The 243,793-nt window shown below is 41.5% G+C and overlaps 4 protein-coding genes across 15 annotated transcripts; 2 read left to right on the top strand and 2 right to left on the bottom strand.

The window, feature by feature from the left end:
* The first annotated feature begins 1,868 nt into the window (after positions 1-1,868).
* METTL24 (methyltransferase like 24) lies at positions 1,869-52,136 on the top strand. The gene is made up of 5 exons (XM_075747892.1): positions 1,869-2,369; positions 22,598-22,696; positions 26,667-26,806; positions 34,294-34,522; positions 50,564-52,136. The coding sequence occupies exons 1-5, from the start codon at positions 2,073-2,075 to the stop codon at positions 50,876-50,878; spliced, it is 1,080 nt and encodes a 359-aa protein (XP_075604007.1). The 5' UTR covers positions 1,869-2,072; the 3' UTR covers positions 50,879-52,136.
* An 8,076-nt stretch (positions 52,137-60,212) lies between these two features.
* On the bottom strand, positions 60,213-102,345 carry CDC40 (cell division cycle 40). Its single transcript, XM_075747891.1, has 15 exons — positions 102,085-102,345; positions 91,245-91,331; positions 89,544-89,673; positions 79,335-79,418; positions 77,190-77,329; positions 76,490-76,586; positions 74,670-74,809; positions 73,011-73,085; positions 72,297-72,342; positions 70,780-70,881; positions 69,392-69,507; positions 69,174-69,307; positions 64,548-64,624; positions 62,198-62,342; positions 60,213-61,260 (listed from the first exon to the last, which is right to left on the bottom strand). The coding sequence occupies exons 1-15, from the start codon at positions 102,328-102,330 to the stop codon at positions 61,083-61,085; spliced, it is 1,797 nt and encodes a 598-aa protein (XP_075604006.1). The 5' UTR covers positions 102,331-102,345; the 3' UTR covers positions 60,213-61,082.
* A 461-nt stretch (positions 102,346-102,806) lies between these two features.
* WASF1 (WASP family member 1) lies at positions 102,807-206,717 on the top strand. Of its 12 annotated transcripts, XM_075747887.1 has the most exons (11): positions 102,899-103,335; positions 159,756-159,836; positions 179,019-179,179; positions 186,487-186,550; positions 188,880-189,014; positions 197,670-197,823; positions 198,546-198,663; positions 199,470-199,642; positions 201,915-202,094; positions 203,490-204,127; positions 205,815-206,717. In XM_075747887.1, the coding sequence occupies exons 4-11, from the start codon at positions 186,544-186,546 to the stop codon at positions 205,970-205,972; spliced, it is 1,563 nt and encodes a 520-aa protein (XP_075604002.1). In that variant the 5' UTR covers positions 102,899-103,335; positions 159,756-159,836; positions 179,019-179,179; positions 186,487-186,543; the 3' UTR covers positions 205,973-206,717. The 12 variants fall into 12 exon arrangements, with proteins under 12 accessions (XP_075603992.1, XP_075603999.1, XP_075603998.1 ...); XM_075747884.1 differs by lacking the exon at positions 186,487-186,550 and having other exon boundaries at positions 102,898-103,335; positions 199,473-199,642; XM_075747886.1 differs by lacking the exon at positions 159,756-159,836.
* A 24,325-nt stretch (positions 206,718-231,042) lies between these two features.
* GPR6 (G protein-coupled receptor 6) lies at positions 231,043-232,607 on the bottom strand. Its single transcript, XM_010310752.2, has one exon. It carries the CDS (start codon positions 232,554-232,556, stop codon positions 231,489-231,491), a length of 1,068 nt encoding a protein of 355 aa, XP_010309054.2. The 5' UTR covers positions 232,557-232,607; the 3' UTR covers positions 231,043-231,488.
* Positions 232,608-243,793: the final 11,186 nt, after the last annotated feature.

Genomic DNA, 243,793 nt, shown 5'->3' with positions numbered 1-243,793 from the left:
ATGGTACCCAAAAGGGTGTCCAGGTCTGTTAGGAAACTGCTCCAGATAGAGTTTTTCTTGAGTTAGTTTTCATCTGGGTCATTGTCCTGGTTTGGCTTAGCTTAGGACAAAGGAGCCCCCTTCCTGCTACAGGACTGGCAGGCAGAGCTGCCACCTACCCCTTTCCACCCCTGCATTTAGCGTGGTTTAAAACAACATGGAATTGCTTTAACCTAACTTAGAAGAATAGTTTACCTTAAAAAGAGGACAGCAGTGTTTAAATGGCAGGGAGCATGCACCTGGCCTGCCAGTGCATCTGTGCTTGGAGCCATGCTGGAAATCCCAGTCCTGCAGACAGATCACAGCTCCCTCTCTTATCTTCCTGCGTGCAGCTCCTCCACTCTGCTGCCAGCAGGTCTGGTTGCTCGGCCATTGGCGGGCTCTGCTTCTCTCAGTGCTCCTCTCTGACCTGCTCCTCTAGCAGCAGCCAGCTCTGGCTCTGCCCCAGGCTGTGAACAGACACGAGACTTCAGACAGGAGCAGTGCTGGCTGCTGCTGGGGAAAGGACAGCGGGAAGGAGGGAGACGGAGCTCAGTGCAGAAAGCCTCTCCTTTGCCAGCAGAGAAGGCAGGGGTGCTGGAAGCACAGCACTGCACACGGGGGACAAGAGTCACAACCTCCTCCCCCTATTCAGTGAAAGAAACGGGGAGTGGGCATGCATGTGTCCTGTGCATCCCACCTGGGAACACATTTATTACTTGCTGGGCTGCATTTGCAGCAAAACGACTGCCATTGCCCTCCTCCCCGTTCCCGCAGAGCTCGCCTCCTGCCATGGACACGTCTCCCCACCTGGGGTTACTGCTTCAGAAAATCCCACCGACCACCACTACGTTACTCGGTGACAGTTTAGTGTTGTGGCTTAAGACCAAAGCTGGCCTGCACGCTTCAATATTTCTGTTCTGAGACCTCTCACAGAGGTGAGTGGGATGCCTGTCCCCGCACTGCCTTGTGTGCCCTGCTCAGCTCACCTGGAGTGTTTCCCTCACAGATGAAACCAAGGATGTGCCATGAAAACTCACAGCTGGCCTATGCCGACTGAGGAAAGAGGCTATGACACAAAATACAGATTTACAGGAGTAATTCTTTTATTCATGCACATAAGGTGTCCCAGCCAAATTGGAGCACCCCAACTGTGGTTTCATGCAGGGTTCTCATACCCTTCAAATGTTCAGGTCCAACATAATCTGACTAATCACTAACACCCACACTACCGATTACTAATCATAGTAAAACTTTGCAAAGCAACTCTGGTTTACTGCTTGTCTATTGATCCAGACGTCCCTGGAGTCAGCCTGGCTCGAGTAACTTATCTGTAACGCCATGCGAAGCTGGGAGGGTTTCACAGCTGTGTCAGCGGGGCTGGGGTGCTGGCGTTATCTTGGCTGTCCGGGGGCATCCTTTATCCTTCATGGACAGCTCTAATCTTCCAAGAAGCAAAGTCCTTACTTCCAGGTCCAGGCTGCCCTTTAGTTTGTTTTACTTAACCCTGAACAATACCAAAGTCTCCAGTAAAATTCCACTACCCCCTTACATTACAGTGTATAATGTGAACTTATATCTATCTACCCATCTACACAAGTTAATACACTTCCATACTACAAAGATGGGTCGATGTAATAGTTAGGGAGGGGAGTTTTCCGAACAGATGTCGCCTGTTACGCCCGGCCTTGCGGGCAGCGTGGGTCTGGGTGCACGCACAAGTGACACGCACGTGTGCCACGCTACCGGCAAGAGCCGCGGCCGTGAAGGCGGCAGCCCCACGCTCGTGCCCGAGCACTGACCCACGCGCCGTGGGGCCGCCGGGGCGGGGAGCGTCCCGTGGGCCGACCGCAGGCTGGGCAGCCCCGGCGCCCCGCAGCCCCCCGCCGGGCCGGGACGGGGGCAGGGGCATCCCGGCCCCTCCCCGGCCGGCCCCGCTCGGGGCGGGGTCTCCCAACTTTCAGCGGCGGTCGCGGGGCCCGGCCCGCCGGCGGCATGAGTCCTGCGGCGGGGCGGGGGGGCGGCAGCGCCGGGCAGGGCGAGCCCCCGCCGCCATGCCCAAGGAGCGGCCGCTCTGGCGGGGCCCGGCCTTCCGCCTCTGCCTGCTCTCGGCCGCGCTTTTCCTCTGCCTCCAGCTGGGCATGAGGCGATCCTGGTGCCCGGAGGAGAAGCCCCGGGCTCCGGCGGCAGTGGCGGCGGGGCGGGCGCCCCCCCCGGCCCGCGGCACGGAGCAGCACCCGGGCGCGGCGGTGGCGGGCAGGCGGCGGGTCACCTACGTGCGGAGCGGCCGGCGGGGGAGCGCCGCGCCCGGCTGCTGCCCCTTGCAGCCCCCAGCCGGCCGCCGCAGGAAGGTAGGGCAGGCTGCGGGGGGGACGGGGGCGGGAGGGGGAGAAGAGCCCGCCGTGTCGTGACAGGAGCGCCGCTGCGTCGCGACAAGCGCGCTGCCACGGCGCTCCCTTTCCCCCTGAGGCGGAGCTGAGGGTGACCGGGCTTCTGGGGTCCCTGAGCCGTCCCGGTTAGGGTATGGGCTTTGTGGCCGCCGGTGGACGTCCGTCCGTAGGAGCCCCGGTTTGGAGATGTGGCCTCTCGCTGAGGTGTCGCTGGTACCCGAAAAGTGGAGACTGAGTTGTGTCTCCCATCCTTGCAAGGCTTCTCGTGGTCAGGGATTTTTGAGCAATGCCGTTAAGCTGCAGGAAAGGTGGAGACCTCAGCCTGGAAAGATAACCTTGGCTTGGAGTCACCCAGCTTGCTCAGCAGGCGGAAACACCCACAGCAGGACCAAGGTTGGGAAAGTCCTTGGCCCTTGGCATTCTTGGCATCCAAATGCTGTTTCATTTGCTGAAAGCCATCAAGAAATGTTTCTAAGACAAGGTCTTCATGAGAATTAATGAGTTAGTTAATGAGTTGGTAAATGGACCTGCAATTAGGTTCAGACGTGGTAATGATTGTAAAGCCTTTTGGAGATGTGAGGACCATCATTAGCATCTGGAGTTCAGCAAGAGTGAGGAATGTCAGTACTAACTTCTCCCACCAGTTAGCTGCATGTGTGACCGGTAGCAGGATGCTGCCTTCTTCAACAAGCTCCATGCCATCTTCTGGCACATGCCAGTCTCTCAGGAATCACAGGTTCAAATGTTTATCTTGTGGAGGGTTTTTTGTAGTCTTTTGGGGGAGAAGAGCCAGCTTTCAAAGGCTGGGAAAGGATAGTTTGTCACCTATGGAATGTGTGCCTCACCACCCTCACAGTGAAGAATTTCTTCCTAACATCTAATCTAAATTGACCCTCCTTCAGCTTGAACCCGTTACCCCTTGTCCTGTCACTACACTCCCTGATAAACAGTCCCTCACCAGCTTTCCTGTAGGCCCCCTTCAGATACTGGAAGGCTGCTATAAGGTCTCCCCAGAGCCTTCTCTTCTCCAGGCTGAGCAACCCCAACTCTCTCAGCCTGTCCTCACAGGAGAGGTGCTCCGTCCTGCTGATCATCTTCATGGCCCTCCTCTGGACTCTCTCCAACAGCTCATTGTCTTTCTTGTGCTGATGCCGGAGCTGGATGCAGTACTCCAGGTGGGGTCTCATGAGAGCGGAGTGGAGGGAGAGAATCAGGTCCCTCGACCTGCTGGTCATGCTTCTTCTGATGCAGCCCAGGACACGGTTGGCTTCCTGGGCTGCAAGTGCACACTGCCAGCTCACGTTGAGCTTCTCATCCACCAGCACCCCCAAGTGCTTCTCCTCAGGGCTGCTCTCAATCCCAATTCAATTTCATGATTTTTGAGGAAATCCTAGCGGAGAACTAGCAGTAGGAGAGGGTGTTCATCGTACCAGAGAACTGGCAGCGCCTTGTGGTGTTGGAGAGCTTAAGGTTCTGGGAAGCCCACGGTACATTTTGGCGTGTTTCCAGGTGAAGTGAAACATCACTGCTGTGGTTTGTGGTGTTTGGCATCTAGCTGCTGAGGTCTCATTTGAATCCCACTAATTAAGTCAAGTGAAAAATATTAGTAAATATAATACAGGCTGGAGTTACCAGATTAAGTTTGAGATGGTCAGGTGTCTTCCATGTTCAGCTATTTGACTTGAGCATGTTGCTTCAGGCTAAGAAAACCTGCTCCTTAAAGTGTAGTTAAGGCTTTGGAGACAGTGGGAGTGAAATTCTGGGAGTTACTGGTTTTAGAAATAGAGTTGTTAAATAGAAATGTAGGGGGAAAAAGTGATGAGAAAATAAACTAGAAGTGGTCTGAGTACTGCTATTTTTTCTTGTGGAAGTGGAAATCACATGTGATAGCTAAAAATAAAACAGAGTAATTTATTTTAGTTTTGTTTGTTTGGCTGGGTGTTTTTGTTGTCGGTTGTTTTTTTTAATCAGGAAACATTGTATTTCACTTCAGACTGTTTTAAGACAAGACAGGGTCTCTTACCAGAAAAGGCTGCTTAAATTGGTCACCCGTGACTTCTTCCAGCAGCTCTGGAGAAAGGTGGCAGCGTGCTGGCGTGTGTAAATGCTGCCTGGGGGAGAGGGGCTGGGTCCCTGCTGTACCAGGGATTGCCTTTTGCTGTGAGTTTTGTATGCTTTGGTGTCTTATATCTGTCTGTAAACCATTGTCAGTCTGTTTTTGAAGCCCACAGAGGTTTTCAGGTATGCATTTTTCCCCCTGCTGCTGATTGTTGTATTGGAGTATGCTGAGATATGTGAGCCAGCAGGATGGCAGTAATGAAAAATCAGTGAGGCCAAACCTTGCTCTTTTTTCCTAGTGCCGCTTGGTTATAACTGCTCACACTTACATCATTGAATTAACACAGAACACCGATGAACAGAGTATTTCCATAGGTCTAGCTGAATATCCTACTTTGTGGCCATACAAAAAAACTGCAAAAACATGCAGGGAAATTATTTTATGGCTACTTTGAATCACTATAAAGTTTCCTGAAGCAGAGTTGTGTTACTTATTTCCCAAGCACAACTGCAGTCAACCAACCAACAGCACCAAAAGGGAAAAAAAAAGACCTAGACAGGATGGGAAAGACAATGACTCGTCCATAAATGGTCCCTGTGTCTGCAGGAAACTGCCTGTGCAGTCGCATGCGCTTTTCCTGACCGCTTGTAAACCTCTGTCAGCGGAGACGGTGGCTGTAGGGCAGATGGGAGGGTTTGACCACCAAGGTTACAAATGTCTATTCGTGCCTTAAGATGCATGCATAAAAATTGCTAAGTGAAAGCAGCAGGGAATAAAGTAACTTAGCTATGTGACAGCTCTGGGAGCTGGTGGAGTTGCCTGTCCTGGTGCCTTTGGGAACTGTGTTGCTCCCAGGTGTTAAGCTCCTGGTGGAGCTTACCAAAGAGCAGATGTTGCTGCTCTTGCTGACAAATAATAAACAAAATTTGTCATTGAGAGCATATCATGGTCATCTGAAGAATGGGAAGAGTTATATGTTGTGCTGCAAATGTAAAGCAAATGGAAGTTTGTAATCCCACTCATGTTTTGGTCCCACCAAAAACTGTGGTGTTGCTAACAAAATGCCCAACTATGTTTATAAACCGTGATTCTAAGCTCTGGTTGTGTTAAGCACTGATCTGGTAACACATGGAGCACATAAAAACTCCAGCTACATGGAAACGTGCAAATTCTGCCATGTATACCTGCTCTTGCAATAGGTATTAGCGAGGTCTGCACCCACATAGTGCTACAGGCACATGAGATGAGTTTTAAAATGTTATTACAGGGTGTGATGGTAAAAAAAAAAAATGTTTCATTTGGAATTTGAAATAACAGCAAATTCTTATCAAAGTGATTGCAATAACAAGGTTATGTTGGCTCTCCTGCTCTGAAATGGGGAGGAGCCCTCTCCCAGAGTCTGGGTAAGAAAAGCTGGAGTCCTTTGCCTTCTGGGCAGATTTATTTCCATGGAGGAGGAGGGGGAAAAAAGAAAGCTTTATATGGTTATGCATGAGAGAAAAAAGGCTGATGTTAGTCTGGGCAGGTGTTTTAACTTCCCGCAGTGCTACGTGCTGATGCAGCAAGCACTGTGATTATGTCTCTCCTAAAAACCAAGATTCAGGGTCGTGCCTTCCATGTGGGCTTAGGTGGGCTGTGCAGCGCAGGACTCCTGGAAGGCAGGCTTGAGGCTGCAGCCACAGGTGTGTCTTCTGAAAGTCTGCCTGCTGGAAGACAAGCATAGTACTAAATTTAGTTTGAAAGTGTTATATCAGCTGGAAATCACTTTGTTGTTGTGGCTGTCCAAAGGTGGGGAGTGTGTTACGCTGCAGAAGCTAATCTGGTGTTATTTTCATCTCATATCTGGGGATATAAAAATGTTTGCGTGCAGTGATTGAAAGCCAAGGGTTAGATTTTGCTGCCTGGGCCCATTTGTATTTTCTCTGGGATTATTTTGAAACATGAAGTATCATTGCCTAAACCAGAACAATTTTGTGAGATTATATTTTTATAGGCATCACTTACACTTGCATAAATTTGTATTTTGGTTCTTTGTAAATACAGACTAATTGTTTTTTCCTGTTGCTTGTTGGATTGCAGGGTTTGTTTTCTTTAAGTAGGAACTATTTTGGAGAGGTTACTGCTTTTCTGATAATAGTCTCATCTTTAATGTAATTGAAATCTGCAAATTATTTTGAAGCAATATCTTTGAAGTTATGTGGAACAAGTGGCAGTTCAAAATAACCTTGTGCAATTTAGCATTACATTATCACTAAGATTTTACTTAATTAAAATTAAATTTAAAATTTAATTGAATTTTAATTTTAAAATGACAATGCTACTTACGTTTATGTTGGCAATATGTAGGGTTTATGCAAAAAGTCCTTTTTAATTCTTCTACAAATCTGGTAAAAAATGTGTCAGGTGTTTTCATTGCCTATTTGTATGTATAGGGTTTTCAAGCTCACTTCACATCTTTAAAAATCTGGTAAACTTTGAGTGCTGCTTTTATAGGAAGTTACTCTGCCTCTTGATGAGCAGGAGACAAAATTCTTGGAGAAAACTTGGTTATTCTGAAGTCAAATGTATCTGTTTCTTTTTCCGTATCCCACGGTGTAATAGCTGGCCTCTTTTGGATTAGGACTTAACCGTTATAAAAGTTTATTCGTTATGTATGCCTGGAGCAATGTTTTAATGTTACAGGAAAGTTTAACAGCACAGAAGCTTTGGAAGCTGTGCAGCCAGTCACATCAGGCTGAGTTTAAAGGAGCAGATAAGCCCAGGCTGAGCCAAAACAAGGGAGCAGCTGGGGCAGCAGCGTGGGTCAAGGCAGCCTTTTGGATCTCCTAGTGAATTTAAATCCAGAGCTTATTCATGTCACTTCACCTGCATACCAGACATCACAAGCTTTTCAGCATGCAGCAGTGTTCTCTAAATGCTGCAGCGAGGAATGAATAGCGTCCTAGCTTTGATGAACCTGAGTTGCAGCTGTAGCTCTGTTGCAGAGGAGTGCAATGCTGAAGAGCTGGATATTGGTTATTCTTTTGAGTGTGTCTGCTTCTGGGCGCCTCCTTTAATAACAGGTAGACAAACTGGAGACAGTCTCAATGGGAGGAAAAAGGCATTAAGAGATGCGGGAAGGCAGGCTTGCAGGGAAAGCCTGGCAGAACTGGTACTTGCTTTGAATAGGGGAAAGTAGGTTTTGAGAGGAATGTGCCAACACTCTTCAAACTAAAAAAAAAATAATTTTTTTGAAGGGCATAATGACTGCTTGTTCCCTGTGTCCACTGCAAGTAGGACAAGAAGTAACTGGCTTAATTTTCAGGCAAGATATTAGGAACATCTTTTAACTCTGCAGTGGGGTAAGCAGTGGAAAAGCTCCCTAGAAAAATGTGAACTTTGGGTGTCCACACAGGGAAGGTCTAGGTATCTGTAGTTGTGCTTCAGGGCCGGGAGGTAGTCAGTCAAACTCCTGACATCCCTCTGCCTACATTTACCTGCTCTGCAATTAGAGGAGCAGTCTGGCAGGTACGATGTGATTAGCCAAACTGGAATTTAGCCTGAACGATGATCTAACATCAATGTAATAAAAAGAGGTAATGGGGTCTTTAAAGACTTAAGCGATCCTTGCTTTGACTTAATACCTCACTAGAGAGACCAGACCCCACCACAATTATCCTGTGATGACTTAGTGGACCCCAGAGGAAGGAACACTACTTGACAACTTTTTTTCCCCTCCAGCACTTGGAGATCTCTTACCAAATATAAACCAACACAGAGTTGTTCAGCTTCTAAGATTATCACAAGGTAGGAACTTGTGGCTTCAGGCCATGAGTACCTGGGGAACAGCCGTGAGAGCCTTGGTTGGTTTTTGTTCAGATATTCAGGCTAATAGCACAGACTGAGAGAGGTTATTGTGTTGGGAAGAAAAGAAAAAGCTTTTATTGATAGCAGATTTCAACAGTAGACAACCAAATCTGGGGAGCAGTAGCCAGCTCTGCCTCTAAATGGGGGCAGCTGAGGCACCAGAAGGTACATGAGCACGGGAATCCTTCTCCACATGGCCAAGCAAGGGCAATACTGGCCTTTTGCTGTGTCTTAACTGCAGATGAAATGTGTTTATGGTAGACTGTGAAGAGGAGATGGTAATGTTTTTTCTGACAATGATGTCACTTGCGAGCTTGTGAGGTCAATGATCACTCAGAATAACCTTGGTTCTTACACACTTTTTATTACCTAAAATAGGTTCTTCCTTCATAAATTTTTTGAGAAGCATCTGGGGAGTATTATCCTTCAGAAATTCATTACAGCTTTATAAAACTTAATTATATCCAATAATATAGTTTTCTTTCAAATACCTACTCAAGGCTTTCTTTCACCGTATAGAGACAGGGTAATACTTTTTTTCTAGATAGCTGTGGCACAGGAAAAATGTTTTTCAGCATATATAAGCTTTCCTGTTTAAGGATGTAACCCAGGGACTGAGGTGGTAATTTCTTCTGCAGATACCTTGCTCCATGATGGCTGTTAACAGTTGTACCATTTTTTTCTTGAACCAGGCTAGATGGTCCACGGGCCTTATACAAAACATGAATCTTTTATGACTGTGATAGCAGGTGCAGAAAAAACCCCATAATGATGCAGTCCCATTTGCTGTCTTCAGCTCAAGCTGTTGAATGGGACTGTTGTGTGGGGAGGCAACCCACACTGCCCTCCTGCCCACGTGGTGATGCTCAGAGTGGCTGGGCAGCTCTGGTCATGGCCTCTGTGTCCCACTGAAGGGCAGAAATTCAGTAAACGCATCCTCTGCTCCCACTTCTTTCTTCACCCCTCCACAGTTCACTGTGGTTGGGGCAGTGGACTGTGTACATGCTTGGAGGAGGATGGAAGTCTTCTGCATGAAAGCAGCTGTGGAGCAGGAGGTGGGAGGAGGCGAGCACTGGTATGAAAGTCAATTGTACAGCAAGTCACAGTCATGTCATGGGAAAAAAGCAAGAGTGCCTGAAAGTCGGAAATTTTGACAGCCTTGAAGACAACGAGCACAGTACCAAAAATGATCTTTTGTCACGTTTCATGTTTTATACTATAAATAATAGAAGTGAGGACAGTTTTGAACATGCAGCTTTCCTTGCTAAAGCAGTTCTCGTGGTGGCCAGGCTTCCTTCATTCTTTTCTAAAGCTTCCCTCTTTGGAGAGAGAAGAGGCTGGAAAGAGAGATCTGGGACAGGTAAAATTCTCCCAGAAAGCCTTAGGGTTTTTCTTTTACATCTCTGACCTTTAGCTGCCTTCTTATCAGACAAATATTTAACTTCATCGCTAGTAAGGTTCTCATCTCTTTGTTCAGTCAATTCACATCAACATTTACCCATCCAGCCAGGCAGTTAACAGAGATGTACACCTGTTTCAAAGCTGCATGGTAGTTGCTACCATGCCAGACATCTCTTCCATGCCACTTTTACTGAACTGCGGGTGCGGTTCAGACCATGGTCCAGCTGGTGGATCTTTGGTGTGAACCCAGAGCAAAACTCCAGTGGTCCATGACAAGGGATGCAGTACTGAAATCCAGTGGTGAAGGAAAAAACCCCTCTAACAGCTGCCTTGCAGACTTGTACAGATAACATGACAAGTACATCATCTCTCTTACAGAACAGATGTAGAATTTGGAGGTTTAGACAGGATTAGTGAGGGACCTCTGCTCCTCAGACAAGCAGTTTGGTTTGGTTGTGGTAGACCACGCTGTCCTTCTCCTGCTGCCTGGCAGTGACAGCTGTCACTCAGGGCACGGCTTAGATAAAAGACTTAACACGTAGGTGAGAGAGTCTGTGTGAACCACCGCTAATCTTTGATGGCATCTGCAGCAGCCCCCTCTTAGAGCTTGTTCTAATATTAACTGGGAGCTGTGTTTGTCTCGACGGCTGTTCAGCGCTCCAGAGCTGTGTGCAGTGGATGTGAGTCATTTCATCAACTCGAGGGTTTTCGTAGCTAGCAGATGTGCACCAAGATACTTTAGTGTGTGATGAAATGTTGTCCAGAGCCCTTCTGCACTGTTGAAGTCTAAGTGCAAATGGCATTCAGTTCAGTGGAACAAGTGAAAGGGGAAAAAAAAAGAGATTTGATTTAATTTTTCTTTTAATTGTGGTACAGCATGTATATCCTGGAATCTGTTACATACCTTGCTCCCCTGATGTTGTTTATGTTAGTGTTTCTGCATACAAAAGTGACAGGGTGACACGCTGTCCTATTTGGAATTAGCAAATCTCTAAGGGTAATAGAAACCATGTGCTCAGATGGAGTGACACCTTGGGTACCAGAGAGATGAAAGCCATGATTTTGAACTCACTTTTACAGCAACAACTTGGTCAATTTAAGCAGGGGAAGGCAGAAACATTTCCAGCTGTCTGTGTAGTACTGAGTGGAAGAGTTTGGATCTTCAATGACATGTGCATTCCCCCACCTGATCTTCTACCATTCCATCTTCGTCAGTCTTGCTTTTAGATGTGCCAGGTACCATCAAAAAAGGCTGTGAGGTGCTCGTGGACTGTGCTGTCACAGAACGAGTGGATGGAGTGTCCTTGGGTGACTGCTGACCCTTTGAAGAGCACAAGTCCTGGGTCTTGCTCTGGGGAAACCCCTTGGTGGTTATTTTACTTTCTTTTTAATTCTTTGCAACATTTAAAAACTAGCCCTGTAACTTATGTTCTCCCTGACACATTTATGAATACGATAAATAAACTTTTCCTTATGTTTTTGTGCAATGATAACTGTAATAGTTCCAGCAGCTGTTACCACATGCACAGAAATCTTGCTTCTCACCAAAGTCTTCTCCGTATGCTCTGCAGAGGAACCCTTGTGAGGAATGTCCTTCTGGTTGCCACCTCCTCCCACACAATGGGGACTTCTCTTGTCTCTGGGAATATAGGACGAGGAGGACTTCTCAGTGAGCAGTTGGCTTCTGAAGTCACTTGGGATTTTCAGGTCAAGCCAACTGCCTTGGGTTTTAGAAGCAAAACCTCTGGATTTGTGTGCTTGTTGCAGAAGGAGCTAACGAACAGCTCGTTTAACGAGTGCCTCACTGAGGTTTGCTGCAGGTTCCACTTTCTGACAGATCTAAGGTGCAGCTTCAGTTTTGCAGCTTTGGCTTTTCTGGAAGTGACAAAATTCTGGATTGTTTCCAGGACTGACCTTGTGGCTCTTGCAGACTAAAGGAATTGAACCCTCTGCCCTTCTTGGAGTATGGAAAAGGAACTTCGTAGGCCTTGAGAGCTTAGCAAGGAAGGGCCTACAAAAAAAGTTAGGCAACTCATCTCTCTTAGGGATATTGCTAAAATAGTGGACGGTCTGTGTTCATGCTATTGATTTTGATGAGGTAATAAGTCTCTATTTTTAATTTTTTGTGTGTGTGTGACAGGGTGGTCTGCTGGGGAAAACTAACCTAGATGAAAAGTAAGCAAAGAAAAAAAATACTGGTGTAGTGCCAGGGGCTGGACCTGGTTGGGAAATGCGTACAGTTGAAAATTATGTCAGAACCAGTGAACGTTAACATTGTAGAGTCACTGTTGCTGCTTCAACCTCTCCCACTTTGTCCCATCCACCCCAGCCCTCCTCCTCATTCCTCTCCAAGTAGCTAGCTAAGTCAAATAATTAACTGGGAGCTTCAAAGTTGGTGCCCTTAATTTAGCATCCTCTTTCATATTTTACAAAGAGACAGTGTTTGAAATGCTAGGGGGAAGAGATGGTAATGTCTATTGATATGGCATGTAATGTTAAATAATACTTGCCACTTAGAAGCCTAAAAATGATAAGAATCAGTTTGAAATCCTTCCTGCTCCCTGCAGAGTTGACGACACTATTGGAGGATTGAGATTTATCCGAGAGATGAACGCTGCATGGTAGGAGCTGCCTGAAAAAACCCCAAAGGAACAATGAATTTTGTTAGTACTGATGTCGTGTCTCATTTTGGGCTTTACTCATGGTTGTTCTGTGACACTGAAACTTTCAAAGAAGTGAACTTTGTTTCATCTTGAATAGGGCAAAGCAATAGCATCTTGTTCCTTTTCCTTCACTCTTTTGAGAAAATTAAACAGGCAGCAATTATGTGTCAATTGACTGCTGCTGAGCTGATATGTTTCTTCTTAACTCAAGGTCTTGATTAATGGTTTGATCTTGCAATTATTATTCATTAGGAAATCCATGGGAATTCTGTGTACATCAGGAGTTCAGGGTCAAACCATGTAGCTGTTCAGTGCTATATTCTGCATAATGCTCAGAATTAGTAATAAAACGTTGGAAAATGTCCTTAACTAAAGAGAATGGTGCACGTTTGCCAAAGCCCACCTTCCATGGATTTATGATTCTTGGGTCTATTCTTGTCATGAACAAAAATATTTCAAAATTGTGTGCTTTGAAACAAACTTGATTTTCATCTATATAAATTGGAAAATAAACATGTCATCTTGTACTTAAAATCCTAACAACTTGTAAGCCAACTCTCATTCCCTTTCTAGACATGGGAAATTAGTTGCCCAACATACTGTTTTATTTTGCTTGGAAGACTTTCACACAGCTCTCAACTAAGGGCAGTAATTCATAATCATATTAAAAACAAGAAATGAAGTATATTTGTAGACAGATAAAGCTAGTGTACATTTCATTCTGTGGAGCTCCATTACCTTATTTTATTAACTAACGTTAGTATGAAATAAGGAGTTAAAGAAGGAAAAAAGTGAAGTTTGGCTTTTTAAGTCTTCCTTGGCTATCAAGTAAAACCCAGTATGATCAAGTGAACCGATGGTGGGTTGGAGGGACGGAAGCCCCTAGGTACCCTTTGTGAATATTGTCTGTCTTACCTTAGGTTTTATGCTATGAAGTCTAAATACCTGTAGAAGTCACTCAAGTTTACCCATGAATAAGAATTGATGTTTACTTTATTTATGATATTATAGGTGCCTAGTAAGAAATATTGCCCTCTCCTGCTGCCTGGGCACAGAAGGTCCTGCTGGTCCTTGCCCAGGAGGGGCAGATGAAGGGAAAGGGGTTTTCTGATGCATCATAACTCCCTTTAGGCTGGAAGGTGTGACGGGCCATTTCTTTTTAGACATTTGCACCCTCCACTTGGATGAGAGAGAAAGCTACACAAGTGTGAAATGCTCTTATTTGTGTGAAAGCATTAAGTTTTACTTTAAAGCACCTCCTTTTTCCCCAGTTATTAGCCTCAGGCAGAGCCTGCTGAAGTCAGTGGCTAGGCTGCCAGAGGCATCCCTATCTGTAAATCACAATTAAGAGTGCTGGAATTTGCACAAAATAAACTTGGCTTATCTGGCTAGCTGAGTATTTACTGTTTGTTGTACACTGTGGTTTGAATATTGCAATGAAGTCAACCTAGAGGAAAATAGCTTCTTTTTTTTCTTCCTATTTTATGGATTATGACATCTCCCATATTTTCTCAACCAAAGCACTTCATTTAAAGCAGTTATGAATACAGGTTGAAACTGTGGTCTTGCCTCTGCTTAGCTAAAGTCTGAATTTGACAAGCAGTGACCAGTAGTTGCTGTATCTGTTTCTTACTGTTACCCTTAAGTGTTGGCAAAGGCATGCAGGCCCTGGAAATAATTCAGCTGATTGAATATTACACTGCTTAAGCAGTTTCGAGATTTTCCTTCCATAAATTTCAATCCGTTCTGGCTCCTGGTTTTATCTCCATCAGATATAAATTATCACGCCGTCAGCCTCTGGATAGCGCTGGAATGCTGCTGCCCAATTTATTTATTTTATTTTATTGCTATAGCAAAGAAATCCCACTTGACTGTTTTTAAAGCCACGTGTCTCTTAGCAGAGTAAAATCAATCTCTCTTTTAATAAATGCATGTTTCTTCCTGATGTTGCTGGGATGTCCAATGGCAGAACTGTCAGTCTTTGGTGACTTTTGAAGGTCTGAGGAGGAATTCCCTGCTGCGGCGCTGTTCTTTCCTACCTCTGCAGCTCCCAACTCCTTTGGTTGCAGTGGATTTATTCCTTGGAGTTAGTGAGGGGTGGTAGTTATGCTATGTAAAGAATAAATTGGATGCAGTGCTTTCCAAATTTGTAAATACCTACAAATTAATATTTTGGCAGTGGTTCCTGTAAGTCACAAACCTGCACCCAGGGTGATGTATGTTAGTCACTGACGCCCAGGTCTACCTGGGTGACTTTACGGAGGGTGTCCACAACAGCTAATTTAAACCTGGTAAGCCAGTTCCCAATACCCATTTCCTATGGAAGTCAGGGTTTTGATTTGAATTCAGGCATTAGTCACCTATATCCCACTACAGATCTGGCCATGTCATGTTAGTTTTGGAAGGTGCTCTTTATTTTTCCAAAGCCATTTCTTTATTCTTAAACTGATATAAATTCTGTCACTTAAAGTCTGCGCCAAGCATCCTTTTTTTTCTGTGTATGCTTTTCTTATGAGACACTTGTTTGGGGGAAAAGACACAAAACTAAAAGTAGAGTTGGAGAGTGCTCGAGTGTGGGCTTTGCAATGTGAAACGCTGAACCTCCCAAGGCATCAAAGTTGTTGGTGTTTGGCATTAAGGTTGCTGGTGTGGCTTGCCTGCAGGTTAGGCCAGCAGTTCCCCTGTGAGCTCGAGAGCTGTAATTTGTATGCGTGTGGCTCCATTTCATACTGTCAGATGGGAAATCAGAAGCAAAAGCAGAAAATAAACATGAATATTAACAAAAGGAGACCAGAGGTGAAATGCTTGGTGATTGCTGCCTTTCCAGGGGTTGTTATGTATGCATGTTCAGACTGATTTGCTCTACAAGGGTAAAGGCTCTTTTGGTTGCAATTACCATGCAGCGGTTCAACGCTTTTCTAATGAGAACTGAAGTCAGAAAATTGTTTTCTTCATTTCAGTGTAAAACTTTGCATTCAAGATGTATTGCTTTTTTTCCTTTTCCCTGCTAAGCATAAGGGTTTTACTTCTGGTGCAGACTGCAGCCTTGGGAAGCAAGTGCTGATAAACTGCTCTCAAGCGAGACGCTCTGGGTGATGCTTAGAGCTGCGTAAGCTGGCTCTCGCAGCAATTGCATCCTGCTCCCAGGCAGACAAATGTGTGCTGCACTGCAGAGGCTTGGAGGAGGTGATGCAAAGAGAGTGAGGAGCTAGGGGAGAGTTAAGGGCATCCTAGAAGTTCCCTCTTCAACAAAATAAAACGCACATGTCCAGGCATAGAAACGCCTCTAGTTATTAAAATTCTTCATACACAAGTTGTGTCAAAAACTCATTTAAATTGAAGACAGCCACTTATTAATGCAGAAAACACTCTCATCACAGGACTGCTTTAGCAGGGGGGTTGGACTAGATGATCTCCGGAGGTCCCTTCCAACCCCTACTGTTCTGTTCTGTGATTCTGTGACTGGTTTCCATAGGCAGGGTTTACTCTGATAAGTAGCCTTGCCACACGGGAGACCCTGAGTGTGTTACATTGCTTGCTCATCTGGGCACAAAGCTTTTGTTCCTCGGCCTAATGTTCCACCGTCAAATCTTCAGATAAGATTGTGCAACAGATCCTCCTGAAAGATATGTCAAAACATACTGAAGACAAGGAGGTGGTTAGGGACAGCCAACATGGCTTCACCAAGGGCAAGTCGTGCCTGACTAATCTAGTGGCCTTGTACGATGGAGTGATTGCATCAGCAGACAAGGAAAGAGCTACAGATGTCATCTACCTGGACTTCTATAAGGCTATTGATATGATTCCCCACAACATTCTTACCCCTGAATTGGAGAGATGTGGGTTTGATGGATGGACTGTTCAGTGGATAAGGAATTGGCTGGATGGCCGCATCCAAAGAGTTATAGTAAGTGGCTCAATGTCTAAGTGGAAACCAGTAACGAGTGGTGTCCATCAAGGGTCCGTACTGGGAATAATACTATTTACTTTGAGCCTGAAGTAGTAGATGTAGTAGAAGATGTCCCCCATGGCAGGGGCTTGGACTAGATGATCTTTAAAGGTCACTTCCAACCCAAACCATTCTATGATTCTGTAACACACTTGAGTTTTATAGCGCTGGAGTTTGGGAGGGAATCCCAATGTGGCGTGCTTGTTCAGCTGCACCAACCCGATGTGTACAGAGATGGAGCAACCCTGTGGTGGCTGGGTATGACGAAGGCTGTGTACTTGCAGTGTTGTCAGAGATGCCTCTGCTTTAGATAAACTCGGAAAAGTAAAAAAAATGGGGAAATAGAAAGATTTCCTGTATTAATTGTTTTTTCATTTCATTATGGACTTTGTGCAGCATGTGAAAGTTTCACTGGTGGAGTGGAAATTCTCAGTTTAGGTGGCTGCAGGATGAGGTGGCAGCTGCGTTTCCCTGTGATATTCCCAGTGCCTTGGAGGGAACCCACTGCTTTTCTCTCAATAAAGGCACATGCGTGCAGAGGAGGAGCCTGTGTAGCAATTTCTGCAATATGGTTTCTTAAGCGAAACCCTCATATGTTTAAGAAAGCCAAACTGCAAAGAAAAACAGAAAATAATAGTAATATAAAAAAGGGAAAGAAACAGTTCAGACATGTAGGGATGCGATACCTATAAAGCAAGCCATGTTAGAAATTAATTCACTCAGAGCTTTAAATATGAGTCATAGTCACTTTGTAAGCCTGCATTTTAAATTACAGCTTACTGAGCCTGTGAACGTCCCCGCTACTTCTAAATTAACGATGTAGCATAGCATGTTTTTGTGAGTGTACCTCTTGTGAGCCCTCTGTATGATTACAATTAGCTAAAGGGGACCGTATGAATTCACCTTTCTCAAGGAGGTCTTTGCCAAGGCTGAGGCACACTTGTTCTTTCCTATTGACACCTCCGCTTTGAGGTGGAGTTTGCTTTATTTGTGCCACGTATTGCTGCTCCAAACATAAAACATTTGCAGTTACTCAACCTTGCTGAAGAATAAAGTGCAATTAAGTGTTGCTTGAGGCTCACAACTAAAGAGTAGGCTCAGTCCTCTGAAATACAAGTTTTTCTGCAGCATGGCATGTATGGTAGTCTGGTCTGGGGTTGTTCTTCTGCGATGTTGAATGTCTATGGTGTAGGTGTTGCTGAGCTCCTCCTCCAGGCTTCCTTTGCAGGTCATGGAGAGACATGGATGTTTCCAGTGCATGACTCATCTTACTTATTTTAGATGTCTACTCTATAATGAGATGAATCATTCCCTTAAAGAGCCTGTCTGTCTCATCTGTCCTGTCAAATAACTTAGCTCCCCAGCCCACTGTGGGAGCTTGGTCCCTGGTTGTTCTCACTGCAGGAATGTTTCTTCACTCCCGGCTCTCCCTTGGAGTCAACCAGCTAATTGCTTCTGAAACTAAATGTGGGCATTCATCAGGGATTGTTCGCTGCTGGAGCCGCTCCGTGTCGTCAGCAAGGGGAGCAGCGTGCCAGGTTTGGCCGCCTCCACCCTCAGCAGCCCTCCCACTCATCTCAGCAGGCTTTGCACTTGTTGCGTGTCCCTTGTGAGGCGTGCTGGCATGTCCCATAAAGCTAGTACTTGGGTGGGTTGCTACACGCTGCTTTCACTATTTAAGGTACTTTTGATTTGGGGGAAAAAACCAAAACTGCAAAATAATATGCTTAAGGCCGCAGGTGCTCCAGAGGGAATCCAAATAAAATTATGTCCAGGCCCTGTAAATCATATCTAGGGACAATCTATTCTTACAAGGGCAAGCCTTCAGGAATGCAATCCAGTAAATATACGTTTGCTTTGTAGATGTCTGAAATTGTGCAATTTGAATACCACCCATTGCATTTTAAATTGATAAAACCCTTACAAAATTTCACCCATGAGCAAGCTCTGTTCTGCTGTTGCCTTCCACGAGGGGTGAGCGTGGTGATACATAGAGTGCAGCCAGAACGATTGGAGGTGAAGATGTGTACGTCATTTGTTTCTATGGCTAGCAAATATTTATGGTTGTTGATGGAGTTTATTGCTACAAGTGCTTTCCATTCACATTTGGTCCTGCCTCAAATGTAAAAAATACTGTTGCACAGTTTAATCAGAGGATTTTATATTTTTCCCTTGATTAAGACATCTGTGTATGTATTGACAAGTCTTTTGTTTCTTCATTGGAAGCAACAGACTGCTTGGCAGGGCAATGGGATTCCCCAATTTTTATTTATAAACATGGCTAATATGTTTCTGTGTTTTAATAGGCTGCTAAAAAGGAAGGACATGGAAAGGAGGGAAAAAAAGAGTTACTGAGTAAAAAAAAAAAAAGGTGGAAGTATGGAAAACTTACTAAATCTCTTTCAAAGGGAAGGGAGGGGTTGGGCTGGTTGAATTGATATGAAAAGAATTTAATGATTTATGGGTTCATGTTTATGCTAGGAAAGCCAGAAATTTTGCAAACCTACAATTTTACACCTGCTGGTTTGTGAGCCCTTTCCCCATGTTGATTTAAACTTTATATTATGTCAGATTTTTAGGACAAATGATAGCACATGTATACTACAGATTATGAAGGGATTATCAGATGACTATCATAGATAGCTGATGAGGGAGAAAAATCTAGAAAGAAGTGGTGTCCAGAGAAAAGTCGCTGTGGATTACTGTCAGATTGGTCTAAAAGAAACATCAGTCCTTATCCTTAAGTGTGAAGTACCTGAAAAAAAAATCAGACCTTCAAATGCATCCTAGTTTTCCTAACAAAGCCATGGCATTGCCTTAAGATGTTCTTTGCTCTGTGGTTACCTCATGTGGTGAAAATTTAGACATCACTCTGGATAACAGTTTCTGGATATCCATTACCCTTCTAGGGCAGCTGAAGTTAGTGTCTGACAGTGCCTGTGATAAAGTCTTGCTGAAGACTGATTTTTTTTTTTTTTTTTTCTTACAATGCTAATTTCAGGTAATTTCAGTATGATATTTTTTCAGTGGCATTGTAACTTTCCAGGTGCTATCATCTCTTTGTATTGTGGAATCAGGATATATCGGTGTTTGGGAAACACAGTCCTGGTGTCTCGTTGGATGAGTGCTTACCCTAGGGACATAGCACACCAATGGCAATAACCAGAGATGCAGAATGTCTGAAACAGTTTTCTGCCTCCTCCTGGGTGACCTTGGGAAGGCCTGTCTGAATTTCATATCTAAAGCTGCATAATATGGACCATAATACCTCCTCTGCTCCTCTTGTGTGCTTGCTGTAGAAGCCCCCTTTGAAAGGAGCTGCTCGTCCGCCTGTTTTGTACAGCAGCCACAGGGATCTGCTCTCGGTTATTTACTCTAGAGGTTTCTGTGAGACAAGTGAGAAAATCCAAATCTTGATGCCACAGTCAGGTTTGCTTTGAGTAAATAAAATTGCAAAGTCTAGAGGGGAAAAGCTCCTCAAAATAAGGAACATGTGTTTACCAGGAATAAACCTGATTTTCACAAAGCAGTCAGTTCGCAGGGACCGGGTGCATTTTTTCTGCAGAGTGTATTTGAGAAGGCTTACATGGAAACACTATGAAACAGGTGGAAAATTACTTGAAAAACTATAAACAAAGGCTACTGATGTATATTGGGAATGGCTCCTTCGGGAGGATATTTTGTGAGTCCTGAACATACCTGTACCGCATCACCGACACCAGTGAGTTCCCTGCTTGGAGGGTGTACCTGGTCCGAGAGATGTGCTGGATTTTCACCCCTGTTCATCATCTGCAGCTACTGAAGTGCCCTGTAGGGGCATTTAGTAGGCATTAGGAACAAACCTCTCTAATGTATTCATTAGTGAACGGAAATGGATTATTAAGGAGCCAGGGACCAAGTATGAAGTTTGAGAAGCTATTCAAAAGCATTGCTGTCAAACAGGAGCTCAGATCTGATCTCTCTCACAAAAGTATCATTTATGTAGTGCTCCTAAATTTAAAGAACTACATAAAAGGTTGATCTCTTTCTGTTTTTCCTTCTTTTTTTTTTTTTAAGTGAAACTGCATTATTAAGTCACTGGGGGTTTTATCTTCATTTTCATGTGTTTATTGATACATTTTGGAGGTAGTGAAAGGCAGTTTGTCATCTTTAAGATTTTTAAGGACCTGAGAGTAAGCTGCAGTACGTCTTTGATACTGCACTCTGCTGAAAAAGAATCTCATTCACGTGGTTAATTATAGGGATTTTTTTTCTTTTTCTTCCCTGTCAATTCTGTGCAGAGGGAATTTTTGCTGAATAGTGCCACAGCGGCCACCCTGCAATTCCCCTACTTAATGAGCTACTTCTCACACAAATAGATTTCAGAATAACTGGGCACAGATGTTTAGGTGTCTGCAGTGGTTTGTTGGGGTTTTTTCCCTGAAAATGGTTGTCAGTCTTCATTTCAGCTTTCAAGCCTGTTGAAGCGGCGGCATTCCTGTCATTGCAAGCGTTATTCAGCCGTGTGAACTGTGACTCATTCTGAAAGATTACACGCATTTCCCTCCCCAGCGTGCACCTATCTTCCTGCTGTTAGCTGTTTGCAGGCTGCTGCACAGCTTGCTTCCAGCCTCCTGCTGTGCAGGGTATAGGAGCCCATGTCTGCTGTGGGCAGCAAGCTTCAGGGTGGGAAATGCTACTTTTGCCTGCTTCTGGGGAAGGACATTCTCAAATGTCCTTTTCAGCATCTCTTTAGAGTTAAAAAAACTCAAAGAGCAAACCCCAAAGGAACAATAAACCTCATACAGACCTTCTGGCTCATGTTCACTCCAGGCTATGTTTACTTAGGCTGCAAAAATACCAATTCATGATATCAGCAGAAGGCAAACTCCGTCTGGTCTGGTGGTCCCCTTTAATCATCTTTCTTTCTCATTTCACCTTCTCTTTTTCTTTCGTGCGTTCCTCTCTGGCATCAGAGGATTCCCCGCTGTCACCACATCGGCTCTTCTCCTGACACTGCAGACCAACCCAGTGGTGGGGCTGTCCTCTCCGGCAGGGCTCCGCACCTCACCTCTCTCATTGATTGCCATCCCCTCTGCTTAATTGCTATTCCCAAAATTTCCAAGGTTTCATTTGAAATAAGGTCCTGTGGAAATTCTGAACGAGGTTTCTGTTTGTTTGGTATTTTATCAAATGTCAATATGAACCTATGGAAAAAAAATCCCATCCTGTTCATTATGGAAGCTCAGTTAATTAGGGATGATTAAAGGGAAGCTCGATAATACCTGCCCAGCCATAGAAGTGAGTTATGGAGCCCCAGGATGAAGAGTCATGAGGAATCAATCTTAATTTAGTACAGCTTAACACTGTGCTTGTATTTATATCAGCTTGAGGGCAAGATACAACACGTCTAAACTTCTCAGTGTGACAAAAGCAGGAAGAATTTGGAGAAGGTGGCACAGATGGGACCGCAGAGCACCGTTGCTGTGCAAGCACGTGTCTGAAAGACCTCTTCTGCCCCACTCTGTCTGTGTGGGAAGTGCTGCTGGAAGAGCTGACAGGGTCCCCAAGGTTCAAAGCTGAGGAGCCTTGCAGGGAGTGCAGAAGGCATCCACCAAAGCTACTTCCTTGGGGCTACAAAAGTGAGGGGCGGCAGGGCTACCAGCAACCACCCTGTCATTTTTTCATGAAAACAAAGAATTGTGGTGTATCTTGTGAGATAAGCATGGGAAAAGAAGATGACTTTTTTCAAAGATCGCAAGAAGCTTGCTTTTCTATGGAATCTAGATTTTAAAAAAAGGAAAGAGATTGTTTGCAGAGGTTTCCTTTGGTGATTAGTGTTTGCAATCCAAGTTCTTGTTTCTGTGGACATTCAAGCACAGATACGCAATAGATATAAAATTAAAATTATTTTCACTGTTTTCAGATGTTTTGCTAGAGGACTTAGTTATACATATCTTGGTTTTCTTCATGCTTTTCTACAAGCCAGGGCTTACTTGGGTGTCCTAAAATAACTGTGTTGACACTTGTATCATGGATGAAGAGCCTTTTCTTTCTGAATTACCTACATCTGCTTTCAAAGCTGATCATGATAAATCATAGTTAGATGCTCTTTCACTGTAATTCAAACTGTACTTTATTCTGAAATTACTTTCATGTGTAGACAAGCCCTTAGGAAACTCTTTTTGTTTGAAATGAAATCTCCTTAATTTATTAGCCCTTGCATTGTACGCTTGTACTGAGAAATGAATGCTGTTCTTTTAGGTGTTTTTTGTTTTGTTTCGCTTTGCAGACTCTAAGATGGCACATTGAACTACAACCATGGGCAAGTCCAACTCCTTCCCTCAACTACGAGGCCTTGAGGTTCCTGAAGTACATTAGCACTTCTCAGGTAGGTTTTTCATTTCGGTCTTCATTTAGAAAATAGGTTGCCTGGCACAGGCTGTTCCCTCTCAGGTAAGGAATTAGCTTTGACATCAAACTGGTTTCGAAACTGCTTTGTTTTTAAAGTTGCTTAACCTAGCAGTGATGGTCAATGTGAATGGAAAGGTCAAAACACAGGGTAGAAAAAATACATTATTTCCTTGCTTTTTATTTCTAGATGAGCTCATGTCCTGACAGAAGTACGGTACGACTGAAATTCCAGGCATGGTTCCTCTCTCGCTCTTTCTCATTCTCTCTCTGACACAGAAAAATACAGAGCATTATGTAGCAAAAGAACTGTGTATTCAACCACTCCACCTCTCGATAATAAAGCGATAACCAGACTCATTTTAGCTAAAAAGGATGCATTTGAGGTGCCCAGTGAAATGAGAACAAGGCATCAGTCGCTAGCTTGGACAAGTTGTACCAACGGTACCAATAGAATCTTGGTATTTTTAGGACACTGGAAAATCAGTGGGTTTATGTCCTTTTTCAAAGGTGACATTTCCAAATCCAGATTGCATTGACAGATACTTCCAGGGATCAGCATATATTGGAAATTGGGCCATCATGTCTTAATGGAGACATCACTTCTTCACAATAGCACTTACACATGCATTTCCTGTAATAAAAAATGGAAAAGGAGCTGGAGGCCCACAGTTCTGACAGGGCAGCTGCTTTTGGTACCCAGGTTTATCAGCAATTGACCCTTGAATACAGATTTAACTGCACCACTACTTACACTGGAGAACAGCAAAAAGCCTCAGGTGCTAGTGTCACTGACATGTCATTCACATATGAAATTCTTTGTTAATGCAATGCTTTCAAGGCTGAGACAAAAGATTTATTTGAAACACGTCTAAAAATATGCTGCCGTGCTGACGGTGTGCTAACTGGGAGGGTAGCAGAGTGTTCACTTATCCTCCAGCTCGTGGGTACCCCTGGCTAAATGCTCAAGAAAATGACATCTCTGCCTCCACTCATGCCAGCACCGAGAGGACAGGAGGCAAGATGATGCATGTGGAGACAGCAGGAGATGTTTGTTTTGTTGTACAGAAGTTTAGGCTGTGGCAGGCATATTAAGCTGAAAACATCCTTCAACTCAGTGACTTAATAAATAGTGGCAGATGTTGCTAAACTCCACGAGTTGGGTCAAAGCCTACAAGGACATCAATTAGCAGAGAGTTTATTGCTTCTGATGCACCAATCGAGAAGTTTCTTTCCTAGAGTGACTGGCCCTGGTAGGGGGGACAAGCATAAGTGAAAACAAAAAATGAAAGAAATCCTTGTTCCTGACCTGGCAGATGTTATAGGATTAATAACGGACAGGATAACACCATGACTGGTATGAGCACTTCTGGAAATGGAATCCTGCTTACGTAGATGAGCATGGAATCTCATTTTCCTTGTTTGCTGAGCAAGTGTCTACTAATTACTGTGCCTGAGTTCAGCTCCCTACTGTTAGTGTAGAATGGCTCAAATTGCTGGAGGGGGAAGATGCCGTGTCAGGGGGGTTGAGGTGTGGCCAGAGAAACCTTTTTCAATGCCAGTATCTAATGATCACAAGAACCATCTTACATATGCTGTTGTTTGTATGGTAGTAGTGAATAGAAGCCCAGAAGAGGACGTCAGCTCAGTGCATCAGGGTCTGTAAATCACTCAACAGACTGGTGATGATGCTAAAGGCAGAGTTCACCTTTTTATTTTATTTTTGATGACAAGAGCTATTAAGTAGCAAGAGCTATTAAAGTTGCTCCAAATTCTGAGTGTTGTAATTGCTCATAATGCCATGAGTCAATTAAGTGGCAGCATTGCAGAATCTTACTTTTCTGTAGAGAGCACATTATTATTCTGTGTCTTAAAAGTAGTGCTTGTTATCGCAATGCCATTTATTCCTTGATTGTTATGTGACTGAAGGGAAATGGGTAGTGGGGTGCAGTGCAAATTGTTGCTTAAAACTTAGTGAATCATGAGAGCAGCATGAAGAGATGCTATATTAGCTTTTAGGAATTTTCCATGGGAATTATGAGCTGAGCAGGAACAGGGAGGTGGTGATGTAGCGTGCAGCTCTGGATGTAACACTCCAGATAATGATCTTTCAGAGTTTAAGTTTCTTACAGAATGAGAGTTTTATTTACTTATTTTAAGGCACATGGTGGAGAGTGCCTACCACAGCAAAGGCTGGGTTGCAGTTTTTACTCTCACCCCTGTATATAATTGTTCCATTTCTATGGTTCTGAGTGGGGCCAGACCTGTGCTTTTTAGTTTGGCTAAAACGGAGAGCTGAGCCCAGGCAGTCTGCTGTAGAGGAAGGAAGGAGCAAGATCAGAACAGCCAGTTCAGGACTGATGATTAACCTGGTTTTGTCTCTACTACTGTTCTTTCCACCTTTCTTTTATTGTTGGCTTTCTGGCAGTGCCAGCTCCCATCCCTGCAGCCAGGAAGAACTTCTCTGTGTTATTTAGAAAGAAGAAGAACTTTTTGTCATGGTGGCTTAGCTGGTTTCCCGCAAGTCTTCTCAGTCTTTGCTTTCCTATCTGTGTGTGAGCAGTCTGTGCCCTGAATTTGATGGCTGGGCTGCATGTGGTTTGAAAAGCCCTTCAACAACCAACTGTAAGCTGATGCTGGTGCAGCGTAACACAGCCTCTCTTGGCAGAAGTAGCCACAGCTTTGGTGCTTACTTCTGCATCTGCTTCTCCTTACCTCCTTACCACTGGTACAGCGACAAATTGCACTGGCTTTCCATCGCCTGCTGTGCCCTGGCTCCTGAATGCCAGGAAGGCTGCAGCACCCCCAGCTCCATGCCTGCCTTTTCCAGAGTGGCTTTGGAGGAAGAGGATGGTGCAGAATGGTGTGGCAGAGCCTGGAGGTGAAGCGCTGACCCAAGCTGCTGGGTGACCAGGCAGAGCTGGTGCTGCAGGCAGGGGCTCCTCTGTAGGGTGTCACTCATAGAGCTGTGGCTTCCTCGCCTTAATCACCGCTATGTTTCAGCTGTTGCAGGCTGCTGCTCAGGGTGGTGAGGCACTGGCACAGGTTGCCCAGAGAGGTTGTGGAGGCTCCATCCCTGGAAGTGTTCAAGGCCGGGTTGGATGAGGCTTTGGGCAACGTGGTCTAGTGGAGGGTGTCCCTGCCCGCAGCAGGGGGGTTGGAACTAGATGGTCTTTAAGATCCCTTCCAGCCCAAAGCATTCTGTGATTCTATGACTTCACCCTTCCATCAAGTCATTTTTGACACTTCCAGATTTCTGATGAATCCAGCCCTTTTTAGTCCTTGCTTTCTTGGTCTTTACAAGGACTTACAGCATTCCTCCCTGCAGGGTCTCTCTTCTCCTTTTGCAGTGTTTTTATCCTGGCTTTAGACTCATGACTAAGCCAGTACAGCGTAGGCACACATGCTACGATTCCTCTGTTCAGTTAAGCACTTTCTTGAATCCCTTTGTTGGTGGAGAGAGGATGTGTTGGGTTAATGATTAAATCCCTTCTGGAACTGAGATCCATGACACTCTAGATAAGGTATACAGTGTACATTGCAGTGACACTGCAACTTGTGATTACAAGCTTGAATCATGACATGATTTTAACATTATTCAGAATGCAGAATCCACTCCAGGGTTTGAAAAGAAAGAAAATAAACATTTTAATGCCGAAATAACTTGTTCTCAGGAAAATTGATTTTTGCATATAGTACTAATGCTTAATTATTTGCTTTTCAAACTGTGTTGCTCTCTGAGGGATTATGTAAGCCTCAGATTTCACCAAGCAGAACAGACGAACAAGGAAAAAAAAATTGTCAGATCTCCATAGCTGTGGATCAGATTGACAATCAGATTTAAATGAAACCAATTAACTTTCTTCTTCTTTCCCCTCTTTCCCCAGAAGGCAAATTAAAAACAAATTAAAAGTCATGTCTTAAAATGAAACATCCTTTGATTTCAACAGATTTCATGCGAAAACATGAACCTGAACAGCCTGAGAGGGTACTCTGAAACCGCGAAGAAGCCCTGGTCAATCTGTCTTGACGAGAGGTTTAGCCTCATTCATCAGATCAGAAGCAAGCAATGCCGTCTCTATTCCCTTGGGTAAGTGCTCTCTTTGAAAGACAGCAAATTCTTTCATGACACCCAGCTTCAAAAAGCCCTATAAATGCAACACAGGCTGCAACAAGGTTTGTCTTTTTAAATACAGGTTTTGTTTGGACGTGTTTGTTACGTGTTGATGTGCTTCTGTAAACTCTGTTTTTAGGGAAAAAACATTCTCCATGAGGGTCTTTGTTTTCCTTCACTTTTCTAATATCAGTATGAAAACAAATTGCTTAATGGGGAGTAGCGAGTGATAGTTCACACAGAAGATGGAAATTAATGAGATAAACTGAGACGCATACAGCATCTTCCCTGAGCTGAAATGCCTTGCATAATTGCCAGGTACTTCAGCGGCATTACTTACAAAACTTCATTAACTACCCCTGGGACAAAATAGTACATTTCCATATGAGAGTGTGTTTGCTAAGCACTTTGGGGTGACATGTGCCAAAGCGATAATAAGAAAGGCAGTTGCAGCTTTATTTTAAAATGTTTGTAGTGTTTATGATGTTTACAGCACTTGAGATTGAAGTTTTCGCTCTTCATAGAACAAGTGCTTTCACAGGTAGTAAACCCACAATTGCACCCTGTTTCCCAGCTAATAAAACGCTGCTTCCGGGAGGACAAGGGAGGTCAGTTCTCAGAGTTCATCAGACCACCAGCCTCTTGCATCACCCATCAGCGCAGAGGTGCATTAGGAGAATGATCTCTGGGATCTGGAGCTCGTTTTACACCGATCACCACATGGCTGCTGCCTAATAAGACTGTCTTTGCTGTCCTGGGAGCCAGTTTTAGGTTAGGGGTATATTGAAAGGCTTCATCTCCCTGCAGTTTATGTCTGTGACTTTGCTGCTGCAGGTGTAGAAATGGTGGATAGCAAGGAGCTGTGTCTGGGTGGCATTTCTCACCGATTAGCACAGGACAGTTAACACCAGCAATTAACATAAAGTGGATACAGAGTGCACTGCGGTCAAAAGGAGTATTTTCTGTTTATTCGGGTGGGCTTGTATTTGGCTTGAGCTTATATTGAGCTGTAAGGACCAAACTCCTCAGATGAGGGGCTCTCAGTCTTGCTGAGCTGCACTGCTCTGTGGCAGAACACCAATAACATGCCCCTTAGAGAACAAGTCACATCTATGGAGAGCAAACTCCTCTCGACTACTGTTGAGACTATTTTCTGAATGTACCTCACAATCTATTTCAAATGGTACTTACTGGTTTTAGTGTAAGATACAGGTTCACATGATTTTTTTGCTCAGTTTTGCACATTCCTGTGAAAGTTAGGAGAGATGCTGTATTATCCCACGCTTAGGTCCAGATTACTTGCTCAACTGTAGTACTGGCTCATTGCCTGAAGCTCCTTCTAGTAGTCAGTTGGGAGAGGCAGGCGCATTTAGGTCGAAAATCAGCTTAGCTAAATAACCTTCTGGACGTAAGTATAGAATCATAGAATGGTTTGGGTTGGAAGGGACCTCAAAGATCATCTAGTTCCAACCCCCCTGCCATGGGCAGGGACACCCTCCACTAGACCACATTGCCCAAAGCCTCATCCAGCCTGGCCTTGAACACTTCCAGGGAGGGGGCATCCACAACCTTTCTGGGCAACCTGTTCCAGTACCTCACCATTCTAACAGTAAAGAATTTCTTTCTAACATCTAATCTAAATCTACCCTCCTTCAGCTTGAACCCATTACCCCTTGTCCTGTCACTACACTCCCTGATAAACAGTCCCTCCCCAGCTTTCCTGTAGGCCCCCTTCAGAAACTGGTAAGCTACAATTAGATCTCCCCGGAGCTGCCTTTTCTCCAAGCTGAACAACCCCAACTCTTTCAGCCTGTCCTCATAGGAGAGGTGCTCCATCCCTCCAATCAGCCTCATGGCCCTCCTCTGGACTCGCTCCAACAGCTCAATGTCTCTCCTGTACTGGGGACCCCAGAGCAGGACGCAGCACTCCAGGTGGGGTCTCACGAGAGCAGAGTAGAGGGGCAGGATCACCTCCCTTGTCCTGCTGGTCACACCTCTCTTGATGCAGCCCAGGACACGGTTGGCTTTCTGGGCTGCAAGCGTACACTGCTGGCTCATGTTGAGCTTCTCATCAGTCAATACCCCCAAGTCCTTCTCCTTAGGGCTGCTTTCAATCCATTCCTTGCCCAGCCTATAGTTGTGCTTGGGATTGCGCCAACCCACGTGCAGGACCTTGCACTTGGCCTTGTTGAACTTCATGCGGTTCGCACGGGCCCACCTCTCCAGCCTGTCAGGGTCCCTCTGGATGGCATCCCTTCCCTCCAGCGTGTCGACCACCCCACACAGCTTGGTGTCGTCGGCAAACTTGCTGAGGGTGCACTCAATCCCACTGTCCATGTCGCCGACAAAGATGTTGAACAGTGCCAGTCCCAGACCGACCCCTGAGGAACACCACTCGTCAGTGTTCTCCACTTGGACATTGAGCCGTTGACCACAACTCTTTGAGTGCGACCATCCAGCCAATTCCTTATCTACCGAGTGGTCCATCCCTCGAATCCATGTCTCTCCAATTTAGAGACAAGGATGTCGTGTGGGACAGTGTCAAATGCTTTGCAGAAGTCCAGGTAGATGATGTCTGTCACTCTTCCCTTGTCCACCAACGCTGTAACCCCGTCATAGAAGGCCACCAAGTTTGTCGGGTACGATTTGCCCTTAGTGAAGCCGTGTTGGCTGTCCCCAATCACCTCCTTATTTTCCATGTGCCTGAGCATAGTCTCCAGGAGGGTTTGCTCCATAATCTTGCCAGGCACGGAGGTGAGACTGAGCGGCCTGTAGTTCCCTGGGTCTTCCTTTTTTCCCTTCTTAAAAATGAGGGTTATGTTCCCCCTCTTCCAGTCGGTGGGAACTTCGCCAGACTGCCAGGACTTCTCAAATATGATGGCGAGTGGCCTGGCCACTTCATCCGCCAGTTCCGTCAAGACCCGTGGATGCATCTCATCAGGTCCTATGGCCTTGTGCACCTTCATGTTCCTTAGATATTCTCGAACCTGATCTTCTCCTGCAGAGGGCGGTTCTGCATTCTCCCAGTCCCTGCCTTCTGTGTCCTGGGCAGTGTGGCTCAAGCATTTGCCAGTGAAGACTGAGGCAAGGAAGTCGTTGAGTACCTCAGCCATCTCCATATCCTGGGTAACCAGGTCACCCGTTTCATTCCGGAGGGGACCCCCATTTTCCCTCATGCTCCTTTTATCACTAACGTACCTATAGAAGCTTTTCTTGTTGTCCTTGACATCCTTGGCCAGACTAATTTCTGTCAGGGCTTTGGCTTTCCTAACCTGCTCCCTGGCTGCTCGGACAGTTTCTCTGTATTCTTCCCAGGTTACCTGCCCTTGCTTCCACCCTCTGTAGGCTTCCTTTTTTGCCTGACTTTGCCCAGGAGCTCCTTGTTCATCCATGGGGGCCTCTTGGTGGATTTGCTTGACTTCCTCTTTGTTGGGATGCATCGCCTCTGAGCTTGGATATTGGTGACCCTTGAATATTAGCCAGCTGTCTTGGGCCCCTCTTCCTTCCAGGGCTTTGTCCCATGGTATTTACCAAGCAGATCCCTGAAGAGGCCAAAGTCAGCTCTCCTGAAGTCCAGGGTAGCGAGCTTGCTGAGTGCTCTCCTCACTGCCCTGAGGATCCTGATGCTTTCCTTTGATTATAGAGGAAGTCTCTGATAGCATGCCTGCTAATTTTAGGTGTCGTCGCAAAGTACTCAAAGTTCAGTGGTGTTTTTATTGAATTGGCCAGTAAACACAATGCAGAGTTGATTTCATCTGTGCTAGGAAATGCAGATTTCGCACGAAGATAATTTGCTGATGGTTTTGAACAAATCTGAGCTAGTGTATGTATACCAGTGCTTTGTGTGTGGTGCTCTTTTGGGTATAGTACAGATTTTCAGTACTGATGGAACAGCAAAGCTTAGCAGAGATTGAAATTGATGTAGGCTCTCCCATCAATCATCAGATACACATGTGCAGTAAATACCCAACCATAATGCATCTCATGAAACAGCTAAAAAATAAGAGAGAAATATTTGAGGTAAAGGAGGAACAGTCTTTAGTGCTCCAGATTCCTTCTGCAGCCTTTGGAGCTTGTTAGTGCATAATTCTTCTGTCAGACCCGCTTCGTTTAGCTTATGACAGGCAGAAAAGTAATTTTGTTCTGAGTAAGACAACATTCCCCTTTAAACATTTCTGTTATCATCTCATGCAGTTCATAAAGAGCAAAGGGGGAACCGCTGCTTCCAATGAAGAACATTCTCTGTGGAGAGGATGGATGGAGGACAAATGTCAAAGTTCAGTGTGAGGATTACTGGGAATCTTGAATTAAATCCATATATCATTAAAAATGGAACAAAACATGCTGCTCAGGCTTTGCCTTCTCAAGTGCTATAGAAGAGGTTACAAGCAGTGTCTGAATTGCCTGGAGATCTTTTTAGATTAGTATTAGTTGCTTCCACTACTGGGAGGCAACAATATTTTTGCTTGGGGGACAGGATTTCCCAGTATGATACGTAATTGCAATATGCATTAGTGAGCTCTAGTTGTTAGTGCTAAATCTGCTTAGATTAAGCTAAGTTTGTTACAAACACCGCAGGCAGGCACTCAAGCTGGGATAATATAAATGAATAGGATTTCAGAAATTTACCAGTTGAGATTTAAAGAGTCTCGCCACAACACTGTGTGGAAGCTCTTTCAGGTGGATCTTAAAGTGATGGGGCTTTAGGATCCGGGCAGGGGATGTGTCTTTTTTCTCCAGCTGCAGAACTCAGTTACCTTCCTTGGAGAAAGAAGGGGCGGGGGAACACAGGAAGGGAAAGCTGGACCTTGACATGGGTGTTTTCAGCCCTGTCCTGTGGTCCCTGTGGGAGCTGGAGTACCTACAGCTATCAGGCTGGATCAGCTACAGGTATCCACTAGAGCTGTGCTGGAGGAGACAAAGCAGCTTTTGTGCCACCTGCGTGGTCGCTGCGCTCCAGGATGACGAGGGGGGCCAGCGCCGATGCTCCGTTCAGAGCAAGCTGCAGCACAGTGTTTACTCCGAGTGCGAGGCTCTGTGTACCAGTGACCCTCCAAAAACCCTGGGAGCAGAGGACAGCCAAGGGACGCTGCTCCCTGCTGTGCTGCGCTCTGTCCTGGCTCAGCGACCCTGCCCTGCTGCCGGCGGGGAGCAGTGCCAGTGAGCTCTTCCTTTCGGCAAGGAGAACCCCTCCGCAGGGTGCTGTTCCTGCTGCTGTGAAAGCCCACCTCTACCCCCGCTGCGGGGGTCTGTGTGTGACTGCCAACTCTGTAACCGAGCTCTCTTTGCAGTAAAAATAGGTCCGTGTCTTTAGCATTTTTTATTTTGCTGTTGCTGGAGGCAGCTCCTTCCTGATGGTGGGGAAGGGCCTCTCTAATCTTCCGTGACCTCCACACCTTTCTTTTAAAATCTTGGCCCCTTTCTAAGAAAGACAAAATCTTTCTTAGGAGACCTCATTTGTTTACCTTTTTTGTGCTGCATTATCCCTTAGCATGATCACAAGTAAGCCTGGAGTTTTTCAAACCTGTTATTTTGAAGATGACCACATTTTCTTTCCTAAATATTTGTTGTTGATTAGATCTCTCTTCAGGCATAAATTAGAGCTGTTAGCCAGAGTGCCAGGAGGTATATCAGCACCTTCTGCACCTTCATCTATATTTTTTTATTCCTGTTTTTCACCACTGTGAACCTCCCTTTGCAGTCCTCACGAGTAGCGATCTGTTTGGAGTCAGCCTGAGGTTTGTCTGCATCAAAAGCATCTGGCCCTCTGGATTGTACCAGCTGGTACTATTGGAAGTGTGTCACGGATGCATGTGTCCGTCGGTTGCTGGTAGGCTCATCATTCTAACACTGTAACTGTCCCCAACAATTCACGTTTTGTTCATTTTTAGCCAGCTTCTCATTCCTAAGGGATTACACTGGTCTTTGTTCATCAGTGTCCCTTCTGTGGAAAGCTGTATGCAAACAAATATGTCAATTCACTTCGTTAACTTCTGAACTTTTTTCCTAATATGTGTTGAATGTATTAAAAGAAAACTCCTCTCTTTTCCTCCTACACATCTGTACGGGCTTGAATCGCATGAAATAGAGTGGTCCTGAAAAGTATGCTGGGCTGTTCTTGCAATCCCTGTCTCCTCCTACTTTCCTAGGATACCTGAAGGGGAAGATGGTTGAGGGGAAAACCTTCTAACAGGGCATCGTCGCACTGTGCTTAGCCAGCATTACAGCAAGCGTGATACCGTACTGGTAATGTCCAAAACATATGCTCTTCCAAACATTGTTTCAGGAGTTGGATTCATTTTAGTGTACCAGTATGTCATCTAAAATATTTAGTGCTGGTTTAATGTCATATCATAGTGTAACACGATGTAAAACTTACCACCTTTTACATCTTGATGCGAATAGCCAGAATTACTTCAGGTTCACACCATTTTAAAAAATATGTGTCTAAGGATAATTGTGGTGTAGTATAGCAGGTGCTCTGACAGTACAGCTAAGAGTACTGCCCTGTAATGGTTTCTCTATGATAAATAAAAGATATTCTCAATTAGTACAACTGGTTGAAGCACTGGTTTAAAAACCTCTTGTGAAGGGATTATTTTTAAATTTGCTTTTTTATCTGTGTCTTCCCGTGCACAGAGAAAGCGAGGCATTTGGTTCTTGCATCTTGTCCCTATTGGTGGCCATTGTGGCTCATCTTTGTAACACCAGATTATAGACATGGTGGGAAATATGCCTGATTTTTACAAAACAGTATTGTATACATCTTAAATCTGTTGGTCTTCTGCTTATGTCTTGGTTACTGGAAGTTTGTGCAGTGGGGACTAAGGAATGCATTATGATCTTGTCAAGAAAAAGCAAATTGAAAATATAAATGTATGTAAATATAAAATATAAATAGAGGAATAATGACAGCACGAAGCTTTTAATGTGTAATTTACTTTCTTATAAATGATGTCAACTTCTGAATTAAGGAAAAAGCTCTTTGGGAAGGTTAAAAGTGGTTTAGTTCTTGCCCTGAAATGAGCGCTTCATTCTAATTGTATGCAGTATATTGCATTCAGCTTGAATTTTCTGGTGGGGTTAGTTCATCCAAACTACTCCAGTAGTTTCATTCTATAAATGAAAATTTCATTAAAAGTTTCTTAAGGTCGATTATGAGTGTGACATTGAGGAAAAACATGTGTTCCTTTAATTTTCCTTTATCTAACTACTTATTCCAAATCTTCAGCAGGTATTACTGTGGATCCTTAGCTTTATTTCTGTTTATCTCGTCACAATTAGGGTTAGATTGTGCTCAGTGCTGTGAATATATCCCAAGAAGGAGTATAACAGCTCCTCTACTTTGCTGCAGAAACAAATGTGTTGGATTTTACATTCTTTTAAAATGAATCCTCTGAATATCCTACTCACAAATAGTTCTTTTAGAAGTATTGATAGTTATGTCTTTTTTTGTTTTGCAGGCTGGGCAATGATGACAACCAGTTTGAGATCAGCATGGCCAACAGTGGATGCGAGGTGCATCGCTTTGACCCCAGCATCAAGTCAGCACACATTCAGGAGGGTCGGCACCTCTGGTATCATCGCTTGTCCATTGACTGGAGGGATCCCAATCCGGCCATTGCTGCTCATAAACTTCACAGCAACACGAAGAAGCTGGGCACAATATTGAATGAATTCGGACATCAGAAGGTAAGGACTCAGGGGTCGGGTTTCTGGCTGCAGGATTAGGATTTGGGAAAGCTGCAGAGCTTCCTCCTTGCTGTCTCAGGAGCTCGGGCACTTTCCTAGGTTATCTCCTGACAGTAGGTCTTTCTTCAGAAATACTGGTAATGCATTTCTTGTAGGAGTGCCTGGTCTGTCTTGCTTTTTCTGTGTGCTTATAACAGCCACTTTGATTTTAAATCGCTAGCCATACACTACTTTTCTCCTCCTCCTTTCCTTTTCACTTCAACTAGCTGGTGACATTGGGTGCTAGTATTTTTAGTCCTGTGGAAGTTGGGGTCATTGGCTGAGTATGAGTGCTAAACTACTCATTCTGCCAAGTTTATAAAGACAAAAAAATATTTGCAACAATAATTAGAAAAGAAGAGGTAATGGATGGTTGTTTACATTTTGAAGGTCACTGGTCCTAATTACAGTCATCAACAACAAAAACATCCTGTTTTGGAATTGGCAGCAGTCTGTGGGTTTTTTTAACATTTCCCAGTTTGTTTTCAAGGAGCTGTAAAGACATCAGAAATCTTCCAAGTCTCAAATAACTGTTGCCAGAATACATTTGAGGAAGTTCCTTAAGTTGCTTTTAAGAGAGTTTTTCCCTCAGAAGATATAAAAGCATGAATTCAAATGCTAATATACTTCATTGCCTGCAGCTAGTTCTGCTTGTCTTTGTCTTTTAAGAAATAGGCAGCCTGAGCTAAGTAAGAGCTTTTCGGTAAGATTTACAAAGCAAGCAGTGCAATGTTGGTTTGTTATTATAAAATGCAAGATGTCCTTTTCAGTTCATTTCTTGCTTTTCTATAGTATTTTCTTTTGGTTCAGCTCTACTGATTGGACCATTTTGAAGATACGAGCAGAAAAAAAAGAAGCTTTTTCCTACTTCTTAGTCATACTGTAACTATACTAGACTGTGCCATTAGTGAAACATCTGGAGAGATGGCTTTCCTTTGACGTGTGCCTTACATTGATTGTTTTGATTTTAGAAGAATTAGTCACAGAGCAAATGATTAATGACCTGATCCAGAAAAAGCACATGAGTCTTGTGACATGCCAGACCTGTTGAGAACAGTTGGTTCTCAGGTTAGCATGGTACTATGGAGTGATTGCAAGACCTGTGAATGAGAAGGGTGTAGGTAGGAATTCTGAGTATAAAACTTGCTGGGCAAAAATTATCTTACATGAGAGCAGCCGGCTGGAGGGCGGCCAAGGAACATAATGCACATGTAACACATGCAATCAGGCTTTTCTCTAGCTGTATACACATGGCATAGGATTTGGTTAACTGTGTTGGTGCATTATGAACAGTGTATACAGCCTCGTACTCTATTACTGTTCAGGTACCTCCCCTGTGCAAAACTGTGGCACTAGTGAAGTCAGGAGCTAACAGGATAAGGCTGTTATACAGTTGCAATCTTCTGTTACTTCGTATTTGTGAAATACTTGAATGGGCTGACCCTCCTTACGTTGTTGTGTTTAGTTTTTCTTTAATTTGGAAGGCAGCCTGAGAAGTTATATGTTGCATAAAGACACTGATAAGCTCCAAGTTATGAAAAGAACATCAAAGTAAATAGTGTGACATTCAGGTTTTCATTCTTCCGGTGAATGTGAGTGGAATGTTCCCTTGACTGAATAAATAAGTTAATTCAAAACAGTTTCACAGAATATTTTCCAAAGCACTTTTTTCAATTAGAAAGTTAAAACATGCTCTTCGTCCCATTCTTTTTAATTTTAACAATCCTTCCGCCTACCCTCAAAGTCCTTCTGTTCCCACTTCAAGGCAGGAATTCCAGGCAGCTGCATTTGAAGTTAATGACTCGTTTTCTCCTTGCTTTTAGTCTTTAAGATTTGGGACTTGATCCAAGACCCTCCAAGTGATTGAGACTGTTTCCACTGACATCAGGGACTTTGGATCAGGCTGATGAAGAAAGGATAGACAAGGCCTCCTGGAGTTCTTGTCCGTTGTAGCCTTGAAAAGAAAACATGCAATTTGGGGGTTTTGTGTGCAAAAGCATCAAAGAACTTGGATGGGCTCGTTTGCACTCTGAGAGCGTACCTACTATTCTGCAGTCAGTACTGGGACCTCATCCACAGAAAGGGAAAGCCATCCTGATATTACGGCAAGAAGTACAAACAGGGTTTTGGTGTTAGAGTGGATTTGAGGAAAGATTAAAGGAACTTAATCTTTCTAATTGGCTATGTAGCATAACAGTCCTCAGTTCTCTGGGGAGCGTCAATAGCCTGGAGGTAGAGGACTTATCTAGTACTGTATTAGAATGAGACTGACAAAGGAAGCATGTAGTCAAGAGTATTTTGGGGAACCATTAGAGTGTGAAATCTTTTAAGCCCTGGAATAATCTCTAAAGGATGTTATAAGAGTCCTATTTCCTGGTACACAAATCTAAACTGAAAATTTACTGGTGCATCTTCTGAGAAGAGCAGTATTTTATCAGCCACAGGAAATGATAAAGATGTAAAAATTCATTTTGCTCATCTTCCCTCCCTCTCCCCCAATTTTTTTTCTGAACACGCACACTCTGTAGCGCTGCTGATGAGCAGTGGAAAAAAGGGAGAAAGCCACTGAATGCAGGTGATTTTTTTTTTTTTTCCTTATTGCAGTGGACTTCAACTTTGTGAAAGCTTTCAGTTTCGTATTCTCTAACTACAGGATGCTACAGTGCTGGTGTTCCCCGTGGATTTGTGATAGCTGAATGGGGAACTTCCTTCACACAGAGTAGCTGGACAATTCAAGTCAGAAGGGATCTTGAGAGGCCTGTAGTTCAATCTCCTGCTCAAAGCAAGGCCAGCTGTGAAGTCAGACCAGGTTGTTCAAGGCTTTATCCACTCTGGTCTTGAAAACCACTGAGTTTTTCCAAAATGGAGATTGCACAACTTCTTTGGGCCAGTTGTTGCCCTGACTGTCCTCATTGTGAAAAAGTTTCTCCTTATATCCAGTCTGAAAGCCCCCAATTTCAATTTATGCCTGATATCTCTTGTCCTACTTCTAGGTACTGCTGAAGAGCCTGTCTCCACTGTCTTGATGACCTCTTCATAGGCTCTACAGGCTGATGTTAGCACCCTGCCCCCACCCAAGCCATCTCCTACCTAAGTTGAACAAACCCCATTCCCCCAGCCTCTCCTTGCAGGGCAAGTGTTCCAGTCCCAACCATCGTGGTGGCTCCCAGCTGAATTCACCGCAGTTTATCATTGCCTGTCTTGTGTTGTGGGGACCAAAACTGGATGTAGTATCTTGATGCACTCTCACAAGTACTGAGTACAGGGAGATAATCACACCCCTTGGTCTACGGGCCATGCTCCTGCTCATACATCCTGGGATGCTGATGGCCGCCTTTGCACCATGACCCCCAGGACCTTTCTGCAGAGCTGCTCCCCAGCCAGGCAGGCAGTTCCCAGCTTGTATCATTGCAGGGGGTCCTTCCTCACCAGGTGCAGGACTTGGTGTTTGTCCTTGTTGAATTTCATCAGGTTGGCCCATCCCTCCAGCCTGTCTGGGTCCCTCTGGATGGTAGATCTGCCTTTGAGTGTTTGTATTGACTGGTCCCACCAATTTGGTGTCATCTGCAAACATGACAAGAGTGTCATCTAACACCTCCTCTAGGTAAGTGATAAAGGTGTTAAACAGGAGGAATCCTAGTATAGACTCTGTGGCACTCTACTTGTAACTGACCTCCAGGTAGAGTACAACCCATTGACCACTGCCCTCTGAGCCCAACCACCCAGCTGGTTTCTTAATTATGTGGTTGTCTGTTCATCCAGACTGTAACATCTTGACTTCGATACAAGACTACTGTGGGAGACAGTGTCAAATATATATCCCAGTGATCTTCCAGACTAGTCACAGCTGGTTCCATGGTCTTGCAAGGGGGTCATCAGTCTGAATTTCAGTTAGAAAGGGGCCGATTCAGCTGTCTAACTAAACCATTCACCTAGTCCCAGCATAGATTTGTGTTGTGTGTGGTATCAGTGTCCTCCTCAGAAGGTTGCTATGTTCCGCGTAGCCCAGATTTTAGTATGCAATAAAACTAAAAGGGGAAGACGATATTGAAATGCAAGTTCCCTCCCCCCCACTCCAACATTATCCCCTCTACGAAAAGTCCTAACCCTTCACCAGAAATTCAAACCAACCTACTACATATATTATGTATTCCAAAGGTTATGCTATAAAGCAAAATTAAAAACCTTTGACAGAAAGGCCCTGAGCAGCAGAAGCAAGCAAAAGTTCATTCTGTCCTGAACGGGCATGCATGAGTAAATCATGCATTTCACACATGCAAACTCTTACTTCAGTAGTAGTTTTCCTCTTTCTGGAGCTCTGTAGGACAAATCTCATGTGATGCCATCAGTAAGCACTGTGAATTTTCATTCCTTGGCAGTATAGCTCAGCAGTGGATGAGATGGCTTCTTGGAAAACAAATTAAGCTGGAAAGGAGAATCTGAGAATGCAAAGCGAAACTTTCATTTAATCAGGAAATACTCATAGGTGTAACTTTCAGGGGATAGCAGAGTTGTGTTCAACTCCTGCCATTCAAGTCATTATGAACAAATTGTTTAACAGACCAAACTGTGTCATTGTTTATTATGAAAATAAACACAAAGCAATCTTTTAAGTCCTGTTTTTGATTTGAAGGCTTTAATTTACACTGGCTCTTCATGAAGATTTTTTTTGATGACAACCTGGTTAACAAGTGTCCACTTCATTTTATTGAACAGGCTCAGATTTAGGATTTCAAAAGGAAAACCCTCCTTATTTTCACCTGTTATTTAATACTTGACACAACTTCAAAACACCACACCCTGAAGCCATTTTCATTAATAACCTCATGTCCTCCAAGGCAAGTAATTTATCACTTGCTCCTCTCCTAAACCAGATCCTACAGAGTCTATTTCATGCTGCACTTTCAGTTTTGTGAAGACTGGCATGAAAGAGGAAAGATTAAAGAAAATTGATTTACCATTTTGGTTTAAAATCAGCTCTGATGGCAGGGCACAATTAAATATAAAATGAAAGCCCAGGGAAAACTGTATAGCAACTTAGTTGTGCATGGAGATTTGATTAACAAAACAAAAATTAACTCTCCAGGTTGGGAAAAGCCTACCTTTGAGTTCTGGAGCAACCAAATCCATGCAATTACTCTTTACTATGTGTTCCTCAGGACTGCAGGGGCCAGAATAGTCTTTTGAATTCTTGACCCTGCCTCTGACCTAGCCAAAATCACTTAACTTTGATTATCCCTTGCAAGGGTAGACTTAGGTATCGCACAAGGAGCCTGGGGGTTAGTTAGTGTTATGTTCGCTAAGAGGCTGCTGCGCCCAAGTTCAAAGACTGGATGCCACCGGTGTTTATAAAACTCCTTGACTGCCATCCCAACTAACCAGAGGTCCTCAGTACCTGCCGATGAGCGCCTGCAGACCGGTCTCTGTCCTGATGTGGAAGCCTGAGCTCAGGATGAGAAGGCAGGAGCTCAGAAGCCCAGGAGCTCTTGCAGGGAGGTGAGTCCTTGTCACCCTTGCTGCTGCAGCTGGGGAACAGCCCCCCTCACCTTGCTGGAGTGGGAGGCACAAGTTCAGATCTGCACTCTGCTCCATTTGACTTGGTGTCAAAAAGACCAGATGAGACCAGATCTCTCGAATCGCTGCATCATACAAATCCTTAAGTAAATGTTTGGAGTTCTGTCTTGAAAGGGCTTAATTTTTTCTTTGCTTTATTATGCTTATTTAGGGCTTTTCCAGAATCTCAGTTCTAGAGAGAAAAACCCCACCCTTCATCTGATTTTTAGCCTCATTATTTTCACATCCAAGTTTTCCTGTGTAATCACTGGTCTTCAGGCTTAAGTGGCCATTTTTCTGCAGCTGTTATTTACCACCCAGATATATTTGTACCATCCAGATATAGTTGTGAAGAACAGCCTTTGCTTTGGTAGGGTTATCATACTGGCCTCTCTAAGTCTCCTCTGACACGAGAGATCCTGTATTTCCCGTCACATCTTCTTAGTGCAGCTGGAGCATCAGCACTCAGTACGATTCAGAAGTCCCAGTGGGGTCTCTGCTAGGGCTCAGGCTGTGACTGCCTTATTCCCCTTCCTCCCCTGGAAATGTCTGCACTGCTACCGCTTGTCATCTCATTTGCTTTTATGTGGACGCATCAGACTGGCTCTTTGTTTCATCAGTTTCTGCATGGTGCAGTAGAAAGAATTTTGTCCCAGAACACTGATTTTATTTTTTTTAAAGTCCTGGCCTATTTATAGGAGTAACTCTTCACAGTAAAGTCCCATGTTAGCACTGGACCCTTTTGCAACAGGCAGATGTAATACCGTGGCTGTAAGAGCTTATAGTCAAAATAAATTACCTGCCAGGGGATGGAGGAGCATGGAACTCACCTCCATTAACTTAAATTTCTACATTTGAGGTAGCTGTTGAAGTCCTCATAAACTCAAGGGAAACCATTAAGTTCCAGTTTATCTCACTCAAGGGCAGATGTTTAAAACAGGCTGGATGATGTGACCTGCGCTTCTCAAATTGCCCTTCATAACTTCCTGTTCTTCTCTGTGGTCTATAAAGGGAGCTTGGGCAACTGGTTTGGGTTTAGATGTCTAAGGCTGGGTGAGATGCATCCCATCTTGAGTGACTTGCCCACAGACTCAGCTCTGTGCTCAGCATCTGTTTGTGCGAGATGCTGTCTGTGCTCAGCATCTGTCTGACAAGTCCTGAGATCAGGACTTCAAAGTTCTGCAAACCTGTCTCACATGCCTGATTTCTCCATGCTGGCTGTGCTGAAAGGAAGAGTGCCAGAGATAATAACATTGGGCAAGCTAGCCAGAAAATGTAAAGTAATTTTTTTTTTTTTTTAAGTCATCCCATTAGGGCAGAAGCTTAGAGTGCTGGAGAGCATGTTATTCTACAATAAGCATCTGCCTCTAGCTCTGTAATTTGATTTATGAGTTCTTGCGAGACTTATTGCCCGTAACACACGCATCCAGTCCCTTTGAGGTTATGTTTCTACATGCTAGGCCAAATTCATTCTCTGTGTAACGTGACTGATTCCCTTGGAGTTACAGCAGAGCTGCAGTTTAAGCACTACCTGTTGCCCTGTGCAAACCATTTGTTTAAGGGTGCTTCAGTGAGTTGGCGAATTTTACTCCATTTGCTGAAAAGGGACAATCAAACTGGTGCAGATGGAAATGCCGCCTTCTGTAACCTTGTAATGGTTGCCCCTGAGTAATCTACAAGCTCCTGACACACAGTGTTTCTTTCCTGGATGTATATATATTTTTAATTATAGTGATAATGAAATTAAGGTGGTAATTGCTCTGTATTTGCTTAGTCAGCTGAGGCTGCTGCTGCGTGAAGTATTTTAATTGTAACTAGATTGAAGAGTTTGGCTGCAAGGAGAAAGGGGCTTGACAACCTTGTGTTTCTGGAAGCAAAGATCTTTGGACAGTGATTTACTGCTCACCACCTCTCCCGCTCTCTGTGTCGAATGCAAGGAATGCCTCATACACATTCCTTTACCAGGTTTTCTCTTGGTCCCTTACATCTCCTTTCGTCTCATTTAAATTCTTTCCACCAGGAGCAGTTCTCAAGATACTGTTAAGAATAGTGTGTTTCTCGGGAGCGACCTGAAGGTGCTGTTTAGTATGCACTTGTCAGGCATGGAGCGAAGATCTTTTTAATGATACTGTTGGCTGAATGTGGTGTGATCCATGGCTTTTTCTTCCCGTAGGAAAAGGGCTAGTGCAATGCCTGAATTGTAATGAAAGTATTTCGTTGTTGAAACAGAACTTATGCAGGTCATCTTTAAAAAAAAAAAAAAAAAAGCACTTTCAAAGCCTATTATTGTCTGCTAAAAATTAGAAAGGAAGGAAGATTTTTTTCAGGGTTTTATTTTCTTTTTTTGTTGCCTTTGTTGTGGTTGTTAAGACCCTTCAGAAAAAAAATCAAGTCTTAAAAATCTGCTTTCCCCCAGCTTTACTAGAGGGCTGCACAAGCTGTGTTCAATTCCCAGCGCAGTTTGGTGCACTAATATGCCTTTCCACCTTCTTTTCAACAGCAGCGGCAGCACGACCACTATTTCAGTGTCGAGCAGTTGCATTCATTCAGGAGAGTCACAGCACTTGCTCCAGGCACCGTGGACTCATCATCGGGATGCTGCTGCCCTAAGAAGCCAGTCGCTCCTGGTTCCCTCCTCCCACTGAAACTGGAGCTCTGCAGGAGCCTGGGGAAGCTGCCCTGTTTCACGAGGTGGTCCCAGATGCAGGGCACCTGCTGAGCTCAGACCTGTATTTGTGTTCCCCAGCTCCTGCTTTGTGCTATTAACACCGGCTTAAGCACGGTCATGTGAATCTGTATGATTTTAATTTGGCCAAGGTGCTGAATATCTGCTCAGGGTAACAGTCCATGACATGACACTGGTTTTATTGAAATTGAGAGCAATCTCCTTTCCAGAAGCATCCCGGTCTTTCTCTGCTACCCATCTTTCTCACAGTTTCCAGGGAGTAGTGGACATTAACAAGTTCTTCAGATAAATGCACTATCCAGAGCACTTAGGAGCTCTCTAAAAAAAAAATGTAATTTTTTCCCCCCTACGTTTGTCCCTAGAGGCTCATCCGTCCTCGTGTCACTGTTTACAAATTCTTGTCATTGGAATTAGCCATCTCTTATTCGAATACTTCCACCTTGGTGTCTGGATCCTTTCTGGTCTCAGTTTTGATCTGATAGCTGTTTGGGGTATCCGTCCATTCTCAAAAATACAAAATTGAGAGGTCAAAGCCACAGCAACTCTCCCTTCCCCTTCCCGCTGCCTGTCCCAGATGAAAGCTGATAGTTGTGCAAGTGGTTCAGAGTGTTCCTTATTCACGCTTTCAGGAACGTGCCGCTTTCTTCCTGCCACCGCTGCAAGGAGACAGCAGGGTGGACAAACAGTGACCGCAGAAGAAAGGTAGGTTGACACCTTGGACCAGAAATGGAGTGAAAGGAATAGATCCCCATGAAGTCTTAAAGGACTTTTTTGTGCTGGCTAGTGGCAGATGGGAACCAGTCCTCCACCAGATTCAATTAGAACTACTCAGTTATACTGAGGCCATGTGTTCTCATCCTGCAAGAGATGTCCTTTACGGTGTGGTGAATGTTTTTTGAAGATGGGACTCTGAGTCCTCTCTTCAATTACTTATATTTTGCCGGCCTCTATGGGCATTGTGTTAATAAACAACAGCAAGTCTTGCAGCCAGAACGCTGTTCGCTACGCACAACCATTTTACGGTAGCCTAAGCCCTCTGTCCCTTGCACGTGCACACATGCTCACAGGTCTTGCTCCTCAGAACTTCAGGATAAATTACTGTTTAACTATTTGCCTTCTAATGCAAACCTCCCATGCTGACTGACCCCTTGTCCCCTCGAAATGCATCTGTCATGCTGCTGCTGGCTTTCGCCTTTAGCAAGACCAGGATAACGTGGCCTTACGTAAGCATGGAGCCGGGTCCCTCTGTCCTTCCTTGGTGCTGGGGCAACACAAACAGACTGGAAATATCTGTTCCCCTTTAATGAAGAGACTTGAGGGTCCAGCATACAGCATTTCTTCTTTTGAGTAAACATCCGTTCCCACAGGCATCCAGCAGCGTCTGGCAGAGAAGATCAAAAGAACAGAAATGAAAGGATTTTCTCCCTTTGCGAGGGGAGCGGGCAGCAGGAGGTCTCCTGTGAGATTAGATGGCTGAATGCGCTCATTTGCAAAGCAACTTGTGCACTCGGCCAGGGCTGTGTGCGGAGCGGCTGCGCTTCCAGCCTGGGCTGTTGGTTGCTGGTGGAATAAATGCAATATTTAAAACATCTGTTTGCAGCACGGGCTTTGGCAGGCAGACCTCTTGCTGATGATCAGGCTGATAAATAATTTAAGGTCAGGATTTCTGCAGCTCCCTTGTGGGATTTTTCCCACTTGGGCTATCTAGCCATTGGACCTGGTGAGGGGATATTGTTTTCGTCTTTTTCTGTGCAACAGAAGAGCTGTGCAAACTGAAAAATGTAACATGGTGCATGGTGCAAATAGGAGCAGGGGCATACTGTTTCTGAGCAGGGGTGTGTACTTGTGAGCTGCTGCCACTTTGTGCAAGTGAGGAGGGCACTGTTCGGAGGCTCATGTCCTCACAGTGGCTGTTCACTCTGTTTCTTCTAAGAAAGTATCACTTTGAGTGCTCAGCTTTCCCGTTGCTTGCTCTGGAGACTGGTCCTGGTTTAAAGAGATGGGGAACCAAGATCTATGATGCTCAGGATTTTTGTGAGGGGAAGGTCTTTTCCCTCAGCATTATCTACGTGTAGTGCCGGCTTGGCCCCTGCCGAGGGCTTGTAGGTCCTGTTCTCTGGGTCACTGTATAGGAACCATGGTCTTGCAGGGTAGCGAGCTAGACAAGATGTTAAGCACAATACCTCTAACTTTAAGGACATTATAGCTTAATACTAGCTAAACCCATCAAACCTGTCTGAAAATCAATTCAGGCCGGGGGACATGTATTATTTTATGACCAGAAGATGATTAACGAGTGAGCTGCTGTCTCTGGCTGGTCCAGTGCCCAGCGTGAGTTAAGATGGGAAGATGCCAAGAACTAATCCCACAGCGAAGAAAGATGTTTGTGATGACAGGAAGGCCACAGGTGAAACCCTGCAGCCTCCTGACCAAATGCAGCCAGGGAGAAAGGATTTCAGTCCATGCTGATCTCCTAAGTCAAGTGGCAGTTGTTTGTCCAGATGTTATTTCGTCCTCTGGTAAAGTAGCATTGAAAAGAACCTCCTGCCAGCTAAAAGGCCTCTTCTTGTTCTTTGCCTGTCCACTGCAGTAAGTGACATGGCTTAACTGGGCTGGACTGGAGGAGTCTTTCTGTAATGAGTCTGCAAAGAGAAATTGCTTCCAGATGGAGAGAGTATGTGGGAAACATCTTGGCATCAGAGACCAAGGGAAGAAGTGAGGAATAAAAGTGCCAGGTTGCCCCCACGCCTGGTGGGAGGTAGCTGGGCTCTGTGGCTGTGGGAGGGAGTCACTTGGGGTGACCGTGTGGGTCCTCGCTGGGAGCAGTCCCCCGTGGGACAGCATGGGCGAAATGCTCGTAGTGCTCCAGAGCACTCAGCTGAGATTGATGCCTCCTGCGTGCACTGGGTGGGCTTTCCAGGTGGATACGCTTGTCTGTCTGGGGCCATTACTGCTTCTGGCAAGCTGTTGCTATACTTACAATTGACTGTCAGAGAAAGTTAAATAAGTTTTCTTAATATGATTTGGAAACATTTTCACCAGCTTAAGTGGTAAAAGTAAAATGACTTAATATCCTGCCCCTGCTGTGTAATGCTTTCATGGAAGCACATCACCGAAAAAGGGAGAAAAAAACCCTTTTCTGTCACCCTCAAGGCTGCAGAGGATCAGTGATGGTAGCAGAGGAATGAAGCTCGTCTGCACTCACTGCCGGTTTTCTGTTTCGGTGATGTGTATATTGTATGAGTGACTTCAACTGGACAGTTGCCCTTTACTGTAAGAAAGGCCAAAGACCGTGTAAGCACCCAACTGCACAAACTGGCTTTGTGGCTTTGATGCCTTAAGCAGGTACTTGAAGATGTGCCCGATCTGTCACGTTGGGAGTGAATAATCTCAAATGACACCTTTGTCCCAGAGTCATTTTGAAGTTGGCCATACGGACCATCACAGAGGGGGGTGTAAATGTGAGTAGGAAGGGAGGGAGGTAATTTGAAGGAGAAGTGCTGCTGTTTGGAGCTCTGTATTGCTGACCAGTACTGACTGACTTTTCTCCTGATTCCAGTATCCGCGTTGCTCAGACAATGCCCACAGCAGTCCCAGTCTCCCCGCCGGATGGCTCAGAGAGAGCTGGGATGGTTCTTCCTCCCACCGATCGCGGGGAGCGTGGGGAGAGGCGGTTGCAGCAAGCTGCTGGGAGCATAATTTGCTATTAGGCTACGTGGCATCCTGTCTGCCGTCAATTACAGCCTCGGCTCGGAATAAAAGGGAAAGAAAGGGACTTAACATCCAAGCCGTCGTCTGCTGGTGTGGAGAGGCTGTGGATGCATTTTGAAAAGAAAGAGAGAGACACAAGTATCATGCTGAAAGGTTGCAGATGGGAAAAGAGGGAAGCTACATTTAAAAAAAACACGTTCAAGAACCTGTTTGTTACCTGCTATCAAAATATGAATTAAAGACCTTTTTCTAGAGTTTTGTCTGCTGAAACTAGAGAATTGTACTTAGGTAGAGAGGATAAAAACTGATGCATAAGCAAGCAAAGTTCGTCTTGCTGTACAGCTGATGTGAAAAATAACCCAGTATCAGGGATCCAGACAGAGGGCTATTTCTCACAGCCTCAAATCCCGAGTGCCGCACTGTGGTTCAGGAGGACGGGGTTCTGAGCTCCGCTTCTCTGCTTGAAAGCCACAACCAGCTCTCCTCTCCCTGCTCCCAGCTTACGCCGCAGAGCTGCTCCCACGGAAAGGGAGGGATCCTCGTTACCTGACCTGTACTGCATTTGCTGGTTTTGCCTTTCCTGGTTGCCGCTTCCACGTGCTGAGTTGGTGCTGGAAGTAATACCGCTCAATTGCTTCCTCCAGCTACTCGCTCTCAATTGACTCTTCTCCACAGGGAGCTTTAAATGGTGCCCATGGGGCAGCGCCGAGCCTGAAATCCCCGTTAACCCTGGTATTTCAAAAACGATCAAGGCAAACAGAGCTCTGATCTCTGCTTTAGGAAATGATGCACAGTTGTAACAAGTCATTACCCTAAAAAGAAGAAATGAACCTTCGTACAGTACGTGTTAACCTTCCCTGACTAAAACCCGTTCTTTTTCATCTTATATGCTTGGCTGTGCATGAGGAAAGGCCTATTTTTTTTTTTCTCCAAGTGTAACGTGTACAATGCTGCGGTGCTTTTTCAAGGGAGCTAAACTGAGAACATTTTAAAAATCCACATTTTTTTTACTTTTTTGTGATAACCCCGTTGTTAGTTTGAGGAAGATAAGAGGATTTGTGGAAGATAAGAGGAACCAGCCTTAGTCTGTGAGTGCTTGAAACTGGCAGGCACTCGGCTGCCATCCTTTACCTTCAGGCACTGTACATCTTTGCCCTCCAGGACTTACTACCAGCAGCAGACCCTAGCTGTGCTCCCAGGTGAATTAGAGCTCTGAATTTATAGATTTGTCCGCTAATCCTTTCACTGGCACTTCGAATCAAGGTGTCTGGAAGGTGGAAGTGCATTTCTTATCAGTAGTGCGCTGCTTATCACTGATGGTAAATATCTCCCGAGCAGTCTAATCATCACAAAACTTGCATTTGGTCTTAGCAGGATGCTTGTTATTTGCTCAGATACTCTGACACGAAGCTCTTCTGCTGTATATTTTACCCTATCCATGGGATCAAATGGAGACTCTGGGCTGAGATGGACGCCTTGCCTGGAAGGCAGTCACAAAATTCATGGGTAGAGACAGGTACCTTCCTCCCTCCACGTCTGTGAGGCAACAGAGAGCCTCTGGGTTGTGCGTGCAGCACATCCCCACCAGCCTTGTGTATCTTTCCTGGTTGTTTCAGTATGTGTTTAAGCAGTTATTGTGGTAACTTGTTTTATCCTACCAAAACATTGGTTAGCAGCCACTTTTCAGATCAATTTTGCAAATACAGCGCAGAGCGTGCAGAGTGCCTGCTGAGCAGCCAGAGAGGCACTTAGCGTCACAAGGGGAAAACAAACAAACCTGGCTGATGACTGGAAACATTACCATGGGAAAAAAAGATGTCCTACTGTTGTATAAAGCAAGATCATGGGAAATCAAAAGCAAACACTTAGAAACATTTCTCTCACCTAGCCCTCTACCCCCACACCCCCCAAAAAATGGCTTTGAATAAAGATAAAAAGATAAAAAAATGTGGTTTCTGAAGCATGGCAACACGGTCCTATGGCAATTGCACCCATGTGGAATCAACTACTTAAAAAATTGCATTACAGGTAGAGCTGCAAGTTGGCATCTGAAAAATAAGTAACCTATTTAAATGTATAAAGGAAAACAAGTGACCTCAACCATGAAGTAGCTCTCAGCTGAAATGTTATGAGCAGCATCATTTACATTCAGCCTCCCGTTGAACCCAAAGAAGTGCAATGTTAAACTGTTTCCCTGACCCACGGATGGACAGACTGACAGGCTCTTTGTTGCAGAGTCACGTTAGGAAATACCAGAGCTAAGGTTGTCTGTGCAACCTTCCTCTCTGCTCCCTGGGACGGACGTGCCACAATACGGGCTTTAATTCCATAATCCCTCGGTCATTTTCCACTGCCCCCCTGCCTCCCTCGGTGTGGAGGAGGCACAATGCCACCTTAACGAGCAGACAAGCAGTGGCTTGGCTTGTCATTAGTCGGTCTGTGACGGTGGACCTCATTCAAGTCCCACTCTCTGAGTCCTGCTCTGAAAATGCAGTGTTTTGTTTTCAGCTGTTTTACAGCTTGTCCCACAAAAGTCGGTTCAGCTCTGGGAAACACAGGCCCTCGAGCTCTGCAGCTCGTGACCGCTACTGCAGGCATCGTTTTTTACCAGGTGTGAAATTGTGATGAAATGCTCTTTTTTTATTAAAGCATACCACTCCCCTCCCCCAGCTAATCTCCAAGCAAAGTCAGCTTGCGGTTGTGTTGGGCTGTGAGAAGTTGGCTTGCTGAATATCTTACTACAAAATTAAATAATAGTCTAAACCTAAAACAAGGCCCTTTTCTGTGAGATGTATTTTTCCCTTGTTGTGGTTTAACCTGTTGGGGAGCTAAAACAACTACACAGCTGTTCGCTCACTCCCCCTCTGGTGGGATGGGGGAGAGAATCAAAAAAAAGTGAAACTGTAAAAACAGTTTAATAGGACAGAAAAAGAAGATAATAACAATAACAACAACAATAACAATAATAGAATATACAAAACAAGCAATGCACAGCACAATTGCTCACCAACTGCTGACTGATGCCCAGCTGGTTCCCAAGCCATGGCGCTCCCCAGCCAACTCCCCCCAGCTTGACGTCATATAGTATGGAATATCCCTTTGGCCAGTTTGGGTCAGCTGCCCCAGCTGTGCCCCTTCCCAGCTTCTTGTGCCCCTCCTGCGGAAGGCTCGTGCCTCCTTGCTGGCGGGGCCTGGGAAGCTGAAAAATCCTTGACTTAATTGTAAACACTGCTTAGCAACAACTAAACATCAATATGTTATCCACATTATTCTCATACTAAATCCAAACCACAGCACTATACCAGCTGCTAGGAAGAAAATTAACTGTATCATCTCAGCCAAAACCAGGACACCCTTTGAACAGCTTCATGGCTTCTCTCCTGCTATCCCTTTTTCTTTGGAGGAGCTACCCTTAAAACCCTGCAGACTCTTTGCATATTTCTCTTTTGATTTGGTCCTCCTCACTCAGCATTTGTTGTGATGCCCCCAAAAGCTTCAGACAGCAGCTTGGCCATGGGTCGGTGGTGACCTGAGCAGCTCATAGTAGTCATTTCACTTTGGCCTGCTTTTGCACTTGTGTGGTGCATGTGGCATCTGGCACACGAGGACCATGCTCTACTGTGGTACAGGTGATTGCTGCCAGTGTGTTTTGTTCTGTCACAGGATTTTGTGATGGAGAAATAAGGAACAGAAGTGCCTTAGTGTCTTTAGTTAGGTGGGTTTCTTTTTTCCATAGCTTTGATGCCACCACGAGATTTGTGAAGGAACAGTAACGTGCTTTGGTTGCAGGATGAGCTGCGTCGGATAACTGAGGGTACCAGGCTTTTCAGAACAGCAGTTGGAGGCAGGAGGAGAAGGGCTGTGAAAAGGCAAGCGTGAAACTTCACGTACTGTCCATGTTAGCCCTAGGATACTCTGAGATTTTTTTAATTATTTTTTTTTAATACAAAAGAACAATTTTGTATATTATAAAATGGACAAGCCTGGCCTCAGATCTTGCTGACAATAATTGCATTTCTCATTTTCACATAATAATGGTGTTTTTGTTGCAGATTGATGTCCTCAAGGCAGATGTGGAGAGTGCTGAGTGGAAAATTTTGGAAAACCTGATCCTGGAAGATGTTGTTGAGCAGATAGGACAGCTGGTCTTTGAGGTGCACATCCACTGGCCTGGGTTTGAGGTCAGTGGCAATGACAGCACCGTGGTGCGGTACTGGTACAGTCTGCTCCGAGAACTGGAGCTGAAGGACTTCAGGCTTTTCCATACCTACAAAGACTTATCAAAACCACAGATGTTTCTGAAAAAGGAAGCCTTCAATGCCAGTAGCTGTTACACACTGAGCTGGGTAAATACAAGATGGAAATAGCAGAAAGGAATTTATGATGCGTGACTGCGAGCCATCTGGCCTTGTAGCGTTATTGAAGAGGACTTTGGCGTCACTGGCTGAAGTTGCTAAATATGCACAGAGTGACTGCTAGCAAAATGGACTGGCTTTTATTTTTATATGTTGTCAAAAGAACTGGCACTAGGAGAAGATACATGGTGCAAATGTATATAGCAGTGTATTTGCCAGTGGGTACACTGTCCCAGAAGACAGAGGTTTCTGTAAAGGTTTGTCTGGGGCAGATAACAGCGCGGCTTTCCCAGGCTGCCCCAAGCCTGAGCATGCCAGCACAGAGGGCATCCCTCTGGGGCTGACCCAGGAAGCTCTGCTCACGGAGCTGTGCCAGCCCTCAGGCAGGAGAGCGCTCGTGAGCAAGTGCTTTTCTCAGGAAGGGTCAAGTGTAACTTCTCTGTAAAGCAATGGCCTTTGATTTGCACCTTCTTTACTTTGGCCTTGTTTCCTATGGAAGAAATTTTAGGCAAGAACAGCATGTTTTTCAACCCACTGGCAAATTTCAGCTGAATTTGCCAGAGGCAGAAATCACCACCAAACGAAATTCCTACCTGTTTCATTGAGCAGCTTCTGAGTGCTCTGACTCCGGCTCTATAAGGCAGTCTGGCTGCGGGAAGTGAGTTCAGCGCTTCGTACACACGAGATGGTGGGACAGAGACTTGGCTGCAGGAAAAGCTGCCACCAGCGCTCTGCTTCCTCACCTCCAGAGGCTTCAGCCACAGAAGACTTGGCTTCCCTAGTTCATCTGCTCAAAGAATGGCTTGTTTTAAATTACTCTTGCAATGGCTGTAGCAAATGGTTTTTCATCTAGTGAGATACTTATTTAAAAGAGCTGAAAGTGAAACCTGGTCTTTTTTGTTCATTTGTTTTGGGTTTTCGTTGCGTGTTTCACTGTGTGCCTTCTCCAGCACTGTGCCTGGGTGCCTGCTACCTCCTCAGCACCTCCCTGGCATGTCACCTATCCCTGCCACAGGTAGGCCAGACTCTGGGTCTGCCCCGATGCTGGTGGAGGTGGTGGTGCAGGCAGATGTCCTGGTCTGCGGCCGTGCTGAGGTACTGCCGGCTGGCGTGTGGGTTGTCTGTCGTGCACTCCCAGGAGCCAGCCCTGGCCATTCCCTGAGGAGCTAAGGAATGGGGGGAGCAGAAAAATACATAGCAGGTTGGGTTTTTTCTTCTCTTTCAAATAATTTTGACATTAAACTTTGCATTAAAATACAAGATGACGCCACTTCCATGTTTTTGATAGATGGCCTTTGTAAGTGCCTTTGGTTTCCAGCTTCTGCAGGGCTCGGTGTTCCTCCGGTTGGTGTGCCTCAACCCAGCGATGTGTTTTAGCAAATCTCTCTTTCTCTCTCTGTCCACATGTTGTTCCTTCTTTTGTAATCCTGGCATTTCCTTCTCTCCTTTCATTCTCCTTTCATACCCTCCTTTCCTTTTTCACGCTCTCCACTGCCTCAACTCCCTCATCCCCTCCTTCCCAGAGCAGGACCCTGCACTGGACCCAACATGCCCACAGGAGCTCAGCCAGCAGCCAGTGGGGCGAGAAAATATGTGTAGTTCTCCCTTCCAGCCAGGCGAGTCAGCTCTTTCCCAGAGCCACTGCTTTGCCTCACAAGCGGATGAAGCCATCAAGCCATCCCCCGGCTTTCCCCAGGCTTCGCCCCAAGCCGGGCTTTCCTCCTCCCCTACCTCCCTGAGGGCTGCTGCTGCCCCAGGGCAGGCAGGGACCGCTCTCCCCAGCAGAAACTGCTCCAGCCCTTCAGTTCGGCTCCCTTTCTCCCAGAAGAGGCTGGCAGGCGGATGATGCCGCTGGGGTGACAGCCTTCCTCCCACCGCCCTTGCTTTGGGGCTGCGGGGAGCCGTGCACCCCCCCCCCGCCAGGCCCAGCACCCACCTCCCACCCGGAGCTGCAGAGCCCGTCCTGGGGCTTGACGCTGCTGCACTGAATCCGACTTGGAGCATCCGTGTTGGCCACAGAGGCTGCAGACCTCAGGCTGCTGTGGAAGAGGCAGGAAAAAAAACTCTCTCTTGCTTCAATGGTGAAGGACAAGGGTGGTGAGGGGCTGGTGGAAAGGGAGGGGATTTTAATCTCTTCAGCAAAAGCCAGCTCCGTGCCCTTGTGCGTTCAGGTTTGTATCAGTCTTCCAAATCATATTTGGAATTTTAAATTGTGGCTAAATGTCAAACCCTTTATTTTTTAACAAACGCATGCTGGTTTTCAATCTAATCTACTGCCTTGTGTTGTACAGTCTCTGATTTACTGCCTCCCCATTTTTATTTTCCTTTTAAAACCAAATCCATCTACTTCTTTAGTTACACTAGAATTTTCTGAAGTGGAGTTTAATTCTAAGGAGATTTAACGTGGGCTTCTGCACATCAAATGCCACGTTTAGGAAAACAAGGGGACTACAGAGCAGGTGATGATCCCAGCGTGCCTGTCCTAGTAAATGAAGCAGTGGCAGGCAGTGTGCACCGGAGCGGCTATCTGTCTGGTTAATTAATGAGATCCCTGGCACAATTTTGGCTCAGGCCATTCAGTACTCTCCCAGACTATTCCTAAGCACAGCTGGGGAGTTGGCCCAAGCCAAGGACAGCTTGGATGCAGCCACCTTGCTTGGGAAGCTGAAAGACTTTAGTAAATAGGCATGGCCAGGCCGGGGTTTCCAGTTTGTCTCCAGGCTGGGGAATGCCTCCTGGCACCCTTTTGTTTTCTGCCATAAACCCAGCTTCTGTTTCTGCTCCAGGCCATCCCACCCCAACCAGGAGGTGAGGGGCTTTGCAGTCACCCAGAGCGGGGGGACACCATCTCCTCAGCTCTGCAGTGCTCAAAATCCAGATGACCTCTTGCAGATGTGTTGGATTCCCTGTGTCCAAGACGTTGGGCAAAACATTTTCCATGAGGCCAAGCTACATATTGCTGTCCCTGAGCCAGGTAATACACAACCAAAGAAAGAGAACCATGACCTCTGAAAATGGGTAGGAAATGCCTTTCCTGTGACAGCCATGCTTGCTGCAGACCTTCCTGCGTTAAGTACTAAGGTTGTTCAATGGTCCAGGGCCATGAGGAGATTCATTAAAATGTGAGAAGGTGCCAGGATTTCCTAAGCCAATATCTAGCTTGTTGGAACGATCACACTTGCTGCACTGCAGAATGGCTCAACTCCCATTTTTCAAGTAATGGGGTGGCAAAAGCCCAGCTGTGAGTCCTGATTTATTAATAAAGGATAAAAACATGGGCTCTAGCACTGCACAGATTTTTCCTCCTGATTAGTCTTAGAGTAACTAGCCTTAAGAAATTGGTTAAGAAACCAATGCATAGAGGTTAAAAAAGAAATTACAGGATTTCTGTCAGATGTTAAAATTGCAAAGGGATGCACGTCTTCCATCATTTTTTGCCCTGAAGAAAAAAATGGTGCTGTATATGTAAATTATAGAAATGGAGCGGAGGTCTATCCTGGTTCTTCTTTGCTTAAGACGTAGAGCTTAGTAAACCCTTAGCTAGTCTCTTGCTCAGGATTGCCAGGCAGTGTCGGGAACAATTTAGGCTGGAGCAAATACATCTTCTGCAAGAAAAGATTCCAATAACTATGGTAATTTCTAACAAAATCTTATCTCAGATACAGGATAGATAAAAGCCATTTATCATTCTGGAGGCAGTTATGTGATATTATGGGAGAAAATGAACAGCTCTTATTTTATGCACTCTCTGTGCCTTTCTACTTAGCATCTCTTAAAGCAGAGTTATAGTCTTCCTCTCCAAGGTCTTGCTTTGCTGCCTTTATTCCTTCTCTTTTATTGATCTCTTTTACCTAAAGGAGAGACTCTTAAATGAATTCACTTCCCATCTCCTAACGACTGGGCCGCCGGGTAGATGCGCAGGGGCACGAGCCAGCGCTGGCTGACTCTGCCACAGCGGGTGGACCGGTGCCGAGGGATGCTGCGTGGGGTAAGTCTGTGCCCACCCGCAGACTGGAGATGTGCTCAGGTGGTATCTCCAGCCTGTTAGGGACCGTGCAGAGTGAGAAAGGGAGGGATCCGGGACTGCAGGCATCCGCAGGGTCATGCTGCTTCAGCCAGAGCTGAAGATCCACCAGCCAACCCCCCTGCAGATTTACCGCTATGTGTTGGCTCTCAACCACACTGGCTGCATTTGATCCCGTTGGTGAAGGGTTGTTCTTCAGGAGCGCCTCTCAACTGTGAAAGATCAAAGCAAGCGTAAAGGGAACATATGTCTGGCCGTTCTTTGGCAGGTGCCAAGAAGACGTATCACCCGGCAACACACCTGAAGAAATAGCACTCATTCTCTCTGGTGAATTATTCAACAGCTGAGACCATCTGGTTTATTCAAAAACTTTGATTTCATGAGCTTCATTAGCTGCTCCCTTGCCCTTGAAAGGGTCCTCAGGGTTATTCAGTAGGAAATCACTCCTGATTTCTTTCTGCTTGTTAACGCATTGTGACATTTAATTGCAGTCAGTAGAGACCTGGTTTAGTGCCGGTGGAAGTTCAGAGCTGACCTACATTCAGAGACGTATTTATACTTGCCTCCCTTCGCTGGCTTTCAGGGGCAGCATCTGCAGAGCAAGCCCGGCTCTTGAAGGGAACCGCCTGTGATAATGAATGAATCTCCTCCCTTAAATAGAAGTCCCTGTTCATGGTGTAGTTTGACCTGCCTGTTGTAAAGTGTTTCAGCTGGTTCAGAAAGAGACCTTTGCAGAGACAGCCTGTGTTGCGTCCCTTATCCCGACGGGCAGGACCTTACACAAGGAGAAAACAGGAGCCTTCTTTGCGCTGCCTGGAAATGACGACTCAAATGTGAATACCAGTGCAAGGCCCCTGCCATTTTTGGTAGGTTACCACCATACATGCTTATTTTTCAGCAGTTTTCTGAAAGAAAGTTCAGTAGTGTATACTGTACAAAACTTTGCCAAGTAATTAAAATGCCTCTGTGCCTCAGCTGGTATTTCCCCCCCTCTATATTTGAAATTCCATTTCTGAATCAAACCCAAACAATGTGAATCCCACCCTTGGCATCTACCTTCAGATACCTAGAGTGGAGCCACCGCTCTGGGTGCCACCACCCTCGCAGGGAGGTGGGGACGGCTGCCTGAACGGTGTCAGACCTCCAACGCCGCCGCAGCAGCAGCCGCTGCAGCCGCCGCAGCCGCTGTGCCCTGGCAGTACCCACATCCCTCCACTGACACCAGCCAGGAGCAGCCGCGACCCAGGGGCTGGGACTTCACCAGGCAACCCCACATTGACCACCCAGACTGACTTGCCAGGCAGGAGAGGCCCTGAAATGCCTTCTAACTTCTTGATGAAGGGAAGGAAAATTGCTCCCAGAAACAGGAGAATTCAACACCCGAAGAAATATTGCATAACGTTTTTCCACTAATAGTGGAGGAAAAATGACAAAAAGGACATAAAACCAACTCGCCCCCATGCCGCAAGGTATTCCCAAAGGGTCGGCACCAGGGCAGAGAAAGAGAGGAGCTTGCTGCAGAGTTCTGATGAAACTCAACGTGGTTTTGAAATCTCCAGGGAATGGGCCTTACTTCCTGCCCAGGTCTGGCCTGACAACTGACTTCATTCGGAGTCCGACTTCCCTCTTGATCTCCTGAGCAAGGGATATGGGAGGTGATTACATTTTACAGAGCGTATACGGAGGAGCTGAAGGAGCAAGGTTGTACATGGATGAGGAAGCAAAATATAAACAACTAGGCTGGGCAAGCAAAGTCACAGCCTGGTGCAAGCTGTGGTAGGAAGTTAAGTTGTTACAGCTCTTCTAGGACAGGGTGGTTTGGCATTTTGTTTTAAAATGTTGCTTTGCAAGAGTTTAAATTCCACAGGAAAAACAAAAAAAAGATTTTTTCCACAATTGCAGAGTTTATCTGGGGAGTTTGAGCAAGATACCGGCTGTGGAGCAATTACGCTGAGAGAACTAGAAAGATTTGCAGCTCCCCGAACCACGTCTGGGTAACTGTCAATGGTCTTGGAGCTCCATAAAGTTCCTATTACTGAAATGACTCCCTAGAAGATTTGTGGTGATGTCTTCCTTTCCCAAAACAGAGGAGAAACAGGTTGAGTTAGCCTTGACATCTTTCAGACTAACAAAAAAACCCCCAAGGCCTAATGAGAACCTCTTAGCCTGAACGACAAACCAAATGCATCTGCAATCATGTTTCATTTTAGCAATCTCCCAGTGGCATGAAGCACAGAAGGTTAAAAGGAGACTCAGAAAGGCTCAGTGCTTTAGCATTTAATTTATTTTAAATATTCTATCATACAACAAGATAACAAACAGGTCTGAGGTCAAACTTCCAGTGTACCTGGTGAATTTAGAGGTCCCTGCCCTGTTGAAAGTCGTTGCGACTTGTTTCTAAAAGTTTTAAACTCTGCAAGGAGCTTCTGTAAACATAACCCTGCCACAAGCAGCTGAGTGCTGCAAGACGGCTGTGGTGTATCTGTTTCTTTATCGGCAAGCCTGACGGAAAAGACATATTTTACTGCAAGATACGAGACTTAAATTTTGAGCGTATGCTAGTGAAGTCAACCTACGGTAGCAAGTGCTTAAGTAGTCTCCAGAGGAACAACCTCCCTGGCAACTATTTTTTTTTTTCTGGTGTATAGCTTCAACTGTTTAGTCTTCCAAGCAAAACTCCCCTCCTTCCTCTGCGCTCCGCGTGTTGCCCCTCGTGCAGGCTGCTTGTCATATGGAGCCTTCCTAGCAAATGGGAGCAGGATTTTGTAATGACCAGCTGGTAGAAAGAAGGAAAGTACATTGTGTTACTGGGCTGTCAGAGCTGCTTCAAGGCTCACTGTTTAAAACAGCCTTTAAAGACCACAGTGTTAAGCAGTGTATTGAACATCTGCCTGTTGCTAAAAATTGGCTTTTTACAAGACAATCTTGGACTTTTCCGGACGTACAGTAATTTCAGATATTTGTTCCTCGTAATGAGGGCAAAGATTGAGCAGCCCCATCTTACTGGGGACAATTATAAACTCTGAGCAAGACAGATGCCAAGACTATCTGCTTCAAGAAAGACAGCCTTCTTACCAGCAAGTTGCATGAGGATATGTGGGATATTCCCCCCCCCTCGCATATGAAAAAAGTCCAAGAAAAAGATGGCACAAGGCCAAAGGAACTATCAAGTTTCCCAGGCAGAACTCCAAGAATGATGGAGATGGTTCACTTTGTTAAACTTCCACTGTGAAAGTAATTGGTATTAATAAAAGTGGCAACATATTGGCACATCATTTCTGAAAGTTACGGATGCATGATCGAGGGGAGCAGAGCGATGATGCTGTGACAGCAGCCCTGCGCTCCAGCTCACACGTATTCCTCCCTGGCAGCACGACACGCTTGCCTCCAGCCCTCCCAAGAAGCTCCTTTTGCCTTGGAGCACTTTGATGCATTCTCCGCCTAACGTTAGAGGAGAATAAATCGGGGGAACTCGAAACACGCTCTTCCCTTTCCTCCCAATGCTGCCTTTTCCCTGGCTCTCCGCTCACACGCCAAGTTCAGCCTAGGGGTCTCAGTCTAGACTTGTTCTGACCAACATTTCTAACAGACCACCTTCTGGCAAGACATGAAATTCGGAAGATAAGAGAAGGCCATGATTGGAGTTAATTAGCCCAGCAAGAAATCATTTCCCAGGTGGCTGCTGGAAAGACAAGTCTAGACTCACACCACGCAGACACACGCCCTCTATCCTCGCACACAGCAAACTAGCTGCCGACGTGAGCTTTGGAGTCTGCAACTCTCAAGCCGACAAGAGGGAATTATCCTCATAAAAATTCCCCCTGCAGGCTTCCATGCAGATGTGAGAAATTCCACAAAAGATTAACACGGTGACCAACAGTGAGGGACAAAGGATTTTATCTGAAACTTTCTAGGGGAATTTTGATTCTGGGCCTGTTGCAAACATCTAATCCTGATTCATCAACTCCAGCAGAATTGATTGAATCAACATTTCTTTTTTCCCCTAAGACAACACCCAGTATAGTACTACAAAATTATACACGCTTATTTTTATACTTTGTATATAATATGTATATACACACTACATACACACACAAAGTTGTGCCTGGTAGGTGACACATGGAAAAACACAGTACCAGCTACAGAGTAAAGCATTTTATGTATTGTGATTTAAAGGCTTTTAAGCATTTGGGAAGCTAATACACATTCCTGTGAGTTTTTGTATCTGCTCTGTTCCTCCTCTCCTCCCCAATTCCCTGCACTTAGAAGCTGTTAATGGTCAGGGCAGCTGCCACACAGCCATTTAGGAAATTTATTTGAAGAAAACCGTTCCAAATTATTTCAGGCCGCTTTCTCCCGAAGCGACACCCTGGACACAGTGCACACCAGAGCTCAACTCCTAGCTCAGGAGTGTAGTTTTCCCTCTGAAAAGAGCCATGCTGGAAATTCACCCCCTGCAACGCGGCAGCAGCTCACTCCCCCCCCGCGCCCTGAAGAGCGGAGGAAGAAGAGCAGTCTCTTCCCTCCTGGCAGAAGGGACAGGCCCCGGAACACACCGGCTCTTTGCTCTCACTCCAGGCTCTACCTTTTCCTACCTCAGTACTTGCAGGGCTGCCAAGCTAGGAACACCCAGCTACCACCGGTACAGCGCTTGTGAGAACAGTCTGTGGAGTTTTTCAGGTACACAAGGCTATTGAAAAGGGGAAAACCAGAAACACGTAAGCCTGGTGCAGTTTCCACCGGACGGACAGCAGAAAGACTCTGAAGCTCAAGTTCAGGGAGTTGGTCTAGAAACACGTAAGCTCCATGTTCACCCACAAGGGCCTAACTTTAGCAAGTGCTCCTTTCAAAGAGCAGAATTGCCTTGTTAATCAATCCCTCCACAAAAGGAAATTAAACCAAAACACCCACCCCTTTTCCTTCCATCTATACGATCCAAGATTCTTTGTATCTCATCTACAGAAGTGCTTTATCTTCTATTCTGCTGTCAATTAAGGCAATTACTCCTTTGCTATTGTTTATAATTGATGAGCAGTGATTGGATTTATAGTAAACAATATAGTGCAATTCAAAATTGTAATTAAAGACTGATCAATGGGATAAATTTGTTATATGTTTTTATTTCCATTATGTGCTCAAAAAGAGAGTGGATAAGGAGTTAAAAGGCTTTTTCCTTGCTTCCAGCTTGCATTAGGTTTTGTGTGAATAGTGCAAGAGAATGAGTTTATCTGAATGCTGGTACAACTGTAAATTAAAATACAAAAGGGTAAGAAATATTTTATATGAACACTGCTAGATAGAAGAATTGAATGAAGATAAGCAGACTTTTTATAAAAAGATTTATTAAAAATAAGTTCTTAGAGAAAAAGTGTGACATGTATGTACATTAAATTGTCAACAACTTTATGAGGCTTATAATACAGTGTATTCCAAATTGAACAAGAGACATTCATGTTTTCTTTTTTTTAATAAGTCATGCTTATTGGAACATAACAGCATATGGGATGAAGAAAAACAACACAACACACAACCATTACAGGCAAAATCTTGAAATTAAGGAGTACTTGTAAAGATGAAACTCAGTGATCAGCATGATGCTATTGTTAAATACAGACAGAAACCAAGAGTTTATGAATAGTCTTCAGTTGATACAGTTTATCTGACAACTGCTAGCTTCTGATTAGTTCTTAATTTCTACTGTGAATTAACAGATCTTAGCAAGTGGGCTTGTGTCCTATAAAGACAGAAGTATTCTGGGGACAACAAAATACCACCCCAAACCAGGTAAACAAATGCGTCTTTTCCAGCTCTATTGCAGTAGATATCAAAGATTTCTTCTTAGGAAGACAGTGCTGGTTTTCTCCTTTATCTCCCCACATCTGACAGCCAGAACCACAAAAATAGTTTTTCATAAAATACTTTTATTTTACAAGAGTTTTGCACAAAAAATGACATGACAAACTAACACTTGATTCTGCATGCTTCAGATGACCTTAGCTTCTCATACTCAGAGGTCATATTTAGAACTATGTCCTTTCAGTTCTGTCTTCTGAAGATTTCCCATTTTTCGTGCATATATACAGGTAGCTGAGAACTGCAGTATTACAAATGTCTACTCATCCTTACGGCAAAACTCACTCTAATCTCGGACGTATGCAGGCCTTACATCTTTAGATCTTCGTAGCATCCTCATTAGTCCCATAGTTTAATAAGACCATCCCAGCCACACGTAATGACTTTAGATGTTTCATGTGGATGCCACACTGCACCGATACAGACTTTATCGTGTGCTTTTAATCTGCTGTAGAGTTTTGTTGTCTTCCAGTCCCAGATGTTAAGTTTTCCATCTGCATCTCCAGATATAACATAGCTGTATCAACAGGATTAAAATAAAAGCTGTATCATGCACGAAGACTGCTTGTATTATAATACTTTTACATCGAGCAATGAAAAAGAGCTTCACCCAGTGAGCTTCCTGTCTGACAGTCTGCAAACATACCTACCAAAGAATTAGCATTCGTGCTGTGCTCTGAAGCGCACAAGTCCTGCAGAAGGTGATTCATCAACTGCGAGGTAAATGTGCTAAGCAATGCAATTACAGCATACACTGTGTTACTGGAACTAAAGAGAATATATCAGCAGAAGAGAAAGTGCCAGAAGTTTCTCTAAAATTTATAGACACTTCTCGCCACTTTTTCCTCCAGTTTTGCTGAGGTTATTCTCCACTTTTTATAGTAATGAATATCTTATGTACGTAAAGTAGAAAATGTATGAGTGTACTGAGCAAATAGGATTAAAAAGATGGTTCTCTGAACAATAAATGAGGATACCCACACTCACCAGACCTGCAAATTAGGAAAACCGGGCAAGTCCAAATCCCAGGTATTCTAGACAAGCGCATATTGTGGGAATAGAGCCTGGAGGTTTCTGGGGAGACTGCTGCAGACCATGCACAAAGAGAGCCAGATGCAGGTCAGAAGTGGAAGGCTCCTGTGCTGCACCAGTGCTGGGCAAAATGAGGGGAGTCTCGAGATGGTTTAACAGCAGCGTAGATTATCTTTGCAGAATGGGCCAACTGGACTACATGGGTGATTTTTTAAGTGTTGCTCAGCGCAACCACTCAGTATAACTTAGTCCTATCAAATGACAAGAGCAAACTTCCCGTTCTGCTGCTCAGCCAGAGAACTCTGATGCTGAGTTAATAGGATGGCTGGGCATCAATGAATGTTACAGAGGATTCAAAAAGAAACTTAAGTGTCTGTGCAGGCAAGTTTTAAAACAAAGCTCATTTCCCACAAAAAACTTACCTCATGTCAGGTGAAAAATCCACTTGACAAGCGTAGCCAGCTACCATGTGACCCTTGAAAATTTTCTTTTTGTTTAATCTGAATCTGTTCTGAGCTCCAAAAATCAGAATTTGGTTATCCATCGATTGGCAAGCCAACCATTTCCCTATAAATGCAGTAAACAAAGGTGGTATCAGAGCGCCGCACCTGAAGAAACAGACTTAACTGGAAAGTTTTAAGAGATTCTTGTAACTTTTCTTGCACTATCTTAATCCAGATTTTCCTTATGTATCAGGGTTCTAGCTAGCAGCTGATACTGCTTCTGCCTGGTACAACTGCCAAGAGGCAAAACGTTATGTTTGACAGGATTTGGGACGTCTGTTCCTACAAAATGCACTCAGGACTCTAGAAAAGCTCTGGCTGTTACAACAATGTGCTGCGTCAACCCCACTGACTTACTGATAAGTTTTTAAGCTACTGACTAAGATTGCTGGTGCACATAATCAAGTCATCCAGATGAGGTGAAAAACCCCAACTAGCTGCAATCTGATTACCTATTGTGTGGGTACTCTAAGATGGGCACCTTTTATTTTCTTTATGGAAAAATCAGGTCTAAGGTAGACTCAGGAGTTTGAAAATTTTTAAATTTTTGCAAATATTTAGTATTCTCTGTCCTAGTGGAATACAATTTAATAAAGATATTTTAGTGAAAGAAAAAACCCCCAGCTTTTCTAATCTTAACTTCATCTCATTTTGCATCTGGGCAGTGCATTAACTCCTGCCTGAGAATCCAGTGAAGATGATGTGCTATAGAACACCATAGGACAGAGACTTCAGTCCTGAACTCTGCACATCATCACTGCCTTTACAGTATTTTATGCAAACAGTGATAACATAAAATGTGCTGACTTGACTGTAAATCTGATCACACTTCCAACTACTAGCTTGGAATTTGAGGGTTTTCTTCAGCCTCCCAAACAAACAAATCGAGTGTGTACCCCAAGCATGTTATTCTCCTCTTCCACTTTTTAAAAGGTCTGCTTACTGCATCACTCAGGAGGAAAATTTTAATTGATGAGATTCATAAATCAATGCCCCTAAGCAGAAAAGGTCCACACCTGTAAAATTTTCAATTTACTTTTCCTTAAAGGACTCATTTAACTCCAAAATGATGCATGATGTGTCTGGCACAATCTGTAGTGTAACTATTCCGAAATAACTTGCTTTGTGTGATATTGACCACCGTATGTCAAGATAATGTTAGTTAATGTGACAGGTGATGTCCTGAGCTGAAAAGATGACTACTTCATCCCTAACATCACATACTGTCTCATCTCAGAAATGAAATACTCAAATGCTGGCCAGCCAGAACTGGAAAAAGAATGAGAAATCTAGTATTTCAATGTGGGAGAATGAGACGAACTGAAAAACTGCATCAGAATACAGCAGGTTGTGCAATTTGAGAAACAGGACTTAAACTAAGCCAGCTTGAGAAGCTAACATTTGTAAATGCGGCTATCTCTTTCTCCAGAACCTTCCTTTTTGTATTAGAACTCCACTTCTATTGTTAAGAATAAAATATTTACACTGCAAAGCAAATACAATTTGGTGCTGATAGCTGGCTGAAAATATTAGCTGTGCAACAAGTTGATCAGCCACTACTCAGCATAATGCGACTCTCAACTGTAAATTTGGCAACGTTTTAATAATGTTGACACTAAAGCTATTTAATTTTGGCCAAAACAGATAACAGACACTTTTTCCTGTTAGAAGGATTTTCACTGATTACTGGAGGCACTAAACCTTTATTATCCTTCAGTTTGATTCTAACTGAAGAACATACACACTAGCGAAATATTAACATACAAAAACACTGAGACAATTTGGGATTTCTCTTGTGCAAGTTATTTGGGCTATATTCAGAACAGAAAGGAACAGCATGAACAGGATCATGTACAACATCAATCTCTGCTTTAACGGGAGCACCACAAAGACTGCTGAACTTGCTTAGTACTTGATAGCCATCATCAGTTCCCACCACTGTTTCTCTTAATATTTTAAATACAGCAAAGAGCACATCATAGCTCTATGAAAAGAAAGAGTCCTTTTGCCCTGTCTGGATGAAGGTCTAAATTTAAATTGATAGTTATCCTGATATAACCCCTCATTTTGACATACTTGCTCTTTTTAAGGCTTTAAAAATCAGAACCAGATCCAATCCAATCTTGGAATAAATGCACACACTGATTTTGGGTGGGGGGGAGTAGTGGGGGGTGGCAGGGGGATGCAACAAGGCAACATTATAGACATATAATCAATAAGACACATCTACATAAACTAGGTCTAAGGTGGCAGTAAAGTGTTAACCTACCATTTGGAGACAAAGTCACGGCTGGCATCGAATGCATACTTGGCTCAGCTATGTACTTGAAGTCTACAGGAATGTCCCTGCAAAAGGAAGAAGTATGTGTTTTATGAAGAAGTGGAGATGTTCCAAAGGCCTGCCTGCAGTCAGCTGATTTACTAAGCCACTGAACCACGGAGAGCATATGGTGGTGTCCAAAGGAAAAACGTCCTAAAGCTTTAAAATATTATGAATGCCCACCTAGAGAGCACCAGCGGTCAAGCCATCTACAGGATAACCTGATAGAGTGTCAAATGAGCCAGAGTATAAAGCAGAATCATAATTCCAATTGTTAAGAGTAAAACTAACACAAAGACACTCTATTACCTCCAGTTTAACTGCAGGTCTTACAAAATTCTTATATAGGTAACGAGAACAGACTGATCTATGTATGCGTTTTACTGGAACGTCTTACTGGCTTCACTTTTGTTTAAACTAGAATATTTCTGTCTTGTACTTTGAAGGAAAACAGGAGTTTCTCTCCCTCGTGTCTCTCTGACAGTGCCCTTTTCCTCCTGCTCTCCCCAAATGGGATGCCAACCAATTCCAAATGTTCACAGCTGAACCAAACCGTAACTGAATCGAGACTCCTTGGTCTCAATTCCATACAGGACTATGCCAGTGTATGTGAAGAACATACACTGTCCTGTACAAAGGCATGTGGACCAAGGGAAGAAACAAATACAGTCTAATCCTTACTCCACAGAATTGTCATTTGGTTTTGACTATATAAATTGAATTACTAACGGGCCGTGCATATTCACAGTATTCCTCATACACTAGAAGGCTTGTAAAAAGGGAAGGCATGCACGTGTCTTTCTCATTAAGCAAAAGAAATCTCCAGCAGAAAATATATTTGATTAATGTATTCAGCAGAAAACACCAAAACACCAAAATGTTCTGTAGCAACATTAATTAATATAAAGGGGACAGTTATGACTTCATTGTCTAATTCACACAGTAGAAGGGCTGCTGGGACACTATCAGAGCAGAGAGCGTGGGTGGCTGCCTTGTACTCGCTGACCGAGCCTTGCTGAATGGCAATATGGTCGATATTAGCAAGTTAATTACAATTTTATCATGGAGTAAGTTATTTCCCATCATGTTGTGTTAATCAACGTGCACATGGGCAGCAGGGTGAGAAGCTGCTCTGTTGTCAGGAAGCAAGACAAATGCTCCTATGAGTTAAATGTTAAAATCATTTACCCCTCAGAATAAGAAGGGCAACCCACTTAATACACTCTACAGACAAGAGCGTGCGCAGGGATAACTGGCTTCCAAACAGGCAGACCTAAGACTACTGCTGGACAGTAAATCTGTGAAGGATTAACAAAAAATCCACATAATCTCTGAGGCTGACCAACATGACAGCACAGGAAGTGCAGCCCCCTGTGCCTCAGCTCATCCTTTTGCATCAATACCCAAACAGTTTCACACCTCTTTGGCAACAGGACACAAGCTCTTCACAGCAGCAAGGCCAGATCCTGATCAACTCCCAATACCCAACACTCCCTTAGCCCACTAGTCATCTGAAGTCCTCAATGCCAGGTAAAAGCAATCCCATTGGAAGCCTCATTAAAAAGAGTCGCATCACAGAAAATGCATCTCCAACGCCGACTTGTACTGCAGTGAGAAATTTAAATGCAGCACAGGTCGTCCTCCCTTCTCTCCCTTTACAAATGAAGGCAGGCTCATCTGGTGGAATTTATTCAAGACAGCTCTGCTTTATGTTGAAGCTTACCAGACACACTTAGGACAGCTGCAGGATATGCTGCATTAAGCTATTAGGCAGAATAAAGAGATACGTTTATGTTTCACATTTGCATCCAGTCAAATTGCTAAATGAGTAATATCAGTCTGCTACTTTAAAAAAAAAAAATTACCAAGAAAGAGGCTGTCATGGTTGCCTGACCTCAAAACACATGTGATATATTGTTTGTTGAAATTTTTAAATTTAAAGATCTTCAAGTCCTTTCCCCACTTCATAGCATTTCAAAGGCTGAGAAGTTTTAATATCAAAAGCAGTATATCTGCTAGTCAAGATTTAGAAATGTGATGCTCTGGGGTTCTACTACAACTTCTTCCCCAAGCAGGAGAGAGCAAAATCCTTTTAAAGAAACAGGTAAAAATCAACAACCCCAAACCCAACCCAACCCAATTTTGGGATCTGCACATCCTGAAGGGCTCTCTCAGGAGACTACAGTATCTTTACCAGGAACAATGGAGAGAAAATGCCTGCTGAGGGGTATCGCTTTACAGAGATTGACAAGCCTCCTAAGCCTGTCAGGATAATGACTAAGCTACCACCATACAGTTCTTGTGCTGCTAGCTGACTTGAAGGTAAAAGGAAATAAAAGCCTCCAAGGTCAATTGCCCAAATCATTTCACTGCTATCCAAGTAGGATCAGATGCACATGAAGCGGACAAAGACAAAATAACATTCTGCATTTCTAGAAGAAAGAACACAGAATATGATACCTATGGCAACTGTAATATCACTGCTGTAATAATACAATCACACAAAATGCAAAAGCAGACAAATTTTAAAGTACTCCCATTAAAACTCCTAAAGAAACCATTTAATCTGCAAGAGTCTGTGCTGTAGTTGCAGTCTGAATTTTCAGCAACTAACCAATTCAGTGTACAGCACAGTGAAATCTGTGCACAGGGTGAACTCCTGGGGAAAGGAGATTTAAATTCCCAGGGGAATAGTTCCTCAATGTGATGAAGTCTGACATGGCATCCCATTACTGGCTCTGGCCAAGTCAAAGTGTTTACAAAACATACTATAAAATTCCTCTGGACAATTGAAACTAAGCAATTAGACCAGCTTTAATTACTGGCTTTTAAGGCCATACTCAGGTCATAATTACTTCTTTGTTTCTGTAGCATAATGAAGAAATATTGTGCTGAAGAACATATGAAGAAACATGCCAAAAGGTACAGTAACCAAATCACCCTAAGTTACAAATAATTTTCCTTATGAACTTATGAAAAAAGGATTTGAGGTGCAGCATGAAATAATTTGCTATGAAGTTTTCAAGCTCCAAAAGCTTCTATACCAAATACATTAACTTAGTCTTATTGCATTGTAAAAATCTGGATCTTGAAATTATAGAAATATGTCTACAGACCAATTAACATATATCATGGCAGGTTGTGGAGAAAGGTTTTCAAGCCATGGCTAGGAAGACAGCATTACATTTGCTTTTTATAAAACAAAAAAAAAATCCCCAATGACTGTATTACATAATATTGCCCACAGTTGAGTTCCCTATTACCTGAACAAGGGAGCTCTTTCTTCAGCATACAGCAAGCGCAGTACATGTTTTTTTATTCTGAAGGAAAAAACTTCTGCTACTGGAACAATCAGGTTGCAATGTTCCCATGCCAGAACCTTTTTGCCTTTCCTGCTCTTCCCCACAGAGTGACTAAATCCACCCACTTCACTATTTATTTCAGCCATCAACACAAAGCTCACAAAACAAGGGCAATCCATTCTCAAGGAAAGAACAGATTTGTGCAAGTGAGATCCTCCTCCCACTCGCCAGAGAGGAGACATTCCTTAGCAGATATGATATTGTAAAGATTTTTCTTTAAGAAGCTCAGTAAATACATGGGTCCAACTATAAAGTACTGAACAGTGGCTCTCCTGGAGTGACATATGGTGACAGCATTACATGTCTAGCCTAAGCCTGAGTTCCCAGGTCATTACCACTGCTGCTACTGGCAACGATAGCAGCCGATTACAGACACGCTGAGGGTTTTGCTGGCTGCTGGGGTAACATTCAAATACCACAGATTGGAGTCTCTTGTCTAGGTTTAAAAAAAAAAAAGCTAGGAAGGAACTGATTAGTCACAGAGCTGTCGAACTAGTGTCCGTATTGTGCAACAGCTTTGCATGTGTGAACAGCAAAAGGAAATGGAGAGATACTGGAGTGATTATTTCAAAAAGAAATTTGAAATCCTAAAGAAATCTTAGGAGAGTCCTATGCTGAAAACCTTAATACCTAGAACCTTGCGGAAAACATTTCAGATAGGAGAGATTTGTTTTCTCCCCGGATATGTTAAAAATTAGAAGCCATTTAAAATGATGTTTCTTATGAATTTTTCTTGGATAGCTTTCACTTTTCTGTCATCTATTGTATTCATACTGTGGGTATCCACGATTGCCAAAAACCCCAGACTACCACAAAACCAGAAATGAAGCTACGCTAAACTAGTTATTTCATACATGGGCCAAATATTACACAATACTATGCACATCCAAGTTCAAAGCATTCAAAAATGACATGCACTAATGTAACAGAGCAGACATTTCTTTAAAAGGTTAATTTAAGGGCTAATACACCCTTGGGGAAAGGAGAGAGAACAGAGATAACTTCAGACTGACAGGGCTGTCTTGTGCTTTCTTTGGGCGAAGAGAAAATCTATGAAGTGTCTTGAGCATTAAGCCAGAATAGTTTTAAAGCTAGCTCTTTCTCAGCTAGCTAGAGCTCAGTACACTCCAGTGTCCTATGTACTACGTATCCTTTTAAAAATAAATTCTCTTCTCAGTTTGCTTATAATATTCTTTAAATATTTTAAACTTACCATTCCCAGACTCTTAAACTCTTGTCATCAGATGTGCTCACAAACCTTCTATTTTCATCCACAAACACAATGGTGTTGACAGCTCCCAAATGCCTATCGTATTCCTGCACGATCTCACCACTTCGAATATCCCACTACAAACAAAAAAGTCAGAATAAGACTTTGTTTTTTTACTAAATATCAGAATTTTTAGAGGAAGAGATATGAGCTAGACATACCTGCACAATTTTCTTATCTGACATTCCTGCCACAAAGAGATTTTGTTTATCTTCGTCAGGATTGAACTTGACACAGTAAGGAACCTTCCTGTTTGTGAATCTTGAAATACATTGCCCTGCAACAGACAAGCCATTCATAGTGCATTAGGTTGGAAGTTCTACGGGCTGATTAGTTCTTTGCAGATATTGATAAAAACCCCATTCAGTTTACTTCTACTTTACTAACAGCAGAAAATACTTGTTTTAAAGAGGATTAGAGGGTAGAGTTTACCCTGCTCTTTGATTAGACCTTCTTTCACATGTTTGAATGCAAGCACCTGTATAAACACATACAAACCGTTCTGTACCTTTACTATAGCTTTCCAAACATGTAACTGCTCAGTACCCTGTATGTCATAAGAGCATAACAAGGACATCAGGACTGGTCAGGATATCACAAGCTGACCACTGTCTTTGCAAAATATCACCTCTTTAGGATCAGAGGTCTTCCTGACCTGAGACTTAAACTCAGGCAAGAATTCCTCGATTCTAAGCCTAGAAAAGGATAACAGTAATCCAGCTGCAAAACAGACCACTGACCTCTTCTCATAGCCTCAGCCATAAATACCCTGATTACATGTTATCCTTAACTTACAGGAGCCTGTTTTAATCTGAAAGCTCAATACATTTTTCAGATGTCTAAATAACCGAGTTCAGACTCAAGACTGGAGAATTTGACTTTTACCTTTCTGGCTGTCACCTGTGTAAGACTAGTGGCACTGCTAACCAAGAAGGCTAATGTCTTTTTCAAACATGGAAACTTCCTGTCTTAGGAACAGACTTAAGCTTAAAATAACATTGACAAAATCTATCCTGTATCTTTTTAGTTTAAGAAACTATTCGGAGCAGAACATTGCAGAGCATCTTCCAGGCAGTCCTGTGAGAGCATCAAACCTACCCTCCACTCCCTATAGCAGCATCTTTTCTTATTTAGAGTGCTCTTCAAGTTCAGGTTAACTGAAAGATCAAGTGAAATAATTCTTTTAAATTAAGCATATTTAGATCTAAAGTGTGATTTCACTACTTAATTTTATGCCTGTAAATGTAAACATGCAATTAACTGATTTGGTAAAATTTTGTCTTTTTGCTGAAAATTGTTCTAGCATGACAGATAACTATAAAACTTCTCAAATAAAAGGGTATATGAAATACAAGTATATAGGTAGTGTCAATTACACCATTACAGATAACAAAAAAAAAATTCTGGAAAAAAAGACTATTCATTCTGAACACTGAACTACAAGATGATATTAAGGATAATTGGAGACCAACTGACTGATAATATATATTGCTATTTGCTACTAATTGAACATAGTGCCAAATAACAGCATCTAGAAATACAAGCCTACCTGTTTCAGTGTCCCAGAGTTTAAGATAGCGGTCATATGCAGCACTAAGAAACCGAGTGCCAGCATTATTAAAACAGATGTCTCGAACAGCTTTACTATGTCCTACAAGATAGAAAAAATGCTATGATAAACTTTTATCCATTCATGCTTAGAATTAATTTTTTTTAAAAAAAAATATTATACGTTAAATGCTCCGGTCTTCAACAATGCAAAGAGAACAGGAAATTATTTATTGAGGTTCTTAATGAGCACTAGTAAAGACTGATTCAAGTGAGAAAGAAAAAGTAACTCCTAAAGAACAATGAGAATAAAACCCCCAAATCCCTACACCTCTAAAGCACTGGAGAAAGAAACAATAGCATTGCACAGAACCAACCACTGTGCATCATTCATAAACTGATACACAAGCAGAACTTCAAGCACTGTTGGTTTCAAAAATTGTTCTGGTCCCAGTTAAGAGCTGCAAGAGAAGTTTAACACACTGTAGTAATTGTAAATATCTAATGAAAAAGAGGAGAGGCAAACACTACAGGAGATACATTTAAAGGAGAAACATTTAAAATTAGAAAACAGCTACAAAATATGAGAAATAGGAGATCAGAGAATTATGAATGCTTTCATCTGGTGTTCACCTTGCTCCCCCTCAACTCCAATACTTACATCTGACCACTGCATCAGACTTGTAGGAGATCTCTTTAGTTAAAATACTGGCACAGTAACTTAAAAATATTGGCACAGTAATTTAAAAATAGCAAAACAACAGGTGAATCTGGTTGATAATAAGGACCTTTTGAGGAAAAACAGTCAAACTGTTCATAAAGAGCAGTCTATTGAGAGAGAACCTTTTCTGAGCCATCATCTTTGCCACACTGCTGTCAGAAATATTAAGTGAAAAAAAGACTTCTTTGTTGTTACTCAACATATATTCACTGTGTTCTAGACATATTCCCATTTCAAAAGGAGAATCAGCTGCTTTTGTTCTGCATTCAAAGCTGCTAAGAAGTTTGTATTTCTCTCTCGGCTACCTGCTTTAAAAAGCACCTGTTACATGAACGAAGATGGCACTCAAACCTAAAAAAACCAAAACCAACTAAATCCCATGCTTTTGCACTAGAAACTCAGCACAGAAGAGACCATCTATTTAAGGTGGGATCATCAGACCACAAGATGCCATCACTGCATAAATAGAGAGGGCTGCTGTTCTCAACATGAAGATAGGGCAATTCAATTTCACAATTTTGCAAGAGGAGTCTTGCATAAAGTATTGATGACTGCAGTACACTAATGTTTTAAGGGTTGTAAGGTCTTGTACATCAACATTACATTGCTTGGAATGACAAAGGTTCACTAAAAACTTGCACCTTTTTCAATTCTTATTGCAAGATCATACTGAATACCATTTGCCTTGGATGCCTACAAGTGCTCTCTATGATAAATTAATAAGCTAAGCTAACCTAAATCATATCCTTCCATGAAGTTGTTTTAAATATACATCAGTTTTAAAAAAAGACTATTACCAATAAATGTTCGTAGACATCTTCGATCACCATATACTTCCCACAGCTTAAAAAAAAAAAGGGGTGGAGAGAAAAGATGTCAATTGTTAAATAATAATGATGCTGAAATTAAGTGCAAACATATATGGCAACATCTTTTAAGAAATTAACTACAAACATATGACATCTACATCAGTAGATGTAGTCATAACTATCTATCCAGAAATTCACAAGAATGCTCTGTCACCTTCTTGTTAGCAAAATCCCCTTAAAATAACTAAAACCCCCATACCATACTCCAACTTTAAAGCCCTAAGATTTTGCTAGTAAAAAAAATAATCAGCAGCTTTCTAATATGATGTATGCTGGACTAAAATGAGATTAATTAAAGACCACAAATGCTTCAGGTAAAACACTTCCAACAGAAGCCTATTGCTAGTTGTAAAACTAGGCTTCACAGAAAATGAATTATTATAACAACAAAGGCAATAACCTGAGGAACTTGTGACCTTCTAAATGCTATTACTAAATGATTAAGATTGTTCAAACACCCACAATCATGTATTATTTCTATCTTTGTTCCAATGAATTTGTTTTTTAAAATTCAAGTGAGAAAAATAAAAGACAGACAAAAGGTATTTGGTAGAAGTACCAAGTGTTTAAGTATTCTAAAATGCATTTTCTGTATTCAACAGTGGTATAAAATATATACATGAAACCAGAAAAATAACTGACCTTAATTTTGCAATCCATAGAGCAAGACAACAGTATATGCCCAGAGAGAGGAAACAACCTAACTGCACTGACACCCTGTAAATAAGGACAGAATTAAACAGTAAGTGGAACATCTAGCTATTTCCTCAGTTTATTTGCCCTCTTTTCTAAGCAAAAAGCTAAAGCTTATCTTAAAAAAAAAAATACAGATACTGTATCTTGAAAAGAAATAACTGACCCACATTCCATTTTAGAAACAGCGATGTGTTTCGAACAATTGTTATTGGCAACAAGTTGGTTCACTTCAACAGCTCTACATACACCCTCCTTCAACACTCACACCATTATGCTGGTAAACATGCAAAGAAATACAAATTGTGGGTTTGGGTGACTGTTTCTGTATAACGCCTTTTCACGTGCGACAGGTTAGGAATTTTTTCACAAAAAAAGTTTCTGGCCAGCTCCATTTCTTACATATACTACCAGTGGCTTCTACCCACTGAACTCAGATTCCCTGGGCACAGCTTCTTCCCATCTATCTATATTTCAGGTATCCCTTTCAGACGAAGTCCAAAGAATCACCAAGTACTCATGGTTTCGCATCCCTTCTTTCAGTTTCATGTCAATTATTCATATTCCATCAAGTTCCTCCCACCCCCGGTTGGAGTTGGGTGCTTTATCCTCCCTATTGTTGTCTACTTAGATCCTCCAGCTTTTCTAGATTTGTCAGCCCATCTTTCTTTTGCTTCTCTCATAGCTATCGTTATTCATCTCTTGTTTGAAGGAAAAAGCTATTTTATGCATCGGTATATTCTAATAGGATAATAGGCAGAGGAGTGACTAGAGCTTTGGCGAGCAGATGTTATTCTGGAAAGCACTGATAGTTGCAACTACAAGCTCTTTGCAGCAATCATTAAAGAAGAGTTCAGAGTTGTGACTCAACTGAAAAAAGGGTAAAAGCTAAAACTGTTCCCTGTGTCCTCCTTTCTTTCATCTTTCAGTTATCATTAAGGTGCTGTCCACTGCAGCACAGCATATTCCCTGGAGCAATACTGAAAATTAGAGACAAAAGAAGCAGCAAATTGAGTATAAGCTTTACAAACCTGATCAGTGAAACACTTCGATACCAAAATTACATATATAGTTACGGGCTCTAGCACAACGAGAAACTGTAAATGTTAAGTAGCATCACCACAGAAAACTCTTAACAAGGCACACCTTTCAAAGGTAATAGCTGTAATGCTGATGCATCATAATCACAAAACCTATGTAACTTTTCTTAAGTTTGATATGAGATAGCCCTTAAGTACTTTTACTATTAAAAAAACCCCCACAAACAACCAACATTTTCAGAGATATCTAGAATTAGCCTTATTCTTATTCGCATGGTAGTTCAGGAAATAACTACAAATCCCACGGAAGTTACTGAATAATATTTGTCCCTTTAAAGGAGGTCAGGAAGTCACTACATTCATGAAAAAGTATATGCAGGCAAACAACTGCATTTGAGCACGCAAACACCTTGTGGGAGCATGTAATGCAACCAATTACATGTGTAATGTGTAAATATGAAAATACTCCTTCTTTCTACTGATACTTCAGTTTTATACAAGTTACTAGCTTCAGACACAAAATGAAGTGGGTTTTTTATGATGCAGGCTCACAAACACGACTTCCTACCTTTGTATGTCCAGACCACACATGGATTTGTTTCTTTGGAAGATAGCACTTCTCAGGTGGCACTGTAGAACGGAGATTAACTCCAACATCTTGAGGGACATGAAGATAAGATCTCCCCTGATAGTCATACATTTCCTTAACTGAAAAGGTAAACACAGAATTCTGAGAATCCAAGAGCCTGTATTTTAAGAGGTTACAATCTTTGAAAGGCTCAACAGCTACACACAATTAAGGTTTTTCTCAACACAGCTGCTCTGCTGTGATCTTGGGGGAGAAAAAAAAAAAAGAAAACCTCCACTTCATAGGACACAGATGTGGAATCTTATTTGACATCAGTTGAGCTCAAGTTAAGTCATTTCAGCAAAGTCTGCTTGGAATTTGATAATCTGAATATTAAGACAATTTCCCCCCTACACATCTTACCCCTCATCAAACAGCACCAGTGTTCCTCAGGCCAACAAGGGTTTGCTTACGCTAACTGTACACGTATTATAATGTGCAACTCTAACCCTGGCATTTGCTTGCAATTCACATTCCAGTCAGCTCTGTGCTGTGTCAGTCACATCAACAGAATTACAAACCAGAGGAAAAAAAAAAAAATCCACTGGGCCAATGTGAACCAATATTGGTCAGTGGTAGCCAACAGCTGTTCTTTAACCAGATTTAAGAAGTGATTGGACAGCCAGACATGCAGGGGTGCATTGTGCATGGAAATGGGTATTTCAGAGTAGACTTGTGTTGGATAGCCATTACATTAAGCTGTACACTGATTAATTTCTCAGTTTCTGGGATATTGTCATGGCAGTTTTGGTTGTACAAGCGACCTCCTGCACAGTATCAAAGTTTACACATCTACAAAATGGCATATTTCTGGAATGTTTGTGTTTGAGAAGATTAAAGTTTATTATCATGTAAGGTCTTTCACTGTGAAACCTCAGGTAGAGACCATGAAAAGTTGGATACAAAATAATTATTCTATAGGAGGCTCCAGGGCTAAATTTTCAGGTTTGTTATGCTCATCACTATTCAATAAATATTGTCATGATCCACTACATATAAACAGAATGAAGTACTAATGTCAGCAACACCTATCTCATAGCTACTTCTTCTTTAATATATATAAGAAAGGATGCTCCAGTTTGTTCATGTGAGCCTGGCTGTAGAAAGTGGTAAACAAAGAGAGACTCTGTTTACCTAACCACCTGTGCCAAACAATCTAAGGCAGGACTGGTTTACATGCAGAGTGGAAATAACACTTTCCAGAAATCACTTGATTTTACTTACTTACCAAACCATTTTCTTTGAAGGTACCACATGCTATAGGCTTCTATAGGGTAATTATTTGATACACAATTATTCATAGTATGACATTAAGAATTGAGGAAGCATAAAGTCCAAGTGATTTTCTAAATTGTAGGTAAGCCATAACTCAAAGCACTACCTGATGAAAGTACTGACACATAAAACTGCAACAATTCTGAAGCTGAAACTAAGCCAAACTCATAACTTTAAAATGTTTGCTCTGTAAAACAGGAAAGGGATATGTGCATCTAGTACCATTAAAAATAAATAAATAAACCCAGTATCCTGAAAGATGACATTTACATGCTGCTCTTCACAGTATGAGGTGGAATTAGTCCAAGTTTATCTCTTTCTCTGTCCTTTATGCTTATGCCTGTGAGTGCTATTATCTCCAATACAGAAACATCAAGGTGCCTCAGCAAAACTGCTGAGGCTGTCTGCCATCCTTACTAATTAACACAGCAGGCAAGAAAACACAGTGAGCAAGAAAATGAGAACAGTCAGGAAGATGCCATTACCATGTAATATAGTCTTCTCCTCTCCAGGTTTATCATCTTCTAGTTTTCCTCTCTTCTGCCTCTTAGCTGTTATTTCGTCCAACTCCTTCTGTTCTTCCTGGAAGCATAAAACATGATCTGAACTTAAAAATTCAGCATTGAGAATCACACAACAAAATGCAGAACTGATGGATTTACTTAGTATTAAGAACGCATTTATTTGCTAAATGAGATTAGAAATATTTCTAAGCATCAAAGAGAATACCTTTATCAAATGCAGAATAATTAAAGAAGCTACGTACACTGAGAAGAATCAAATATATTTTTATTCATAGACTACAGCTAAGCATCACTAAACAAGAAGGATGTTTGTCAGCTGGAGAGGAGTTTTTTAGGGTAATTGTTTTTCTGTTTGTATTTTTCTTTTCTTTTTTAAAAAAGTTTTACTTTCAGTTCTTTTCAAGCTGCTTCTGGTTATAAAGATCTTTTAATCAGACTCTACACACAGATACAATTAATTTTATTTCCAAACAGTCTTGCAAATAGTTGAGCACAGAATATTCTGAACACCTTATTTGGACACATCACCTGAAATGTTTCTATCACTCTAAAGCATAGCATAGATCTTCTGCTTGGAAAAACTAGTAGCACAGCTGTATCTCTGTTTAAAACACTGCAACGTACTAAAAATTTGTACCTCTTGTGTTAAAGTAGTACTTACTTCTGATGGTTTGGCTACTTCTTTTTCATCAACATACTTCGCCCATGGTCCCAGAAAACCATCAATATTAGATGCATCATTCTCCTTGAATTTCTTCCTTTTTTCAATTTTCCTTTGTCCTGTTTCAAACACTGTTAAACCTGAAGAAAGAAACAATACATCACCTAGCTGCTAACACAGAATACAACATCACAGGTCATATCAAAGAAAAAAACCACCATCACCACTCCTTCCAATACACAATGCAAAATGGAAGAAGCATTTGAGCAAAACTGACCAAAGCATTGTCAACTTTTCTAACTATGAACACTGCTATGTACAGTAACAGAGGAACCACTTAAACTACGCGTCATGGTTGGTTAGAGTACTTAACCATGCATGTACCCATGCATTTTTAACAATAAGTCTACAGACTGTATGAATACATCAATTTTCATACTTTGAATAGTGCAGTGTTTGAAAGAGTAGAGTCCTAACAATTGGCTTCTGATCCCATCACCTCTCTGTTTCTAAAAAAACCCAACAAACCCGAAAGCCAAAATAAGACAAATCTCCAAAACCCCAAACACAACTGTGTATTTTAATTTACTAAAAAGTCATACAATCATAGAATGGTTTGGGTTGGAAAGAACCTTTAAAAGTCATCTAGTCCAACATCCCCTGCAATGAGCAGGGACATCTTCAACCAGATCAGGTTGCTAAGAGCCCCGTCCAACCTGACCTCAAATGCTTCTGGGGGTGAGGCATCTACCACCTCTCTGAGCAACCTGTTCCAGTGTTTCACCACCCTCATTGTAAAAAACATCTTCCTTATCTCTAGTCTGAACCTACCCTCTTTTAGTTTAAAACCATTATCTGTTGTCCTATTGCTATAGGCCCTATTAAAAAGTTTGTGCCCATTGACATGGTAATCTCCCTCCAATGACTATCTTGTTCTTTCATATAAATGATCGCTTTTCACAAATGCTATGCCCTCAGAATTTCATTTGTCAAAACCATTAAACAATATAGATATGGGATGAAAAAAATAAAAGTTAAAAGATGTTAAAGTAATAACTTAAATGTTTTTCAAAAGGTTTCATAGACAATTACGTGCAATTTTCAAACAATGTTTTCCTACAGCATCAGTAATACTCATCTAGTGCAAAGGGGCCAAAAAGAGCTTTGTATAAGCAAGGGGAAATAGGCAATGTAAAAATTAATGATTATATGAAGGAATCATACATTAATGAAGTTTTCTTAAAATAAATTACTAAAATTCCATTATGAAAAGATTATTTTTGTATTTTTGAAATTATTTAACTTTAGCCATTTCTGTCTAAAGTCTGTAGCTGCTATACCAAAATAAGTCTATTTTCTTTGTCTTACTTAGAGTGATATAACCTTGGATATATTCCCTGGAAGAGGACATAGAAATAACCTTTGTATACACAAGTGAATACGATGTTAGAACAAGACATGCAAGGGAAAGCATAACTGTAAAGTTTACACAGGTACAATTTTCCAATGCAAATAAGTCACTGAGTGTTAAATATCTTGTATCAGAGTATTAATTACAAAGCCCATGCCTCTGGTAGTCAATCCTCCCAGTGGCACGCTATGCTTGTACCATTTGGCAACCTTCCAATGTTTTTTTATTTTCCAAATAACCCAAAGAGCTTAACTCTGCTAAGCAGAGATAACATGCAATTCCCAATGGAATGCTAGAGGTTGCACAGCAATCAGTTTGCTACTGAGTAGCACAGTTCAGGCTATTAGCCCAACATACAAGTATCCTAATACAGACATATGGCAATCTTAGTTAAGACAGAATTTACGAGGACCAAAAAGCTCTGTTTCAAATATACAGATCAATTTTATTCCTGTAATGGCACATGCTAGGTTCCAATTACAAATCCTAATTTGAAATTTGACATAATGATAGCCTGAAATATTTGCTACTTCAGGAAGACAAAGCTCCCCCCCAATATCTCTCTTCCTTCTTCGCATTACAATTGCAACACATGTTCATTTATTGTGTCTTTGGACATAGGCAAATCTCTCATCATTCCTTCCTCTGCCAATACCTACTCCATTTCTTAGTGAAGAAGAAATGGAAACAGTCATTGGTTGCAAGTTATTTACATGAGATTCTGAATTATTTACCTTGATTTTTTTCAGCTTCTTCTACAGAACCAATATATTTGGTAGCAACTTCAGGGTTATCTATAGAGGGATCTAATGCATAACCTAGAACAAGAAGAAAAAAAATACTGTTATTTCAAGTTTTTTAGTTTTGTACAACTTCTATTACTCTCTCTCCACTGCTACATTTCATGGGTTTTTTTTTTCCTGCTGACTCTCAAGGAGCTAGGGATGAGGTAAGGTTGACACTTTGAAATCCTATTCACTTTTCACTTGCCCTTGGTATTAGGATTACTACAAAGTATTACAACCAGGTCCTTGAGTATGCACTGCTGCCAGAATGCTTAAATTTGCAGAAGACAGAGAAGCAAATAAACATAATAGGCAACAGTTAAGACACAAAGGGATGGTAGTCGCAGGGAGCAAAGTCACAGAATCTTTCTGATGGGAAGGGACCTCAGGAGGCCCCTGGCCCAACACCCTGCTCCAAGAGAGGTCAACACTGAATTCAGATCAGTTTTCTGTAAACAAACATTAGATTTTGAAATGTCATAGCAATCTCTTTTTGTTGTAACGTGGCACAAAGAAAAGACTAGCTCAAAATCTTATGTTAGTGACGCGTGATTTTAAACAAATGCTGCTTTAGTTCAGAGCACTGTCCCTTGGTTTACGAGGCCGGTAAGTTACACTGAAACCAGCCCGTTGCTGCTGGGCGCAGAGCTCCCTTCAGCACTGCAGCCCCCTGCCCTGCCAGCTACCTCTGCTGGGTCAAAGCCAGTGCTACTCATCTCTGGCAGTCCTGGGGATGGCACAGCTGGAAGGAAGAGGACAGAGGATGGGGAAAAAAATGAAAGCAAATGAAGTTTTCTGAGGCTTTATGCAGATTCTGTCTTCCCCAGCAGAAATTATTTCATCCTCCTCCTGCCAGAGTTGGGAAAGCTTGTTCCCTCAACTTGAAAGCAGTTGCTTTAACTTACGTAGATGTTATCCGAGGCAGCAGCAACAGCCTTTAATTTTTTAAAAGAATTAAGCATTCACATCTTCATTTCCTGATTACAGCTATTGAGTGTCATTAAAAAAAATCCAAATAAAAAACTGCTGCATTTACTCATAAATAATTTATAAAATGTATCAGCATTTCATAGATATTCAGGATATTTACAATTTTTGATACTGAGATTCTCATTTTAATACACATATCTTACAGCTTTTCTCCATTTCGCCTGAAGTGAACAGCATGATCTTACAAAAATAAGATAGACAAATAAACTCATCTAGTTTCCAAGGAACAGGTGCACTGAACAGTTACTGACCACCATGGCTTTTTTTTTTTTTTTGGAAAGACTGCACCCTGGTGGACATATCACCAATTTTAATTAAATATTATTCAAGTGACAAAACATCCCTTGAAGACCCAGTGAGAATTTGTAACAGGGGAAAAAAAAGAAAGCAGCAATGAAGATATTAAACCACTGGTAATCACACGCACAAAATCAAAGAAATCTTACAGCATACAACCTAATTCTTATATTTTTGCTGATTCACAGAGACAATCATGAACAGTGGGAGATGACCCAGTCCACCCCAGAGACCAGAGGCCCATAAAAGCACTTGGGTGCATACAACTTGAGAACCTATCAACATCATCCCAATAGCCAAAGGAGATCACTTCCCCAACCATTTCTCAGAAAAACTACTCTCGTGGAAGACAGTTCATTTATTTTTAGATGCTGGAAAAAAATATTATTGGAATTAGCAGAAGAGTCATTCCAAGAACACAGGAAGCGTTCCTATACAAATGGAACAATCCACCTGCAGACCAACTCTGGAGCTTCAAACCTGGTAAGACCCAGTTGTGGAACAACATATGCCCAGATACTCTGTGAATATGATATAGGGAGAGAAATATATACCAATGCCCTCTTATGAAATTCAAATTCCCACTATAAACTTTTTTTGTTGTTTGGCTTTGGTATTCTAAGCTGTTACCAGGATTTAGTTCCATGGATAACCAAACTGAGCAGACACTGCAATTAGACTTGCACTAATTTAACTGCCTGCTTTTATTAAGCCACTATTTCAATGAGCTATTTTCCAAGCTATAAGGTTTCTGTTAACAGCAGAGAGATATTACTTTGGATTTATGTCAAAATCAATACAGTGGTTTACTTGTCCTCCAACTGTATTGACACAGTCTCTGGGACTCTATTTGCTCGGTACTTGTAAAAGAGGGACAGTATTCTAATGAATAGGGCCACTGGGCCAAGCACAGCTTCCCGTGGAAGTGGAGACTTCTTATAGCTGGGTTGAATTTGGTCCAGCATCATTCTCATGGCGAAGCTCTGAACAATTTCTACTTTCTAGCGGTTATGTGAAAGAGAATCTTTTCTTTCTGGCTCGGACTCCTAAACGCAGCTGCAAAAGACAGCTTGCTTTTATCCTACTCAGCTGGTATGCCATATAATGTGCCCTGACTCCCACATCTCCTTCAGTTTTACTTAGGAGGTAGATATTTCATGCTACATTTTAGCAAGGAAAGGTACAATTCCACCTACCTGCATAATTTCAGCACACCTGAAAAGGGTTGGTTAAATAATCAGGCTTTGATGTGCATTCCAGAAAGACAGCTAATTAAAGTATGTTTACACCGTACTGTGCAATGCAGCGTACAGAGACCCAAGGTAGCTCAGGTATGCGGAACAGTGCAGCTGGACTAACCCATTCTGACTGCACTGGCCTCTCTGCAGAATCAAAGGAATCAGAGAATAAAGTGCCTACAATTCTAAGAGGTAATAGCGACTGTAGGTGTTGTACGTAACATGAGTAGACGGAAAAAAAAATATCAGAAGCGTTATTTCCAAGTCAGAGTCATTTTAAGCTCTTACAATATCAGTCTTACTGATGAAATAATCCTGTTACAACCAAGTTACTTAATACTCATAAAGAGCTTTGAGATTCATCGACAGAAGACTGTTTCTTATTAAATAAGACATTAATATCTTGTGAAAGAGAGATTTTAAAATACTAAATGCTGCATGAATGAAGCAGGCCACTTCTAGGATGAGTATTGATGCTGAAATAGCTATGAAATTATTTTTCTACTGTATTCATGAACAGTTTGTGCACAGCACATAAAAAAATCCATAATTCCACTCATACTGAAAATTTATACATGCCCACATAATTAAGGAGAGTATTTTTTTTTTTTTTTTAAAAACGGAGTTCAAAAGGGAATTTTCAAGAAAAGAGCCTGCTTCTGCTGAGGGTACAGATACAGAAGAATAAACAAGTATTTGTATTTTAGGCCTTCCTGGTCTTTTTAGCCATGCTCCAAGGACTACAACATTGGAAAAATAATGCTAATTAAGTTTTTGGCCATTTACATCATAATGACTTGTAAAAAGAAAATTGTTCTTCTAGAGAGAAAGCCTTCTCTTTAATAGCTGAAATTATATAAAAAGATTGCCTTACATCAATTAATTCAAAATAGGGTAGATTGCATCTGCAGTCATAGGTAAAACTGATTACCAATTAAAAAAAGGTCATACTCTCACATAGCAATTATTATGTCTTTCCATCAAACTGGGAGAGGATCTTATACAAGATTATAAAATGGCCTGCCTGCACTATTTTATTCAATATTATTATGGACTATGCCATCAGCAAAGGATCACATACCTGTAAAACCTGCAGCTGACAGCAAAGAACAAGTGTGAAATATTTCACTTCAGCAAAGACATGCTGAATGACAAATATCAAAAAGAATATAACTGATCAGGTACAGGGGGAAAAAAAACCCCAGGCTGCAAGCGTAGTTGTGTTGATACACTTACAGTCTGACATTTATGAGAAGAAAAAATAAAAAAAGAAATCTGAGATTTATTTCAAAGGGAAAACTATATAAAACATGGAATAGCAGTGGCAAGGCCTAATCTAGATTGGTGTGTCCAGTTTTAAGCAATGCATTTTAAAGAAAAATTTAGACAAAAATTGAGAGTAACAAGAACGATAAAATGTTGGGGGTGGTGGGAAGGCCTAGAAAAGATTGAAAAAACCATGCTTGTCAGTCTAAAGAGAGATGAAGAATAGCAGGTGAAAATCCAATGGACCCAAAGGTAGTTTCAATATGTGAAACATCAGAGATAACAATGACCCCCGGCTTGATAGGGCTGCTGAAGGGAATACGAGAAGTAGTCTAGATTTGCAGCACAGAAGTTTCAGGGTGGTATTAATAAAATCTCAACTATTGAAACTTGTGAAAAACTACAACTACAATATTTATGTAGATCTTAAACCCATGCAAAATAGTACAAAAATAGAAATGACCTTGAAGCAATTCTGACCCTAGAGATCTCACTAGATGACTGGTTTCAAGCTGTTGTCTCTGGATATGGGACCTGAATATCCCAACTCCTTCTAGGGAGTCTGAAAGACAAGAGAAGCAGGTTTGCATTCACAGTAACAAGGGTTCACAACTTCTTGGGTGTCAAGGATGAAATGGCAGCTTCACAATCCAGTGTCTAAGATAAAATAAGAATGGAGAATAACTAGAGCAGTCTAAGATTTGGCTTTTCCTTTTGTGTATTATATGCCTGAACTACAATGTTTTGTATCCAAAAGACAGCAGCAGATATCGGACTACTTCCACATGCTGGTGTCACAGAGACATTCTTGACAAAGAAGCTGAGGTCTGCTTGATCTGTTAGAGATCTGAGGTTTGCATTTGGCATGCTCTTCCTCAGCTTTCCATGGACTGAGGGACAGTGCAAAAGCAAGTCAATTAAGCTGTGGTATTTTTGAATTTGTATAAAACACATTCTGGAAGGGCAGCTCATTCTCAAGAGGTTGTTTACTGCAAAGAGAAGCTGTAGATCTTAATCCTAATGTGGAACGCAGCCCTACCATGGGCTGCATCAAAAGAAGCATGACCAGAAGGTTGAGGGAGGTGATTCTCCCCCTCTCCTCTGGTGAGACACCACCTGGAGTACTGTGTCCAGCTGTACTGTCCCCAGCATAAGGAGATGGACCTGTTGGAGCAAGTCCAGAGGAGGGCCATGAAGATGATCAGAGGGATGGAGCACCTCTCCTGTGAAGACAGGCTGAGAGAGTTGGGCTTGTTCAGCCTGGAGAAGAGAAGGCTCCGGGGAGATCTAATTGCGGCTTTCCAGTACCTGAAGGGGCCTACAGGAAAGCTGGTGAGGGACTGTTTACAAGGGCAGGTAGTGATAGGACAAAGGATTTATGGTGAAGGAGGGTCGATTTAGATTAGATGTTAGAAAGAAATTCTTTACTGTTAGAGTGGTGAGGCACTGGAACAGGTTGCCCAGAGAGGTTGTGGAGGCCCCATCCCTGGAAGTACTCAAGGCCAGGTTGGATGAAGCTTTGGGCGACCTGGTGTAGTGGAGGGTGTCCCTGCCCATGGCAGGAGGTGTGGAACTAGATGATCTTTAAGGTCCCTTCCAACCCAAACCATTCTATGATTCTATGAAAACATCTCCAGTGCCCAAGTCAACTTCACCTCTCCAAACTCCTGGAATGAAGGGGACCTTACTGAGATGGGTAGGTCTTAGCTAGATTTAAAAGATTGTTGGTACCGAGAAGGTTGAAAGAGTGCTTTTTGATTAAATAGTTGGGGATAGCCAATAGTTGAAGAAAAATAGGCAATTTGGAATGACACACAATCTTAAAAAGCCATATCCTCAAGAAAAAGGTAGCACAGAAATCCGTGAAACCTCAGATAACAGGGATAGCAATAAGCACAGAATCCTATTGAAACTGAGGGCAGGGAAATGGAAAACCCAAGCATGCATACACAATGGCAGAGGCTAAAAATAATACATAACGAAATTGGAATATCTTGTTTTAAATTCAAAACCTAATGCAATTGGTAGGTCAATACTGACCTATTTCTATATTCTTTCTACCTGGTAAAGAAGATGGTCATACCAGTGGGGAAAAACATGCTATATGCTACAGAAAGTTTAAAGACAAATCAGATTAACAAGTTAACCATGTTAACAAGCATTAAAGCATCCTTTGGATAGAAATTCCAGGTTTAAGCAGTGGTGAGTACAGTTGCCAGGACTCCCTTACTGACTGTTCAGCCAGAAGATGCAATAACCATGAAATGGTAATAGAGATTAAACAGGTGCTAGGGAAAGAAGCACAGTAGTAATGAGATATTTTAGCTGCCTGCTTGTAGTACACTGTGCAAATCTCATACCAAGATGTGATGAAAACAGTATAAATCAACAACCAACATTGTTGAGGAAGCAAAGAAAGCTGTAGAAACATTTACTACAATGATCTCAATCTCAAAATAGGAGGGCTATATAAAATAAAGATTTTAAAAAGGAATAGAAAGCAAGCACCAAAGGGTAAAGCCTTTTCCGAATGCAGGGACACTTCAAAGACACCACACTGGAGAAAAAGAACTCATGGCTGCCAGCTATTAAAAGACGACTTTAAAGAGACCAGAAGGAAGTGAGGACGACTGAACCGTATGTAAAGAGAAACTATTAGAAATAAGGAACTATTCTTCAAAGAGCTGAAGTTGCATCCAAACGTGAAAAATAAGAACCAAACTCTAGCAGACAAAGTAAAATCTGCAGTAAGGCAGCCTCCCCCCAAAATCACATAAGGTATAAAAACTAACACTTGTCCTTTGTCAAAATCTGCAGGGGTAGAAAGCATACCAGACAGCATGTAGGCCAAGAGATGATCAAGGAATGACAAAAAAAAAGAGAGCAGCATGAAGGAGCTTGGGGAGGCTCCTGTGCTAGAACCTTTCTTTATGGGTAACGTGACAAAATATCTACCTCAAAGTGAAATGTCAGGAGACTAAAGAGTCAAATGAGTGTTAACAAATCACCAGGACCAGATGGTAGTCATTCAAAAGATCTAAAGCCAAATCACAGTACAAAAACTCTCACCTCAATATGACAGAAATTGAACGTATCAAATATGATGCCAACTTTCAAACGATGCTTCAGAGGAGATCTGGGGAACTACAGGTTAACCAGCCAGACATTTATATGGTTAGAAGTTTCAAGCAGTAGAAACTATAATAAGGAAAACAAGGACTAGGCACTTGGATGAGCATTATATATTGCAGCAGAGCAGCAACAGGGCATTCTGTACAGGTACATCACAAGGACAAAACCTTCAGAATATTTCTGAGGTGATGTTCAATCATGTGAATGAGCAAAGCTTGGTTGATGTTGGATACCTTTACGAAACTGAGTTAGACTGATTACAGGGTGCCTCAAAGACACATCAAAACCCCCCACAGGTCTTTTGATTAAAAGTTATTAAGACATTGGCAAGAATAAATGGTCAGTTTCCACAGCACAGGAAAGTCGCTAGCAGATCCATGCTCAGGCCTGTGCTGTTCAACATATCGATAAATGATCTGGTAAAAGGGAACAAGTAGATTTTACAAAGTTACTCAAAGTCTTAGAGAAAAATACAGTAGTAAGAATTCTTAGAAATTGATGGGGAAAAAGCCTCCCATTTTATTAAGCCACAGAACAAATTCACAGTGAGATTACATGTTAAATGCTATGCACAGCTTTGCTGTTCATCTTGGGAACGATACAGTGAACTAGCAGATTGACCAGATCTTTTCAGGTTGAAAAAAGCACACTGAAATGAAATTATGGCCAAGATCTATAAAATAAGCAATGACACAGAAATGGTGAATAAGAAATGACAACACAAGAGACTAGAGGATATGAAATCAAACTAGAAGGCTGTTAAGTTCCACAAGTTCAAAACAGAGGTACCAACACCTTGTGTGAGGAAGTAAGTTGCAGAACTGCCTGCAATAGGTTACTACATAACACAGAAAACTTTTATGGGTTCACGAAGCAAATGGACAAATTTGTCAAAAACAAAACCCAAACCAAATTAACAAATTCATTGAAAATTAATAAATATGGAGACATTGCCCTTGGTTGAGAGACTGAGAAGTCTTGAAAAAGTATTCAAACATATCACTATTTGCTTGCTTCTTTCTTCTGTGCCTCTCTAGGCACCCATTGCTGTCCACCTGTCTAATAGGATAAAAGGCCAGAAGGACCCTCAGTCAATGACAGCACCGATGTTCTGAGCAATACAAGCATCACAAGGAAAAAGTACTTTCGATAGTAAACATTTACTGCAATAGAAGTAGATGAGAAAGACTTTGCCAAAAAAACACTTGGGTTTTGTTTGTGATTAATATATAGGTTTCTCAGTGAGCATGTATTAACTTTCAAGATTATATATAAAGTGTGTTTTGTTTTTTTTTTTTTTTTGAAAGACTGCAGCAGTTGAGCTGGTTTGGATACATGATCTCATTTACCACCGTCTTGTACCACACTTGTACTTCATTTTTAGTCACTGCTTATGTACATGCTAGTCACTTCAGATTTGAGACCTCCTGCCTTAGCACAATGGTGCTAAACAGCAAAACAGAGGCCAGAAGTCTCACGATCTGCAGCTTTTAAGAGGTTTTTTCTCTGATCTTCCAATATGTTATGACTTAGTCATCAAAAACATGTATGGCTTAGATTTATGTCTAGCAATTATACTTGTGTTTTTATACTTGGTCTTTTCTGAGACGATATTTATTACCTCCTTCCAAATTTAAAAAGAGAATATTGAATCTTTTAATAGACAGCTTTTTGACAACTTAGAGGAATGCTTTTTTTAACAGATCTTCTAGTGAGCCAGGATATCATGCTCATTTACTGCATCTTCTAGCTTGAAATTCAGCTTCTCAGTGCTTGTTCTTGCCTACCTCAGCCTTTTCATAGCTCCATTTTCACTGTACCGAGATCATTATCTATGGAACATTTCTAGAAAGCTGAATTTTATACTCTCTTGTAATATAGCTTTCAAGGCAGTTGCTGTACACTGATGACATAAACCAATAGCAGGAGCTTTGAGTACTTACTAGTTCTATCTTCTCCCAAACTAAACTTCACAAACAAAAAAACCCCAAAACCAAACACTACATGCCTACAGATCTTTTTTTCCAATATGTTTTACACATGCAAAAATGCACAACCCGCACAATGCAACATTTAATTTCACAAAGCAAAATCTAATCTGCCTATTCAGACCCTGAACAGGCTCCTACCCGAATCGTTCATCAAGTTCTAACATCAAAATAGCACTCTAGTAACTTAAAAGTTATGCTATGGAACTACATGTCCATTTCTTAATATTGGCATTTTGCTTATATGTCACATCCTAACAACTCAGTGAAAAGTACTTCTTGGCTAAAACTGTGTAAAAGAAAAAAAACTACAACTTGTCTTACATGTATTTCAACTTTTAACATTTACAAGAAAACCTCTAATAAAATCCAAATACAAAGAGAAACCAAGGTTGTTACAGTGTCTGATTTCAGGTATTTTTTTCTTCCAGGTTTCACTGTAATACATGGCTCCCACAGATGTTAGCAATAAAGTCCCAACCTCATCCATCACAGAATGCAGTAAGTGCAGTAAGTGCATTCATGCATGCATAAAGCCCTAATGAAGTTAAGGGGACTCGTGTGTAGGGATGTGATGTGGAGGCATGACAGTTTGCAGAGAGTAATCTTTTGAATGTAAATACAAATAAAGACACAAGTTTGTTGAGCAAAAAGTTGAGTGTTGTGACACCAAGTTTACGCAGGAAGTATCAGAACTTGCCTAATAGACTGACTTTGAGAGATACACCTTTGAGTCTGTTTTTGCTAAGAATATTTTAGTAATATATTCCCACTTTCTTTGATTCCCGTTCATTCCACTTGTATCTAGAGGCAGCCACTCTGAAGAACCCAACAACTCAGTAAGGCTTCCTTTTGGTTTTGAGAGAGCTACCTTTAGTTAGAATCACATGAAAGAATCTATTTGCATAACAGATCTACAGTTATTTGTCATATTAAAAGTGTGAAATTTTGATTAGTGTTTTCTATACTGATGCAACTAATGGAAGGATTAATTTAGAGAGGTTTGGTAGGAGGTCATACACTTGATTACAGTTTCAAAGGGAATTATAAAATGAGATTTCCCAAATAAATACTATCATCTCCAGCTGTATGGATTCTCATTTAAAGACCTTTCACCATTTTAGTAAGTCTGTTAAAAAGTAATTTACAGAACTTGCAGTCCTATTAACTGTTCTATAGAGAACAACTTATTTTGTCAAACCTGTGCATAATAAAGGTGCAGGTGAATTCCACTGCTAAGGACTTACCATAGGTTGCAAATGTTCTTCTTTGTTGTTCAAACATGAAATCATTGATGTGAGCTGGTTCTGCATATCCAGAAAGCATATTTCTAGGTGCAGCCATTTGTTGAGTCCTAAATGGATTTTCTGGTCCAAACTACATCAACAATGTTAAAAGAAAGTATATAAGAATTACTAATTTCTTATTTATACGTGTGTACTTTTTCATGAAAAAAAACCACCACAGGAAAAAAAATTGTCTTTCAAAAATTGTAATGCAAAATCCCTTCAACTTTCTATTTCATGACTACCAAATAAGCTTCTTAGTCTGTTATTTCACACACTGATCGCTTACACAGTTGTTTTGAACAATTCATGACTGACCTTTTAGCCCGTACTACTGATACAGAGGACAAATCAATAGCAACTACTTGACACAAAACACTGCCATTCAGTATGCGATCAGTACAAGCATTCAGAAGACAAAACCACAGCATACTATCCCTTGTAAGGGGCAGATATCGACATAGGTATCAGGTCCTACTAAACTCTTGTTCTTAATATGGAAATTACACTGCCAACAATACTTCCATGCATTTAAAAAGCAACTAGGGACTTGCTATATTATTCCAGGAAACACACTTATGAAACCCTGCCTTGCTTTTCATCTTGCGAGATGACAAATCCCAGTCTTCCCAACCACACATACCATGGTTATGGAAAAGAACAGTAATACAAACAAACGCAACACACTGAGATTACTATCAAACTAAAATTTAATTGTAACCCCTATGCTCGACAGCCATATTTGCAGAGACCTGAGCCTGTCACACATTGGGTTTCCCTAACTAAAACACTTCTAGTGATTTAAACTTACTACAGTGTTATCTTGTATTTTTGCTCACCCACTTCATGGCTTTTGTATGTTGCAAAATGCAAGCTTTCTATGAAAAGGTAAATTTATGTGGTTCCACAAAAGGTTTTCTAAACATAAAGTATAATTAATGTAGAAATTTCAGATTGATGCAGCCTTTGTCTACCTGGAATGCTAACTCCTGGTCTAACAGCAGACAAACTGTACAAAAAAGTTAAATACTGAAAAAAGTTAAATGCTTGAACAGCTATTTTTATCTTTCAGATAGGTCTGTCAGTTATAATAAATTAGAAACTGGTTCACATGGCACCAGGCAGTCCAAATTCAGCCTAAAATGGTTTTTCACTGCAGACATTTAGCATAGCTTAAGTTACTAAAATACTTAACACTGATGTGAATAGTTATACTGAAACTACTTGGATTTTAATTTTAAATCCTCTTCTTAAAAGTTATATATCCGCAAGACTTACAAGCACTCGTTTTGCTCTAAGTAGCACGATGAGTAAATAACAAAAATGTGAAAATAGTAAGAGACTACTTTAATGCAGTTCATGTTTTACTCAACATCTTTATAATGCTATTTTCCTAACTTGATTTTTAATATCTGTAGCTGTAATTCTGATAAACGCTTTAAGATTCTTCTTAGAATAGCTTTATGCAGAAGATTAAAGTTCAAGCATTAAAAATACCAACACACCTGTGTAAAATCTTTTTCAATTTGCCCAAATTAGATTCCAAAATAGAGCAAGCATCCAAAGAAGGTATGTCTTAAATGAATTTCACACAAGATTTATAGAACCTCTGCCCTTTAAGCCAAAGGCATTTCTGTTCTAAAGATCAATATTGTTCCTTACCTCAGGTGCAAACATGGTATCGTAAGTGGGATTGTATTGAACTTCCTTGATAGCAGGATCAAGGTGTATTCCTGTTTCCACATCTTCCTGAAATAAACCAGACATATGAATAAATCATTTTTCACATACAGACTTTTAAATATGTGACATTACCCCGTTTCAGACCAAATTAAGGCTGTAGTTCAAGTTGATATTTTTAGCACTATGAAAGGAGAAGAGTAGCTTGGCCAAAGTTTCTATTTTAAAAAAGTATTGATTGCAAAACCAATGCCGAGAAATTCAGTCTAAGATACACGCAGATTTTTGCATGTGCACTATTACTTTTTTTAAAAAACTTCATGCACACATTTTAAAAACAGTAGCAAGATTGGAGACAACTTTTTTCTCAAGGATGTTTGAAAACAGATTTTGTAAAGAAGAGCCAATTAAAATGGTCACCATTTAATACAAAACGGTGAAGATTAGACTTCTGCAAAAAGGTAGAAGGCAGAAGTCACAAATGTTTTGAAATGTTTTGAAAGACAGCTGGGAAAAAAAATTAGACATCAGAGCAAAGGTATGTATAATAATGAGTTTCAGAGAATCCAATGATACCTTATCTCCAAGTTTTTACCAAAAGGTATAAATGTAATTCAGCTTCAGCTTTTAAACACATTTCCAAGCCTGTTGTGACAAAAATTTAACTTGATAGATGAAGGGACAAGAAAGAGGGGATAACCAAAAAATTAACTTCAAGCAGCTCAAAGGGAAAAACCCAGAAGGGAACATGCAGCTGATGTAGAAGATGGAAAAAATGGGAAAGAAAAAAGCTGATTCAGTGGCAGTGCTCAAAAAGACCTGGTTTCAGAGAGCTCTACAAAAGCTTATTTACATTGATCCTAAATTGACACTACCTCCCCCCTGCCCCAATTAAGGCCTCAGTTAATAAAGGAGAATGCTATTTTGTGGTATTATTACCGGTATTTCTTCCTGCATCTTTCTTTTAGAATAAATACATTTGAAAGGGATTTACAATGTGCTAGTATATTAATACTACCCCTAGTAATTATACTGAAAAAGGTATCTTCGCATTAGTGTTTAATCAGTGCTTACAGGATCCAAAAGCATTTGCAACTAACAGAAGGAAGTAGCACAATAGAGGATTGAATTTTAGGAGTCACTTCTTTAATAAAAAATTACCTTGAACAAACTCAATCCTGCTTTTATTTTAATATTTGAAAGAGCAAAATGGTATGTTCTTTACTTATTTAATGTTGTTAGCTATTCTCTGACATGCCATGCTCAGAAGCTTTTTTTCTCCCCAATTCAACGGCAGGTCAATTACAAACAATTGTTAAGCCCAACAAGAAAGCTTTACTCTCACTGCGTATCAATTATTTTAAGAGGCAGGTCCAGCCACTGCACTGCTCTTGCTTGAGCCCTTAGCGCTGCCAAATCTCGGCCTGACCTCCTTTCTCTCATCACATGACCTTTCCAATTCACTGGGCTCGGATGACAACAGCTATCGCTACGTTGACAGCCTTGACTTTCATACACTATGAACTTGCCTGGGAACAGCACAGCAGGCCTAATCCAGTCATTCAGCAACAAAAACCGACATGTCCCCATCCCCAGCTAGAATAGGAGCCTATCAAAACTGTTTCCTAACCTGTATTACCTACACACTTGTATTTCCTTTCACAGCTCCATGACCTGAGGACATTTTCCATACACAAGTTTCCCAAGCCACATCATGCAGCTTGCCCTGCCAGCTAGACTTCACATCTTATCCACCAACTTTAGAATTTGAGAAAATAATTGATAATATGGCAAAATTTATCTAATCAACTGTCAGTGACATTTAAACAGTTTTCAGTTTATTTGAAATTAAGACACACGTTTTTTCCTGCTCTTTAAACTGGAAAAGTGAGAAAAATCCAGTTTTGCAAAAATGCCAAGAATTTTTCAGTTCTGCTATTTTTCCTCCTCTTTTCTCCCTGTTAAGTCCTATTATATGCCACTCGGTAATTGAGAAAAGAAACAGATTGTGCAATGAAAGCTGATCCTCTGCTGGACAATTATAGCAATTCTGGTTCTACTTCGCTGCTGGTGGAACAGTGCTGAGTCACTTGGAAGCCACACAATATGTTCACTCCTAGACCACCACAGGCATAGTCTTTCTGCATGGAAACCACCGAGCCTTGAAATTGAAGCACATGTTGTATTTATCAGACCTATGCTCCCCAAGACTTCCAGCCTTATCCATCCTTTCATACATTTAGGCATCAAATGATGATCTGTTAATATGCTGCTGAAGCACATAGTGGTTATCTTTTCACTACGCCATTTCGCTTTAAACTCTATAATAATTTGAACATGTCCCAACTCCCCACTTTACCTTCTCAGTATTTTAAAGAATCAAAATGATAGGAAAATAAAGTATTCACACACCACATTCTGAAATGTTAGTCTACAGCAAGGGTTCAGATCACAACAGACAAATTATCCTTTGGTCAACATCTAATAAATGCCATTTTGTACAGCATTACAAGACTCTGGTAGGCAGCAGAAACATTAAAAATATTAACTTAGTCTATCAATCATTTCGCAAATTGGCAAGCTATCTGCATTGAAGTGGGTTTGGTGGGGTTTTTTTTATTTTTTTTTTATGAGAGGAAAGAACTCATCGGCCACCTCTGCACATGGTGAAGATCACTGGGTACAACTGCCTACATTTCCAGAAGACCATTTCAGCAGAACTGATCTTTCTAAGACCCAGAAAGTGAAAAAAAAAGTAAACATAACAGGTCTTACAGCTCTGTCCCTTTATGCTGGCAACAGCCAACAGAACTTACCGGCATGCATTCTAGATGCATGCACCATAGCTACAGCAAACAGAAAAGGGATCACAAGAGAAGCAGTCTGGCAGAGCTGTGACTGAGATAAGGTAATCTAAGGCATCACATCCCTCTGCTGTGCTGTAGTTTTTCCTTTGGTCACACACGATGTCTTGATTTGTCTAAAAGCCTAGGTGAGCAATTCATCATGTACCTTGTGTCCCAAGCATGACAAAAGTGGCTCTGTGGGACAGAAGACTATCAATAGCTATGCTGAAAGAGGAGGGAATCTGTGAATGTAATGATGGGCTAAGTATTACTCTAGGTCACTTCCCACTCACAAAGGGCGGGGGGGGGGGGGGGGGGGGTGTCAAGAAGCTGTCAATTTAAACTATCTATATAGTGTTCCTCCAGAGACAGCTAAAAGTTCAGCTGTAGGACTCGCAGAGAAGCAGCTTGTGCTTGCTGCAACTTGGAAATTGTATAAATACGGGCTTTATGACATGCTGTAACATCATTAAAGGTGGTACACTCCACATGTCCTGGAAAAGAAGAATTAAGGCTTTCAGAATTTATGTTTCACTGAATACGTCTTTCTTGGAAGCCAGAATACAATGGAGCTGCAAACTTCACCTATACATGTCACTTCTCTGCTTTTCTCAGCGCTGGTAAGAAGAGCCCAACTGAAATACAGTGGCCAGATTGGGCACCACACACCAGACAAGACACATGCTACTGATAAGGGTCCAAAAGAGAAAAAACAAGAATGATCAGAGGTCTAAAGATACGACCTGTATAGAAGAATTAGACAACTTAATTCAGCCTAAAAAAGATTCACATTATACAACTTAGCAGAAATAAGGATAGCCAAACACAAATTGCTCAGTCTGTAGATTCACTGAAGTTTGGTAGGTTAAATGAGTGTCTGTCCAGACAGACGCAGGTATCACTCTTGATGTAAGGGAAGTAAGAAGTATATGAAGTCTTATCACTGAATTACTTAGCGTGTTGGTTGGTTGGGGTTTTTTTGATTGCTTCTTAAAGAGATATGATGACTACTTGCTTGCAGTATCAGGTTGATTTACAGTTCAGATATGAATTGATTAGATAAATTCTTTGATACCTAAATGCTCTCCTTTTGCCTCTTCTGTGTTGTGTTTCATTCTACAACACAGTGTCACACTATCATAGGGAGATGGCACTCATGGCTGTACTCTTAAGAGTATTAGCATTTCCTAAGGAATCTACCTTGAGATAGAAAGAAGCTTTTGACGCTAAGTGTAGACAAGTGGGTGCTTCATTATAACTCCCTAGAGATCACAGAATGTCTAGCTCCTACCAAGGCATCCTCCTTTAGTCCTACCAGTTTAAAAGTCAGCATAGGAAAGAGCACAGGAAATAGAAGGGATTTTAGACTATAAACACAGTAAATCAGATTAGCTTTCCTTCTTACGGATTCCTTAAACATGCCACAGTCCTGTTTTTCTTTAGAAAAACCCTACCTGAATGCCATAAACCAAAACCATTACCATCTATGAAAAGTACTTGATTTACAGAATGAAATATAGTTCAGTAATTTTAAAAAAATCTGAAAAAGGCTTGCTAGAAGTTTTCTTTTATATGTATGCAAGACAAAAACATCTTTAAAATAAACACAGGCCAAATCTCTGTAATAGGCATCAAAGCAAAACCTTAAATAAAAGAAACAAGCTGCAGCATGGACTGCAACACTGAATGCTAATTCTGCTCCTTTGGAAGAATATAATGTTGTTTACATTAAGGCAGCTAACAATCCTTTTAATCTACAATATTTTTAAATTTCAGCCAAATTCCGTAATAATAGGCCCATGTGCTAATATGTGGCACCTGTAAGTTTAATAAGTCACGTTCCTGCATTTAGAAGCAGCATTTGACACTTAAATCTTGAGTGTCTGGCAAAGGTCAGAGTTTTGCAGTTTCTTTTCATGCAAGCAGAGTTGTGATGTCTATATGAGGGTTTTTTTCTGGACACTGTAGATAATAAACCTACAATGTTCCCTTCTCCCCAGGTAAATTCATTACTAATTAGCCAAATAGCTAAAAAGGGCACCCTGCTTTACATAAGATTTAATTAGTTTTAATTAACCATTAAATTAAAATGTAGTAAATTAAGACCCCATCCCATGAGCCACAAAGGCTTAAGCAATTTGTCACTTACTCATTCTTGCATAAACCACTCGGGCTGTCAAATACACAGTATTATCTCATTCCAAAGATTTCAGATTTATTATCATCAAGATTTATTTATTGCCTAGAGATGAATGGCATTTACAGTGAAGTCCCAACATTAAGATTTGGTTGTTACCTGCTTGTAGCCATTCTACCTGCTCAAATACTCTTAACACTAAATGTCCATCCCACTAACTTCAACAGAATAAAAATAAACCATCAAGAAAAGCATACATTAAATGGTTTGTTGAACTGGGCTAGATTCCCAGCATCTTGCATGATGACAACTTCTAAGCGCCTATTCTCTACAAGATATTTTGTGTCAAAGAAAGCAGGAACCTCCACCATATTAAAAGAAGCCAAGGTATTCCTAACAAATAATACCTCCCACATCACTAATGTTCATGACTGCTACAGAATGGTCACACACTGACTTTCTATCTTCCCTCTCTCCATAGCTGGGCAAGGATTAGGTTTTAAAGAACATTAAGAAATGTGACACAAGTCTATTTCTTCCCCAAAGCAGTAATTTTCTGGACACCTGCTGTGGACGCCAGGTGTCCACCAAGCCACTCTATCACTCCCCTCCTGAGCAAGGCAGGGAGGGGAGAAAATAAGATGGAAAAAACAACCCCAAACTCGTGGGTCAAGATAAAGGCAGTTTAATGTAGCTAAAGCAAAAGGCCGTGCATGGAAGCAAAGCAAAAAGCAAAAGATTATTCTCTACTTCCCATCAGCAGGTGATGTCCAGCCACTTCCTGGGAAGCAGGGCTTCAGTATGCGTACTCCTTACCCCAGAAGACAAACATTGTAAAAAAACCCAAATGCCCCCGCCCTGTTCCTTGCCCTATCTCTCAGTTTCTTATTGCTGAGCAGATGTCATATGGTGTGGAATATCCCTTTGGTCAGTTTGGGTCATCTGTCCTGGCTGTGTCGCCTCCCAAGATCTTGCCCACCCCCAGCCTGCTGCTGAGGGGGTGGGGAAACAAATGTTGGAGAGACAGCCTTGATGTGTGCTGGCACTGCTCAGTAGCAGCCACAACACTGGTGTGTTATCAACACCTTGCTAGCTGCCAATACACAGCACTATGAGGGCTCCTGTGGGGAGAATTAACTCAATTCCAACCCAATACACCTGCATAGTGCCAAAGGTAAACTAGATTCAAAAGAAAAATAGACATGAGATTTCCAATCATTTCTGACATTAAAGACAACATAAACCCTCCAGCTCCTGTACCGTACCAGGCCAGGCCAGCCTAGTTGATTTCAACCCAGTTGAGTATCCTTTTCTCAAAACTAGTGAATGAGATGCTGTAGGTAAATATAATGAAATCTGCTCCCATCCAAGTCTCATCCTGAACTGATGGAGATGAAACTGTAAATGTTCTCTCCAAGAGCAAAGCTTGTAGCTGCAACATTTCCTGTGAAAGTGATTTCTTCATAGAACATGCCATTTCCTGATTTCCATCAGCATTTTTAATTCACTAGTGAAGGTAAATACTTTGTAAGCAATCCTAGGGTGATTTTTTTCATATCAGTAGAAGCTGTAGGAAAATTAATTGTAATTGGTTTTGACAATGTCTAGCAAAATATAACTTAGAAAGAATCCCAAAATATGAGTTTTAGACTGAAAAAAGGAAACCACTGTGTTATAGGACTTGAAACACATGCTGGCCTCTACTTTCAAATCAAAGCCAGCACTATGAAAACACTGAACAAACATTCATAATGCACTGGTGTTAAGGACCAAGTAAATGAGCGTCTGTATTTGACTCTTCCAGTTTATGTTCTTCATTAGCCTAATGCACTCCACACAGAAAAGCCACCACTAACAAACACATCTTAGTCAGTTTCAGGATACCTAACAGCAAAAGAGCTCTAGATCCTCCATTACTTAAACACATTCTGGGTTTCTTCTCATTATGTTAACCATACTTAATCTGTTCACAAAACTGGTTGCTTTAAGAGCCTAAGAGATGAAGAGCCTGTCTAGCCCAGTATCATGGGCACTGCCGGGGAGGAGATCTCTACGGCCAACTCACACTTAGTGCCTCAAGTTCATACCCTACAATAACCAGAGTAAACGAAACTGTCCTGGAGCTACCCATCTTGCAGCAAGATGCTCTTACAGAGCAGAAAGACCTAAGGCCTCACTTCAGGTGGGCTCTATTTCTCCTTAAAGTAGGCTGGAGCAACAGACAACAGGAGCCGCTGCCTGTACCAAGGCCTGACTAGTAGCAGAAAGCACTGGTGTTCCTGTATGGGAGGGAGGGAGGGAGCAAAGGAGATAAACCCCCCCTTCCTCTGGAAGCCACACGTGTGGCTCACAGGATGCATCACAGAAGCAAAAAGGTTGTACTTACTATTGATTTTAACTGCCTTACATCTCCCCAGAAAGCTGATTAAGGCAAAACACATCCACAGAAAACCAGTAACAAAGCACCAGGATGGTGCGTGCTTAGCCAGTGCAGTTACTACAGTCAGACAGGATGGATGAGCTATGCTTCATGAAGATCTGCTTCTGCCATGAGTGGAGGAACCTACTGTATCTTAGAGACAAAGAGGAGAGCAGGACCTTATTTTTCCCGTACAGAAAACACAACTACCAGCAGGAAGCTGAGAAGAGCTGCACCTATGTCAACAAGTTAATGAATCAACACAAATCCTTGCAGAAGTCACAGGACCTGACATTTCCCTGAATGAAAGTCCACTCGTGATGGAATGGACAACTAGAAGTACTGAACCTCCACTCTCATGGTACAAGTGCTGAAGACACCACAAAACTATTCTGTATGTCCTGCCGCTCATGATGACCACTGCTGGAGGGAAGACATTTCTTAGCCCTGCTGTTGGCAAGTGGGCTCCCTTTCCTTTGTGGAACAGCTGCTATCAACAACACTGTCATGCTTACCTGCTACCTGATGATGTATTTGGAGTAAGAAAACATCTTGATTAACCTATCCACTCTCCCCACAAAAGAAACATGAGCCTTATGCAACTTGACGCCTAGGGGAGAGTAAGAACAGGGCAAGTGTGCATGATACTCCTGCTGCACTCCCCTAACAGCCAACTATTTTCAGGTCAGAAGACTTTGTGAGCTTGAAGACATCTGTGCATTTATTAGCATCTCTTCCTTCAATGGATCTCTTCCAAGTACTTGTCCAGACTTGTAACAGTGTAAACTTCTCACATACACAATATTTCTTGGCATAGGAACAGTCCTACTACATGTTGCATGAAGAACTGCATCCTTTTGTTTGTTCTGAACCCAGCTCCTGTTAGTCAGCTTATAGCTGCTGTACTGGAATTTAAACTTACTTACAGTAGAAGTATTACTGAAGTAACCAATAATTATAATTCAATGTTATTTATTATGAGTTATTTAACATCAAGATCAGCAATAGGCTTATTATAACAAACAGACTGTAAGAAGAAGGCGTAACAAAAGCCATCCCCTCAAACTTTTAGAGCATAGTTACAAATAATTAGTCCAGTTTTCAGGTATAGAAAAATTATGTTCACACCAATAAGAACACATATATGTATGATGCACTTTGAGGCAAGGACTCAGCAGATTTCTGTAGAAGAAATACATCTTGGAATAAAATCTTAGGGCTATATTTGATATACACATTTAAGTAACAAAAAACCCCAAATGCTGTGGCTTAGTGTTCTAACAATTATGCCTTGCAATAAAGTGAGGAACTTATTCTTCTTTTAAGTACACAAAAGTCTAATGTTTGTGCAAGTTAACAAGCCAAAATTCTGAACCAGAAACAGGTACAATGATTAGAAATAGCGTGCAGAGCACCAACCACTTAAGACTTACATTCTCAACTACCAAAAACGCACTTGTGTGCAGCTGTTGTTTATATCTATTGTATGACTAACCCTTCTAATCTTCCTTCTTAGCACCATCTTTTCCTACCAGTTCCTGGTCCTGTGTGTAATACATATCCATGCACTTAAGAGTACTTGATCCTTATTCATGTCAAAACAAGATTTGCACAAGTGAATTGATACTAATGAATTGTAACTCTGCTTTCCTCCTCACTCAGCTTGCTGTTTTTCCAACCTTGTACTTAAAAAGAGTTCTTGTGACCTACATGCAAACATCATGTCTTTTACATTTGTTCAGTAAGGGTTTTCTAATCCTAAAGAATTAGGATAAATTCCTGAGGGGGGTGACTGGCAAGATTTTAGTGCTGATCGGTGGGCTGCTATCACTTTTAGACGTGGAGGGTGTTGAGAGCATGTTGTCTATGAGACTGCCACTTCTTTCTTGAACTGTTAGAGTCTGAAAAGAAAGCATGGTATCACTCTACAAGGAAATGATCTGTTACTCCTCAGAGAAGGTTGTGGCACTAAAAGAAGCTCCAGTACGCTGTGCATTCAGAAAGCCTCAGGCTGAAGTCATTGATCTTTTCAGTTATATGCATCTCATCTATGATCTCAAATAAAAACGTTAGACAATGTTCTAATAAAACATCTTGGTGCTACAAACCTCTCTCCATTTTTATCTGGGTTAGCAGAATGCCTGCGGCAGAGACAGTCCTAGATGTACCAGTGGATACCCCTTTCAAGGTATGGCCAACAGCTTTGAATGGAACATGCTACTGACACCTAGCATTCCAGCTGCTTGTTCCTACTCTGGCACTGGGCATTTTACTGTGCTGGCACAGCATTTGTGCAGCTACATTGCAAACCAGATAGAGAAATGGATCCAAGGACAAATAACTCCACCAGAATTACCTTTTTTTTTTAAATTCAGATCAGTTCCCTGATGTCAGTCACCAAGCAACTGCATAAACCTTTGTGCTGGCACGGCAAAGGGAAAACCCGTTGCTACAGTCTCAAGAGTGGCAAAGAGCACGGCCAGTGCTATTTGCCATTTATGATCACACTCAAAAGATATTACAGATGTCAATCAGCATTCCTTTCAAAGCCTGTACAAAATAGTCTGCAGAGGTTGCAAGTCAAGAAGTTAGATGTTTCTAAAACTCTAAGGGATAAGAAAATGCACATCTATTCAGTACACACAATATAACAAGCATACGCAAATACAACCAGTTGTGATAGTATATGAATTAACTAATGACAAAGTTAAAGGTTCCATCCATTTCTTTGTCACAAAGTAGGAAACTTTTCAGAACAACTGGAAGAAACATAATACTATAGTGACAGACATCACAATGAGATGCCTGGTTTTGATTAAAAGTTAGTTGCCTATCCTAAAGTCCCAAAACAAAACCAACACCCTCCCCTTTCCGGGAATCACAAAAGTGAACCAATATGACACTGAACTTGGAAAATTAAGGTTTCCCAAGAAACACTGGAATGAAAACAGCGATCAGCTTTTGGGCTGCTCTTTAGAGCAGGATTCCGCTGCACTCAGCCTGTCAGGTATCGACTTCACCCCACCAACCAGGCAAACTATACAGAAAAACACCTTAAACTCGGAGGAACAGAAGACCAGACGACCTGAGGAACTCCAAGCAAGGCACGGCTTTTAGAGAGAGGTAATAGGCTTTAATAAGCTTAACCACCACAGCTGGTTCCACCGACCGAGCTCCCCGACACAGGCCCTCGCTCCTCACCTCTGGCCCCCACGCCGCGGGGCAGGGCAAGGCCAGGCGGCGGCAACATCCCCCCGCCGGCCCCGCACCCCTCCGCCCCGGCACCCCGCCCTTCCCGCCCCGCTTCCCCGGCCCGGGGCTGCCCCAAGGCTGTCCCCAGTGCTGGAGGCCGACGGTGCGGCTACAGCGGCGGGAGGGTACCGCGGGCCCCGGGCCCCCAGGCGGGAGAGGGACGCCTACCTTCACGGCCACTTCCGGGGCTGCGTCGACGGCCAGGGCCGGGGGGGCGGCGGGCGGCGCCCGGAGGTGCAGCACGGCGTCGCGGCTGGCGAGCACAGCGGCGCGCTGGGAGCCGGCCTCAGCCTCGGGCTCCGAGTCGGGCTCCGAGTCGGAGCCGCCGTAGGAGGCGAGCGCGGCGATAGCCGCCGACATCTTGGCGCGGGGGATGACGGGACGAGCAGGTCCTGGCAGCTCCGCGGAGCTCATCGAGTCCCTTCCCCCGTAAGAACAACAGGCTGGGACTGCCCCTTAAAACGTAGGTCACTAAAACGTAAAATACGCTTTAAAGGATAAATTATAGTCTTCCATGGGGTATACAGGCGTTTGGGGGGGGAATAATCTGTCTTTGCTGTTGTTGGTGTTTAACCTTTCAGGACCCCTGGGCGGGACTACAAGCTCCAGCATGCAACACGGCCCCGGCCAGGCCGGGCACAACGCTGTCCGCGGGGGGGGGGGGAGGGGGCAGGGCAGCGGGGGGGACGGCGGGCGGCACGGGCGCCGTGCCATGGCGCGGCTACCGCCGTCCTGCCGCCTGGGCAGAGGAGCCTTATGGCGCCGCTCTTGCGGGGGAGAGGAGAGCGAAGGGGAACTTCCCGGCTGGGGCAGCCCAAAGGCGGGCTGTGCCCTGAGGAACCCCACCCCCTCCCACTGATTGGTTGTCATCAGCCGGCTTTGTTGACGTCACAATGGCGGGCCCCGCCCAACCCGTGCCGGGGAGAGAGAGCCGGCGGCTCGGACCGTACCACCTGCCGCCCGCGGGGTGGGGTGGGCTCGCATCCCTCACGTCGCGGGGTTGGGGGGCGGCGGCGCATGGACCAGGCCGAACATCGGGCGGGGGGGCCGGGTCCGGCCGCCGGGTAAACAGCCCTGCCTCTCTCCCGCCCGCCCGCCCTCCCTCCCGCCTCGGCGCGCCGGGAGAGGCCCCTCCTCCCGCGCGCGCACACACAGACACACACGCGCTGCCCTGTGTCTATTGTGAAGCCTTCGGGGGAGCTCCGCGCCGCCGCCGGGGCCGCACGCGCCCCCGCCGCCTTCCCCCGCCCCGGAGCCGCCGGCCGGCCGCGGCGCGCGCGGAATGGCAGGCGCCGTTTGAAGTTCCAGCGCCCCAACGGCCGCGGGGGCAGCGCGAAGCGAAGGCGGAGGGAGGGGCTGAGGCGAGCGGCGTGAAGGTGTGAGGCGAGGGGAGGCAGCGCACGGGAGCCGGGCCGGCGAGTAAGTGCTCCGCACCCTTTCCTCACGGCCCCTGGGGCGGCCGGGACCGGCCCTCGCCGCCCAGCCCGCGCCCCCGCTCCCCTTCCCTGGCGCTGCGAGACGTGCCTGCCCCACAAAGGGACCGGCCCCCGCCAGGTGTTGGCCCCTTCCCCTTTGTCCGTGCCCGTGCGGGGGGCGGCGGCGGGAGGGAGGCGGGAAAGGAGGCAGGCAGGCAGGCAGGCACGTCGCGGCCGCGGAGCCCCTTTCCCCCCGTCTCCCCGCCGCCCCCGCTAGCGGGGGCAGGAGGGGGCGTGTTGCGAGGCGGAGGAGGGGAGGGGGCCGCACTTGTGCCGGAGCGCGGCGCTTTCCTCTCCCTCTCCCCACCGCCCAGACCTCTCACCCCGTGTGCCCGTAACCCGGCGAAGCGGCGGCGGCGGCGGGATCGCCCGGCGGGGAAGGTGGGGCCGTGCGGGGCCGGGGTCAGCGGGCAGGCGGCCCGGGCGGGGGGCGGTGGGGGTGACGTCAGCCGCAGCCAGGTGCGAGCGGCTGCCGCCGGGCCGAGGTGAGGTGGGACGAGACGAGACGAGGCGCTCGTCCCTCCCGGCCGGCCGCGCCGTTAGGGTGTACCGGGGCTCGGGAGGGCAGAGGTGGGGACGGGCGGCGGCGGGTTTGCCGTTCGGAGGCGAGGGGATTCGATCCAATTCACGGCAGATCTGCCCGCTGGAACACTGCTACCATTGTTAGGCTGGCTTGGAGATCGCGGCTGGCTGGGAGCAGGAGAAGCACGTAGGTTCCAACTTCTGCAGCCAGCAAAACGCTTTTCTCTGCGTCCGCCTCACTCGCGGACAGAATAAATAGAAAGTCCAGAGCGCTGAAGGGCTAGCTTTAATGCTAGGCATATACGTTGCATGCGCTTGCACCTGGAGCAGTACATTGCTGTGACTTCCTTTCATACTGCATGTGCTTTCAGAATTAAAGTGAACATACAGTGACATCTAATTGTGACTCAGTGGCATTTAAACAGATTAAATGCTCTGGTTTGATTTTTCTACCCTTTCGAGCAGTTGTGGTTTTAAGCAAATACCTTAGCTTGAGGAGATAGGACTTGGATTCTTTTTGAAACAAACAAACAAAAAGAATAAACATAAGGGCAAATAGAAAGTGTTCATAGCATCGAGTGGATGGAGCAAGGTGCTGCATTTAGATCTGTTTAATAAAACACAGGCATGCCTCTTCTTTGTATGCTATAATCAGGATTCTAGGTAAAAGTCCCACATTTTCAACACTAAGACCTTTCTTTTGTTTGCGTCTCCAACAGCTGAAATATACTACGTTTAACTAGCATTTCATATGGTAATGAGTTGACTTTTTCTCTTAAATATATTGATGATGAATCTATACGTAAGGAAAGCTATATGATGCTTCACGTGAATCACTGCTTATTAATATCAAAAGTGGATCTACTGCGGTTGATTTGTTTATTGGCTGTAATTGTTAACTGATTCTATATGACTGCATTCCTTGGCACGCAGATACTAGGTGTTGTCTGAAGTTGAAAGGTGTGCTTTCTGAAAAGTGAAATATTTCAGGATCTATTTGTGCAACCAGTCTGTGATTTATCTGGAGAATTGTGTTGAAAATGATTAAAGTAATTCTGCTTTGTTATCCTTGAATTGGAAATATTGAATTGACAAAGCTTGGGTAGTTTGCTTAAGTACATTCAGTTATGTTAGTTCAGTCAGTCCAAGCATCCTAGATTGCTTGCCAGTAAAATTTAATTGTCTGGTATTCTATATGCTTTCATTGTAGAACCTATGAAAATCACTTACTGGTTTAAATTAGTTGCCTTTCTGGTACCATCAGGCTAGTGTATAAGCTAAGGCACAAGAAGGCATTCAGTGGAACACCATCTGAAGTTTCTCTTTGCTTAAATTGTAGCAAAGGTTAATTTTTAGCAAGCATGCAGATGCCATTTTTGAATATGAAATACTGACTTGACTATGCTGTAAAAGTGTAGATGGATATATGTGGCTATCTAAAATCTGGTTTTAATGAAAAAGCTGAGGAATTGCTGCTTGTCATTTGCATTGAGATAAATATATTAAGGCAGAGTGACTATTAACGATATTTATGAATTCAAGAAAGGGTTGATCGGTATGAAACAAAAGAGTGATATAGCTTTTAAAAAAATTCTTCTAATTGATTATTGTATGCTGTAAGTGCGTTCTGTTTTAATCGGGTTCCAGAAAACATATTATGTTCTGTGTTGGATGCTGCTGGTTCTGAAGGCAGCCTGGAGGAGTGGGTGGAAGGTGATTTGGGTTACTTGGCTTTTCTTTCCATCCAGCTTTTCCACTGCTGTTTTTCTTTGTCGTCACTTTGCCTCTCTTGCTTTGATTTCTCCAAAGGAAGATAAAAATGTCTCGCTTTGTATGGCACTTTTGCATATAAAAAGGGCCTTTTGGCACCTGTGTGTTACTACTTCTGATGGTGAATACTATACCAAGTTGTATTGCCATGTATTCCTTTTTTCCCCCCAGGTGTGAGAGGAAGAAGTATTTTAAGAGAGTAGTTCCTTAAGCAGTAGAAACCTGGCTTCTTAGCCTTTTTCCCCCCTCTTTTTTTTAAATCTCACAGATTATTGTAAGCTCTAATGGAATTCTTTTTTTTTCCGTGTTCAAAACATTTATAGTCTCGTCCTTTTGTGGATCATCTGATGTCTAATAAGGTCTTAATGCATACTGCAGCCTTTCCCTTGGTCAGGACACTCATAGCATCTTGATTTCATGAACTTAGCATTTTGTTAGGCAATTGTCTTGGAGACCCCTACTCTTCTGTCAAATTTGATTGAATTCAGCCACCCAGTTTCCAAGTGGAGGAACCCTCCCCAACACTTCCTGCATAAGATTAATTTCCTTAAAAAGCTGGGATAAAATATATAAAGTTTTAACCCAATATTTCACAATTCTTCCTTCACATCAGTCTTTTCTTCCCTATAGTAGATAATGAAATGTTTCCCTGTGCTTTTAATGTGTTTTATTCTACTTTCTTTTCCCTTTACTTGCTCTTCCATAGTTCTTTTTGTCACTTTCCATGAGGGATGTGCTTTATCTCATACCCTGTGTTTTCTGTTCCTTTTTTTTTCCCCCCAGAAGATGAAGCATATAATCCCGCTTGTGCTATTTTTTTCTATATATATTTTTTTAACACTCTTAAACTGCTATCAACCCACTTGCATATACACTCACTTCGCATCCACCGAGATCTGTAAGTCTGCAGTTTGGAGCGAAGGAAAAAAAAAAAAAGCCAGATACTTACCAGACAGAGGATTGAACTAAAATATGAGGCTTGATTGTCTGTGGGAAATACAGAGTTTGAGAGAAAATGAGATTTTTTCCTTTATTCCTATGCTTTTGGCTACTGAGAAAAGGTATCATGACGGAAGTCTTATCAGGTTACTGTTACTGCATTCAGATTGGGCCTTTTTATAGCCTTCTGCTTGTGTGATGCATCTTCATGTACTCTTAATTTAAATGCTTGGAGAGTGAAGCACCTTTTATAACTCAGGCTCTGCTTTTTCTACCACCTTGGAGCCTCTGACTGCTGCAAGGGTGATAATACCTCTTTTCCAGTTTTTGTTTTTTTGGACCATGTCCCAGATTCTCAAAGATATCAAGGCGCCAGATTGCAATAGGAGTTCTGTGTTCCAGTACATCTGTGAATCAGTCTCTTAAGTTTTTTGGGAGGGATCTTGAGGTCGTCTGACACAGATTACAGGCTATGTATTTCATGTGTACAAGATATGGTTTCAAAGACAGAAGCGATATGGGATAGGACTGGAACAACTTAGACTGTCATACTTACTTGAAATGACTTTGCAAACAAAATTGTTTTGTTTGCAGAGCCACCTCCTCCCTAGAGGTCACAAGCTGTGTAGCCTCTTCAGACTACTGAAGTGCTTATGCAGTGCTGTGACCTGCATCTTGTAACACAAGTTGAACAAAGAATGTGTCGGAGAGGCAGCAAAACATTAATTATAGATTTCCAGGAAAATAATTAGCATAATTAGAAATTCTCATATCTTTAATATTGGATTCCTTATTTCTCTGAAAAAAAAAATTTTTAATCAGTTAAGGGACATAAAATGTCATCAAAAGTGTATACATTTCTAAAAATATACCTATTAATTTAGGTGCTTATATTTTGGGGGGAGGGTAGGAAGCTGAATTGAATGCTAGCTTACTTATGCTAGTGTGTTGGTGTAATAATTACCTTATACACACAAAGAACAACAGAAAAACAAAGGTAGCTAAAACACTTAATGAAGAGCAGAAATAATGGATAGCTTTCAATGAGTTTATACCTTGCTGTTGATTGACTTTTTAGTTAGATGCTATGGTTGCGACATGAATTTAGTCTTCTGACAGCAGACTCCATGCAGAAGTAGATTATTATGAATGCTGTAACTGTCTGACACTTAAAACTTACTAAAAAACAGGAATCTATTCTAAACCCAGGTGGGATTTTTTTGCATTTAATAAAAAGCATTAAATTCTGTTGAAGCATTTCTTATAGCTAGGGCATTTGTACTGTTTATTTCCCTTTTTTCCTGCTCCGTGGTAAGCTGCATTCATTTACTGGGAGTATTAATAGAGTCTCTGTTCTCTATCTGGCTCTTGTTTTCACAGATTTGGAGAACCTCAATGTACTTGAGTCCAATTTGGTAGAAATTGGTCAACAGATTTTAAGTTACTGAAGGGGAGCTTCCAACAAATACTCTGCAAGTGATCTCATAAACTTTGCATAGGAAATGGACCTGAAAATTGTTGGGACCTCTTAAAGAAAAAACACACACACGTAATTCTCATCCCTTACAGTCACAACTGCCTGTAGATAGAAGTATACAATGGCAACAATGACTGATGATAGACTCAGTAGTACTAACTAGTATTACTAACGGACTTAGTTCTGCTTCTGCAAAGACAATTATGCCTCACTAATCTACTAGGGATTTTGATTGCAGTAAGAGCATAATGGATTAAATTGTAACATAGTTCTAAATTACATATACTTTTTAAAGGTGTAATTGAAGGTTCCTTACACTAGACTATTAAATAAAGAAGCTATGATGTAAGAGGTAAAATACTTTCATGGGTCACAAAAATCTCTGAGAGGAAATAAATAAATGGTTAGTTATAGGAGGCTTAACGGTTTGTCTTAAATCAGGAGCTGTTCAATATTTTCTATTAATCATCTGTAGAATTTGATTTATAAAGTAGCAGTATTTACTGAGGATTCAAAACCTATTTAATCAAATTCAAAAATACTGGAAAGGTCACTTGAGAAGTCTAAGCAAGCTGTGTGAAAGGACAGCAAGATGACAGGTAAAGCTGATTGTTGGTATATGCAAAACAGTGTCTTTCAGAAGCAGAAAATAAGATACCATTTATATGTCTTAAAAGTTCCTAAATTAACAGTATTAATATAACAAGAAAACTTGGGCATCATTGCAGTTTGCTGAGGTATCGTTACCCAGTAATCAGAAGTGGGGAAAAAAGTATAAAGAAGGAAGTGCCATTCTATACAAATTCTTTAATTCTTATCTGCTATTCAAAGTGTCTTATTAACTGTCAATTAGTTTTAAAAAGATAAATCACAGTAGAGAGTTTGATATGAAGGATATGGCAGAGTTTTTCAAGGGATTGAAAAGATTGGAATTATTTACGCACGGAAATGAAATGCAGATCAAACCAGTGAGGAGTGGGAAGTTATAAAATAGATGTGAATTTATGCTCTCCAATAGCAGATGTAAAAGAAAAAAAGCTGCATTCAGTAAAAGACAGTTTATTGAAGCTGTACTTTTTTGCAGGGAGAGAGGAATTGAAAATTTTTCCCTGCTTCCACTGTATTTCTCTCCATATATGTATGAATGTATCTGTTTATCTGTCATTCAGTATTAGACTATTTCTCTTGAATACACAGAACCAGCTTAAACTCCTTTATTTATTTGCTTGGAACCAATAATTTGAACTTTGCTCTTTCTCATCAGAGATGACTACTCAAATAAATTAATATTCATTGGAGTGAGATGTTCTTAGTCTTCTATAGCTGAAATAAATTCTGTAACTTCTGGGCTTTGGAGTAATTTTCTGGCTGTTTGATGTAATAAATAAACTGTTTTACGCAAAATGAAACAGTCCAAGTTAGGGGGATAATGGGAGAAGCTCTTACATCAGTATGTTGAGTATAGAAATGGCTTGTAGCCTGGGGATGGCCAGTTTGAACACAAACCATGGATGAAAATTGATGTTTGAAGAGAAGCCGTCTTAGGCCAATCCAGCAAGCTTATACTGAAGGTGTATGGCAAAGGAACACGAGGGTCCTTTTTGGGGGTGTAGTCTTCTTTCAGATTAACCCTTTTATTTAGTATCAGCCCTGCATAATAGATGCATAGGTTGTGGACAATTGGAAGAATGATTGACACTGAAGTACTTGTAGTAATTCTGCTAAATACTGTATTACAGCAGTTTGTCCAGCAGCACCCAGTTGCCACCTCTAAAGTAATGGCTATGGAGTGGCCAAAATCAAAGTTGTCAGCTGTATTTCTACAACATGATACTGTTCATGGTTTGAGGGTCCGGAATCTTCTACCTTCAGGCACATTCAGGATAGTGACATGGGTTCAGATAGCTTTTCTGCAAGATAAGCTATACCAGATAAGCAGGGTCACCATTGAAAAGCCATTGTTGGTAGCCAGAGCAGTTTTTCTCAAAAGATTCTCATTATCGTAAGACAGAACAGCACTATCCACAGTGATTTTGGAACAAACCTTCAAGTAACTTAAAAAAAAAAAAAAAAAAGGAAAATAACAAGTCATTTATTACTTGATAATGTGTGAACTTAAGTAGTTTGACCAGCTCTTGTAAAAATGGCGTGCAGAGTCAGCTTTTCAGTAGAAAAAAGAAATGCTTAACTTGTTAAATCTTGTTCAGCCACTAGCCACTGAATGTGTGCAGAAATGCTTAGAGAGATCTACGCTCAGCTGGTTCTGCCTTTTTGTTGATATTAAAGGAAAAGGCTGTGATTAACAAACTTTTCTAATTGCGATTCCATGTGCTGTTGTGAAACCTACAAGGCTTGAGGACACAACCAAAAATACAAGTTGAGTTTGTCATAGATGCTCTTTCTTTGGAAGCCTCTCCTCAGGAACGAGGGCTTTGCAAAAAAATGTACCATTTGTGGGGAGGGAAATCTTCTGTGCCTCCCAGCTAGCCGGTGCATCTCTGCTGGTAGTACAAGACAGTGATATTTATTACATCTTAATAGTCTGAGCAGCCTGCTGTAGTTGATCCTGCTTTGAGCAACCTCAAATGTTCTATGATTATATGATCTTCATAGCAGGAGAAAAAAAAAAATCATACAAATAATTCAGAAGTGATAGGTGGCCTAGAGGTGGTAATGGAAGTTTCTGGTTTTGCAGCCTGATCTGAATTTGCTCTTGCGAAAATATATAAAAAATTATACAAGTGTTCAGTGTTGTAGGGATCTACATTGCAGCTGACGAATGGCATTATATGGCAGAATACATATGCATATAATTCATGTACAGAATGAACTGATGTTATTCCACAATCTTGAATTTTCAGGACTATTGCACTCTGGAAACTCAAGATGTGTCTACCTACTTGAAACAACACTGTTGCATCCTCAGGTGAGACAACAGAATGCATTCTGTGGCTATAGCTAGCATGAGTGGTCTATTGAAAATAATCTGAGTTACAAAGGAGTTAACACTTTTCATTTCCCGTGGGAACTACCTTCAGCAAGTTCCATAATACAGGGAGAGGTTCTGTACAATTCAGTCCAAAAAGAATATACTTTCTACTACCTGTGATGTTTCCAATAATGGAAGTCAGATAATCAGGGGATTATCTGCCTAGACTATCTAACTAGACTTATCCATTCTATTTCTAACTGTAAAAAAGATTTTATTTCTTTGTCTAGGAAAGGAGGAAAAAAATTATTAGCAAGGAGACAGATTTTTGTTCATACTATTTTTTTTTCTCATTGGAGGAGAATTGGACCTCTATTCCACACCTGTGGCTACTGTGCTGATAAACACGTTATTTTAGTCCAGGATGACAAATGTACAAAGGATCTTTAAGCACTGGACAGGTTTATATTCCTCCTGTACAGTCATCTGTCTGATCTGCAGGAAAGTTCAGAGTGGGGCTTCATTACTCAAATCTTTACAAGTTTTGGTAGTATTCATGAAAAAAATGGATAGTGATATTAACATCGAATGGGAAAAGGAACTCTTATGACTCCTCAGTTGTTACCTGATGCCTCGTATACCGAACTCTCTATTGCAATTAAGGTAGATGGTGTTAATTCTTAAGATCTACCATATTTGATAGATTCTTGAAGTAATAATATATTTATAGGCTTTCTTCTAGTAAACTCTAGGTTCATCACAAGTTTACTATCTGCTTATTCATTAGAGATCCAATCAATGTTGCCAAAAGACTATTCTCTTGAAACCTATGGACCATCCCTTTGAGCATCTGTTGCTTTAATACAGCATAGCACGCTATACTTGGAATGACCTTCTTGTGGTGGATCAGCGTGGTCCAATAATGGGACATCTTGATGAATTTATATGCTTCTGTGGCCTAAAATTTTTCTTAACTCTGAACTTCTGACAGCAATGGAATATACTCTCTGCCTAGACATTAGAGAGTTCCCATGGGAAATCACCACTTAATGATTAGCACTGTCCTAAAGTGATAGTTGACAAGAGGTTTCATGCAGAATAACTTACTGGTAGAGAAAATCCTTCTTTCTTTGAATACTTTCAGACTCTCACCCTGTCACATAAAATAGTCCCGTAATTCTGACTTTCATTGTTTCTGGGAATACATTGAAAAGCAAAGCCATTTGTGTATAGAAGCAATCTAAATGGGTCATCTTCTGTGTCTGAGTATTTTCAGAAATGTAAGCACTTTCCCCTAGCTTAGTGCTTGCATATGGGGCACTGGCTACCAAAGCTGATTTTTGAGCATGAATGTAGCATCCAATCCTTTTTATGTGGTGGGAAGCAAATGTTTCAGTTTTTCAGAATCCCAAACCATATGCTTGTTGTAGATATTCTAGTCCATCCATGATGATAATGAGCTGCTTTACTCACAGTTATTTTTCCTTCGAAACCTTCTGTATCATTAGAGAAAGAATCTTTTTAGAAAAAAACCCCACACTTTATTAAGTAGAGATAAGGATACAATTTTAAAAAAGAAACAGAAAAGAAAAACGTAAAACGTATGATGCAGTCATAAAGCGTGTGGGATGTTGATATGGTGTTCTGGTGGTTGGTCAGTTTTTGTTCTGAAGCCTGTTAGCTGGAGTGAGCTGAGGACTCTGATGGTAACCTTCCAGAAGGCTGAGAAAGACTTTGAAAGATTCTTCTTTACCTGTTTTACACTTCCTTTTTCAGGAACTCCTAAAGCTCGCTTTCCAACACTTTCAAACATGCACTGTGAGAGTTTTAATCTTGGTTTCCCACCTTCCTTAAAAGTCTTGACTTGCAACATGAGGCTTTTCATATGTTTTTTTGTGACTTGCAACTTGCCTATATACCATTTTTGCAGGTTAGCTGTTTATGTTAATTTTCAAGACATTAACGTCCATTTAGATCCCAAGACACATCTTATTTTTAGAGTACTCAGCTATCTCTAAGCTTCAGTTGCAGACAAAATGATAGATGGTTTTGATTTCATGTTGGAACATGAGGAACCCTTTGGACATTGTTGTTGAAAGGATTCTGGAGAAGCCTGATTCACCTGTTCTTGGGAACAGTACTTTAATTCAAAAGATACACTTCAGAAAAATATATATTGTGTCAGGACATTATTTCTGTAAGACTGTAGAAATGTTGAAATATCTGGAGTATTACAGTAAGAAAATGCGTGTTCAGTGCACAGAGTTATAGCCCTTTAAAAAGTGCATACATTTTATGATGCAGAAAACAGACAATGAAACATTTGAGTATAATGATAATAATCATGTTCAGAGTGATGTTTTTCTTTGTTAATGAAAATTTATAATGTACATGGTGGTCTCACTGTTGTGTATGTATTAATTTTGGGTAGAATTATGCAAGCTTTGGAGATAAGATTTAATAAGTAACATGCAGATTTATTTAAAAACTATAAAATTGTAACTTAATTTCTAGATTTAATTGGACAAAGTGATGCTAATTACTGATATGCAGTCATTTTTCTTTTGTTACAAATGCTGTGGGTTTTGTTATATAGATGTAATTACAATTGAGTGCTTCAAGATCACTTGTTATCCAAAGTTAGTGAAAGTTTATTAGTAAAAATGAAATATATTGTAATTATTACATATTTAGAAAGTAAAAGTATTGGTAATACTGTTTGCACTTGTGCAGCTGTTAGGATTTAAAAAACATATTCTGTAATTAGTAGATATGCTAGGGAGATAAATTTGTCTATTAAATATAGTTAGCTAGTACATGAATTGGACAGATGAGCAAATGGCATCCAGTTTGACTCTGGCCCATGGCCAATACGAGCCAAAACTTAGTATTTTCAGTGGACCTGCTTGCGCATTATAAAGCTCATCATCACACCTAGCATTAATAGTACCATGGATAAACAAGGAGTAAATGGAACTAAATGTGTATTAGCTTCTTCCGTTACATTGTTTAACTCTTCTATAAACCAACCACTTGTGTTCCAGACTTCCTATGTCAAAAGTATAAATTTGAGTCATACTCTTGCAAAGTCTTGAGTTTCAATTTTTCTTGAAACTGCATTTATTTTTAGCATATCAAGCTTATTACGGAAGTGTATTTTGAAGAACATCAACATTAAAACCTATTTAGAAAAGCATGGGCTTTAACCATTCCCCTCCTACATACACTGTTACTTCTTCAATTTCCCTGTGTTAATTATATGACAAGTTGTCTTTTGTTGACAAAATCAGAATTAGATCATGATACAGGACTCCTGCTTAATAATTTTAGTGTGTTTCTGCTGGGATGCCACTTTCAGGCTTTCCTAAAGATTCAAAAACTAGTGCTCCAACATCTCGGGTGACTAGTGTGTACTATATGGGAAATAAGTTTTGCTAAGTTTGAAGCGTTGGAGAAATTCATGTACTGAATTTTTAGTACAACCAGCAATATTAAGAACATAATTACTTGTCAGTAAACATTTAGGAAGTGTCCCTTATTGAGTATGAAAACCAAACTAAATCTCAGTAAGTTTAGAATTTACACTTTCAGTTAGATAGCTATAATTTATCAAGTATTAATAGAAAATAATCATAATTTTTGTCCTGTTTAATACACAGTGTGTTTCGGTCCCTCTGCTGCAGCTTGGATTTTGTCAGACACAGAATGAAATTAATTCCTGTCAACTTGGTTGAAACTTAGGTATATTCTTGTCTCTTCTGTGTAACCCGCATGAAAATGAAAGGAGAAAGTAAGTAGTCTGGCCTTGTTCTAGTGCTAATTGAGATATGGTGTGTCCAGTATATGAAACTTTGGGATAGAAAACACAAACTTCAAGGATCTTGTTTTTCAAGAAGAAAGTGATGGATTGCTAGGCTTTAGTCAGGGAACTGTAACTGGGTGTTACTGGTGGTGGACCTTACCATTTAAAAAAGGTGTCAGCTGCTTGCTGCTTTGGACTCTGGCTAAAAACTGTCAGGCAAACCATCAGTTCCTGATGGTTTGTCCTGTTTAGTATCTACCTACTTTTTTTCTAACAAATAAAATGAAAATAACAATGTCAAACTTCCTGAGAACATACTTTTTTAATTCAGTTTTTAAGGATGTTGCCTGTGTTCAGACTTTGTAACATATTTTTTGTTGTAATAACAGAGAATTTTAGACAGTTATTAAATGAAATACAGAAAGACTCTCTGGAGGATATATTGTGTGTCCTAACCACTAAGTCATACAATAATGCTTGCTCTTTTTCTGCTATTGTGAATCTTGTTTTGTGGTTAGTGGAACAACTGCAAAGAGAAAGTGAATAGTTTTCTAATTAGTATTTGTTTATATTCTCGCCCACGGTAAGTAGGAGATATGCTTTTGAATTCCCAGAGAGCCAAGGAAGATTTTTCCTTTTCTGTAGTGGACAGACCTAATATCAAAGATTGGCACCCTCTCTCCTGGCTACATTTTATAAGAGAAAATAAGGACATCTATTTAATTTTTTTAAGGAATGAATGTAAACAGCTGTGTTAATTTTTATTGGCTAAAGCAGCTGGCTTATAGGTTTGAATCTGACAGATGAAACCTAGAAAAGGGGTGGAATATGAAATTTACCTGTCTTTAATGTCATCCATAGATTTATTTTTAGATTATACCCTCCCCACATCATATTGCATGTGGGTAGTCTAGACGCCTAAAGGAAGATTCTTCTCTGAAAGGCAGCCCATGCTGCAATGGGCATAGGATGGGGCTGAGGCAGTGCTGGCTCATTTCTAGACACCTTAATGGATAGCTGTCTTCAGCTGTCCAGGTGGATATACCCTAAGTGTTTTATTAGATCTAGGCTTTAATAATATGATCAGATTTGACTGAATGGTCATGCAAAGCTGGTTCACACAACATGTAAATAAAAGCAAGTTGTTTGGGTTTTTTTGTGTGTATGTGAGAATAAAGCCGTTTGCAGTACTGAAAAATGTATTTGTTAAATGAAAGGTGACACACTTTTATCTGTATAAATGGAGTCATAGTGTCTCCTTCTTAGTGCATTTCTTAGCAGAATGAAGTATGCTTGAAAATAAACATACACTGATTTTATTTTTTTAAGTGTATGTCCCCCTCCTCCTTTCCCCCAGTATTTCAGTAATGACCAAAGCAAAGCAGTTAGATGCATTTTGGGTAATTTAAGTTTGTTTTGTAGCATATTAGTAATCTTGAATGCTGTTTGGGCACAGATAGTAAAAATGAAGCTGACCGGTAACTGTCATATCATGGTTTGGTACGGAGATGAGTATTGTTAGAATGCAGAATCATGTTTCGTGTGTGATTGCAAACTTTTCTTTCTCACCCAAACTCTAGTCTCAGAAAGATCATGTTATGCTCTTTTCTGGATGAGTGAAGTTTAAAGTCACACTATTTTCCTTTCAGTCTTTTAAATGTGACACCTGCTGATTTGCTATCAGCATTTTTATTTTTTTAATTGCAATGGAGCATGAATTTATGAAGGTGATCTATAGGCAACAGAGAAACTGAGCAGAAAAATCAACACCTGTCAGTGTTGTTCCACCATTTTCAGTGCCTGATATCCTTCATCTGTCCTCCCTGAATCTGGTGATGTGCTGCAAACCTTCATTGCTGTAAGGCAGCTAATAAGAATATAAACAGAACATTTTCTTCAAGTAGCAATTTTCAAACATTTTTCCTTAAAGCTGCTGAGCTTCTGTTTACTGCAGTTTGAGAAACCCTGGCTTGGTTTGGCTATCCCTGCTGTGTTGTACCTCTGTGCATACCCATAGAACACAGCTGAGAATGAGGAATGTGTAGAGGCAATAGGTTCACTGGCCGCTCAGTGGAGAAAGGAAGGTACCTAAATCTGTTGGCTTTTCTAAAGAGCAGTGATGAGCTTCCCTTAGAGAATGCTGGCTAATGCCTTTCTTCTCAGCTCAGAGCTTTGCCATCCATGGTCTGTCATACCTACCCAGAATGGCCCTAGAGAGAGCCTTCTCTGTAAGGGGTCACCCTGTACACTGTGCTTCAGTCCCATGTTAAAAGCCCCTCAGATTGACAGCTGCTGTCATGGAGAAAGAGATCTCTGCAGATGTTGGGTGACTGCTGCTTTTTAAGAGCAGGATAACCTTCAGTCACTTTAACGTTCTGTTGTGACATGTAGATAATGGATATTTCATGGAATTCATAAGTTAGTCTTTGTCAGAACATTTTGAACTTCAGGTATTAGAAACTAATTGCAGTGAACATTTCACTTCATCCCTTGCCGACCTCTGCAATCCACATTACTGCTTGGGATAGTAGCTGCATTCACTCGGCTGTTAAACAACTTCTAAAGCTCTACTCTCTGATCTCAAGAGTGTAGTTTTCTTAATGGGATTTTTTTTTGAAGGTGGCCATAAAAGAAAGACAACAGCTGCTGCCAGAAGTATTAAGAAGTAGTGTACAATGTGAACAGGCTAGTTTAACTCACTCCTAAATATAATTCTTCTAGATTCTTCTAAAAATAACTCTCCTCCAAACAATAAAAACTGACATAAGTTGACAACCTGTTTTAGCAGACATTGACAAATTGTTGACTTCTGCTTTTTGAGCTTTTAGTTAAAAATGTAAGCAACAATAATTTAAACTCTTCTTAGTAGATGTTGTTGCTATATTATACTGACTGTCCTTGTCTGTTTTGTGTGTCATATGAACACTATGTTTCATTTATTTTCTGATTATTTTTTTTTCCTCATCTCACTATTCTCCTGTCCTTCTCTTTTCCACAAAATTGTTATGTTCTACTTGCTGAGGTAGTATCTAGTTTGAGCAAGAGACAACAGCCTTAGTTGTGGACTATGTTACTCTTCACAGTTGCCTTTTTGTTCCTTGCTAGGTGAACTGGTAACTAAAATGCTTTGTTCTCTTGTTGTGGTAATGGTAAGTCTTCTCTGTGTGGTAAAGCAGAATGATGACTTGCAGGACTCATTTTATTGTGTAGATAGCCTACACAAGGCTAGGCAAGTAAATGTATTCCAGATACAAACTCTTACAGCAGGTGTCAAGCTATGCTTATGTACATTGGCAGGTCACTTTAATGCGAGTATGTGGAAGAAGGCTTAATCATTTTAACAGCCTAAATAATGAGCTGTGAATGAAAGTTATTGCTTGGATTTTTTTTCCTAATTGCTATAAATTGTAATATATAATTTTCTTTCCATTGTTATTCTAGTTGTAAGACATCACTTGTTCAAATATTTTAAAGATAGTAGTGCTAGTAAGATATGTTTTACTGTGCTTATTTTCATAAAGATCAGTTCATCATTGTGTACCTAAGCAAAAAACTGCATTTAATAGCAGTTGGATTTTAAGCTGGAAATTTGTAGCAAGATCAAGAGGATATCAAAGGAATCATGTTTTGACCAGTAGATTCTAGAATGTAAAGACAATAAACATTTTTTATTTGTAATAACTAGTAAAATTTAAGAGCTAGGTGTATGAAGAGAAGGTAAAATTTACTGTTAGACTTATGAATTATTAATATTAAAAAACTAGGGTTTTTTTTAAAATTATTAGCACATACATGTGGGGTTTTTTGGGGGGTGTTTGTTTTTACATTATGCGATGTAAAGCTTGCTTAGGAGAGAATTTTTTAACCAACTCGATGCATTTGCATATACCTAGGACTTGAAAAAAAACCTTTCCAAACAAAACTTTGCAGTTATTGTTAAAAAAATTTTGTTTGTGCTTTCATTGTAATTCTGCACAGAACTGTATTTAGTGAGAACAACATAAAGTCATAATCCTGACTGGATTTTTTTTATTGCAGCAGTTTATTAAAATAAATGTGCACAAGTCAAAGAAACGAGTCATCTTTGGTGATGGGTGTGTGAAATCCTAAAGGATTTCTGTGTGATCATTCACAACTGTGATAAATGTGGTTTTTATAGTTGTTATAGTGAAAGCCAAACTCAATTTTTAGAACTTCTCTGCTCTCTTCAAAGTCTGGGCAGCAGTGTTGTGGAGGAAGAAAACTGTTCATTTTCATTCTGTTGTCTCAAAACTGGAAGAAACCAATAACTAGGAATGAGGTTAAACAGGTAAAAAAGAGGATGTGGAAAAGTGGATGAAATTTCTGGCATGAACAGCGAGCAGTTCCAGGATCACGTAAGGCAGTTATGTTGCGAAAGAAATTTGCTCAGGCTCCCAACTGAGTCTTAAAAATTCTGCCACCAAATTAAAGGAAACCTCGAGTGTTGTTGTCTGCAATAATAGTCTGTCTTCTAGATATTGCTAAATCACCACAATAACACATAATTTATGTGGGTATCTCAGGAAATATTTTTAAAGTATTATAGTTTTTTGAGTGAGTCAAATGTAGCAAAATAAAATATGCTCTTGAAATCTACTAAGATGGTGTACAAAATAAGCTCTTTATTCTCAGTTTGTTCTATCCTTACATGTCAGCTGGCATGTTCAAATGAAATCTTGTCTGTCTTTTAATAAATTTGTGCTTTTTACAAAGAATATATAATTCTTCCAGTAAAATGCAGCTTAATATTTGCTTGCTTGCTAGTGTAGTTGTTTTTTTTCCCTTGGCAGTTATTAGAAAATTTCAAAGTGGAAGAACAGACTCTAAACCTTCTCATACTCCAATTTTCTGTCCAATTACAGACTACGGATACAATAGTTTTGTCATAAGATAAAAAATTTGGTTTAAGGGCCTCTTCTGCTATCACAACCACTTAGCTCTCTAGGATAGGTGAGCTGTGGGTGGGGATGGGAGATTTCAAAGTTCTTTACCCAAGCCTGCTGTGATAGGTCTTTGGGAAGAAAATGGATGACTACTAAAGAAGGAAAAAAAAAAAAAAAAAAGAGGCAAATGAAAACTCGTAGCTAAAAAACCAGCAACAACGCACCCCCCCCTTTCACCTGAAAGGCTGAAGCAAGAACACAGACTAGTCAGTCATGCTTTGAATCCATTTATTTGACGTTTGTTTTTATTTTCAAATAGTATTTTATTTACTTAATTTCTGTCTCTCCTTGGAGCAGAGCTAAACCTTACAAATGATGAGAAGGGGAGTATGAGCACTGTCATACTTGCCAATTTGTCCTACTTACATCAAGAAGACAACAGTTTTGTAAACATGAGGAAACTCCTGTTGTGGTCAGTCTCCCGTGTTTGCAAACCAGGAGGATTTTTGGTTCTTTTCAGCATGGAATGAGAGTGATTATGTTCATAGTTCTGTGTGATCACATCCTGGTGTGATGGAGCTGCAAGACAATGGATGAGTGGGATCAATAGATGGCATTACCTTCTGTGCCTTCACAGATAATCTCCAAGATAAGATGGGTGAAGCAGTGCAGCAAGAAACTGTAAGGAGGAGTTAGGTGGAATAGAAAAAAAAAAAGAAGCATTTGTGATTTTTTTTCAAGTACCTACTGAGTTTGAGGAGCACTGGAGGCTTCTGTGTGATTTTTCTCCTTTAGGAAAATTCATTTTTAAAACTGCCTATTTTTGTCTTAAAGTATTTAAAGCCTGACCCTTTTGAAATTGGTAGTAATATTCTCAAGATTTTCTTTAATGATGTATTTAATGTTGATAGAGAGCTTTATATATATGTACACAGAGAGAGAGATTGTATACGCTCAGAAGAGTTGAAGTTAATGAGAGAGTGGAGGGGGATTAAAGGGCAGAAGATGTACTAGGAGGAGGAAGTGAATCTGGGAGCTGGAAAAGGGAGAAAGGTGGATAAAACGGGTGTGTAGATAAACAATTTAGGAAAAAGTAAAAGGTGAAGGAGCTTTGGAAGAAAGCTCTAACATGCTGATATGAACATTTGAAAAGAAATAGAGAACAGTGGTAGGGAAAGGACAATACCTTCTGGGAAACAAAATCCTATATATAAATATAATTGGTGGAAAATGTGACTGAAAATAGAAAGCAGGGGGAAAAAAGCAGGCAGAGAAGGATAACAAAATACTAAGGATGCAGAGGATCAAAGTGCATATCCATCCTAAATCAAGGGCTGATTTAAGGAAAGAAAACCACCTGAATTTACAAACAGTTTTACAAAAATATGAGGGAGGAAGAGGAATATGGGATACAAAACTATGTTAAACTACAACTTGAGGTTAGAAACTCCATGCAGATCTGAAAGGTGTGTAGGTATTAGTAGAGCTTCTTTATGGGCTATATTTCTTTATTCAAAAGAACATCTAGACAGTCAGACTAATACCTTGTTAGCCATTGTCATTCATCCTATAATCTTAGAATATCAATTAGGATTTCATCTTGCCTTCTGGCAGATGCTTTCTTCCTCAAAGATAGCAACACAAGATTTTGCAGAGCCAGTTATTTAAGTGTGGGTATGAGGCTTCAGCGCCTTATGTTATGTTTGGCTGAACAAGCTAACAATCTGCACAAGGCCTCGGCAATGTCTGGTTTTAAAAACATACACAATCTGAAACTTCATTACTAACTTAGGCTAATATCATGTTGTATAAAATTTGTACACTGTTGACGCTGAACTTGAGGCAGGAACCCTGTCTCTGTGTCTCTTCTATGTCTGTATTTTGAAAAGGTATGGATTTTATATGGATGTAATATTTTAAGTACACTCAGTTTCAGAAGTGTGCTTGTAAGAATGTAGATTGTCAAGAAATTCTTGTGGTACGAATTTTATGAGGCCGCCCCTGCTGATGGTTCGTGCATTTGTGTCACCCTGCAGTTGTATGGTCTTACAGTAAGCAGGATTGAGTACTCATTCAACGTCTTTTTGGTTTTGTTTGCTGGATTACATTTTACTTGGATTAATTTTCTGATCTTCTCAGACAATTTTACCTGCATGCTGGTGGTAGAAAGATGGGAGAAGGAACTGCAGGATTTCTGTCTGTGATGCTTAAAAAGTGGCTATCATATTATTACCTAAGTATTCATTGCAGATTTATGCAAAACTTTGCCAAGAATTCTCTTCAAATCTATCTTTGCACTTCTGAAACCATGGGGGCTTTGCAATTGATTTCAATGGAATCAGGCTCCTTGTAAAAAGAAGTGGACTGAAGAAGCTGGGTGGCTGGAAGGAATTCCTGAGATTTCTCTTTAAAAACACAAGTCTTTTTTTTTTTTTTTTCCTCTTTTTAAATCACAATTTGCTTAGTTTTAAACTAGCAAAGTAAGAAAATAAGGCAATCTGTGTACATTTGGAATTGGACTTTGCACATCAGTTGGGCTTTTGTCAGAAATAATTCTACACAGTTATAACATTCTAAAATCATAGCTGTTAACTATCCTTATTAAACTCCGACTGTTTTTTGGAAGAAATTAATTCTGGCAAATATGTTATTCCAAGCTGGAGATGCCCTATTCTGTGAATCCCTTAAATTACTTTCTTAATTGTAAGGGCAACATTATGGGTGAGGAATTATTAATTATTAATGAACTTGAGGATGAGGGAGTTTGGAATAAAATAGCCAATAAGGGTGACAGTTAAAATGGAATGAGATTTTATGCTGTCAATTCTGTAAGGCAGTAGAAAGAGATTGTTCTAAAATCAAATAAGCAGTTTGCATGCATGAGTTAGTTATCAGTAAATCTGATGCCATGTCAGACAGACTACTGTAATTGTTTATTTTTCCACAAGAATGAAATACATAGTTAATATTAGAAAATTAATGTGGGACGGGGGACATGGGGAAGTTTGTTTTGCTTGACATTCATCTCACAAAATAATCCTTTAATATAGCATCAGAACTGGTTCAGTTCAGACCATTCTTTGTATGTTATGCACTTCAGGTGAAAGGACACATTTTACTTTAGTGGTGATTCCAAACTTCCTTCCCATTTCATTTTGTATTGAATACAACTATTTTAAGGGGAGATAGTCCTACAATTCTTAGATAATTATCACTGTACTAGAAAAATTCATTTTTTCTGTATCTGCCTCCACCTGTTCTTTTAATCCCTTAGAAGTTTTAAAGTCTTCACAAAATAAAACCATAGATGTGATGACTAGGGACCTCATTTTATCTAGTCCAGACTCCTCCTCAACTCGGAACTATGGCCAACTAAGCAAAGCCAGGTATCTTTGTATGAGTCTTGAAAACTTGTGATGTTGGAGCTTCCGCAGGCTCCTCAATGACCTGTTCAAGCCCTGTACCACTCTCCTATTGAGGAATTTTCTCCAGAAGTCCAGTCTGAACCTTGTGAGTTGAGTTTTTAGCCTTTTAACTGTCTGCTACTACCAAGAAGAGTTTGGCTCCACTGTCTTAGTAACTCTGTCCAGTAGTTGTCATTTGCTGTTATTAAATTGCTCCCGAGTCCTTTTGGCCAGACTGAAATGGTCTAACTCCCCTTGTCTCCTTGGTAGCTGTGAGTTCTCAGTCCCTGACCATCTTGGGGAGAACCTCTCCAGTGTCCTAATAGTCTTTTTGAAATGGGAACCTCAAACCAAAACCAGTATTCTAAGTATTGCCTTACTAGTGCCGAGTTAGAGGGGAATGGTAGCTTCTCTTGTTCTGTTTGTTCTTGTTTCTGTCTTGTTCTTTTTCTTCCTAATACAGCCCGGTATGCCATTTGCCTTATTTGTGATGTAAGAGTGTTGTTGACTTGTCTTCAGCTTAGGGTCCGTTGTAACCCTCTGGTCCTTCTCAGCAGGGCTGCCACTCGGCCAGTCAGCTGTCAGCCTGTACTGATCTCTATCTCCTGTACTGTACTGTACTCTATCTCCTTGTACTTACTGAACTTCACAGGTTCAGAGGACTCACTCCTCAAGTTTCTCCATGTCCCTCTTTTTACTGTCTTACAATGAGTTTGGTTGTGGGGTTTTGGTTGGGGTTTTTGTTTTGTTTTTTTGTTTGGTTGGTTTTTTTACCGAGTCAAAACAGGATCAGAGCTAGATGTTCTGTACAACTCTACTTACAATCTGTGGTAATCTGAAGACAACTCAGGAATCAAGAACTCATCAAAGTGAATAATGGCTGTGAACATCTTGAAGGTCCCTTCCCCAAAGAAGGGCTTTTTTAGATTTTTGTTTTAGAAAAAAAAAAAGACTATATTCCCAAACTTGTAAATTAAAGGGAAAAGGAACATTTCTATTTTAATTTTCATCTTTGTAGTGATGAGGAGTTATTGCTACTGAACAGTTGTATAGTCGCATGCCTGAAATTTCTTAGGAGTAGCACTAGCAGTTGTTACACAATCACTTTAACAAGGTATTAGTCTGTGTTGGCCTTCAAAGATGTCATCCCAGTAGACTGTCCATCTATATACTACATGTGTTGAATCTGTTTTATAGATGAATACCTACCTCTTTTTTGGAGATGTAAATACCAGCAGCTTTCAAAGGAGGAAAAATGGACAGATATTTCAAAAATAATGGTACAGTCACATTGTGGGCATCTGCAGTAAAACCTGCTTTATAACCACATATTTCAAATGCAATTATTGATATAATTTGTTTTGATTACTACAATTAATATTGGGATTCTTTTTACGTAAATAATGAGGTCAAACTAAGCTTCTTTCTTACCACTTTTAAATGTTTCTTTTGAAGATATAATTTGAACAGGAATTGGAGGAATGAGATCTGATACATTTGTTTGTGAAGGAATTAATTTTTGTTAATCTGTTCATTAAAATTTTAAAAGAAAAAAACTTGAAAGTTTTTCTGACAACATAATCTACTAGTTTATTTTTTTTAATATTGCAGCTGAAATTAAAAACATCCATCATAGTGATGTGGATAAATAAAGAAACTATTCCTCACTGAGTTGTTATTATAGGTGAATGTTCATCTAGTACTAACATAGTTAATGGCAAATAATTTGAATAAGTGCACAGAAAATTAATGCAAGTGGGATGACGAATGCAAGAGTATTTCTGTCTGGAAAATAGCTACTAAGATGTATACAAATATAACTTTCCTGTGATTCTGATGGTTTTGTTACTGTTTTAGCAATTAAAACTGCAAGATAAAGAAATAAAGTGCTTATTTGTATTCTGTAGACACACGACAAACAGTGGTAGTAGCAATGCAAGCCTCCTGCCCACACACTAAATGCTATTACTTGCTTTAAATTCATATTTAACATAATTGCTTTAAGGATGTGAAAGGAAGCTGGGTGTTCCTTTACTTCTCCAAAATCAAAGGTTGTTTTTCACCTTTGACAGCACTTTATTTTGAGTTTTAAATTGAAGGTGCACAGATATGTGTGGTCTCTTGCATTCTGAAAAACTGTCTTTCTGAATTTGTAGTGCATGTCAACTGGCAAACAGAGGCCTGTTGTGATTTCTCTGCACATCTATGTGAAATCCACATTCAATTTTAGGTCTCTGTGTGCTTTGGTACACAGTAGTAGCATATTGCAACCGAAAGTCTTGGAAGTGTGGTGCTTCTGATTTCTGGGCAGGGGGCATTTTTGATTGATACTGAAGGTTGATTTTGTTCAGTTGTTTTTCTCAGCTGGAAATGTAGCGTCCACATGTGTAAAGTCTCAGAGTGGAGTGCTGAATTCCCGGTGTGGAGTAGATTTCAAACAGAGGGCCTCAGGTGGAGTTACTTATCTGTCTTACGTTTGTCTTACCTATTAATTTGCCACGAGTTGGCTAATTTAGGCAAAATTGTAATCCCTGTAGGTATCATGACAATACAGGCAATAGTGTCTCTGGAAATGGATTGTAGGACATTGTGTTCTTTGTATTTCCTCATTTTTACTGCAGGGCAAACAAATGCGTATACTTCTGGTTACAATTAGTACACCTGCTGAAGTGCAGGACCTTTCCTCAACACTATTGCTCTGTGACAAGAGCATTATTATAACTGTATTTTTTCCGTCAGAAGAGCAGTAGGAGGAATAATGCATTTAAATATACCAAATCCTATTTAATTTGTTGCTTAGCAGCCAAAGCAAATTATGGAAATCTCTGAGACAGATCAAATATTGCTGTAGTCAAAGGGATTTCAGATCAGTTTGTCCATTTTTGTTGTTATTTAATATTACACCAAAGTTCAGAGTCTGGGGGAGGGTGGTGTCTTTTCCCAGTTACTGATGTTCTCATTAGCCAAAATTATTTTGATGAAACCCAAAAGGGCATCCGGAGAAAAGCAAAAGTGAGTATTAAAACAAAACAGGAAGTGGGATGAAGAAAAGAGGCAAAAAAGAAAAACAACTCTGCCTTTTGAAATCTCACCAGATGAGCACTTTAATTGGGTACATAGATGAGAAAATGTAATATATATCTGTAGTTGGGATGTTTAGGGAATTCCCTGGATGCCAATTTGATTTACAAGTTTTTTCACCATGTAAGTTGAAGCGTGTGGAAAATACACTAGTCTTTGCTAGTTTGAAGGTACAAGTGATTCAGTTTTACATTGTGCGTAGGGGAAGCTATGTTACGTGTGAAATTTTAATCATTTGGTCTTAATTTAGTTTTACTGTGTGTAGTTGGATACAAAGGATAGTAATTACCACAGCAAAAGGAAACAAAAGCTTTAAGCACATACAATTCTTTCAGTGTTTTTCTGCAGAAAACATTTTGCTCAGAAAGGAATTGCTATAAATTGATGTTTGGGGGTTGAGGATGTGGAATATAAAATCTATTGAAACATGACAGTACCTCCAGATTGATTCAACAGCAAGATACATATATAAATACACATAGAATAAAATTTTTTAAAAAAGAGAGAAACTTTAATGTACAGATAAGCATTAAGGCGTATGCAAACAGAGCCAAACTACTCTAGGTTGACTGAGGAGCAGACTGAGCTGAGCAGAGGGTGTTTATACGTGAATAATGCAAGATCATCTGAAGGGCTGGTATAGCTATTAAAAAAACACCAAAGCTCATGCAGTGGAGAAGGGCAGGGATTGGGAATTTTTTTTAAAAATTTTATTCCTGCAGTGCAGTCTGATAGCCTCTCCTGTGCTATGCGATCCCAAGCAGCAGGCAATGGTGGTGGGGCTAATCAGGCCAACCAACAGCATCTGAATTTAAGGTCTTGGAGCATGAAGGAAGCAGCTACTGCAGTGGATGACAGCTGGACACTGTAATGGGAGGTGTGCATCTGTGTGTGAATAGAAGAAATTCCTGAGCTTAAAGCATGGAAACGGACTAATTTTGAGTCAATGTTTTGTAATCCTGAACCTGTTGTTGTCGTGAATTGTTCTTCACAGAATTTTAAAACCTTTTAGAAAGAAGAATCTTTTTGGTTTGAATCTTGATGTACACTAATCTCTTTGTTACTGAGCACACAGGCCACAGTCCTTTTTCTTTGATTATCAGTAAGGAAATAGAAGCTGAAGTTCTCAGGCTACAACCACAAGTGTGATTTTTTTACTTCTACCTCCTCTAACTCTTTGGGTTTTTTTTTTCTTTAAATTTCTTTTGGTATAAAGATAGTGTTCACCCTTCTTTTAAAGTTTTTCTTTCTGGTTTAAATGAGTAATCGTTATGTGTGGGCAGCATCATTTTGAGGGTAGCTTTTGATGCATAAGTAACTGCTGCAGAGAGATACTGGATATTTATGGAAGTTTTGTGTTTGTTTTTATTTTAAATGAGCAGAGTATTTCTTATCCTAACATAGAGAAGGAAATACATACTTTTCAAAATAAGATATGGAAAATGTTAGCAACTTTTATATCACAAATATTTATTTTATAAAGAAAAAACTCAAACACAGTACAACCTGAATGTTTAGTTTCTTCTTTACTGTGAAATATTTCTGCAGTTCATTTAGTCTTCCAAGAATTCTGTGTACTCAGCATCTTTTGTTGAAAGGTATTTATGTACTTCAGGGCTTAATTGGATTTAGTAAAAAATATGAGAAGCATGGGAACTGTCTGTTTTCTTTCATATTGAAAAGCTAAAGGGATGGAGAATCTTTGTGGACTGCCTAAAATTAACAAAATGTGAGAAGCTTGGAAGAAGAGTCAACTCCCCAGACTCGTTATGCCCTAATCTCAAAACTATTATTTTTCTCTTTTTTGGGGGATTCAGAATTTCATTTTGAAGTCTAATTTTTAGACAGTTTAAAAATTCCAGGTTACCGAACAGTGCTGACATAAATATCGTATTTCTCCAGAGATACTTAGATACTAAAGCTGAAATTTGACAGTTTAGTTGTAGTTGAGGGAAGGGGCTCTTACTGTGTTGTGTTTGTGGTGGTTTTGTTTTGGTTTGTGGTTTTTTTGTGACAGAAACAAGTTCTGTTATTATAGTCTACAGTTTCAGTGGCAAGAAAGACTGAAAAGCATGCAGGGAGCATCACTTTGGTGTTTCACTGATGAAATTCAAAGATAATTTTACCAGTCAACAGTAGGCATCTAATGGACAGTTTGCTTATTGACAAAAGCCTTAAGGGAGGTAGTCTACAAATTAGCAATGAAATTGTCAGAAGTGATCTCTTTCTGTAAGGTAGTACAGTTTTTAGTTTGAATTGTAAGACAGATTCCTTTAGCTATACGGGACCTCTGTTTTTCTCAAATGTCTTCTGTATGAGCCATATAGCTTCAACTATAGGCATTTAGGGGATGTTTCTCACAGGCACCTTCTTGTCATATGCTCGCTTTTAGAACACAGGTGATCTGTGTATTTCTGACAGGACCAGTGCTTATTGCACATGTGCAGTACAGCAAAAGCACCGACATAAATTCCTGCTTGTGTCTATTGGAAAGGCAGCATCCAGAAATGGCACCACAACAGCATATGTAGTATGCTCCCAACCATGTTCCTGAGGAGCATTGAGAATAGGTTGATGTTGAGTTAGGCAGCTGCTGTCTGTTTCCATCTCCTCTTTCTTCTGGAGTCTTTCCTCTGTCACAGGACTGAACGTGCATCTCTTACCTGGAGGGAGCGAAAGACAGATGTCAGTAAGGATTAGACCGCAGCTACAGAGCAGTTTGGTTCATCTGCAGCCCCTTTCCCCCTGTGATGTTTGAAAGGTCCTAAATAAAGAGAATGTCAGGTGAATTGGGATGGCAGGTTACATGTGTATCTTGAATGCTGTCATTCAGGAAATGGTGTTGTGCCAAAGAGGCTGAAGGTATTCTGGTGATAATGTTTTTCTCTCAGTGTTTGGATCTAACCAACCATGTACTAGATTTGTTGAGTTGAAAATTATTTGACAAGAACAATGTTGAATCTTGTTTTCTAGCCCGGGATCTTGCTTGGGATTTGTGGGGGTTTTGTGTGCCGATATTTGGAATATAAACTTGTGAGGAATTGTTTTATCTCGATGTGCATTTGAAGGTTACATCATCTTGCAGGATTGGACTGTTAATCTTTATTGTTAAGTTTCTTCATTTATGAGCTTAAATAGCATCTGTGTCTCTGATGCAGATAGAATGAATTTGCCTGCCTGCATTTATATTCTTAAAGTAATCAACTCTAAGCAAGCAGAAGACATCATGATGGTTGATATTATTCAGAGCTGCAAAGCCGTGGTTGTAGCAAATATGTGAAATTGTGTAGTTAGTACAGAGAGCTTTTGTGCTTATAGAACAAAAAAGTGCATGCAATTTGTATGTTTTGTGACCCTTTTTTTTTTTTTTTTTTTTTTTTTTTATTTTTATTAATGCGTAGCTGAAGCTTACTTGAAATTACCAAAGACAGATCTCTTTCCTTCTCTGGGTAAATTCGTTGTAACTGCTTTTCAGGAATGTAAAAAATTTACTGAAGGCTTTCTATGGAATTACAAAGAATGTACTACACTTGCTTAGCTTATGCACTATTAACAGTAGTCATTGCATGAGCATTAGGTTAGCTGTGGTGAAACCATGGCAATGATGCCATTAGAAGTCTCTGAATATTGTAGTAAATTAAGATGTTAATTTGCATTCTAATGTCAATAAGAGTTTCTGGAAATGTGGAGTGTGTGAGGGTGACAAATTTTGGCAGATTTGTTTTTTCATATTATATCACAGAATAGTAGAGGTTGACAGGGACCACTGGAGGCCATCTGGTCCAAAACCCCTGCTCAAGCAGGGTCACCTAGAGGAAGTGGCCCAAGACCATCATCTTTGTTCTCCAAGGATGGAGACTCCACAGCCTCTCTGGGCAACCTGTGCCAGTGCTCGGTCACCCTCACGGTGAGTGTTTCCTGATGTTCAGAGGGAACCTCCTGTATTTCAGTTTGTGCCCATTGTCTCTGGCCCCGTCACTGGGCACCACTGAGAAGAGCCTGGCTCTGTCCGCTTTGCACCCTCCTTTCAGATATCTATATACGTTGGTAAGATTGCCACCTGAGCCTTCTCTTTTCCAGGCTGAACAGTTCCAGCTCTTTCAGCCTTTCCTCATCTGTGAGGTGCTTTGCACTTCTCCTTGATGAACTTCATGAGGTTCCATAATCTGTTCTTTAATCTTGTATATCTAACATAATGCTTTGTCTACAAAATCTTGTGTAGTCTTCATCTGTTTTTCCATCCAGATTTTCAATATGTAAATAGTGCTGACTTTCTGAATGCATTTATGTTCGTTAATTGAGCATTCTCAAAACAGGAGGAAGAACATTGTTCTTTCTGCATTGTGGCTGTATTTCTGTTACAGTTGTGAAAAAGCTAATGTAGATGCATTAGAAGTGACTCAGCCTGAGCAGCAGTTTGAATGTTGTAAATACATTTATAACATGGATACTTTTATCTCGAAGTAAATGAAAAACAAGAAATCAAGCTTAGAGAGAGCCCAGCACCTTAATGCATTGTTTTGTTGAAAGTTATTGTGGGGTTTTTAAGTTAATAATTTTATATTTATTTTACATCTTTATTTTTTAAGTGGCAATCTTAAAAATTGGTCATCTTAAAAAAATTGACAGTAATGGTTGACCTTCCTTTTTACAGAGCAGACCATTTAATGTTTTTTATTGTTATATGTTCTTTTAAATGTTAATTTATTATTGGTGTGTGTATAAAGAACACTTACTGAAAAGGGTACTTACTAGAAAGAGATGGTTCCCAAAAGGGGAAAAAAAAGAAAAAACAAATGCATTGTTTTAAGGAAACACTTCTGTAATCTGGCATAATCTTCCCTTTCCCTACCCCCTAGATGCAAAGAAGTAGGGCATGGCTCACACTGAAAGAACAGAATTTGCACTTTTTAGTTGTTTTCTTAGTCCTGGAGGTCTACATACAAAGGTAACATTAAAAATTCTTACGAGGGAGCTCAATGCTTCCTCATCACGTGATGCCTTTAGCAAACTGAAGGCATGCGGGGGAAAAAGGGAGAGCTGTCATAACATCAGAAATCTTCTGATATCATTTGAATTTACCAGCTCTGAATTTTTATCTTTGAATTTATAAAAAATATAATTTCATTGAATCACATGTTAGAACTCTATTATGCCCTGTTCCTTCTGCTGTTTCTTCTCACCTGATCTTGTTACCTGTCTGTTACATCTCAGATTTTTTTCCTGCTCTTATTGCCAACATCTCTTTCATCATCTCATTTTTTTCTTTTTCCCAAGATACTATTATTTTCTCCAGTGTCCAGAGACGATATCTACAACTTTACATGTGTATATATTGAAGTATCGCCTCTGTGAAGCTACCTGTATCTGAATGAGTTGATCAGATTTTGTTGTATTGTACTAGGTTTATGTGGCAAGGTTTTGGTAGAGGGGTGGCTGCAGGGGTGGGTTCTGTGAGAAGGCACTGGGAGTTGGCCCCATGTCAGACAGTTTCAGCCAACTCCAAGATGGGCTTCTTCATCTCCTGTCATGTTTTAAGGTTTTTCAAAAAAGGAGTAGGTCACTTATAAGTACCAGGTGAAAATTAGAGGAGATATATACATCGTAAGGTGAGACAGGAGTAAGTTGCCCAAGGAAGTTTTGGTTGCTCCATCCCTGAAAGTGTTCAGAATCAGGTTGAATGGGGCTTTGAGCAACCAGGTCTAGTGGAAGATGTCCCTGCCCATTGGTTTGGGTTGGAAGGGACCATGGCAGAGGGGTTGGACTTAGATTTCCAACCCAAACTATTCTATGATTCTAAGAACCAGAGATGTTTATGGTAGATGTACACAACAGAAGAAACAAAGAAAGTCAAAGTATGTTTGTTTACTCAAGGATCTTACCTTAATCTTACCTTAGAAAATGCAGATAAAGAGTTTTTAGCAGTGAGAACTAATAAAAGCTATAATCTAGTCTCTAAATATATTGTATTGACTAAAATGCCGTAGTATAGTTACAGGGGAAAAACTGAATTTAATAATACTGCCTGATGTTCATACATTAAAACCCTGAAACTTTTAAAATAACTCTTTAATAACATTCACCAGTTGCTGTGTTCCTATTGGGCACATGCATTACTGTAAGTCTATTGAGCTTATTTGACAAAGAACTTGGTGCTTGAATGTTTTATGCTCAGAAAGAAAATAGCTCCAAAATTACTTTTAAATAAGTTTTTATTTTTTCTAAAAAGACATAAAGATATATGTGTGTCTGATGTCTGTGTTAGTGGTTTTGGTATTTTTTTCTTGGGCAGTGAGGAGGACAGGGAGGAACAGTGAATATCTGCAGAGAAATATAAACCATACTCCAAACCCAAGAAGATTCCCAGAACTGTCTCTGCTCTTTCAACTCCCTCCAGCTGAGGAAATGTTAATTTACGAATCTTGCCTTTTCCTACCTAACAAGACCATTGAGGTATTTGGAGTCCATAATGCTAGCGACTTTAAAGATTAAAGTCAGTATCTTTAACTGGGTCAGGGAAACAATTGGTGGATTTGTGGAGAGAACAAAAGCTACATTATGATAGCTTCACAATAAAATTTATGCAGTTCTGTTAGTTCCTGTCTTTTGGCCTAGTGCCAACTGTACATGTAAACAGAGAAGCCACCAGAGTATGTTTACACATCTGTCCAGCAGGCTGTAACAATTTATTAAAGAATAAACACTAGGAAAAAATCCAGAGATCATGTGATTTGTTTAATACAATATATAAAAATATTTCTGTTCTATACTCAAACATACGGTGAACTACCTGTGACTTCTGATGGTGGTTATCATTTGCATTTTATCACAATCATAAAGCTCACCCAAATGCTGATCAAGGCCAAATGCCTTGGTGTTAGTTCTTAATATTTTTTTTGTTTGTTTCTTTGCTGTGATTCATACACGCTCCAATATGTCTGCTTCAAAAGATCATGACAAAATGTTTGATGGTCTTAAATATATATATATATAAATACATAAAACTAGGAGGAGTTGCTGATACACCAGGCGGTTGTGCTGCTGTTCAGAGGGACCTGGCCAGGCTGACTGGAACCTCATGAAGTTGCACAAAGAGAAGTGCAAAGTCCTGCACCTGAGGAGGAACAACCCCGGCACCAGTACCTGCTGGGAGCAGACTGGTTGTGGTGGGTTCATCCTGTCTGAGGGCCAGGTGCCCACCAGAGCTGCTCTATCACTCCCCTCCTTCATTAGACAGGGGAGAAAAAGTACAACGAAAAGAACTTACGGGTCGAGATAAGGACAGGGAGAGATCATTCACTAGTTATCGTCACAAGCAAAACAGACCGAACTTAGAGAGGGAATTCATCTAATTTATTACTAAGCAAAACAGAGTAGAGGAATGAGAAATAAAACCAAATCTTAAAACACCTCCCCCAACCCCTCCCATCTTCCTGGGCTCAACTTCACTCCCGGCTTCTAACCTCTGCCCCCCCCCAGCAGCACAGGGGAACGGGGAGTGGGGGTTACTGTCAGTTCATCACCCAGTGTTTCTGCCTCTTCTTCATCCTCAGGGGGAGGACTCCTCTCATCGTTCCCCTGCTCCAGTGTGGGGTCCCTCTCACAGGAGACAGTCCTTCACGACCTTCTCCAACATGAGTCCTTCCCACGGGCTACAGTCCTTCATGAACTGCTCCAGCGTGGGTCTCTTCCACAGGGTGCAGACCTTCAGGAGGAGACTGCTCCAGCGTGGGTCCCCCACGGGGTCACAAGTCCTGCCAGCAAACCTGCTCTGGTGTAGGCTCCTCTCTCCACGGGTCCACAGGTCCTGCCAGGAGCTTGCTCCAGCGTGGGCTTCCCATGGGGTCACAGCCTCCTTCAGGTGCCTCCACCTGGTCCGGCGTGGGGTCCTCCACGGGCTGCAGGTGGAATCACTACACCCCCCTCATCCTCCCTCCATGGGCTGCAGGGGGACAGCCTGCTTCACCATGGTCTTCACCACGGGCTGCAGGGGAATCTTGCTCTGGCACCTGGAGCACCTCTTACTCCCCCTCCTTCTTCACTGACCTTGGTGTCTGCAGAGTTTCTTACATCTTCTCACTCCTCTCTCCGGCTGCAAAAGCGCTCTCTAACTGTTTTTTGTCTTTTTTAAATATGTTATCACAGAGGCGCTGATTGGCTTGGCCTTGGCCAACGGCAGGTCCATCTTGGAGCTGGCTGGCATTGGCTCTGTCAGACACAGGGGAAGCTTCTAGCAGCTTCTCACAGAAGCCACCCCTGTAGCCCCCCCCGCTACCATAACCTTGCCACACAAAGCCAACACACTGGTTGGAAGGCAGCTTGGCAGAAAAGGCCCTGGGGTGCTGGCTGGCAGCAAAGAAGGACAACTGGGTCCTGAGCTGCATTAGGCAGAGGGTCACCAGTGAGTAAGGGGAGGTGATCATTCTCCTCTGCTCCACACTAGCAAGACCGTATCTGAAGTGCTGGGTCCAGTTGTGGGTTCCCCAGTACGGAAGAGACTTGGATATACTGGAGTGAAAGGCCACAAAAATGATTAAGGGATTGGAGCATCTGTAACATGGGGAGAGTCTAAGCAAGCTGGAGTTGTTTAGTCTAGAGAAGAGAAGGCTTGGGGGAATCTCATCAATGTGTATAAATGCCTGACAGAAGGCAGTAAAGAAGACCAAGCTGGCCTCTTCTCAGCAGTGCCCTGTGACATGACAGGAGGCAATGGGCACAAAATGAAACACAGAAAATTCCATTTAAACCTAAGAAAAAACCTTTGTGGGTCTGGTCACAATGCTGGAACAGGTTGTCCAGACATTGTGAACTCTTTATCTCTGGAGACACTCGAAACATGACTGGACAAGGCCTGGAGCAACTGCTCTAGCTGACTCTGCTTTGAGAAGGGGATTGATCTAGATGATCTTCAGAGGTCCTTTTGAACAGCATTGACTCTGTGATTTATTGGCCAAAGTTCTTCTGACTTGCTTTTCTACTGAACTGAGGTTTTATGACTTCAAACGTGGGCTTCTTCAAACTTCTGGAAACATTCTTGGAGGATAGCACAGCACTGGAATGGGTTACTCAGATTGTAGAGTCTTCATCCTTTCAGGCCTCTAGAGCACAATGAATCAAAGCCAAGGCTGCCCTGTTTTAGTGCTGGCCATAGTATTCATTTAAGCTGGATGTTGGCCTAGATGACTTCCAGAGGTCCCTCCAACCAAATATCTCTGTGATTCTGTGTCTCCTTGTGAATTTTCGGTCCATGTGCTCATCAGACATGATTTAGAAAGTGAATAAGGATTCCTGCTAATCACCAGGAATGGGGTCAGTGTGATGAATCAAATCAAGCAACTTAACCTCCTGTAGCTCCAGTTCCTCGAGGGGATGTTGTTACGTATGCAGTGACCTACCTTCTATCCCTGTTGTTCCTGCCACTGCAACATGCACAAAGAGCAACTTCATCTGTTGTACCTGCAGGTGTCCTAACAGAGTGCAGCAAAAGAAAATGTTTTTGGTTAAAAAAAAGTCCAAGTTTACTGAGGTGCTTGCAAACCAGCAATGAAAGGTCTGTGGTCAACATGTCTGAAGTAACCATGTTTGCTTTTAGATCAGTAACTGTTTTCTGTTTATAAAACAAATGTGAGTTTTTGCAACACAAGTATGTTAAGTTCCACTGCTCTCTCTTTTCTTTGGCAATAACATGGAGAGGTCATCATCAGGGTAAGGATAGTTTGCCTCTGTGCTGATTCATTTTGATGACTTTCCTCAAAAAGTGAACCATATTGAATAATAAAATCCCTTCATGTTATCTGCTAACTAGCTTTCACTTTAGCTAGTGTCACATTGACTATACTATTAGGTAATGGTATCTTTTCATGGCTTTTCATACCTTTGCTAGTTATAGCATGTGGGCTTGTTTTGATTGTTTTTAACGCTGATTATCAAATATAAGACTGTCCTCACTGTTCTGTTCTGTATTTTCTCCTTCTCCTCCATTAGGAAATGGGCAGGAGGTGGGGGAGGGAAGGAGGAATGAGGTAACACTGAAAATTGTGCTGCAGCACGTCATCTGCTGGAATGGTAGGCAGCTTCAGGTTGTGTGCATCTGATGAGAGATGTTTGCAGAAGTTGAGACAAAACTATGCAGCCAATGAAATTATGCTTGCTTCACTGAGTGATCTAGTTTGTAGTTGTGCACACATTTGCACATAGATCTAACTGTACTTCTTGTTCTTTAATAAGTGTATCATATCAGTATATATGGTTTTGAAGTAAAAGACGTAAACCATGTTTTTCACATTTACAGCTAATTATAGCTAAGCGTTCTTTAGTTTCAATTATTCTCAGTGACTTGATTGGAAACTTGAAAAGCAGAGTTTGTATGTGTTAGCAGGTGTTCCTCTAAATATAGTAGAAAGTTCTATCTGCACATTTTCTGTATTTTATGCAATGGCAGTAACAGTTGTTAAAATACATTTGAAATATCAGAAGTTTTGTGGAATTCTGTCAGGTTATGTAAGTTTAAGACTTGCCTTCCTTCCTCCCTCCCCCCGCTTTCTTTGCAAAGAATTTAGTAGTTACTCATCTTTTTATTTCTGCAAACAAAAAAGGTATCAAAGTTTATTCAGCACAATAAAGATGAACATTTAAATATGAAAAGTACATTAATAAATGCAACTTCAGGCAGTTTACCTTGTGCACGATGTTTGTTAATCTTAAGGTTCTCAGGCTAGTTTAAACAGATACAGGACATGGTGAAAAAATGGGTGGTTTAGAAAGTTAAGAAAATGTTGCCAGTAGGAAAGCAACAGGTGTTTAAAAAAAAAGATCCTGTTTTCCTCTCCACTTCTTGTATTAGTCCTAATGTTGGCTGCAGAAGCTCTGACAACAGATCACAGACCTAAGCCTCTTTTCTATTCCTTTGGCACTCTGGGTGAGGTAATGCATTCTCTTCGCCCAGCAACGTGTAGCTTTTTGGTGACTGGAAGAAGAAACAGTTGGAGATCCAAGCTGCCAAAACAGAATTGAAATGCAGAGGAGAAACAGTTAACTCAACTGAAAAAAAAAAGAAAAATAAAGGAGAGAATACATGAGGAAATAAGATGAAGGGAGAAAGGAGTATAAGGATATGGACAAAGGAGTATAAATAATTTGATCTCGGATCAGATTTATCATTCTCAAGACAGATGAACACAAGCTGTTGGATTTAAAAAAACAAAACTACCAACAAATAACACGTCTTTCCTCTGCATTGTCTGTCCCCGTGAAAGGTGTCTCTGATACAACCATGGGTTATGTAATGCTTTAAAAATGAAAATAAAAAACAAAACCCAACATCCTGAACTATTGTTTAAAGAGATTTTAAATACATTTTGACATCAACCGGTTTGACATCATCTGGGGCCACAAAGAAAGGACACTTACACTGTGCTTGAAAACATAGTTTATGCTTTACTAAATGTGGTTTCACTTTCATCTTCATTAAGTATAGTCAGGGAGGAGTCAGGAAACTAAATTAACTTTTAAATCAGTGTTGTCTGAGTTATTTTGAAAATCAGCAAATTAGTTGCATAGCTGAAGACCTGAAGTGGGCAAAATTGCCTGTACAAGGAAGCTATTGTTTTGAGTTGCACAAAGCACTTCAGTTGCCTTTATATGCCATAGTAGAATTGGAAGGCAGAGGAAGAGTAAGAATTACATACTTTAGCACAACAAAATGTGAATAGTTGTATGTAATTTACATGCAGGTATGTTTTTTTAATCAGTTTTTGAGACAGACACAAATATGAAAACCAAGAACTTTTATAGTGCTCCTGTACTGACAAGGTTTACAATTTTTAAGGGGAGGTAACCTGCTATGAAAAAGCTGAACTCCTGCATAGTCCAAAGGCGATAGTTGTGTTTCTGATTTTCATAGTCACAAAACAGTAGAAACAATTAAGGAAAGACCATGCTGTTCAGCCTGAATTAGTTATTGAAGTCTAGGTGTATGGCTGGATTTTTAGTTGATTGGCAGTCCTTAGAGAAGCATAATGATTGAAAATACATGGATTTTTTTCTTTATTTAGAGAGAGCTGTTTTATTTATGGGTTGGTTTTAGTTTTCTTTGAGTTCTGATTTTCAATTTACTGTACTCAAAGACTGGAAAAAGAAGGGAGGGATGAGCAGCTGGGAGCTATGCATAGTAGGAAGAAGATGGCATTGTTCCCTGTAAGAAAGACCCATGATTTTGGTTTGGACCACTTGTGGAAAAGTGATCTTACTTCAGATGCTTTAGTAAAATTAAGTATTATATGTAGACTTACTGAGGCATGATGGAGTAAAGAAGTAAGGATGGTCCATTAAGCACCTTCTCACCCCCTAACCATACAGTATTTTGGGACGCACACACAAAAACCAAACAGATTTCAGACTGAACATTTGATGGAATTATATGTTCTGGCTATTCTGTGATTTTGATTAGGTCCTATCACTGTGCAGTCAAGTGATCATTAAAAAATTACAATACTGATAAACTCACAACTACAGGACTGTATCTTTGACTTAATTTTCTTAAGCTAATTCTATTAGAATTAAACCACCTTTCCCTTAGTTTCTGCAGAAAAAAAGACATTCAAAAGCTTGAAGAATGTGAATGTGAAACTGCTTTCTGAAGTAAGCTGGTGTACAGTGTAATGAAATTATGATGCAGATCTTTCAAAATAAGGGAGTAGTTTTTCATGTAATGCCTAAGTTTTGACATTAATTGCTTCTGCATGTGCATGCTGACCATTTGGTTTGTCCTAAGCCTTAGGAAAATGATTAGATAGAGATGCAGTTAGGAATCACTAATGTGGATATAATTTATGATTTCGGGAGTATCTAAATTGCTGTTGGTGAAAAGTTGCTAAGCAATATGACAGAAGTGTGTTTTTACTTGCACTGTTCTTAGATGGCTTCTGTAGATGTTCATAAGTAGCCACTCTCGGAAACAGGATCCTGAACTGGGTATTTTGAGACCGTCTGACTGTTTTTCTGTGTAAGGCCTTCAAATAGTGGAAAGAAAGGTTCTGTACAATAGGGATATTAAAAAGCTTGTATAAGATTTTTTTTCGGGGGGTGGGGGGGACGGGACACGGACGGATGGACGACAACAACAAAGAAAAAACAAACCCACCACCAAACAAAACAACAAAAAAAACCCCCAACCAACCTGCCTGTGGAGGCTTGTCATAATTGTATAAAATACAGCAAAACTACAAACTACTCATCCTGCAGATAGAAGGTAAAAATTAGATACAGAGGGAGAACTAGTGCTACCTAGAAACTTTGGACCCCTGAATATAATCTCCCCCCCCCCCCCCTCCTTTTTTTAAACCAAAGCAAAACCCATTGACATTAATGCCTTGTGTGTACAAAATAAGGACTGTGTCTGTCTTGACCACAATATTAATTTTTTTCTTTTTCATTCCTTCTGTCTTTAATGAGTTTATATCTGTTTGACTTGTGGTCTCATTCATACAAATTATTTTGACTGAGTAGAACTACAAAAGCCTTCTTTTTAGATCAGTTTCTAGGATTGGGATTTCCACAGGCTTTTGGGATAGGGACTCTGATATCTCATTTCTAATTGAGAGGCTTCCTTTCAGACATTGTAGCAGGGCATGAGGTTTTATTTTAATATGACAGTTGGGATCTCATGCATTCTTTTTCTTTTATATTTAAATAATACCTGAGTTAGCTATCTGAAGTCTTCAGCTCTCCTTTGCTAAACGGAGAGCAGGAAGAAAAAGGTAGGTAATCGTCTACAAAGGTGCCAAAAGCAAACTTCAGCATTTATTCTCTGGAATACATGTCATCTTTTTATGTGACATGGTAAATGTATCTTGTTTCATAGAGTGGGGTTTAAAAAAAATTGTACATTGTACATTTTTGTTTCATCATGATTTTCATCATGACTTTCTCTTAATAGCATTGAGCTGCTAACCTTGTCCTAGACCAGTTTGGGGTCTGTATTGCAACACTGAATAACTACATTACATAATGACTTCAAAAAAGGTACATACAGCCTTCACATCTTTTATTCTTTTCATGGTATGTCCTATGGCAAGCTTATTATTCTAATTGAATTTCTTTTTAGGTAGTAATTTTAAAAGCAGTTTTATATCTTCTAATTTAGCGATGACATTAAAAGAACCTCTGTATTTCCTTGGCTTTTCATAAAATAAGATGTAATCATTTTACATGCTTTTAATCTGGTTGCTTGGCATGATCACAGTCATCTCATAACACTAAGGACTCTCTGTACATATTTATGGCTGTAGTTCTGGTGTGTATGCCATTTTTAAAAATTTTGTTCAGCAGAATTGGCATCTAGGCTATAAAACAACCTGTAAGCCTACCCCCAAAGTTATGCCAGTAAATACTGGTGTCTTAGAACTAATTTTGGCTAAGCATGCATATCAGTAACAAAAGAGAGTAACTGGGATGTGACATTGCTGGTGCCTTCTACTTATGGGAATAACTTTCAAAGAGAAGGAAATGTTACTTTTCATTTCAGGAAGGTTTAGAAATGGTAGTGTTTCCTTTTCTCACAAATTCTTATATTTGTTTCCTTCTAAGATTATGTAAATACACCTCAGTTCTTTAGGGTTAGTTTGTAATAATGTTTTATCTTGGTAACATCACCCAAGAAAAGGATGAAATGGCCTTTTATAATTAGATATGTTATGATCGACATAGAAGAAAAATTAAATGTGGATCTTCTTCTGTCAGTTCATCTGTCTGTAATCAGCTAATTAAGGTAGGGTGACTGTGATCTTTCTATATCAGTTTTCAGAATCTACATTTTAAGATAGTGTTTCTGAAGCTGTTTTTATTTGTTTGTGGTGGGGTTTTTTTGTTTGGTTTTATTTTTTTTGTTTGGTGTGTTTTGTTGGTTTGGTTTGGTTTTTTTTTTAAAAAAGTACATCACTGGCAATGGAAACCACAATCTAAAACTTAAACTCTGTGCTGGACTGTGTACAGCTCTCAAGAACTGAAGGTGCTATAAGAGGTACATGCAAAATTGAGAGTTAGATATATTGTTTATGTTGGAAAAAAAAATTATCATCACTTGCTCACTATGTATTCTATTTTTGGTATTAGTTGATAATCAGAGGTATATGCCTGAGTCCAGAATTTCTGTAAAACTCTTTCCAAATACACATTACCCAGGCTTGTTGGAATGGTTTGATTTTGGATTCTGAATTTGTCTGAAGTAAAGATAAATTCACTTTTTGTGTTAGCCATGAGATCCGCCCTTGTTTTCAGTTGTTCACAGATCTGACCAAATGCTGCTTTCATAGTCTTAAATTAACTATCAGTTCTTTTGCAAACTGTGTCCCTTGGATCTCTCGTCTACGGAAGAAGTGCTTCATAATTTTCCCTTTCTTTCCTCCTCAGAGTCAGGTGGCATTTCTTTGCCAGAACTATTGGGAGCTGTTGCTCCACAAAAGGCTCCCAGGATGTTTGTGGAAGGGGTAGCATTGCTTCTTGAAAAAATGTTAACTTTATCTGTGGAAACAGTTTATCAGATGGGATTAGGTATTCCTTTTTCATTAATCTAGTAGATATACAATGAATACTTAAGACAGATTGGTTGAAATGTTCATTCCGTAGTGGTACTTTCACTGCTAATGCTTATTAAAGAGAAACTGCATTTTTAAAGTGCTTGAAAAGAACTTTCAGATTTTTTTTCAGGCAAGAGGATTAAGCCAGATTTATTTTCACAGGCTATGCCTGGGCAAGTCACAAATCAAAAATATTTTCTCTATGCCTTCCATCTACACTTGCTTGGTGTTCTTTGTTTGTTTCAAGTCTACTATTACCAAGAAATGGTGTTAATAGATGGAGGGATAAAAGTGAATGATAGAAGCCATTTTTATCTCCTAACAGTAAATAAAGTGTGTTGGCACTCACCTGTAGAAAACCTTCTAACTGCTAACAGAGTTGCACTTTGGGAAATAAAGTGAAGAATGATTTGTGGTTTGCTTGTTTTGGGGTGTATGGTTTTGTTCTTTTTATAATTCAAATGTAGACATAAAGCTCTAGAATCTTGGATAAGCATAGGTGGCAAAAAACTGACCAAGACTCACAAAACTGTCTTGTATATTAAGGGCTTCAATTCACGAGCATGTTACTGTGTTGTGACAAGAAATGTTTCCTTCAGCTGGTTTTCCTTGTATCTGTACACTTGTATCTGTATGCTTATATATATTCTGTGCTGCAGAACTGGAGAATGCCCTATAGTTGTAATGGAATAGCTTTGGTTATCCTGCAGTAATTTATTTTTGCAAGCTTTAAAAATTCCTTTACTATGTAAAGTTGCTTTTGCCTGTTGATAGTAAACTCCATATATTTCTCTTCATGAGGAGGAAGAGGGATAGAAGAAATCCTTTTTATATGCAACTGTATGTACAATATATGTACAACCTTGACTTAAGATAGAAGTAGCCACAGAAACTGTCAGAAGCCTTGAAAGCATTATGTTGAGATATGCCTTACAGTGGGATAATCCACTATGGCAGGGGGGATTAGAGAATAAGTATATTAAAAATAAATGGCGCTTTAAAATTTTAGAGATTGTGTTTGAGCACAGGTATATAAAAATGTGTGCGTTCATCATATGTTAATATTAAAGAAAGCATGGTGCTGAAGAAATTGACATTTCCTATCATCACTGCATTACACATATATTTAATTATGGCAAATGACAGCTAGTTTTTGAGGTGATAAATAGATTTGTCTTTTATACTTCAAATGTTTCCTGAACTAGAAAACATCATTGTTCCAGACAAAGCATTTGTTTTGACCTTGTTAATGTAGAGGAACAGTAATGTTAGGGGAAAAACCCCACTAATGTTAGGAAAAATACATGTAAAATATCTAACTTAGTTAAATTCACAGAACCTAAGGTGGAATTTCCAGAAACACAGATGCGTGAAGTGCTGCTGAAGAACTGTGCAGAGCCAAGCCAAAATGGAGGAAACAAACCTCATACTCTGGCTGTGGCACTAGCAAGGAATAAGAACAGGGAAGGCATGTGTACAGGTATTCTCCTCTAAAATACCTTCCCAGCCTTGAGTTTGCATGGGATTCAGATTTCCAAGGTTAAGAGAGTGACCTGAATAACTGAAATATCTAATTAACTATCACCAGTGTGTAAAGTTGCTAGTAAAACTTTCATTAACTTTGAAGACTGTGCTGAACCCAGGTCTGGAGGTGAGCTGTTGGCATCCTTAGGTGTCTAACTTCCAGCAAAGCCTGTTTAGAAACATGGGTGGACATTAGTACTACTATATTCTTTCAGGAATGCAAACCAGAGGAATGAACTGAGCCCATCTAATGTGCATAGACAGTAGGGAGTTAAGCCCAAACCACAGCTCTTTTTTCTTTGCCAGATTTCAGAAACATATAGGGTACAAATGCCTGTAGCCTGGTGCTTAATGCATTCTAGAAAGTGAGAAGGATTGATCTGAATAGATGGGTAGTTTCTGCTTAGTTGAATCAGTGTTTCCCCTTAGTGCTTTAGTGCTGAGGCTATTATGTGAGAAATGGGCAATAACATCAATTAATCCAGTTGTCTGAATACAGATAATACGGTTGATAAAACTAAATGTGGGAAATGTTTAAAATAATTTGAGGTGTTTAGTTCAAGTGTAGCTTAGGTATCTAAATCCATAAAAGAGGTAAAATTTCAGAAACACATTTCTCTTGTGCATTTAGTTTTGGTGGTTGTATTTCCTTTACTCAGGATACTGAGCATGGTGAATACTATTTTTCTATACCTAAGGCTGTGCATTCAGTGTGTAGAGAATGAAGGTGCTTAATGGAGCGCCTGAATTCCATCCCTAGAGCCTGCCACTTAATTTCTCATGCTCAGTCTTACTTTGGATCTGACCCTTGGATACACTTTAACAAGAGCAGTTAAAACCGGTACGGTTCATTCAGTGAGATCACTTAGGGCACATTTGTAGGTTTTGATAGTTCTGTACACAGAGAATAAAAGATTCCATTTTTCAGTTATATAAAAAATTCATTTTAAACATTCTGAAAGCAGCCTTACCTTTGATTCCTGATGAGTGTATCATTAATGGAAAAGAAACACAAGCAGTGGAGGAAAAAAAAATTTAAAAGGGTTTCAGTGCACAGTATATTACAAAATGGATAGCGCGTATGTAAAGAAAACTTTCCAGATGCAATTTATATGCAGTCATACTGAGCTGTGCTGCTTGTCAAGCTTGTGTTAATTGTATTCACTATTTAACATCTATAAAAATACTTCATTGTAGTCAATCAAAACCCTCCTTATAATTAGTTATCAAATACCTACCTAAACAGGCATAGGTGATACTAATGCCAATATTTGTCTCTATGTTCTTCTGTCTCTTATTTTCTTGTCTCCTGTTTTATATTTAAATTGCAAGTTTCTTGAAGGAGATACCGGTCTTAAATGGTACATAGAAAGTGGAAAGATACTGATAAAATCTGTAGATGAGGCAGTGGGAAAGCATCATTAAATACAGAAAGATGATAATATAGAAGAAAAATTGGATAATTCTGAAGACTCACTTGATTAGGGTGAAATGTAATAGAAAGTACAAAAATTAAAAAAAGAGGTTTTGCATTTATCAGTAGAAGAGCGCATGAGAAAACCTGAGAAGCACTAGCTGCCCCAGATGATAATTGTCAAGCAAGAATGAATCTGAATTCTGTAAAAGGCACATTTGATATTACACTGTATTAGATAAAGTATTTCTGAAATAGCTAGAAATAAAATAGTGCCATTTTACAAAGCACTGGAAAGTTCTAACATAAAATTTTGTATTCAGGAATTATATATTATGATTGTAATACATGCAGCTAAGGACTAGGAGAGTTATTTATTTAATGTACAAAATTAAAATTTAAAGGAGTTGTGATCTTCCCTCCTCCCCCCATATAAGTACATCAGAGAGTAAACACTGAAGGAAGAAGAATTACTTGAGATAAATGATGATGTTGGCAAAAGCACAAATATCTATAAGGTGGGGCATGAATACATTTAGGTTGGAAATTAGAAGGAATGTTTAACCATATAGAGTTGAGTGGTCCTGAAGTAGCTTTAAATTAAAGTTTACCTTTTAAAGCCCTGCAGTCTATATCAAAGGGAACTTGGTAAAGGAAAATTGTATGACATGATTGGCGTTGTTGAACTTTCTTACCTAAGTCCGGCTGTATGCTGCTGTTTGAGCCAACACAGGGCAGCACAACAGAGCCTTGGTCTACAGCTGTGGTTCTGAAGCACAGTAGTAACCAAAAGAATGATGAACATCGTGCGTATTATAAAATCCTTCCATCTGAGAGGTCCACTCTACAGTAAGCTCACTTTCTGTGTGTGACCTGAAGGAAGTTCAAGTTCTGGTTAAAATGTTCCCTTCTGCAGAATGGTATGTCAAGATTTTCAGTGCCAGTATAATGGTTTAGGCTTCAGTACCTTTTTTTAAAGAAACCAACAACCTTTTCTCCTTTGTTGACCACTGGATATTACCTTGGAAAACAAAAACTTCAAGGCACCTGTCTCAAGTGGACTGGGCTTTCATAGCAGATAACAGGAATTTTATGTAATGTTGTACTTAAATGTATAAAAAATGTATAAAATGTATAAAAAAATGTATAAAAAATAGAGAGGAGAAGAATGCAGCCATGACATAACAAATGAATGTGCTACAGGAATATACATAAAGTATTTAGAAATCATAATTTTGTTGATAAAAGATGAGAATAAACATACATTTTTTTGAAAAGGAAAATACCTAAAATCCAGAGGAAATATTATTTCAAATTATGATAAACTATTTACTGTACTAGTAATCTTACCTGGCTTTCACAGGTTCAGCAGCTAAGTTGCAATAAGGGTTTGGGCTTCCAAAGATATGAACTTCCACATGAACATGAGTTCAAGGACAGCAGAATGCAATTTGAGTGCTTATCTTTTAAATATTTAAGTTTATGTAAGGTTCTGAGATATGATTGTACCTCCTTATCACAGCCTTTGTAATGGGAATTGTTTGATAGGAGTTTGCAGAAAACGTTGCACCCAAATAGCTAACCAAATAATGAATTCTGCACCAAACTACCTTGCTCTGTATTCTTGCTTCAACAGTAACCACCAGCAGATGCCTAGAGAAGAGTAAGAATAGGATTAGCCCATGTGATAGTTCCTAATGTTCTTCCAACTTCTGAATGTTTTCATCTACTCCGCTCTTGTGAGACCCCACCTGGAGTACTGCGTCCAGCTCTGGGGGCCCCAGTACAGGAGAGACATGGAGCTGTTGGAGCGAGTCCAGAGGAGGGCCACGAAGCTGATCAGAGGACTGGAGCACCTCTCCTATGATGACAGGCTGAGAGAGTTGGGGATGTTCAGCCTAGAGAAAAGAAGGCTCTGGGGAGACCTTAGAGCAGCCTCCCAATACCTGAAGGGGGCCTACAGGAAAGATGGTGAGGGACTGTTTATGAGGGAGTGTAGTGACAGGACAAGGGGTAATGGGTTCAAGCTGAAGGAGGGTCGATTTAGATTAGATGTTAGAAAGGAATTCTTCACTGTGAGGGTGGTGAGGCACTGGAACAGGCTGCCCAGAGAGGTTGTGGAGGCCCCATCCCTGGAAGTGTTCAAGGCCAGGTTGGATGGGGCTTTGGGCAACGTGGTCTAGTGGAGGGTGTCCCTGCCCATGGCAGGGGGCTTGGAACTAGATGATCTTTGAGGTCCCTTCCAACCCAAACCATTCTATAAGTCTGTGATCTTGAAGGTTTTGTAAACTTTTGGGGGTTAGTCTGTTTAGGTGAATCTCTCTCACAAGTACTTGTCTGTTTTTTCCTTGACTTCTTCATGTGAGCTTCTTGCATTCAGTGTCCCCAGCACAGAGTCCAGGGGGTTGCTGGTCATTGTTTGAAGGCCTACCACATGTTTGCTTTGAACCTGGCTCCTCCTTCCTTTTTATTGGAAGAAACCATGAATACTTAACCTCTGTCTAAGGTGTTGCCACTAAAAATTTTGTAGATTTCTATCATAGCGGCTCCCAAACTAACTTTTTTTTTTGTTTGCAAACAGAAGAGCCCCAATCTATTTGAGCATTCCTTGCATGACAGCAATTCATATGGTAGGTTGTTCTTGCCCTTTTAGAACCCTTTCCACTTCTATTGTGTCCTTTATTAAGAGGAACAGGGAAAAGCTTCATGCACTGTTTAAAGTATGGAACAAACATAAGTTTATGGAATTATATAGAATGACCTTCTTCTGTTTTATATTCTTTTCCTTTCCCAATATTTCCTAATTTTCACAATGCTTCTTAAATGTCCTAATTTGCTTTTTTTAGTATGGCCAAGCACTGAACTGATGCTTTCATCAAATTATCTAGCATAACCCCACTCTTCTGCTCCTTAGTGTTACCAGTCTACTCAGAGCTTCTTGTTTTATATATGAAGCTAGGATTAGTTTCCCATACATGTATCGTTTTACCTGAATCTAAATTGAATTTCACCAGCCATTTTATTACCTGATCACTAAGACTGATAAGTTTTTTGCTGTTTTTTTTAAAGTACTCATCCTTACTACCTTGAATAAGTATGTACCATTAATAGATTTTTCTCACCTCACTGATGTACTGCCATCCCTTTCTCCTTCTCCCTTGCCATGTTTTGAACAGAACAGTTCCCAGTACAGCCCCTTGTACAAGTGACTTCCCTCCATTGTGAGAGCTGAGTCTGAACTCCTGTCTTCTGGTTCCTCTATTTTAATCAGTTATTCTTCCATACCAGAACCTTTACTGTTACATCTTGGACACTTAGTTTCCTTAAAAGCCTTTAGTGAGGAATTTCGTTTAAAGTCTTTTTGAAAAAATGAGTAGGCTGTGTGAGCTGGATTGCCCTTGTGCACAAGGTTGTAACCCCTGCAGAGAACTTCAGCGGGTTTGTTGGGTGGGACTTGCCTTTACAGAAACGATGTTGGCTCTTCACAGATGGGTTGCATTTAGTGAGATGTCCACTAATCCTGTCCTTTATTATAATTCCTATTATCAAATCTTAGGCTGACTGAAATGTATTCCCCAGAACTTTCTTGTTTCTCAAGCTTGGCATTGCATTTGCCAGCTCCAGTGTTTAGGTACCAAAGAAGTTGTAGTCATTTGGCTACTTCATCCTGTATTTCATTAGAACCTTTGGGTGAATACCATGGAGCCTAGGCGATATGTTAATTTATGTTTATACCATTGCTTCTTCCAATAGTTACTTTAAACCGAACATCTGCTTAGTGACTTAATCTCTTAGTTGTTTAGTCAGCTGATTATCCTGTACCAGCATCTGCTTTAGTAGGTTGTGTACCCTGGCACCACGCTTCTAATATGATATCCTTCAGTAGTCTCTACTTCTGCCTGTGAGGATTCAGTTGTTTTAGGAGCTCCTTCTGGCTTTTTTTTTTTTTTTAACAGTCATCCTCATCTGTACATACTTCCACCTTCTGAAGATTAGCACAACTGTGGTGATTTTTCATGGTCTTTGTTAGTCATGCAGTGATACTGATTTTAAGTACGTTATAGTCGCTGTGTCAGTGGCACTTTCACTGTGAGGTCTTGGACCAGCTCTATGCGTTCCCCAGTGCAAGCATGTCATGGATTATATTTCCTGTTTTGTGATGCTAACCATGAAACAGTCTCTGATCTAAATAATCAGTGACATCTAAAAAATGTTATATTTATGGTATTTGTTCTACCTACATAATGCCTAATACAATTGAATGCTCTGCCTTTGCTAAATCTCTGATGTCTGTTAGCAGGTGATGCCTCTGTTGCAATTGGTGTCACTATCGTGGTTGGGTGGGTAGCAATGTGCAGCAAAACTTTTTATTTCTCTCTGAAATTTTAATCCACGCAGCTTCTCTGCTAGTCACTGAAATGGCAGTTTGTTACTTAGATTGATTTTAAACTCTTTTTAATACACAGTTCCGTTGTACACCTAGCACAGTTTGCTGTTATCTTTATATTTTGTGTTGCCAGTCTTCCTTTCACAAAGTTTCCAGTATGCCTGGAATATTAATGTTTTTATTTAGGACAAGAAATTGATCTAAAATGGTCCTTTGAATTTCCAATTTCTATTCTAAAGTATAAATAATGTGTTCTGAATTATTAATGCATTCCATAAATGTTAAGACATAGGCATTAATAATTTGATAAAATTAAGCATTTAAAACATAGTTTAAAATGTAATTGTATATAAAATGAAAGCTAGAAAAGAAGGAATGGCACGGAAAAGAACAAAATGTAATGTCTTAAGTGCTATGCACTAAAAGTATGAGCTGTATAGTACATGCTTTTACTGGAGGAACGCTGGTGATGTAGAAATATGCAAATGTGTCCTTTTTCCAGCTCTTCTGTTGAAAGCCCAGAATAATAAAATGGAACAAATAGCTGAACAGATCAGCCAGAATAGTAACATTAGAATGATACACTTGACAGAACATTTTTGTGTTAAATGTATATCCCTCTCATTTTCAGGGGAAAATAATTTATTTTGTTAACAAGAAAAAAAAAATTACATTTGTTCTTAATTAGAAAAAACCCCCAAACAACCAAGTCATGTAATTGGCATTTCTTCCTTCTCATTCTAGTATTAGGTGAGTATGGTACCAGTACGTCAGGATTCCACAGTTATTCGCAATTTGACCTCTAAAACTAAATAAGATCTTCAGGGCAGGAGTAATGTCTTTATTCAGCATCTAGCACTAAATACAGTCTCAACATGATACCACAGTAACAATAGTAATAAGCACAAAAAGAAAACCTTTGCAATTGTCATGATGACTTCTTTGCCCTTTATTCTGTGTTCTACTATGAGAACCCACACAAATAATTTGGAGTTTTTTTAATTAATTTTATCTAAATTTAACACCCTGAAGAATTAAGAATTATCCTCGCAGAATTTGTGGAGAATGTTCTTTACCTGTACAGATTTAGTACATGGTGTTTTGAAGCAGTTACCCCATGCATGAACTAGGGATGCCTAGTGAAAGTTCTTTAATCTGTGCCTCAGAAGACTTTTCAGCTGATCTGTGGAATTTACTGAATACTTAAGATAAACCATCCTCATTTCAATGAACAAGTTCCAGGAAGCTTGCAGTTTAAATAATGTGAATAATGTTAGTAAGCACTGTTCCCCCCTCCACCATCCAAATTCATTGTTTGAAATTCAGCAACCCTTCAGGGCTGTACAATGAAGTCCTTCCATTTTCTTTATATTTCTGTATTGTCAGAAAGAATTAAAAGGAAAATTATGAATGCAGCAAATAAGCTGCTAAAATATGTAACAAACTATTTCAAGACTTTCTAATTGTATTATTTCATATACATATTTCATTAATGTATGAGGAAATCTTCTGTAGCACATAGGAATAAGCAGTTACTTCATGCTTAATTTATATAGCATCTTGAAAGAGTCTATTTTAATACTAAAAAAGTGAAATGCTTTCTTTAACACAGAAATGTGGCAAATGTGGTACGCGCCCAGCCAAAGATGATAATTTAAAATGTATTAAATACTGAATATACTGTTTATATACTTTCTGGTACCAACTTTAATTTCTCAGAACATTTATACAGCTTTATCACTTGCTGTTAGTTATACAGTGAAATTTGGCCATTCTTTGCTCTTTTCAACAGAAAAATGTAAGTGAAGAATCCAGTAGCATTACCAGTTGAAGTTAAGAATTACGTTTTTGTGCGTGTACAGTACTTGTAACTATTGAAATTTGCCTCCGAGGTAGTGCATATGTTTATTTTTTAAATAATTTAGTAGATGCAAAATTTACATTTTTTGTTGATGTACTGATTTTTTTGCTTTGAATTATTTTAATCAATCCCTGAAAAATACTTTGAATGTTTTTATCACCATTGCTTATTACTTTGAATTGGCCGCATTACAAATTACAAGAACTGTCAAGACCACCTCTAGGAGAGAGAATCTAGAGGTGGATTAGCAGTCTTAATATACTTCTGCTTACTTTCTGCCCTCCATCATGAGGTTCTTTATTTGGAACTTACTAGGAATATTTCTTCTCTGTGTGCATTTCAAGGGTTATTACAGCATCGTCCGAACTCCACAGTTGAAGTTTCTGTCACAGTAAAGGCAGGAGAGCGGCTGAGTGATAGGGTTCTTCATTATAATGTCAGGAGGAGAACCAGGGACCTTGCTGCTGGGATAGCAGTGCCAGACAGTGTTAGCGTGTTTGCTCAGAAACAAGCATGTTCCAGCTTCACAGGATACTGCACAGCGCATAATTATGCTTGACAATAGTCTCTTTCTCTCCCTGTTTCAGTTTACAGAGGTGAATAAAATACATCTTGGTATGGAGTACAGTGATTATATGCAGTTCTTTACAGTGCCATTTTAAAAACATTCACCTTTAAAGTGATAAATTAGAGAGCATCCGATCGTACTCTGAATGCAGGTACTTGAGGGCAGTGCACAACTGGAAACTAACACCGGAACCTTGAATGTAGGAAGTGGTCTCAAAACCAGAATTTGTGTTAAAAGTTCAGAAATCCTCAGCATAAAAAGACAGGGATCAGTTTATTCATCTGGCTGCCTTTCTTTTCAGGCAGGTTTTCTTTTCCAGGCTAAGGTTGGTATTTCCATATAAGAGGTGTTTAATAGGTATAGTAGTTGGTGAAGGCAAACATGTTCTTTATAAGCAGTCATCCTTGCTGCCCTAAGGTTGTTGCAGCAGCATAGAAGAGACTCAGCATAACTGAGTTTCTGAACAATGACCTTTGTCTGTGACTAAAAACATAATTCCCTTGTTTTCACTGGGCTCTTTGACCCCTGCGTAGCTGCTCTGATACAGGCAGTTGTGGATGAAGTTGTTGGAGCAATGGAGTTTTATAATCTATGCGTTTGGTTAATTGTCTGTTTCTGCACACACAGGTCACTGAAAAGAATTACACAGTAGTTATTGCCAGTCATTCCCAGTCTAGCCTGGATTTCAGGTGAGAGGTAGAAGACTTGGGGACCGTTTATCCACTCCAAGAGCCATCCAGTGATCTAACTGAGAAATTAGTTTGGTTTGGGTCAACGTGAGCCATCAATGCGCACTTGAAGCCCAGAAAGCCAACAATATCCTGGGCTGCATCAAAAGAAGCATGACCAGAAGGTCAAGGGAGTTGATTCTCCCCTTTTCTCTGCTCTTGTGAGACCCCACCTGGCGTACTGCATCCAGCTCTGGAGTCCTCAGCACAGGAGAGACATGGCCCTGTTGGACAGACTCCAGACAAGGGCCTTGAAAATGATCAGAGGGCTGGAGCACCTCTTCCATGATGACAGGCTGAGAGAGTTGGGATTGTTTAGCCTAGAGAAAAGAAGGCTCTGGGGAGACCTTAGAGCAGCCTCCCAATACCTGAAGGGGGCCTACAGGAAAGATGGTGAGGGACTGTTTATGAGGGAGTGTAGTGACAGGACAAGGGGTAATGGGTTCAAGCTGAAGGAGGGTCGATTTAGATTAGATGTTAGAAAGGAATTCTTTACTGTGAGGGTGGTGAGGCACTGGAACAGGTTGCCCAGAGAGGTTGTGGATGCCCCATCCCTGGAAGTGTTCAAGGCCAGGTTGGATGGGGCTTTGGGCAACGTGGTCTAGTGGAGGGTGTCCCTGCCCATGGCAGGGGGCTTGGAACTAGATGATCTTTGAGGTCCCTTCCAACCCAAACCATTCTATGATTCTGTGATGCAAATTCTGTCCTATTTAGCTTGGACTGAAGTGTATCTGAGGGAGGTGTGTGTTATTTTTTTTAAGCTGTTGAATAAAAACCTAATATTTCTATATAAACTATCTTCCTTATGTAAGAAAGGGATAAAGACCTGTAGATTTGCTATCATTTTGGCAGTTACCTGGAATCAGTACAAGTTCTAGAATGACTGGCATTAATGCTCCTGATATGGGCTACTGAGACTCTGGACAAAAGAACTCTGTTAGTGTTTGTTATGGAGGTTTAAGATGCTGCTCTCTGCTGTGTATCCCGCCTATCTGATGCCCCTTTGCAAGAGTGGGAGAAGATTTGTCTGCTTTTCACCTCTTCTTGGTTCAGTACATCAGCAAACACTGATAGCCTAAGCTAAATTTGCCAGAGCTTGTGTGATAGACGCTTTGAGACAGGCAGAAAACCAAGGTAGAGTTTCTGGGGGCTAGATTGTTTTCCTAGACAAGCTATTTTTTACTGTGAGAACTCTCTCCCCCACACCTTCTTTTCTCCTGTGTCTGCCTAGTGTTTTTATTTGGGACAAACAAGATTTATTTCCAGGTATAATTGAAGATAGTTGTTCTCAAGTATGCAGGTGACCTGTGGGTTTTGTGAAACATTGCAACAACTTTCTTTGGGAGTTTGCCAGACTTTGAAACATCAGTGGATGTTATAAAGGACAGGTTAACCCATCATTTGCTAACAATAACTCACAATATTATTGATCCTTCCTTAGAATGGAAGAATGGACTGTCGATGACCTGAAACCTTCCCTGCTCTTGTATTCACCTTTATGATTCTTAAGAGTCTTTTAAAACTCCCACAGGAGCACGCTTGGGATTTGCTCATTGCGGGTTCCTGCAGACTTCAGTCTCCTGAGCACCTGGATGGGTTCAACAGGAGACAGATCTTCTCTGGTGATCTCTGTGGGGTGACAGGCTGAAGAGAGGAGCACTTCGGTAGAAGGTGCCTTTGCTGCTTCCCTCCCCCTCAGAAAGCCTGGAGGGATTAGGAAGCAAATGGAGACAGGAAAGATGCTTTGCTGAACATGGCTGGTTAAAGAGCCTAACCATCTGGTTGGGGGCTCTCCAAAGTGACTCAGAGCAGCAGGAAGTTTTGCTAGGTGTCCCTAGGGGAGTCTCCTTTGGGAAGCCCTGGCAGAGCTCCTCATGCTTTCTGCAGCTGAATGTCTTTGTGTTGCAGGAGTTGTCAGGGCTTCCTGAAGTCTAGAGGGAGCCTCTGGGTAAGAGCGCTTTCTTGCCAAGGAACTCAGTCTAGGAACCCATCTCAGCAAGCTTCGTGCTCTTTGCACTCACCTCATGTCCAGAGTGCCCAAGATCATATTTTCAGTACTATTGCAGCAATCCTGACCAGAAGCTGAAAAGGGATTTTTAAAATTGGTTTTCCCATCTATGCTTATGTTTAGAAGGAACAAGTGACCTTTAATCAAGTTGGAAGTGGCAAGTAGGAAACTGGGGCCTCTTGAAGACATAAAATATATCACTCATGCAAACTTCTGAGAAATGTGGAAACTATTTTTTTTCCACATTCTGCTCATTCAATATCAGCTATTAGAAATCACTAAAAAAAATATAGCAGTGATTGAAAGCTTAGATTTAAATGACATTCTCAGCAAGTACCTTCAAAATGAAATTGTCCGTAATTGTAGCGAGAAAAGCCTGTTCCTAAAGCTTTGTTGTTTCAATTTAATCGTTACTGTGCTGTTGCATTGACTGGGTCTACAAAGAACAAGTACCTCCTCTTCTTATCTTTGGTCTCAAAGTTAACAGTTTTGCTCTAAGTGTTGTGTAATCATTTGGTTATTTTCTCTAATTATGTGACAAGATGCTTCTCTTTCTTCAGTAAGTAGTAATATTTTTGAGTTACAGCAATAGCAGGGAATAATTCCTTTATGGGGAATAATTATGGCTCAGTAAACTTCTAGCCTTCATTATGAATGACTGTATGACTAGAAGTGCCGGACATTCACTTTCAGCCTTTTTATTTATGGATAAGGTTGTCTAAATATTTACATTTTATTTTATGATAATTTAATGGTGTTACTATAAAGTCTTGTATAAGGTTGCTTTTTGTTATTTTTTCTTCCTTTCCTCTTATATTACTAAAATATTCTCCCTGTAGTGGTGCCTGATATAAACTGGATATTGGAAGAAGATGCTTTGGACTGGTGATGTAGCTTAATTGCAAAGCAGAAGGGTTTTCTTCCTATTGTTTTCCTTTTAGTTAGTTTCTTTCTGGTTCTCTGAAGGAAAGTGGGTTCAGTGTATGATTGGGATATTTCAAAATTTATATGTTCTTTCTTGTGGCTTTAATACTCCAATTATTGTGCTCCTCCTCCCCCCTGACTCATGTACATTGAAATGGATCATCTCAAAACTAATAGAAGAATAACTCCAAGCACGTAGGAGTTGCCATGTGAGTTAAATATATAATTATCTAAGCTGGTACCAGTCTTCAGTTATGGCCAGGGACTTAAATTTGAAAAGAAAATACAGATGTGACATAACCACAAGAGGTTTATTTTTAACTGTTTTCATTTGGCTTTTTTTTTCCTGGAAAATTAGCATGTGCATGTATTCCATAATTTGAGGTGTTCTGTTGTTTGTTCCACTCTCTGCATGTATGTAGTTCAAAGCAGAAGTTCTGGTGTTGGTGCAAAAAATTTAGAAGCATTTCTACAACTTGTGAGCTGCAGTGAGTCAGAGTAGGTAATTTTGTTAGTCTTTCTAGTCAGCGGTTTAGGTGTGAATTCTGATAGTTCCCTTTGGGAACGCTGCTAAATTAAGGTTATAGATTATAAAAACATAGATAAAGTTGGAATGTTTTTTGAGAAATGTGCAGAAATCGTATTATGCCAAACCAAGTTACATTTTCTTTTTTAAGTCTGTGCTTTTAGATCTCATCTTTGGGACCTTTCATTCTATCTATATATATAACTATAAAAATATGTTTGTTCAGTGAATAAACAGCAGTATCAGTTTTGTCACTGAGGTGGTATTCTCTCCTGCTTACTGTTACAAAGTATCTCCAGACCATTAGTAGGAGCTTCTTATCTACTCTATTACACGCATAGCCATGTCTATTTTCTTTTGGAGTATTGATCTGGACGTAATACAAATGGCATTTGGTGGCTGCTTTAGTTTTTCCTTGTTGCTGTCAGCAGCATTATTTTCTTTTGGACTGCACTAAAGGTAGTATTTTTTTAAGCAATCTTTTTATTTTCCATATTGGTTATTTTCTGGCCTTTTGATAAAGGTTTTGATTGAAGATCTTGCAGCAAAGCCAAGCAGTTGTTTTTTCATTGCATCTGTCATTGTGTTATATAGAGTAAGGCAAGGATTTTATTTATGGCTTGTATTTCTTATATTTATTGGGAAAAATAGAAATCTGTCTTTAGCTTCTTTTTAGATTATTTCAAATCAATTACTAAGAATGTTAGTGGTATAAAGTAATTCTGTGCTATCTTCTTGAAGCAACTTGCTATAGAGGAATATTATTTTAATTAATTTCATTTTGTTAGTTTTTACTGACAAAAAGACAGACTATCTGAATTTGCTGTATGAATATTTCCAGTTTGACTGAATGTTTGTGAAACTTTCCTGGAGATGCTAGTCATAGTGATGCCTTTGTACTCTCATCCCCCAATGTCTCTAAGAGACAGTTTAGGTAGGAGTTATATTTGAAAGAGGATGAACGTTTCTCATTTTGTTTTTATTAGTCTCCTGGCACTGGTCAATTGAATTCTCCCACCTCTGAAACAATAGATTAAGTAATATTTGCATAGACATTTACATTTCCCTTTCAAAAATAGGTTGTGGATATGCTAAAGTTCTCAAAACTGAAGATGTGTTTATCTTCAATAGCATTCTTGAGGGTAGTTGTCAGCCTTTGTGTGCACCATGCAGAGACTACTCTGCTGCTCTTCACTCCTCTCAACTGTCTGGCCAGGCCAGAGCTTCAAATGCTTGTCTACAGTGCCAGAATAATTTGTAGGCAGTAAACTTCAGCTTTTGGGGGTTCCCTCTTATTTTTTAACTTCTGTTTATTGCATTCTCTTTTGTGGTGTAATTTTTATTGTTTGTTTGTTGGGGTTTTTTCCTCCCTCCTCTCCCCTGTCTATTTTGTTCTGGACCTTCTTCTCGTTGTATGGGTTCACCCTTTTTCTTTAAGAAGTTGGATTTTTACTGCTGTGAAGTAATCTTCAGTGAGCTTTAAAGTTTGGGCATTGAGTGACTGCTACATTTCATTGTTGGAACAGACATTTCCATGCCTGCACCATGTCTTTGTCAAATGCATTTGCAGATGCTTTGAGCCAGATGTAAGAAAAGGGTTTAAGGAGAAGCTCTTGATGTAATCTTCTGGGGAAAATCCATTGTTTTGGGCTTAGACCTTAACTGTTCAAAGTTTTCTCACTTCAGCCAGAATTTACATCAAGGACAAATAAGACTGCTTATGATTGTGAGACCACTGTGCATTTCAGGGCCAAGTTCTCAACCAAGCTGTTTCTGTTAATACTTTAAGTATTTTCTACTAAGTATGATGGCTTTGCTTTCCTCATCCCACTAAAAACTGCTGAAGAGGCATGGCAGGGAATTTCCTCACTTCAAAAATTTTGATTGACACTCTCATATACAAGCCAAAGAAGGGAAAACTTTGGGTTACTTTTGCTCAATAGAGATAAGTGATGCTTTTGGTAGTCCTGTTACTTGGTCTGAAGTTCTTAGTATTACATCTCAGTGCTTTACAGACCTTGATGCCATAGTAGACTTGTCATATCTAGACCTACTTTCTTGGTTGCTCGTGCTATTTTCAGTTCAGTAGTTACCCAGAGTTGAGAAGGTTGCTTTTCTGCTGAGACTTCAAAGCCTCCAGGGACATACTGTGAAGAGTGCTGCAGGTTGGTTGTCTCAAACATCTGTAAATCAGAGACATAGAGTATGTTTCCTTCCCTGGTGGTACTAAGGCAAGAACACTAGAAGAACTGTGTAGCTACCCAAATCCCCAGTCTGCTCTTCAGATGACGTTTGTTTTCAAACATCTCAAAAGCTTTGGCCTAAGGAGTTGTCACAGTGTGAAGGAAATCTTATGGCATAAGACTACAGCACTGTAGGAGTGATTCCACCCAGTGACTGAGCTCAAATGGCAACGGTTCTTCTGTTCTCACATGGGTAATAGACTATGTCTTGTCTCAGGGCTATGAGAACTGGTATAACTAACCCTTCTTCAAATTGTTTGGCTTCACGTGTAACTCAAAGTCAATCTGTTCTCAGCAATACTTGAATTGGGAGGTCAGGGGATTCCTTCCCAGTTGCCTTTTTTTTGTCTGCTTGTTGTCTTTTGCCTTCTTTTTGTGTCACCAAAAGTGCGATGAACACTGAGTGTAAAAATTGTCTGCTGCATAATAAATTTTCCTCTAACACAAGGTCTGCTTTTTAGAGACTTACCTCTGGAGTTACTCCCCACAATAAACATCACTTGACTTCGCTGACATGGCTGTTCATCTAGAGATGTGCCACTAAAACATGTCTTTTTTTTTTTTTTTTTCTTTTATGGAGGGTGTTGAGTGTGGTTTAACTTTTTTTTTTTTTTTTTAGAGAATTCAGTGGCTACCTTGGTATCCTTTTTGGAGTCTTTCTTCTGGTTCTAAGATTAATTTTTCTGAATGTTTTCTTCAACCTCCTTAGTTTCAAAGCCATATTAAGACTTTGTAAGCCTCAGTAGAGGAAACAGCAATTCCACTGCAACAATTTTTGTGCTTGGTGTTCATTGCACCTCAGACATCACCTTGTATCTTTGCTTAGGAGATGCTTCCTCTTAGCTCTAACTTCTTCCTGACACCTCTTTGGGATCAGGCCTGAAGCAGTTTCACCTTGAAAGGAAGTACTCAACATCATTCTGTTCAGTAACCCCTACATCTAGTCTGATTCCCTAGCAGCCCTCAGCCTTGCCATCTCCATCTCGTCAGTTACCTTTTTTTTTTTCTTTTTTCTTTTTTCTTTTTTCTTTTTTCTTTTTCTTTTTTCTCTTTTTTCTTTTTTCTTTTTTCTCTTTTTTCTTTTTCTTTTTCTTTTTTCTTTTTCTTCTTTTTTCTTTTTTCTTTTTGTTTGACTGAAATAACAAGAAGCTACTCTTCTAACTAGAGAGAGATGGAATTAATCCTTCTCGTCTCAAGAAGAGAATTTAGTGCAATTTTTTTCTAATGCCAAAAAGAAAGAAATCTTTGATCAGAGAAGTTTGGATGCCTGTACTTGCTGGTTCAAGATAACATGTAAGACATGATGATACTGTCTCTTCAATAGAAGTATAGGCCCACATCTCTTGATTTTGAGGATGCTTCTATATCCTCTGTCTGGCAGAAAACACCTTGCATTTTGTAGTGATCTGGCCATTATCGTTGTGTGCTGTTGCAGCTGTTACGTTCCTGTGCATAAAGTGTCCCTTCAGTGGTGTAAAAAGAATAGCTCTTTTCTCTTTATTAGTTAAAGGCTCCCTGCAAATCATTTTGGGATATCAGTAAATCTAAGAAGTCTCTGCTAACCCCTGTGCAAACCCCTGGAGAATAGCAGAACCATTCTGGACTTGGTTTCCAGCTATGTTTACCTTCTCCAAGCTGTGTTCTTTACAATATCTTTTCCTAGTGTTTCCTTACATCCTCTTCCCATACAGTGGTGAGCTCCTTAGGTATTCTGGGCCACATAGCAGTCTGCCCCTATGTTAAATCCCATGCTAAATTCCACATCCGCTCCTTTTCAGGCATGTCTCCGGATTATGTGGATTCCTGACTGGTGTTTCGTCAATGTACTAGTTACAGTCTCCTGGACAGTCTTCTCATCTGTAAGTTAATAAAGTAACCTGAATCAGTATCTAAAGAACACCTCTTGACTTGAACCAAAGTCCACGTGATAATTAAGGTATTCTGAATTTTCTTGGCTACAGAACTTGTCGTTCTGTTGGAAAGACATGTTGTTGCCTGGTTTTAATTATCTTAAATTTAATTATAATATGTTTTAATTATGTAAAACTGGGGAGATAATAAAGGACAGAAGTACCCTTGGAGGGACAGAATTTTCTAAGGAAAATGGGCAATGAAGAGCACTTTTAGAATGGGAAAAATTAATATTAATCATAAATCTAGAATGGAATTGGCATATTGTCTCTTGTCAGCTAAGGAGTGAATTGTGCTTAAATGTAATATCGGGGCAAGGATTTAACTAGATTTAAGATGGAGCTTGATTAGTTTAGTTTATGAATAGGATTATACAGTGTTGTCCTCTGCATTGCATAGGATTAGATTTGTGGTTTAAGGATGACTTATCCTACCCAAATTGCAATTTAGCCACTCAAAATACATACGTCTCAGTCAAATCTATTTATTTTCCAGGACTGTGTAACACTAGGCTCCTCCCTGCCTAGCTAAGACATTTAACTTAAGTCACCCACACGTGCTTAGAGGTGTTTAATTTGTCTATATATCTGGACAGCCTCCTAAATTCTCTACCATTCCCAGGAGAAGCTTGAAAAGGTGAGCTGGGGCTTAGATCTATGACTTCATCTCATGTGAGAGTGGTCATTACGGTCCCTGACTGATAGAGCGTTCAGTTGGTTATGCCATGTTAGAGCACTGAGAAATATGGGTGCAGCACTCAAGCTAGGTGATTTAAACCTATGTCTTCCACCTTCTAGGGGAGAAAGGGCTAGGCAATAGAGGAAAAATGCCTTTCAAGTAACCAGGACACTAAACTGGAAGGATGCATATCTAATTTTCTAATCAATAATTCTGGAGATGGTTTTATCTAATGACAATGTATATTTATTTTAATGTATAATTATTTTCTGGCATTAAGATCTGGAAACTTAGTTCTGCCATTTGCAGCTAATATCCCAATTTCTGGATAAGACTGAGCTTCCTTATTTGCTTGCTCATTTTCAAGTGCTTTCACACAAAATGTTCTGTGGCTTAATGCTTTTACTTACTGCAATAAGTGAGGAATGAATTTATGCCTCTTAATCTGGCTTCCATCCTTCAGTCAGTCTTTCCATTTCTCAAGTGAGTCCTCCAAACAGTAGGCTGTTGTTCAGGAGGCAAGAACCATCCTTCCTTTGGTCCCTATACTTAAAGAGGGCAGATACAGTTAATCTGAAGTACATGGAGGCCTTTTAGATTTCCTGTTGGTTCCATACATCCTCGGTGGAAAAAAATAATAATGTAGATGGACTGGATTGTTTTTTATAGGCACCTGTGATTTCTGTGCATTTGTGGAAGCACAGGCATTTAGCTAGGTATGGTGATTTCCTACTGCTGTCCTTGGAGACTGCTAAAGTGACTATGTTCCCAGCCATGCCGTTTTCCTCCCTTTTTCCTTGCTTGAAACCAACATTTTGATGACAGCACCAATATTTGATAATTACAATTTTATACAGTTTTATTCCAATACTGTGTCCTACATTCTCTGAATATCTACAGTTGACATATCTTAAGTGCAGAAGGAATTACTGAAATTATTGAGTTCCTTGGTTCTTACGTTATCTATCTCTGAGGTAAACAGGTATCTTTATTACTTGATTAGTATATGTACTAGTTCAAAGTCTAATAATTCCAAGCTATCTTTTCAGAGCTCCCTGTGGAGACAGCTAAAGATAATCTCATTTCTCCATCCCTATTCAATCACTATCTACCCTTTGCTAAATACTTGTAAGAGAGAAGGAGCCAACTTTATTACCTCCCTTACTAGCTCTGCCCTTCCTCTAGCTGGCTGGGTTAATCTTTTTGCTGTATTGTAGTGAATAAACAGATTCACCTTCTTTTCTTTTCCTTTTCACATCTGTAGTAGCTTGACTCCCTCAAAGGAGCCAGCAGAGATCTGTGTTTACTGTTTCCCTTATCGCAGAATACATTATGATTGTCACGTGTAATGTTTGTAATGTATGGATGTTTTCCCTGAAAACACTTTATTTTCCCTGATAGATAGGTAAATGCAGGGGTTTTTTGTTCATAGTGATTTAATAATGTTGATGCCATAAGCCTTGTAGGTATACCTTTACTGTCTCTTTATTAAGAAGTCTGATGCAAGAGGAACACACAATTGAAAACAGTCTTCTGACCTGATGAAGATAAGTTTCTTTGCAGAGCTTCCAAATACTAATAGTTTGTATCTGCTTGAAACTGAGGTAGCATTTCCAGTTCAGTGACTGTAGCTTTCATTCACATGGATTTTGTATTTCCAAGCCCAAATCAGAAAGTACAAAAATGTACGAATTTCAAAATGTTATCTCTTGTTTGTGCCACCAGTTATTTAAGCTAGTAACTTTAAATAATTGATATTTGAAGCATAGCACAAAACCAAGTTATTTTAAAAACCAAGTTTTCAAACCTGGGGTCAAGAAAAGGAGGTTAATGAAGTCATTCTTTCTTTGTCTGTTTGACTGTGATTCCTGTTTCATCCCAATAATTTCTAAACTGCTGTCTGATTTGAGCCAAATTTCATAGGGGAACAGATATTTGAAAGATTGTCAAAGTCCTGCACATATTATGAAAATGTATGTCTTTGCAAATGTTATGGGTAATGGAAAGGTGACAGTGTTAGTTTACATGTAAATAGATACAGGAAACCAGAGAGGAAAGGCATCTTACAGATATCCCAATTATGGGAACAGCTTTAGTTAAAGCTCACAATCAACCATGACAAAAGAGCCTTGAGAGGACTAGCTTTAATTAGTTCCAGTGTTCACAAAAAAAAAATTAGTTTTCTCTGCAATATTTATTTCTTTCCTGGCAAGAATATTTCTCAAACACAAGACATGGACAGTGAAAGTAAATGCTGGCTAGAATTAATTCTAGTATTTAAATTTAGGAAAAAATACATGTATAAATATGAGGTGTTTAAATGCTTCTTATGAAATTGTGAGGAAATTAATTTTGTCTAGAATATAAGGGTTTTTTCTATGATCTATTTTAAGGTATTTAAATTACAGCTTGCAAAAATTATGAAATATTAGAAATAATTGATTAAAATTTAACAAGTTTTAAAACTTTCATGCAGGTAATCCCTACTTGCTACATAAATTTGCTAAATGAGTGCTGATTCTTTTATAGGCCAAAGGATGCAGCCTTTCATCAGAGTGTTATAACAGAAAGGCAAATAGCATCACATTTCTTGTTAGTAAATATTGGCGTGAGCAGTTTCTTTGATTTTCTGTAAAAGATTATTTATTCTTTGGAAGTCATATAAATTAGACTAATAGAAAAAAACACCCTTCCTATTGCAACTTATAAATATGGTCCTAAGAAGAATCTCATTTAACTTCAGAATAGCTACTTAAAGGACCAAGAGTTTAAGAGTCCAGACCTCAACCTGCAAAGGACATACAAACTAGAAACTTAATCGGGGGGGAAAAAAACCCCTAAATTTGCAAAATTGAATTTATGCAGGTGTGAGTTTAGAGCAGGTGATAGCAACAAATAATGCTATAACTGAAAGAATTCATAGAAACATAGAATGGTTTGGGTTGGAAGGAACCTCAAAGATCTTCTAGTTCCAATCCCCCTGCCATGGGCAGGGACATGATCAGGTTCACTGAACCAGGTTGCCCAAAGCCCCATTCACCTGGGCCTTGAACACTTCCACAGCTTCTCTGGGCAACCTGTTCCAGTGCCTCACTACCCTCACAGTAAAGAATTTCTTCCTGATAGACTGCCATAAGGTCTCCGCAGAGCCTTCTCTTCTCCAGCCTGAATAAGCCTAACTCTCTCAGCCTGTCCTCATAGGAGAGGTGCTCCAGCCCTCTGATCAGCTTCGTGGCCCTCCTCTGGACTCGCTCCAACAGCTCCATGTCTCTCCTGTACTGGGGCCCCCAGAGCTGGATGCAGTACTCCAGGTGGGGTCTCACAAGAGCAGAGTAGAGGGGGAGAATCACCTCCCTCGACCTGCTGGTCACGCTGCTTTTGATGCAGCCCAGGATACAGTTGGCTTCCTGCGCTGCAAGCGCACATTGCTGCCTAAACACCATCCTGATATTTAGACTTGTGTAGGTATGCTCATGTAATACAAATGCATCCAGAATGCTGTTTTCACTTTTGGATACCACATTGCTAGAATAATGCTGATAGATTAGATGATACTTGAGTAAGAGTAATAAACATTACTGGAATGAGTGACACTTAAATTTTTTTACCTCCTAAATAAGACCAAAAATGTGTAACTTAGTAGAACAGCTAGCAAAGAAAGGGTATGTGTGTTGGGTTTGCATGGCAAGGTTTTGGTAGCGGGTGGGGGCTACAGGGGTGGCTTCTGTGAGAAGCTGCTAGAAGCTTCCCCTGTGTCTGACAGAGCCAATGCCAGCCGGCTCCAAGATGGACCCGCTGCTGGCCAAGGCCAAGCCAATCAGTGCCTCTGTGATAACATATTTAAGAAAGAGAAAAACACTTAGAGAGAGGTTTTGCAGCCGGAGGGAGGAGTGAGAAGATGTAAGAAACTCTGCAGACACCCAAGGTCAGTGCAGAAGGAGGGGGAGGAGGTGCTCCAGGTGCTGGAGCAGAGATCCCCCTGCAGCCCCTGGTGAAGACCATGGTGAGGCAGGCTGTCCCCCTGCAGCCCATGGAGGGAGGATGAGGGGGTGTAGAGATTCCACCTGCAGCCCGTGGAGGACGCCACACCGGAGCAGGTGAAGACACCTGAAGGAGGCTGTGGCCTGTGAGAAGCCCATGCTGGAGCAAGCTCCTGGCAGGACCTGTGGACCCGTGGAGAGAGGAGCCCACGCCAGAGCAGGTTTGCTGACAGGACTTGTGACCCTGTGGGGGACCCCACGCTGGAGCAGTTTGCTCCTGAAGGTCTGCACCCCGTGGGAGAGACCCACGCTGGAGCAGTTCGTGAAGGACTCTAGCCCGTGGGAGAGACTCATGTTGGAGACGTTCGTGAAGGGCTGTCTCCTGTGAGAGGGACTCCATGCTGGAGCAGGGGAATGAAGAGAGGAGTCCTCCCCCTGAGGATGAAGAAGCAGCAGAAACACCGTGTGAGGAACTGACCGTAACCCCCACTCCCCGTCCCCCTGTGCCGCTGAGGCGGGGAGGGGGTTGAAGCTGGGAATGAAGTTGAGCCTGGGAAGATGGGAGGGGTGGTGGGAGGTGTTTTAAGAATTGATTTTATTTCTCATTCCTCTACTCTGTTTTGCTTAGTAATAAATTAGATGAATTCCCTCTCTAAGTTCAGTCTGTTTTGCTTGTGACGATAACTAGTGAATGATCTCTCCCTGTCCTTATCTTGACCCGTAAGTTCTTTTCGTTGTACTTTTTCTCCCCTGTCTAATGAAGGAGGGGAGTGATAGAGCAGCTCTGGTGGGCACCTGGCCCTCAGCCAGGGTCAACCCACCACAGTATGACATCTATAAATACCTGAAGGTTACAAACAAGAAATAAGAACCAGTATGTGTAATCTGAAAGTCTAAGGGAACAAAACTGAGAGGGCAAGACGGAGAATTGACACATTTTCCTGTTCATGAGATGTAGTTGGTTGTAGAAGAGTTTACCCAGTTTTTGCTGGAAAACCCGTACCTAAAATGATGAAAATTGAATGGGAAAAATACTAGAAAAATTATTGTCCCAAACAGCACCACACTGGGTAGGAAACAGGCCCATCTGAGTCCTCCAGTCTTTGCTTAGCAAATCTGTTATTCACTTCAGTGAGGAGTTTTAACATTATACTGCGTGAAGGATGAAATGCTCAGTTTCTAGCCTTCAACAATATAAATCATCAGTGTTTCTGGACTGTTGAATGTTTAATAACATTTCTGTTCAAAAGTAAACAACTTCTCTGTGAATGTTAATACCTTTTTCCCTGCAGCATGTCTGTTCAAACATATTAAGTAGCATAAATGGCAGCAGACAGGGCAAAATGTTGTTTATGCACATTCACTTTTTTTGCAGCAAATCCTCTTCTGAGGAATTTTATTGTTCACAAGGGGGAAAAATTCATGTACAAAGCAGCTCAGCTAGTAATAATAAGATGATTATTACACATCTGTACATCCCACTTGATAGTTGGTGTATCTTAATTCTTCTTTTAAAACTGTGAAAAAGAAAATCAAAACCAATAATCTGTCATTCATGCATTTGCTATCAGCATAAAATGCATTTACGCATGTGGTATCATAGCATAATGTGCAGTGAAATTTTTATTTTTTAAATACATGGCTTAACTATGGCTCTTGCAGTGCTGACATCACCTCTTCAAATCTGTAGTCATGTTTTGAGGCACGATAAGCTTCTGATAGTCATTGCTGACACCTGTTACTTAGTTTAGTTAGTGAGTACTAGTTAATATAGTGTTTTTCACTGGTGGATTAGTGTACAGGAACTGCATAAGTAGCTCCTGCAGTGTATGAGGTTTCTTAGTCACAGCCCTCTGTACATTGGTCTCATTGCTACTGTAGATTCACAACATTATTTATTATTTCATTAGCATCCGATTTCCTTCTCAGATTCAGCAGTAAGGTCAACACGATGAAAGGCTCAGACGGTTGTATTCCCCTTCCTTCCTTTCCTCACCCATGCACAGCCACTCATTTTTTTTTTCCTTTTTGGCACATCATAATTTAATATTTACCAGTTGTAGCTTGGTACCAAAGGAATAATTATTTCTTAATCACTCTGCCTTCAGGGGGTTCTCCACTTGAGTCTGGGGAAAAAGGGCAGGCTTTGGCCACCGAGAGCGAGTGCTTCTGTGTTTCCTTTGTGAGGATAACTCTGTTGTTAAGGCAGGGCACTGTGCCTTGAATTCTAATTCACTTGTGTGAGGGCCAGCCTGTTTCGAAGCAGCCCGGCGCGGGAGGTGTTGGCTGCGATTAATAGTGCCACGGCACGGGGGCTTCCCCGGCGTGGGGAGTTCTGGAAGTTGGCGGTGCACCGCTGGTGGGGAATGTAGCAGTTCAGTGCTCTAGCCAGGGTGGAACACCTTATCTTCCCAGTACCCACCAGGTTATTTAGCAGCTGGGAAGTTCAGGTACCTTTGCTTTAAATATTTATTATTTACTGCCACAAAATACCATCCATTCAGAAGCAGGTGGTTGTATCCCTGCAATAGAAGTGTATTGACATTCATTTTACGTGCATTTAGTAAATTTTATAAAATTGACATATGCATTTAATAGGTCTCATCCTGAACTGGTAGAGGACTGTGTAACAAAGGTAACTGTTAATACATAGAACGTACATTTTCAAGAAAAATTTTAGAAAATTTTCAAAGGTAGTTATGATAGATACGCTAATATCACAGAAGCTGTACCCTTAGTTCTGGTACTAAGGTTTTGATTTTAAATTAACACTGGATTATCTGTCTCTGTCAAGACTATAAGAAAGAGCTTTTGTTGCAATCCATCATAGGGCTTTTGTGTTATACACCATATGTAGAAACTGTTAACAGGAAGACTAGATTAATGCTGAGAGAAAAAATGTCATCAGATAAAACATAGGTCTCAGAAAGCAATTTCAGATCACATAGTATGGTATGCATTAATACATTTTTAGCCTTTGGGGAACAGAGGAAAACTCGTAATCAAAAATTAATTTGAGCATTCTTGGCTGTACCTGAATTAGAACCCAGGATACTTCCAAAATTGTTTTTAATCAAATGACCTGACAGGAGCTCACTAGGAGAAAACTAATGAGTGTAGGGTAATCTGAATAATATTTAGTAATGCTGATAAGTTTTGCAGCTCTCTTTTTCAAATCTTACATGTAATAATTTCTATTTAGAGGTAATAGTATGTGTGCATGTATGTAACACAAATACATTGTGCATATGCTTCAGATTTTTTTAATTTACTTCTACAGAAAGCTTAATAGAAATACAAGTGCAAGGAGTCAGAGGGTTTTTTTCTTGATTAATATCCTGACAATAAAATGCAATGTGGTTCCACATGACTTAGATATTTCTCCATTAATATATGGACACATATGATGAATTTCATTAATTTTTTTTTTTTTTTTTTTTTTGTAGTAAGGTATCTTTAGAGCTCACACTTGATTGGGGACAATGATTCTATAATCTTTTCTGTGAACTATTCACAAGATTGGTTTTTGTAATTCTTCACTGTAGTTTAATACTGGAGTTTCCATATTGCAAGGAAAAGAATTGGTGATCAGAATTTTGTGTCTTTAAGATTCATATTTGGATTTGAAAAATGCAATTATATTCTTTCAGTTTCTGATTATTTACTGGTTTGTAAATTATCACAGATCATGAAGGAATTGGATCATCATATGTAACAAAAGGGGTTTTTTAACAATATTGAGAAGTAGAATTGTAAGGAAAAAACCTCCAAATACCAATTAATTCTAATCTAACAGCTGGAAATCTTTAGTGGCGATGTTTTTTTAAATATACTTAGGGATTTTTTTAAATCAGAAATTTTATTCTTTGTGTGTTCTGTGGTTTTTATGTTATATATATATTTTGGAAGTAAGTTGTTACACAAAAAAAAAGTTCACTATCTTTTTTAATTTCCATTTTTGCTTAAAACATGAAGGAAGTTTGTATGTCTAAGTGTTTCTTGCTGTAGACATGCTACACAGTATCAGGTCTAACTTTGTTCATTGAATTTTGTCTGTGAGCCAGAAACACAACTGGCTTAGTGCCTTATTGCCCCCAGCAGTCCTGCTGTTCAGGGTAGGTAGTGTTGAACCTGTTTGTTTTTTTTTTTCTCCCAAGACCAATTTGATTTAAATAGCTTCTTTATTAAGACAAACAAATGTTTTTACAGTTATTAGCAAGACACACCCAATAACTGCTGGACTTTTTTTTTCTTTTGCTTTAGATTTGTTAAATTCGATATAAACAACTTAACATTTAAAAGACACTTTCCATAGTAAGATAGAAGCTGTTGGTAGGGGGAGAAATGAAGGAAGCAACATGGTTAAAAGAATCGATGCTTAACACATTGACAAATCAGTAGGTACTTGTTTATATTCTAGAAAATCAGAGGTGAAAACAAAGAAAAAAAGTCACTTACATAAAATCAAACTGAGCTTAGCCTTGTAGAAAGAAACTATCTAAAAAGTGCCACAGTTTGTATGCTGCCCTGCTCTGAATTGTTTGTGTTTGAATTCCACTTCGTTAATAGGAATTCTGCTTAACAAAAGGGATGAGATTTGCAAATTCTGCATGCTGTTTATTTAACCCTAATTTATTTTGCACCTGTATTGGGAAAAAGAAACCAATATTGAGTTGAATATTCTTTCCTTGTATTTAGGATGCCTTAGGTTTTTGCTCTGTACACGTGATTGGAGTGAAATCTTTCATTAGGCTTGAGGGGATGAAAGGACCTTGTAAATGATGGTGGCAGCCTCTGACATCTGTGTACTGGGACAAGAGTGGCCAGTGACAGTGCAAACGAAACACTGGTGGGAGGAATCTCAGACACGTGTGTAAGGACCCTGAGGAAGCCCAGACCCACACAACAGGTTGTAGCCGGAGTCAAGCTCCAAAGATCTTCCCCAACAAAATTGGAAGTAGTATGGAAGTCCTGAGGTCTGGACTCACTCAGTAAAGTGGTTGCTGCATACTATGATGCTCTATTTTGTTAGATGTAGCTTGTTGACTTGACCTGGATTGCAATGTCTCACTTAGTGAAAATATGCTATTACCACTTCTAAAACTTGAGTTGGCCCCTGTAGTTATGAATTGGTATGTCGACTTTCTCCCCTGAAATACTGCTGTTGTTTCTATTAATGAAGTCGTACTTGCTGGATTAGCAGCACCACTCTGCTGTTACTAGGGGGTCATATTTTGCAGTGTTACCCATGCTGTGAATTCTGCTGTTGGTGCCATCACTGGAGTTAGCTCAGTTATCTCACTGGAGTTGCTGCCATTGCTGGAGTAACAGTCATTTAAGATTAAGAGGTTTTGGAAAAAAACTAATTTATCATAGATAAAGCTCTTAAAAGTCAGCATACAAATAATTAATCATTCCATTTCTTCTCACTCATAACTTTCCAAAATTGCCTTAATTTTTATTATACTATTTCATGATGGTCACAACCCTTATAGAGCTGAAAATATAAACTTGGTTTTTTCAGTGTAAAAAATTTACTGTCACTTTTTTCATTGGTTTAGCTGAATAAAGGTGAAACTTAGACATTTTGGCAAGGAAGTAGATGTAGCTGTGGTTTGTATCTATAATCAAAGCCATAATTTCCAAGTGGTTTTTCCATGTGCTTTAAAGGCGAGTGTGCCTCTGTGTATGTGCAGGTGTGTGTGCATGCATGGGGAAGAGATTGTAGTCTTAGGATACGCATCTGGGAGAAAATTGGCTGGATGGTAGTAGCTGAAAAGTAGTTTTTTAGCACTGTCTGTAATTATGCCTTAAAGATTTAGTAGAACTCAAGTCCAACCCATTTTTGTGACTGTGTTGTCTGTTTTCTGCTTATCTGGCATGACAGCTGTACTGAGAAGGAACAACCTGTAACCATAGGAGGAAAATAATAATTGTCACAGATAATTAAAACAATACAGAAGTCAGTCAATATTAAATACAGAATAAAATAACAAATGCATTTAAAAATATATTTTATCATTTTATGTGTTATAAGTATGTTCATTATTATCTTGCAAATCAAATGGTTTACTATACAACGTTACTGAGATAGACTTCAGTGGCCCATTGACATATTATATTAATCCATCCCTGCATAATCTTATTTTCAGTTCAGCAACACAATATAAAGAGAACGTTTAAGAGACTGTTACTGGTATTACTTCAGGAACAGTATTTTTTATATTTGTGACTACAAATAAGAAACATTTTATTAGTGACTCTGTGGTTTAATAAAAGAAGGTACATTTTATTAGTGACTCTGTGGTTTAATAAAAAAAGAAAATGTGAACTTCCTTTATATACCCTGTATAGTTATTGCTCCTTATGTTGACCATATGTGTAGCAATATTTTTGAATAGTATAGGAAGTATTAAGATGTAAACAATTCATTTTACGCTCATTCTTAAACAGCAGTGATGTCAACATCACTTTCTAGTAATATATTTTGCATTTATTTTCTTTGACACTGCTTTTTAGTTACAATAAGATCATCTTTCCCAAGTCATCTGCAGTTAGAAAAATTTTTGAGAGCAAGTTGCAGAAGACTGAGATTTGAGGGAAGCGTTCCAAGGAGAAGATCTTTCGTTCTGTGACGTGGTTCATAACAGAAAGGATTGCAAAACTGTAATTTTAACAGGTTTCTGTTGAATTGTCAATTTAAGATGTCAGTTGTCATCTTGTCAGTTCCAGGCTGTATCCTCTAAAGGATGTTAATTGCCTTTAGGGTTTTGAAATCGTTATGTTGACTCAGCAGTAGGTGGTGGTGGCCTGCTTTCTTGAAGGACGCCATACTGCTGGTGTCTGGTTTTTTCTCAAGCTTTTACCTGGACCTTGATTTTGCAGTGAGAGCTGTGGAGAAACAAGCTGCACGAAGTCTTTGCACACTTGCCTTTTCATAGTAGAGGTGTTCATTATAAAATCGTCATCTTTGGATTTTCTGCAACTGGTAGTATAATTAAAATTTGACAAGAGAACAAGCTTGTTTTGTTAACCGAACAATTCTGATTTTACCAGATTCATTAATACATTTGAGGATTTTTATTAGCTACTTTCATTACTTCACAGTCCTAAAGTCTGTGTAGTGTAGGTGCAGTTAGTACATGGTTATATAAGTAAGTATAAAAACTATTGTGTATTCTATTTCTGTTTCTAAGGGTGGGTGGGGGAAGCATTAAATTGATTGTTGCGTTTCAAACTGTGGTCTGTTCTGCCAGCAGCTAGAATGTGATCGATTAAATGAGGCATATGAAAGGCATAGCTATTGCACATTGTTAAAGGAAAATTACAAGAAGTACGGTAATATTAAGGCATAAAGATATGCTGTGGAAGTGGTTAGAATTAAATTTAACCCCGTGAAAGCAAAAGCATTCAGCGTTGCATTATTGGTATATTGTAAAAATTACAGATTGATGTCTTTAATACTAAGAAAATAATGCCAAGTTTAGTAAAGATAAAATGTAACCTAATCAGAAGTAAACTTTCATTAAAAAAGACTAGTCTTATGAAAGGAAAATTGAAGTATAGTTTAATTACCAGTAAACTGTTGGGCAGGTTGGTTAGTTTTCCACACCTTTATGCTGTGCTTTCATTCCTACTTGTGTTACTGTACTTGCTAGAAAACCCGAATCATTACTGTGACAACTGACATTTCAATTTTTTCACAAGCTTCTAGTAATGTAACATTTCTCCACACATCTTGCAATCCTGAGGTATTTCTAGAGGAGCGCATTGAAGGGAAAATGATATGGTTCCCTACACCGGTGTCCCCCAGGGCCTTCTCTGGGTATCAGCAGCAGGGCGAAAGCATCCTGGGCAGAGCTGCGGGAGCAGCGCTGCTCCTGTGGAGTGGGCACGGGGGCGAGTGTCCCCAGAGCAGGTTCGCAGCTGCTGCCAGCAGTGTTTGAGAAGTATGCGACAGAGAGGAGAGTGTCACCCATAAGGCTCCTCATAGCTGAAGAGGGCTGTGCAGCACACTAAACAACTTGCCTTTTGAAAAGAGTGTGGTCAAATCTTATTGAGGCTGTTCTTCTAAAAAGATACTAATTAACTTTCATTAGTGCCATTGTTCTGAGGTTCTTTAGGTAAGAGGAATTCATTGAAAAAGTAGCTGGAGCATTTTACCTAGTCCCTAAAAAAATCATGTATCAAAGCGTGATAGATTAATAAAAACATGAGACAGTCATTATGTACACACATTCGTATGCTGTACTCATACTTGCAGCCTATGTGTGGGGGATGAGGTTGTGCAGCTGAAGTAGCAGAGGGGTTTCTAAAGATTAGAGTTGGCTTCTCAAGTGGCTTCAGAGTGCTTCAAAGGATGCATAGGAAGTGAGGGAGAAGAGTTTTCAATAGTGGCTCTGCAAAAGAGGTCGGCATCTCTTTGTAAACAGGAGTTTTAGTTTAAAATCAGTATAGAGTAAAGCACTTCCATTTAACTTGAGTGTAAACTAGTGCTGCTTCATAAGAATTGCCTCAAAGATTTGTATGGGACGGTGGGGAAGAGGAGACACTTGTCTTTGAGGATTGGCTTCCCCTCCCTGAGTTTTGAGCTGGGGAGCAGTGGGGCTGAGGGGGAGGGAGAGCTCTGAGACCCGTGAGACAGGAGGAGAGCTGTGAGCCTCTGAGGAGGTGTCATGTAACCTTTCCGCCTAGGGATGGATCCTCTTCTGCACTGAAGAGCTGCTTCTCTCTCTTCTGCCTGGCTGGGCTTATGAACAGTTTCCAAGGCTTACTTAGGAGCAACATGGTCAGAGCATTTTATGATCTAGGAATGAATTTCTCCTTTGCTGCCCGAGGGCCTTGGGTAATGTATGGTTTGCAAGCAGGGGTGTGTGTATTTTTTTGCTTTTAACCTAAAGGATATACTAGATTATAACAATGCCTATTTTGTTTTTTTCCAATTTCCCAGCTCTAAAGCTGCATAATAAATGTAGTGATTGCAGAATTTTTCAGCTTTCTTGATAAGAACTGCATTAGGAAAGACATCTTTTATAGGAGCGAAGAAATTGTTTGAGTACAGTAAAGTTCTGTTTCCTGTTGCATACCTGTTGCTCCCCGTGCTGGGATCGCTAAGTACAACTGGGGAGGAATCATCAAGACCTTCTAGTGGTTGCAACAAACTGCAAAGAATATGTGGTCCGTAGTGGACAAATCACCAGCAGGTACTTTTGTTGTATACAGCGTCCTGTGGCAATGAGTTCCACAATTTATGAAACATTGTCTGAAATGCCTTTTCCTTTGTTTTAAGCATGTTTGAGTGATATTTTCCTTCATTGCCTCCTTGTTCTTGTTTCTGTGGGAAACAGGGAAATACTCTCTGTTCAGGGTTTGCATAGTTTACAAACATGATGCATAATTTGGAAGGTGTCAGTTACATCTTCTGTCATTTGTTTCCCTTCCAAGTTTACTCTTGTTTTAAAACTATACCTTTTACCATACTTACTGTTCCCTCTCCTACCTTTTCTTGTTATACTATATCTTTGGGTAGGACAACCACATCTGTGTTATTTAGATATTAGAAAATGGTATTTGTGGAGTTTTGGGGAGAAAAAATGGTCAAAGAGTAGATTTTTCTGCAAATTCTAGAGGGGTCAAAGCAAGAAAATTTCCATTGTCTTACATTGACTTTTATTCAGGTTCAGAGTTGTACATTTTGAGGTCCAGGGACTTCTGGCTTAATCTCTGCTTGTGCAGCATCTTGTTATGCCTGTTGGAGAAAATGTTTGGGCCAATACTGCGTCTTTTCAGCTGTTTTGTTAGGTGTTCTATCCTAGAGACAAGTCAGACCGGTAAAGGGCAGTACACACTCAAACGCTGTTACTTAAAATCTAGCTTACAGTTGGATGGAATTACTTTTAAGTTTTGTTTGTTTGTTTTTTCTTTTAATTGCTATTACACACAGTTTTCTAAAGAATCTGTCACTTGAGCATCTGAAGCTTTATGATCTATACATGCTATATAAATTGAGCAAGTTTTTTCATGAACAATACAAAATCAAAGACGGAGAGAAGTACTACCACTTATTAACATCTTTATTATGTAAGATAAAAAGTGCACTAGCCGTCAACTGTTTTTATGCTTGTTATTTACAGATTTGTTTTTATCTTTATAACCCGGATCTATATTAGATAGATAGAAATAAGGGCTATTTCAGTTTCTTTTATAAGTAGATTTTTTTTTTTTCTGTGAAAACATTTCTTTACATACTTGCTTGGACCTCTTTTTAAAAGACTTGCCTACTGTCCTGTTTATACAACAGTATCATTAAAGCAGTAATCAAGAAAGGGCTTAACTCTGCAATTAATATTTAATTGCTTCTGTAGAACATTGCTCATGTATCATTTGTTGTGTTTCTTTTACAGTGACAGAATTGTTCCTTTATTTTCTGTTGGGGAACCACAATAACGAACCTCTAGTTAAGGATTTCTTCAGGGGCTTGTCACTGGGGGGAGAAGGGTTGTGTGCTCCTAAGACAGCAGAAATTCTGCTGGTGGAGCCTGTTTGATCTCCCTTGCTTTGTGCTACACCTGTGCCTTGTACCTGCAGGTATAAAGTCTCACTTTAACTAGAAACAATTTCTTATTGCTTCTGTCTGAGACAGTGTTCAGATTTGCACCTTTTATTTCAGTTAGCTTGTATGTAGCAGCTAGCTGTTTAGTACTTAGGTATTTAGGGACTAGAAAGGTTTAGGATATTCCTAGAAAACAAAAATAAAAATCTATTCGTATAATTTACTCCTGCCCTATGTATTTTCATAATTTCTTACTGTTAATATTGAGAAGCTAAATTACAAAATTTTAAGAACTGTATAGTCTTTCCCTTAAGCCAGTGACTAGAAAAATTATTTTCATTGGGTTTTATCCTTCAAAAGCATGAAATGTTTTTGATTGTTCTCTCAAGAAAATAAGGGCAGTAGACATGGTATTAAAATGCAATGAAGTCTGATCAGATCCTGAAAACAGAGGTGTTTCTCAGGCAGACTTAAAGATCCTGCCTGGGTCCCTCAGCTATGAGCCCTGGCTTCAGTGAAAGAATATACTCCCAGGAAAAATAGTAAGGAGAAATCTAAGCAGTCTGTGAGAGGAAAATATTCCATTGTAGTTGTCTTTGACTTTTAATTCCCTATGCTGTTCTAGGTCAGCAAAATTTCAGCTCTACAACCATGGCCTTATGTTATTCTTATACAAAAAATTTCTCCGTTTAGACCAAGTAAAGATTAACAGTGGCTAAATATATACTGTAGGGAAGATGCATTCTGTGGCGCAGCACGAAGCCCTAGCGGCATCCTGGGAACATTTTGGGATAAAGCTTCTAGGCAGATGGAGGACGGATGAATCTGTGGCAGGGTCTCTGATTGAGGGACTGGGACTGCAGGATGTGTTGTGGAAAACTTTCTGCCTTGCTGTCAGGAGAAAGTGCAATGTCTTCCACAACAGGAAGGCAGACTATGTCATACCAATTCCAAGTGTGTCCATTTTCTGCGTATCAAGTGGAAGTTTTGCATTGGTCATTCAGAGTTTTACATGACAGATGATGGAAAAATTGCAGAATTTTAGGAAATCTGTTTTTCATGAAGAAAATTTTTAATAGATCTTAATAAGCAGCACTAATAAGATGAGAGACATGACTTGTCCCATGGGAAACTCCTTCCGATCAATGCCATGGGTGCAGAAAATTACAAGCCTGGGATTCACAGCCCGAGATGATTCTTGTGCTGTCTGCAGAACTAGTAAAGATTGTTGATTAATTTAACATATGTGGATTTGGGAAGGTGTGGAGGGGTAAGATTTCTGAGTCGTGGAGGACTTTGCACTATAAGTTTCCTGAGGAGACTTTTGTATTTGGAAGATGTATTCTTAGGTGAATTTATTGCCAGTAGCAGTGTAGGTGGAAGGGAAACATCTTCTCTTTTCTTATTTTAGAATCATAGAATGGTTTGGGTTGGAAGGGACCTCAAAGATCATCTAGTTCCAGCCTTCCTGCCATGGGCAGGGACACCTCCACTAGACCACGTTGCCCAAAGCCTCATCCAACCTGTCCTTAAACACTTCCAGGAAGCTGGCTTCCACAGTTTCTCTGGGCAACCTGTTCCAGTACCTCACCACTCTAACAGTAAAGAATTTCTTTCTAACATCTAATCTAAATCTACCCTCCTTCAGCTTGAACCCATTACCCCTTGTCCTGTCACTACACTCCCTGATAAACAGTCCCTCACCAGCTTTCCTGTAGGCCCCCTTTAGGTACTGGCAGGTCGCAGTTAGATCTCTCCAGAGCCTTCTTTTCTCCAGGCTGAACAATCCCAACTCTCTCAGCCTGTCCTCAGAGGAGAGGTGCTTCAGCCCTCTGATCAGCTTCGTGGCCCTCCTCCGGACTCGCTCCAACAGCTCAATGTCTCTCCTGTACTGGGGCCCCCAGAGCTGGATGCAGTACTCCAGGTGGGGTCTCACAAGAGTGGACTAGAGGGGCAGGATCACCTCCCTTGACCTGCTGGTCACACCTCTTTTGATGCAGCCCAGGACACGGTTGGCTCTCTGAGCTGCAAGTTCACACTGCTGGCTCATGTTGAGCTTCTCATCAGTCAATACCCCCAAGTCCTTCTCCTCGGGGCTGCTTTCAATCCATTCCTTGCCCAGCCTGTAGTTGTGCTTGGGATTGTGTTGACCCACGTGCAGGACCTTGCACTTGGCCTTGTTGAACTTCATGCGGTTCGCACGGGCCCACCTCTCCAGCCTGTCAAGGTCCCTCTGGATGGCATCCCTTCCCTCCAGCGTGTCGACCACACTACATAGCTTGGTTTCATTGGCAAACTTGCTGAGGGTGCACTCGATCCCACTGTCCATGTCGCCGACAAAGATGTTGAACAGTGCCGGTCCCAGTACCGACCCCTGAGGAACACCACTCGTCAGTGTTCTCCACTTGGACATTGAGCCGTTGACCACAACTCTCTGAGTGCGACCATCCAGCCAATTCCTTATCCACCGTGTGGTCCATCCATCGAATCCATGTCTCTCCAATTTAGAGACAAGGATGTCATGCAGGACAGTGTCAAATGCTTTGCACAAGTCCAGGTAGATGGTGTCTGTCACTCTTCCCTTGTCCACCAACACTGTAACCCCGTCATAGAAGGCCACCAAGTTTGTCAGGCACGATTTGCCCTTAGTGAAGCCGTGTTGGCTGTCCCCAATCACCTCCTTATTTTCCATGTGCCTGAGCATAGTCTCCAGGAGGGTTTGCTCCATAATCTTGCCAGGCACGGAGGTGAGACTGACCGGCCTGTAGTTCCCTGGGTCTTCCTTTTTTCCTTTCTTAAAAATGAGGGTTATGTTCCCCCTTTCCAGTCGGTGGGAACTTTGCCAGACTGCCAGGACTTCTCAAATATGATGGCAAGTGGCCTGGCCACTTCATCCGCCAGTTTCCTCAGGACCTGTGGCTGCATCTCATGAGGTCCCATGGCCTTGTACACCTTCAGGTTCCTTAGATATTCTCGAACCTGATCTTCTCCTGCAGAGGGCGGTTCTGCATTCTCCCAGTCCCTGCCTTCTGTGACCTGGGCAGTGTGGCTCAAGCGTTTGCCAGTGAAGACTGAGGCAAAGAAGTCGCTGAGTACCTCAGCCTTCCCCATATCCTGGGTAACCAGGTCACCCGTTTCATTCCGGAGGGGACCCCCATTTTCCCTCGTCCTCCTTTTATCACTAACATACCTATAGAAGCTTTTCTTGTTGTCCTTGACATCCCTGGCCAGATTTAATTCTATCAGGGCTTTGGCTTTCCTAACCTGCTCCCTGGCTGCTCGGACAATTTCTCTGTATTCCTTCCAGGCTGCCTGCCCTTGCTTCCACCCTCTGTAGGCTTCCTTTTTTTGTTTGACTTTGCCCAGGAGGTCCTTCTGCATCTATGCGGGCCTTTTAGTGTTTTTGCCTGACTTGTTCATTAGGTGTGATTTAGAAGTGATGTTTAGACTAAGAGGTGACTCTTGCTAGTAGCATGACATTACAGAATGAATGGATAAATATCTACCTTTCAGGTGGAATAGTTTGATTTTGACCTAATAATAAAGGGAATTTGTTGTTGGACTTTGCCTGGCCTGAATAAGGAAGTAGTCGCTCAAGAAGGAAATAACTCTTTAATGTTTTTGTACTGCAAAGATTTTCCTGTCTTCTTTTACAGGGGGAAAAAGAAAAAAGCTTGAACTGTAAAAAATTATTTGTCACTTCACTGGCATCTGAGTCAGGTAAAGGTTTAAAGAGAGAGAATGAAATAGTCTTTCATTGGGCAAAGAAGAAAAGATTTATGTACTCACAGAGCAATGAATTCCGTCAGTACTATGGAGGTATTTTTGTCTTGCTAGGATTAGTCAATTTAACTTTAGAAATAATCTGAATTTAAAATATAAATAAACTTACAGCAGCATTTTGTCTCCTTTCTTTACAGGTTTGCTGGTCCTCCGATACATCTCAGAATGCCGCTGGTAAAAAGAAACATAGACCCCAGGCATCTGTGCCACACAGCTCTGCCTCGAGGTATCAAGAATGAATTGGAATGTGTCACCAATATCTCCTTGGCAAATATAATCAGACAACTGAGTAGCCTAAGTAAGTACTTTGTCCTAATAGCTGTGTTTAAAACAAATTATTTTACAGTCATAGTTTTTGTGGTTGAAGTAGGAAAACCTTTTCAAATTCTCAGTAGAAAATTGTGGCTGAGCCTTCAATGTACTCCTTTTGTGGCTACTGACTAGGATGGACTTATGTGAAAGCAAGCTAGGAATTTTTCCAGCAGCACGTCGTAAAACTGTTCAGGCATATATTTCTGTTACCAGTGGAACATGACAGAAAAATATATCTAGTAGTTAATGAAGGCAGTAATTGCTAACCTTAGAACACTTGAGCAGGCAATATGACATAATGACAGCTATATCACTGGTTGCTTGATTCTTTTATCTTAAACTTTTGGTCATGTTGTGGTCATTCAGAAAATGAAGTAGTTATCTTTTAAAATTATAAACTCAGAAATGTAATTATTACACACCGTTTCAACCAGCTAAAGATTTTTCTTCCTCCTCCCTTCTGTCAACAATTTCTTACTTGGTGCATTTGAGAGGAGTGAATACTTCTCAAGCTCTAGAACTCTGAAGGCGTTTTTCTGAAAAGGCTGGTTTCTGGGTTGTTTTTCCTTTAAGTTACAGCAACTTTAAAAAGTTGTCAGATAAACCAGCATGAATTTCCAATACTACAGGTGCTTTTTAACTACTAGGACATTAGTATTTTCCAGACTACCAAAACATTAAATACTAAAGCATGCATGTGTATACATATACAATGTGAAAAGCCTTTCAGCTCCATCAGTACCTTAGGGTCATAGGTGATGTAGCCTAATTTGTTAATTAGATTGATTTAGTTATTGATTTGATGGTATACTGTATGGTGACTCTGTTTTGGCTGCCTTTCAAAGCTGTTACGGTGCTATTAGGTTGAAGAATCTAATTGAGGACACTAAATCATGCAATCGAGACAGCGATGCTTCCAGCACATAAATATGAACATTATTAGTATAGCTGCTGCAACAGTAAGGAAAATAACTATTTAAATACTTTTCAGTGAACTAAGAGCATATCAGATTAGGGTGCTATATGTGATCACCATTTGTGGTCTTGCTTCGTGTGCCAAAAACCCTCCTCAGACTAGCCGCTCATGTGCTAGCCTCCCCTTCCAAGTCACTCTTATTAATATTGTATTAATTTATTTTAGTTTGCTTGGTTTATAAATTCTTATTTGTTTATATACTCCATCAAGGAGAATTTCCTTTTGTAGAAGGCATACCAATTTACATATGAAATTTTCATTTGGAAGTTTCATCTGACCTTAAAAAAACAGCAAATCACTTGGGTTTTCAATTTAAAGAACACCAATTTCAAATTCGACATCCTGGTCTCAGTGCTTACCTATTGAGATACGGCTGCCTTTGCTATGTTTTCTCAATATATACAGACCTTATGCCTGACATAGTGTATACAACTGTTCAGGAAGAGGTCAGGATGAAGCAATATGAGAAAAGAAAGAACTCAATTAAGGGAGGAAAAACGGTATTAAAGAATATCTGTGGAATGTTCCCGCATTGTTATATGGCTTACCTAATGTATAGCACAGTTTGAGAGAGACTTTCAAGGGGAATGTAAGAGTAATTATGTAAACTCCTTTACTGTGAAAGGAATGTGGTTCTACATAAAACATGCATACATAGGGATGAACCTTAAATTAGCTGTTTTCACTTCAGAGGAGTTTCTGTCAGGAACGAGTGACTCATTAGTGGTCAAAAAGGCACATGATGTTGGAAATAGCAAGGGAAGGTAAAAGAGGAGGGAAAATGTACTAGTTTACTCTGTAACAGCAAGCCCAGAATAGGTCACTCAGAATTTTTTATAAATTAAAAACTGATGAACAGGACCTGTTACTTCATTCTTTTGTTCTTCTCTCCAAATAGCATTATTATGTTTGTAGATTTTCTATGGGCAGTGTTTATACCAACTGAACTACTGAATGACAAATGTTCCTTTTCTGAGTTTCATGCAATCAACTGATTTAGTTTTTCAACCTGTACATGTGGGGGTTTTTCATACTGTGTATGTTTTTAATAAAAAATATTTTTTCCTACAATTTTTCTACAAGAATGCATTTTGCAAAGTAATCCTTATTTCTCAATAATGTTAAGGATTGCTCTTTAAAAATGGAGATCACGTTACAAAGATATGGGTACCTATGAAAGTATTTTGTTCCAGAATTCTTTTAGCTTTTCTGCCTGTTTGTGCTAATAGCAATACAAATTCAAAAAGATCTGGGAGTTCTGGCATAGGAATTTTGTCTCCCACGTGCTTAAACCCAAATAACCAGCCTTTGCTTGGTGTGTGTCACTGTTACCGGTCTGCAGTGAGGTCTGCTGACATGCAGATAAATTTTAGTAGCTGTCTGTGAGTCACAGCCAGCAGGCATGGTTTTGCAGCAGTCCCCTGGCAACCAGCTTCTCTGCAGTCCTTCCCTTTTTGTTTTCTGTGGATAATATATATGTTTGAGAATCAGCCTTTAAGTTGTAGTCAAAATGAGGCTTCACTCTGAGAGCGGGAACTGAGTGTTGTGATAGGGTTTAATTTCCTTTAAACTACAGCTGCTTTTGCTTTTGACAGTAAAGTTATGCAAATTTAAATGAATGGTCTTTGACCTGATTAGCACTTAGTCATTTCTGCCTCTAGATTTTTCAGTTACAGCCCTTAAATAGAGCATTAATCTCCTGACATTATAACTCTCAAGACCCACCATTCTTAACCTTTCTTCTGATATATGGACAAAGAGCACTGTGATGGAATTAGAGCCTCCAGTACTTTAAATGATACCTTTTTTAGAAAAGCTAAATGTAGAGTTTTGTTATGTATGTGGTTAGATCTCCATTCTTGGAGGTAGTCATAACTTGACTGGATTAGTCAAGCAGCTGGATCTAATTGGATCTGCTTTGAGCAGGGTGTTGGACTAGATGACTTCTGGAGGTCCTTTCAACCTGAACAGGACTGTGTTTCTGTAATCGTGGATACTATGTGTAAGTTGGACATGCCTGCAGAAACAGTACCTAAAAATGACAGGAATTCTGTTTTCCAATGTTTTAATATAAAATGAAAAGAGCTTTACATCACTATGTCAGCAATAGCTTCTATGTGTCTCCATAGAAATTCTCAGTCCTTTCATAGTTTATTTGATGTGTTGCTTTTAATTGTTCAGTTTGAGAAATTTTTTGACCTTTTAAAAGAAGTAGAGATGAAGGGACTAAATATTTATTTCTGCTTTGAGCAATAGTCTTTGCCTTTCTCCCTGGAGCATGAAAACACATCAGTCTGTCTTGACACAACATACAGAATTGCCAGTAAGTAATTTTTTTCCCCTGTCTATTCCCTGTCCTCTCTAACTTAATAAAAGGATCTGTCTTCTGACAGCTTTTCTTAGCACTATGGCAACAAAAACTCTCTGGACAACAGCAACAGCTGGTTTAGTTTCCTAACCATTCTTCCCTGTATTGCTTGCTTTCTGACTGTATCTGCTTTGGAGAAGTGCTTACCTATTTTTTTCAGCAATATTGCAGATACATTAGTACTCCAGTACTACCTGAGTTGGTATGTGTTGGTGTATGTCAGGCTATAGCGTTCCAGCGTACGTGAAACACAACTGATAGCGCTGTGCAGCTGTGCCGTTGTTAGAAGATGGATAAATAGTTCTATTGTCTGCATGTAACCTCCTCATTTTCTTCACAGCTATTGACCAATCTTGTTTTTCCTTTTATTCATCTGTTCCCTGTACACAGAATCTCCAGTATCACATAAGAAACCTAACTGGTGGGGTTTGTTCTTGGCCCTGGTCTCTGACACCTCCATCTGGGGAGGAGAACATTTCTCCTTTTCAGTATGTTCCTTTAATGAATATTTATATTGCAGGCATTCAAACCAGAACTTTTGTTCAATCATAGCAAGATGTCATTTCCTTTTTTTCCTTCTACCTCTTTATAAAGAAAGATAATGCTGCATAACTCTGCTAAGCTGGAGTGTCTTTTGTATTAGTGAAAAAAAATTTCAATTAACATTGGGCCTTCAGTAGCCTTTCCCCTCTTTCTATCTTTTCTTCACACTACTTCCTATTTTTACCATGTTCTCCTAGTTAGTTATTTCTTTTCCTCACCCCTTATTTGTTAGGTTTCAGGAGTGAAACCCGGACTTTCGAGCATATTATTTCTCCCCCTTTCTTCCACTCTCAGATGCTTTTAACTTTTCTTCCTTACTTTTTGCTTACCATGCCATCCCCTAGAGGACTTTAAACACTGCTTATGTTGTGCGAGGCATTTTCTCACCACAGGAAAACCTTCCGTGGCTTAAGGTGTTATCATTCAATAAGTGGGAAACATTTCTCCGGAAATACTTACTGGCAAGGTCTCTGGACTGCAACTAATCTTTAGAACCAGGCCTCTTCAGCTCAAAGACCAGCCTCTCTCTCTTCATCCTGTCAGGACAACATCTTCAGCACATGGTGAGGCCCCTGCATGTTGCGTGATTGGAGGTAGATCTCTGCAGATCTGCAGCTAGAGCTTCAGTCAGTATTCCAGAATCAGCAGAATCCCTGGGCTGGTCCTGCCCTGGGAATTCTCCTTCTTACTGGTCTCACAAGCATATTTAGTATTCTCTGTGAATTTTCTTCATTAGTCACCCCTCTTTCTTCATTATTACTCTGATGGCCAAGGAAGACTAGAGAAAGTGGGGTAAGGGAACTCATGGACTTGGAAAACTGAAGGCTTACTCAGCTTTTCGGAGACCCCATCCTCTCAAAGACTTCTGTCTTGTTTCTTGATGTTGTCTCCCCAGCAGCGGCACTGTTGGCAAAGTGATGCTGTTTCATCTCCACCTCAGATGATAATGAGGGGATGAACAAATAAATGGTCATTAATTTCTCATTGAAAACAACTATGTGTTAGCAGAACAAAGTCCTACCTGTCATTAATTCCTTGGCTACATAGTGAATGCAGGTGATATTAAAAAAGGAAAGGAAGAGCAAGACTTCTCTGTGAAACGATCTTTAGGAGTGGTGCCTTCAACATCAGATTCAGCTCTCGGCAGTCTCTTTCATACATTTCTGAATACCTAATGGATTATCTCAGCCAGTTTACTTGATGTCCTCAGTGGGAGGTAAGAAATGATATCTCAGACCTCCATGATTGGACATTTTTGAAGGCTGACGTTTTCTTCTTGGATGTCAACAAGAAGCATCAGACCTATTCCAGAGGTGGCCTTTAGCAGAGTTTGTTTGATACTTTTGATACCCTGATCAGGTTGTCTGATAAATGCCTGGTTCAGTTTTGCTGGCTAAAGGAACCTAGTTGTCTCTTCAGTATTCTGGTATTCCTGTTACAATTCTTAAATCCAGTCCTTGTGGACTGCCCTTACACCTTCATAATGATAGGTTCCAAATTAGCATTGCTGAACTATATTTAGTATGTTGTTTTTCAGAGCTCGCTCAGCCATAGCCACTAAAGTTCTCAGGGATCTACCAAGGTTCTTATCTCCAAGCCTGGGAGATGGTTCAGTCTCCTAGCTTTTAGTCTGTCTGCTAGCCACTGAACTGTGAGATTGAAATGATCCTGATGAGAAACAAGCCTAAGGCTTCAAGTGAAACTCAGATATACCTTGATTTTTGCTAAAACATTCAATTAAATAAAATTAATGTATTGAAGACCTGACACTAATAGCTACTAGCTAGTACTCTATTTTCAGCCCATAGGTCTGTTTCAAAAGTCAGGAAAATAATTGTTCAAAAAAGGCTATCAAAACACAGGCACATTCTCGGGGGGAGGAAAGACTGCACGTCACTTCCCAGACATTTTATCTGGCTGTCATAAAAAAGGACATTGACTGACACCAGAGGGAGTTGCATTCCTGTATCCCTTTCTTACTGAAGGGTTAGTTGTGAATAGAGCCCTTTGAGAGAAGAAAAAAAGTTGTGAAAAGAATAAGGTGACTAATACATTCCTTAATTAAAAATAAATAATAATGTATCCTCTTAGTTAAATGAGAAAAAAAACCTTGAACTTTGCTAATAAAAATAAATGCCAGTATGATGGACTGAGAAGAACAACTAGTAATACTGGAGGGAATACAACTTGCCTTTTGGAAATGACAAATTTTGGTATGTCTGGTCAGTTAAGCAAGTTTGCAAGTACAGTAAAATGAGCTTTTCACAGATGTTAAAATAATTTATTTGCAGAAGTCTATATTGTCATTTAATTTAATAGGCAAACAAGATCACCGGTCTTTCTAATCTGGTATTATGTTTCCAGCTGTGACCAAGATACTAAGGCATTATTATTTTAATTGTCATAGTCATCCTTTTTATTGTACTGCATGAAACAAAAGTAGAGTTTTTCATCAAGCAGACCCATAATGATGTAAATTTCCTGAAGTGGTAATAATACTTTGGAATATTCATTCTATATAATGGAATTATTTGTGATTCCTTACTCTTCTCACATACTACCTATAAATTAAGTGGAATGACATCAGCTTTGTTTACTAATATTTTTTTTCTCATAAGATTTTTTTTCATCTGTTTGAGTCTTTTTGACACTTTGTTCAGTGTTATCACCTGTGATCCTATCTTTTGTAATCCATTCAAATTGAAGATATATTCATATGAAATACACACAGAGATGGCAACACAAACAAATACAGGATTATAAATGTGGTATACATATATACGTTCACTCATAGTATTCTTTTGAACGGAAGTTGTATATTTCACTAACTGCAAACATTTTGCTTTGCATGAAAAAGCATTTAGTTAAATATACTTCAAGCTAAATAAAAAAACTGCCAACAGGTACATAGGTAGAGACAGTATGGTTGGCAAACCACTTCAAACGTGACAGGTTGGTTTTAATGTATTTCCCATTTGAGTATTACTGTTCATAAGCGTAGTGTTCAAATTATTCCTTGCAATATGTTTGTGGCTGTATGCAACATAATGAAAAGATTTTTTGGGACAGATTATTTGCAATCGGAGCTCATTAATGAGGTAGAGGAATTGTAAACCTGATGAAATGATATAGATAAAACAAACTGTAGCCTTAAAATACACCTATAAAAGGGAAGTTGTTGAATTCCAGAGTCCTGCAATTTACTTTTTATTCTATACATGAAATTTTACACTTGATGTTAATTTTAATTTGCACATCTAAGTATTATGTGAGTTGTCTAATTAAAATGAATAATATATCTGAATATATTATCTGAAATACATTAAATTTGTAGTGAATGTATATTAGAAGTTTAGTAATCTTGCTGTTAGTGGCTCATGTTTTTAAGTAATTTCTCTTGCTTCAGATACAGGTTAAAGAACATAAATTTTTCAGAGTTTCAAGACATGTATTAGAAAGTCTTATGTTAGGTGAGTTGTCAGCTAAGTAGGCTTTGTTAACTTTCCATGTCTATTTTACCATGGACTGATAATTAAAGGTTCTAAGAATGGCTGCTCCTTTGATCTGCTGCTCACTGTGGCTAATAGCCAATGCTTCAAGAATGAAAGGCAAGCACGTACGATACTCTTACTAATCTCCCAGCCTCCAACTCTTTCCAGCGTGGAAGCCTCTTCAACCAGCTGGGGTTTCTGTGTATTTAGTCATGCTCAGTGTGTTTCTTTTCCATGACTTAGTATCATTGGCAAACTTGAATCTCTTTTGGTTTTGGTTTTTCGCCCCCCCCCCCCCAAGTCATTTATGGATATCTTGAATAGATAGGTCCCAGTACAGAAACGGATGAAAACTCGCCTTTCTCAGCTGTGGAGGCCAATGATTTACTCCTATCCTCAGTTTTGTACCTTTTGAGGAATTATTTATCCATGCCATGTCATTTCTTTTTTTATGCTCAATCTGTTAAGTTTTCCTAAAAAGCTTTGGTTAAGGACTGTCAAAACTCTCTTGGAAATCTAACTAAACCATAGCTCTCCATCCATGTGCTTATAAACCCTTCAGAGATTTCACTTTACAAAAACTGTGTTGTCTCTTCTCTAACAAGTCATCCAGGCGTCTGCTAGTTCAGTTCTTCATAATGATTTATACTAATTTTTCTGGATGTCAGGCTTACAGGCCCGTAGCTCTCAAGATGTTCCGTGAAAAAAATTTTGAACCTTACTGTTGTGCTTTCAGTGTATATTAAAGAGATTTGCAAATTGTTACTAATATTTTACTGGTCATTTTGTCAATTTAGTTTTGTAATTTTTGTATAGTCCCTTCAATTTCTTTGAGCCTCCCACAAAGAAGAGTTCTGGCATGAGGATCTCTCCAGTTCCTTTCGCTGAACACCAGTGGAAAGTGTTAAATTAGCTTGTCCACAGTGGTCTTGTCTTCTCCAAGTACTCCTTTATACTTTCATTATCACTTGACTCAGACTCCCTGGCAGGCTTTCTTGCTCCTCATGTCTTTGAAGGAATATTTATTATTAGTTTGCTAGTTGTTCCTCAGGCTAATGTTTCGGTTTTATGTTTAGTATGTCAGAATTTATGATCCTTTCTATTTTATTCATCTGTGCATCTCTTCTGATATGCCCTTTTATATTCTGTTGTTTATGGTCATGCTGATTTTCTGTTGCCATTACCTAAGTCTTAATAAACAGTATGCGCTGGCTTCGTGCTTACTACATAGTGTCTTTAAGTAGTTTCCACAGTACCTGTAGGGATTTAATTTGTGTCTTTTTGATGTGTTTGTTTAAAACTGCCCTCATTTTTATGTTTACTATGAGATTTATTGTACACCAAAGGCAAAATTTTCATAACTATCCTTTCCTATTTACCTGTCAGAACCTGTGCAAACCAAGTAGTTAGAAATTTGTGAGATTTATACTTCCAAAACCAACAAAAGTACACAACCAGTACACAATTTGCATATGCACAGTATGGTAGAAAGTTTTAGCTATCACATCATAGTTCAGAAATGTAGCTACAAATTTTACTAGGGAGTCCGGTGGCGTTTTTTCAGTAGCATTGGCAGATTCCTCAAGTTGAGCCTGAGGGACATTAGAAGGACTATATGGAGTATTCCGTCTGTAGAAGAGAAACTCATTACTGGTCCTTTTCTTGTGATGCCTGAATCTCCTGCTCTTTTGGGCTAAATAGGTGATGTCCATTGAAGTGAACAAAGCAGATTCTTCTTTGACTTCAGTATAAATTAGTCAGTTACTAGAATTTTGGTCCTTCAAAGTAGGATTTATTATTTTAGTGTGTATTTTTGAATGGGCTGGTTCTAACTAACCTAGCTGTAAATATCTGATCTTCTGTTTTTGCAAGGTCCTCTGTACCATCAGAGTGGAAGCTGTGGGGTTTTTTGAGAAATGTTGAGAAAAATTTCACTTGGGAAGATTAGTTACTGCTCATACTGGCACAGCTTCAGATGCTGGAATTCATCCTTTTATACAAATCCAAGAAACTAATTGGTCTAGTTCCTTGCATATCAGCATAGTTAAATCAATTTATGCCAGCTGAATATCTGTCCTGGAGTGTATGAAATAATTTCATCTCTGATAAATAAATTACAAATTAAATATTTACCTTTTATTTACTTTTCTGAAGCATTCTTAACGAGCTCGGTAAATACAGGTTGTTACAAGTGATACTCATGCATCTTAGACTTATATACTTGAAAAATAGTTAGAAATCTTTTTCAAGACAAACTCATTTGGCTGTCTTTCTGTATGCTTGAATATTTGTTTTTTTCATATTTCAGGTAAATATGCTGAAGATATATTTGGTGAACTTTTCAATGAAGCACACAGTTTCTCATTTAGAGTCAATTCCTTACAAGAACGTGTAGATCGTTTATCTGTCAGTGTTACACAACTTGATCCAAAGGAAGAGGAATGTAAGTTAACTCCTACATTGAAGATTTCTTATTTTGTCACCCAGACACCACTGATATGTGAAATGGAAATAATAATAGCTGAAACTATATTTATAAGAACACTGAGCAAAGCATCGTGAGAGAGGGTCTGTTTCTATCCCTGCTACAGGTTTCTTTTACAGCCTTGAGCAGCTTTCTGAGCTCAGCATTTTCATGGTTACTGAACAGTGCTGTTCCCAATGAATTTACATAAAAACTGCTACAGGAGTATGTGTAACTTCAGTAGTATTTTGTATTAGTGTTAACAATATTAATAATATGTAATATTATGTGAATGTTTGGAGATAAGTCTTTACTCTTTTTTTTTAACCTTCCTACTAATTTCCATGGGATGCAATCATTTGCGTTTAACTTGTTACCTTCTTACCTTCTGCATGAAGTTATTGTTGTATAGCTCCATTTATTGATGCTATACATCCCCTTGAATTCTCCCGAAATAGCTTTAAGTACTACAAATATTGGTTAGTACTGAGAAAACAAGTACTTCCAAAAGACAATAGGGTATGGCTCATGCCTATAAGATAGAATTTGTATGGGCTTTAAATGATGCATAGGCTTTGTGATGACTACAGGAACATTGACCACCTGATATATAAATGCCATGAAGCTTTTTTGCCTTCCTGGATATCTGTTGGTTACAGGTGGAAGGTCTTGTAACCCCAAACAGTTTTAGGGTGTTCTAGACTATATGGCTAAGATGTAGAAAGGAGAGCAGCATCCTATCATGCAAAATAACTTCAGATTGCTTGTGGGATCCAATTTTAAAGTATAGAAAGCTGTTTCAGTTCTGAATGTCTAGGTAATAATAGTTGTGTGTCATTCAGGAAAAATGAAGTGTCAAACCAGGAGCATGGTCTCAGGCTGTGTTCAGTTACCAATGTCAAAATTGCACTAATAGCAAAATTAAACTAAGGAAGTTCTGATTCTGTACTTCGTGTGACGTTAATTTTAGAGCAGACTTCGAAAGACAGCTGTTCACAGCTAGTAGCAGATTTTCGATGAAATTGTGACTTGCCTAGGGGAATTCTTACATTAATGGGATTTTCCAAGTCTCTTGACAACTGAGCATAAATCATACGCATACACCTCTTTTTCTAATAAAATGCCATGTTTACTGTGGTTGGATAATGACAAAAATCTTTTTTATATACAGTAACAAATTGTCAGCGATTGTAATCTTGTAAGAGCTGTAGTACTCCAGAGTGTTAATGTCACTTTTGTGTTTACCCTTGACAGCCTCGGTTTTGGTTTAAGTCAGAGTGGGATATATGTTGATACTGCATATCTCGTATGGCAACCAGTCACATTTCAGGAAAATGGACACACCATTTTAAGTCATTGAGTTAAAGCATTGAAGGATGTTACAGGACAGCGAGATGGAAAATTGCACTTTCCTGTGTAAATGGCCTTTGACAAGTTTGACTGTAGGTTTCAATACTAAATATCCATAACTATTGATGTTAGAGAATTGAAAGAAAGGGACAAACACTGCAATTAAAGAAAACAGGGCTGAAAAGAGGTCTACTTGATCAAGTCCAGAGTGGCCAAGTGTGACTTGAATCTGACACGCTGGATTTGTCTCTTATGCCATAGAATAGCAGTGACTGCTAGTACTTCAGAGGAACACATGCAGTCCTCAGTGTCAGGAACTATTAAGTGATTATTTTTATTGACCTAAGAATATCCAGTCCTTGAGCCATACCCGGTGTTCCTTGTTCACAAATGTCTGCCCAGAATGAGTCATCAGATGAGGACAAAGGAGATGAGAGGAAAATCAGTATTATATTTCCTTAAAAATTAGGGATAAGGAAACTGTTTCTTCTTCAGTATCCTATTTTGGGCTTGAAATTTAGAAATTCATCACAAATAGTTTTGTTTTAGTCCTGATCTGGGCTAAAATAGCTGGAGGATTTTAATGCATGAAGGTGTGGAGAAAACACTTGGATTTACCTTTCTTGCCTTTCTTAACCCTCTATGCAAGAATTAAGCAAATTTCAGTACTTCTGTTCAGCTAACAGCATGTGTAAAATGGGCTATACATGTAAAATGAGTCTCATTTGCTAGTTTTTTGCCAGCAGGCAGTAATAGAAGATTTAATGTGTTCCTTTGGGCCCATGCTATTACACAAGAGGAAGAAATTAAGATTCATTTAAAGCTAAGTGGCATGAACAAAACCAGCCCAAGTCAGATTCATTGAATGAGATGCATATACAAGATGTTTTGGTAGAGTCAAAGTAATAAAAAACTCTGAAGTTTTTGAGTAGTCTGTGTGTTTTCTCATTTTGAATTATTACATATCTCTGTGAAAGAATAAAACCAAATGAATGCAAGGTTAGGATTGTATCCTGAAGGAGCTAACTCCTGGTGCACAATCTTTCTGTGACAGAAGAATTGCTATGAACCTGGTTTGGTTGTTTGAATTAATACACTGTTTTCAAATTCTTGATTTCACAGAATTATTAATTTCACATTGTAATCGTGGGGGTTTTATGTACTTTATTCTTTTTACATACGTGTGGTGGTTTTTCCCTCAGAAGAGATACTAAACTTGCATACAGATAAAAAGAAATCCTCTGCTTTCCTTCAGTAAACTGAAGTTTATTCCAGTTTTATGGGAAACTAGCCTATATGTATTCAAGGGTTATCATATCTGGGGTCTTTTTAGGACTGGGAAAACACATTCTTGCTATGGAGGTGAACTATGGTTGATGGTTTCAGTAGCTCTGCAATATAAGATATCCTCATAGGTCAGAAAATAAACCCTAAGAGTACAGTTTCTCTGCAAATGTTTTTACTTTCGGTTTTTACTTTATAAATAACATTAGTAACTCTCTCCATATGTATGCAAATTTTATAAGTATAGTAATAGATTTTTTGTTAATTTACCACATTTTTTGTGAATTTATTTGCGCCATTAAGCTTAAAGTACTACCACAGGTACATAATTTCACATCTGTAGAAATCTGACAGTTTTTAAAAAGATTAGCTTTTATGTTTATTTTAGCTTTTATGTTTTCTTTTGCAGTGCTGATACACAGTACAACTCTGATGCACGGTGTAATGAAGTATTAGAAAATAGTTGTGTATCACTCAGAAATAAATGATATCATGGCAGAAGGAGAATTCATAAACTAAGAGTTTATCTGCATATTTTGGTATTAATTTAGTGGGGTTTTTTAATATGAACTGCATAATTCTATTTAAATCTCAAACTGGAGGGGATTTTAATCTCAAAGACAGTGTATCAAATTCTTGATTTCTGCAGCATATCTGTTACATCTGTGACAAAGAACTTAAAAACATAATGGCAGAAGTGCTATGGGTGAGCACCCTGGCATACTTTCCTGGAAAGGAATCAATCAATGTTGTGATTGTATTTCTATAGGTTTCTGGCTTTGAGTACATGTACTTGGTTTTTTCCTAAACATTCTAGAAATACTGCCCTGTCATTGAAAGGATAGTAATTCAGAAGCTTTGCTGGATTAATGCTAAAGAGAGATCAGAGGTTTTGCTGTAGGCAAAAAAGGTGGCATCTGGTGGGGAGAAACCTAAAAAGCTTGACAGCTGATTGTGGTTTGTATACTTCTGAAAATGGGAGATTTGGTCAACTTTCAAATCAGGATACTCAGCCCATTGTGAGACTTAGAAGAAAGGGTGGTAAATGCCATTTTAAGGGGCAGCTCACTTACTGTCTCTAAAGAACTCCTCTGAAGAGGAATTTGGTGAGTTGAGTATAAATGTAATCAAGAACAGGGAGCACATGAAAATTGGGTCATGACCTCCACGTGTAATATGTTAATATGGAGAATACCACTATTCTCAATTCATTCATAAGAATTTTTACCCGCAAAGTCAAATAAAGAAAAAGAGTGTTAAATAAAGTTGTATAGTAGGTCACTTTGCCTGACACATCTCCACTTAGCTGAATGTTTGATTTGAGTGCGTCTCCCTTTCAAAGATCTGGGCAGATGGGCAGAGCTCCAGCTGCTCTCTGTGTTTTTTCTTCCAATTTTCTTAGCCCTTGATTCAATTTACATGTTATTTAGTAAGTAAATCAGTTTTAAATTAGTGTGTCCAAGGCTTAATAGTTCAATGGTAAAGCCATGATATTGCAGAATTTGTATTTTGTATATAAAAAGAGGGATGTGGACAAAATGTCATTCGCTAAATAATGTGGCAGTTTTGTTGAGAGTCACCAGTAGATTCACGGCTTGATGCAGCTGGGTGCTTCACATCTTCCCTGAGGGGCTGCTCGGGGCTCCCTGGTTCTACACCCTGCATTCAAAGCGGCTTCTGAGTCCTCCACATGGTTGCTCTGACATTTACATCTTCTCTTTGTTTACATGTAGTAGTTAAGCTACAGAAGGTCGCTATTCAAAGAGTGCTTCAGCTGTTTTGGATTCTTTTTAAATCAATGTGTCAGAAAATTTAAATTTCTGTGTTGGGGACAAGCCCAAAGGAGAGTAGTTTCTGTTCTGGAGAAGTCACCTGTCTGCTTAGCAACTATTAAACCTGCAGTGACCAGTCAGAAGTATTCTGATGGCAGAGAAACCTAGCATGTGTGCAATTCTAGACATTGTTGAAGTGGATAATCTTAAATAAATAAATAAATATATAAAAAGTAGAAATCGCACTTCAAGCTCCTTTAGGAACTGAATCACACAAATCTCAGTTTGAAGGGAATTTTCAACTCCTCCCATAATTAACTACCATTAATTGGAATCTTATCTAAGTTGTTCATTTGATACTGTCATTCTTTCTTCCCCACACTCTTCAAATCACTGGCTAGGATTTTGAACAGAGAAAGGGAATTGTGGGCAACTGAGTCCATTGATTTGCATATCATTTCCTATAGTAATTCAGTTCTGCAAGGAGTCATAGCTGTGGCATTCAAGAGTTCATGGTCTTAAGGGCTGTCAGGATGAAATTCTGCAGAAAGCATTGAGAGCAAAAGCTTTTACAAGGAATAGATATTATTTATTTGTTTACCACCTTTCTGAGAGTTCTGGTTTTTGGCCTAGAACATCTTCGTAAATTGTACATTGGAGTGAGTTTAAAAGAATTTAAAAATGTAGTAACAGTTAGGTGTTTTTTTCTGGTTAGGTAAAATAAAATGTAATATTTAATGTCTTAGAAATGTAAAAGTAGCTACTTTCAGTCAGCATGGTGATGTGCTCCATACCTGACTTTTACTACAAATTGAGGATTGCAGTTTAATGAGAGGCCTAACAGGAGGTAAAATGTTGTTATGTGTGTATATTACCGATGTGTTCTTCTATTCAATTTGTAGTTCAGCCCAAAAGAAACCCAGTTATTTTCCCTTATTATAGTGCAATTGAAATGCCTTCCCCCCACCACCCTGTTCATTGTTGATTACAAAGAAAAGATTGGACTGACATCTCTTTTTCAAAACCAAATGTACAAAACCAAATGTACAAAACCAAATGTTGGTCGTTTAGCTTTCTCACAGAGATAATTTTTAATTATGTGGAAAATACTGTGGTGTATAGAAGGTTAGGCTGGCTAATATATTAGGTCTTTTTGTACAATCCGAACAGCAGCCACAGTAACGATAAACTGGTATTTGTTCAGATTGTTGAATGAATGTTTAACTTAAATTGTGAACATCTCAACATTTAAGGAAATTATTTAAGACCCTATTTATTGTTCATTGCGGTAAATGCAAGTGGTGTAGCAGATGGACTCTCAGGAAGATGTATCCATATGAAATGTAGGATCTTCGGCTGTAGAAAGGTTCTGGTGCTAGTCAGGAATTAGGCAACTGGAAGCTTGAATTTATCAGCATCAAGTCAAATGCCTGCAAATGCCTGCAGCATTTCCAACTCCTTCAGTGCCTCGTCTCTTCTCACACCTGCATTCATACGTCTAATTTGTTGGACCTGTCCCCTTGCTGTGCCAGTTTGTCAGTCAGCCAAAGCGAAGCGGCCGGATGACCAGCCAGGTTTTCACATATTCTCCCCCATGAGGTGGCAAGCCACACAGGGCTTCTATCTCTTAGCCAGCTGGCAAGCTCAACAAACTGCTTTGTAAGCCAAACTGCGCACACAAAGCCAAACTGCGCACGGCTCAGGATTACGCTGTGCTTGCAGCGTGGGATTTGCCTGATCCCTGTCTGTAGGCGAGTTATATCAGTGTCATGATTCTCGGTATTTTGTGTGCCACCTCCTTTCATTTCCTTAGTAATGTTGTCCTAATACAGTCGGTTGTTTTGAGTAATGGCACGCTTTCCAGTGAATGCCAGTCATTGGATGTCAGCACAGGAAATGCTGTTAGCCATTGGAAATTCCACAGTGTATGTTTCCTATGAAGACCTTTGCTGTGTAGCTTAATGTTAGAGAGAAAGTAATCTACACTTATTGTTGGGGATTGACTGGTTATCCTCAGGTGTGCTCTGCCCTTGTACAAGTTTACAAAAAGTGGAGATTTAAACAAGAAAATGGAGATCATATTTGCTCACTCAAGAGATTAAGGAATGCTAATACAGAGTTTATAGAACAATACACATCTCAGTTATATGGTGTCACATACACTGTGAGCATTTCAATATTAAAACAAAGAACTGTATTTATTGGAATAAATTAACTTAGTTCATTGCGTTCAGAATGTACACAGGTTCAAAGAGAAGTGTACTAACTTTTATTTTTGTTGGCATTGTCTCCAATAAGTGACAGACAGTTTAAAGACTTGCAGGATTGCCAAGCAACTCTGAACGAGTACATTTGGGGAGATTTGTAAAACCAACAAGGCAAAGAAAAAACAGCTGAAATATAAAAGAATCTAAGACTAGGTTTTTAGATGAGGTGAACCCCAGTTGTTTTAATTGTGAACTTTTGCCAGCAAATAACAACCTGTACTTCATGACAAGTACAAAATATATATGGTTATTTATGAGTGCAAAAATACCTGCAGAAGCTGTGACTCCTAGCTGAATTTCATACATTATAATACTTCTTTCCGGCACTTAAAAAGGCTTCTGCACAGCTAATTGAAGGTATTCAAAGGAATAAAAGACACTGTAATGAAATAGAACCTAAGGGTAAAAAGGAGGAAACTTCTCCAGGAGCACACAACCTTGCCAACTGTAATAAACTTCAAAAGCCAAACTGAAAATCAAATAAATCCCATCTTTAGCCTCACAAAGGATACTGCCAATACACTTGGGTAAGAAGATAGAACATTCCAGGAATTGCAAACCCTCCCTCTGGAAAAAATCCTGCCATCTGCCCCTTTGCAATCATACAGTAGAAATCCAGCTCTGTGTGCACATGTACGTACGTATGAGTACACTTGTACGTGCTACAGGAACCAAAGTAAAATGCAGCTTTCAGCTTAAACAGGTGCACTCTTTAAAAATTGTTGCCAAAGGCCCTACTGATATAGGGGGCAGGGGAGGCCTCATCTTGAGTAAAGGGGCACTACTATCAACCTGTTTGTACAGAATAAACATAGTTGTTTATAGATAAAATGCACGTGCTGAAAATACTGTCTTTGGTAGTCTGTCTTAAAACTGTCTGGTTTCAGTATTGTTTGTGATTTTAAAAAAATTATATATTTAAAAAAAAAAAAAAAAGCACCCAAGCCAGTGAAAAAGGCGGCTGCTGTATTTAGTGAAAGTCTGACAGTGGCTGCAAAGTTAGTCTTGAGACACCCCCGGACTTCACAGATGTAGTAACTGAACTTCGGGGAGGGGGAGAAACACAAGACTGAACAGGTACACTGCCCAGAATTAAAAGTGCAAGTTTCATCAGTTGTGGTCACCTTTCCATTCATGTTTTTCTAAATTTTAATGATTGTGAAGCAGAAAAGACATATGGATTTTAACAGCAGTAAGTCAGTATCTTTCAAATCACTGTTTAATCTATGATGTTCACCTAGTGTTATTTTCCTTTGAATCTTACATAAAGATAATTGATTATTCCAAACTACTGTGCTTAAAAACCTCAAGGTGTCTCACCTGAATTAAACAGAGAAGCCTCCTCTTGATTAAACAGTCTGATTAAAAAACAGCATTTGACTAGTTTCATGTATTGGAACATAGCATCACCTCCCAATTAAAACTCACTGATAGCAGTGGCATAAGCTTATGTGATTTGCTGGTGTGGCATCTCAGTGGGCCTTCAGTGGAGCTGCTACGTACGTGCAAGGAATGCAAAGTTTGGCTTGCTGATAGTATAAAGGTAAAATCTATACCTTGAGATAGAGAGTAATTTTTTAGTACCAAAACAATTATGAAATGGAGTCGGTAAATGTTATTAGGTACTTCTGAACTACAGAATGATATTTTATAGCTATAGTAAGCAATTTGTTGAACTGCTTTGGAGAGACAGAGTTCTGATATCTATCCAGGTGAGCAAAAATTTCCTGCAAAGCTAAATAGAGGATGGTGTGCTAGAACATTATGAACATGTTTTTCACATAATCTGACAATATGTTGCCATGGCAGTAGTGCTAGATGAATTTATATTTGCTGTGAAATGCGTAAGATACTAGTAGTAATGTTTAATATTTATATTCTAACCAACATTAAGCAATTCTAGATTAATCCAAATAAACTATTTTTGGTGGGTTTGTTTAAATTGCAATATGCCCTTTCAGTGTCACTGCAGGACATTACAATGAGGAAAGCTTTCCGGAGTTCCACAATTCAAGATCAACAGCTGTTTGATCGCAAAACTCTGCCTATTCCTTTGCAAGAAACATATGACATTTGTGAACAGCCTCCTCCACTTAACATTCTCACCCCTTACAGGTTAGTAAAATAAAATGAATCAAAACCAATTTCTAGCTTATTTTATGTAATAGAGATGCTGTATCTGGGCACCTTGCTCATGTTGAGTAGCACTTGAATATTTAAGGAGCCACGCTAGAAAACTGTGAAGCTGCTGGAGGAATACAGGCAGCAGAAGACATTATAAACGTTAAAACTTTACTCTGCTTTGCTCAAATTTTACCCCAGTGTAACAATGTTAAGAAAAAGCCATTTTTATTATCTGTGTTTATTAAACTATGTAATGCTCTTGGATGTGAAGAAAATAAGCAGTTAAGTGTGTAGAAAGAAAGGTCTTTAATGGAAATGAATGTTTGCTGTCCCAAAGTCAATTTGAATCAGTAGTTGAACATGAGCAGCCACACAAATTTCCTCATTATTTTAAGAGCAAGATTTAAGTCATTGGAATGGGATTTCTCTGATTTGTGGTACTCTTTGGGTTTTGGTGGGTTTTTAGGGGGTTTTTTTAAATCTACAGTTTGCGTTAAAGTTACTTTTCTAAATCAGAACCTTGAATACAAGGAAATAGTGAAGAATGATGGTACAGGAGGTCAAGGTTCATCTTTTTAATGTTCTTCAGTAAAATATTTAAGGGTCTGAGATACCAGGTATTCTTTAATATACCTTTCCTTTGCCTTAATGTTTGGATTCATGCGTTGCCAAATAAATAAATAGTATGCCCTGTTTCCGTTACTGTATTTCAGGGATGATGGAAAAGAAGGTTTGAAGTTTTATACCAATCCTTCATACTTCTTTGATCTGTGGAAGGAAAAAATGTTGCAGGACACAGAGGACAAAAGAAAAGAAAAGAGGAAGCAGAAGGTATATATGTTAGCTTTATAGCGCTTCTGGTTGTTTTTTTCCTGGAAAGCGTTTACTTGCAGATATGGTACTTCTTTGGTTATGCAATTAATAACAATCCACACTTTACAGAGTCATCTTCATTCAACTAAAACTACTTGTATTCATTCAATTCCATCAACTTGAACAAATAAATATTTAATAATAATAATAGTAATAATGATAATAATAGAATGGCCTAGAGCTTTCATGCTCTCTTAATGTAACTAACAGCAAGTTTGCCAAAACTTGTAAGTCTTCTAGCAGTGGCTCAAAAAGGAGGAATACAGCAAAAATAAAGAATTTCACTGGAACACTCTTTTGTAATACAAAATTCTGATAATCTTACAGGTGAAAAAGCTTGAATGACATATTCTAATAGATTTGTTTAAACTAGAAAGAAATTAGTAGGAAGAGAGCACTATTTATATTTTCTTAAAATTAAACAAACATGTTTGCAAAGGTAATGCTACCTTTGTTTCACCATTATTGTGTATATTTCATGCATAGAGATAGTAAATATAAGTGTCAGATTCATAATTTCATTTCAGACTTAAAGAGCTACTGATACAGTTATTTTTCTCTGTGTTACTCAGCTAATTATCCACTAGACTGAAGTTTGCCCCTCATAAGTCTTTTTGGTTTACGTATTTCATTTAGACTGAAAGTAAATTTTTCTTGCATTTGAATTGGAATTGTTTTTCGTTATTTTGTGGCTGATGTTTAAATGCAACTAATTAAAAAACATTGTCTTAGTTGTCAGTTTTGTTTGCACAACTCTCCTACAGCAGAAAAATCTAGATCGCCCTCATGAACCAGAAAAAGTGCCGAGGGCACCTCACGACAGACGGAGAGAGTGGCAGAAGTTAGCCCAAGGTCCAGAGCTCGCGGAAGATGATGCTAACCTCTTACATAAGCACATTGAAGTTGCTAATGGCCCAGCTTCACATTTTGAATCAAGGTTTCTTTTTACTTTTTTCTATTCTCTATTAAGAACAGATATTCATACTACATAGTGAACATGCTTGAGAAATTGTAAATAATGAGATGCCACTGTTACGCTTGAAGTGCACTGGGCATCATTGATTTAGCTCAATCCAAACTCAGTTTTAAAATACTTAGGCAGTGTGTCCTTAAAGGAATACGTATTATCTTGTTATTTTTAAGAGTAGTGTGTATCCTTGGAATTCATTGTACCTTTGAGGATGTGTTATCTTCTGCAACTTGAAGAAGGTGTAGTGTCACTGTTGCAAGTTTGCACCCAGGTGTGTCAGTACATTCCAGTCTTGACCTACAAAATGCCTATTATTCCGGTCTCTTGATTTTTCTTCAGCAGACACTGCCAAGACTATATGGCGGGTGTGATGTGAACAAACGTCCACTTGGAACTCAGATGAGACCACTGAGCTTCTCTTTACTCCTGAGCAAATCCAAGATTTGATTGATGTTTCTGGTTATAGTCTATTACAAAATCTAACCTGTCGATTCTCATTTCACAGCATGTATTTGCTGGTGGCTAAAAGTAGCATTTCACATGGTAAAACTTGCTGTGTTTATGCTTCTGGTGTTTGTGCAAAACCAGCTGAGAAACTTCTGATAGGAAAGAGGGCTGACAGCTAATATCAGGAGTTTTGGTGGTGTGCTTTTGGGGAGTTGGTTGTTTGGGCTTTTTCATTAATTAAAAAGCATTCCTTGTCCTCCAAAAACAGTTACATTTTTTCCCTAGCCTTCACTGGCCAAAAGCACCATAAGAGTGTATTTTGTTTAGCTTTGTAAGGCCTTACAAAGCTAACTTAATAGTGCCTGTGGATAATTAGAACAACTCTAGAACATAGTATTTTCTGTGTGAAAAATGGAAAAACCTGTTTGCAGAAAATCTAACTCTCTAAATTTAGAAAGTAAAAATGGTCTCAGTGCATTTCAGTCAGTGGGATACAACTCAAGTTACGGTGATTAGCATTTTTCTGGGAACGATTTTATAGTATCTTATCTTTGTAAACTGCTGTGTCAAGTCATTGGCAGAAACATCTGCTTTCCTGCTGTCCTTCTGCTGTGTTGTACATCAGATTCCACATTAGACACACTTTTGTTGCAGGACTCCCTTTGTATCCAGGACCCTGGCCTAAACCTTGATTATATCAGTACTAGCAATGCAATTATGAATAATGCTGTAGTGCTTGGGAGCACTACATGTGCGGAGCATGTCCTTCAGATACAGAACAGCACCGTGCTTTTGAATAACAGAGTAAGATTTCATCCCCTGAAGAATTTAATAGGTTAGATACTACAGTGGTGACTATATGTGGAAGATGTAGAGTACTGCTTTACTTGTTGGAAAGTGTTCTGCAAACACATTTTCTCTGAATTTAATGGAGAATTTTTTTTAAATCTTTAATTGAGTAGTTAATGAAAATTTCCTAACTGATCAGGTCCTTAAGGTGTTTCTAAAGTTGTCATTAACAAGGAGGGTGAATCATTGTAAGCCGTAGTTATCTTTATTTACTACTACTACTCAATAGTAAATATTTAGATTATCTTCCTTATATCTGTTGTGTAGCTACAAAGCATTAGGTCTAAAATAATGGATTCTTTCTATTGGAATATAGATCCTCTGACAGAAGTTCAGCTAAATTATTCAGTTGTAAATTCTACTGTTCTAGCATTGATGGATGTTTCATGAATGGTATAAAATAATATGGTTGCATATATGTAGGGACTGAGGAGCGGAAACGATTACCAGCTATAACGTCTGTTTCATAATACACTCTGGTATATGTGTATTTCTGATTGTATTGCTACATTTAGTTAACTCAAAATAACGTGACTAATGAACACTAAGATCGCACACATACTGTAGAAATTGTCTGATATACCTGTCAGAAACATTAAACCCTTGAGCTGCTAGAAGCAGTGGCATGGAAAGTGAGATAACTTATTAAAAAGCCATGAAGTACAATGTGCAACATAGGTGCAGAGAAGATACTTGAATTCAGAAATCAGACTGAAGTGCAGGACATTAGCTGAGGGTGCTAAAACTTTTACTAAAGCTTATGTTGGATCGTTTTTCACTTCTTATCTTCTAAAGTTGTCATTAACAAGGAAGCTGAATCATTTTAAGCCATAGTTATCTTTATTTACTGCTACTACTCAATAGTAGATATTTAGATTATCTTCCTTATATCTGTTGTGTAGCTACAAAGCATTAGGTCTACAATAATGGATTCTTCCTACAGATCTCAAGCATATGTGGACCACATGGATGGATCATATTCGCTTTCTGCATTGCCTTATAGCCAGATGTCTGAACTTCTGAACAGAGCCGAGGAGCGAGTGTTGGTCAGACCACATGAACCACCACCGCCACCTCCAATGCATGGAGCAGGAGATGTGAAACCTGTGCCTCCTTGTGTTAGGTATGAAGTGGTCAAGCCACATGCAGATTTATTGGAGAGTTTTAGTTTTCCACCATCCCCCTACTAGTCCATTTTATTATTTCCATGCAGCCCAGGCAGTACACACATCCTAGGAGCTGTGTCAGTCCACGGCCCTGACACGTCTGCAACTGCAGGGCCATGCAGGAGTTGGAGAGAAAGGTCAGAATCTAAACCCTGTAGGGGTGTCATTGTGGAGACAGGCCTCACCTTGCCATTAGTATTGCAACTATGTCGCTTTCTGAGTTGAATGGCAAGACAAAAAACTGTACGGAAAATATTTCTGTGAAAGAAGTTGGAATCTCAGGCTTTAGCTTTGGAATTTTGCAAATTTGGAAATCTGAAATTTGTACTGCTGAGCTGTGTTTCAACCTACATGAAAGGAAGAGGATAGCGCAGTAAGACAGCTGTCAAAGCTATATATTCATCACATTTGCTAAATTGCAACTGCTTTCTTTTTTTTTTTTTTCTTCCCTCAAGTGTTTTTCTTTTCTATTTCTCTATGCCTTTCCAGAACTGGATAGATACTTAGAGCATTTTCTAGAGTGAGGCTCTGCTTGTCACTCCCCTGTTGTTTTATCCTCAAAATCTTAACTTTATGATCAGATACATACAACTTGGAATAGAGGACAGTTAATTCAGACACAGTTGTTACATCAGCAAGATGTTAGTCTCTTGAAAAGAATGTCTTTTTACTGTTCAGGAGATTATACACAGAAATGCATAACTCGTTAGATTAATTTTCCACGACAGCTGAAAGAAATCCTCTAGTGGTCTCTCAGGAAAGTGATTGTACTGTTCCCTTTTGGTTTTTTCAATTCACCTATTCATTGCACTATAATGAGTATCTAGCATTGCAAATGCTGTACCTCTCTGTACATAGAATTGATGACCTTTGATATTATCCTCACTCACCCTGTCATCTAACCTTAAATATGTATTTTAAATGTAACTCATCCTCATTGCTTGTACTGTTTTGGTTTGGTTTTGAAGTTCTGTGAATCGAAGCAGTTAATCAACTGCTAGTTCCCTTACTTCAGAAAAATAATTTGGATTTACTTAGGGATGGAAGGGGAGAATTATACTATATAGGACATCTTTGGTAAAGATGCAGGTTTGTATAAGAGCATAAACTTCGTTAATAGCTGAATTTGGGTAAAGGTCTATTGGAAGACTGATGCATACTCCATACTGAGAATTAGATATGTATATCTAATATTCTTGCATATGAGGTATGTGTACCTTGAAATCATCATAGTACATAATGCTCTTTAATGCCTAGCATTCAATATTCTTAAGTTGCAGAAATGAATCCATTACTATTTTTTTTCCCACTCTTCAGCTCTACTGACTTTGTCCTGTTATTGGATATTTCAGTTCTACTACTGGCTTGGTAGAAAATCGTCCTCAATCACCAGCAACAGGCAGAACACCAGTGTTTGTGAGCCCCACTCCTCCTCCTCCACCGCCACCACCTCTTCCATCTGCTTTGTCAACTTCATCATTAAGAGCTGCAATGACTTCCACTCCTCCACCCCCGGTCCCACCACCCCCACCCCCTCCCACAGCTGCTCTGCAGGCTCCAGCTGTGCCACCTCCACCAGCTCCTCTCCAGATAGCTCCTGGAGTCCTACATCCAGCTCCACCTCCAATTGCTCCTCCCCTAGCACAACCCTCTCCTCCCGTCACTAGAGCCGCCCAGGTGTGCGAAGCTGTACCCGTTCACCCAGTTCCTCCTCAAGCTGAAGTACAGGGACTTCCTCCACCACCCCCACCTCCTCCCTTGCCTCCTCCTGGCATTCGACCCTCCTCTCCTGTCACAGTTGCAGCCCTTTCTCACCCTCCCCCTGTTCTGCACCCTCCTCCCACAACCATTGTCCCTGGCCCTCATGCCCCCCTAATGCCTCCATCTCCACCGTCCCAAGTGATTCCTGCTCCCGAACCCAAACGCCATCCTTCGACTCTCCCTGTAATCAGTGATGCTAGAAGCGTTCTGCTGGAAGCAATACGGAAAGGTAATGTATGGCCATTAAGGGGCAAAAAGAACGGTCTCAGAAACTTGCTTAAATATGCATTAGCTTTGAGAGATGGAATAATTCACATGTGTAAGAAGTTAGTTTAGAGGCATGCATCTTAAGTCTGTTTTTGCTTTCTATTCTCTACAGTGAATGTCTTGCCAAGTAGACAGATTTATTGCAATTTGCAATTGCGCTTATCAGATGTTTAGTTTGGATGGCAAAACTGGTTCTCTGTGGAAGTTAGATTTAAAAAAAACAGTACACGTGTTCATAGATGATCTGTGGAGATTATCTCTTCATTTCTGTTTACGTGAAAATGTAGCTATTTCTGATAACCTCAGATTGTGTAGAAGACACAAATGTTGTCTTTCACCAAGTGTTAGATAAAAGCAGAACAGATCAATTGGCATTGGAATTTTTGGTCATATATCAGTGTATTACAACAACATGTATATGACATTCAGAAATTGTTGCTTAAGACTTAAAGCTGTTAAGTATCTACTCTTGACAAGTCTCAGCGCAGTAGTGGAGCAGCCTTTCCGTTGCAAGGTGCCCCGCTGGCAGAGCGCAAGTGAATGGCAGAGGCATGGGGCAATGCTTTCCTCATGATCTGTCAAGGAGCTGTATGTACAAGCTGCACGTTTCAGCTTACGTGCCTACGGCCAGAAAAATCCCCACTGCACTGTGAGTGCTGCTGTTTGACTCTGTGGTATCTTTGAGTAGTTGGATGTTTCAAGTACTACATTCTTTTATGTTTTTCCCCTGCAACTACAATACAGTACAGAATCTGTATGGTACTGTAATATCAGTAGATAGGCTATAATACTAACTCAAAATATTTTTAAAGCATCTATATGCTCATGAATTGAGAACGTCACTGACTCTGAAGAAGTATCAACAGCAGATGAGTACAACAGCGATGCATGAACATTAGTAGAGAATGTCAGCAAAGAGCTTAATAAAGGAGAGGCTGCTGGTATAATTTAGGTGATTCCTGAAAATGCTTTTGACCAAGTCTTGCACAAGGAGCAAAGGCTCAAGTTACCACAGCTTAAACTCCACTAAGGACCTGTGCTTGTGTTACCTCTCAGTTGACAACAGAGAGTATTACATACAGGATGTAGGTCGTATTTGGACTGTGTCAGTCTGTGATGTGGTGAGTATAAAACCAAAATGTATAATCTGTGTCATGTTTTTAACTCAATTACTGGATTTAATTTTCTCATACTATCGGTGTGTGTTATTTCTCCTTTGTATTTGATCTTTAAGTATTACATTATCCCAAAACAGATCACTGCATGATCAAAACTGAGTTACAAGAAATCTTGTTAGGATACTCAAATCGCTGTAACTTTTAATTGAGACCGTGAAGAGAGAATATAAAAATTGTTTGGAAATGCAAATAGTAAAATGGCTTAACCACTTGCAGGGGTACTAAAAATGCAGGTGTCTTTTTAATGGGAAATGGGAAGCAGGATATTTATAATAGAAGGACTGATGATCTGGTTTGCCATTGCAATTCTGACATTCCTCTCTTTAAAAACTTGACAGAGAACTTCTGTCTGAGGAGGACTATCTCCTCAGCCTTTGGTTTTGCTTGCAAAGCGTTTTTTGAATCATGAGCTAAATACTTTGTATTGTGATAAAGGAGGAGAATAACACATCTGTGATTTGGTGTCCTTAGGTATTCAGCTACGCAAAGTTGAAGAGCAGCGTGAACAAGAAGCTAAGCATGAGCGTATTGAGAATGATGTTGCTACTATACTCTCTCGTCGCATTGCTGTGGAATACAGTGATTCAGAGGATGATTCAGAATTTGATGAAGTGGATTGGTTAGAGTAAAATTACTACATTGCTGTACACTGCAAAATTGAATGCTAATGTCCATTGTGGTGCTTGTTCTTTGAAAGTTTGATGGTCATTTCTAGTGTTTTTTGTATTCTTTTCTTGACATAATTAATCCATGTTTTTCTACTTTTCAGTTTACAAAAAGCTCCTAGTGCATCTTTGAAACTAAATGTTTTACAGTGGCTTTTCTTACACATCTTTTTTGAAAGAACATCCTTTCTTCCAATAGACCACTAAGTATTAAGCATGGGCAGCTGTTGGTAGAGTAGCAGTTTCAATTTTTTGGCATATCTTAACTGTGCACTTTGTGAATTTTAAGTTAATGAAGGCAACTGAGATTGACATTCCAAGGGCAGCTGTATGTACTAATGAGCCTTATTCCACTTCTGATAGTGTTTTAAAACATTGAACCTAGCTCTCAAGATATCACTGCCTTGATTACATCTGTACGCTAAAAGTACATAGAGTTAGCAGCACTGAACACACTGAAAGGAAAATGGATCTTTTGGGGGGTTTATTATTGTTTTATTGTTGTTTTTAAATAATTATGGCCTTATTTGAATGTTTAGAGATTCCCCTTCCCTTCTTCCCTGCCAGGTACATATTGTGTGGTACTATTTTTGCCTGCGTAATAAAAGTTTAAATTTTTTTCCTTGTGAAATCTTTTGACTTAAACATGCTGTGTAACTTATGTAACTGTTAAAATAACAGTTTGATTTAATAAATGGTTCATTTTAAATGTTCCTGGTTGTTGCTTTTTCAGTGAAGCTTGCTTTTCACTGGTATACGTGAGGGATCCTTGGATTTCAAAGATTGAATCTGTGGTCTACAAAGTTACAATAAATATTCTGCACTTGATCTAAGGACCCATATTAAACAAGAAAACATGATTCATCAAATGAGATCTATATGCATATGTACAAAAAAAGCTGAAATCTTACTCTGATCCATTATTTAAAAAAAAAAAAAATGCAAAATTGGGAGTTTGTGGCTTACATGATCTAGGGTTGGGGTTTTAAAAAAAAAATTCTTTACCATCAATGTATCTTGAGAAGGGGAGATGCCGCAGTCAAAATCCTAGTTAATGAAAGATGACAAAGAACAGGGGTGATATTGCAAAGTCGTTTTTTAAGTGCTATCTGGCAGTGTACTGCATGTTGCGCAGAGCTCTTGTGTTTCCCTTCTCTGGAATAGCTCCTTCAAGTCTCAGCACGTAGTCAAAAGCCTGTTAAGAAGGGAAGCGTGAGAGTTGCAAGAGCACTCTACCTTGTGAACTCGTTCCTGGAAGATGGAATTGTATAATAGAGGAAAACAAGTGTTGAAAAGTCAGAATGAGATTTCTGAAGGTGGAATGTGAAATGTTCTACAGGCTACAGAACAATTTAGAGAGGGATGTGGTAATTAACCTACACTTGGGACTGGGCAAAACTCCAGAGGTACACACTGGAGTCAGCAGCTCTTCCAACTTTACTGTCACCATCTCAGCTGCAACTATAATTTTGTACATAGCCTACTACACTCAAAACTTTTCCCACTGCAACAGTAATGCCTTTTGTTGTGTTTGCAGGAGAGAAACATCCTTGTCGCAATTTGTGAATCTGCATCTTTATAACTAGGGATGCAGTTCTCCTCTATATGCTGTTCTCTTCGATAGTTGTCTTCCCAGTAACGCCATCTGGTTTATTCTGCCATTCTCGGTTAACTTTCAACACGCGTGTCCTTGATAGCTCCTCTTAAAGAAAAGATGTCAGAAGCACCACTGCATGAATATTTGGTAATGTTTAATCTAGGTGTTTCCTTGGATCTCAGTAATCCTAAATTGCCAAATCTGGCCTGGTAACTAAATGTGAGAGATCTCATTTACACATCTGAAAAGGATTGGTAGCTTCCAGCCGAGGTGCAGTATGCACACCTGCAGCTACCCTTTAAGCAGGGAGCCAGGTCTACCCTTTAGACAGCTGGAAGAAGAGCTTGTGCTTAAACTCCATGTGTGGGTAGTTCTGCCCTTCACAAAATTACTTTTCAGCTGATGTTTATACCTGTTCCTTGCTGAAGTCTCTGAACTCCTGGTGGATATTATAGCCGGCAGCCGACATTGTCACTTAAATGGAGCAGAGCGTATCTGTGCCCAGGCTGTGGCTGTTCAAAGTAGAGGATCTCCTCATCAGCACACCTGCACTGACTGTAAGTATGCTCTGAGTGCATCCAGGCACTGTCAGCTGGGTATAACTTGCCTAAAGCAAGGAGATGGGTTACAAACAAAAAAAAAAAAAAGAAAAAAAATGAAAGAAAAAAGGCCCTTACCTGACTGCAGCTATCACATATTGGACTTGAATGTATAAAAAAAATGCTTATTGACAAATGGTTGTTATTAACCTGCTCCGCTGTCCCGGTGATTAATAATATCCCTTCCAAACCGGTACCCAGGGCAGACGAAGCACACGTTTAATACGACACAGTCACACGAAGTAATGAACCTTGTCTGAGAAAAGTCAAGAGTTAAATTCAGTTAACATTTCAAAGGCAGGATTCTTGGCCTTCTGCCATTGCTACAGCTTTCTGCCATAGCAACTAGTCTCCAGATAGCAATAGTGGGATTCACTAGTAGTGAGAGGTGATTGTTGAATTTAAATATTTGCATTTATAGATCTACTCCAAGCATTTGCATTTGCAGTCTCGATGATTTGTGTCCCTCTTACTGCGGTCTCCCACTGCCCTTCTCATTTGGTGGAACGCTGTGCTGAGGGCTGCTGGGCTATTCATGCCCATGATTAGATGTGTAATAGATTATTGATTGCCTTGTCTTGTAAGGTGCTGAATCAAGTCTTCTGTATTGAACTGTTTATAGATTCTGTTGTTTACTTCTGTACATTTACAGCAGCTGGTTAAAATCAAAGACTCAAAGTCTGCCACAGAAATAACGTGTCAGTAACGTTCAATATAAGTGAAGAGAAACCTTTGTTCAGCTTCATGCCTTTCTTGAACTGTACTCTGGGACAGTTAAAAATGATCTACTTCTACTGCAAAATGGGGAAAAAAATAAAAGGCACGGAACAAAGAAACAAAAGGTGGTGGCAGAACAGGAGCAGAAGACTAGGGAGGTGCAAAATTGGTCACTCGGGGCTTTTCTGAAAAGAGTAAGTGGTAACAATGACATAGCCATCATAGACTAAAAGTAAATAGCTACTTGGAAGAGAGCAAGTGCTGAAGAAACAAAAATAATGAGGCATAATTCTGCTTCTTATTGTGTTACTGTGTGAACAGCAACCATTAAATACTGCATAGCATTAAGGGATCATGTAATCCCTCATTAAATTGGGATTAAACAAGCAGGAGGCATTTTAAACAGACCTTTAGTTGATAAAATCATCCTTTCCCGCGTGTGGCACAGGGGTGCACTCCTCAGCATTCAGGTGGATGCTGACATACCACCGCCCGACTGATGAGCGCACAGACTAATGCAGAGTCGGCTGCAAAAGGTGCCGGGGGACCCGAGTGTGCAAACAGGTACCGACGGCCCCGGTTTCGCTGCCATGGGCATTCTCCACGATGCTGGGACCATCTCGGCTTGGATGCAGCTGCCACCCCTGAAGCGCGTCCCCCCTTGCTTTACCTGGTGGCCGTGAGCCCTGGGCCTGCTCCGAGGATGCAGGCAGAAAGGCGGGCGCTGTAGTGGGCTGCCACATCTCAGTCTCCCCAGCCCATGGATCACCACGGGGAGCAGGGGGTCAACACCAGCTTTGGAGCGTGGTGCAGAGCCCTCTGCCCGACAGCCAGGTGCAGCTCTCTGCAAAGTTACTAGCTCGAGGCAGTGTACCCGTAGCAGTCAAAGCCCCAAAACCCGGCATTTGGACAAGCTAGAGCAGTTCCAAGAGGAGACCCCGAGGCAAAGCCTTGCTGCCTTGCTGATGCAGACCTCGGCATCAGCAAAAGATCTGACGGAAATTCAACTCGAGCTCCATCAAGTGTCTGCTCTGCCTCCTCAGCTACAGGGTAGAGGGGGAGAGTTCTACTCTCTCTCATTCTCCTTTGCAGGTGGGAATGTTAAACACCAGGAGAGGACTCACAACCAGAGACCAGGGGCAGCAATAGCGGTCTCCCTTTTTGGAGCCACTCAGCCATTTTTTTCCCTCTCCTATCCACTCCTGACTGCTTTTCACACTTGAACAATTCTCGGGGGCGGCAGCCTGCCTGTGAGCGATGTTTCACACACCCTTTGTGGCTGCAGCTGGGATGGACCTTACTGATTCCCTGCTGCTCCTCGAGTACTTCACCAGCCCTCGGTAGACCTTAGTGCCCCCCCATCTGCCCCTTGGGCTGCTTGGGACAGCGCTCCAACCGTAACGAGCTGGGGTAGGTTTCAGTGCTTAAAAAGCAGGTTCCTGGCAGCCCAGCTCGTTTTGACAGCCCGCATCCAGGGAGCTCTCCTGCGAGCAACTTGGCTGTCGGCTCTGAGAGCTCAATGAAGGTCTGGCAGCACAGCACCAGGCAGCTGCGGAGGGGCAGGTGGGGGACAGGAACCCTATCCCTATCCCAGCTGCTGCTGGAAGAGGACACATGGGCAAGCCCTGGGACATTCGCACTGGGGTATGGAGCAGACCCCGCGAGGCTGGAGCTGCGCACCCCATCCTGTTCCTGCTGGAGCGACAAAGCCAATACTGCGCAGCCCGTGCTTTTTTCTTTGGTCCCTGCCACGCCACGAGCAGACATCGTTTCCCTGCCGCTGACCCTTTTGCCTCGGGAATGGGCTCTGCCCCATTAGTCATCGCTTGCGTCCCCCGACTGCCAGCAGCCCCTGACAGCAGCATCAGCAACAGCCTCTAAAGAAAATTGCATCTGTCCATTTCTTCAAAACTCTTATTTTTAGAGTATTTGCAAGCTCTGGGCACTTCCTCCAACTGTCTTCCTTTTGGCAGTTGGAAATGTCTGGGCACAGATCGGAGCAGGTATCAAGCACCTCTCACCAAACGGGGCTGAATACTCCCCTCCTTATGCTTCTTTCTCTGATGGTTCAATAGCTTCACTGTCAGACACAGGATAGCCGAAATGTTGACAACACACGTGTTGTTTCCATTTTCCACCCATCCCATTTTAATGCCTTTAATGGCAGAGTGTTATTAGAAAACCCATGTCATTTTAACACAGCTTCACGGCAGCATCACTCTAAGAAAAGCTTCAAAAATTACCTCCCTTCAGTGTGATTTTATACTGTGTTTTAGCACTTCCACTCCTCTGCAAGGCATTTTCTTCACCACAATTTTAAAATCCCAGAACAGGACTTCTTGGGGCCCCCCTGCATCACTCCCGTGGAGCAAGCATCCAAGCTCAGTGGTGTATTATCGCAGCTTGATTTTGCACTTCAGTACCAGCCAGAAATAACTCCAGCAAACTGCCTGAGATTTCTAACCTCAGGAGAAAGCAGCGCACAGCCCTGGTGTCGGCATGAGACCCAGAATCTGTAATTCTGTGATTCTGTGTTAGCTTTAGCACTGCCCTTTCCTGCCAAGCAAACGGCGTAGGCTGAGTTTTCTCGATTGCATTTTGGCAAACGCCAAAACCAGTTTGCAAGCATCGCCAGCAGGACATGCGGCCGACACGTGGAGGGATGCGGGGGGCCGTCAAGGAGCCCAGTCTGGGGGCTGCCCTCGTGCAGAGGGCTGTGTCTTCTGGGTTTTAAAAGTGCAAAGACCTTACCAATGCTCCCAAGTGGGACAGGTGTTGCCCACGGGCCAGCATCGTTTGCTGGCCAGCGGGATTCCTGCCAGTGATTCAGTGGTGATTAATTAGAAGAAAACATTAGGATAACTCCTTTGCTTCTGTATACTTTGTTCTCTGCACGACCGCTGTGCCCCAGCGCCTGCCGGGAGGAGCTTCAGGGCAGATGATTCATCTTCGGATGAATCAGAGGTAGAAAGCAGCGACTCAGCCCTTGGTTGTTGTCACCGCAGGGACAGCCTGAATATATCTGGACTTCCCAGGCAGCTCCTGCAGGTCACTCTCTGTAGATCTCGCTGATGGAGATCTCTAAGGTCACATGGAAAAGTTACCACCCTACATCCCAGGGATTTTCAGACCAGGCTTGGATGCCTCTTTGGGTTTTGAGACCTTCCGCTGACTTGCCACCTCTCTGCAGCTTGCAAAATCCCGGGCGGTGAGGGTCTCTGGAGGACCCTGCAAGCGTGGGGTACAGCCAGCCCAGCTCCCACAGCCGTGGCAAGGCTGACTTCATGCCCCCTGCAACCAGGAGACATTTTTGGGAGCAGCGGGGCCAAGGCCCTGCACCAGCGGTGCCCGTGGTGCCCTCTGCCTTGGGGCCTGAGTAGGTCCCACAGGGGCAAACCGAAGGGGCTCACAGGGCTGCAGGCGCACGTGGCTGTCACCCCACGTTCAGGCTAAACAAAAATCCTGCTGGAGCACCCTGCCACCATCCACATCGACTCCCAGTGTTGGCACGGTCAGTGACAGCTATAAGGAGGTGTTTAACAGAAGTCTGCGGGCAAAATAGCCTCCTGACATGCATGGGAGCAGTTACTTTTGCATTTTTTCCCCCAGTTTTAATAGTCCTTATACTCTACATAAATTTCATTAGCTAGATTTATGTGGTCACTAAACTGCTTTATACAGTATTATATTCACAGCAGGAAATTATTTGCCATTCTGGTGAAAATAAGCATTTCCTAGTTTTGTCAGCGCAGAGAATTACATTATCAGGGAAATAATAACCAGCTGAACTGAAGGAGGGCTTGATTCATGGTAATTACTGATTATATGCAGATTACTCTATGGCTTTAATTCTTTGGTCTCCTACTGTTTGCTTGCTAAACCTCTCTCAAAAAAAAAAAGAGGAGTTAGCGTATGAGCGTCTTGTTTGTAAGGTAAATTACAGAACCTAATTTGCTGATTACATGAAAGGAGGCAGAGCTCTGCACAGACCGGGATGGTGGTGGGAAGGAGCCGGCAGCAAGCCACGCTCGCATCCATCGCTGCCTGCTGCCACTTCTGTGCTGCTCTTCAGCACCCAGTTCACATCCCCATGCCTGCAGCCCTCACCTGCACCTCTGGCTGCTTTGACTGGGGCCACAGCAGGGGCTGGCCCCGATAAAACACCTGTGAGCACAAGTGGGGTCACGTGAAGGTAAGGTGGCTCCTTGCTCCTCCAGCTCACAGCCTCCCCAGTCTAGCCCTTTTCTGCTTTCACCCCTGTTTGGCAGATGGAGGTAAGTGGCTGTATTGATTAATTTGTGCTCAAAATGCCCCTAAAAACACTGCTTCCAATTAAGTGCAACAAAAAGGCCCTTGCAAGTCTTCAGTTTTAACTAGCACCATGCTTTAAAACATCAGAAGCTGGTTAGCAAACCACAAACCGCTTTTGACAGAAAGCTATCCAAAAATAGAGTGGTGCATCGCTGCCATTTCTCAGCCATTCAAGCCTTTCCAAAACAGCTCTTCTCCTCTTATTTCCTACAGCAAACCTTCAGCAGACTCACAAGCCCCAGAGATGAAATAGGCTTTTTGATCATATATATTCTTCTTAGCATTGCTGGAGCAAAATTTCAGCCCCTGCTCTCTCTGTAACGGAGAGATGGGGAGCGGGGCCGTGCTCCCCCTGCCCCTGGCTGCCTCCCTGCCTGGCTGGGAAGCGTGGCCATCTCTGTTGTGCCCAGGCAGCGTGCTGACTGCATGCTGCATTTATTCTTAAAATACGTATCTACACCCTCTTAAGTGACAAGTGGATTGCTGGGGTTTGCAATCCAAAAATGTCGCCCCATGTCGGAGCAGGCTCAGAAGCGCGGCCGGCGGCTGGGCCCTCCGAAGCGGCTCTGTGCATTTGTCTGCAGCTGGGATCTTCCAGCTGCGAGCCCTTTATCTAATAGATGAGAGGGAGAGAGCGGGAAAGCGCTGTCACTACCAGCACGAACGCCAGCCCTCTGCGCCAGCCCTGCCTGCCCGTGTCCCTGGGGAAGGCAGCGCAGAGGAACGGGGGTGAGCAGCACCCACCGAAACCATCAGGGGTGGCCCGGAGCGGCACTTGCAGCCCGTGTGAGCACTGTCCCCACTGTGGCATGGCGCAGGGCCAGGTCCAGGCTCTGGGGTGGAGGGTTGGCACCCCCAGCACCCTCAGGGGAGCCCCCAGAAAAGCACCCTGTCCCCTTGGTCTGTACTAGCCATGACGGCTCCCCCAGCCCAACCGTGGGGCGATGCTGTTCCTCCGGTCCATGTTATCGCCCTCGCTAGTAGAGATCCTCCTCCCGGATGCAAAATTGGCCCTTGGCTGTTCCCGAGTGCCCCAGCAGATGAAATGCCCTGACCCTGCACCCTACTCGCTGCAATGAGTAGCCCCGCTCCTGGGATGGGGTCTTCAGACGTGGTCCCCGTTCCTGCCGGCAGGACTTTTATCCGCCTGTGCGGGATGGCCACCCCCTGGATTTCTGAACTCGTCCGTCTCCCTTTGCAGTTCATAAGCCTTTAGAAGAACTATACATGCCACTTTGTGCTGACCAGTAAGAGCTGTTAATCCCCAGATTTACCGCCTTATTTCTCTACCTTCCTTCAGAGCAAGAATAATAATTAAAATGTAATAATAATGAAATAAACATAATTAAAAGAGAGCTGTTTTCCTTTTGGCTGTTTGCTAGGCAAAGGCTGCTTCTTCCCTGTCTGCACCTGTTGTTTCACTCACACCTACCATCAGATAGTGTTTGATCAACTACCGCAAATTAGCAGAATGCAAATTATTTATAATTTCTGTGCCGTTGGTGCCAGGAGACGGCGTGCACGGTTTTGCTTTATCACTGAGCTGGCTTCCCCCGGGGCTAACCAGAAACCACTTCAGCCCGTGCTAAAAACCATTTGGGTGACGCTGGTGTTTCACATGCACCAAACAAACCCCAAAACCTCAAGCACCGCCCCAAAAATCTTGCCCGGAGCAGCCGCCGCAGCGGCTGGAGATGGGGATCGGGAGGTGGCAGCATTTCCCCGCCTTGCGGAGCCCGGGCCGGGCACAGCCGCTCCCCGGCAGGCCTGAAGGGCTCTTTTCACCAGAAAAGAAGCAATTTTTATTACTTTTGCTTCTCCTGTCAAGGCCCACGTTTGGCATCTCATACTTTCCACTTACCACTTGTTACTATTTTTAGCTCTCCCCTTCTTTTCTTTCCCTTTTTCTTTTTATTTATTTAATTTTTTTTTAGAGAGATGGGAAGGAGATAATAGAGGTAGCCAAAAGGCAGCAAACCGCCCGCAGCAACCGGAGCAGCATCCCAGGGTCTCACCCGAGCGGCGCTGGTCACCCCAGCCCCAGCGAGGACAGGCACCGAAGGAGAGGGCTCCCGGGACACGTGTGTCACCTGCGGGATGCTCGAGGGGACGGGGGGCTGGACACCCCCAGCATGGGGCTGTGGTGGGGCTCGCTCCTCAGCCTCCTGCTCGCCCCAGGATGGGGGAACAAGCCCCACAAGAGTCCTGTGAGAGCCCCCAGAGCAGGTGAGAAATCCCTCCCTTCCGGTTATCTCAGAAAGGGACATTTCCAAAGGCCTGCGTGAAAAACGACCGTGGCCCTTTTCGTAGACGTAGCCCAGCACCGTTACTCTCTAGGATTCAGGTACAGGAAGCCAGGCAGAATGGTGCCAGCATTTAAATGCAGAAGAGCAGCAGAGACAGAGTTTACCTTGATGTAAACTGGTTTAAACTGATTGTAGGGCTGCTGGTCCCAGCAGAGCAGCAGCACAGCCCTCAGGTGCAGGAAAAGGCACTGGGAATTTGCCCAAGTGCTAATCACCAAATAAACTAGCCCATTCGGAAATGGCAAAAAGCACGTGCTGTAGAATAAGCGAGCTGTTCCCTAAGGATGAGCAGAGCACGGTTTATACACGCTGCTCTGCTGATGCACGCTCATTCCTCTGCACTGAAATGGTGTTTCTGCAGAGGCTCTTACCTGCCAGAAAGCTGTGGTCTTCACAGCACAGATGAAGCACAGGGGCATTAAGTAAGGTTTAATTCCTAATAGGTTGGTATCGTCTTTTATAAATACCTAAAGATGGGATTTCCGTCTCATTAACTTTCACTTGTACCTGGCAAGTAACATAATTGCCAGTCATGTCTCTGTGAATTCATTGTGTCATGGCCCTGCTGCGCGGGGCTTTACTCACCCAGCCGTACCGTGGCCTCAGGCTTGCAGCAAAGCCCCCGTGGTACTTGCTGCTGCAGAGGTGTGTCACTGCCGGCCCGGCTGGCGCCGAGGCTCCCCGAGCAGCCTCCCTGGCACGGCTCTGGCACCGCTGCTCCGTGCGTCTGGGGATGGATTCACCCTCGAGCAAAAGCATCCAGGGTTGCTCCTCTCGGTTGAAGCCCCAAGCCTCAAGCCCAGAGCCCTGGTTGTAAGCCCCTGGTAGCTTCATGTGTGCAACCGGCCCGGCTAAACATCTCCCTGATGTGGGACCAGATACCCCAATGGAACAAGTGCTCTAACACCAACGTCCACCCAGGCTTGGTGGTGTCCCGGATCTGAAGCCCACGGCAGGGTTGAGCGGCAGCGTGAGGCAGCGTGGCTTCAGCCAAGAGGCTATCCTGCTCAGAAATAAACATTGCTGGCAAGGCAAACAGCCCCCTGAGTCCCTTTAAATGAAATAACTGATCCTTTCTCATAAACGTTTGCATGCAAACAGCAGCAGCCGTACCTTTATCAGCGACCGGATATTGAGGTATCGGTGCCTGTGATTTCAGCAGCTTGTTTAAGCGCAGATTTTCCTTTGACAGGCTGCAATAAATCAGGCCAATTATGTTGCTAGTTTTCTTTTGGCCGGTTATCTGTAGATTAGAGTTTTACTATCACTGATAACTGCATATATTCCTGTGTCACATACCTTTCTAACATGAACATTTTTAATAGCGCGGAAAGAAAATGCTGTAAGCGTTTCCCCTCTCCTTCCCTTCCAGGCAAAACCAACACAAAGAGCCAGCCATAAACCAGTATGAACACTTACTGCAATCACATGGTTGTGCTAAATGTCTTTATTAATCTCATGTTCACAGAAAAGTAAATGCTCTGGGAATATATCAACAAGGGCAATATATTAATTTGGCAGTTGATCACACATGATGGCTGCGTGCTTTGCTATGACTGTTTTAAAGCTGGTTACCAGTAACGCTGGGTATTCGCAGCAGAGATAGTGCAAACAGAGTCGTTACAGATATGCACTGCCAAAAATGAAAGACCAATGAGTCAAGTCCATAACCCTAACCCAAACCCTGGCCATGGAGAAGGACCGTGTACGAGGGACTTGGCCAATCTACTCTCTGCTGAGGATGTAGGACTTGGAGTTCTGCAGCAATCCCAGTGCTGTGAATCTTATACCCAGCCACATCCAGGGCAGAAATGTCCTTTCTGGGTGACAGCCACCTCTGAGCAGGCACTTGCTGCCACACTCTGCCCTGCCTGCCCCAGAAACAAGTGTCTCCATGACCCACCTCGTACCTTTTCCACTGCCCAAGGAGCCTTCTGCCTTTTCCTCCTTCATTCGGTTCCTGCATCTCTACGCATTTTGTCCATGGGATGGTCCTGGGGCTCTCACATACTTGGAAAGCTACGCCCAAGTGACACCAGTCGTAGTGAAATTGCTCTGTAACACGGATCTTCTAAAGCCGCAGAAAGGCTTTCACTCAACAGTTTTTTAGGGTACTGAATGAGTAGGGTTTCTGAGGGGGTGATCAGAGCACCACGCAGGTCTATGGGTGCTGGCCGGCATCTGGCCCCTTATCCTTATTCAAAATGCATCCTGCCAGCATCCCTCAGAGGTCCCAGAAAATCGCATGCTTGTCTTTTTTATAACTAACAAAGTTTGACTAATTCAAACTCAGCAGCATGAGCATCTGAACAGATTGTCTCCCCCCAGGTTTTCTACAAGGTTCTTTGTCGAAAGTTACTATAATTTAGATAAATATCTACTGTCGTCACCAACCCTATAGCTTTGACAAAAGCAGCTATTGATTTTGTCCGATGTGATCTATCCCGTATGAACACACGCAGCTTTTCACTCATCAGCTTGTTATCTGCTACATTATTACATATCGATTCCCTTATTTGCTTTGTATTCACCAGCTGCACAAGTTGGTTGAGTTGTTTGGCAATTTTGGGGACCAACCTTCACGAAGACTCTTTGCTTTACTCTGGTTTTCTCATAGCAAAACTTGGCCAAAGTTTGTCAGAGGGATGGCATTATTTTCTGCTAGTTTCCATAGGTTCCCTGAATGGCCTGAGCAGGAGAACCAGGTGATTCCTTAAGATCCCTCCTACCCTGACCTTTCTGTCAAAGCCATAAGGTCTGTCCTCTGAGGTGGCAGACACTGACGTGTGCACATATACACGTGCACACCTACCTTAATTCTGCTGTCAGACACCATTATGTTACAATTACCATTAATTAAAATTAATGGCTGTGTCCTAATGACATGGACTAGAATTTGACCCCGTTTGTTCATCTACATCACCGTGATTTAATTTGCAGTCTCTGTAGTGCTATGCCAGTTGCTACAGAGCACGTACAACAGACCTGAGCATCTCAAGGAGATTTTCTTCCACTCCTTACTGTTTTCACTCGCGGGGGCCCCTGCTTGCTGGAGGCCCTTTGCTCCTCCTGGTGAGCGGCTGCTTGCACCCTACCGATGGGAAGGGCTCAGAGCAGCGGTGATGAACAGGGGCCGGCAGTCGGGTCCTAGGAGCTCACAGTGCTTCAATAACCCTTCCCTCCCATCAGTTGTAGAAACCTTGGAATAAAGAACACCTCCATGGAAATCACTTTACTTGGGGCATTTTTCTCAGACCATTATTTTTTTTTTTGTCACCGGTTTCCAAACCCAGCTTTACCTAAAGAGAGAAGGTGGAAGGGAAGGTTTACTCCCTAATCTTTTTGCACAGTGGCTCAAAGAAGAGCCCTTCAGCTTGTATCTGCAGGCACAGCTGTCCTCAGATGACTTCAGTCATTTCTCTATAACAGCTTGGAGGTCAGCTGGGAGTACTCGTTATAGGAAATGTCCCAAAGCACCTCCTGCCATGAGGGGATGATTTGCAGCACTCCCTCCTAGCAATGGGCTTGCACGCAAAGAAGTCCAACCAAGGGAAACTTGATTTAAAAAGATGCGTGTGTGTGTGTGTGTGTGTGTGTGTGTATACACACAGGCAAACTCAGAGTTCCATGCTTGATTAAGAAGATGCTGACACTCTGCAGGAAATATTTTTTGGGGAAAAGCCTGCTGTATTTATTCATAAACAATTCTTCTCGTACAGGCTCCATTCTGGTGTCTAGACACTATGAATTGGGAGGTGAATTGCTGGCCCTAGGAGGCCAGCAATATGTAACAAAGTAATCACGAAGTCTGGTCTAAACAGAAGGTAGAGCACTGTAGCATCTGTAGTATCTGAGCACCTGCTACCTAAGTATTTGGAAACAGCAAATTAAAGAAGTGTATGGGACTCTAACAGTGACATGGAAAAATAGCACTGGAAGAGACCTCACGAGTTTATTCAACCTGTCGCTCTGCCTGGAGAGACTCGCTCTCCCTGTGCTGTTCCTGGTGGATGTTTGTGACTTGCTGTGAGAGGTTTCCAGTGAAGGAGGTCCCCACGACCTCCCTACACAGACTGTTCCAGTGCTCCATTATTTCTGGCAATTTTCCAGTGTCAAGCCTCACTCTTCCTTGCTGTCATTTAAGTCCATCATTCCTTGTTCTACAAACCATGGATATTGGATGCATAAGATTTCCTTTCACTTTTACAGCAGCTTTCACATACTGGAGGAGTTCCCCTGAGCCTTCACAAATGGTGAGGCGATGCTGTTGACCAAGCTCGGCTCCTGATAGTCCTCCATGTGCAGTTTGCTACATGGCTGGTCACTCCCCACCCTGGATTTACACTGCTGATTTTCTCGCTCAGGAGTTGCGCTTGCCCCAGTAGACTATCTCTTTTTTTTTTTTTTTCCAGATTCTCTTTCAGCCTTGATCAGACTGTGTTGAACACCAAGTCAGTCCTCCAAGGTAAGTGCAGCCCCTCCCAGCTGCCTGACAGCTGCACTCGGAGTGAGGGTTCTCCCTGCTCCATCACCCCAGTCATTTATGAAAAAAACTGAATCACGCTTTGGCCGAGACAGACACCTGTGAAACATGACTCAATACCTCCTCCTGCTCTGGCAGCACACCCACAGTGGTCGCTGTCTCAGGGGGTTTTACAGAGAAATTTCACCCAAACCAAGTTCTCCTCCCTTGCTCGCTCTCAATGCTCTTGAGAGGTTGCACGGAAGAATTAGGGTTTGTGTCAGGCTTTCTTCCTCTGCTGTAGTTACGAAGGACATTAGCATAAGGCAGCTGTCATATTTGTAGAAAGAAAAAGAAAAAGAAACAAAACCAACTCAGCAATGGCGAAAGAGGCACGAACAAGCAAGGAAAAGGCTCTCAGGCTCTGCGGATCCACTGGTCACACTGCCTGCATCAACTCCAAGTACTTTATATGCAGACCGTAATAATTAAAACCAGAAGAAGAATAATATAAAACATAAAGTTTTCCACTGTAACTCTACAAAGGAATATTTTCAAAAGTTAGAAACAACCTCTATCGGGTCACGGCATAAAGGAGCTTGCAGAAAGATGGAAACCATCTATGTGAAGGAGGAAGCGAGCAAGCAGCTCTTGAGAAACCCAGCTTGACGGGGAACTGCACCGAGCGATGGTTCTTCTCTCTCCTTTGCTTGGGGTGAACCAAGGGGGATGGACCTGGTTAACCACAGCACAGCGAGCACATTGCAGCCGATCGATAGCCCCAAGTGCTGGAACAGCCGAGAAATTGTTGCTATGGATTTATATAGGGTTATAAATTTTAAAGGGAGGTCACCTGAGAGTAATCTTAAGAAGCAGGAACAGCAACTTCTCTTCGATGTGGAAGCAAAGAGAGGTGATACCGGGACAGACAAAGCTGTAAGCGTCATATTAAGGCATTTGGGAATGGAACAAAGGCAAGGTGATGTAAAAGCTGGCCCAGGTTGTTTAAAAGATATTTTTATTGCCTGCGGGTGATACATTCAAGGACATAAACACAGATTTCTCAGTCTCAGTTTCTGATTAAGAAAGCCAGCGAATTACAGACCACGACTGGAGCAGCAAGACAGAGTGGGGAGGGACGCCCCGAGCAGGACGGCACCACCTGCCCTAGGCTCGGGCTCCGTGTGACCCAAGGGGGAGGGACAAGACACCCCCCTCCCCAGGGAGCCGCGGAGGGGCTCGTGGTGGAGCTGGCTGCCGCAGCTGCCCTGAGCCAGGTTGTTGCCCCTGTCCTGCCCGGTTTGCCCCCTCCCCTCTGCCTCCTGCCCACAGCTGAGCGGCTGGGCTTGTGTGTCTGTATTAAAAGGGAGCCGTCAGCAGAAGTGCTGTCGCAAAGGGAGAGCATTTACCTCCACCAAAGGGTCTGACTGACCTCTCTGATATGTGCAAAAGCAGCTCATGGCATGTTTTTAGACCAGCACCTGAAGGTGCCTGTGCTCTGTAAGTGGGACTCCACCACTACACTGTGTTAATCTGTTCTGCTCCTGCCCTGGAACCTGGAAAAATTGATCCACAGGGCATTGTGCTGCCTATCACACCCCAAAGGCAGGTCTTGAAGATGTCCTTCAGACAGCCCAATGGCACGGCGGGCCCTTTAGGATTATCCTGGCCACAAATCACCACGTAACGGTGAGGCGGGCTAAGCCTTCAGTGCTTGCTTGAAGACCTTAAGGATGTAACATGCTGGATATCCTGCAAAATATCGCTGTTGCATCTTTTCATCTCTAGTGGGAGATGGCTTCCAAAAGACAGAGAATAAACTCTACTGGTAACTTACAGATCCTTTGGAGGAGCACTGGGAGACAAAGCAATCTGCAGATCTGATAGAGCCAGACATTTTTGTTTGCATCTTCACCAGACTGGCCCACAGATGCCTCCCAGTTATGGTTTCCCCAGGTGTAGGAAAAGCAGAAGTGGTGCAGAAGCGTTAGGGGGAAGATCCCCTCCAAGGTGATGTCACACATGACACCCCTCCAAGAGAAGCAGTAGTGCCACCTGAAAAGAGAGGAAAATGGAGATGTGTTTGAGGAAAGGCAGGCCAAGAGCCAAGAAACCTGACATTGTCACAGTGCCTTCAGGGGATACAGAAGGAAAGGCAGCCTCTGACCTCTGGGGCAGAAATGGAGGTCAACAGGGGTGACAGGGCAAGAAGAGGGAGGAATAGGAACAACAGACACATTTAGATATTCCCAAAATGGGAATGGAAGATATTCATCCTATGTGTGTTTTGTATGCCAACACCTCGACCCAGGAGCAAAATGACTTTTCTGATGTTCTTTGGTAGCTCCCAAGCAAGTTTCACTGTTACTTCATTTTTTCATATCACCATTTTCTGCCCTGCGGAAGAGGAGGATTACAAAGCACAGGTTTTCATGCAGGTATCCAGATATCACCTGTTACTACATAGGGATGATCCGCAGAGCAGGATAAGACACCTTCCATGTCTTGAACTGCCCAGTGATGCACTGTACTGGTGAGAAGCACCCACAGCACCGAGTGCCACCAACACACTCCTTGTTTTGTGGCAGGGATAAAATGGGGAGGGGGAAACACAGCCATGTAGCCTGGCAGGCAAATGGGATAAGCAACTGGTTGGGCAGAAAACCAGTTCTGCTGCCTGTGTGATAGAGAACCTGGATTGACATCGCCAAGTCAGGTATCAGACACATTCAGCGTGTTTCTGCCTGCTCAGATGAAGTGACAAGTGCTCATTTCAGACCAAGCATGGCAGGATGGAAGAGTACTACTAGGAGGCTTTTATAGATCTGACCGATATTATGGACATCTTATGGTCAGGCAAAAGGTCCCAGTTTTAATGACAATGAAGGCAGAGTCAGAGCCTTCCCTAACTTCTAAAAATACCTTATGAAAGAAGAAAATTGGAGATGTTCTGGGTGGCACAATAACTGCCATGTGCTACTAACGTAGTGGTGGGTTTCAGCATGCAAGGTAACAGCCAGGGTATATCTACCTAAATACAACTGGGAGAGCTGTGGTGCTTTACGGAGTCTTTATTTCCCACAAATTAACCTCCTGTAGAACTGGTGTTGTTTGACAACACAGCAACTACAAGAAAGTATGCTAATCTCTCCAATTTCACCACAAATGAAAATACTGCAATGAGCAGTTCTCGTTCACAAATAGGCAGCATCTACTCTTAGGGCTCACTATTCTAGGGTTTTGAGCAAGACTTCATACAATGGATTGCTCTGCAAATGCCTGTCTCCCACGTGATGGTCTTTGACTGCCACGGAGCAGTTCAGATCCCCAGGAGAAAGGAGTCCATCTTCAGCCACATCAAGTTGGGGAGCCACTCAAAGTCTCGGGTTTATGCTTGGTGCACAGAGCACATTTCATCCCCAAACTCTCCCTGCAAAAGGCTTTCTGGTGTGTTTAATTTGGCAGTGTAATTCAATCAACTTTATTATTTTCTTTGAGCCATTTATAGAACAACAAGTGTACAGAAAGGTGGAGCCCTTAACTTGTTTGTCTCCCGTTCTCCTTATTTGCCCCTGCACAATGACATTTAAAACAGAATACACCACCGCTTGGAAAAGTCATAAATGCTTTAGGAAAACCTAACTTCCTCCTGATTAAGAAAAATTAGCACAGTGTCGAAAGGCAGAGACTGATATTGGAAAGGAGTAAGGTCCCCATATTTACTGATACATTCAATTTCCAGCAGAAGAAACTTCTTTTGACAACATCTTAATATTACCTAGATGCATTTCTTTCTATAAAAAGCAGCAACAACTAGAAGTGACAAATTATATCTGCCTGCAGGTATACAATCATATTATCTCACCGTGATGCAAAGGATAACGTGTCACTGAAGGTGATGATTAAAAAAAAAGAGTCAGTCATTCAAAGTGTGTCATAGATCTAATTACATTTTATAGGAGACTCAACCTTTATTTAAACAATCTACATCTTGGAGAATGTTTCCAGAGCCTCTCCTTCTGCCTTGGTTTCAAATGTTATTATTAATCTGCATGCCATCGTCTTGTTGGAGAGAAAAGGAGTACTGATCCATACGAAATACACCTTATCTCAAAAAAGGCAGAAGGTTCAAGCTAATTTTTAAAATCGTTTTCCAAATCTTCCCTGAAAAATCTCAGTCTTTCAATTAAGCTACAAACTGAAGCAACCACACAACAAGCAGGCCACTTGGAGAAACTCCTTCCCGGGAAAAACAACTTTGTTTTAAACCAGCCAGGAGCTAGATGGTACGTAGCAGGGAAAAAGCATGAAAATATTCCCCCAGCTCAGAATTTCTTTCCTTCCCCAAGAGCCGATTTGCCTCCTCCTGACCCCATCCAGCCCCCGTGCCTGAAGCATTGCAGCCAGCCCGTCCCTGCCGCACTCAACCAAAACACCCTGTGCTAGAGAAACAAGTGTTTCCAAGGGTGCTGATGAACCTCCATTGCATGAAACCCCCTCTCTGCCAAGGTCCTGGGCTCAGCCCCTTCCTCTGCTGGAGGGAATTTAAGCCCGTGGAAACATTGTCCAGTGCAGAAGCAAAAAAATCAGGATCATTATTATCCCACATGGTGTTCACGTGCTTTCCTACCAAACAGAGCCACGCGTGAAACACAGCTGTAAGGACACAGAGCTCCTGAATCCTGACGAGTTTAGGGGGAACCAGCAGCTTCCAGGCTGCCTGGGCTGTGAAAAACCAAAGCACCCTGCGCACGTGCTGCTGCCCAGCTATAAGGGTGCGGAGGATAAAAATGTAAAGCAGCCAGTTGATTTGGTACTTTTAGGTCCAGTCAGTCAGATTCCTGAGGGAGCCACCTTTAGGAATATCTTAAATCCTTTTCTTAATTCAGATCCTAAGCACCTAATTCTCACTTTTAAGTGCTGGCACATCTTTAAAAATCTGCCATTATATGGATTTTACAGGCTAAGCAAGGAAAATGAGGAATCATCCTTCCTCTTTGAGTAAAGCTGGAGGCAGATAAAGTCAGAATCAGGAGTTCATTCACACAGTCCTGTTTCTTTTCCTTGGATGACAGAACTGTAACTCCTATTTACTTAGTTATAAGGAAATGCACGCGTAGAGAGATACAGTTCAACTCAGATAAGTTCCCTTAACAGTTATTCAGATTAGCTGTTTCCGCTCGACACCTCCCGTAATGCCTGTGGGCACTAGCAACGGGCAAAAGCTGGGAACCAAAGTGCAGTCAAACGTGGGCAGATATTTTCCCAGATATTTCCTCATCAGCCAGGTTCTGACACCGTGCCCAGCTGTGAGTGAGATCGAGAGCAAGCTCACGTTGTCTCACAGTCCTGTAGGAAACAGCACCTTCAGGAGATGCTCCAGTGACTGAAAGACCCATAACAAGGCACAACTTTCTGGAGACACGGAGGAACGAACCAGAGCTCACGTCAGGTGACACAGTAGCGCAGCAATCCATCGGTGTGGGTGACATAAAGCACAGGGAAAGACGAAGAGAAGCCAGCAAACACAAACAGAATGTAGCAAAGACATCGAGGACACCTCTTGTTTTCTGTACCATTGGGACATTATCATTTTTGTTTCTTTTTTTTTTAAATGGATTTTTTTTTGTCTTTTTCATGCATTTAATGCACCATAATTGGATGCTACATGATCCTGCTCTGGACCCAAACATGCATGATAGAAACACAGGCTCCTTTGTTTGAAAACAAAGGAAAATGTCTGGGTTTTTTTAGGAAAACAGCAAGGAGCATGGACTAAACAAGGTGGGTTGTGCTCACGTGCAGGGGGTGATGGTGGGCACAGCACCTCATTCCCGCTCCGGTCTTGCCTGGGTGGAGAGAAAGCCTGTACTGCAGGGGAAGATGTGAGGGACGGTGTGAAGATGCTCTGCCCCAGGCCCTTGTGCCAGGGGCACAGAGGGCAGCAGGGGATGGAAAAGGCATGTCGTCTTGTAGTTCTGGGCTTGTTAAATCTGGGCTTGCAGCTAGACGTTTGATTGTGTTCCAAAGCAGGGTGAAAGGTGGATCTGGACTATGTTTTATTCCTTCCTGAGGCTGTATGGTAGGTTGGGCAGCTCAAGGGATCTGCCTGCACTTGCAGTTGTCCACCTGAGGGGTCTAGGATTGATGATGACTCCAGTAACGCTGCAGTGAAGAAATAGGTTTAGTCCAGCCCATTGCTGGAAGGGGGCACCACATTCAGCTGATGTATCCGAGGCACCTGCCCCAGGAGTTGTTTCCATGTTGTGCATCATACTTTGAACCACTGAGCTCTTCCCCTAAGACAGAAATTAGCACGTTCATCTTTTCTCTTGCTCTTTCTCTCCCACCACTTGTATTATGATGCCAACAAGGTAGAATGATTAAAAAAGGATGGGTATCTGCTGGAAAACCCCCTTCACTATCGGACTTTACTGTAACGTGTGGACCCCGCACAGACATGACACCATTGCTTCACCTCCCGCTGCCTTCTGTCACTTCTTTGCAGAAGACAGAGCTGACACGAGCAGACCTACCTCCGCTGAACCGGTTGCCACATCTACTGTCAGTGCTGAGTCAGCGCTTACGTCTCTCCAGGTGCCCCAGCAGCAGTTGGATTATTTCCACGCTGAGATACTGCCCTCGACAAATGAACCTGTGCCCGGGGGAATGTTTTCCCTGGGAGAGCTTTCTGTGGTGAGAGGAAAGAGTTTAAACATCGAGAGGGCAGTGAAAGGCATGTCGGTTTTCCACCCGGGGGAGTTTTGCGTGACACTCCCGAGCAAAACGCAGCCGCTCCGGAGCTGCTCCGTGAGCTTTCAGCTGCAGCAGGCCCCGGGGAGGAGTTCATTCAATGAGGACCAGGCAATGGGGAGACACGTCCCAACTCAGAGTGTCCCCACAAACAAACGAACCCAGCAGGGGTTAAGGCGAGCTTCAGACGTGCTCATCCTCTGTGCAGAGCTGAAGCCGACCCGCTCGGTCACTCCTCACCCTCCGCATCACGTGTCTCCGTCATGAAGCAGCAAGAAGGAGAAAACACGTTTTTTTGTTTTCCCCCTTGTCTTTTTTTCTTTTTAAATGACTACCACAAAAAGCTAGCTGAAGAGCTTAGGAGCAGCTGCACTATCAGAAATTATTTTTACCTCATTAAAAAAATGTATCCTTTTGAAATGAGAGCGGCAGAATGGAGATCAGAGCTTCTAGTGCTTCGCTGGGTGTTACTTAGTACCTGTGGATCATTACATTGATAAAAATATGTACAGACTCACTTTTCAGGTTTAAAAGTGTTTTGTCCTTTTGTTTGCTTAGCTAAATAAAGAGGTTTTGTTTGACCTGTGATTTTGAATCCAGCTGGCTTTTAATATACAGTGACTCATACACAGCAGCCAGCAGAGTTGGTCTCGCTTCCACCGTTACACCACCCATTTTGGCCGAAGCCCCACAGAAAAATTAAGCGGCGTGGGGCGGCTTTCGGTTCGGCCTTCCTCACCAGAGCTGTGCTCTTCTTTCTGTAATTGCTCCTGCTGAAATGAGGGAGCTAATCACGGAGAGAGGTACTTCACATAAGCCAAATTGTCAGGATCTGGCCTTTCAAGGCACCGCAAGTCCCGTAAGATTTTCAAGGTTAGTAATAAACCATTAGTTTCTAACGAAAATTGGAGCTGAGGCTGAGGACTTGTCTCCAAATGGTAATTTTTTATAATGAGATACTGTCGTTATCTTGGCTGACGTGCAATAGAGCACCACTGGTTTTAGTGGGAGTAGGACGGGAGCTCTTTAGACCAAGGTTGACATTATTTTATCTGCTGCAGAATAAGCCAAAGAATTCTTAAGGGTGCTAAAGCAGGAAACCTCATTTCCATTTTCAGTAAAGGCTACATATCATATATCATCACCAAACATTGGGCCTGATCCTTGCCCCTAACTCAGTGCGTGTTTTCTCCCCTCACAGACCGCACCGTTGACATGAGAATGTAAAACCCATTGGGTGCATGGGCCCTCGGGGACGAGGAAAGATCCATGCTCAGCAGCGGTAGTGGCAATTTCTATCGCAGCTCTGCAGCCTCTGTGCAGGCAAACTTGCCCGCTGACTTTTGGAAATACAAGATCAGAGACAGTACATGGTTGCCCCCCTAGCTGGCTCCCCATCGTCACAACGATGCACTGCCCAGTGACTGGCAATGGGGGCTCCAGGAGTTTTTGTCTTCCACAAATCATTATTTCATGACCACGGTAAAAGTGCCACCATCTGACAACAGAAGGAATTTGTGGGTCCAGATACTGCAAGTGTAAGACCGTTTTCTCAAATAAATGTCTGCTGTTTCAAGAAAAACCTCAGCAAGGAAAATGTAGACATTATGATATACACAATTCCTGGACTTCCTCCATCAGGAATTGCAGCTCTTCGTTTCTAAAGTGAGATGTTATTTGGGGAGACAAGAGATTATGTAGCCTGCTTTATGTTGTTCTGCTCAGGTATCCCTGTAGATCAGGACTTGCTTTGAAAATGAAGGCTGTATTTTACTGCAAGTGGGCTGACGTCAGTTCTACTCTCAGGGCTAACCAAACCCCATCAAAATCCTCTTTTGCCTTCGTCTTTCCCAGAAATTATGAGTCAGCAAAAGCTTTCTGAACACTGTATATAGAAAAAACTCCACATTCATATTGTCCCAACAAAATGAGTGGCTAAGATCACTGTAACCCAAATTTGCTTCCTAGAAGAGGGGAAGAATGCTCAGGGAAATACCTTAAAAGTGTTGCATCGTTATCAGGAGGGATCCAGCTTCATCTGGTAGATACAGTTGATCATTGGGGAAAGCTCTAAACTGAAAATGAGGTCATATAGTAAAAAAATGAAACAAAGTAAATAACGTGTTGGACTAAAAATGGAAGAGTAACTCACTTAAGTCCTTTTCACTCCTGGATTAAGTGGTTTGTTACTGCAGTAGGATTCTACCCATCTAAGTTTTCTATATCTAATTTCTATACAGGTCGTCACTGCTTAATGAATTTATGGTGAAAATCCCTGATGCCTTGATGTTCCTGACAGAGTTAATGGACGGAGGTGGCATCAGGGTGGCCACTAGCAGATTCTGTCTCCTTAACTTCAGAGTCCAAAAGTACACATAAGAAATTTCTGCGAGGGGCTTTTAGAGCCAATACTGGTCCTCAGAGCCTGCAGAGGGCTCCCAGGAACCTGCTCAGGTCCTACTCAGCATCTCACACCTGGGCGCAGGTTCAGTGCTGGGGTGTGAGGACCTGCATCCCGGCCTGGAGCGCTGCCTGTAGCAAATCCTCAGTAAGGGAACCGATGGCACCCCTGCCCTGCGGTTTTACTGCGGTCCACGCAACAGTGTCAAAGATTTATGAGACTAAAGCCTAGCAGATGGCAAGTTTTCCAGTTTTACCAGAAAGTTTTGCCAGATTTCACCAGTCCGAGGCACTTGCTGGTCTTTTCCCCCAGCTGGTGCTACTGTGGGTGATGCAGCATCTTTGGCTGAGCCTGTGCTGGTTACTAGAGCAGGGCCAGGATGCTCCAGCCAGCAGTTTGGTCCCTGGTTTGCAGGGGAAAACGAGCTTGGGGACACTCTGTGCCACCCAGCCGTGAGGATAGAGGGCAGGCCTTGCCCTCTTCTTTACTAGCTTAGATGTAGCGTGTGAGATAAGGGCTTAAAAGAGGGGGAAAAATAATTTTTCTGCCTAGCAGCTTTAGAGTTCTTAATATGAGCAGTGTTTTGACCTATCATAAGATCTGGTTTAAATCATATTTATAACATCACTGCAACAGGGCCATGACAAACTGTGTGGCTGAATGTATTCAGCAATTACAATGTCACATTTGGGATTATTAGAATTGATAAAAATAATGGGGCTAGTAGAGTCTGGAATACAGGGTTTTTTAAAAATGAAATATTTTTGTATTATCAGTGAAATGATACTGATTTTCATAATCCTTGCACTCACATAAATACAGCATTACTGATTCACAGCCTCACTGAGGCTTCTTGGATCCTTGTAGTCCCAGCTGCTCCAGCAGGCAAAGGCTTGATGCATTGCCCAGTCATAACTGGGAAACTCATTAGTCCAAACTTTTTATATGGTACTATGCACATAAAAGTAATCTGTTTCAGCCCTTAAATACAAATTGAAATGATAGTGATAAACGATAACATAACTAGCATGGAAATGTAGCAGAACTACAAATAAAGAAGCAGCAACACTGCTTTGTGAAAACTGCCACGTGTGTTATTGCTCTAAATAAATCAGTCGTCGGTGAATTTGAACCCGAGTGAAGAAGCGTTTGCAAAGTCTGAACAACATTGACCTCTGACGGGCTCTTTGAAGCCACTAAGCCGTGGGATTGTCAAAAGCCTGTACACTGCTCTGAGACAGGCAGGCAGCAAAGATGCACTTAAATGATTTTTCTACAGGACTCAGTCCAAAAAAAGAATGGGGAGAAACAATTCAGGTTCCCCTCAGAACTGTGGATGATAAGGAAAGTCAATTTATTGTGTATTATTTTACAGGCTTTTAGGAAAGAAGACTGTGACTTTTTTTCCTTTTCCCTTTTTCCTTTTTCCTCCCCAGTGTTAGACTAAAAGAGGAAAAAATGAGCCCAGCTTAGAGTCCGATTTTCCCCCACAGTTTGATAACTTTTTAATGGAGCATTATCATAAAGGGCTAACTTATAACTTGAAGATGAAAGCTACTGGAAACCTGGTGAATAACTGTAATTAGCGGCCTATTTGACTGGGCTTTTTGTTTCTTTGGCTGCTGGAGAATAAAAAAGAGTTTGTGCTCTTCGTTACTCTCTCTGTGCCAGACTAACGAAGAGACCAAACAAACGAGCGAGCAGGAAGGTGCCTTTCTTGGTGCAGTATTTCATCTCCATAGTGAATGATGATCTCTTTAGGCAGAATTACACGGGGAGCTTTCAAAAGTAAACAAAGGGACTTTGCTCAACCGGCAAATTTGCCAGCTCTCTTGTTTCTAAAAGCATCTAAACACACAAAGTTATATTACATCTTACATGTTTTTATTTGTATACAAAATGTTATAATTTATCAATATTGTGCAGCAAAGTATAGATACACACATACATACATACACTCCCCCAGCGCACACACGCGTACAAATACAACACAAACACAACTTTCTTTCTCTCTGCCCTTCAGAAAGGCAACACTGTCTTGGCAGGTCAGCAGCTAGAAATAAGGTGCTATAATTAAGCGATATTGGAATGTCTTCACTTTACAAATGTGATGTGCAAATTTATATACAACCACTTTTTTTTTATTTTTTTTTTTTCACGGAACCCAAAACTCCATACCCCGAGCCACTCTCAGAGATACAAACATGTATAAAGTGCTAATACTTAAGCATGTTTCCGACGACTTCACAACGTAGTTTGAAGTTTAGAACAGGCACTGTATTAGTTCACTGGGTAGATTGTCACTCGGTGCAGTACGACAGAGAGAAAAGTCACTCAGACATCGCTGGGGGACCGGGAGCGAAAGGACACTTTAGCCTGAAAGCAGCCGCAGAAGAGCACCCACATGGACCTCTGGATTTCCTGGTTCCTGTAGGCGTAAATGATGGGGTTGATCATGGAGTTGTAAGTAGCGGGTAGAAGCGTGGCGTACGTGTACACGGAAGGGTAGTCAGGATCCCCCACTACACAGTAGATGGCAAAAGGCAGCCAGCTGGCTCCGAAAGTCCCGAGGATTATAGCGAGGGTAGAGACTCCTTTTTTGGTGGCGACATAGTGTGAAGCAGTCAGAAAGTGCTGCTGGAGGGCTATCTGGTGGGCATGCCTGCAAACGATCTTGCAGATCTCGATGTAGAGATGGAGCATGATGAGGAAAACGAGGAAGAAAGAGGCGGACAGCAGCGTCACGTTGCTCTTGGTCAAGGGCCTGACGACGCTGCAGGCTGCGCGGTCGTGGAGGCAGTTCCAGCCCAGGACGGGCAGCAGCCCCAGGCAGAGGGAGACCCCCCAGGCGCCCGCCAGCATGGTGTGGATGCAGAGCACCGTCCTCTCCGAGTAGTAGGTGAGGGCGTTGTAGAGGGAGAGGTAGCGATCGACCGTGATGGCCAGCAAGCTACTCACGGAGGCGGCGAAGGAGGCGACGAGGAAGCCCACCGTCAGCAGGCTGACCGTCTCGGAGCGGATCACGTACTGGAAAACGAAGTTGAGGATGAGGCCGAGGCCGGCCAGGAGGTCAGCCGTGGCCAGGCTGCCCACCAGCACGAACATGGGGGTGCGCAGGGCGGGCGAGTAGCAGATGATGGCCACCACCAGGGCGTTCTCGCAGGCGATGGCGGTGCCGGAGACGCAGAGCATCACGTCCCAGGGGTTGAGGGCGGCGGGCGCGGGGGGCCGCGACGACAGCTCCAGCGAGGCGTTGCCGCCGCCGGCCGGCAGCCGGGGGGCGGCCGCTCCGCTCTCGTTCAGGGCCGCCGCTGGCTCCATCGCCGCCCGGGCCGGCGCGGCTGTGCGGGGGCAGAGGCGGTGAGCGGGGGCGGCGGGGCGGCGGGGCGGCGGGGCGCGCATGCCGGGCGGCGGCGCCGCGCCCGCCCTTGTCTGTGGTGCTGAACCCGGAGAAGTTTCCCGCCGGCCCCGCCGCCCCCCGCCCCGCCCCGCCCCGCCCCGCCCCGCCCCGCCCCGCCCCGCCCCGCCCCGCCCCGCCCACCCCCGCCGGCCCGCCCGCTGCCCCGCGCGGCTTTGGCGGGAGCGGGAGGCTGCCGGGGGCGGGGCGGGCTGCGCGGCGCTGACGTCAGCGGCGGGCCACCGGCGGGGACTGGGCGCGCGCCGCCGGTGAAGGGGGGGGGAGGGAGGCGGCCGCCGTGGGGCGGGGGGAGCCCGGGACGGCGCTTGGGCGGCCCAGGGTGGTCTTCGGCGCGGCGGGGAGGCGCGCTGGGTTGCTCCGGCGCGCTCAGGCGGGACGGTCATCGCCGGCCGGCGCTCCCCGCCCGGCTCCCGCTCGGCTCCGGGACAAGCCCGGCGCCCTGCACGGCCCCGGAGCCGGAGGGTTTGCTCGGGGAGAGGAGCGGAGAAGGAGGGAGCGGAGGCCCCTTCCAGCTGCTGGCCGGGAGGAGCGCTCGTCCGCCCCTCTCTCCTCTCCCGCTGCTGCTTTCCCCCGCTTTGCAGGAGGTTTTCCCGCTTGGGATCCCTTCGGCAGCGCCTTTGTGGGGAGGACGGGGAAGTGCTGTGTTCGTACAGCACTTGCCGTAACGGCTCTGAGCCCAGCGGGGAGCTGCTCTGTACACCACCGAATGTAAATGTTTCCGAATAGCGCTGTAAGTTGCCGTGAAAAAGCCGGCTTCGCGCTTATCCTCTCCGAACGAGATATACTCTAGGGTTAACGATCTGTTTACCAGCGAAAGCATCCGCGCTTTTTTCCCGACGTCCCCCAAAATGATAAGCTCAAACCAGAGACGACCCAATCGCACGGGCATACAACCCCACCGGTTCTGCCCTTGTCTCACCCTTCGCGTCACCGGCAGCCAATGTATATCCTGGCTAAAGCACAGGGATCGATGAAGCCAAGGATAACTTTGTGTCGTGCCCGTCGCTACCGAAGCCAGTATCAAACAAACACGGGCAGCAGGTAGTTTCTGTCTGCAGCAACGTGGCTTTCCTAGCACCAAGGGGACAAGCCAAAAGGTGCCCCCCGCACCCTCCCGGTCTGGGAGAGCGTGTTTGTGCTGTAACTGCTGATCAAAAGAACGTGGGAATAAAATGGCCTCTCGGTTATGGGAACAGCATGCAAACCATTTCGACACAATTTTGAAAAATTCATTAGAAGAAAATGTGTTTACCGTCTTGGACAGTCCGAATGAAGAAGGCACACAGGCCATGCCACGGTAAAAGGTGGGCACATTCAAAGGGAATTAGAGTGTCAGCGTTCATTACATCCATCCCCATCCACCCCTTCCTGCAGGCTGAACACTATCATCAAGACGAGCTGTGGACATTCTGTATCTCCGTAAACAGACGCAGCCATTGCTTCCCAGGATTTCTGAAAGATGAGTACCAGGATGGCTTAATTTGGACGGAACCTGTGGAGATCAGCTCTGGGGCATCTCTCTGGTTCCAACACCCGCTCAGAGCAGGGACAGCATCAACCATGCAAAGGTTTTCCTCAGGGTCTCGTTCAGGCAAGTCTCAATGTCTCCAAGGAAGGAGACTGTACAGCCTCTCTGGGCAACATCCGCCTGTATGTTGCCCTCAACTATAAAGATTTTTTCCCTTTTATCTAGTTGGATTTTCCTTCACTGCAACTTGTTCCTGCAGCCCCTTGTCCTGCGTGGTGTCCCGCTGCCCGTATATTCTCCCACACCTATCCAGGCGTTACAACAGCATTTGTAACTGCAGCAAAAATGCAGTGTTATCTTACTCCCTTTGCTATGTAGAGAAGGGGTTGCATATGGCCAGCGTTAGCTTGGATCAAGATGAAGACTAAGACCACAAGAATCCCAGTGCAGAAATGGTTGCTACAGAGCAAGACAAAAGAAAGTAAGGTAAAATCCAAGGTAAAGTAAAATCTTGGACTTGCCCAGAGGAAATCCTCCAATCTAGCCCTTGAGCAGAGGTGGCTTATTTCAACATTAATTAAAATGGCTGTGACAGAATAAATTATTCTGAACATTTTTCAAAATGGATTAAAAATGGTGCCATTCAAAATTAGCAAGTCAGGTTTACAAACGTGACCCAGCTGGGCTCCACAATGAAACTGTAAGATCTGCAGTATTTTTGTGGCATCTGTACAGCACAGAGAGAAACATGTAATTTATTTACTTTTCAGTAATGAAATGTGGTGTGGAAGGTCTCAATAGTGGGTGATTTGTCACATCTTTGACCAAACTATTACCTCTGGGAAACAAGTATGTGGCAGGTCTTTTCTATAATAGCATGCATATTGTAAGGCAGTGTATGCTTTTTATATTCTGGATATACGACATGTTAAACCTCTGTGTTCTCAAATACTTTTTCCTTAGCTGAAAACATTGAGAGCTCATGCTATCAAGGCAGAAGTCATTTCATGTGTGGTGAAACCTCATGAGTGCATTAGGATCTCAAAGATGTAGGAAGAATTTTACCTATGAGCCAGTCCAGTCTCGTACCCCTGACCTGTTGTCATGTATTTCACTCAGTGAAAGAATAGCTCAAGCATCGTAGTGTGTCTCTGAAAAGGAGATGCATGTGTCCAACTTGACCTTGCTCCTTGTCATCAGGTGTTTTCTGAATTATTCTGGCTCTTTAGTCCCTGCATTTCTCCGGACTTTTGCCCTTTCAAGAGGAGGAAGTTACCACAGTCCATGTCAGGTTCTTACTGAGCTCAGCGAGCAGCGCTGTGCATCTCACTCATCTCCCTCACGGCGCCGAGTATCAATTGGCAGGGTTAGTGACCAACTCCACATTTATTAAAATGGTTACACCTCCTCGGGAACTATTTATATATTTCCAGAGCTATCGTTAAAGGCCTTTTATCTTCTTACTACAGCTTCTTGCACCAGTCATTCCAACAAAGGGTGAGCCATCTACATTGCTCTTAATTTTAACCGGTTGTGGGAAAAAGAGGATTCAAAGAGCAGATAAAGCTGGCATCTGACAGCCACGCTCGTTTACCACGGCACCTCAAGGAGCAGCGGAGACAGAAGGCTGGCCAGACCTCCTGCGCAGCCATCAAGATGTTTTCATCTTGGCTTCCTAGCTGAGACTGGATCCGCGGGTCTCACAGGAGAACATAAAAATAAAAAGCTATGTTTCACCAGTGCATACCTAAGCACAGCGTCTGATATAACTCAGTAATTATCTTTGCAAATTTCTGAAAATTAAGCAGCAACAAAATTAAAAAGTTGCTGAAATAAACGATCTAAAAACTCTCTGCTTGACTCCTCCATCTGTTCTGAGAGTTGAGCAATATTGCAGTGTAATTTTAATATGTGATTACTTAATTTTGGTTAACTATGGATTATTTTGATAGTTGGTATTCTTTAATGATTAATAAGTAGGCTGAGTAAATGTTAAGTATTATTAAATGTGCTTTACATAGCATGAGTTGGAACCAAAAAAAAGCACTTCAAAATTTATCTTTCCAATAACACACCGAAAATATTGAAGAGTCATTTTTCTTCTGGCAACATAAAGAAGCCTTAAAATAAAGGCGGGAGGAGGGGAAGGGAGAGGGGGATAACACAGATGGTGAGCTAACCAGCACTGACATTTCAGAGATTTCTATGCAGCTGGCGTGAAAAGATGTTTTAAACACTTAGCGTTCCAAAGTTTATCCTTTTCCTGACTTGGTGAACTCAGCCTCATCACCTGGTGTCACCGATGACTAGGTCCTTGTTAACGATACCCCCTGGCTGATCCTTCAGGTTTAGACAGGTGTCCACCTGAAAACATGCTGTATTGCAAAACCTACTGATGACATAAACCTCAGAGGGATGACATAAACCTCAGAGGGCTTCAGGCACCATTTAGAATTTCAGTCGCATCCTACACAGTCCCATTTCTCCGCCACACATCGTGTTTCCCACGTGGTCCTCGACCGTGCTTCTTGACGGAGCACTCATGGTGCTGTCAGTCCCCTTTGAGGAGTCTTCAGCTGCTTGGCTCTTCCGTCCCTCATGCAGATACAGTCCATAAAACAGCCTGCATGTCTGTAAAATCTACTTCACTTGCACAGTAAGGCTATATGGGACCGCATAAACACGTGAACACAACTATCACGCTTTTTCTAGCACGTGCTTGGGATGAAAATCCTGGTTTACTCTGTCACATTCACAATGCTGCATTTCTCCAATGGATTTTTATGGGTGCTTTGGAAAGTGGTATTATGTCTTATGTGGTCTCTGAATCGCTAGCAGAAAGTACAGGGACAAACTTCATGTCAGGGATGAATTCAGACTGAACCTTAGGTTGAAACCTGCAGAGTTTGAGCTATTAGGCATTTCTTTTTCAGTGAGAAGACAATGTAGATGTGGGTATGTAACAGAAAAAAAGACAGAAGCATAGCGAACAAGATTTTGAGCTTTCACTTGTGGCTCTCAAAGGACTTTGCAGCAATTTAAAGCGAGAGTCTTCCTCCACCCCTTTTCCTTTGTGGCGTAGGATTCCCAACCAGCCTTCCCTCTCCCTGCCCCATCCCACAGTTTTGGCAGCTGCCAGTTCTGCCCATGGCTGATGGTGGCACGGTCCCAGGCTATGAGCCCTTCTCCTCCTACCACTCCCACTTCAGATGGGATGAGCTTTTGATGCAGCTTTGACCCTGAGCTTAGTCAGGCAGGGACTGTTCCTTGGGAGATGCCTCTTCTGAGTGCTCAGCACCCAGAGACATTTTTTTTTTCAGGTGCTTGAGCTTTCATATCATCTTTTGGAAAGGACCCAGTGACTGCGAGAGTGATGTGCACATCAGCTTAGCAATCCCCACATCTGTCAACCCACTTCTACCAGCCAGTCAGGCTAAGCCAGAGGACCTGGCTTAGCTTCTGAAGGAAGAACATTTGCCAGCAACACTGAGATGCTAAAAGAGCTGCACATGGGTTTGTATAGAGTTCATTGTATAGAGTTCATTACGAAAGGCATGGTCATTGCTTACCTTTATTAAAAAAGATAGCCTCTGGTCCACTCTGTTATTTCTAGAGATTAGTGATGAATATACTGAAGCTAAACACACGTATTTTGCAACTTTTCCTTCCTTGCCTTGCTTGTTCTGTTGATGGAAAGAAATCATCAGCAGCAAAGGTTATTCATCGTTAGATGTGTCATCAAGTGCAGTGGAACAAGGTCTTTTATAGTTTTCAATCTTTTAAACCCTTCCAAAACCTTTTTGTTTAAGTTTTTAAATAGCTTCAAACTAGCCGTTAAATTGTTCAAGGGGTATTCTGCACATCTAGTGAGGAAGTCCTGGTTTACCTAAGCAATATCTTTTTGCAGCTTTGTAAAAAGAAGCTGCAAATTTATTTCATTAAAATGTTTGTATTGTTTCATGTGATCCTATAAGTTGCCAATTAGTTACTACACAGGAGGGTGTAGATCTGTTTTTTTCATTAAAGTTAATAGAGAGTTTGAGAACAATTTTTCCAAATACTAGAATGCAAGCTAAAAATAAATTTATCTGTGGAAAAAGCACTGTGCCCATCTTCCTCTCTGAAACTGGTCTCTCAGAAATGGCGAGATGACAGCCCCTTCGTCACCCAAGAGCAATTTCCCTGCCTGCAGCACAAAACCAGCTCTGCGGACCAGTCCTTATAAAGGGCTTGGAGAAATGCAATAAGGTACACGTCTCCCACAAAATAGCAAAAAATCTATTTCTAAGCCAGGAATCCCAATGCTGAGGATCCCTTTAGCAGGTAGAGCTCAGAATAGGATCCAAATGGAAAAGGCATTAAGCTTAGCCTTGACCTCCATGGAGCTGGCCAGAGGGACGTGCTGAGGAAGAAGAGCTGCACCTCTGTCCAAGAAGGATCTGCATTAGAACTCTCTCCCAACAATTGGTAGCCACGTCCTTGCTTTTAGACACCTGAACAGGGCTTATTCATCCATTTTTTTAACGTCTAGGAGAGAACGTTTCTCCAAACGCAGCCCTCTAGGTACTTACCTAATGACTGAACAAGTCCCTGTGGAAATGGACAGGGAGATCTGATTCTCTGCTCCACATCTCCCGCGGGAATGAATTAATCCTACCAAAAATTTGGGCCAACAACTATATGGCATTAAGCAGCCACCGCATGTAATACAGAAACATCCCCTCTGAGACAGGACCAAAATCCCCATCTTTACTAACCTTACGAGGTGGTAGTCAGACTTTCTTTCCTGTGCTTGCTCTGGTACATCTCCACTCAGCCTCAGTACAAAGTCAGCTATACTTAAGCTATTCCTGGTAGATGTGTTTCCAATTTGCCCTTAAAAATATCTTAAAATTGCCCTTAAAACTCCAGTGATGGAGTTTGTCTCATCTCCGTAGGCAATCTCTTCTAGGGCTTGACTTGCCTCCCTAATTACAAGGTGGGAGCTGAGAACTGCTGGATGGCCTTGACTTACTAAACTGTAAGAAATCCTATACATCAGAGAAGATTGCGTACTAAAAAGACACAGAAGAAAAGATATGATCTTGTTTGTTAATGGCGAGAAAGTGGGCAAAGAGCTACTGCAGCGAGGAAGGCTGTACCTTCAGCAGGGGGGCACAGAACGGGGAGAAAGCAACGTCCCTGCCCCCCAGTGGGAGCGTTGGCCTGGGGTGCTTGGCCTGGGAATTCAGCATCACAGGCACAAATCCTTACTTTCCAGCCAAATATATTAGATGTCAAATTAGACATTACCCAGTGATATTAATGACTCAGGTTTAAACCAATAGCATCTACATATACACACCCTTATTATTATAATGTTTAGTGCTTTACATATTTTATTTGAGTCTTCCAGATGCAAATATAGTTTCATATTTCTTTACATGTCAGCTTGGCAACAGTTAGCAAAGACATTTCTTCTAAGAGAACAAATTAAAGCAACTTCAAAACAAGCCTGTTATTGCTCAACAGACTGAGTCCCTGCCAGCAAGAAACAAATTGATGATTATTTAACTGCGGCAGTAAAAGAGAATAGCGAATTCTCAGAAAACTTTCCCCCCCACCACCCTTTTTTTTTTTCTCGTGATGTCAGCTTTAATATAATAGTAAACCAAAGGTAAAGGTGGCAAGGTTGAAGTTATTAGCATTTCGGGGTGCTTACAGGGCAGAGCATAGGGGCCGGGATGGTTACATCTCCCAAGGCAGCAGCAAAGGCTGGGAAAAATCCACGGGCAAAGCAATGCTCAGGTGCTGGCAGGAAGCAAAGCCCATCACCCTCGTGCGGGCGCCCAGCCCGCTCCCCTCCTCCTCACCCTGCAGGGGAGCACGTGCTCGCCTTGGCAGCGCCAAATGCAGAGCAGAGCCCAGTGGTATAATATCCGTAGGTCTGGAGCCCTCCAAATAAATGCTTATACTGATGTAGATCACAAATGGTTTTCCAGGCAGAAGGATGATTGCTTAATCTCTGTAATCCCTGCAGAGGAGCCTGTTTCCTGAGGTCACCGCTATAATGACCTTTTAATATACACTATCAGATTTTCACTATGATTTCCAAAAAGCCCTATGAGATAGCAGAACGGATTTGAAACACAGTGCTAGAATATAGAGAGCTTTAAATTCAAAATCATGGGTTGAGTCACTAGCTAGAAATTAATGAAAAAATGAGGGGTTTGAAGAGCTGAAGGTAGCAAAGTGCTCTGGGGAGGGAGGGAAGGAGCAAAATGCAAGTTGAGTGTTGATACTTCACCAAGCTGTTGATATATGTGCTAATTGGTAGCATCCACTTTTTATCTAATCAAGGAAATGTGTATATGTGCCATAAAAAATAAAAATCGATTGCACCCTGCTATGGCCACAAACACAGTGGCACGGTGTGCAGCGGCTGAGCTGAGCCTTCGGTTCCTCTTCTTGGGAATCCCGGAGTAGGGGGGCAGCCTCCCTAAGAGACTGCTCCCCTCATGAACATCAGTATTTCAACCAGGAGAAAATGCAGCAAACATCACTTGCCACCAGTAATAATGGCTTTCAGTGTCTAAAAATAGCAAGAAGGCCTTTTTTAATCCAGAAAGTGCTATATTGAGCTAGAGAAAATTTGATGGTAAATTACGTTCTGACAAAGAAGAGTTAATCACTGACCTCAAAATTAGCTGTTGCCTAGGTACCCCTGGTCAGGCTCTGTTGACATTTATGTTGTGCAAACAGAATGCAATACCAACCACTCAGATGTATATTTAGGGCTTTAAAATGGCCGGTTTTCCAAAGTGTAATGCAATGGCTAAGTACCTGAGTGTAATGGTGGAAATGATGATGCCACCTGGACATCATTCAGATCATTCTGTGGGTGCTCTTGCAGATACAGTGCCAGAAACGTTGTAAAAAGCTCAAAAAAAAAAAAAAAAAATCCCAATATGCTTTGTTGGGGAGGAGCCATCCTGGCTAAAAGAAGATGCACAGGTAGCTCTATTAGCTAAGTATTATATGCTGCAAACCTATCTAATGTGGTTAGCATGGCTTCTCAGAAGACAGATCACATTACATAACTATTTCTTTCCCTCTGTGATGGGATTTGACCCCCTATCTGATGGGATAAACACCTCTATGCAGAAAAATACATTTGGGTTTCTCCAAAGCATGTGACTTGGTATTGCGTGACATTGTGATGTTAGAGATTTGCGTGATGTGGTGTTAACAAGGCGTACAGCATAGGGGTCAAAACCTGACCTGCTGTCAGATTGCAGCAAGCAGCACAAAGTAGGGGTAGGGGGAAATCAAAGGCTCTTGCCTTCACTAATGTCTCCTAGTAATTATCATTTTTTTTCTAAATCATCCAGTATCAACAAACCAGAAAATGATTTAAAAAACCAAAACAGTTCAGAGCCAGCACAAAGATTAGTGGTGTTGTAAGGAGGTCTGGGAAGAGCGGGATACTCTGGTTGAAGGATGGCAACCTGAACAGATGCATTTCAGTTATGATTAAAGGTCAGACGAGCCATTTGGGAACAACTCCCAGAAAGTCTCCTTGAAGGGTGCAGCCCTGTCTAGGAAAGCTGCAACTCAAAGGAAGAGTTGATGGTTGACATGGGTAACCACTCTTACATCTAAGTTTTGGATCAGAAATCGCTTTGTTAAAATGGAAATTAGTAATAATTTTAAAGGTACGTGATTGAATTGGATGAGTGTGGGTGTCTGCATTGGGGTGGAGAGTCCTTCCAGCTCTTGAGTTGCTTCACACCTCTCTGCAGGGCTCTGTGTTTCTGCATTAGGCAATGGTCTTCAGACCTTCAGACATCAAGGCTTCAGCTGCTTGCCTGCAAAGGATATAGCAGGTTTTTTTTCCTCCAAAGTAGAGTCTTAAGGAATTGTTTTTCCCTACTGTGCAGCAGGCTTCATCTTTTTATTATTATAATCATTATCAAGGTGCTTTTACACCTTCCTCTCAAGTATCTCAAGATACTCTGGGGTGACACAGCAAAGGTTTTCCTTTTCTTCCTTTTCACCCCAAAAGTGGTCCTGACCAGCAGCTCCAGGCTGGCATAGCCTCCTATCTGATTGTAAGGGAGGATGTGGTTTGCATACTGGGTTCATTTTCCTTCATCAATCCTCTGCCATTACAAGGGATCGAGGGATGCGTGGAACTTGTGGAGGCCACCACTGCTGAGGACTGAGCTCCTCAGGCTGACCATGGGGTGCAGCGCACAAGGGAGCTCAGACTGCTGGTCCCTCCTCATCTGAAGCACAATGGAAATGAAACAAAGCAAAGCAAAATGGTGCCAGATGGGAGCCGAAACGTGTCATACCTTGTTGGCCTGAGACTGACTGGGGTTAGCTGCATTTTGTGAGGTTTATGAGCAGATAACTGGTTGTTTGCCGAGTATCTGTTTGCCTGGAAGTAGCAATATGCCCGAGTTCCTCCAGCTCTGTCTCCTGTGTGCCCTCATCATTTTAAATGCTGTGACACAGTCTCGGCCAGCTCACACCCTGCCTGCAACTCCACCCCAGTGTAAAAGTCAAACAGGAACCTGGCAGACTTGCTCTTCTCTCCACAATATTGTTTCATTCGCATTACTTCTGCATTCAAGCTGCTGGTTACCCTTCGAAGTGTGCTCTTGGGGGGCTTGCAAGGCACGGCTCTGTGTCAGAGCCTTTACAATCTTTTATAAGATTGTGATAAGATCGTAAAAAGAATAGCAAACCCGATGTGATGAAACATCATTTTGAAAAGCAAGTGATAAAGAATGTTTTGCAATGGGTCCAGTAAGTCAATTACACTTTTTTTCCCTAGCTATTGGCTTGACTTGATTCTATGAATATATTTTTATTAATAATAAATTATTTAAGCAGAGTTGCATTTCTGAAGGGACACTTGACACTTTCAACATTTTTCATTTGCTTCCTAAAAGCACCGAGCCTCTTCCAAGCACGCTGGCTAATACTTTCTCAACGTGCCATGGTGGGGACAGGCCCCACACAGGCGGAACAGGGAAAACCCTTCACAACAAAGCTGTCCCCACAAATATCCCACAGCAGGCAGAGTGGTAGTCAGTGTTCCCACCTCCAGCTCAGGCTGCCTGCCTGGACCTGGGGGGCTGCTTGCTGGATGTGAGCTGCACTGTGCTCAGATTTGGACTGGAAATCGGAAGAAAGGAAAAAAGGTCTTTCCCCTTAGAGGACTTGTAGTCCTGCTGTGACCATGGAAAGGAAGAAAATGTCCCTGAGGTGACCTGCCCATCTCAGCAAGAGGGCTATAACCTGCGCATCACAGGGAGACAGCTGTATGGCCCTGCCGGTGAAGTTATGGATAAATAACACTCTCCACGCCACAAACGGTGCAGGAGGAAGTTGAGGTTGCTGCTGTGAGACCTCCCAGCACCGTGCGGGGCGGGGGGAGGGTGGTCAAGGCAGAGGGTTCCTCACCACCAGACCTTTTGGACCACAATACCTCCAAAATGGTGCCCATCGGTGGGGACAGTTGTGTGCACATTTGCAGTCCAGCATGGGGACGCTGATTTGAGAGCTCCGATAGTCCAGAAGCATGGGGTGGAGGAGCATGACTTTGTGATCCTTAGTTGCCCTGCAAGCCTCTGCTCCTCGGATGGGTTTTGGGGATGGGGTTTTTCCTCCCCCACCTTGATGAATCACTGAGAGGTGTTGAAAGAGGTGTTTTGTGATGCCTCCTCCTGCCACCCTGCCAGCCTGCCGCTCATCTCCTTGGGA

This window comes from Balearica regulorum, chromosome 3 (assembly GCF_011004875.1).
Source record: "Balearica regulorum gibbericeps isolate bBalReg1 chromosome 3, bBalReg1.pri, whole genome shotgun sequence".
NCBI classification, from domain to species: Eukaryota; Metazoa; Chordata; class Aves; order Gruiformes; family Gruidae; genus Balearica; species Balearica regulorum.
The sequence above is the reverse complement of the archived record's forward strand: the minus strand, read 5'-3'. Positions and strand labels throughout refer to the sequence as shown.

Coding starts and splice junctions, on each gene's coding strand:
- GPR6 (XM_010310752.2), bottom strand. CDS start 232,556: ATGCGCGCCCCGCCGCCCCGCCGCCCCGCCGCCCCCGCTCACCGCCTC.
- METTL24 (XM_075747892.1), top strand. CDS start 2,073: ATGCCCAAGGAGCGGCCGCTCTGGCGGGGCCCGGCCTTCCGCCTCTGC. Junction 22,697..26,666: donor AGTACATTAGCACTTCTCAG/GTAGGTTTTTCA, acceptor TGATTTCAACAG/ATTTCATGCGAAAACATGAA. Junction 26,807..34,293: donor TGCCGTCTCTATTCCCTTGG/GTAAGTGCTCTC, acceptor TTTGTTTTGCAG/GCTGGGCAATGATGACAACC.
- CDC40 (XM_075747891.1), bottom strand. CDS start 102,330: ATGAGCTCCGCGGAGCTGCCAGGACCTGCTCGTCCCGTCATCCCCCGC. Junction 91,332..102,084: donor CCCCGGAAGTGGCCGTGAAG/GTAGGCGTCCCT, acceptor GGTTTATTTCAG/GAAGATGTGGAAACAGGAAT. Junction 89,674..91,244: donor ATACCATGTTTGCACCTGAG/GTAAGGAACAAT, acceptor TTGTTGATGTAG/TTTGGACCAGAAAATCCATT.
- WASF1 (XM_075747877.1), top strand. CDS start 179,047: ATGCCGCTGGTAAAAAGAAACATAGACCCCAGGCATCTGTGCCACACA. Junction 202,095..203,489: donor CCTGTGCCTCCTTGTGTTAG/GTATGAAGTGGT, acceptor TGGATATTTCAG/TTCTACTACTGGCTTGGTAG. Junction 204,128..205,814: donor GCTGGAAGCAATACGGAAAG/GTAATGTATGGC, acceptor TGGTGTCCTTAG/GTATTCAGCTACGCAAAGTT.